The sequence below is a fragment of the Xiphophorus maculatus genome, chromosome 5, assembly GCF_002775205.1.
Source record: "Xiphophorus maculatus strain JP 163 A chromosome 5, X_maculatus-5.0-male, whole genome shotgun sequence".
Classification (NCBI taxonomy): domain Eukaryota; kingdom Metazoa; phylum Chordata; class Actinopteri; order Cyprinodontiformes; family Poeciliidae; genus Xiphophorus; species Xiphophorus maculatus.
In genome coordinates, this window is record NC_036447.1 from 6,009,658 (window position 1) to 6,234,374 (window position 224,717).

At 36.4% G+C, this 224,717-nt stretch overlaps 13 protein-coding genes and 1 long non-coding RNA gene across 26 annotated transcripts; 6 read left to right on the forward strand and 8 right to left on the reverse strand.

Moving 5' to 3' along the window:
• The first annotated feature begins 294 nt into the window (after positions 1-294).
• hand2 (heart and neural crest derivatives expressed 2) lies at positions 295-12,261 on the forward strand. 4 transcript variants are annotated; one of them, XM_023333132.1, is made up of 4 exons: positions 295-457; positions 786-861; positions 2,087-3,253; positions 8,867-12,261. In XM_023333132.1, exons 3-4 carry the CDS (start codon positions 2,630-2,632, stop codon positions 8,981-8,983), a joined length of 741 nt encoding a protein of 246 aa, XP_023188900.1. In that variant the 5' UTR covers positions 295-457; positions 786-861; positions 2,087-2,629; the 3' UTR covers positions 8,984-12,261. The 4 variants fall into 4 exon arrangements, with proteins under 4 accessions (XP_023188900.1, XP_023188902.1, XP_023188899.1 ...); XM_023333134.1 differs by having other exon boundaries at positions 295-427; XM_023333131.1 differs by having other exon boundaries at positions 295-861.
• A 10,779-nt stretch (positions 12,262-23,040) lies between these two features.
• On the forward strand, positions 23,041-28,644 carry LOC102236357 (hepatocyte cell adhesion molecule-like). 3 transcript variants are annotated; one of them, XM_023333342.1, is made up of 4 exons: positions 23,041-23,331; positions 24,889-25,221; positions 25,911-26,215; positions 28,226-28,644. In XM_023333342.1, exons 1-4 carry the CDS (start codon positions 23,256-23,258, stop codon positions 28,265-28,267), a joined length of 756 nt encoding a protein of 251 aa, XP_023189110.1. In that variant the 5' UTR covers positions 23,041-23,255; the 3' UTR covers positions 28,268-28,644. The 3 variants fall into 3 exon arrangements, with proteins under 3 accessions (XP_023189110.1, XP_023189109.1, XP_005810438.1); XM_023333341.1 differs by having other exon boundaries at positions 23,047-23,331; positions 25,911-26,198; XM_005810381.2 differs by having other exon boundaries at positions 23,076-23,304; positions 25,911-26,198.
• A 2,293-nt stretch (positions 28,645-30,937) lies between these two features.
• LOC102236606 (C5a anaphylatoxin chemotactic receptor 1-like) lies at positions 30,938-36,769 on the reverse strand. The gene is made up of 8 exons (XM_005810382.1): positions 36,700-36,769; positions 34,098-34,237; positions 33,443-33,506; positions 33,167-33,292; positions 32,338-32,476; positions 32,090-32,260; positions 31,344-31,428; positions 30,938-31,195 (listed from the first exon to the last, which is right to left on the reverse strand). The coding sequence occupies exons 1-8, from the start codon at positions 36,767-36,769 to the stop codon at positions 30,938-30,940; spliced, it is 1,053 nt and encodes a 350-aa protein (XP_005810439.1).
• Positions 35,542-43,256, forward strand: ndufs8 (NADH:ubiquinone oxidoreductase core subunit S8). The gene is made up of 8 exons (XM_005810372.3): positions 35,542-35,624; positions 37,150-37,205; positions 38,293-38,352; positions 38,772-38,861; positions 39,606-39,714; positions 40,113-40,176; positions 41,277-41,405; positions 42,314-43,256. The coding sequence occupies exons 2-8, from the start codon at positions 37,163-37,165 to the stop codon at positions 42,443-42,445; spliced, it is 627 nt and encodes a 208-aa protein (XP_005810429.1). The 5' UTR covers positions 35,542-35,624; positions 37,150-37,162; the 3' UTR covers positions 42,446-43,256.
• A 4,814-nt stretch (positions 43,257-48,070) lies between these two features.
• On the forward strand, positions 48,071-69,571 carry LOC102234044 (glycine receptor subunit beta-like). The gene is made up of 12 exons (XM_005810373.2): positions 48,071-48,246; positions 57,425-57,479; positions 58,470-58,596; positions 60,383-60,489; positions 61,469-61,536; positions 62,416-62,642; positions 63,524-63,606; positions 63,689-63,826; positions 65,059-65,211; positions 66,633-66,781; positions 67,857-68,015; positions 68,859-69,571. The coding sequence occupies exons 3-12, from the start codon at positions 58,475-58,477 to the stop codon at positions 69,150-69,152; spliced, it is 1,500 nt and encodes a 499-aa protein (XP_005810430.1). The 5' UTR covers positions 48,071-48,246; positions 57,425-57,479; positions 58,470-58,474; the 3' UTR covers positions 69,153-69,571.
• LOC111608648 lies at positions 65,687-72,230 on the reverse strand. Its single transcript, XR_002752787.1, has 3 exons — positions 72,145-72,230; positions 69,058-69,146; positions 65,687-66,207 (listed from the first exon to the last, which is right to left on the reverse strand). It is a non-coding gene; the product is annotated as an uncharacterized LOC111608648 (long non-coding RNA).
• Positions 72,231-72,239: 9 nt separating this feature from the next.
• On the forward strand, positions 72,240-129,238 carry LOC102236866 (glutamate receptor 2-like). 4 transcript variants are annotated; one of them, XM_023334128.1, is made up of 20 exons: positions 72,242-72,481; positions 82,041-82,181; positions 87,103-87,342; positions 96,444-96,565; positions 98,379-98,453; positions 99,126-99,179; positions 100,065-100,223; positions 100,945-101,112; positions 102,181-102,285; positions 102,375-102,479; positions 103,523-103,586; positions 103,950-104,092; positions 104,820-105,035; positions 105,289-105,443; positions 106,616-106,814; positions 107,891-108,138; positions 113,214-113,328; positions 118,020-118,154; positions 122,600-122,775; positions 127,782-127,867. In XM_023334128.1, the coding sequence occupies exons 1-19, from the start codon at positions 72,412-72,414 to the stop codon at positions 122,768-122,770; spliced, it is 2,685 nt and encodes an 894-aa protein (XP_023189896.1). In that variant the 5' UTR covers positions 72,242-72,411; the 3' UTR covers positions 122,771-122,775; positions 127,782-127,867. The 4 variants fall into 4 exon arrangements, with proteins under 4 accessions (XP_023189898.1, XP_023189896.1, XP_023189897.1 ...); XM_023334129.1 differs by lacking the exon at positions 122,600-122,775 and having other exon boundaries at positions 127,782-129,238; XM_023334131.1 differs by lacking the exons at positions 113,214-113,328; positions 122,600-122,775 and adding an exon at positions 114,016-114,130 and having other exon boundaries at positions 72,328-72,481; positions 127,782-129,238.
• Positions 129,239-133,242: 4,004 nt separating this feature from the next.
• Positions 133,243-140,104, reverse strand: saraf (store-operated calcium entry associated regulatory factor). Its single transcript, XM_005810374.3, has 7 exons — positions 139,823-140,104; positions 138,479-138,657; positions 137,337-137,535; positions 135,784-136,080; positions 135,537-135,696; positions 134,501-134,583; positions 133,243-134,221 (listed from the first exon to the last, which is right to left on the reverse strand). Exons 1-7 carry the CDS (start codon positions 139,890-139,892, stop codon positions 134,196-134,198), a joined length of 1,014 nt encoding a protein of 337 aa, XP_005810431.1. The 5' UTR covers positions 139,893-140,104; the 3' UTR covers positions 133,243-134,195.
• A 1,003-nt stretch (positions 140,105-141,107) lies between these two features.
• On the reverse strand, positions 141,108-164,240 carry galnt7 (polypeptide N-acetylgalactosaminyltransferase 7). Of its 2 annotated transcripts, none has more exons than XM_005810375.3 (15): positions 163,884-164,240; positions 159,953-160,064; positions 157,100-157,415; positions 153,117-153,283; positions 152,787-152,917; positions 150,064-150,143; positions 148,678-148,860; positions 147,498-147,615; positions 146,488-146,610; positions 146,156-146,271; positions 144,614-144,716; positions 144,421-144,519; positions 143,584-143,709; positions 143,454-143,484; positions 141,108-142,271 (listed from the first exon to the last, which is right to left on the reverse strand). In XM_005810375.3, the coding sequence occupies exons 1-15, from the start codon at positions 164,004-164,006 to the stop codon at positions 142,165-142,167; spliced, it is 1,935 nt and encodes a 644-aa protein (XP_005810432.1). In that variant the 5' UTR covers positions 164,007-164,240; the 3' UTR covers positions 141,108-142,164. The 2 variants fall into 2 exon arrangements, with proteins under 2 accessions (XP_005810432.1, XP_023190177.1); XM_023334409.1 differs by lacking the exon at positions 148,678-148,860 and adding an exon at positions 149,108-149,290.
• A 3,057-nt stretch (positions 164,241-167,297) lies between these two features.
• Positions 167,298-173,237, reverse strand: LOC102237128 (ankyrin repeat and SOCS box protein 5-like). The gene is made up of 7 exons (XM_023333115.1): positions 173,081-173,237; positions 170,524-170,603; positions 170,056-170,163; positions 169,833-169,986; positions 168,745-168,879; positions 167,761-167,952; positions 167,298-167,690 (listed from the first exon to the last, which is right to left on the reverse strand). Exons 1-7 carry the CDS (start codon positions 173,169-173,171, stop codon positions 167,563-167,565), a joined length of 888 nt encoding a protein of 295 aa, XP_023188883.1. The 5' UTR covers positions 173,172-173,237; the 3' UTR covers positions 167,298-167,562.
• A 1,156-nt stretch (positions 173,238-174,393) lies between these two features.
• On the forward strand, positions 174,394-178,271 carry spcs3 (signal peptidase complex subunit 3). The gene is made up of 5 exons (XM_005810376.3): positions 174,394-174,639; positions 175,439-175,512; positions 175,729-175,805; positions 177,105-177,220; positions 178,020-178,271. The coding sequence occupies exons 1-5, from the start codon at positions 174,497-174,499 to the stop codon at positions 178,150-178,152; spliced, it is 543 nt and encodes a 180-aa protein (XP_005810433.1). The 5' UTR covers positions 174,394-174,496; the 3' UTR covers positions 178,153-178,271.
• Positions 178,272-178,709: 438 nt separating this feature from the next.
• On the reverse strand, positions 178,710-198,735 carry LOC102237385 (lysine-specific demethylase 2A-like). Of its 3 annotated transcripts, none has more exons than XM_023334179.1 (25): positions 198,608-198,735; positions 196,247-196,385; positions 196,039-196,117; positions 195,850-195,896; positions 195,239-195,417; positions 195,040-195,146; positions 193,896-193,989; positions 193,651-193,804; positions 193,468-193,583; positions 192,434-192,560; positions 190,880-191,055; positions 190,710-190,787; positions 189,470-189,600; positions 188,687-188,810; positions 187,494-187,622; positions 186,767-186,850; positions 186,655-186,681; positions 185,812-185,917; positions 184,732-185,322; positions 183,300-183,459; positions 182,704-182,946; positions 181,315-181,478; positions 181,092-181,238; positions 180,459-180,677; positions 178,710-179,191 (listed from the first exon to the last, which is right to left on the reverse strand). In XM_023334179.1, exons 1-25 carry the CDS (start codon positions 198,611-198,613, stop codon positions 179,010-179,012), a joined length of 3,609 nt encoding a protein of 1,202 aa, XP_023189947.1. In that variant the 5' UTR covers positions 198,614-198,735; the 3' UTR covers positions 178,710-179,009. The 3 variants fall into 3 exon arrangements, with proteins under 3 accessions (XP_023189947.1, XP_014328531.1, XP_023189946.1); XM_014473045.2 differs by lacking the exon at positions 198,608-198,735 and adding an exon at positions 197,652-198,219; XM_023334178.1 differs by lacking the exons at positions 186,655-186,681; positions 198,608-198,735 and adding an exon at positions 197,652-198,219.
• A 1,566-nt stretch (positions 198,736-200,301) lies between these two features.
• Positions 200,302-208,689, reverse strand: LOC102235084 (syntaxin-3-like). Its single transcript, XM_005810377.3, has 10 exons — positions 208,464-208,689; positions 206,940-207,014; positions 206,724-206,823; positions 206,567-206,641; positions 206,372-206,442; positions 205,835-205,943; positions 204,905-204,978; positions 204,504-204,638; positions 203,206-203,316; positions 200,302-201,548 (listed from the first exon to the last, which is right to left on the reverse strand). Exons 1-10 carry the CDS (start codon positions 208,491-208,493, stop codon positions 201,471-201,473), a joined length of 858 nt encoding a protein of 285 aa, XP_005810434.1. The 5' UTR covers positions 208,494-208,689; the 3' UTR covers positions 200,302-201,470.
• Positions 208,690-210,889: 2,200 nt separating this feature from the next.
• ms4a12 (membrane spanning 4-domains A12) lies at positions 210,890-218,919 on the reverse strand. Of its 2 annotated transcripts, none has more exons than XM_005810378.2 (7): positions 218,819-218,919; positions 217,461-217,589; positions 216,191-216,301; positions 215,242-215,298; positions 213,459-213,626; positions 212,437-212,553; positions 210,890-211,333 (listed from the first exon to the last, which is right to left on the reverse strand). In XM_005810378.2, the coding sequence occupies exons 2-7, from the start codon at positions 217,584-217,586 to the stop codon at positions 211,292-211,294; spliced, it is 621 nt and encodes a 206-aa protein (XP_005810435.1). In that variant the 5' UTR covers positions 217,587-217,589; positions 218,819-218,919; the 3' UTR covers positions 210,890-211,291. The 2 variants fall into 2 exon arrangements, with proteins under 2 accessions (XP_005810435.1, XP_023190413.1); XM_023334645.1 differs by having other exon boundaries at positions 217,461-217,592; positions 218,819-218,908.
• Between the last annotated feature and the right edge of the window lie 5,798 nt (positions 218,920-224,717).

Below are 224,717 nucleotides of genomic sequence, written 5' to 3' on the forward strand. Positions count from 1 at the left end.
CTCTGTTCTTTTGAAATCTTGACCAAGTTTTAAACTTTTACTTGAATGATTCTTTGGACTGATACATTTTACTTTAACTTGATTTAAATTTACTGAAGTAATACTTGAATACAACTTTTGGCTACTCTACCCACCTCTGCCCATGCTCTCCTCTCATTGAAACATCTTGAAACTGATGTATTTTACAGAAAAACAGGCTCAACAGCCAGAAGTTGACAGAACCTGCAGGGGTTCAGAAATAAATCTGGCAGTGCCCTGCAGAAAAACAGCACTTTGCCTGAAGCTCCACGCGTATCTGCGTCAACAGCACCAGCCAGAGGTTGTGCAATGGCACTGATGCACCCGAAACTGTACCAGCCTGGTGACAATGTCAGCTTTTTTCAAACTCACTTTGACCTAGCAGTCGTTTCTTCTGGATGAACGGCAGGTTGATCTCAACGTTTTCATTTATTCTAGGGTATTTTATTTCAATCTGTGTACATACTTTTAAGAAACTTGAATAGTGTTATTTTGGCTATAATAATAATTTGCTTTTATTGAACTGTTATACCTTTTGGTAAACTTGTGCTGTTTTATAAGTTAGATTTAAGGCGAGTTGAAAGGCTTAGTTGCTGGTTAATCCCGCGATCAACAATATTGTGTTCATTTAATATGTAGGATTGTCTTAATTTGCTTAATCGTGTTTTTAATAACGTTAAATAATTGGAAAACCAACCCCAAAAAAAGCGTGTAAGTACGTGGGAAAAAAACAGACAAACGTGAACAGTCTGCTTTTTACTCCGCAGCTTTGGCGAATAAGGAGAAGTTAGTTGCGTGTTTCGAGGCGTCCTGCGGACACCGCAGACTGAGGTCAGCCACAGGGTGAGCGCAACCGAGAGGATTCAACTATTTCATTATTTTGTTATTGTGGAACATCCAAACCGCATATTTTAACAAACCTTTTACATTTTCATACTTACTTTGTGTCTCTGTTGCGTTTTACTGTGTGAATTTGGTTTTTCCGCATAAATAAAAGATTTCACTCTATGTTTCACTCAGAAGGTTAACTAAGATTTCTTACATGTAATAATAAAAAAAATTAAAAAGAATACATAATAAAATAATTGTAATAATTTATATTTTATTTCAGGCGTTGTCTTACCTCGTCTGCTGTTATTTAATCAACACTTTAAATTATTTAATTGAAAGACATTACCTAACAACAGCAGAAATTATTGTACATTTCTACTGCTTTACCTTAAAGGAAGTCAAGTAAAAAATATTTAAGTTATCATAAACCTATAAAAATCTATTTGGTAAACCCAAATCGTTCTGAAATGGCGCAGTGATATATTATTGGTTGTAAATATTCGACAGGAGTAAGTTAACCGGAACCGTTGATATATAATCAAAAGATGTTGATTAATAAAATAAGTCAAATAAATCAGAATAAAATTTTAGTTCGGTGCCAAAATGGCTGATATTAGTTGTTGGACTAAATTGTTTTGAGTTCTTTTATCTCAGGTCGGTTTAATCTGTAAATCCTCTTGGTGTGACGCATCACCAGCGAGACTTTCATCTTTTATTATCATTGATTAAAAAAAATAGACAGAACCCTGACACCATGAGAATAGTCTTAAGCAAATCAGAAATCTCAAACTCACACCACTTATTTAGATATTTTTCAAATACATATAGCCTACTTTATATATTGAAGGAAAACATATTTCAGCCAATTCACAAACTCTTTGCTTCAGCTGAAATATTAAACTCATTAAGAAGAATATAAACAGATAAATGAAACACTTCCTCGTGAACCTCGTGTCTTGGAGTAAATGCATTCATTTTTATCAATCACAGCCTCATTTTTGATTCAGCAGATTCTGCCGCGTAAGTAAACGCTGGCTGACGGGCGCGCGGTTGTGCGCATGTGCAGGCAGGCCTACTTAGCAGGCCTATTGACATTAAAGACAAGTGGGTTATACAGAGCCTGGAAATGGGGCCCGATGAGGGGGGCAAGTCCGCCAGTGGTTCATGGAGCCGAGAGCCAGCCCCACCACCTCTCTCTCTCCCTCTCTCTCTCTCTCTCTCTCTCTCATGTAGCCAGGCGGACTCTACGGTCAGTCAGTCTCAGAGGGGTGACCCAGGATCAGCCCAGCCTTCTCCCTCCTGGCTGACAGCTGACAGCTGACTGACGGAAATGAGCCGTAGAGGAGAACAGGAGGACGAGCCGAAGTGTGTTTTCCTGTGAAAAGGGGAGGAAAGGGTCTGTGGTATTGCTTCGCGGAGAGGAGAAGACGAAGAACAACGATGTCCTAACTAGGGAAGCTGTTTCAGCAGCAGAGAGCGGCCTGCAGGCCCGGTGAGTGTTGCAGGAATACCGAGAGTGTGAGCGGGGGGGGGGGTGTTCCCTGCTGGGAATATTATCCAGGATGCAAACATTTGCACGGAGGGGATATTAAACTTCACGTTCCCTCTGCAGCATCTCTCGGGCCTCTTCGTGTGTGTGCGTGTGTGTGTGTGTGTGTGTGTGTGTGTGTGTGTGTGTGTGTGTGTGTGTGTGTGTGTGTGTGTGTGTGTGGGTGCGTGTGTGCGTGTGCGTGTGTGTGTGTTTGTTTTCGCGCCGGAGTGCGCGACAGTGAGCAGGACTATGAGTCTGGTGTCAGGCTACCCTCACCACCCGATCATGCACCACCACGACAGCCACCACTATTCGCTGCACGCGGCGGCGGCGGCCGGACGGTGCCACGAGGACACCGGGGCGCCTCCGTACTTCACGAGCTGGCTGATCAGCCACGCGGACATGTCACCCACTGAGTACAGCCTCGCGCCGGGCTACAGCCCGGAGTACCACACCAACAGCGGGGGCGACTCCTCCGGCGGCCTGGACGCGCGCCACCACCATCACTACGGACCCGGGAACCATCTGATCCCTGGGCCCGGCAGCATCTCTATGAACGGAGCCACGGTCGGCATGCACCACCACCACCACCACGCACACCCACGCACCATAAAGCGGAGACCCACCGCAAATCGCAAGGAGAGGCGACGGACCCAAAGCATCAATTCGGCGTTCGCGGAGCTCAGGGAGTGCATCCCCAACGTCCCGGCCGACACCAAGCTGTCCAAGATCAAGACTCTGCGGCTGGCCACCAGCTACATCTCCTACCTGATGGACATCCTGGACAAGGACGGCCAGCACGGAGACACGCAGGCGTTTAAAGCCGAGCTGAAAAAGACGGAGGCACGGGAGGAACGCAGGAAAAGAGAGGCGGTAAGGCATCCGCAGGGTCACCATTAACACACATTCAACACACTGCTTTCATGTCGCGACGAAAACACACACAGGCTGAGATTTCAGGTTGCCTAATGTCGCCATTGGTAATACTATCAGAAAACATAAGCTGACTAAATGCGCCACTGGAGGGAATAACGTGAAGAAATAAAGAGAGTAAACTGGTATGTCTGCTGAAAGCGCCGAGGAGGAGGCCTGCAGAAGCAGATCGGCTCTGCGCGTCCCGCTGCTCCGTGCAGTGATTTATTCTCCAGACACGAGTCATGACCTGAATTCACAGCCAGTCCCTGCGCAGAGAAGATGTTAGATAGTTGTTTTACACGGTTCCACGCTCATTTGGCCCCGTTAGTCGTGTCGTGAATGTTTTATCTCAACAAGATTGATGACTTAAGTTCGCGGTGGAAAATCCTTTAAAAGTCCTCTGTGAGCCTCCTCTGCAGGGCTGCAGGAGGAGAGGAGAAAGGCCAGGCAGAGACGCCGCTTAAAAGCCTACAATTTAGCAAATTCTTGCCACAAAGAGAGATAAAGACAGACCGCAACCTACGCAATACAAAACAAACACAAGAAAGCGAAATTTGTGTGGACCAATTATACAGGCGCACCGGAAATAAATAAATAAATAAATACATCGATCTAGGTTACATTACCTGTGCGTAAAATGATTATTACATAATTTAGGGTAATAGTTTACGATAATCAACCAGTTAAAATGATAATTAACATCTTAAAATATGCCATCTGTAAATCGATTTTAAATACAAATGCAACTTTTATCAACTTTCACAGAAACGCTCCACTTTATTAATTCATCTTACCAGCTGAGTTGGATTATCAGAGCAGTTTGCGTGACTGAAACACTCATTCACTTCATTTTGCAGCGTTTCGCTCTTAAGCACATCAAACGCAAACAGGAGCGAAGGAAATCCCTGTAAACGCAACTACAGACGGTCAGTTATTGGCGCGTTTACGTGCGGTAGGAATTTAAATCGCCGGTAAGGAGAGAGTAAACAGAGGGAGGAAAGTTTGTGTTTGCACGTGTCTTCAAATGTGCGGTGTGCTCGATCAGCATGGATCACTTTACCGATAATTTAATCAAGAAAGGAAACAGAACAGGACCATCAATGACAACAGAAATGGCTGTTGCATTACTTACATTACTTATTCATAATTTTATTATGCCGTGAAAACAGAACGCAAATTTTGATGTGTGGTCATTATTTAGAAACTCCTAATTGGCATTAAGTACAAAACTATACAAATAAATCGTACTTTTACGTTACATTCGCAGAATTTAATATTTTAAAAAATATATAGTGGAAAAAAATATAAAATAAATTTAAAAAGAACAGGAGCACTTCCGCCATGTGGCTAAATGCAAAACAAAAAAAAATCTTTAAATCTCTCCACCAATATTAAGAGAAATTAAGATAGCAAATAACATAAAATAAAGAATGTGCAATATAATCTGTTTACCATAATTATATGGGAATATTATTATTATTATGAAATATGTTTATGTATTACATTTATGCGTGAATCTGAAGAATTATAAATTGAATTCACAAATTAAAATAAAAAGTATCTTCATAAAATAAAATTAAAGCTTAGAACAAAAAATGTTCCTATAACGAATACATAAAATATAAAAATGTAAAAGCATCAAAGTACAAATCTGTATAAATCTGTATTCTTACGTTATGTTGCTAAACACAGGGAATACATAAATAAAACAGAATAATTCTGAAAATTGACACAGAAATACCCGTAGTTTTCCATGTAAATAAAATACAGCTCAAAAACTGATGATTACTGTAAAATAAAATAAAAATAAATCCCACCTCTTCCGTGTTGCATTCCTTGTAAGAAAGAGAAAAATATGGAAATGTATGGTGTGTATTAAGCCTGAACGGGGTGGTGGTGGGGGGTGAATCGGTGGCCTTTCTCAGACTTCATGGAGCCAACGGAGGCCAGCTTCAGCCATTACGACCCGCTTTTATTATAGCAGCATTTCTGATGGAGTCACACTTCCAACGGCTGCATTGTCTTCACATGCAGTTTCACTGTTTATCTGCAGCTCTGCGGACAATAAAATTATTATGGCACTTTTAGTATGCATGCCTATGCACGGCGTCGATCCGCGTGTTGGCAGTAGCCGCTAATATAATCCACACATTTTAAATCAGTCCTCTGTGATCGCTGACCAAACTTCAGAGCGATGTTTTTATTTACGAGGCGCAGCGAAGCATCATGACACCAACTCTGCCGGGTTTATCTGAGTGGGAATCCATCAGCTGCAGCACACCTTCCCTCAGCCCACAACGCATCAGAGCTGTGCAGCAGACATTATGCGTCCAAACAAACAAAAGTACACGGAGCAGGCCAGAGCAGAATAATTATTTCCTGCTTGATGTGTATAGGAAGTGTGGTGCGTAATGGAAGCCAGGACGCATTTCTCCCTTCCCCTTGGAGCTGCATTCACTGCAGGAGGCTGGACGTTGGATTACAATTGAGTCACGTCTTCTTCAGATTGTATGCTGTCTTCCTAAAACACAAGAATGAAAAAAACCAACAAGCTGCAGTGTTGTTGTTGCTCAAAAATCAAGGAGAAGTTGTTATTAGGAACGATCACACACAATTCGTTGGACTTAAGCCGCCTTTTTCTGTCAACAAGTGGAAGTTCAAATTAGGTCACACGGTTTGGATGTATTTAAAAAAAAATTATATCCATTTATTTTGATGACGCATTTCTTCACTTGTCCCTAAACCTATAAGCATCGTTTAAGCAGTGCGCATTTGTCGCATCATTTATCGTGATGAATGTCTTGTCATGATAAGAATTTTGATTTATCGTTGTCGCAATAAATTCCAGTTGATGTAAAAATTGGGCAATTTTTAACCATTTTTAAAAAATTCCGCTGCTTATTCAAAGAAAATATCAATAAATTTGAAAATATGATTAAATGCAGTTTCTGTGTGCAGTTTAGTGGGGATGTCATTGCTGTCGCATGCGGAAAAAAGAAGCAATAAATAATTCGTATCATCACGTTTATCGTTATCACAGTAGTACCACAAAATATCGTGATAACACTTTAAGTCCAAATCGCCCACTCCTATTAGGAACTGATAATACATCCCAGAGGCTGTCGGTTTGAAAATGCATCCCTAATTTTTTCTTTATTCTGCGAATGCGTTTACATTTCATCTAAATTACAAACCCGAAGTTGAACATCGAACCTATAACAAAAAACAACATTAGGCCTAATTGCGCTTGACAAGATGAATTCAGAAGGTTATTTTTAATGTGTAGCTTTAATGGGATGTGCCAGTCGAGATGCGGCTGTGGCTTCAGAGTTAGGGATGTAAACAAGGCCTGGACAGCAGTCACACCTCCCAGTTACATGTTGGAATTTATTTAACAGGGACTGAGTTACTGAAGATATGACGTGTTTTATTAAAAAACTATTTGTGCTACTATTTTGAACATTTTTTTTATCTTATTATCTTGAGAGAGAAAAAAATCTTCAGCTTTAGTTTTCTGAAGAATATTCTTTGCAGAATAACAAAGTTTAAGGAAGGAGTTTTAGTGTTCAGATGGACTACAAAATTCCGCGTCCTGTGAATGCATAATTTTGGTTGATTTAAAAATTAATGTTAAGAAGATTGATTTTAAATCACGCATAAACACAAACACACACACTCACGCTCCAATTTGAATTAAGCTATTGGCCGTCTGTCATTTCCTTCGAATGGAACATTTTTGAGTAACTATCCACATCGGTGTGTTTGCCCTGCAACCCATTAAAGGTTTCCTCGCAGCATGCTGCTAAATTACGTTAAATTACGTTTATTAAAAAAAAAATCCCCGCTGGATTTCATGTTGTTAAAAAAGTCCAGATAGGAAAGAAACTCTGTGTACTTCTTGTCAGCATGCTGATTGTTATTCACCCTACCTCCCTGCGCAGCAGGCTGGATCTGCGGCATTCCCGTGCAGGGATTTATCCGCGCTGGGATGGAACTGAGGCGTCGTTTTCTGCTGCTTGTTGTCTGGTTGATGTCTGGTGAACTTAGTGGGTGTAGCTGCTGTACCGAGCAGAGGTTTACCGCTGCAAGGGTGGGGGACATTGTTTAGGGATTGTAGTGGGGGTTCAATCCAGGATAAACGCACTGAAAGGCGATTCTGGAATATGAATGCATCCATATTCCATATTATCATCGCCTATAAATAGCATATCTACCGCCACCCATCCATCCGTTCCGTGCCAGCTTTGCAAAACGCCCTGCGGTCACATCGGTAGCCTATACGTTTATGGATTGATTAATTTTTGTGTTGCTATCAGTTAACATATATATTTTTTTAATTTTACCAACATTTTTCTCCTGACTGGAAAACATGTTAACGTCTTTTAGTGGCCCGATCAGCGTCCTACTTGAATCTTTAGAGAGGGAGCCAAAGATTAATGGCCAAGAGTCTTTCAGCCAATCACTAATAGTAAATCAATAAAACGAGTTTGATTATGTATTAAACAGCGGCGTGTTTTTTTTTTTTCGTTTGTTTGTTTTGTTTGTTTGTTTGTTTTTCTCGCATTTCATTGGTTCACTGGTTGTGAGAGGGGGAAGACATGCGGCCAAGGTCAACGGGCTGGGACTCGAACCCGGGACAGCTGGGCTGAAAATTTAGGCCTTTATATATGGGTCACGGGTAACACGCTTTACTCCTTGCGCCACCAGTTGCCCTCTTTTTATTTATTTATTTATTTATTTATTTATTTGTTTATTTATAATAAAAATAAAAAAATATCCGCTGGGTCAGTGACTACAAGTGGAAATTACCTGGTAGAAGCAAACATAAAATCAATCAGTCAATATGAGGTTTATTTATATGATACATCATCCAAGTTTTAAATATTTTTGGCATTATAGAAATCAATTTATTCATTTTTTCCCGCACTATAAGGCGCACCGGATTATAAGGCGCATTCTCAGCTTTTGAGAAAATTGAAGGCTTTTAGGTGCGCCTTATAGTGCGGAAAATACGGTAAATGAATAAATTGATTTCTATAATGCCACAAATATTTTCCAACCATTATTGAAATGGGTGTAAATGACCTTCGACATGCTGTGTTTTACTAAACTGCATTAAAAAATATTTTCTTTTTAAAATTATTTTTATTTTATTTAAAATATGCATGTCTCGTTTCCTACAATGAAAACAGAGAATAAAGCTTCAACTTAAAAATAAACTTAAATTAATCAACTTATTTTGAATAACACAACAACTTTACCTTAAATTATTACTTGGATAAACTTCATTTGATTAGTTCTAACAAATTGACGTTTTTTAAAAAGCTGGATCACCCGTTTTCATTTTTCAGTGTATCAGGAAACCCCCCCAAAAACTAACTTTTTGGTTATATAAAAATAAATTATTCTGTCAGGGATATGAATAATTTCAAGCTTAGCTGATTTCAATTGGCTAAATTACTATCAGTGCAAGTCACACAAATGTCCTGACTATTACTGCAATTACTATTTAAAAAGTAAAATTAAAATAATAAATAATAAGAAGAAAAATAACATGTGAAATGTCTGCAGGTGGAGATCCCCAAAGCAGCCTCCTCGTCTTCGTCCTCCTCATCGGTAGGAGATAAGAAGAGCAAAGGTCGGACAGGATGGCCTCAGCATGTCTGGGCTCTGGAACTCAAACAGTAGTGACCCCTCCACTCCCACTCCCACTCCTAAATTTGACCCCAGGGTTTTTGATGGACAGTGCAGCCGCCGTGCCTCTGCACACTCAGGCTCCCCACAGCGGCGGGGCTGGATGGACGCTGCAGACGGTTGTCCTGCTGCTCGGCCACGGTCTCGGTTGGACCCCGGGAAGTAGAAGAAGTGACGTGTCCCCAGGAAGGAGCCTGGGTGTGGGCTGAAGTCCATCTAGACAGGCACAGACGGAGTTATGTCCCCTGGTACCTTTCTGAACAAACCGAACCATCCCCACCCCACACACACACACATACACACCCCTTCACATGCATTTGTTTACCAATGTGTCTGCGTAGTTGACCACACAAATGGGGAATTGTGTGTGTTTTATTTAACGGAATATATTTATGTTTGATGTGGCCATTAAACGGGTCTCTGCAGGAACTCTCACTCAGATGTATGTGAACACATCTCTCTCTCTCTCCTATTGCAGTTTTAGGTTGTAAACGTAGTGCCGTCACGCCACTGACAAAGTGTCTGTGTTTTTATGTGAAAACGTGCTGGGAGTCTAAATAATGCTTGTTGTGGGATGTAAACAATGTCGTGAAAAGAATAAAAGCACCACTTGGTGAAATGGTGGCTGATTCAAACTGAGCTCATCTCTGCCTCTCACTCAGCAGTATCAGCGGTTTCTTATGATCACTCTGCATCATCTTGGTTTTAATCTTTGCCACTTTTGAAATAGTATTTTATGTAGATTGAATAAAATGATGTAAAATAATCACTAACAGACAGCAGATGTGCTAAAATGTGCTATTGTTGAACAAAGTTGTTGAATTTCCTTTTTTTTTGGTGAAGGTCTAGTTCAGCCTCCTGATGTGCATCAGTTTTGTAGCTTTAACTTAATGAGAAATACGTGAGGCACACATTAACAGAGGGATTTATGAAGGTGTTATTTGTCCCAAGACTCTGTGTCATTGTGAGTTACAGCTGAGTGTGTTGTCTGTTAGATGTCCATTATGTGTCCTAAAAGAAAACAAAATGAACTTAATAATTTCCCTGCTGCTAAATGCTGAATGTCAATGTGACCCAGGTTTAACCATCACATTCCCAAATGTCAGAGTGAGTGAATAACTGGACTAATTGCAAACTTGTTTGAAAAAAAAAAGTTAAAAAATCTGCAAATTTTGTTCAATTTTACCTGAGCTTGTTTACCTAAAATCTGTTGGTTTTGTGCAATTATTTAGATTCCAAATTCATCTTAGCAAAATAAGGATAAAAGTGTGAAAAATACATAAATGTATCCTGTTGCAGAGGAAAGCAAAAATCAAAAGCATTTTTAAAAAATTTAAAAAACAACCGATTTTTGGGGGGAATTTAAAGCCTATCAAAATGTCAACAACAGTTGTTTTCACTTAATGTTTGATTCATTGAGGCAGAAGTTTGGGTTTTCATATGCCATGTGTGAATGAAGCAGACATGTGGTTACAGCAAAATGGAATAGAAAAAAAAAAAAAGAAACCCACTCTGATTAAAACTACTTTCAAGAATGCAGTGAGACCACAGTCTTGCTGATCCACAGTGCCGTCATTATTGACCTGGTTGTGTTTCGCATCTCTTGCTCTCACTCCAGATGTTTACGTGAAACCTGGAATTATAATGAGTTTGGAGGTTACCTAGGGCAAATAATAATAATAATAATAATAATAAAAATAGCATTTAAACCAAATACAAAATTTAAAGGTTGTTGAGAAGCTTAATGAGTGTCGAGCTCAGAAAAGATTAATCAGGCTATGGAACCTAGGCTTCATCAAAAAACGTGTTGCTCATTATTTGGGGCATTAGGTTTTATAAACAACATCCTAGAAGGTAATTAGCGGCATAATGAAGTTTAGTAGTTTTGTGTTTTTGTGTCTACAGAACACTGGAAATCTTTAGATAATTTGGGACTTCCATAAATATGGATTTTGGTTATTGTCAATGAATAATTTATTATTTTGTATTCACAACCTGTATTTATGCATTTGATTGCACGAGCTGAAGGAGGGTTTGGATACATTTTTAATCACTCAGTCACATGACCATTTATGCGAAGACATTTCCTTGATTTCTACCTGATTGGTGCCAATACTGTAACACAGACCTTTCCACACCATTCCATTAACGTAATATATAATTGAAAAATCTCTTGTTTGGATGGGTTTGTAGTTTGGAAGAGTAGCCATCTGGTATTTAAGATATTGTTAATTTGATTCCAGTGTCACATCATTGTGCAAAACACTGAATACTGACAATATGGATGAGAGTTTGAGACTCCTGCTGGGTAAATGCGACTTTCTGGTTTTGCAGCTTTGAAGCTCTAAATGAGTTTGATCTATTTACATTTTTTGTCATAATTTTGATCGATTCATTCCTGAAATCAAAAGAAGTTCTGTGTCACTTAAACTATATAAATTAAATGCATCTGACAATGATAAACACCTTTGATCAGAAAAAGAGAGATGGATTCAGTGTCTACAACAATTTTAATCAAACATAGCTGTCAGAACTTTAAGTTTATCAGAACATAGTGACCAAACAGTCTCATATTTTACTCAATTAGCCAAGATAAGTTAGCACTTTCTCAACTTGTACTGAATCAAACCTGAAAGGGTTAGTTCTGATATTGTAGGAAGATTTTAAATGACTGTGGTCTAAGCTCAGTCGCACATATTCTTACACCAACATACAGACTGCTAGGGGACTCGAGGTTAATTATCTTGCACATAAGTGTCATCATCATGATACGGGAGTGTAATATGGAGTTCAACCCACAACTTGCCAAAAGCAACACAAGAATTTCTTCACATAGAACATTTTCTCTAAGGTAATGGAAGCCAACAGCTAATCAGATATGCGATAATTAACAGTCTGCAATTTGTTCTGTTTGGTTCTAGTTTGTTCAGCTTAACAGCATCTGTTTCCATGTGGAGTTAGCTGACTCCTGTTGTATCCATCCGCCAGACCTCATCAGATTTATACAGTTTAGGGAAGAACTGAGTACAAATGGGATTTTGCCTCATTTTTTGCACCAAAGGAAAGTGTGTGTCTCTGTACTTTCTAGGTTTGGAAATGATCCTTTTCAGCTCATGTTTAGCTGATATGCCAAATCCGTTGATGAGGCAGAATGCTGCTAGTCATACCCTAAGACCTTGGAGAGTTACATCTGATCAAACTGAGGTTATTTGTTGTTTCAGCTTTTTGCTGTTTTCTGCTCATGTGGGATCATTAATAAAACTTTTTGTGGATGCTGGAGTTAATCAGTCAAAGCAATCAGCTTCATATAAACAAAGGTGCAGTAAATGCTTACCAAAAACTTAAAGGGGTGTTTTGTATTCTTTCTTGTTTTTATTGCTGCAGTTGAAGGGTTTTAATTCAATTAACTGTACATGCAATAATATGCTGCAGGCAAGGTCTATGACACAAGTACATTTTTAAAAATTTCTTATGATGTTCCACTTTGACAAAACCCATAAACCTGTGGCCTTAACACCTACATTGTCTAAGATGGTCAGTAGTCACAGATTTATTTAGACTGAAATCTCCAAATAAGTAAACTTCACATTGTTAAAGTATTAGCTGAGCTAGCTGGGACACACATATGTAATCACATAAATTTCATCTCTTTTGTTCCCTACTGAGCTCCAGTGTCTGAAACAGACATCAGCTGGCTGCTATGATAATTCTTTATCTTGCGTCCTGGTAGGTATGTTAATGGCTCAAAATCAACAACAAACAAACATTCACACACACACACACACACACACACACACACACACACACACACACACACACACACACACACACACACACACACACACACACACACACACACACACACACACACACACACACAGAGAGAGTGGATCTTGAAAGTACTTTTCTCATCCTCACATCTAATAGCTACAGCCTTGCCTGGGGTAAAGACTAGAGAACCGGTAATTTTTGAGAGAGCTAGCATCAGATAGAGATGACCCTGTGAATCTGGGAATACAAACACACACACATGCACACCCCCACATTTAAATAAAACACACACACAGCCTGTTGTAAGAAGCTGCAAGTGTTTGGTTCAGCTATGAACGAATGTTTTAAATGAATCACTTCAGATGAGGTACAGTTCACTTTTAATGGTTCTTTTATTACTATAGTGGCTGTGACTCAGAATAGTTATTTGAACCCCAGTCACCCTTCAACTGATCCTGACCCTCTCTGTGACCCCATCGTTATGTTACATATTTATGAATGAGTCAATTAGATCGGCTTAAATGGATTAAAAATGAGTCATGTAATATGAATATTCTGATCTGATTCAGAATCTGAATGAAACTCAGAATGAGACAGGGGGGTTATGTCACTTGATAATCCAATGGAGTGCAATGGATAGCAAAACAGTCAATGCGATTTATTTCCGTTACAAATCTGGTTTGATGTACTACAACACTGAGAAGCTGAATGCTGCTTCTCCATGTTTGGTTCTTGTTCCGGGTATGCAGAGCAGAATCAGAACCAGACGACCTGAGTGGTTCTGAAGGTTGAGCTCCTATATCTTGCTGAAAAGTTACTTGCAAGTCAGTTTTATTTTATTTCTAGTGTTCGAAGATATTTCCACAAAAAGAATAATTGGAAAGATTTTGTATTTTTTGAATGTGTCATGCTAGAAGTTAACTATCTAGGTATGTTAAGAGCTGGAAAAGATGACAATTTAACAACAGATGGGGAAAATATATATTTTTTTTCTTTCTTCACAACACAATACTTATATATATTTAAATCTACAGAACAGTTCATGCAGTACAGTGAACCCTCGCTATTCACCTCGGTTCACCTTTCTCTGTCTCGCTGCTTCACGGATTTGCATTGTGTTCTGCATTCTGATTGGCTAAACAGTCTCTCCGCTTCTTCTCTACGTGTGTGTCACCAACGTTGCGGTTTAAAATGTACACGTACGTAAAACAGCTTGCCATATTTAACATAATCGATGGTGGCATGTCGGTTTATAAGAATCTATAAAGAGCGACAACAACTACCGATAACTATGTTCTTCTCTCGAAAAAACACACCTGCACCGCCGCTACAGAGCGGAGTCAGGCTGCAGCGGCTCAGTCAGAAGAGCAGTGAAATACACATTAGTCACTATTTGTCCTACTGTACTTTGTATTTTTTTTTATAATCACTTTTTATTTTCTCCCTTTCTAATCCAATGACTCAGGTCGCGGTGGGGCGGTTGCTGATCTCCGCAATTCGGGCACGGGAATCCGCCTTCAGTTCGTATTAAAATTATTATTTTACAGTACAGTAGTTATTTGTAAAAAAAAAAAAAAAAATGTTCATACAGTACTTTTTATTTGTTAAACAAATGTTTGGGCCTGTAAAAAGGTTTTGTTCTTTGGTTTCAATGTATTATGGAGTATTTCATTGTATAATAATTGTAAAATAAATAAATAAATAAATAAATAAATAAAGGTTTTTACTTCGCGGATTTCGCCTATCGCGGGTTCTTTTTGGAACGTAACCCCCGCGAAAAACGAGGGTTCACTGTATACCAAACACTCCTCCGGTATACCTGCTGGTCTTTAACTGCAGTGGACGAGCAAACATGATAGATGACTAAGGCCTGAATAGAGTTTTTTCCTTGTGATCCGACCAAAACATCTGGTAGTCATTAGCTCCTGGAGACCCCTCCCTTTAGCACTCCTCTGCTCACGACACTTTCCTCCACCGCCTTGACTCATTTTCTCCACCAGGGGGCCCCGTTTGTACCTATAACCCGTTTTATCACTTAGATTTAAAAATTACATAACTGACCAGTGCATCTGTAAACATGTACATAATATTATACTCCCAATACTTCCATGGTTATGATGGTGTTGATTAAAAAAAAGTAAAGTCTTACAAATTACTGTATATTCAGGAAATGAATAACATTCAGAAAGAATAAAATATCTGGGGTGCTTTTGAAACAAACCTCCAATTTTGTCTCTTCAACCACTAACTGTATGTGACATTATTTAATTTGTAGAACAAGAATGACTGACATAACAGTCATGAGGAAATCTATGAGCTGCAACATCAGTTCTTCAATAAATGTGTGTGAGGTCCTGTATAAAAGCAGGAATTTTATCAGTTTAATTGGTATGAAGAACACAAATAAGTGTTAACAGCAATGCCAAGAGGAAAAACATCTGCAAACGTCACACCGATGTAAATGTTGCTACCTGTCAATGTGGCAAAGCGAAGGTAAAGAATGCAGTTAATTTGGAAACATTAAACACAATCAAGGAAAAGCCAAACACGTTCAAGCCTAGGTCTGACCGTGAAATGAAACTGAATAAAAATCAAATATGCTGATTATTAAAGTTCTTTGCAAGTTTAGTTTAAAAAAAGAAAAGAAAAAAAAGCTTAACATAAAAATATAAATGTTTGGATGGCCAGAAACATAAGCTTTTGATATAACTTAAATGAAAAGTTGTCTTTGATTGAATGACGGGACTTCTTGAACTTTTATAAAGGTTTTTGGTGTCTCTTCTGCTGAATAAACTCTAATGCACGGTGTTGGAGGGATGTTGGTTGGGTTTGTTACATCACATGTAGACTCATTTGATGATCAAATAAAAATACATCTTTAGATATACAACTGTAATCAATACATTTCTGGCCACAATAATACTGGGGTTCTTATTTTGGCAACAAAATACTTCTGAGTCTGTGTGCAGAAAAATGTTAGCAGTAGATTCACCAGATATTATGGTTGGGTCTGTAGATTGAGCTTTCATCCTCCAAATATATTAACAGGCATCAGCTGTTGCCTAGGAGGCATATTATGTAAAATTCACATTTAGCATGTTTTTGTACTTTCATTTGGATTTCTGCTGCTTCTAGAAACGGCTGAAGCACTTAAAAAAAAACACTCATCCATTTTCTTGACAATGAATTAAAGGTTGTAACATCACAAATCAGCAGGTACTGCCCCTCACCTAGTAATCCCAATGAATCCCTGCCTGCCTAGCCACCCAAGCTGAGCATCATCACACTGTACAATGGCTGCTGGAAAAGCTTTGTTGTTGACTTACTATTAGAATGGCCCTCAGCGGCTGGACTAAGTAGGAGCCTTGAGGCAGAGAAATGGTGCAGACCCACTGGGTGTTTATTCACCAACATTTAACACACAGACAACCCTGCTTCCAATGGCCTAAGGCAGGGGTGTCAAACTCCAGTCTTAGATGTGCCTCTGCTGCACCACACCTGAACAGAATAATTAGGTCATTATCAAGGCTCTGGAGAACTGATCTACACAAGGAGGAGGTAATTAAGCCATTTCATTCCAACGTTTTGTACCTGTGGCACATCTAAAAACTGCAGGACAGCGGCCCTTGAGGACTGGAGTTTAACATCTATGGCCTAAGGTCTCAGCAGCAACCCACCTGCAATGTTCTTCTTCTTCTTTGTGATTTTTATTGGCGGGTGACATCTAACGTTAAGATGTATTATCGCCATCTACTGTGCTGGAGTGTGGACCAGAGTATCTCCCCCAATCTAAATTCTTACATATAATCCTGTTACCTTCAAAAATTTAATAACCGCTTTATTTATTTTATGTTTAATTAACATCTTATTAAATTTTAATGTCTCTATATCATATTTCCTAATTTCTTGTTTTAGCTTCTCTCTACTTACTGTATATTTTCCACAATGAATTATTACATGTTCTACTGTTTCCATATCCATACCACACTCACATCTACCTGTTGGATGTTTACCCATCAAATGTAAAGTTTTATTTAATCCAGTATGTCCAAGGCGCAATCTTGTCATTGCTACTTGCTCTTTTCGATTTTCTCCTATTATTTCCATATTCCCTACTTTCTTTTGTATATGAAATAAATGACGACCTTTAGTTCCTTCTTCCCACAATTGCTGCCATTCAGATTTAATTTTGCTCTTAATAATTGCTTTTATCTCAGACTTACAATACGTTATATCTATAATTATACTTTGTTTTAAGGACACCTTAGCTAAATGCACCTGCAATGTGGCCATCATGCAGCCTTTTAAAGTCCCTGGCTGCTCCAATTAACAAACCCACCAAGAAACAGGGTAAAGCAAAATACATACACACAAACAAACTTCACAAAAACAACCAAATCTTCAGAATAATATTTAAAAATCCTATTCATTTTTAAGCAGACATTTCATTTCTAAAAAGACATTTCTATGAATATAAATCCAACATTACATTTCTAAAGTGCATAGTTCTATTTCTCCCCCTCTTCTATCTGCTTTGGTCTCTTCTGGAACCTTTAAAAGGTACTCAGGCCCCCAGGGAGTCTTTTAGCCTGAACACCCTGCAGAGGAAGAGACAGAGGTAAGCCACAAGCATTTCAGGCCATTTCAAACAGTCACAATACTTATATCAATTTGTTTGTTTTATTTTAACATGACACCATCAGTTCCAGCTGAGATGCCACTGCATAAAAACAGACGATCAATAAAATACTTCAATCTGTTTGTACCTGTTTCTTTTATCATTCAACACACATTTTAAGTGTTTCCGGCCTAGTAATGAAGACCTAAATTACACTTACCATTCAAAATCCACTTGCTGCATTCTTGCTGGTTGTCCAGTAGGCTTAATTTCTGCTTTTGATAGATGTATGGCTGTACAGTATAACTGCGCATCTGTTTGCAGCCATTTTCAGCTGGGAGTGTAAACACTGAGTTGGGGGGCGTGGCCAGCAGCAGTTTAAAGTGATTTTAAGTGACAAAAGGCTTAAAAGCAACTCCATCTGAAAAAAGATTCAAATATAATGAACATGTTTTGTATAGCCAATAGATTTATACTAACCTGTCCAAAGAAGCCTAATAGGTCACCTTTAAAGGCATCAGATGAGTTGTGCTGAAGTGTGTTGGACAGGACAAATTGCTGCACTCCAATCATGGACAGTTTTGTCAGAAGCATTTGACGGTTTGACCAGCGAATCCGTTTTCTATGTAAGTAAATAGTCTAATTCTTTGTTTTTTGTACAGTGGTTGGCCCAATCTGTAGGCTGTATTTGCAATGGGAATTTTACTTTAACCTCTGTTTCAGAAACATTGCCAGCAACATTTGTAATGACTGCAGATTATTCACTTTTACAACTGGAGTGTAGTACACTGCCGTCATGTAGCAAATGGCTGTGAGGATTGTGATTCTCATGGCTCATGACAACTTTCTAGTCAAATTCTGCCTCCCAGTGGTTTCAGGTAGCAGTTCAGTCAGTTTTCAGACGGGTGGAGATTGGCTGCAGAAGTGGCAGAGGCAAAAAGAACAACTACACCAGGTAGCGGTAAAAAGCACGTCAACACATGTCTTATATTTAACAGAATCATTTTCTGGGTTTATTTAATAACCTACACTAAGAATTTACAATTAAAATGTTTGGAAAGTTATCTCCAGGACAGAATGTGTAGTCATTTATCTCTTTTGAATAAATTGAGAGATTTGCTCTGTTTGAGTCATTATAGGACATATGTGTGGATAGTGACGCACAATATACTGAATAAAGCTGGTGTCTGCGATATCGATGTCTGCAAAGTTGTAATTGCAAAGGACTGAGTGCGCTCAGCAAATAATAGGTTTTTTATGCTCTGTATGCAAATATCTGGCCAGCTGGACGGACACACTGTTCCAAACCTGACACAGATTTATGCCTGTGAAGCAATAAAACACTCTTAAAAGACAGTTTAAAGAAAGGAAAGTGAGGATGGCGGAAATACTGAAATGTTTCTATTGTATTATTGAACAGTAGAAAATGTTCCTAGATCTCCTCGACTTGGAGAAAATATAATTATATAGCACTGTATAAGGTAGCTGTTAATGAAAGACACCAAACACCATATAAAGGACTTCTGGATAACTACTGTATCTAAATACATACCAAAATAAAAAAAATAATTTTCTATTTAAGTATTTCAGTTGTTTTTTATTTTAAATATAATAAAAAACAATTAGAAGAAAATGAAAGACCCCTGCACTGAACCCTTTGAAAACCTCCTGGTTATTCATCCAAATATTGATCTCTGAACTCTTCCTGAGTTAAAACATTAGTATTCTTTCTAAATGAATAGGAACTTGTTTTCTTTGCATTATTTCAGCTCAGAAAACACTGTATCTTTTTTGTTATTTTTACCTATTTGTCTGCAAATAAATAAAAAGATTGTGCTTGGATTTTCTGAGACATGTCAGTAGTTCAAAGAATAAAAGAACAATGTTCATTTTACTCAAACATTTACCTAAAAGAGTAAATTCAGAGAAACAGATCATTTTAAGTGGTCTCTTATTTTTTTTATACATATACAGAAGGTTTTATACCTACAAAGTGTTTATTCTGCTCAATCATATAAAAACTGTGTATATATGTTTGAATAATTGCATGTTTCTATAAGGCATACAACATATTTTTAATTGTCATAATAGCCCTGGTGATAAATAAAAATAAAAAGGATAAAAAATTAAAACCTCATTGTACTTATTGTTAAAAAATGATTGTGAAAATTAATAATAGCAGCATGAGAAAGTAACAGTGAGAATATAAAGTCCAGTTGACTTGCTAAGTGCAAAAAGTCTCATGTTGTTTTTCAGCTGCAAATGAAATGAAAGTTGAAATGTACGACCTACAAAATTATCTCATTTGTTTTCCTGTATAACTATGAAGAAAACAGCCTTTTTTTAATGGCCCTGACGATAACTTTTATGTAAAGTTAAAGTTATTGTCAGTTATGGGAATTTTCTGTTTGTTGATCCAGGACAGAGAATTAGCCAGCATGAGCTGCTGAGGTAGCTGGAGGTTTGTTGTTTTGCGTCTTATGTTGGTTTGAATGTGTTTCCAACAGGTTTGTTCATCCCATCTGGAGGGCAAAGTATCCGGACCCCGAGCTTTTGCAATATTGCAGCAAAGCACATGTGCAGCAGAAAGTTTGATGGGCTAAATAATAATAAAGGAAAAACAGCAACAGCAAGTTAATGGCTTGAGCCAACTATCTGGGCTGGACTTTTATGAGCTACTTTTTAACAACTTCCAAGGAAAGATGGCCAGGAAATGAATGCGACGCTCGGTGAACAGACTTCAGTCTGAACCTGCAGCTTGCTGTCAATAACATAGGCTAGAAGTGATAAATTAATGTTTTTAAATACAGATCTGATCAAAAATGCAGATTTTTGTTTTTAAATTGTTCTGTACATTTTGTTCTGTCTTGGTTGCAAAACAAATGGTTCCTTTGGGATAATAAAGTTTATCTTGACCTTAAAGTTTTAACAGTTTTTCATCAAAATGTCCTAATTAACAGTAATCTTATTTTAGATCTATTTTTCTTGTCATCAGGTTGGAAACTATGCTTTTTTTAAAATTTATTTTACATTTTTAACAAATATCAACATCCCACAGAAAAAAAAATCATCAAAAAATTGATGATTTTGATTTTCTTCCTTTTAAGACCTAGGAACAGAAAGGATCTTTAAAATTGACAACAAATTATCAATAGTAGATGCAATTAAAAATGATAAGTAGTCTGTCTTTCAAAATTTCATGTAAGTTTGTGCCACTAAACAAGTTTTAATTATCTGGACTGAGGGCTCTTTGGCTTGTAAAATTTGCTGGTTATTATTTTGATGCTGTTTGTCCAGTTGTTATTTACAATTGATTTCTTGATTTCTAAAAAACTTGTTTGAGATAAATAAATCAAATCAAACAGAATTGTAGAACCTCATTTGCTCAGACCACTTTTTCATATAAAAGTACCACAATAATAAAGTTATTAATCGTGCATGTAAAACTAACTCTCTCCTGAAGGAAAATCTTTCTTTACACTTAATTTTATTAATTTAATGGATGAGAAAGTCTGTGTAGGAGTGAGTTAGTATTATATATTCAATTATATATAACATAATATACTGTATATATAATAATGTTGGCTGAATGTGTGAGGATGTGCAAGGATATTTATATAAATTTGGACACTGCAAGGTTATGTATGAATTTGCAAAGAGGAAACGTATTTTTGCATCTAGATTTATAAATTGTACGTATTTTAATGTATATTTTTTTACTATATGGATTTGGAGGTTGCTCACATGAGCAGGTAGGCAGGAAAATGTATGTATACTTACTGTAATTTATAAATTGTAAATACTGTAATACCTGGAAATACTCAACCAGGGCCTATTAGCTCTTGCTATCCACTCTTGGTGCAATGAATCAGTTACAGACTTACAGACTTGCTCATGTTCTGTCCTGTGTTTGTGTGCATTGTGCCCATCAAACAAACAGATAAATAAATAAATTATTGAAGTTGGGAATATGATTTTTTTCCAGCTTATTGTGCTGGAGGCAGTAAACACTGATTAAGGTAGAAAAGATTCTTCCCTCTTGTTCTTATCACTCAACGGAAATAAAACTGATGTAACGAATGACAGAAACAATGTTGATAACTGATTAATTGTCCAGTATAACCACACACACACACACACACCTCCAGTTTTAAAGTCCCGAGACCACCCAAGTCTGGGAAGACCACCTGGCTGACCAGCACACTACTGCATGTTTTTGATCATCAGGTCTGGGAACACACATAGGGCCTGGTAAAAGGTGAACACACACACGTGTGTTTGGTCATAATGCTGTCACACACACCACTACCCACCCGCACACACATGGGTAATAATGGAGCCTTGGCTTTTATGGTTTTAACTCCTGTCTGGCTCAGGGTGCGGGTGTGTGTGTGTGTCCATTAAAGTGGTGTGTGACCTGATGAGAACTAATGGATTGACTGGCAGACCCAGTGGGGGAGTGGGTGTGTGGATGGGGATTAACATGAAGGACAAACACATCCAGGACTAAATCATTAGACTTTAGTTGGTAGTGACTGCAGGGCCGTAAAACATTTTGTAATGAAGCTGCTGCTGAGATCTGCCCTCTAATGAGATCTGGTTCTTGTTTTTCCAAGAACCCCATTCCTTCGGGCGTCGTCTTGTTGACAGATCATTTTTCGTACGCTCAATTTAATTTTTCACCACAAAAATTATGCACAGCAATGTAGCAACCATACTTTGGAGGAGAAGCATGTGGTCTGTAGCATTTTCTCTTGAATATCGGTAAATAAGGCCATAACGTGTTGCTTTTTGCAAACTTCTAGCCTACTTTATTTAGTCTGAACAATCATTTTGAAGTTTTTAATTCTACAGATAAGCCAGTTTTATAATGCTTTTTGTATTTCATTAAGTTATCTTGGACTAATATTGAAATTTGTTTTATAATCTGAAACGTTTGCAGGACTAAAATAAATATCTGTAAGTAGGGAAGTACTTTTTTGCAACACTTTAAATGTACTGCAAAAATCTTACTAAGTAGTTTTGTCTAGTTTCTTGCGTAAGTATCTTGAAATAAGACAAAATTAACTTACAAATAAGTTTTCAAGAGCTTCTTCGAAGTCAGTATTTCCTTAATATTAATTTAAGTGAACAAAATCTGTTAGTGTAACTAATACTTTTTAAAAATATTCAAGAATAATTGTCTTAGAAAGCTCCTATATCTTACTTGTAAGTAGTCTTGTTGTATTTTAATTGTACTGAGATATTTGCAGTGGAAACTGGATCAAAAATACTTTTAAGATTTTATGTTTTTGAAGTGTGTTCTGCTGACAGTGTGTCACCCATAACTGCATGTGTAATTACAATGTTAAATATTCATCTAATCAAAGAATAATACTGAAAACAGACATAACATATGGCCCAAACTAATCTTGAATGGTTTAATCTGTGAGGATTCTCTAAACCAAAAGGTTGCAATAGAAGCAGATGAGGCTACATCAGACAAACAAGATGATGGAAGAAGAAAATAACCAAAATTTAAAACTGAACAGATGAAAACATGGAGCAGTAAATATCTAGCAGGTTGTATTAACCAAAAAAAAAAAAAAAGAATTAAATTTTGACATTTTGACAAAGGATTTGTAGATTTTCAGAGTCAGAACATTATTTACCACCGTATGTTGAAAACACATAAAAACGCACTAAGACGCTGCCTCTCAGCCAATCAATGCCTGTTAGGTTAAAAAGAAAAAAAACTCAAATGAGGGAGCAATGTGTGAACAGTGTTTCCTCTCTGCTTCTCCTTCCTGGTTTCTGCAGCTTTCAGTCTGATGAGCAGCACCAACGCTGACGGTTTCACTATAATGTAGAACAACATCGTACGCAGGTGGAGCAGAAATGGCAGCAGGCTTAGGAGTGACATGCTGCTCAGTTTACCTCACAGCAGGTAAGGTCTGTGTTACTTATCTCACAGGTAGGTACAGTCAGAGAGTTTGTTGTTTCAGTTATAATGTGGTGCTTAGACATAGGACTCTTCTTTTTTTTTTTAAATGCACATACAATGACATTCAGAGGTTAAGCAGTGAAAAGCTGAGGTTGGATAATGAGTGGGATGAAACAACTGTTTGTCAAACTTTCACATTTCCTATATTAAATAGAAAATGATATAATTTCAGTTCAATCAGGTTTTGATTTAATTTATATAAAGATATTATAAAACTCACATGATTGGTCTGCGTTTTGTAAATAAATGTGATCTTTTTGAAACATCATAAGGTGGGTCTCAAAGAAAAACCTCCAAATTCTCTCAGGAGTTTCTGACCTTTGCTTCACAAGACTGAGCCAACATGTTCTGTAAAAACATTATTTTTGTTTGATTGAACCTTTGAGTTTGAGAAGTTAAACAGCAGCGATGAAAACCGAACAAAGTCATAATTAACATCGCTGTTTACCAGATTCCTTCTCAGAGCTCTGGCATGCTGTAGTCATGTCGCAGTAACAAACACTCGACTTACATTGTTTTCTAGATTCTTAATGATGCTTAAAGTGACTTTTTAAATATTAAATTAAATTCTCCCTTAAGTGTTTTGCTTTGAGTTTACTCATACATTTCAAATCTTGGTTCTAATCAGTTTTGGGGTTTTTTTGTGGTGGTGGAAACTTCCATGTTTTTGACTCTCAGTTTTCTGCGCTGAAGCTTTGCCATCATCTCACCTCCATCAATATATTTAACTCTTACAGTTGGAGAAGTTTCTTTCTCTATGTTACAAATTTTAGCCTCTGCACTGCAAAAACACCAAATATTACAACGGATTTTTGTTTAGTTTCTAGAGCAAATATTTTATTACATTTAAAATAAGACAAAACTTACAGGTAACTTTTTAGTAAGATATAGGGTCTTGTTTTATGTGAATAATTCTTGAATATTGACTTTTAAAAAGTAGTAGTTCTACTGGCAGATTATTTTATTACAAGAGATTTTTCCCACAGTATAAGTGAAATAATTTCCCAATTAAAAACAGTATTTTTTTCTTAAATATTCAAGAGTTACTGACTTTAAACAGGCTGGTATATCTTGCTGAAAAGTTAATTGTAAGTTAGTTTTATCTTCTGTTAAGTGTAATTGGTTGTTAGCATTGAAAATGCACAAAAATACTTGGTAAAATGTTGTGTTTTTGCAGTGTGTTGATTTAGAACAACAGATTTAATTTCCCTTTGGGGTCAATGATGTATTTTTTAATTTGAATTGAATTTGGACATCAATAGGAGCCACATTGTAGTTGAGATTCAGATAACTCGTCTATGGATCATTGAGAAAGAGTCTGTAAAAACATCTTACATCACAAACACAGTATATGTTACCACTGTGATCTAGTAGATTTCATAAAAAAGCTTTCTTACGAAACTCCAAACTGAGCTGGCAGTCTCATTTCATCGCAACTGTTCAGAGTTGATTCAGGTGCAAAAAATACTTTATTGGTTTTGATATTTGTTAATGTAAGGGAATTTACAAATGCCCTCTGACTTTCAGTTCTGCTGTGCTACGTTTGTGCAAAAGAGGAAAAGAAAGCTGTGAAAGCAAGAGAGAGAACGAACATCACGCTGCAGCCGGTAGAAAGTCCACACAACGCCTGGGTTGTGTGGACCTTCGGAGTCGAAAGCCCAAACATCCGAATAGCATCAGTAAAGCTGAATAAAGAAGTAAAATGTGACTATGAGGAGAAATTTAGAGACAGACTTCTTCTTGACAGCAACACCGGAGCTCTGACTATCTCGCAGCTGGAAATGAGTGACTCAGGCGTTTACCAGTTCCAGTCCATCAGCAGCAAAATCCTAAGCAGAGATTTCCACCTGACTGTCTACAGTGAGTAGAAACATCCTTATATCACCATGTAATATCACATGTTTACTAAATGAGCAGCTACTCCTTCATTAAGAGTTACAACTTTGTAATGTGTTAAAAAGTTAGTACTTTTGTCTCAAAATTAATACTTAAACAAAAGAAGAATTATATATTTCCTTCTATCCAGACATTGGTTTTGTGAAAACTGTAATTCAGGTGTTTTCCCTCTTCAAGGCTCTTCTTAAATTACCAGGGTAAATTTTTAGGACTGCTTTTACCGGCTTAGTGTTTCCGTTGCACTTTTCTGGGTAAAAAGTCATGCGGTGGACATTTTGAAGGCTGTTTCCTTTACCAGGAACTTTGAATTTTTTGCTTAAGGTAGTTTTAAGCTTTTTTCATTGACTGGTTTTATATTTTTTTATTATATTTCAATCTGAAACCCATTCTATCAACTATAACTGTTATATATTTTCATAATCTATGGCTGTTTACGAGCTTCTTTGTGACAGAAAGAGAATATCCCTCATTTAAAGTATTATGTTAGTATTTAAAATCTACTTAAATGTCCAAAAACTGCTCACTCTAAATGTGACTAAATGACTCCTCTCATCCTAAACATTGAATCTCGGTTAATTAGTCAGTGGATTAGTGCTTAAAAAATAAAATAAACTCAGAGTCCTTTCATTTTTTCCTCATGTTTCTTTCCTCAGGTTTTCTCCCTATGCCGTCCATTACCGTCACTTCATCTGTCATTAACACCAGCTCTGCTTCAGTCACCGTGGACTGTTCAGTCCAGAACAGCAGGGAGCTGAAGCTCTCCTGGTACCGAGGGACGGAGAGACTGAAACAAACCAGCAGTCCCAGTCTGCCCTCTGAGCTGAGTCTTTCTCTGGAGGTGGATGCCGCAGATGGAGACAACTACAGCTGCATGGCTGAAAACCCTGTAGAGAGACAAACCACCAAACTGCTTACAAAGGACATTCAGCTGGGAAATGGAGGTACAATTAAAAATAATGTATGTTTATAATCTCCTCTCTTAACACCAACCTTTCAATGATTTAAGTGAACTGAATAATTACAGAAATATTGGCAACCAGAGTTGGTTACTAGCTAGTTGAGTAACTTTTTGTAAAAAAAAATATACTTTTAGCAGCATTTCTACTGCACTGTACTTTTTACTTTTACTTGAGTAATTTTGCGATGAAGTATTTCTACTCTTACTCGAGTAAAATTTCTGTATTCTCTACCCACTGAATGAAAAACAAACATGTTTTAGCCAAAAATTAACCAGTGACAGACACACACCTGCAGTTTTTGTTAAAGTTTTATTGAAAGAAACTTATTTGGAAAAACTGTCAATTGGTTCCTTAAAATACCAAAATTTCCACTTCACTTCATATTTTGTTCCATCTTGTAATTTAATATTTTAATATTAAGTGATTGATCATCTTTTTACCTTATACTTGATTAAAAGTATGTTAAAGAAGTTACTTGAGTACAATCTTTGGGTACTTCGCCTACCTCTGCTGGCTACTAACCAGATTTATCAATAAAATAGAAATCAGTTTTTCATCTGGAAAATGACTGACACTTAACAGTGAATCAACGTCTCCGGAAAGCTTCTGCAAAAACACAAAATCTTATGAAATAATTTTAATCTTGGTGTTACCCTGCAACCTCGGATGAATGAGGGTAATGTAGCAGATGATCTTCCCTCAACGTGTGATGCTGCAATATAGAAAAGACGAGACACACACGTTGAGCTCCTTTTATCTTCAACAGGAAGATTTATTCTTCTGGTGATGACCGTACTCCATATACAACACTACATATGCAATACTTCATATCAAATACTTCAGGTATCACTGTATAACTTCAACAAATAACCCTTCGATTCATGACATTACAAATGACTGCAATATCCCTTTAAACCGAAGGAGAATTATTTTAACATGCTCCATCGTGAATTTTATTGAAGGACAAAATATTTTAGATAGCTTTTAATTATCCAAACCAATTAGTTTTGTTTTAACTCAAATATCTTGTCCCTTTTCCTCAGACCTTTAATATTTTTAACTTTCAAAATAAAAATATATGGATTTGCTTTTAACTATTTTAATAGCTTTTACAATTTTTATTCTGCACAACATATACTTTAATATTTAAGCAATGTAGCTTTTAACTGTATCCACTGTTTTAACAACATTACAGTATTTTATCTCTTACACAAAAAAAACTACAACCTGCTCCATTAATACTGTCTCTTCATGCAACCATTTACTCACTGAGTTTGACAACAACATTGTTTCTGTGTTTTTTTTAAATAACCCATAAAGAAAAGACACCAGAAAAATATCTTTTACCGTTTCAAAAGTGAAAAATACAATAAGTTCAAAATGAACTCAATCTCTAGTCCTTCAACTGCTTCTCAGCTCAACACATGTACAATGTTCGCTAGCATTAGCATTAGTTAGCCTCCAGAAATTCGTCCCGTTTTCTACACAATGTCCATCCAAAGCTGTACAAAGTGACCCACCAGTTGACTCTCGAGTCTATAACCTCTTAATTCTTGAAGGACACCACATTTATGCATCAAAATACATTTTTACTGACCTGCGATATAGAAAAGACGAGACACAAACGTTGAGCTCCTTTTAAATTCAACAGGAAGATTTATTCTTCTGGTGTGCTCAATCTTTTCTTGGTCACTAACGCGTCAGCGCCCCTAGCGGCCATGTGTAGAATTGCACGGACTAACACTACAGAACTTATTACGATGAGAAGTTAAAGATACAAAATGAAAAATTATGTTGGGGTGCCTATTTTCTTACTTCTTGGTTTTGTTTACTAACAACTTGTTTTTCACCCCTCTACATTGGCATACTTGAAATAAGACAAAACTAGCAAGAAAGTTTCCAGTCAATAATTCCTTAACATTGATGAAAAACTACTAGTTATAATTGAAATAATCTGCCAGTAGAGCTAGTACTTCTTTTACTTGCCCAATTTTGTTTGTCTTCTTCAGAAAACAGCAGCTGGTGTCAGAATGAAGCCACTGTCAGGCTGATCGTTTCTGCTGGAATTGCCTTGGTTTTGATTCTTCTTCTGGTTGACCACATCAGGTTCTGAGGATGAGCCATGAACTAACAGCATGGTCAGGGAACCACAACACTTGCTGCTTCTCATGCTGGAGCTTTTTTGTGTTGAAAGAATCTAAGAAAAAAAACCTTGAGTGCACAAATTACCACAGCAAATTCTGTGATAAACCGGACGCAGTATTGATGCTCAACTGAATGTAAAAATGTAATGGATATATAATGTTTTAGCTGTTTTTACCTGATTTCCTCTGGGTTTTTGTCAGATTCTTGTTTTCTTTGAGTTCTTTTCCTTTTCTTGGTTCTGTTTTATTTGTTTGTTCTTGGAAATAAAGACTTGAAGCCTTTGTCTCTACCTGTGTATTCACTTCCATTTGGGGTCAAATTTCAACCATGAATGAATTTCTTCCTCTTCTTTATTTTAATTATATTTTTGGATTTTCTTTTGCAAAGTTTTTTTTTGAATATGTGTGACCAGCTGTTGGTCGCCATGAGCTTCATGTAGTTTTGGCAAGAATTTGCATAGCTTTCAACAGAAGAACTACATAAACTCGAACTTATGAGTTCTAACTTTACTTAAGTGAAAAGTAAATGGGAAAAAAAAATCTTTTCACATTTCTGTAAAAATGATCACAATTATGACCTAAAGTTTTAACACTCCTTGAGATATGACAAAAACATAACCTGTAAATAAGTCAGTAATAAATGATTTAAATGTTTCTGTGAAATTTTTATATTCCAGTCAGTAGTTTGATCATTGATAGTTTGTCTGTTTAATTTGCATTGTTCATCCCTGTTTCATCAAAACACTGCAATAGTCCCTAGAAACAGATAATTGTATCCATTATCTTAACTAAGCTACAGTAACTAATGTTACCTAAAGTGTTTATAGTTACCTATGGTTTTCCACCAATTCTTGTTTTGCAGAATAACTCCCATTATGACCAACACATAAACAATGAGGTTAATAAAAATTGAGCTGTAATGTTTGCAGCTTCATCCTTTATCTTAGTGCAAAATTAGTGCTGATTTCCGGTGTATCTCTTTAGCGATACGTCATTTTGAAAAAAGCCTCCATCTCCCGTCCGTGTTTTCAGAGAGCGCAGCATCCTGTGTGGTCAAGCGGTAGCAGTTCAAAACACTGTGGTTGTCTTTATTTTCCACAGACTGGCCTTGATAAATACAAACAACTCTACACAGATGTTTCGTCTGATGAGATAAAATAAGACATGCATCTGTTGCTGCTCATTTTATTCTGCTTTTTGTTTTTCATTTATGTTGTGAATCTGTGACAAACTATCAAAGGTGAAAAATGCGATGCGTGCCCAGAGTTTGGGGGTTTCAGAAACCGTTCAGAGGAACAGAGAGCACTCTCACTTCCTGTGTAGAAACATCTACAGGTTAACCTTTACCACAAAGGCTACTTTAACTCATAACAGAACAGTGGAGATTCAGACTCCTCTGCTTATTTTGACTAACATAATAAATACATAATGAAGTAAACAACCATGATGAGGTTAAATAGGTCGGCTAGAGATAAAAATATTTCCCTTTCCACTTTCAAATCTTATCACGGATTTTTATTTGGATTTGGGCCTGAACTTTGACTAGGCCATTCTAACCCTGGAATATGCTTTGAGAGCAGATTTAAATATGTAACATTCTTATGTGGTACAGTTGCACCCACTGCCTTAAATAAAGACAGATGTGAAACAGATTTTACTTGTGTTTCATCATGTGGCAGGACACGACTGTACATTCTGAATAAACCGCAAAGGGAATAAAAATGAAAAAGGCAACATTTTATGACGTACAAGAGCATTAGATGGTTGTTTATTTGAGCTGAAATCACTTTAATGTCATGAATGTGCTCTCTTTTTATAAAAATAGACCTTCCTTGAAGAGGTTAGGATAGGTCTGTGGGACATACAAAACATATTCATTACATTTTTAGCACTAAATCCTTCTTAGATAATCAGATTTTGGTCTGGTCTATTCTGTCTGTTTCAATATCTCTTCAGAATGAGCTGCTTTAGGGCCTCTAGTCACTTTAAATTTGAATAAACTGCTGCTGACCACGCTCCCTAACTTAACTTTACACTTGCATGTGAAAATGACTGCAGACAGATGCTCAATTATACAACTAGACATCTTTAAAAAGCAAAAGTAGAGCCTCCTGCACAACCAAGAATGCAGCAAGAGGTTTCTGAATGGTAAGTCAACAGCAAAACACTTGTTCTTTCTAGCAGCCATTGTACAGCGCATACAGCAGTAAAACCAGCTGACCAGACATGCGTCAGCTCATTTTCGGTTGCTAGGTAACAGGCTGGGCTTTGCTGGAGTTGGTAGGTAAGGGGCGATGCCTGCTGGTTTGTGATGTTACATTCTGGATGTTTTTGACATGGCTCATTTTGCAAACATCAAAAAACACTAAATATTGCCAAAAAAAACCAGCTGAGTGTTATTTTTTAATCGCCTTGGTTATTTTTAGAAGCAGTAGAAACCCAAATGGAAGTACAAAATCGTCCAAAATATGAATTTTGAATATCCCTTTAATAAAAGGAAAGGAAATAAGTACACTTCCAACAACTAAGATATTTTTGTTTGATGTAGATGTACATTTTAATAAAATATGGTTTTGTTCAACGTATCTTTCCCTGATTTATAAAGGATCTGCCTCCCAGGCTGAAGTCAGTTCTAGTGATGGCAGTGAGGACCGGCTCTAACACTGGTTTCCTTGGTTTTCTGGTCCACAACAGGGCCAGACCAGCCTCACGAAAACTCTGATGGAAAAAGTAGATGAGCGGGTTCAGGCAGCAGTCCAGGTATGACATCACAGATGACAGCGTCCTCAACCAATCAGGGGCCGGAGCCAGGTCCTTCCTACCCAACAAGATCAGCTGAATGGTGGATGGAGCAAAACATAAAGACAAACATGTTGGGAGTAAAACTACAGTTTCATGGATATTCTTCTACAGTGAAGACAGCGGTTTGGTTTCTTTCTTTTTTCCACACTCTGTATTAGTAGATACAACAGCTGGTGTTTACCTCAGACATAAAAAAGGGAGTGTAGCAGATGATGTAAGAAGCCACTAACAGAGGGATCACCTCGGACAAATCTGCGTCTTCATCGCTGAGACGAACAAGAAACACAATAAAAAGAGGGTTTTATCATCAGACAGCCTTTCATTAAACTGTTTACAGTGAAAATTTAGTGATTTCAGGATTCTTCAGTCAGTTAACAGATAAAACCTGAGATTAACATGCACACAAATGGCCTAATTAGTATTTATCAGATTTTTGAGGACAGCGCTTTATTTTTTAAAATCCAAGTAAATATGTATACAATTATACACCACACTTTCCATTCTTTTTAAATAAGTTGAAAATCATTTATCATTTGTCTTTTACTTCACAGTTCTCTTCTTCTTCACTAGTCCTAACCTCGTACCATTGTGTGTCTGTATATCATCTATAATTCTAATAATAAGTTTAAAAATGAAGAAAATTAAACATATGAACATGACCACGGATAATGATAGAGAAATATGGAAAACTGTCAACAGAAGGCGTTACAGGTCAGACTGTTTTCCTGTTTTAGTCTGTTTTTATTGGTGATTCTGGTTTGTCACTATTTTCCTTTAAGACTTTGTTTAGGTCATTTTATAATTGCTTCCTTCGACGTCACTCAACATGTGGTTGTTGCTGTGTGAATGCACTTCTCTCCTGCTGATGTAATGTCAGATAAACCCATTAACTAAACCTTCCTGCTGATGTCGTGCCACGTTGTTCACCTGATGTATCTGTTGCTGGAGCGACAGCTGACAACGATCCTTACAGAGCAGATAAACATGAGGAGGAAAGGAAGGAAGATGGAGATAAAGAAAACACAGAGGATGTAGGTCATCATGTCCGAGTAGCTGCTCTCCCAGAAAACGGTACACAACATCTCTGCAGGATCATACCTGAAAGTGCAGAAAAATATTTCTGATATTTATGAATGAACAATAACTTACATTTCTGAGCCAACTACTGTACAAACCTGACCCAGTCATAGATGACAGGGATGCTCCCAAACACCAACCCCGTTACCCAGGAAGTCAAACAAGCTGCTGCTATGAAACCAAGCACAGCACTTCCTGTGGACGACGCACCAATCAGACGCTGCGCACTGAGAATAGCTGAAAAATTCATTACAATTCAATTATATAAAATCCCTTTAGTTGCAGGTCTTATATTAAAATTTCCTGCATGAAGTTGTGGTAAAAAAAAAGAAATGCCCTGGGTAAATACCCACAGCAGATTTAACACTTTGACCTTGTATTACAATAGAAAAAAACTGCATGAAAAAGCAAATACTGCCTCGATACTTCCACTGGATTCAGAGGGAAATCAGAAACCTTTAGCTTCTTGTGAGCATCTTTTAAAGAAGAATATGTTTTTTCAGTGGAAAGCATGCAAGTGTCTGTAAACAGAGTAAAAATATCAGCAATGGCATTTAAAGCAGGATTTTTTTTACTTTTCTTTACATTTTCTGGAAGTCAGTTTATCTTTTCTACTCCTTGACATCAACCTACCATTTTTGAAAGTTTTATTTGTTATTTGTGTTGATAAGTATTTAAATAAGTGTACTTAATAAAAACTGTGAATGAATACAAATTTATAAAACATGAGGAATAATCAAGTTTGTTTCTAGGTTTAGCTAAGACTCCATTATACCGTAGTTCCAAAATTAGATTTTTTTTCTATTTGTCTCTAAATCATTCAAACAATCAGGTATGCAATGATAAACCACTGATAAACAGTACTTAGAGTTTTAATTTAATTGGTTTAATAAATTAATGTTTTAAAAGCTACGTTCCTCAGAGTACCTATGCTGCCTATGGATGAGGTGATGAAGGCAAACTTCAGCAAGCTGACGACTTCACACCATGGAGACGTCTGTCCTTCTGTCAGGGCGGCCATCATGGATCCAGACATGATCAGAAGTGAACATCCTGATTATAAATCATAATTTAATGTTAAAAAGAACCTTTCCACTAATACAGTCAAACAGAAGGAAGTGCACATTGGAAGAAGATCAGTGTACCGGTAAAGTGAAGCGAGCGACATAAACATGGTTTCACTGGAAATTATGAAAGTGGTACCTAGATCTGACATGGTGAGACTGATGAATGGAAGCCAGTAATGGCAGCAGAACTGACCTCTGCACTGAAAACAACAAAATAAAGGGAGCAAATAGACATACACTACTTCATATTTTGGAATAAAATGTGAAACACAGTCTTTTACAAGCGGTAAAATAGAATAGAATAACATACATTGAAAAAAGAAATCTGTGATCCAACTTAACTTCAGAAAAGGTAAGTGGAAATATTTGTATTTTAAGAACAAAAATTATTCATAGAAGTAAAAAAAAAACAAAATCAGACAAAATAAAATGTTTCCAAATAAGTTTCTTTCAATAAAATCTTATAAACTCTTTTAAAAAATTGCAGGGATGGTGATTTTTTGGTTAAAACATGTTTGTTTTGCATTTAGTGGGTAGAAAATCCAGAAATGTTACTCAAGTAAGAGTAGAAATACTTCATAATAAAATTACTCAAGTAAAAGTAAAAACTACAGCATAGTAAAAACACTCCTAAAAGTGTATTTTTTCTTTCAAAAAAGTTACTCAGTAAATGTAATTGAGTAAATGTAACTAGTTACTGCCTCACTAAGTATAACTGAGGTCTTTAGTTAAATCAGGACTCCATAAACCATGCATAGACTGAAAACAAGACAATACTCTGACGACCTTACCATGACCTTGATGATCAGAACGACACTGTTTCCAACAACTCCCACGATCATTTCTACACCCAACACAGCCACCAGCAGCCACTTCTTCTCCTCAGACCAAACCTTTTCAGGAAACAGGGTCCCATTCAAACCTTCACTCACTGGAACAAAGAAAATACAGAAAGCAGATGAGTTCAGCTTCCCACCAACACTGAGATTTCATAAGGAAAAGATGCAACACAACAATGCAAAGGAACAGAGTACAATTTGGAAAATGATCATTTAAAAGATGAATTGTTCTGTGAATTAATGACTCTAGCAACAGCAGCTGTACAGGTTTATACAGGAAAAATGATGCTTACTGGTCTGGCGAGTCGTCGAGCTTCAGCACCGATAACAAGTGATTCTGTTCACAGAGCCCAGATGAAGGAGTCATCAGAAACCTATTCAATTAAACTTCACACGCTCTGTTGCACTCATGCAACAAGGCTTGTGTACTCTTCATATGCCTGTGCTTTCTGTACACATGCATTACTAGCGTTGTGTAAGCTAGCGTGGCTGTGTAGCAGACGCTGAAAGCAGCAAAAACTTTTTCATTTCTGCTTTGAAACATTTGTGCTCCATCGAAAGAGACAACGTTAGGCCTATTTGTATTTCTATTTGGTTCTCGTGAAATCGGCTGCATGATTGTGTACCATGTTGTATTGTGTCGACCAGTTATTAAGCACAACTGATGGCAAATAAAACTGAAATTCTGATTTGCAGAAGAAACAGTCATTACAGTTACTATTATTATTATTAGTAGGAGCGATAATTTATTTTTTAAAGTACATTAAGGGCTGCTCTGCCTTGAGTCATCAACAGGATAGTGCTGCTGTCCTGTTGTTATATAAAACATAGTGCAGCCCTTACAGTACTTTAAAAAAAAATAAAAAATAAGAAACAAATAATAATAACAATAATGATGATAAAATGATTTGCTTATTTACTTACTTTTTTATTGATAAAATGTTTGTTTACAAATACAAAGACAAAACGAGGAACAGATCAAAAAATGTGTGCACAGATTTCTGTAAATACATTGGAAGAAATAATCAGAAAGCAGACATAATCATTTTTTTTTTTTGAACTATTCAATGACCTACAATCTCCAGCTTTTTTGTGGGTACTTTTGGAAATAGTGGACAACTACAGTTCCAAAACTGTAAAAAAACAAAAACACAAAAAGGGTGACAATTATACGTAAATTTACATTTGTGGATATAAGAATTGCCAAATATAACTAACATTTGCTTAATTGCCAGTCTTATGTTTGCATTCGTGTTATTTCCATGTAAGCCAAAAATAATATGCGCACACAGTCATACCTTTATGAAAATATAGTAAAAGCTTTTCATACTTACTTACCGACATTTGTGTTTTTCATACAGCCGTCCAATAGGTGGCGGTATTCATATCAAAGTCAGTCACAGCTGCAGAGGAACTGGTTATCTTGCGCAACTTCCGGTGTTCGCCGTGTCTCTTCTTGTAGCTAGTTGTCACTTTTCGGTAAGTTAGAAATGCTTAACACTGATAAGATATAACATTTTCTTTGCGGTCATTCTTAGCGGTGTTAAACCTTGATGTTAGCTTTTGGTTGAAGCTGAGAGGATACTTTTATTCCTCATTTATTGGAAGCGACCTTTATTCAGACGTCCTTGACAGCGGTAGTTGCACCGACGCGGACATTTCTCTGTTCATTCACAGAAAATTGGGTAATTGACATGGATAAAACTCAGCATTGTGAATATTTAGTCCGGCGCTGTGCAGAACTGAGTCACCGTGAGGCTCAATGAGAGCATTAGTCTCCACAGTAGCTCTGCTAAACGTGTAGAATAATGTAAAGTAGATCTGTTTGTTACTGACAACGTTCATGCTGCATTTAAACTCAGTGTATGTATAATATTATTTACCCGAGCTTTGCATTATTACTTCGTATTAGATAGTAAAAATGTGTTTTCTACTAGTTATGTCTGTCTGCTTGTGAAAATTATAGTACTGTATTGATATTTCCATTTATATGAAAAGAAAAAATGGAAACCTTGTATTTACAGTCAAATCTTAACCCAGTTCACATTTCCCTTAAAAGTACAATCACTTTTAGAATCGTTTTGAAGGCTATTTACTGAATTGAAAGAGTATCAAATAAATTTAGATTATTAAAAAAACGTCTTTGCATCTGTCCTTACAGCTCAGGAAGTGCTATATAGCTGAAAACATGTTATTGTATTAATATTTGTTTCAACATCCCACATTAGCATCTTAGTAGAAAAAGCGCTTTCTCAAAAAAGGCAGTAAAAGCAGATGCATTTTTTCAAATATGATATATTTTACCTTATTCCACACATTAAAACATTGATGATAAAAATGATTCTAGGTATGCTGCTGCTGGATGCATGTTTTATCCTCCACGACAATGAAAGTCTGCTGATGCTTTAGTTAGACCCGTGTCTTCTTTAAAATCTTAAAGATTGTTTTTTTTTCTAGCCTATCTCTCATCATTGGACTGTTAATCAAGAATTGCTGTGTTGTCTTTTGTTTCTTTTTTCTCTTTTATTTTTTTGATAGGGATTCTGGCACGTACCATTATCAACTAGTCTGCCACGCAGTTTGGGTACAGCTGCAGTTCTATCCTCTGTAATCACTTGCTTCATGGTAGCTTTAAATGATGAGCAGCACCAGATCCAAAATAATCTCACCCAGCAGTCTGAAACAAAGCTCCCTCAGTAGATTCCCTGCCCTAACTCTGCCTGTTCTCTGTCTTTCCAGCACTCACTGAACTCACTGAATCTCAGACTGTATCTGGTTTTAATCAGTCAGGTCTTTTCCTAAAGTTAGTTTTTGATTGTTTAGCAGTGAGCGACTTCTTACTGTCTGGCTGTTCTTTGGGGCATATGGAGATTTAAAAAAAAGTCAAAACTTCATCTGTGATAAAGTCATAGTGCAGTTATTCTGTGTAATACATTATATAAATTTTGCTCTAAGTTACTCTAATGGTGCTTTATTGTATTCATTCTTTTGCTTCTGCTTTCAGCTTTAAAGTCCTCATGGCTGCAACCTTTCGTTATCTTTACTCCGTCTCAAGGACAGGTAAGAGTTTTCCCTAAACTGATTTGAGTATTATTTTCCATGAGATGTTGGTTTGATTATGCTTTCTCCAGGCTCTTTGTAAAGATTCTCCTTTAACAAAATAATTATTGGTACTTTCTAGCTTAAGTTAAGCAGCAATTACATTTAAAAAAAAGCTTTATTTAACTTTAAGACAGGATTGTAGCCCAAAGTGTTTCACTGAGTTACTCTTAAACAGTGGGAAAGAATAAGCGACTATAAAAGCAGAAAGTAAATAATTTTTTTATATAATTTATGCTGTTTTTACAGCAAGATTTATCAGTTTTAGTTAAAAATGAATTATCAAATACAGAACCAACTATTTAAGGTAAATATTTTTTAAAAATCCAATTTAATTTCAGTTTTCCTGTGTTTTCTCAACTTCTTTGGTTTAACATTTTCAGATAATGAAGATTTGTGGTGCCATGTCTGGTCTGATTGAATGATTTTATTTTGTCTGCTAAAAGTGGAGAAAATGTGTTGGTTTTTTTCTTAATGTAGTGAGGACAGAAGTGTCCCCATCAAGCCTTTTTTGTGTTGTTATTGTGTAATTATATGTATTTTTGAATAATAAAAGAGTGTGTAGATTTTTCTCTGTAAGTAAATTGTTCATTTTGTATCATCTGTTGAACATATAAATACTTATTATTTTCATTTGAGCACCTCTTAGCATCCTAACTTTGTAAAACACTAATTTAAAGGCTTCATTTAAAACCATTTCTGTTAAAAATGGATGCATTTAACCTTAAAGAGCTAGTGAATACTGATTAGTTTCATTGTAAAAAGCTGCTAGATTGTGTGATTGTACAGTATCATGTTGTGCATGTGTGCCATATTTACAAATAACTACATAAACAAAGTGGCGGCTGTTAAATTGTGTGCATTTAAGAAGTATTTATTTATTTAAAGGAGTGTAAGAACTGTTTTAAATATATTTATCTGCATGTTATTTAATGGACACTCGTGTCCAATCAGCCATCAAAGTACCGTTTAGGAAAATTTAAAATCTTTAATTTTATTATGAAGTTGATATTTATTTATTTATTTATTTATTTATTTATTTTTATAGGCACTTTGGCAGCTGCCCAATTGAGGTCCTTCAGTGTTTCAGTCCAGAGGAATGGATTCAGTAAGTACCAGTACAATACCGACTGCACCATTAAACACATTTACATATCATTTTATCAGACACACACAGTCGTGTTTTCATCACTTGTGGGGACTTCACATTGACTTCCATTAATTTCTACAGTCTAACCCTTACCATAATCCTAACCCTAAACCTAACCATCACAGACCTAACCACTAACCCAAAGACAACAATTTCCCTCATGGGGACCAAGAAAATATCCCCACAAGGAGCAATGGTCCAATGGTCCCCATAACCCCACATTGTAGACAGAAATAGGTTCCCATAAGGATATAAAAACCTGGTACACACACACTCACACACTTCACTTAGGACTCAAAGTGATGTCATGTGTTTATTTGATCTACTCTTCTAAATCCTGATGTATCACAGATAAATGAGCATCTTATTGTCTGCAGAGTATGTGAATGCCCAGGAACTGCCGACAGACATGAAGTCCATCACAGACCGATCTGCACAGACGCTGTTGTGGACAGAACTCTTCAGAGGTCAGAGGTCATGATGTGGATTAAGGGAGTTGTAGAAAAATGAGAGGTCATCAGTAGCTGCATTTCCATTACAAATGTGCACAAAACTTTTTCAATATTTTGTTAATGTCAAATAAAATAATTTTGCAATTTCTGTGTTTCCATTAAGTAATAAACACAATCAAAATAACATGTGAATAAGTTTCTTTTCGCATTAAGTCATTAAAAAACATGCTGCGCCATCATCCTCCAACTCCTTCCTGCCATCTTCTTTGTGGTTTACACCAATGGCAACATGAGGTTGTTGATTATGTGACTCGTGATGCGAAAAAAAGTGTTTCCATTGCAGTTTTACAAAAACAAATTCCAATATGGCTAAAAAAAACTCACCTCATGCTAGCACCAAAACTTTTCAGCTAAAAACAATTTCTCTTTAAATTGGTGTGTTTCCATTAAGAGAATTTATCTGCAAAATGTCAGATTACATAATCTGATATTAGCTGCGTTAGTGGAAATGTAGCTACTGATGCATTTTATATCTACACAGATTCATTTAAATTACTGATTTTATCTTCTCCCATAAATAATATAATGGTAACTCCTCATTGATTGATATATCTTCAGGCCAATGAGTTAGGCCAATATTTGCCATTTTATTAAATATAAATTAATATATGCAAGTTGTTTCTTTTCTCTGTGAAAGGAATGTAATTTTTCCTTTTTGAAAACAAGTTTCGTACTCCGGTGTGAATGATTTGGTTTCAGGTCTGGGCATGACGATGAGCTACCTGTTCAGAGAACCTGCCACCATTAACTACCCGTTTGAAAAGGGACCGCTGTCGCCGCGCTTCAGAGGAGAACACGCTCTGCGCAGGTTGGGATGAACTACATGTTAATGATTTCTGTAGGAAATCCTTGAGCTTCACAAAATAGCTTTTATATATTCAACTTTTCTTCAAATATTAGAGAAAATGTAAAAAAAAAAGCCCAGACATGCAGCAAAGATGCTTAGCCTTTAATCATTTTAGCCTCTGCGTAGTTTAGGATTTATCAGTACGAATTTAAAAGTTTTCTGTCACTGAGATCAGATAAACACTGAACTTGTGTCCCATGCAGCTGCAAGATGATTGGCTCCAAATTCACATCTCCAAAAGAAATACCCTCTACATTTTGTAGTGCTTATAGGATTTGTTTTTATTGATGTACTTAACCTTATGTGCTCCAAAATAGTGGCAGCACTTTTACTCTTTTCGTTGTAATAAATTTTAACAGGTATCCCTCAGGAGAGGAGCGCTGCATTGCCTGCAAACTTTGTGAAGCCATTTGCCCTGCCCAGGTGAGCGCACAAGAGCACGCCAAGTTAATACAAACTTAATTCAGTCACCCTGGATTTTAGTCCAGGGTGACTAAAATCCTGGAAAATGCTTGAATTTCAACTAGGTGTTTTCAAGGTTTACAAAGTACTTGATTTTTAAATCTTTATTGAACAGTTTTGCAATAAAGTGCAATCAAATGTTTGATTAAAAGCCTAAAATTGGAAAACATTACAGGTGAAACCAGATGTTTTCATAATACCTAATAAGAAACTCACATGTTTTTCTCACTGTACAAAGTTAAATCAGAATAAACTTTTCTTGTTTACGGTTGGTTAAAATTACCAAAGTTTTTGTATTTGCAAAATGCCAGAAAACGTACCTGGAACATTATTTAGTTTTTTTTTTCTAGATTGTTTAGCATGTAATTTGAGCAGTGAAGTCATTTAAATAAACACAATTTGTTTGGATTATTTCAGTGTTTTGAATATTTATTATTCCCAATGGCTTACTGACTTACTGACTTATGTTTTTGAAATTGGGGTGTTTTTTGTTTTATTTTTTATTTTTTTGCTTACCTTGTGTCTGCTGTAGAATGTAGAATACTAACACAAAAGATTTATGTAACAGTAATAAATTATATCGTATAATAGCAAATTTTTATTGTTTTTATCTCCAGTGTGGTGCTGGAGATAAACTTCCCTGAAAAATGCCTGAAAATGCTTGAATTTTCTTTTGACAAAAGTGTATAAATCCGGTAAATTGCAGTTTCAGTTTGCTTTTATTGTCTGTCTCAGATATTGGTAAATTGCCTTTAAGTACAGTCTAGTTAAGAGAGAATATCAAAAAGTAGTTCTTCCCTTCCTATGTTCTGGTAAAAAAAATTACACCGTGAAAGTTATTTTTTTTTATCCTAACATAGAAAGCTTCAACAGATCTGTAAAAATGATGGATGATTCTGAACTGAACTATCCGTCACCTAGACCTCTATGATAAAGCCATTTCGTATGACCATCAGCTCTTACTAACATCTTTCTGCAAATATATTTGGATTTCAATATTTACAGTGAGTGAAAACCCTGAGTATCTGAGTCGGTGTTCTTGGTTCTCGTCCTGTTTCCAGGCCATCACCATTGAAGCAGAGACTCGAACCGACGGCAGCAGGAGGACGACTCGCTACGACATCGACATGACCAAGTGCATCTACTGCGGCTTCTGCCAGGAGGCGTGTCCTGTGGACGCCATCGTGGAGGTGAGTACATGTCTGCAAACCAGCAATTCGCCTCGGCTCTTTGTTTGCTGAATGAAAAGTCAATACAAAACATATATTTACCTCATAAGTGGCAGGGAAATATGAAGCAAAATGTTGCGTAAATAAATAAACCAAAACAAATCAAAAGCACCTCGAAATGTTTGTAAAGATGTCCATTTTTTCTGCTCGCATTTGTTTCAAATTTAACATAGAGATCAAAATATTATGGAAAAGTCCATTTATTTTAGGAACTTTATCAATAAGGCTTCGTTCACTCTGCAGGTCTTGATGCTCAATTCAGATTTTTGATGAAATTTGATTCTCACCAAGCTGGTGTTTTCTGATAATTTTAATAATTTTCTGCTTAAAATCTGAAGAATGTGTCAATTGTTTTATCCAATTAATCAATAGTCAGAATTATCGATCACTAAAATAATCATCAGTTGCAGCCCTAACAAATAACAGATCAAGAAAAATTGCTGCAGGAAGGCCTGGTAAATAAAACTTTGCTTTGTGTTTTAGGGAAGATGTTAGTCACTAATCATTTAAAACACATTTATTTTTCTTTTGCGGTTGATCAAGTTTGACCTTCATCAACTAAAGTTTTAACTATGATAGTGAAAAATTTAATATCTCTGGTTTAGGAACTGAAAATAAAAATGTTATTTTCAGATAAAAAAGTTTTTATCTTCAAAAGAAAAACATTTTATTTTCAGATATAATCTTATTTTAGGAACGTTTTACGTTTGTTTTTTACTTTTAATTTGACTCAAATCAAAATAAATGAGCAGTTCACTGGTATTTTCTTTAAAAATAGTCCAGATTTTCACAACAAAACGTGTTATTGTCAAGCCAAGTGGAATAAAAATTCTTCTTTTCCTTTTAACCCAAGTATTTTCCCTCTGCAGGGTCCTAACTTTGAGTTTTCCACTGAATCCCACGAAGAGCTGCTCTACAACAAAGAGAAACTGCTAAACAATGGAGATAAATGGGAGGCTGAGATCGCTGCCAACATACAAGCTGATTACCTCTATCGATAGATGTCCACACACACTGCGCCTACATTACTGGGGAAGACTTTAAACGTGACACATGTTGAATCTGTACATACTGTAAGAATATTAACTCGGCTTTGATGGGTGAGCGTCAGGTTTGCTGAAGGAACCTTTGTTGACAACAAAGACCTAATTAAAACATTGACCTTTTAAGTTTAGTCTCATTTTGTTATCATAAATATTCTTTATGTTTCCACCTCAAGGCTCTGTTATTGTTCATTGTGCGTATTTATTATGGTATCAAACCACTTCGCTCACTCAGTGTCCACAGCTCTCTCCTGTGTGTGTGTGTGGAAAGTCTTTCATTAACAGGATTTTAAGACGTGCCTGGTGCCTATTCTTCTTATTAAAAAGTTGTTTAAATTTACTCTATTTCATCAGCAGAGTTATTTTAATGGCTCTTTATTTTGTCATGATGGCTCAGTAAGAGACACATGCACAGCCATGTTTTTTTTTCTTCACTTTCAGACGTCATCGTTATTACTAAATGTCAACAGAACCATTTTCCAACTTGCTGTTTTATAGATTTTGGCCGGCAGATAGTAGCAAGTTGTTGTCGTACATTGTGTGAAACATAAAGAGGGTCATACCCAGAGAAAATTCAAAAGAAACAGCATTTAAGCAGGAATTGGAGGATTAAGGTGAGCTACTGTTAATTGCTCAGTCAACCAAACATGGACTCTGTTGGATACCGAGGTCAGATTCCAAAGTTAGCATTCGATTCTGTGTGAATAAATCATTTTATTGAATTTCACTGCAGACATTTGGGGTCTTAAAATAAAATTTTACTTTAAATGAAACATTAATAGTATTTTAAGTTGTTTCTCCTAATTTTTTAACAGGATTAGCAATGATTTTTCCATTTTGTCATATTAGAACCACACACTTTTTTGCATTATTTTGGGGTTTCCATGTGATAAATTAATTTGTAGTAGTGCATATATGTAAATTAGAAAAATTTTTAATCTAATAATCCAAACTCAAAATGAGACATTTATTTGTAGAACTATATTTTGGTGCAAAAGTCTTACATCTAGTGACTAAGTTCTTTAGAAAATGACTCGGGTTAAGTAAGGTTGGCTGAAGAGTGATTGAATAGAAATCTGTTTAAATCTAGGCTTTGAATAGGACATTATTACCCAGATGCTCCATTGTGGCTCCCCAGCATATTTCCCAGTGATAATGGTTATGCATAGTGTTTGTTTTTCACCACAAATAACATCTAATTGTAGTTTCAAAAGTTTAATTTAGGTCCCATCTTATGTTTTTGACAAACCACAAAGGAGATTTCTTCTGACTTTCTTTCAGCAATGTTTTTTCCAAAGTTCACAACCAATAATTATTTGCAGATTCTCCCACCTGAGTTGTTTGTCTCTGCAACTCCTCCAGAGTTACCATGGTCCTCTTGGCTGCTTTTCAAATCAATTCTCTCCTCTTTCCATGTTTAGATGATGCATTCAAAGCTGGAATATTGTGTTATAACTTAATCTTAGTTTAAACTTCAACATAAGCTTCTCCCTGCCTGTCTGCTGTGTCTCCATTATGCTGTTTGTTCTCCAAGAACCAATGAAGCTTCATGGAACAGTTTGTAATGAGATTCAATTACACACAAGTGGACTATTTGGAAATTAGGTAATTAGGTTTAAAGTATTAGAGATGGTGATATGTTTCATACCGTTTATTTATTTTGGTTGTCAACTATTAAAGAGCTGCATAAAAATTCCTGTATTTCTCCATGCAGTTATATTAGTTACACTTAAAAGTCATTTAGGGTTTAAAAAGAAGTACAAGCTTCTTTTTAAATAAACTAAGTTAATCTAGGCCTCATCCATTCATTCTTTAACTTATTTATTTTTGGGGATTTAGTATTTAGTTTCACAACTGACTACATTAGTAAATCCTTCATTCGACATATAACTGATTATTTAAATAAAAATGGAAATACAATACAAAAACTATTTTTGATGTAATTTATCAAGTGCAGAATGAAATATTTAAATGAGAAAATACAAATTTGTATTAATTACAGCATGTAGAATAATTTGAATGTTTATTTTGTTATTTCATTGTCAGGGGTGGCAGCACATCATGACATTTGTTTTATTCATCTGCCAGCAATGGGAGGGGCTAACACTGTGGGAGGCAACGTGATTGGTCGGCAGTTTAGTTGCTAAGGAAGTTAACCAATCAGATGCAAACGTCTGAAGCAAGGCTGCAGTTTTAAGTATTTCCTGATAGAATATTATTCAGGAAACACAAATGTCTTTAATAATTTTGCATGACAAAATACACTTAAAGAAACATAAAGAGTAAATGATTGAACTGGCTTCCTGTTTACACCCACACTAACATCTCCTGCAGACTTCACTAAGCATGACAATAACATTTTGTGAGGGAACCTGGTCGAAACCTTTTTGTCTGGATTTTGAACGAGTTAATTGTTTTATTCTTTTATTTACTCAGACTGCTTAAATTAGTCAGTCAATTCATTCTGCCTCAGGCAAAATGGTTAGTTTCTCATTGTTCTTTCATAATATCTGAAATGAAGCTCTAACCTGAAGTTTTTTAATTCTGTATCTAATTCACTATTGACACATTTGAAGTTTTATAGATTGTTTTGTTATTTCTTTCTTGGTCAATGCAAGAAATTAAGTAAATTAAAAGTAATTGCCCTCATATTATACTAGAGACTTCCACATAATTCTGAATCTCAGTTTTTTATTATTGTCATTCTCCAGGATTTCTCCCTTTCAGCCTCAGACTTTGTCCCATCCCCTCTACCCTCAGCTGGTTTGATGCAACTCATGAAAGGGGCAACTAGTTGATGCTAAAAAAAAACAGGATTTGATTTGCTGATTAAGTGCTTGGAGATGGAAATGAAAGAACCAGAACCAAGCAAGCAATGGAGTTAGCACTGAGGTGGGCAAATAGCCAAACATTGTACTCAACAAAGAGTAGCACTACTTCAACATATTTTTACTCAAATAAAAGTAAAAGAAAGTACTTGGTAAAACGTCCACTCAAGTACTAAGTAACTGATCAAATGACCAATCATTTAATATTTAAAACTACATAATCAGATGGACAAAATATAAAGCTAAATGACAAAAATTAGCAAACAAATAACAAAATCAGGCAAAATAAAAATATTTCCAAATCAATTTCTTTCAATAAAAACTTGTAAATCTTTAAACTGCAAGAGTGTGTCTGGTGAGTTTTTAGTGAAAACATGTTTGTTTTTTATTCAGTGGATAGAAAATTCAGAACTTTTACTCAACTAAGAAAATTATTCAAGTAAAAGTAAAAAATACAACATAGTAAAAATGCTCCTAAAAGCAAATTTAAAACAAAGTTGTGCAAGGAAATGTAATCGAGTAAATGTAACTAGTTACTACCCAACCTTTTAGCACTGGAACCAGTTTGAAGGACGGACTTCCACAGTGAGTTTGTTTTAAAGCTAAGCAAAGCGACTCCTGTCACCTTTACATTTGTGAAATCAAGACGTTCGGCAGGAATGAGTGAGACGTTGCGTCACTGATCCATCTCACAATGATTTGTAGCAGTGACATTGAAAAATCATTGAGACGCTGCAGATGTTCAGCTGCTAAAAATACCTTTGGATCTACCCGGCAAATGGCAGCCACGAAGAGACCAGGGGGAGGTCGGCCATAACAGACATCCTGTTAAAACTGAGCCAGGTCCAGAAGAATCAGCCGCTCACATTTGGTGCCTTGCAGAAGTATTCACCATCTTTTTATTCCTGTCCTACAAACACAAACTATTGGAATCCAGTGATAGACCAGCACAAAGTAGTGTATAAATATGAACTGTTTGTTTGTTTGTTTGATCTTGAGGCAACATAACTGTTTACTTCTGCCACCAAATCTAATAAAAAAAATCTAATAAAGTTCATATTAACATAGCGAGCGTTTCAATTTGCATTATTGCTTTCCCGGATCCCCAGAATGCATTGCCTGTTATAGGATAGAATTGGGGCTGCGCCAGAGAAAGAGTTAGGAATCATGGGAGAGGTTTGTAAGTAATTGGTATTTATTCAGGTAACTAAATTATGCAGAGTTCAGTCAGTTACAGAAAGTCATATAACAACTGCAGACAGATTATTTCCCCCTTTAAATGGGGGTTTATGTATTTTCTGGGTGCAAAGTCCATTTTAAACCACAATCACAAAATTATTTTATTTCAGTTGTTATGAAAATGCTATGTATGGAAATTTGACTTCACATCGTAGTCGCATCTGATGCTTTGAAATTGGCCACTGTCTCTTTTTCAACACTCCTCCTTCAACATGTCATCTCAACATTGCTTCTCCATTATGCCGTTTACAACCATTCTTAGAAATGTTCAGGCAAAATGTGAGGAAAAATCATGCCACACCATCGTAATCTTCTAAGTACTTCCTGTTCTCTTCTTCTTCATGTTTGTGCCAACGGCAACATCCAGTAGTTGATCATGTGACTTGCTTGATGCAAAAAAAAAAAAGTCATTTTACAAATTAAACTACGGTAATTTCAGTATGGCCAGAAAACGACCTCCTCCAAGCAGCAAAACCTTTTATCGCAAAACAAGAGTTTTTTCGAATTTGGCTTGTTTCCATTGAGCAAATTTATTTTCGAAATGTCAAATTATACGGTCAATAAAAACGCACCTAATATCTAAAGATATCCATTCATCCATCCATTTTCTAACATCCTTGTCCCTAGTTGGGTCGGGAGGGGTGCTGGTGCCTATCTCCAGCTAATGCATGTAATGAACAGGTTTTCTATAGCCCGTATATCTGTCCCAACCTGTTTCAGGAAGCAGAATAGATCACTTTTAATCAAAATCCATCCTCCTCCAACTGTCCTTAATGTTCAGTAGAAAAGATTTCTGTCCTTGGGGAAATGGAGCATAGTCTTAGTAAAAGCTTTGGTTGTATATTTGTTTGTTATATAAAGGTAACCTACTATGCTTTAAATCCAAATAAGCTATGCTTCTCACCCCCCCCCACCCCCCCCTGCTCCAATTAAACATTTACACTCACATCTGAAAATGGCTGCAAACAGATGCACAATTATACAACTATACAGTTTTGAACAGCAGAAGTAGAGCCTCCTGCACAAACCAACACGAATGTGCCAAGTAGTTTCAGGATAGTAAGTCAACAACAAAACACTTGTCTTTTCCAGCAGCCATTGTACAGTGAATACAGTGGTAAAATCAGATGACCAAATGTGCTGGACCTCGGCAGGGGTTGCTAAGTAACGGGGCAGTGTGACTCAACAATAGGAAGGTTTTTGAAACTACTCATTTTCTAGACACCAAAAACATTAATTTATTGCCAGAAAAAAATTATTTTGTGTCTTTTAGAAGCAGTAGAAACCAAAATAGAAGCATAAAAATGTGCAAAAAGGGAATTTTGCATAATAGGTCCCTTCTAGTAATAGTTTTGGCTGGATGTTTGTTTGTCATATATGATGTTGCTTTCGTACCTCGATCTCAGTCTGAGTTTTTTTCAACCTGGATAAATAAAGAGTGTGTATAGCATTTTGGTAAACTAATTTCCTACTCTCCGAGCTGCGTGTGGGAGTCTATAGTGAGCTACTTCCCTGTAAGCTGGCACGAGGGAACTTGGAACGGAGTAAAGGAGCAGTGCAGACAGAGGAAACACACAGTGGACAGCGCAGCACAGAGAGGACAGGCTCTCCAGCTCTTTCCACAGCGGCATCACTGTGAGAACAACTGGCTCGCTTTAAATGCAGGACACAAAACTACTCACCTAATCAAAGGTAAGCAGCAAACTATTGCGAAATGAATCTGTCAGTCTGACTGTTTTCTGAAGGTAGAGTGGGCATGCATGTAGGGAGAGAAGAGCAAAGAAGTGTGGTCATGAAGGATTTTAGTGTTTTCTCTTCTCCTGGGAGCGGGCATGTGCTTAAAAAAAGCCTGATTTCTACCCATACCTGCTCTGCTCTGTTCATGACTTTTTACAGTTTTCCTGCAGTCAGACACAGAGAGTGTGTGTGTGGCTTTAACAGCGTCAGCAAGCTGTGTCATTGCATCTTGCCCGTGTAGTCTAACGCCGCAGTACCCCCCCCCCCCCACACACACACACACACCCCTCCCCTCCTGCACACTCTGTACAGCCTTCTGCCTCTTCCTCCGCTTCCCTGTCCCATCACTTCTCACACGTCCTCACAGGCATCCTCTGTAATGAGTTTGTGAATGAACATTCTAGGATTTATAGATCTAGTGGAGGATAAACAGGATAAAAGAAAGGATTTGGATCAATCCAACATTTTACTGCTACAGAATGGAAACGAGTAGAAACTGAATGTCTCCTTGGCGTCTCCTCAGTTGCCTTGAACTGAACAGAAAGTCTTTGTTGTAGAAATCTGCATAGTGATCTGTCTGTTCTGGAAATGTTGCTCACATTTCCTTGCGGTTCAGTTGTTTCAGTCAGTCCTTCATGCTGCTGTATTATAGCATGCAGTGTTTCTGAAGAGCTGTTATCCACTAACATTGATTTAATGTAAGTTGGCTGATTTAATGGGCAACACGGCAGTGCAGTGGTTAGCGCGGCCGCCATACAGCAACAAGGTCTCTGGTTTGAATCTCTGCTGCGTTTAAGTTGTTCTTCTCATTTTTGTTATTGATTTAGAGACAAATTTAAACCTTGTAAACAGAGCAACGTGTGGTAGAAAAATATGTTTTACTATAATGATAAATAATTTACTGTTTACTGTAATCAGTACCTACAGATTTCTATTTTTTAACCTTCGAATTACCTACAGTTACTCACTTTGTTCCTTGCTACTGAAACATATTCTTTAAACCCGGGGTGTCCTAATATTTTTGGTTATTAGTCAGTTCATGGGCTGTTACTAATGAAAATAAGCACAGAGGACAGAAGTAGACTTTAAACTATGATGTAATAATGAAAAACATAGATGAATACATTCTATTTACAGATTTTAGTAGCTTATCTCAAAACTGAAGACTCCCTAAGAAACCAACAAAGGAATAAAATCACTAACGTTTTATTTTCTCCTGCACAAACAGGACAAAAGTAAGGTTTTGGATTATAAAGTCATTTTAAATAACATGATAACTAAGTAACAAAAAGGAAATTATATTTTCTTAAATATTTAATTAAAAATAACTTTGTGATATGTTATATTGGCAGTAATCCCCAGTAAATGCTCAGCTTGTGCAAAGTGAAAAAGAAAATACTGTTTAACTGAGAATAAACTAGACATAAATAGCTTTTATGTCACAAAAATCCTTTTGATTTTCTAGAGCTTAATTTTAAAGTCATCTGAGAAGAAATATAGGAGTAATTTTCTAATGTTACTATTAGCTTATATTCAGTTACTTTAAGTTTAGTTTAATTAAGTTTGATATTTATTCATTTAATTAAAAACAAAACAATTATATACAATAGAGGAAAATATAAAATGAAAGGCAGCAAAAAGAAGAAAAAATCTTATAATATCTGAAGGATACATTTCTTTAAAATGATAATATGAGAAATCAGGCATAGCTTTATTTTAGGTTAAGTGAAATCTCACAGTGAAATTTGAATTATTAAATTGCTCTTACACTGATTAGGGATTACTGCTAATCCCTGTCAGTAAATCTGTTAAATCCCCCGTTTGAATGTGGAAAATCTTCAGAAATATTTTCACTTGTGGTAAAAGCCAAGGTGAATCCCATTACAGCTCCAATATAATGTGTACATTTAAAAATGACATATTTCATAGCCACACTGCCTTTATATACTTTGGAGCTTGCTGTGCTCATTTTAGGTTTTAGTAGGGAACAGATCATGCTCTCACACAGAAAAATCTCAGTTTCCCTTTCAGGCCTCGCCAACTCAGCACACTAAGAATAGCAATGCAGGGCATTTACGTGGCTGAGCCGCTTTGTTCACATTGACAGGAAACACGTGAGCCCTCAGCAAAACCACCTGGATAGTTATGAATTATAACTCTGACCCAAATGACAGCACGCCGAGAGGGCGAGAGAGGGAGAGAGAGAGAGATACTTTATAGCAACAATGTAGGATAGAAAGCTATTTTATTGAACAAGTAAACATTCTTGGTTTATTAAAAACAAAACTTTTACCACTTTGCTGCACCGCATCTGGATTTTATAGCAATTTATCTCTTGCTAATTTGTCTTAAAACTTTTATCAGGACTGTTTGTAGGGTGGATGGACGGACGGACGATTTGTCCGCTCCACAGCCCCATGTTTCTATAATTTATAATGTAGAACGTAAACAGGAAAAACAAAAACTTTAAAATGAAGGAACTGATTTAGTTCTGCTCTGCTTCTGCATTGTTACGTGTTCATTTCCTGACAGTGGATTCTGTCAGGATTCTGGTGTCATCTGTACAACCGCAGCGCTGGCATGTCACATAAATGAGACAGTAGCAGCAGAATGCAGCTGCGGTGAGTTTGCTTCAGGCGCTGCGTCCACCTTGGCGTCCATCACAGGTCATGGATCAACACATTCTGGCTGCAGCATTTAAGGACAACCTGCTGGTGGCTGCAACACTCCCTCTGCTCATGATGCATTTCTGAGGGAAGAGGCCATAAAAATAACGCTTCAGAAGCCATGTTTGAATCTGTTAAACCTCAAACATCCAGCATAGCGTTTACTAATCCCAACTAATCCAGTTAAAACTTGCATCTTTATTTTCAGCCCTCATAGTTTAACGTTGTTACTCCCATGCTGTGAAAACACAGCAGAAACTTTTAATCAAATGTACTCTTCTTCCTCACCCTTAAGCTGTAATGATGTAGATAAGTTGGTAAATGATTTTCAGTCTAAAGTCTCAGATATTATTGATTCCATTGCCCCAATTAAAATTAAGGTTGTGTCTGGTAGGAAGAAATCTCCATGGAGAAATGCACAAACAGTTAGATCTGCAAGACAACTCTGCCAAAGGGCAGAACGAAAATGGCGTAAAACTCAACTCCACGTTCATTGTGACATCTATAAAGAAAGACTACGTAACTATCATTTAACACTAAAACATGCAAGAGAGGCTTTCTTTGCAGATGTCATAAACAAAAACATTAACAATGCTCGAGCTTTATTTGCAACAGTTGACAGAATCACAAACCCTCCTGTGACGTTACCGCCTGAATTCCAATGTATTGCCGCCTGCAACCAGTTTTCCAGCTTCTTTTCAGAGAAAATTCAAAAAATCAGAGCATTAATCTGCACATCCACTATAAAGTCAGTACCAATGCTGTGCCCAAACAAAACAAATACAGAAAAAATGACCCAATTTCAACTACTTAATTATAAAACCCTACAGGAAATTACAAGTCAACTAAGCTCCAGTTCCTGCTGTCTGGATGTTTTACCCTCACATTTCTTTAAGAAAGTCCTGCCTGTTATTGTTTCTGATCTGATCCAAATAGTAAACTCATCGCTCTCATCAGGCGCTTTCCCCCAGGCTTTGAAAACAGCAGTAATCAAACCACTGATAAAAAAGAACAATCTGGACAAATCACTAATGCAGAATTACAGGCCGATCTCCAACCTCCCATTCATCAGCAAAGTTTTTGAAAAAGCTGTGTGTAAACAATTAACTTAGACTTAGACTTAGACTTTATTGATCCCTTGGGAGGACTCCCTCAGGAAATTGAACTAGCTTCCTAACTATAACCAACCTCTTTGACTCCTTCCAGTCTGGTTTTCGTGCTCACCACAGCACAGAGACCGCCCTCGTAAAAGTGTTCAATGACATCCATATAAATACGGACTGTGGCAGAACCACAGTGCTGGTTCTGTTGGACCTCAGTGCAGCTTTTGACACTGTTGACCATGACATATTACTGAATCGACTGGAGAGTTGGGTCGGACTCTCCGGTCCAGTGCTTAACTGGTTTGAATCTTACATAAAGAACAGGGATTTCTTTGTTTCAATTGAAAACTTCTCATCAACAAGGTCAAAGGTCACATGTGGGGTACCCCAAGGTTCAATCATAGGACCCCTTTTATTCAATATTTATATGCTCCCACTAGCCCAGGTTATAACAGGAAATAATATTAGCTACCATAACTATGCAGATGACACACAGCTCTACATTACAATGTCACCAGGTGACCTTTGACCCCATCCAATCACTGAACAGATGCTTAGAACAGATAAATGTGTGGATGTGCCAAAACTTTCTCCAGCTGAACAGAAACAAAACTGAAGTTAATATTTTTGGACCTAAAGAGGAACGATCTAGAGTTATAGATCTAGAGTTATAGATCTAGAGTCAATGCACAGCTTCAGTTATTACAACTGAAAACCAGCGATCAGGCCCGAAACCTGGGAGTAGTGATGGACTCTGACCTGAACCTCTAGAGCCACATAAAGACAGTTACAAAGTCGGCCTTCTATCACCTGAAGAACATTTCCAGGATTAAAGGACTAATGTCTCAGCCAGATCTAGAGAAACTCATCCATGCATTCATCTTCAGTCGTATTGATTATTGCAACAGCGTCTTCACAGGTCTGTCCAACAAATCAATCAAACAGCTGCAGCTGATCCAGAATGCTGCTGCTGGCGTTCTCACTAAAACCAGGAAGATAGAGCACATAACACCAGTTTTAAAGTCCCTCCACTGGCTCCCTGTAGCTCAAAGAATAGACTTTAAAATACTGTTGTTAGTTTATAAATCACTGAACGGCTTAGCACCACAATACATTAAAGATCTGCTGTTGTTGTATCAACCTTCCAGAACTCTCAGGTATTCTGGTTCTGGTTCTGCTCTGCATCCCCAGAACCAGAACCAAACGAGGAGAAGCAGCTTTCAGCATCTATGCACCACAAATTTGGAACAAACTTCCAGAAAACTGTAAAACAGCTGAAACACTGACTTCTTTTAAATCTCAACTAAAAACCCACCTGTTTAGAATTGTATTTGAAATGTAATCAATTACAAATTTATTGACTTAATGATTCATTCTATATTGCATTGTGTTTCTGTGTTTGTAATGATGTAAAGCACTTTGAAATATCTTGCTGCTAAAATGTGCTATACAAATAAAATTTGATTGATTGATTGATCCACTGTTTGTCCCTGTGAGCCCCTTTCACATCAGTGAGCTGCATGGTAATTAAGCAGAAACTAAAGGTTTGTTTAGCTAAGTTAAGCTAAGTTAGCTGGACATCGCCATGGTGTTATAATTTAAGGCATGTGAATGTGGCACGAATCTGATCAGGGACCTGTGTGGGTTGGAGGGAAGATGAGAGAGGAGGGGAAAAAAGCAAAAATAAAGAAAATTGAATCGCAAACATTTTCTAGTGAATTTAAATGACGTGAAGCTAAAGCTATTCTACGAGGCGAGTTTTTGGTAAAACATATTTACAGACAAAGGTGTTTTTATCTTAAAGAGGCTTAATTACTGCTCTGAATGTGTTGGGGGTTTTGCATTAAATGGCCTTTTGGAGTCAGTGTACTCCAGTTAACAATAAACCGATTACTAAATTAATTGACTATGTTTTCAATAATTGATTAGTCACTACTAGTCTGATTAACCATTTCAGTCCTGATCCCAATATTGTCTGTAAACATTATGGCCGATGGTGACTCCAACCTGATTTCATATGTCAATCTGTTCTTTATAAGTTCAAACAAGAAGGGGCTCAAAGTTCACCCCTGATTTCATCCCGTCCCAAACGTGAATGGATCTGTCACACCTACCATACAACCGTACACCTCGCCACTGTCTCACAGTGATGTGTCCTCTAATTCAATGTTTCTCAAACCTTTCCCAGCCACTTACCCCATTTAACAAACACAACATCTAACAACCTGAAATTAAAATATGAGATTTTTAACTCATAATCTCTGTTCCGCCTAAAGTGAAGGGTGGCGCTGTTTTGTAAATGTGACTGGCCACAATAAAACCCTGAATAAGTCAACCCGAGGCGTTTTGAGTCATTCACAGATTCTGAATGTATGTTTTCTAAGCTTTCCAATTATGGAAAACATATGGAAATAAAAAAAGTTCTTTACTTCAAGTGTTGTGTGCATTAATAATAATAATAATAATAATAATAATAATAATAATAATAATAATAATAATAATAATAATAATAATAATAATAATAATAATAGGGCTATTTGTTATTTAGAAGCATGAGAAAAATAGATTTGTGTTGCGTTGGCAAAAAACCAAACATTTTCCTCCAGCCAGTGGATAGCCTGACATAAATAATTTTATTTCAGGTGTTAAGATGCAATTAGTCAGCGCGGGGCGCAGCGTTGTTCACCGGCACATCGCACTCAGCACAGCTGCAGACCTAGACCTGCATGCCTGCTAGGTAACCTAATAGAACGCAAAAACAATTTAATTTATCCATTATTATTTTTAAATATAATCCTTTGGTAAGCTAACTGTAGCATTGCACTTTCAGCTCATTTCACAGCAAATATACGGATGTTAACATGCAGGACCTCACAGACCACAGTTTGAGAAAGACTGCTCTAGATCCACAAAGAAATGGTGCAACATGTTTTGACCTTTCCTTTGCTAAAACATCATCACTCACAAAGAGAGCCTCACATCTGAACCACCTTTCCCTTCATTAAATCAAACTGCTGCTCAATGATTGTCCCTTTTCTTCTTAACCCTCATAAAGCTTCATTATCTTGTTCCCGTATCTTTAAGGCTCATCAGCTTCATTCCTCTGCAGTTGCTACAATACTGCATCACCGTTGTTCTTAAAGACAGGTTGTGCTTTAAAGCAGGTATCACAGTTCAAAACTGGAAAAAAAAAAAAGAAAAGAAAATTTTCTCAGAAGACAAATGACAACCAATTAACATTAAAGAACATAACTCTTCTAGCCACGGCTCACAGACTTTGACAGAGTTTTGAAAACTTTAAATTGTTCTACCGGCTATCCGTACTCCTTTGGACGCTCAGAAAAGACAGGCGCGGAATAGATTGCTGTAATTACACAGTTACATAAGCTTTGCGGTGTCATTTGAATCAATCCAGGCAGATAAATCAGGCTAACAGCCTTAGCTGCTCATACATGCTCCTCTGTAGAGATTCAAGAGACTAAAATCTTCACTCAAGTCTTTCTGTTTTTCAGTGGTGCACTTTATGATGAAGAGTGCGTTAAGATGATGGAATGAGCACAGCGAGGCGATCCGGTGGGTCGGTTATGGTCTGCAGGAGCATTTTGTTGGGGTCCGTTGGGTGCCTGTAATTGGAAAGAAAAAAGTGTTGCTGTAAATGATTTATATTGTCCCCTTGGATTATTGTGGTTTTCTTTGCAGGATGGGATTTGTTTTACTATACAAAAGCAATATTGTTCAACTGATTGCTGAAGTAAATGGAGTAAATGATGTGGAATTGATGCTTGGTCCCAGAGAAATGCTGCAGTCATTGACGGAGAAGTGTAGCTTTTAGCAAAGGATTTGTTTTATCCCTTCAGAAAGATTACACCAACACGGACACTATCTGCATTTCCATTGACCATATAATTGCGCAAAGTGAAATTACGGGGGGGAAAAATTGCGTCAATTACAACAAAGTTCACGTTTCTCTTTAAAAGCTTTTTGCTCCAGAATGAGGTGGTTTTTCAACAATCTGATGTTACGAAGAAGACGACAGGAAATGGTAGGAACATGACGGTGCGGAACAGGGCCGGCCCAAGCCTCCATGGGGCCCTGAGCGAAATTTGGTTTTAGGGCCCTCTAGTTCTGCTAACAATGTGGGCCGGCTGTAAACAACAGTTAGAATATTAGATCATTCGCGCACCTGCTATAAACTTATTGCATCTCTGATGGTGATGTTTACATTATATCCTATGCATGTATAATATAGGATAACATAACACAAGACCCCGCAAACTTGCCAGCATCAGTAGGGCCTGCTTCCTGCAACTATTAGATTCATTACACAGAATATTAAAGAGAGAAAGAAGTACCAAACACCATCACCACTCTAATTCACTGACAGCTTAATGTGTTACCAACACCTGGAACTTCACCTCCCAAATCTTCTTATAATTGCTTTCATGTGCTTAGTTGCTGCACAGAACTCGCAGGGCAATCTCTCCTCTTCTTAATCTGCAGCTTTGGAAACACTCAGAAAACTTTTTTTTTATGCATACACACACACATTTAATTCCATAGACTGTCACAGTGCAATGTTTATGCCTGTTAAGCTCTTTGATGGGTTGTTTATTTAAATGAAAGTCAATGCTGAGTAATTCTCTCTAAAGTAATGATCTTTTCTTGCTAGTTCCTGCTTAATTAGAACGATTAAACTGGTAAACAGAAAACACCTCTGTCTCTTCTTTACACATACAGCAAGTCAGATACTCTGCAGTAATGTTATGAAACCATGACCTCTTTAGGGGTGAAACAATTAATCGGATTAACTGTGATTAATCGGTTAATCATCAATCATTAACTAGAATGTAAAAAATATGTTTAAAAAATATACAATTTGGTGAAAATACAACATATTAAAAGCAGCGAGTAAGCCAAAACTGTACAAAAATATTTGCAAAAACATTATTTTTTTCATTACAGATAATGAAAAAACAATATTACAGATTAGACTATTACGTCAAACAGATAAATATTTGATGGTTTAATGAAAAAGTGTTTTTAATACCTACTTAAAGGTTATTTTCCAAAGGTACTTTTATTCTGAAAATCGAGCCCCCTCGAACACATATTCAAATTTATAGAGATTTACTCATATATAACTGGATCCAGTTGAGAACAAATTCAGTTGACTTCATTCTTTATGTTTTAAATCCAGTAGAGATCAGTGTCTGTCTACCAAAGTCATTATATAATGAGCTTAAAATCAGCTGACTACCAAGAAGAAAATGTGAGTTTATTAGCAGCAGACCCATAACGACCTGGGATTCCAAACCTCAACATGTGTGAATAGAAAGAGCTGACTTGCCTCTTATTTCACTGCAGTTGGTCGACCTGATGAGCTGAGGTTAGCAACATTGGCCCCAGCGGAGTCCCCAAGGTAAATTTATCGCTCAGCGGTTCGTGGCTTCATGCCAGGGAGTTTGTTCCACGCTGAGGAGACGTTCCTCTGCAGAAGAAAGATTTTAGTCTTGAGAGGCTTTGGATCTGTTATGCTGTCCCACATGGTTTTAAAGTAATTCTGGAGGTGCATGCTGTTTTTTTTTTTTTTGAAGAAGAAGATAAAGAGGAAGAGGAGGGCTGATGTCCTCCTGTCGGGATGTCAGATTTGGTTGTTGCTCACTAAGTTGTATAAATTTATTCTAATGATAAAAAGTGAAAAGGGATTCTAAAAATTGGGGGGAGGGGGAAATAAGCTCATAAATTAGAGGTAAAACCAAAAATAGCAGACAGTGAAGACGATACAAGCTCAGAGTTTTCTGCACTCCAAAAACACAAACTCTTACCAAGTAATTTTGGTTTAGATTCTAGTGCAAATATCTTGAAATAAGACGAAACTACCTCATCTGTAACCTTTTGTTAGGCTATCAGAGCTTGTTTAAAGTCAATAATTCATTAATATTAATGAAAAAGTACTACTTACTTCACCAGATTGTTTCACTTATAGCAAGATATTCTTCCTGTGTTACAAGCAAAATTATCGGCCAGTGGAGCTAGAACTTTTTCATCATTATCAATGAATTATTGACTTAAAACAGGTCTCTAAAGTTACCTGTAAGTTAGCTTTGTTTTACTTCTAGGGAACTAAGATATTCGTACTAGAACTAGACCAAAAATACTTGGTAAGATTTTGTGTTTTTCTGGACAGAAAATATGAAGCGGTGACTGCGAGTCTGGAAACTGAATGTGTAGTAGTTATATTAGACCACTAGAGGGCTCTGTGACTCCATGTTTGTAAAACAATACAGTCGCCACCTGCTGTTCGATTCACTAATTGCATTTAGAAAAGGGCTTCAAAAATTGTTGTAAATCTTTTTGTGTAAAATGAATAATTCCACTTTTATTATGATTGTTAAATTTTATTTTTCAGGCAACATGGCTCCTGTATTTAGATCCATGATTTTGCTGCTGCTGCTCTCCTGCTGGCAAACTGCTGGAGCCAAAGAAGGAAAATCCACCAAAAAAGGAAAGAAAGGAAAGCAAGTTGTCTGTCCATCGTAAGTAAAAATTAAAATAAAATAAAACAAAACAGTTTGTCTATAAAAATGGAGCAAAAATAATATATGAAAATAAATTTAAAGATCTGAATTACTGGAAATTCATAACATTAATAACCTGGAACCATGACTACTATTACAGAAAAACATTTTTTTTGTTTTGCTTTGGTTTGTGTTTTGCTTTTCTGATTTACAAAGAGATAATTAATAATGTCAATAACCTGGAACCACAAGTTATTGTGGTTTGTTTTGTGTTTTTTTTCTTTTGCTTTTTGTTTTTTGTTCTTTTTTTTTTGCTTTTCAGAGAACCGTCATAAAATTTGGTCTGACACTCAAAACTCGGTGGAAAAACTCCCACTGGCCTATGATGATTATAAAGTATGATCATAAACCAGTTCTAAAAGAGTTCAGACGTACGAGGTCATTCAGATTATTTGTCAAAAATATAAGATAACCAAACTGAAATCAAAATTCGGCGATCAGAAATACAGAAGAATGCGGTAAGCTGCTTGATAAAATCCTGTCTATGTCATTTGGGTTAGATTACTTTGATTCAAATTAAAAATAATACAATTTAAATGGGAATAAAATAGCGTTCATTCATGTAGAGTCTGCAGTGTCTTTAGGTTGAGATCATGGTGGTTAGCATACAATTTTACAGAAGAAAAATACCAGGCATTTATAATTATGTATATAAAATGGCCAAAGTAAAATTACAGTCAAGAAAAATCTTAAAATGGGGATTTGATTTACGTTAAAAAACAAGAAGACATGAAGGCCTTTAGCTGCGTTATTGTTAGGAGCCAAAATAATCATCTGACTATCTGTGTGATCACAGGTTTTATTTGCACAGTTTTCTTCCCTGATGACACAGGATTCTTCTAAATTACAAAGCCAGGACTCATGATGATCAAGCTAACAGTGGCTCTGGCTGCGTTGAATGGTTTTGTCAACACAGAATTTAATCCTTAATCCCACTGAGAATATTTGAGATGTGCTGGAGAAGAGATAACGCAGCCCAAAGCCCCATCCTCAGTACAGAGTCTGACAAAAAGGAAACTGCTGACAGATGTAAAATGTTATTATAACAATAATCAGAGCAAAGTCTTAGTGTGAAACTTTCTGTTTTATGTATAACGTTATTACTTGTAGCTGTACAGAACAAATTGTGTTGCTTTTTCAGGTTAAAAACATTTTATTTGTAATAAAATGACTTGTCTTGTTTTTTAATCTATTGTGAAATCAGACTTTCCCAGTAGGAAGCAGGAAATTCCCAGTTCTGAGTACAACTGGAGTGCTGCTTTAGGTTTCTGGAAACCAGTCAAACACTTTCCTTTTTTGACTGGATGCTCCACATTCCCCATCTCACCAAAAGGGTTTTTCTATTTTTTCCAGAAAATTGGGGCAGATGTTTTGGTCTTTTTTTTTCTTCTGCTAACATATTACAGCATGTTTAAATTTTACCAAGTATTTCTGGTCTATTTTTAATGCAAATATCTAGTAAACTTCAAATGAGATAAAATTACCTTACAGTACCTTTTCAGCAAAACATAGGAGCTTGTTTTAACTCAGTAATTCATTAATACTAATATAAAAAAGAGTTTATTTCCACTGACAAATTATTTCACTAATAACAAGAGATTTTTTCAAGTTGCCTGTGGTCTTTAGGTACCAAAGTGTGTTAAAGTTATTGCATTATTTGAAATATAATAACTTTAATTGGTGAGTATTTAATTTTCAGTTCCTGTTTTGATCTAATCATGTAATGTATTTTTCTTTTTAACAGCCAGCTGTCACAGGAGGATTTAGCCCAGGTTCCAGCTAACTCCACCTCCAACATTTTGAATCGTCTGATGGTCAGTTATGACCCAAGAATAAGGCCCAACTTTCAAGGTAATGCGAAAATGTTCACAACGGGCACAAACTTAAACTTAATTTGTTAAACTGAATCATAATAAGAAGGAATGAGTCCCAACTTCCGGCTAAATTGCTAACAACAGGTTGCTATTCAGGACAATTAGAAATGCAATGGACAATCTAACTGTCCCTGTAAACAAAAATAACTAAAAGTAGAAATGTTGTGAGCTGTGAGGAAACATTTTTTCACTGAGGTTGTACTCCATCTGCTTCAGATAGTCATATTTGGAAATAACATCACATCAGAAAATCAACTACAAATTCATGCCTAACAATGAACATCAGCGTCATAAATCTGTTCTCAGAGTTGTTTCACAAAGCATTCTGGTTCTGATTTTTAACTTCTGACTTTAGAGCAGAAATGAAATTCAACATGACTTTACTCGCACCAATAGGAGAAACAAAAGGATTTAGTTGTATCTTAATGCAGAGACTGCGTTTTGCTTGGAACATTAACATGAAATAGTCTTACAGAAGTTACTTATTCACTGCAAAAACACAAGATCTTAACAAGTATTTTTGGTCTCTGATTCAAATATCTTAGTACACTTGAAATGAGACAAAAATTACTTACAAGTAACTATTCAGCAAGAAATATGATTTTTTTTTTTGCTGGTTTTAAGCAAATAATCTATTAATATTGATGAAGAAAGTGCTGGTGTCATTGGCAGATTATTTCACCTAAAACAAGACACGTTTTCCCATGTTAAAGTGAAATAAACCTCCAGTAGAACTAGTACATTTTCACACATATTTTTTACTTAAAACAAGCTCATATTTCTTGCCAAAAAGTTACTTGCCAGTTATTTTTGTCTTATTTCAATAGTACCAAGATATTTGCAGTAAATATCTTCTACTACTAGGTAAGATTTTGTGTTTTTGCAGTGCTGAGAACCAGTAACTGTGCATTTATTTGCTCATTTGCAATATTCCAGGCCATGTTGCTTTATTTCAGGTATTCCAGTCGAGTCCAGGGTGAACATCTTCATCAACAGCTTTGGCTCCATCCAGGAGACGACCATGGTGATTCCACTGACACACTTAGTTTCATTTCTAGCATCGTTAAAATAATGTTGCAGAACTGCACTAAAAAAATTCTGACTTTTCAAATTAAATACTGTATGTCTTTATAACTGTCCAAGTCCCAACACATTAACCACAGCTGATAAAATGAGACCAGTATTTTTCTACATAGTTAATAAATCCTGTAATATTTGATCTACACAAAAACAATCTATTTCCTGCCTCTGTTCAAGTTTGGGGTAAGTCCAGAGAAATTTGTCTTTTTTCATCTTTATCTGATTTCACCAGAGACCCACAACATTAAGGACTGAAAAGCTGATCTGCTAGAAATTCATTTTCAACTAATTAAAAAAAAAATGAATATCAGCGATGTGAGGGTACTTCCTTTTTATTGTTTTTTTTATTTACAGAATTCAATATTATACAGATTACAAAGTTTTAACAAGACTCAGTAATATATTGTTCTATAAAGTTAAATAAAATAAAACAAATAAATGAACATTATTGCTTGCTGGTTACTTTAGTGATTTAGTACCTCATTTAAGAACTTTACTCTATTTTTATTTTGATAATTAAAATACAGGAGTTATGCTAATTATTAAAGACTTTAAGAATCAAATACAGCATTGTTTTCATTCTATTTCTTATTTATTTTTCATTCTATTCATTTATGTATTCCTAAAATAAAAATATTAATATGTTATCAAAAGCAAAACAGGGGAAAAAAACATTTTATTCCTTTTATTAATCAAGTTTAACATTCATATTAGCATTCACAAGATAAATAATTTAAATCTAAGATTTCTGTATCTAAATTTCAAACCCTTGTAATGGAAGTGCGGTGAGGATTCAAACTGAATGAGCATGTTTTCTATCCAGGACTACAGAGTGAATATATTTCTTCGTCAGAGATGGAACGACCCTCGTCTTCGACTGCCTACTGACTTTAAAAGTGAAGCGCTGACTGTTGATCCCAAAATGTTCCAGTGTTTGTGGAAACCAGACCTGTTTTTTGCCAATGAAAAAAATGCAAACTTTCATGATGTCACACAGGACAACATTCTTCTCTTCATATTCAGGAATGGAGATGTCTTAATCAGCATGAGGTATCCATCCACGTCTTCTGACATTAAGCCACACGTTCTGGTCAAACGGTTTGAAAATGAGGATGCGTTTAATGCATGTGCACAGGCACCGGTTCAGACAGCCAACACAAAAATTGCATTTTTACTCTGAGGATAGACTGAGAAATATAACAAAAAGGAGCAAAAAGCAGAAAATAAACCAAAAACATTCATGTTTGTAGATTTTGGTGGAACTGATTTGCAATCCTGAAGTTTTAACTTCAGATCCGTACCTGCATTATATATGTATTGAAATATTCGCAGATTGATAATTAAAACTCTCTGTGTGGCTAATTTAATAACATCAAAAGTGAAAATTAACAGTTAAGTACTGAGACTTTTATATTTTGTATGCTGATGTTGGATTTTGAGGTCTGAGTCGGTGAGAAACTTTTGAGTTTTGGAGGCAGTCTTCCTGTTTCACCGGGTCTTCCAGCTGAACTTTCTGACTTGGATCATGAAAATTTGAAGTTAGGAATTCAAAATATACATAGGATGTCGAACGAATGAATACAAATTAATGCATGTGAATAATTAAAATACAATATGTATGAAATATGGCAAAAATAAATAAAAATCTGCTGTTTCTTTTATCTTTTAATTTAAAATATAGAAATTCTACAAATTCAATTGTAGAAGTTAATCTTTGAAAATGTTAAGTCTGTTTTTTAGTGTGTAATTACTATCTGGCAATAAGAAATATGAAAAATGGGAAGTTGTAGTGTTAGTTAGGAGCCTTGCTAGCTCATATTACTCCTATGGATTCCCTCTGAAAACTATAAATATGTTATTTTAAAATGATGCTAGCATTTACTTCATAATGGTTGTTCACCCACATGTGTTGTGTATGTACCTATATGCAGACTTTCAGTGACTCTGTCTTGTCCCCTGGATCTCACACTCTTCCCTATGGACACACAATTCTGTAAGATGCAGCTGGAGAGCTGTGAGTAGAAACATGCCTGCAATGCTAACATGCTCACTATATAAATAGATGCACATAACCTAAGTCTGTTTGCATGTTTTAGTTGGTTATACCACCAGTGATCTGGTGTTCATGTGGCAGTCAGACCCGGTTCAGATGGATGAGATTGCTCTCCCACAGTTTGACATCAAACAAGAAGACATAAAGTATGGAAACTGTACAAAGTACTACCAAGGAACGGGTTTGTAATCCTGATTTATCACTTTAAGTAACTCTGTGCAAAGATACAGTGCATACAGTTATTGTTCACAGTGCTTCATGTTTTCTAAATTTCATGTTACAGACTTAAAGTGACTGAATTGTACTAAATTAATCTCTTTAAAAAAAATTCTACACACAAATATTCCATTATAACAATGTGAAAGTTGATTTAATGTTTATTTAAAATAGAAAACCATCTGCAGAGTGAAGTACACCTGAAGTTCAGTTTAGTTTTTGGAGAGTTTAGTTTTGATAGTCAAGTAAATGTGGTGAAAACCTCAGTGGCTGTGTTTTATAGGTTATGCAAAAGGTCAAACTCACAATGGTGTATTAAGGCCAATGTAGGTAGAAAATTAAAAAGAAAACAAACAAGTAAATTTCTGCCAAAAAGGACATTTATGAGCTTGAAAAGTCAAAAAAGCTCTGAAATTTTGAGATTAATCATTTTTTCTAATTTTTCAGAAAAAAACTTGGAAATTTGAGTCAAAAATTTTCAACTTTTGAAACTCAGAAATGTCCTTGTTGTTTCTAGAAAAATTCTGAGCTTAATCTCAAAATGTCTATCAAATTTTTTACTTTTCAAATGTAGAAATTTTACAATTTTTCTGGAAAGTTTCTGAGAAATTTACTCCTCCTATATTTTCTACCTACATCAACTCTAATACGCCGTTGTACAAACTAAGCTCTTGGTGAATAAATACTGCATGTTAAAATATAATTTGTGTAAACTGAATCTTCTGAAATTTATTGCTAGGGCCAAGAAATATAATAAAACTTAATGTGCAATCAGACACAACAGGTTCTGCAGACCGTTTGTGTTTTCAAACTTGCACACTCACAGCGTGTTGCTTGTGTGGGCATGAGACATTATTAGCATCAGATGTTTTGCAGAAATGCCTTTTTCCCCACTGAGCGCTCCGGCATTGTCACTGTGCCTTTCTGTTTCAGGGAGTTGTTGCTATAGAAACAGGAATCCTAATTTGGCTGACTTGACTGTTGCAAAAAAAAAAAAAAAAAAAAAGGCTGCTTGTATTTTACTGGGACTCTGAGCTAAAAATAATGCAATGCTGCAATAGTGCAAACACACCTTCTGAAATAATCCCTGCTGAAGTTCATATTCAAACATTTTTATCATTTTAACTCAGAGTTTATAAGGAGTTATAGCAACATATCTAACTATTATGACGCCGCATTTTTATGATTTCTTTCCAGGATATTACACCTGTGTTGAGGTGATTTTTACGCTGCGTCGACAGGTTGGTTTCTACATGATGGGAGTTTATGCTCCGACTTTGCTGCTTGTTGTTTTGTCCTGGTTGTCATTCTGGATCAACCCAGACGCTTCAGCTGCACGGGTACCACTTGGTGAGCACAAGCACACATATATGTTGGTTTTGGCTTCATTCATCCATTTTCAAGCCTATAATACTTATTGATGTTAAATTTATCTTCCAACTCACAAGTCGTATGAAGTTGAAATAAACAAATCGTAAATCACAAAATCATTTTGTCAGAACAAAGCAGAATTCACACCAATCAGGTATAACATTATGATGGATGTAATGAGTTGCACTGATAACCACATATCATCTGTTAGTGGACGGCACAAATTAAAGGAGATATGTTATGCAAAATTCACATTTTGCACATTTTTGTACTTGTACTTGGATTTCTAATGGTTCTAAAAAATAGCCCAAGTGCTTAAAAAAACACTCCCAACAAGTTTTGGCAGTAAGTTCATGTTTTTTGCTGTCTGGAAAATGGGCCGTTTCAAAAACCTCCGGAATGTAACGACACAAATCAGCAGGCACTGCCCGTTACCTAGCAACCCCAGGGAGCCCAGCCCGTTACCTAGCAACCCCCAAGGAGCTCAGCCCGTTACCTAGCAACCCCCAGCAATCCCCAGAGGGACTCGTTTGAATTTAAAGTGACAAGACGCCCTAAAACAGCTCATTCTGAAAGGACATCCAAACTGAACAGATTAAAATCTCATTATCTAAAAATGAATTAGTGCAAAAAATTTAATGAATGTGTTTTGTATAGCCCATACACCTTTCCTAACCTGTTCAAGGAAGCATAATAGGTCACATTAAAACAGAAAAATAAATAAATCACATTTTTGTCCTCAGTATTTATGTCTTTGACATTCTTTACAATCTTCCCAGGGAATATTTCAATTTTATTACTAATAAAACCCTCTGGCCTCTGATATAATGGCCATGTCCAGTCGTAAAGATGTAGCTTGAGATGCTTGTCTAGACCTGCCGTCGTCTAACAGTCGTGTGGAGTGGAGAGCAGGTTGTTTCTTCTGCTCGCTGTCCTGGTTAGCTGGTTCCTACGGATAGCAGTGGGGTTTGCTTGCTGTGAAGGAGACAAGGACTACATTGTCACTGGTAGCTGGTGATGTCTTCATCACTTTAATGGCTTTAGCAAAGAAAATAGCTAAGATTATAAATTAATGGTATCCCAACAGCCAAACAATCTAACTCAATGCTTATGGCATATATCTAACAACATTTAAGACTTTATTTTTATAAATTAATCATCCTTAGCCATGGACGCTTTAATCACGAAAGCTAAGACAGGAACTTATTACACAGTTGAAAATGAGTCATTTGTCAAAGTCTTTGTAAGTCTGATGTATCACGTTTACAGATGAGAGTGCTAAAAATACTTTTTCTCCTTTTGTGCGTTCCTTTGAATAATTGTTGTAGAGCAAGGGTTACAGAAAAGATAGCTCTGATCTGACAAAATATATGTTTCTGTTACCATCTGCTTATTTCCAGGTATTTTATCAGTTCTCTCTCTGTCCAGTGAGAGCATGTCCTTGGCTTCAGAGCTACCAAAAGTCTCATACGTAAAGGCCATTGATATATGGCTGATCGCCTGCCTGCTCTTTGGGTTTTTCTCCCTGGTGGAATATGCTGTGGTGCAGGTCGGTTCTAAGACACACACACACATGCATACACAAAGAAACTCTGAGGAAGAAAGAAACTTCAATAAATTAATAAATCTATATATTCAAATGTAAGTTGAACAACCCTGAATGGATTTCAAGGTATAAAAAATTACAAATAATGAATAAAGTCAGCACAGCAGACTTGTGCAGGATACTGTCTTAAAGTGATCCACAACTAGTTGAACATGTTAGCCTAAATATGTTTGTAGAACAAAGAACAACATATAGTCATATTTACGTATGAATATAAACTCATACTTATGTCAAAAATTGTATGTCTTTATTATATGTGGCCATTCTTTCACCTGTGCAGGTAAGTTTTAGTGAAGTCGAGCCTAAAAATAAAAAACAAAATGAAAAACATCGTAGAAGCTGATGAGAACAACCTTAAAAGTTTGGATGAAGCAAACTGCCTCAAAGTTTCACATGCCATTATATACCAGATATCAACGCTAGCTAGCGCTAGTACCATTAGCAGGAGCTAACATGAAATAAAAACAAATCTCAAGAAAATGAATGGATATTTAAAGTGACAATGAAGCATTTTTACGTCATTGTGACACATTATATTTGAGAAAATGAATTAAGTTAGAAACTGGAGCTCTTAGCAGTATTGCTACACCCATTTCCAAGCAGCAGCTGCTCAAACACCTGATTTTTGGCTGAATCTGTCCTCTTCATCCATTTTTCTCCTTATTTTCATTTCCTCTTGTCATTTCTGCATTACCTTCAATTTCAATGTGATCCAGCTCAAAGTGAAAGGGATAAATGTTACTTATTGTGTAAAAATGACTACTTTTCAGAGCTAGCACTGTAGCACGTAGCATTTGACATCTACCCAGGATGCATTTAAGCCGACCTCCGTGTAACAATATTTTTATTTAAATGCATAAAAAACTAATCACCCTACAGTATTTTCATTGTATTATTTTTACATTTGAAATAAATGTTTCTTGATACAGCTGGTCATGGATCCCTTTAAAGTTCACATTGTCTGCTCCAATCCACAGGCTCTGCACTCTTCTAACCACACTTCTTTCTTTCTATGTAGGTTTTTCTGAACAGTCCCAAACTGATTGAAGAGGAGAAAGCAAAAATGGCCACAAAGGAAAAAGCTTTGAAAGAAAAGGAAGCAAAGAAGCCTTCAAATAAATCAAACAACACAGTCAATGGGACAGGTGGAACGCCCATTCATGTCAACACTTTACAGGTGAAGGCAACCTGCAGAGAAACTGAAATTATATACAGAAAATCTACTGCGCAACATAATCAGATTGCTTTTACCTTAAACAGAAATACGACAATTATTTGTTATGCAGCTAAAAAATTCCATTTTGAAAATTATTTTAATATAATTCCTGACATGGATTTATTATTTCAAATCGTATACAGTAAACGCCTAATAACTTTAGTCACAGTTTTCACATGTTGTAATACTTTTTTGACAGTGATGCAATGTGGTGATGCTGCAAGAAAGTTTAAAAGCGAAACAAATCAAGTTTTAAAACGAGGCATTTTCATTGGATTATATTTTATATAATGGAATATGTAGAAAAAAAGTAACCAAGTAGTTAAGTAAGCACTTTGTATTGCCTTGTTGCTGAAAATGTGCTATATAAATAAAATTACCGTCACCTTTTACCTTTAGTAAAGTAACTGGATTACTCTTAATATTTAAAAATTACATTGTCAGATGGACCAAAATATAAAGAAAAGTGTAAATTGTTTTATTTAAAGGTCCAAAATGACAATAATTCATATACACAGCAAAAAATAACAAAAGCAGATTAAAAAAAAAATTCTAAATCAGTTTCTTTCAATAAAAAACTTATAAAACTTTAACAAAAACTGCAGGTGTGTGTCTGTCTGGTGAATTTTTGTTTTTTCATTCAATCCAGAACTTTTACTCAAGAGTAGAAATACTTCATAATAAAATTACTTCATTAAAAGTTCTTTTTTTTTTTTCCAAAAATGTAACTCAAGTAAATGTAATTGAGTAAATGTAACTAGTTACTACCCAACTCTGCTCAGTCATTTGTTCTTTTTGCAACAGGTGGTTGAAAATCGCTGCAAGAAAGTTTGCACCTCCAAGTCAGACCTTCGCTCTAATGACTTTAGCATTGTGGGGTCTTTACCTCGAGACTTTGAACTTTCCAACTTCGACTGTTATGGTAAACCTGTTGAGGTCACAGGAGCTCTCAAGTCTCAGAACAAAACCAACAAGAAACCCCCACCACCAAAACCTGTCATACCTGCTGCTGCTAAACGCGTCGACCTCTATGCAAGAGCTCTCTTCCCCTTCTCTTTCCTCTTCTTCAATGTGGTTTATTGGTCAACCTATCTGTGAACGATAGATCAAAATAAATTAGCTTGTATGATAATAGAAAGTAACTGTACCGAGGCTCGTAAATGACATTGCAAATTAATATCCTGAACTTTGTCCTGGTATTTCATATTACAGGTGATGATGTTATATTTCATACCTCCATGTAAAAACTGTAAAGACCGCTTTTTCCTCCTTACTGTAAATGAGCGCAACCTGAAACTTTAAAGCTGTTTCTTTTGCCCTGCTTCTGCCTGCAGATGGAAAAATGTTGCATGTGCGTTTCTGTGTTCAACAGCATTATGTTTTGTGTTACTTAAACTATGCTGCAGTCAGACCAATTGGACTATGTTACTGTAGTTCTTTACAGAAATGCATACAAGTCTCAGCTGGCCAATACTGTCAAATACATGCTTACATAATAAATACATTCCAAAAATATAGATGTGACTCTTTTTCTTGATACCTATTCTTATTTTAAAGGTTCAAATTGAGATTATATTGGATTTTTATATTTATTATACTGTATATGCTATGGTGGCTGGGTAACACTACTCCCTAGCAACAAACACTGAATTAAAAAAACACACAATTTTTTTTCTCACTGTTTGAAGTTAAAAACAAACCATAATAGTTTTGTTTTAGGTTGGTTAGAGTTACCAAAATTATTTTTTATTGGCTAAGTTCCACAATAATGACAGAAGGGATGTCATTTATGATATTTATTTACTGATAAATCAATCAATCAAAAAATAAGCCTAGATCAGGAACATCAGGCAAATGCGACTCAATTCTGACCTTTTCACCTCTCAAAAAAATCCAGTCTGTGCCACTTCCACATAAAATTGGATAGTTGTCCAAATGTTTCCAAAGTATTGGAGGTCTGAATGGTCATTTCTCTCTTTATGCTGTTTTTATGTTACTGATGTGAGACATGCGTCATAATTCTGCACCAGAAGAAGTCAGAGGCTGTAAATCTGCATGTAAACGATGCCTGAAAATTATGATCATAAACTTTAGAAACAATCACAATCACACCACTCCAATTTATATAAATCTCTCTGGCTTTCATTGTTTATTTGTTTTTTATACTGGATCTATGACCTTGTCAGCTGTCCTATGTTTTCCCCTGTAGGTTTTCTCTTTTTTCATTAAAGAACATTGAAATTTCACAGTCGTTCTCTGCACTGGGTCCTTCAACAGATCAATGATGCTTTTAATGTTGCAAATGTCATGTGACTGATGGGTTTTGATTCTAAAACCCAAAGCCATTACAGATCCATGATACAAAACACTAAAAACATCACATTCCACTGGCAGAAAAATGTCTAAATCCTGCTAAATTTTAGTGTGAAATAATAGTTTCATCCCAGCTTTGTAGAACTGTCGTCGTTTTCATCACAGTTCTTGTGTTGACAAAATATAGCAGGCAGGAACTGAGTCTCAGACTCACAGCTGTGAACCATTTAGAGCTTCTGGGTTGTATTTTTCATGCATGAGAAATGCTTCACAGAACTGTTCGCCTGCAAAAATGAACAGCTGAAGCACTTTCTCATCCTGTTGTTTTTGTTGGTTAGTTTGTAGTGTGTTTTAAATGTGTCCATTCATTCTGCCTTACCTGTTAGATCCTATCTTAAGCAGTCAATGGACAAAAACAAGCTTTTAGCTGGTGCTTTTTATAAAGCCAACATGTTTTTAATTAAAAATATTTAATATTCTAAACTCAAATGGTGTGTTTTCATTAGCTGCATGCAGAAAATCTTCCTAATTAACAGAAATAAAAGCTTGGAAACATAAATCTGGGTGTAGTTAATCTGCATAATGTGTTTCACGTAGTGAAAGAGTTGCTGATTTAAATGAACTTTTCAGTTATATTCTGATTAATTAATGGGTTTGTGTAAGAACAGAAGTGGAGGGAATGTATTAAGTACTTGGTGTCAAACAAAAGAATTAAAGGACAGAAGTAAAGGAGGGGGCGGATAGAGACAAAGTGACAGAGTGATTTGTAAAAAATAGTTGAAACCATGACAGAGATTGACAGGATCGTCGTGAGATCTGCTATGATGGATGATTTGGGTATATTTGCTCTACCAAAAAGAGTAAGAAAGTCTGAGATGCTTTGGACAAGAGCAGAGGAGGAACGATGGACAGAGGATGTTAAAAATGGAGCTGCCAGTGAGAAGAAAAAGGTTAGTGGATGATTTATAGGTCTGTGTGACAGAGAAGAATGTGGGGACAGGGTGAGGTGGAGGCAGACGATTGGGTTGTCGCTCAGCAACGATTGCCATGGCAACCCATAAAGGTAGCTGCTGTGAGGAGAAAAGAATGATTGCCACAAACAGTCATTTCAAACTGCTGCAAAATTGTAAAATACAAAGTTCTCCCATTTCAAACCAGGGAGTATGGCGTAGAGATCTGGGTGGGATGGAAACATTTTCCCTCAAAATTGACATTTTGCATGTTTCTGTAGTTCCGTCTGGAGCTCAAATGCTTCTAAAAAATCCCAACCACAACATCCAACCATTTTTTTTAGAATAACTTAATTGTTTATGCTGTCTGGAAAATGAGCCATTTCAAAAACCAGCACTGCTCCTCACCTAGCACCCCCAACAAACCCCACCATGTTACCTAACAATCCCAGTGGAGCTCCACCCATTACAAATTTGCCAAAATTTAACTGTACATGTATTCTTCAACATTGTTTTTCACTTAGAGCAGAAACTTTCTGAATACAGATTGAGAACAAACCTGGCTCAGAATTGAACTTTCTGAGCCCAATAACAAGACAACCAAGTGAAAACATCACTTGGTTGTCTGATTTACTCACGTTTATTTAAAAACAAACATAGGAGATAGAAAACTGATTCAAGTCTTGTGTTGTTTTATTATTAAATCATTTAGAAGTGATTCATCACCTGCGCGCAGGTGGAATTGATCGATTATCTAAAAATAATATTTGAAAACATCTTAAACCACATGGAGGACTCCAGGATTTCCAGCACATAGCGTCCCCTACCTGACGCTGCCGTACCTTCAGCTGTCGGCTGCTCTCGGTTTGCTCTCGTGCTTCATCGACGATTCAAGGCGCGTGCCTGCAAGTGAAGCGGCAGCAGCGGCACGCGCATCCTCCCCGGATCCAGATCAGAGAGCATCTGCAGTGGCCGAGCCGTCTCTCAGCAGCCCCGGACCCGCACCATGAGCCCGCGTCGCGCCTGATGGTGGTGCGTTGGTGAACCGCTCAGCAGATCGACGTGGCATCGCGTGCAGGAGCCCGGACTCCACCATGAAGCTGCTCCTTGTGATGACTTTCTTATTCCGCCAGGCATTTTCCGGTTCTCCGAGCGTCCAGATCGGTAGGGTGTTTTTTGGGTTTCTGGCGTCAAGCCATCGTTTTGGTTCTTTTTTGCGTTTTCTGTTCCGCCGTGCATGTTAATTAGCTTCCTCCCCTGCATGCTGCCGTCTCCTTCCCATTCATCGCGCCCCCACTGTGGGCCTCTCTCCTCCCTGTCCTGATGCTGCTGTGGGAAAGGAGGCCTCCTGACAGCCCCTCGGTCGACGCAGTCTCCGGTCTGTTAACATTTTTTTTAAATATTTCAGTAAATATCGCAGCAACAACAACCTACAGGCGATAAGGCCGCCTGCAGATATTTGTAGTTAAAGGCATTCCAGATTATTTAAACGGAGTTTTATGTAGCTGCAGAGCAACGTTATGATAGACTACAGAGGATATCCTCACTCTATATATATATATATATATATATATATATATATATATATATATATATATATATATATATATATATATATATATATATATATATATATATATATTGTGCTCAATAATAGATTATTTATTTCTGATTATCTTAATTCATCTTGCATGCATAAAAAAACTATTTTCTAAGAATGGCCCTCAATTGCAGCAGCATAAAACACAACAAATACAAGATATATCACATAACACATGACCAAAAGACTTAACTGAATTACATTTTGTGACTTTTTTAGACTCATTTTATTTAATCTGTTATTTTTTTATCCATTATGTATTTTCTCCTTATTTGTCTGTTGTTTCCATTTGTTTTCCTTTGGAAACTGTTTTTAAATTGAGCATTCAGCTTCTTCACCTCCATGCTTTGAACTAATTATATTTAATCCTAAGTTAACGGCTTCTTTTCACTGACAGAATGTATACGAAGACAAAAATGTTGTTGGTGATTTTGTCGAAATCTTACATTAAATAAATCTTAATAAGGTTAAATGCTTTGTTTATTTTGACTGTTGCGTTTAGAATCAGATGGGAAGCAGTTCACTGAACAATCTAAAGATCAGGAATTCAAAAGCCTTAAAGATACTTTTGCACATTTCATTACCTTGCTGGGTTGTTTAAATGAAAGTGAGAGAAACTGACTTTATTTCTTTACTCATTTAAATACTTTCAAAAACTTTGAATTTTTGTCAAGCTTCCATTGCTTTGTTGCTTAATGTTTTATTAAGGTTTATATCTTTGTGCAACAATTTAATATTCTTTGGGTTTTTGTTTGATACAAATATTGTGACCGTTCTGTTAAAATTGATCTCTATCTGTCTAGTCCAGTTTCTGTTTTCTTCTTGCATTTAATTCATTCAACACCTTCCCTCTCATGTTTTCATTCTGTGATGCTATGCTCAGCACATTGCAGCTGTTTTTACTTAACAGGATTTAGTTGAAATCTGGTTTCTGTCACCTCTTTTCACACCTGCCTCATTCATCGGTTGAGCTTTTTTTAAGCTTAGCTCTGATTGTCAGTCATTTGCTGTTGGATCTCTAAATTGTCTGATTTTTGGCACATATGGAAACATTCACTCACTGATTTATTCATTGGGTATGCCTGTTAGCAGCTAACACAAATAGCTGCCAAAAGGTCATATGGAGCATGCCAATGCATTTAGGCATCCAGGCGTTGTGAAGACGACTTGCTCACAAGAGGGAAGAAAGTGGATTTAGGTGATTTTTAAAGTCACATTTATATTTAAATGCAATAGTTTACTTAAGTCTTGTTGCTAACAACATTCATCCCTTTGTAAGAAAAGTGTACACTTCTGATTGCTATTTAGGTTTATTCCTCGATTCATAAGGTTTTGAACATGATGATGAGTCACAAATCTCAGTCTCAGGGTGTTTTCACACCTGATAGTCTGGTAGAATTGGTTTGACTGGGGACCAAAATTGCAACATTTGTTAAATTTTTAGCTAGCGTGAGTTGGTTTCACACTGCATTGTGCCAAACAAAACTAACCCTTTGAAAAACCAGTTCTCCTCCGCGCCTGCGGAGGCGCTGCAGCAAGAATGACTGAAGGAAACGACACAAAAACCTCTAAACAAGATATGAGCATCTTTTTTTCCAAAATGGAGTAGCATCATATTTTAGCAATTGTAAGATTTCTCTTTTGTCTTTGGTAAAAGACCACAAGCTATTTCACTCGCTATCACTAGACTCATGCATTTGTTTTGGTTGTATTTACCCAGAATGCCATGCTCTATAATCCGCTTCCTGCTTTTGGACCGGTCTTCGGTCCGCTTGGCGTTCACATATGCATTCGAACTGCAGCAGAGTTCACTTCAACCAAACCGAGATCAAGGTTTCTAGGAGATTTTTTTTTTTTTTTATCTGTGTCAGCGTTTAATTAACCTCCCCAAACAAACCAGATTTTCTAGGAAATGAAAGAAAGTTTGATTAAATCCAAGATTCAAATTCTGGATGTACAGCCAACAAATCATCTATAGAAATGTTTCTGTTACATATATATGACACAAATAATTAATCACTTGTGGAGGCTCCCCAGTAGTTTATGATTCAGTGACAGGTAACTGGTAATTTGGTAACTAAAAGCTGGACTGGAAGTATGACAAAGCTCCAAACTGTGGAGATGGACACACACTTCCAAATTGCACCAAAGGTCAAAGTTGATGATTGGTGGGAGCAGATATAGGTTTCAGGCTACCTTTCAGACTTTCAATGAAAAATCCTGGTGTCACTTTTAATGATGAGTAGAAAGACCAACTGAGCTGATCATGAACAACAACTGTTTGATCAACTCTGCATGATCAGCTTTAAAACACATAAATGTGTTTGGATTTTACTCTTCATGATCACACATAACTGGGTGTGCAGCAGCATCGGCGCGGCGCACTGCACCCAGATTAAAGTCATTTTAACTTGGCTCAGCTGAAAGGATGACACGCTTAGCTGCTTTTTCTACATCCGTGCATATTGTCATGAAGCCGATGAGCTGAGGATGTTTCCTCCTCCACAGCAAGATGAAAACTGAGAGTGGAGGCCTTGAAAAGTCAGGCACATTTTGAGAAACACTGGAGATATATGCAAGTTAGAAACATCCAAGTTTTTAAAAAAAAACTTTTAAAAAAGTAAAAATCTTTGGATTATGATGAATCATTTGAATCCGTTTTCTCCCATAATGTGACATAAATCATAGGAATTCAAAATCAAACAGATCTGTTAAGGCACATGTGTCAAACTCAAGGCCCCGGGGCCAAATCTGGCCCGCCATTATTTTTTATTTGGCCCTCTAAAGTCTAATAAAACATCTAATAAAACTTATTTTGAAGTTATCAATCAAATTTAATCAGGTTTTTCCTGGTATACTTCCAAATTACATCAGTGTGAAAATATGGTCAATATTATAAGAAGTTCTTTCTGAAGGCAGAAATAGCTATTTATTCATATTTCAGAAGTTTGTTAATGGGTTTTATCAATACGTTTTGCCACAACCAGCCCTTTGAGGACATTCATGATGTTGAAATGGCCCAAATGTAAATGAGTTTGACATCCTTGTATTAAAAAACTGAAGTAGATTGCATAAATGTGCACAGATTTAGCCTAATACTTGGTCAAAATACATCTTAATTCAGTTGCAACATTTAGTCTTACACGAAACACCAAGGACTTATTATGAATCTGATTAGCCTTCAATAAAGTTCATGTTTAGCTAATAAAAAACTAGATCTCAAAATTTCTTGGGAAGTGAAGATGGAAATTAGTCAGGGAGAGGCAGGCCTTAAAGAAATGACTGTTTTTAACATAATACAACAAAAAACTGAAGATGAAGAGGGATTCAATTTTTTCAGTCCAAGAGGGCTAAATTGTTGCTGCTTTTAATTTTTTCTTACTAACATATCTGCATGTTTTCAGTTGAATAGCTTAGGATCTGTATCATTTTAAAGGTAGAAGATGCATTAAAATTATTTCTCGCCCTATTGTTGTTTCGTCAACCTGACATTTTGGTGTGTAAAGTTGTTTCGAACGACTGCAAAACAAAAACTGTTTGGGAGAACGTAGGTTTCTAAAATATTCTGCGGTCCAGCCAGTTCCAGTGAGTTGTGAAGGTCAGAAAGCGCTTACTGGGTTTTCTGTCCTGTGGGGACAAACTCCAGGCAAACTTATGAACTTTTCACCCTTAGCTAGCTGCTGGGAGACTTTTGATGTATGTCTGTGCCATTTTTTATTCAATAGTTTTAAAAGACAGTTGGACGTTAGCATGAAGATCAAACTGTATAGTTTTCAACCTGGCTCAGGCTTATTTTCAACCAGTTTGGCATTAGCTTGTGGCTTTTCTGCGTAGAGGTGCAGAGCAGATTCTTCACTTTGCTGAAATTGAATTACTGCTGCATACAGATTAAAAACCTGGATTCTATTGATAGTTTTACTTTATTATGGGTTCAGTCCGAACTCAGAGTGGAAGGGATCTCTAGCAAATGAAGACAGATGATTACTTCTAGCATGTGACACAAATACATTATTTTCACAGTTTATTTCCTATATCTTATTTCAAGTGCTAATAATTCCCTCCTTCTGCACTGTAAAAAAGAAAGAAAAAAACATATCTAATTTACGGTAAAATACTGGCAACTGTGGTTGCCAGAATTTTACCGTAAATTAGATATGTTTTTTTTTTTACAGTGTGGACCATATGATCACACAAATAGCTTATTTTTCTGTTCAGTACATTATATAAGATAAGATAAGGTAAGATAAGATAAGATAAAAGCCATAATAATTATTTATACATTACTGCATCTACAAAGTAGCAGAATTTATCAAAGAAAAAAATAATAATCGCGTCTGGCTTTATTATTTATTTTATCTTTATATTCAGAATTCCTAATTACATTTTCTGAACCATTTGAAAGAAGGTTTGTTGCAAATTATTTTTAGACGTTTGACCAAAGTAGCCAACCTTCTGTTTTTGTCAGTTTCAGTTTTTTTTAAGATTTGTTCTCAGTTGCACTGACTGAACTAATTAAAGTTTTTACATGTTTGACCAAAGCAGTCAGGATACTGTTTTAATCAGCTTCAGTTTCTTAATTATTGATTTTATATTGGCTGTTATAATCTTAATTGCGCTGATAAAACAAGTTCTGTAATTTTCACGTTTGATCAACCTTATGAAGCTATTGGTGTATTTAAATGTAATTCAGCACCGTTTTAAGTCAATACAACATTGCTTTTCTGTATTGATCGGTATCATTAGCATACTAAACTTCAGATATCTGTATCGTATCGGAAATTAAAAACTGCATCAGAAACAGGTATTTCTCAAAGGCCAATAAACAAATTTGGAAATTTGCAAAAATAATCTGATTTTATTTAAAATTATATTTTGAAAAATTATTTTTGTTCTTCCCAATAATCAGTTGAAAAATCTTTATTGACATTAAAGCAATCAAACTCTTCTTCTGATCTTTGAACAATTTTTTGTTACACAAATGTTTAGTAGAACAACGTTTCTGTCAAAATGTGACAATTATATCCCTATAAACGTAAAAGTGATTTCCGATCTGATCAGGTTGTCTTCTTTCTGATTTTATCACTTTAAGGTGAGATAGAATAATTGTGAATTAATTTCCCACACATTTCCATGCATCTAAATTATTTATCTCCAAATCTTCATGCTGGAGCTGTAAGTAGTTTAAGAGTCAGCTGTTCGTTCACCTGAAAGGAACATTGCACACTTAAATGCTGATGTTGGCTAAACAGCTGACCTTTGACACCTTTCTGTGTTTTCCCCAGTTCTGAACAGCCTTTCAGAAATAGAGTGCTGGTTGCAGGCAGTGTTTGTTTTTCTTTTATTTTTTCAAAAGAAGCATACCTTCATAGCCTTTAAAAAGTGATTAAGATTTTGTTTAGGCAAATGTGACCAAATCTCAATCCCAAATTCAACCTGTCTCTTTTACCTTGTTACATTACTCCATAACCTTTGCCTGTAAAATATATTTTAAAATTTTCTTTATTATTACAAATTCAAGTAACTAATTTTAAATGAAAGTTATCAATGGAGAAATGCACTGATCCAGGTTTTTAAGAGAATACTTTAACTACATTTGTTCCAGCTAAACTAATATATTCTCTAAATTATAGAAACTTCTCACTTGATAAGACAAGCTGCAACAGTCATGCTAAAAATAATTCACATTTTCTTTCAAATCTTTGGTTTTACAGATTAGGAAACGAAAGAAGAATGTATTTATGAGTAGACCTGTCACAATAACAAATATTGCTGGATGATAAATTGTCCCAGAATTCCTTGCGATACACGATAATAATGATGGCATAATAATAATTCATGAATACAATCTCAAAAATCAATCAATTTTAAATTCTAATGAACATTTAATTCTGGAACTGGAAGACATTTTAAATATCCAAAATAAATAAACAAAATTAACCAATAAAATCAATTATGAAGTCCTTCAAAAAAAAGGGCCATTTGAGATCGAAGCAGCAGACTGAAGACTTTTATCATCCAGTTTTTGGTATAAACAAAGAAATGAGTAAAACAATAAATCATGCAAATGAAAATTATTGAGCTGGTTTAATTTATAATGCGATTACCGTAATTGATTTATTGCGACAGGCCTAATTATGATAATAAATTGACAGATTATTATTATGTCATCCAAATGATTCAGTAGCTTAGAATCACATTCAGAGTTGGAAATAATTATTATTTTAGTTATTGGTTATTCTGATGATTGATTGGAATAAAAAAATGGCACATTCGCCTGACTCTTCATTTAGGCCTTTTTTATGCAATATTAGAAATTTCCTTTATAATCAAGAAAATGACATTTTTATTTCCGAAAGCACAACAACGCTGCATTTCTTACTGTATGGTTGATCAGTTCATTGAATCTGAATGAACTGATTCATTCAGATTCAATGAATGAATCAGTTCATTCATGATTCAGATTCGTTTCAAGATTCCCAACAGCGTCACCATCCACTTGGATGATCCGAGTTATGACGTGTAAATTTCCCTTTTGGGTGAATTAGGCTCAGTAATTTCTTAGTTTCACTTCACAACATTGTGAAGCAGAAGGAATTTGGTCATCAAAATAGATATTTTGAATGTTTTGGTCTCAACTAACCCTTTTTTGAAGTTCGCAGAGACTTCATAATTAATTTTGTTTGACGTTTTTGTTGTTTTGTTTATTTGTTCTGCATGTAAAATGTCTTCCAGTTCCAGTGTTAAATGTTCATTAGAATTTAAAGTTTCTTTATCTTTGAGAATTTGGTCTTTCGTTGTTATGCCATTACTATTACATTGCTTGAGAATAATCTCAAAATGATCATATTTTGGGGCTCAATGCGATTCTATGAGCTTTTTGAAGGAGCAGGAAGTTGTTCATAAAAGTAGATATATGATCAGTATTACGTTCTTAATGCTGATCTTGTTCTTGGTTAAAGAACCTGATTGTGATTCCCAAGGCTGGCCAGATACAGAAGCTAATGATTCTGCACCACTGCAGGCAGCCATGCTTCTCCTACTAGCCTTAACCTCCAGTTCCCGCTCAGGGCAAAGAAAATGACCTCATTCTGCCAGATCCACCACAACCGCTGCAGCTCAGCTGAAGTAGAATGCAAAATATCCCCTTTCTCGTTTTAATGCAAATGTGTTGGTCACAGGAAGAAAACGCAGAATTTCATGTTGTGATCAAAATAAAGCGACGCAGCTTAACGCTGTTGTTTACAGCAGTCTCTGTGTTTATCTGTCAGCACAACTTAACTATGGAGAGCCATTTCAGTCAAAACTTAATACGTAAATAAAAAATAGAATAATGCATACATAAATTAATAAATAAATATGTAAATAAATATCTACAATAAAATTATAAGTAAATGTATAAATAAGTGTATAAAATAATAAATAAATGAAGATATATTTAAATTAATAAAATAATTATATAAGTTAATGTATGCATGTATAAAAATAATAATACAGAAGATAATTAATAAAATTCTTATTTATTAATTTATTTATTTATTTATTTGTTGATTTTCTGAACTGGCTCTCCATGCTTAATGCTGTGATGTTGATTTATATAATTTCTGACTTCTGTCAGTGTCTGCAGCATCTCAGAGCAGAGTTCGCTCCACATCTTATTTTGGTTTTAAATCATTTGTTGCCATGTTTTTGTTCCAAAAATAAAGAACAGATTCATAAACTTTTAAAAAAACTTTAACAAATCATGACCAGCTTATCCATTATGCATGAGGGACATCTTCCACATTAGGTGCTACACAGTAGGAAATGCGTATCCCAGATGGCGCAGCAACAAGGCGGGAGGTTTTGGACGCTGTCGGGCAGAAATGAAATGTCTGTGGACAGCAAGTGCAGAGTGGATGTTATAAATCAATGATTTTATATCCAAACATGACTTTTAAACATTTGTACTTTTGTTCAAAACAGGCTGGACTCCTTTTTTATATGTAATTTCAAGATAAGAACTTTGTAAGATATACTGTACATATCTATGAAAGAGACACTAACTCCTTTACAAAGTAATTTTATTTTGGGAATAGAAATTTAATTAGAAATTAACAGTTCTAGATTGTTTTGCAGACAGTGTGGTTGAATAGATCCATAAAATGAATGCAATACCAACCCTTTTGTGATGGGAAAGCAAATATGGGTTTATTAGTAATTCTCATAAATGTGTTTCAATTGACTCATAATAAGACTGTCACAATAATAAATTAGTCAATTAATTACATGCTAAATCAAAATGAGCTCAATAATTTCTATTATTAATATTTTTTGTATTAATATATTTTGTAACATATATTTCAATGTATTAACTTGAAAATGGTCTCAAAACAACATTATTATTGTTTATTGTAGTAATTACTGGGACAAATCAATTGAGCAAAATTTGTTATTGCGACTGGCTCAACTCAAAATAAAGTCCAGCAGTGTTAGAAGTTCTTCAGAAGCAGAATTGTGAGCATAAACTAGAAATTTGACTTTGGGTTTTCAAGCGTTCACAGTGAACAAACAAAGTATAAATATTGAGCTTCAGTGGAATTAAAATAAAGATAAAGGAACAATACTTACAAGTATTTGCACCTGTTTTTATAACGGAGGATTGTTAGGATGTGTTTACTTCCTGGTTCTCCTCAGCTGTGTTGATTCTTCGTCTTCTGTTGTTTCTGTTGAGAAAGCGGCTGCATCTGCAGCTGCAGCTGAACAATTCCTGGCAGCAGATTTCAGGGAAGGCGTTTCCCCAGAGCTGCTCAAGGCCTGGGACGTTGTTAGGTCTAACTTGGCTGGAAAGTGTGTGTAGCATTGCAGCATTTTCTGGATGAAAAGGGCAGAACTGTTGGACTGGCAACCTGAATTCATATTCATCAATACAATGAGAATAATCTACAAAAGTTTTGTATGTTTGTTGCCTGTCAACTCTGAAATGTTCAGCACTTTTGTTCAGCACCAGGAAATATAATCAAAATGGACTTTGATTATATAAATGCAGGAATCTGTAGCATCACATTTGGAAAACATTTGAGATTTTTTGTGCTCCACTCTGACCAACCATACCAATAATTATGTCTGTTCTTGTGTTTCCTGTAGGTGGTTTGTTTCCCAGGGGCGCGGATCAGGAGTACAGCGCATTCAGAGTTGGGATGGTTCAGTTTGGGATGGCAGATTTCAGACTCACTCCACATATAGACAACCTGGAGGTGGCCAACAGCTTTGCTGTTACGAACTGCTGTGAGTTTTGCTATATTATCTTTGTCTATTAATAATCAATTGGCCATTTTATACGTAAACTTGAAATGTAGCATTTGACAATAATAAATTAAAAAGCATTAGCATTAGCAAATCAATTCAGAAATGCTATTATACTAAGACTTGTGTCATTGTGTTTAACAACCTCATATTTATGCAGTTTTATCATTTCATTCTGACTAGTTCTCAACTCAGTTCAACCAGATCAAAGTGAATAGTTCAGGAGATCATTAAAAGTTGGCATTCACATCATCCTGTTTTATTCTCCTCTGTTGTCTTTGCTCTTGTATTTTACAGTAGCTGGTTTTTTATGCACATATTCCTTTCATCAACAGGAAATATAATTCTGACTGATTGGTTCTCCATTAAGACTATGTTTGTAACCTTTAAGCCTCTTATTACTGTAAAGTCCATGATGACAGGATTTACAAGGATGTTGTTTTTCTCTCTTTAAGCTGATGCTGCACAGTGGAAAACACACGTTAAAAAACACACAGTGAAAAAATGAAAGATGAAGTTGCCTTTGAAAAGAAGAACTCGATCATTAAAAGACAGAAAATTCAACACCAATCAAGTTTAAACAAATTCAGGTTGTTTATATGTCACATTTATCATTATGGACTCTAATAAAATCTAGTTTGAGTTTAAGTATAGTTGATTATTATTTCATGTAATTTAAACATATCCATGTTGTTTTTTACAGTTACATATCGGCAGGAAGATCAGAAAGAAGAGTTTTTAACTGCAGTTTTTCTACCATTTCTAGCTTTAAAAGGGACCTATTATGCAAAATTCTAATTCAGAAATACTTTATTGATCCCATGGGAAAATTAATTGACATTAACTTCACATTCTGCACATTTTTGTCCTCCCACGTGGGTTTCTACTGCTTTTCAAAACAGCCACTGTGCTTAAAAATAACAACCAGCAGTTTCTTTGCCAATAAATTCATGATTTTTGTTGTCTGGAAAACTAGCTGTTTCAAAACCCTCCAGATTGTCAAATCACATTCGACCAGCAGAGTGCTGTTGCCTAGCAACCCGAGTGGAACTCTTCCCATTACCTAGCAACCCAAACAGCGCTCCAGCACATTTGGTCAGCTGGTTTTACTGCTGTAATCACTGTACAATGGCTGCTGGAAAAGCAAAGTTCTTTGTTGTTGGCCTACCATCCAGAAACCACTTGCTGCATCCTTGTTGGTTGTCCAGGAGGCTCTCCTAATGCTTTTCAGAGATGTACGGTTGAATAATTGCACATCTGTTTGCAGCAATTTCCATATGAGAATGTAAACATTGAGTTTGGGGGCGTGGCCAGCAGCAGCTTATTTGGATCTAAAGTGACAAGAGGCAGAACTGAGCAGACTGAAATCTTATTATCTAAGAATGATTTTGTACAAAAATCTGGTAATGAAATAGACTTATCCTATCCTATTCATGAAAGCATAACAGGTCATCTTTAAGGATTGGATCTTCATATTCTGTAGCAGAATATAAACTGAAGGTGATGTAGTCGAGTTTAAAGCAAGGAGAGACAAATAGGCTTAAATTAGGAGCACAGATCCTTTCATCAAAGCTGGTTAGAGACTCTGCTGCCCATTCTGACAGACACTCAGCAGACACTAAACCAGCTCCTAGAGGGGAAATGCTGCGGCTCTTTCTCAGTGAAATATCAGACGTTTGCAGCTAAAAACTCTGGAATCCGCTCATAGACAACAATGTACATCATAAAAAGAAGCTCGTCAGTATAAAATATTACAAGGGCTGTTTATATTTAAACACGTTGCTAATTTAGACTTCAATTGAACTTGTTGAGAATACGATCCCTCTTTAAGACATTTCTTTGTTGCTTACTCTACTGCTTTATGTGAGCTCCTGCTGTGTGATCTGGATCAGTGACCTGATTGCATTGTTGGTTTGCAATTCAGAGCATTTCAGTTTTCTGCAGACCAGCTGCAGGTTTATGTAAAGTATTTAGTGGCAACATGAGCTGCGTTAACTGCCTTTATTAAAGTTAAATCCCTGTTGAAGGACTTCTTAACTGAGAGTCTGTCATTCACCTCATTCTGCTTTTGTTTGATGCAAAAAACAGTCAAAATATCTTTTTACCTTATTTTGTAACTTGGACAGGTTGTGTTTAGCTTAGCTTCAATAGATGTCTAAGTTTGATTCTGGTTGTTATAATATTCTTTTTAAAAATGTAAACCCTTCATGTTAACTCACTGATGTTTTAATTCTCATTTTAATTATGATTTCTAACTTAATTCTTCCTCTAATTTGATTTTGGATCTCAGATATATTTGAGCTCAGTTTGAACTGTCTATTTTTCCAGTTCTATAGAAATATATTCTAGAATCAGATCACACAGTTCAGCGTTCTAGCTAAGCTTTCTCCTTTACTCTGATTCTGAGGAAAAACATATTTCCACATTTGAGATTATACAAGAATGAAGAAAGGCTTCTAACAGCTTCCAGTAGTTTAAGGCCTTTTAACAGTACAAACATTTGATCACTTGAAGAGTTCACATGTCTCATAACAAAAAACTATAAATATAACCATCTAAAATGTGCTTTTGGCCTCAGTTTTGATGCTTTAGACACCTGTTTTCCAGTTGAAATGACATTTAATTAACCTAAGTGTGTTATTTCTTTTAAGTGCTAAATTACTATAAGTTGCCTGTGATTTTCTTGCTGTCTCTCGGTTGGTTTGCAGCCCCGATGGAAGAGCAACAGCAGAACAGCTTCACACACAGTTTCCATAGCGCATCAGCATCTTTAAAATCTTCCCCCTCACCTTCAACGCATCGGCCTTGCTTATTCACGTGGCTTGCACTTTCCAAATGATTGAGTTTGCAGACAGTGTTCTGCTGATTATTCAGAGGTCAAACTTTGTAATAAGGGCAGATTGGGTCTGAAATGACTTTCAGATCATTTATCCTTGTGAACGTCTTTACAAAACAATGAAAACGTGGATTTATCCCAAGCTTTCATTGTTTTTGTTTTGCGTGGGCTGGACTGAGATCCTCTCAGTACGACAGCCACAAATTTAAAACAGAAATGATTTAAGAATTGCTGTTATTTAAAACCAAAAAGTAAGAGTATTGATGTTGTGATGCAGCTTCTATCACATATTGATTGGTGGCTCTCTTGAAGCATTTAATAATTCAGACGGCAACGGTGCAATTACAAATCGATTATTGACGCAACATGATGAATTCTTAACAGCCGTCAACAGTCCTAAATCTTTCTTAATAACAGTTGCAGTAAACTTTTTGAACCCCTTCACTCATAGCCACACTGTAAAAAAAAAAAAAACCTCCGTAATTTACGGTAAGATACCGGCAGCTGTAGCTAACAAAATTTTACCGTAGAAATACGATAAAATCCCTATTTATATGAATTTGACCATGCAAATATGGTAAAATACATATTTATATGTTAAAATTTTGGCATTTATCCATCAAAATAAAAACATTTGAATATGTCACTCTGTGACACTTTCAGCCATCTTTAAACCGAATAACCCAATTTTAGACGATGACATTAATCCAGTAACTGTTGTGGAGAGAACAGAAGCGTTGTGGACAGAGGCTCGTGCGTAGAGTATGATGTGCTCTTATCAGAGCATGATGTAATGACGGCCTGTGGCTAAAGGGATTCAGTGCGATAGCAGTGAAAGCACCAAGCCTTTGCTGCTCGCTTGCTCCTGTCCTCCATGTTTTACTCATGCATTGAATAAGCTGTAGTGTGTGTGACTTTCAGCACCTGCACATGGTCATCTCCAAGTAATAAATCTATAGATTTGCCCAAATGAAAGGCAGGTCACCAATGATCAAACACATATTAAACCATCAGTTGCTGCTCTGGTGGTCTAACTTCTTTCGACAGTCCAGAATCATTCTGGTTGGTTTATATAGTGACTACTTTGAGTTTATGTTTGTTCTGACCTATGTTTGCTCTGTATCCCATCTTCTGTCCAATGACAATGGCTCTATAAGACAAAGTGGGTCAATATTTAAGGAAACCTATTATGAAAAATTCATAATTTTCACATTATTTTCTTCTATTTGTATCTTTACAGCCCAAGCTCTTAAAAAACAGCAGTGTTTTGACAATAAGTTAATGTTTTTAGATGTCTGGAAAATGAGCTGTTTCAAAAACGCCATGATTATTAAATCACATTTAACGGGTACTGCAGCGTTACCAAGCAACCTCAGTGACAAGCAACCCAATCTGAGTTCCAGCATGTCTGATCAACTGGTTTTACCATTGTATTCACTGTACAATGACTGCTGGAAAAGACAAGTGCTTTGTTGTTGACTTACCATCCAGAAACCATTTGCTGCATTTTAGTTGGTTGTGCAGGAGGCTCCACATCTGCTTTTCAAATATGTACGGTTGTATAATTGTACATCTGTTTGCAGTCATTTTCACATGAGTGTAAAAATTGAGTTGGAGGTCTAGTCCACTTGCAGCTTATTTGTATTTGAAGGAGCAGAAAGGAGCTCAAAATATACATGACTGACTGAAATCTCATTATCTAATAATTATATTTTGCAAAAAATGTTATGAATATGTTTTATACCTGTCCTAACCTGCTCAAAGACGCATAATAGGTCAGGAGCCAAAGCTGCCTGCTCTGTGTTTGAATGTTTGAAGGGTGACTAGATGACAAATTAAATGTAAGTACCTGAAAGAGGTTATTGATTGCATCTATTTAAATCAGAGATTCAAACACATTTTCCATGCTACATTAAAAGTTTTGAGTTATGGCAGAGCAAATCCAATTTGTTCCTTGGATCTTCTAATGAAACATGACTTAAACTTGCAGTGATTTCTTATCTCTGTTAACTTGTCTCGTTAAAATGCTTCATTCATTCATTGTCTTTTTTTCCTCTTTTTTTCCAGTTTGCTCCCAGTTCTCCCGGGGCGTCTATGCCATTTTTGGCTTTTATGACAAGAAGTCGGTCAACACCATCACCTCCTTTTGTGAGACACTCCATGTCTCCTTCATTACGCCGTCTTTCCCGGCAGAAGGAATGAATCAGTTTGTTCTGCAAATGAGGCCAGACATCAAGGGGCCTCTAGTTGCGTTAGTGGAGTACTATAAGTGGGAGAAGTTTGCCTACCTGTATGACAGTGACAGAGGTAAACGGATTCTCAATGTTCTTTTTTATGTTCATGTTCCTGCTTCATAGTGTTCACCAAATGAGTAAATGTAGGCTGATTTGATTGGCTTATGGTCAGAAACATGCTCATCAGTCTGAAGGAATTAAAACACTGATAACTAAAACAAAACAAAAAACGGTTAACACTATTGTGACAATTAGGTCAAAATCACAAAATCTTACCAAGTATTTTTGTCTGGTTTCTGGTGCAAATATCTTGAAATAAGAAAAAACTAACTAACAAGTAACCTCTCAGCAAGATATGGGAGCTCTTAGTAAGTCAATGATTTCTTAATATTGATACACGGTGCTAGTTCCACTGGCAGATTTGTTCACTCCCCACAGGAAAGCGGTATCAGGTCTGAGTCGGTTTCTGTTTATCAGAGATTAATAGGACTGAGGTCAGATTCTTCACTAATGCTTTCCAGTTAACATTTAAACTGGCAGCATCAGTGCTGCTCCAGCAGCTGCACTGGAAGAACAGATTAGCTCTTTTTTCTGACCACTCAAAGCCATTTTCCACTCCAAGCACCTTTTACCGATCAACACTTAGCCAGCCTTGTATTTTTTTTGTCCAGACTGTTCAATATACAAACTGTACTAGTAGTGAATTATTTCTCTAACATCCACACCTTCACATCTTCTGCTGTTATGTCCTGACCTAAGACATGTCAACACAGAATGATGGGAACTGGGACAGAACCACAGACTTAAAGACAAAATGCTTTCATTCCTGGGAACACCAGATACACTAAAAACCCACCTGTTTAGGATTGTATTTGAAACGTAATCAATTACAAATTTATTGATGGCACTTTACTTAATGTCGTGTTTTGATTGTTGATTCTATGTTGCGTTGTGTTTCTGTGTTTGATATGATGTAAAGCACTTTGAAATGCCTTGCTGCTGAAATGTGCTATACAAATAAAATTTGATGGATTGATTGATACATCCTGGGGTTTGAATTACGGTTGGAGGGAGGGTTTGAATTACCGAAAACAGTTGGAAACTTATTATTCTAACATTAACCCCAATCGTCCTTCCAGTCCTAATTCCAATCCTGAATTCCCAATTCTTCCTTCCCAGGTGCAATGGGTTGGAAGGCGGGTTGGAACCAGAATAATTAAACACAATAAATAAATAATAAACATAATCTAACTAAAATAACTAACAGAAAAAATTTTAAGTAAAAAACAGCTTAATATTCACATTAAATTGTTGATTTGTTTGTTAAATTCTTTATAAAACACTGGGACTTTTAGAGGCCTCTGTGTCATTTTGTATATCAGAAAAGAGACAATCTTATGTAAGAGAAAGCACTCAGTGTTTACTGTAATTAATTTGACATTGTATATTCATAACGTCTTCTATCTAATAGGGATGTATTTTCATATTTTCCATTGGTTTCAATTTGCAACCACTTTGTGCTGATTTATAGAAAAATGAAATAGTCTGGGGTTTTTTTTCCTATTATAAAATTAAATTCTCCTGTTCTCATGCTGTGCTGATTGGTATGAAGTCCTGCTAAAATGCTACACAATTCTCCCTTAATGAGTTGAGCTCGGCAAATGCCCATTCATGTTTCTAAAAAAGGTAATGTCAGGTCTAAATACCTATTAGAGACAATTAAACAAATACAGGAAAGACAAGAGAGTTAGATTCTTTTATACTCGCGAGGAGAGCAGACAGAGAGATGTTTCCAGTTACAAATCTCCACCTACTCTGGAAACACATCTCCCGCTCCCTCTATTTTATTGATCTTTAGGAACCTGCCACAAGGGGCGCTGCAACCCTATGGGGTGGGGTCAAAGCATTCATCACATGGTTGCAGCGCTAAATAACATTCACTTCTAGACACATGTTATCTATACTCTAAATCTTTCTTGCTCCAGGCCCGGTGTGAAACAAGACACATTGCATAGCTTCAAAGCAACGGCTTTGTATCACAAAGCAGCACAGAGCAGAGTTTATTGTCAGGCCTGTAAAACTCTGCTGGGAGCAATTAACACCTCTGTCTTGTAGGAAGTCCTGCAGGGCAACAGCTGCTGAGAGTAGCTGTCACCCCTATTTCCCAGGGCAGTCTCAGGATAGAATCAAAGTTATTTAACACACAGAAACATTATCTAAATGTAACTACAAGGCTACATGATACAACAAATATTTGATAATTACTAATAATACAATTTATCCAACAGTTCCCTCCTGTTTATCGAATATTTGGTGTCGTCTAATATCCCTCCAAAAACAGTCACTTCAAATGATTTCCGCTGGGAGTTCATTTTTTTGAAAGCAAACATTTTTACACTCAGGGGTTATACCCAGTCCAAAAATTAGGATCTGGATACCTGTCAGAAGAAGAGTCATCATCAGAGTAGGCTTTGTCAACATCAGATTTTTTCTCTAATAAAGGATACATCTGTGCCATCTGGTCCTCCATGGGTGAAATCGCTGTGGTAATGAGACGGTTGAACAAAGAACGCAGGCACGGAACAAAACAACATCCACACAAAGTCAAAATTGCAGCAAATACTGCAATTGATACTAAGACAGAGGACACAAGGTTTCTATACTTCCCAAAAGCATCCATCCATGCATCCCACATGGAAGTATCCACTCCAGAGTGTTCCTTCATTTTGCCATTAAGGGTGCGAAGCCCTGTAATGGCCTTCGTTAAGCTTCCATCAGCTGCTGTATTGTTTGGTAAAAATGTGCAACATTTTTCTCCAAAAATCATGCACACCCCTCCTTTCTCAGCCAGCAGCATGTCAAGAGCTATGCGGTTCTGAAAAGCCATCAGTGAAGTAGCAGGCAGCTGTTCATACACTGCCTCGAAACCAGCCTGTGTCCAGTTTCCCAGTTTTTGTACATTGTAATGGATGTAATTTATTCCGTCTACGTTTTTGTTAATCGTGCACCACCAACAAATTGTAGATTCAACCCCACCCTGATCAACTAATTTATATTCATCAGGCACTCCACGAGGGACCCCGATGGCATCGATGTATGTCGGATCAGTATCTGTATTTTCCATGTCACTTCACGTTTCTGTAAGTGTTGCCTCTTCTGAAACAAAACACTAGACAAAAAAAGTATTAGATCTTCAGCAGATGTAGGACAGACATATACAGGCAATAACAGAGAAAACTAATGCACAAAACCCCGTTACCACCAGCTTCAAAAGACATGTTTCTAAAGTAATGTTTTGCCAAAATGTTAAACATATGCAGATCTTTCTCTTAAACCAATCTTATAAAATAGAACTAAACAAACAAAACAATAAACAAAAACTTCAAATTTGTTGCAGTTGTACAGTTTACATTTATCATCAAAACAATGAATATCAAAGTGAATTAGACAGTCCAATTTAAATTACTTTTATAGTACAAACTGGATCTTACTAGTTATTTGTCTAAAACATTCAACATGCTTTCCTTAAACAAAAATTCAAAAGAGTTAGACCTGGAGAAATTATAATGTCAATGTATAATTTAACAAATCTAGGCATTTTCAGAATATACCAATTTTACCTAGGTCTTTTGCTTGTCGTTGAATTTAAAGTTCTATTCAGAACCATTTTAAATGGATGTAAATCAAAACAAAAATCAAGTTTAGAAAAATCATTATAATCCCACCTGAGTACTTTTACTGATTAGTGATAACTTTAATCAATAACAGATTCTTCAAAACATTTCTTTAAACATTTTTTGCTCCATTAAATTAATGCTCTGAAAATGGCTAACACAATAATATTTTTAATTTCTATAATTGTTTTCCTAAATTAATTTACCAAAATATGCTTCATTAATCGCTATAATTTTGTTATCTATTGTTTCAAAATCCTTTAGCCCATTATCAGAACATGTTTCAATGGAGAACGACTCAAATCCATTCAAAAGAAACATATATTTCACCAGACCATATCTTTCCTTTCACTTTTTATGTGTAACACGGATCAAACGTTCTTCAAAAATAAAAAATATTATTCAAGTAATATAAAAGATAAACCTATAACAATATTCTCCCCCCAGATGATGCATTACTCGCTAATGCATCATACTTCTACTACTTTAAATAACGATGTTGATAAAACAGGTTTATGATGTTCCCTGAGAAATTCTACCAAATTCAATGCTGCCTTTTTCCCAAAAGGTAAAACTCGTCAAAACAAACAAAACAATTTATGTTATCATGCTTTATCTTCAAGATTACTATTTTCCCAAAACACTTCACATTACAGTTTTAAAGCTCCTTATCACATTTAACTCTTATGATTGTCAAATAATTCATTTTACAAACTCCTCAAAAATTTTCACTAGTGTTTGACAAGGCGTGTTTACCAATTTAGACTCTGTGAAGGTTTCGCATTAACCAGCCAGAGAGACGGTGAAGAAAATTCAAAATATAGTCAACAAAAAATCAAAAAATGATAAATTGGGCCCAAACTAAAATCAACATAACAAAGTACAATGCAGTCGGTAACAGAACAAACTCAAGCACAAACTGACTTAACAAGACATGAGGGGAACTTAGATAATGGCTGATCAGACCATTAACACACACTAAGGGGCAATTAAACACACAAAACCCTAACAAATACTGGTCAGTATATCACTAAATCTACAAATGAAAGAAATTAAAATAAAAACCAAATTTCCCCTCCCCTTTTTGAACGGGTCAAGAGGAAACTGGTAACTCAAAAGAAAGAAATGAATTCGTTATATTTAACAAAATATAGAAGAACTGACACTTATAGCTTAAATAAAAAGTCAGACTAATGAAAACAAATTTAAAGATGGGAGAGACAATGATGTGCCTCACAGCAGCTTGTCCTTTTCTGCTGAACTGCTGTAAGCAGAGGTTACTTCGCACTTAAAATTAATGGTATGCAAGGAGGCTTCACATGTTAATTAGTTGAATCTAGTGGGGTAGCAGTTACAGCCCAACTCTGTGGCCCCCCTGCGGAGCTGCTGCAAGGGGGGGGGCTGCAAGTCTCCTGATCTACATCATTCACTACAAAAATTCCACCAGATCCTCTTTAATTAACCCATAAGTTATTTCTAACTTAATATTATCCTTCAACAACAAATTTGTACAGTGTAGCAAACTTTTTCTATATTCAATCAATTTCTAGTTAACAAGTGAGTTACTTCTATTGTATTCTGTCTTATTCATCCATAATTCCTGTAGATTTAATAATATTTTATCTATCCTAAAGTTTTGGTCAGTTTAAAAAGACTGATTTTGAAACTATCTAGAATCGGTTGCATACTGCAGTTTGTTGTTATCGGAGCAATGCCTCTTACAGTTAGAGCCTGTTTCTATTTATTTATTAACTTTATTTCCTTATTTCATTTGCAGCCCTCTCTTCTTTCTGTAGGCACTTTTTTGAAATGAAATGACCTTTTGTAATGCATTAAAAGTTCTTAAAAAAAATAAATAAATCCATAAATAGAATCTTTTAATAGGTCTGCACGAGTTACTGGTTTTCCTGTAGAAGTTATCATACCCCTATTTTGCCAGTACTGTGCAAACGTGTGTACTGTTGCAAACGCATATTGACTATCGGTGTAATCGTCACTGCTTTATCTTTCATTAGTTTACAAGCGGTGGTTAGCGCTATCAATGCTGCAGCCTGAGCCGAGTAGTGTGAGGGAAGTTTTTTAGCTTTTAACACTATTTTTTTTTTAGTCACTACTGCATAACCGGTTTGAGTTTTCCCTTGTACATTTTTCTTTGAGGAACCATCAACAAAAAGTATTTCACCGTGATCTAATGGTAGATCTTTTAAATCATTTCTACTCTTTGCATTTTGTTCTGCCATTTCCTGACAATCATGCTTTGTACCATCATCTGGAAGAGGTAACAAAGTTGCAGGATCTTAAAATCGTGCATCTTTCAATAGTCAGACGAGGTTGCGATAATAATGTGCTCATACAAGTGAGATGCCTCGCAGGCGATAAAAAATCATATTTGTTTGTAATAATAGTGCTGAAACTGCATGTGGTACTTTTAATGTTAACGGATGAAACAGTACAATAGGAGCACTAACTTCTACTGCCATAGAAGCAGCAATCACTGCTCTCACACAGGGAGGCTGGGCACACGCCACACTATCAAGTTTGGAAGAAAAATATGCTATTGGTCTCATTTTATCACCATGTTGCTGAACTAGCACCGAGGTCATATACTGACCTTTGCAATCCACCATCTGGAAAAAATGTTTTTTATAGTCTGGTAAGGCGAGCGCAGCACTTGACACTAGGGCCTGCTTTATTTCACTTAGTGCTGTCTCTGCTGCCTCTGTCCATTCCAAAGAGGAAGACATTTTTAAATTTTTTTTTTTCCATATATTAGTTTGCTTAAAGGAACCACTATTACTGCAGAATTAGGCACCCAGTCTCAACAATAGTTAGTTAACCCTAGAAAAGACATCATCTGTGTTTTGGGGGTTTTTTTTTTTTTAGTTTATTTAAAACAGAGTTACATGCGGGGAGGTCCACGTTCTATATACCAGAATCGTGGACGCTGCTCCATCTTCCCCTACATTTGGATTTGCTAACTGTATCATAGGATAAAGATTAGTCGTGTGTGGCTGACTATTTGCCTCTTCTGAAGGGCAACATGGGGGAGGGAGAAAAGCCCAGTGGGAGCTGCAATTCCCTGCACCAAAGTTTCTCCCCAGTTCTTAGACCACTTAAAGTTTGCTTTTCGTATTATTTGTTTCTCCCCTTCTGTTTTGTTATTTTGGTATTTGGTAACTTCAGCTACTTCCCCTCCCCCTCCTGCTGCTCGACTGCCTGTTAACCGCTATGTGCCCATCAGTGGTTGGAATCAAAACTAATCCTAGCTACATAAGGCCATCCCTGCATAAAAAGTGTTATTTCTGGTCTTACACTGTCCATAGATAATAAATCCTGTAGATTTAAATTGGACTTCTTCACTCTCTAAACTTTCTGATTCTAGTCATGCTGACTGATCTATGTATTTTTTCTGGGCAATGTCTGGCTATGTGTCCTTCCTTCCCACAACACCAACATCCTAAATAATTTTGTTTGAAATTATTTTGTCTGTAATTATTTTGTCTGTAGTTCCCTCTTCCCATTCTCCCTCTCTGTCCTCTGGGGTTCTGACCTCTACCCCTAAATCTTCCTCTTCCTCTCCTGTCGTGATATAATATTTGCTCCTCATCTGGGAAAAAGGCTCCTGAAACCTTTGTCTGTTCTTTTGAGACCTTTTCTACGTGTATAGCGTGGTTAATGCATCCATCTAAAATCCCAGTTTTCAATCCTACGTAATGTTGATGTATTCTCAGGCTGTATTCATCAAACGATTCTTCCTCCTCTTCTCTTTTTTGTGCTAATTCCAACCAAAATTTTACATCCTCATACCCTTCTTTGCGCATTTTCTTTGGGTTTGACTTTGTTTTTTGCTTTATTTCATCCTGCAGTACTGTTAGTTTCTGTGAGTTTAGACGGCCGTCAAAGTTATAGTTTGTTATCCATTTATCTAAATGTTTTATTTTATGCGGATCCTGATTTTCAACATATTTCCAGTCATTTGATTTTAAACTGGCTGTCGGCTTAATTTTACTTAGACTCTTCCCCATTTTTTTTTGTTTTTTTTACAATTTAGCCCAGTTTGTCCGACTCATAGGGAATCCTATAAACTGGAGATCTTTTCAGTAGGCCAGCAATTAAAAATACCTGTAGTGGTAACCCCCGCTTCAACTCTTTCGAGTGGGGGGTTCTTACCTCTGCATCCAAGACAGGTTTGCTGGTTACAACCCTACTGTTTTTATATGAGATAAAACACCAAGCGGTATTTATATCTCCAATCACACTCACAATCACACGTGTTGTTGCTGCGGAATTTAAGCTCCTGCTCAGCCGGACTCCGCCATCCGTTCCAATTACAATTTTAATGCCTGATTTAAATATTTTTATTATTGATTAAAGTTTATTATTATATATCGAATTGAGGAAATTTTATTATTTTAATTTTTTATCGGCTAATTGATTAAATTTTATTATTTTTATTTTTTATCTTCCAATTTATTAAATTTTACTGCAGGTTAATACTAGGCTCCGTGCGCCTTTTCCACGAAATTTTTACGTAAGGACTTCGGACGCCCTTCACGGATTCAGTTTTATTTTTTACCTGTTAGAGTCTAGAATGTCCAGGGTTTTCTTATTCGCGCAATGACCCGCAGTCATTCGCCACACTTTTAAACAAGAATCTACTCACCCTCTCCTGTCTTCCCGTCAGAGCCGTCAACCGTAAGATCCCAGCAGGCAGGCAGAGCGCCAGCCCTTGAACAGGTTCTGATAAGCTTCCACTAGGAAACTTGCCGTGCGCACGGTCTTTACTGGGGTCCACCATGCCCGCTGGAATCCTTCCGGTATTTTGGCATCCGGCTCGAAGGACCAAATAATGTCAGGTCTAAATACCTATTAGAGACAATTAAACAAATACAGGAAAGACAAGAGAGTTAGATTCTTTTATACTCGCGAGGAGAGCAGACAGAGAGATGTTTCCAGTTACAAATCTCCACCTACTCTGGAAACACATCTCCCGCTCCCTCTATTTTATTGATCTTTAGGAACCTGCCACAAGGGGCGCTGCAACCCTATGGGGTGGGGTCAAAGCATTCATCACATGGTTGCAGCGCTAAATAACATTCACTTCTAGACACATGTTATCTATACTCTAAATCTTTCTTGCTCCAGGCCCGGTGTGAAACAAGACACATTGCATAGCTTCAAAGCAACGGCTTTGTATCACAAAGCAGCACAGAGCAGAGTTTATTGTCAGGCCTGTAAAACTCTGCTGGGAGCAATTAACACCTCTGTCTTGTAGGAAGTCCTGCAGGGCAACAGCTGCTGAGAGTAGCTGTCACCCCTATTTCCCAGGGCAGTCTCAGGATAGAATCAAAGTTATTTAACACACAGAAACATTATCTAAATGTAACTACAAGGCTACATGATACAACAAATATTTGATAATTACTAATAATACAATTTATCCAACAGGTAACCATAAGGGACGGGCCTTAATTATTTTTTGCTTTGTGTGTGTCTGTAGGTCTTTCTACCCTTCAGGTGATTCTGGATACTGCAGCAGAGAAAGAGTGGGTCGTAACAGCAATAAATGTAGGAGACCTGAAAGATGAGAGTAAAGATGAAGCTTATCGCTCCCTCTTTCAGGTACCGGTACTCTGAAATTCTCTTCTAACTGCATAAAGTTCAGGTTTGTCTTCAATGTACTGAGTCTCTCACACATCCAGCAGTCTAGAAACCTACTGAGTTATTTTCTGATAAACTGAGGCTTTTGGTTCTGACTGAAACTGGGCCCATTTTTAATCACCTTGAACAGTTAATGTGTTATTATGCAGTATGGTATGAGTGCAGTTTTATGAAGGTTTGGAGAAATGAGGGTTTAGGGAAGTGTCTCGGAGTAAGTTAAAGTTTGTTCAGTTTTATTATCTGAACTGTTTCATAGTATCTGTGTACATCTTAAAACTGGCCAAAAATGCGTATAAATTAGATTTTTGCTGTAAACATTCTGACTAAACCCGGGAAGATGGAGCACGTCACCCCAGTTCTAAAGTCCCTACACTGTAGCTCAGAGAATAGACTTTAAAATACTGCTGTTAGTTTATAAATCACTGAGCAGCTTAGCGCCACAATACATTAAAGATTTGCTGTTGTCATAGCAATCTTCCAGACCGCTTAGGTCTTCCGGTTCTGGTTCTGGTCTGCATTTCCAGAAGCAGAACTGAACATGGAGAAGCAGCATTCAGCTTCTATGCACCAAAAATCTGGAACAAACTTCCTGAAAACTGAAAAACAGCTGAAACACTGATTTCTTTTAAATCTAGACTAAAAACGCAGCTGATTAAAGCTGCTTCTGAACCATAATCAATGAAACATTGATCAATATATTTGATGTGTAACGACGGCAGAAGGTAAAGTTTCAGTTGTTGACTCTGTAACATTTTCATGATTTAAAGTACTTTGTATGTCTTGTTGCTGAAATGTGCTATACAAATAAAATGTGGTTTTGATTTGAAGTGTGAGTATACTTGCCATAGATTAGAAAGAGATTCACAATGTTCAGCAGTTTCTTCATATCAAGCAATTTATATTTGCATTAATTAATTGTATTTTTTTCTATGAACAAAATTTACTAAATTAACTCCAAAGATTTTTTTTTTTACAAAAATACCCAAGAGATGTGCAGCTAATAGCTGCTTTAAGCTGAACTTAGCTGAATTTTCTAATGTTAGCTGAGGTTAGGTTACTCAACTTAAAAAGACACTTTGTTAAGCTGGAAGCTCTTTAAGGTTGACCATGAACAACTCTGTTGTTTCGGGGAAAATTATAAATTGTATTCATGTCTCAGAAAACCGTGAATGCCAATGTGTCGCTGCTGAATTTGTGTAAAGAAGCGTTCATAGTGGTGGGAGTGAGCAGTGGCATGGATTCTTTACATCATTTGCTTCTAAGATTTTGCAAAAATCTGCTCATTTTTGATATTATCCACCCACTGAAACTGGTAGAGATGTATGTGCAGAGTGCTGTGTTTAGACCCCAGGTACTGACATAGTTAGAGGAGGACTGAAATACTAAGCTATGATGAAAGGAGACATGGAGGAGGAGGGAGGCTCTAAAGATGGTCTGGAAGAGAGAGTGACATGATTACAGTGACATGTAAAAAATGAGGACGAGGGGCTGATTTACTCTGCGAAAGTAGGTAAGAAAATGTTTATTGACAGCTTAGAAAGTGTGAACTTTGGATGTGATTAAAAAGGAAAGTGACAAATAGAACAGGAACAGCCTAAAGCAAAAACAGATAACCAGTTAAATCCTTTTTGTTATTGTGCTTTCCTTCTAGAGCCAGTAACTGATGTGACTGTGACTGTGGAATATAACATTTTTCCTTTTTAAAACTAACAACAAATAAATAACAAATACAGTTATGTATTTGTTCTAAATACACCTTCTTATGTCTCTTTAGGACCTGGAGATCCGTAAAGAACGACGCATCATCCTGGACTGCGAACAAGATAAAGTCAAAGATATTATGGAGCAGGTGGAGTTCAGTCTCCTGAGTAATCTGCTCCTGGTTGAAATCTGAGTTTCTGTTAAACAAAAACCTTTACTTCATTGAAGCACAACGGAAAGTCAGTGGTGTGGATTATATCTCTGTTAAAATACTAAATTTGATTAGAAATATCCATTATTGTCCCTCCGTTGGGAAATTCGGGTACTTCAGCAGCAAAGTGATAAACAAGTTGAAGCATGTAGAATCAGACAAAGGTGAAAAATAGAAACAGGAAAAATTAAATAAAAAAGTGTACAGTACTGTCAAATTTACAGCATAAGAAAAAACATACTGTGCTGTCATTAAGACAGTATGTCTTAAATTGATTCAAAGAAATGTGGATGTTAGTAGGATAAACCCCAAAAAAATAAAAACAAAATGTCCATCTGTAAACACTTATTGAGTTTGTTGGTATCAGTAGTGAATGTGAAGAGAGGAAGGATCTGCAATAACACTGCTTTCTGCACTAAGGATGCAGCAGTCTGTCAATGAAGGAGAAGATTTGGTAATTAGATAAGTCTATGTGTGGTAATAATTATGTACAAAGTAAAGGAGAAAATGTTTTTGATTCTGTAAAATCTAAGCACACAGATTGTAAAGATTATAACCTGCTTTGAGAATTTTCCGCTGTTAACAAAGTGTATTCTCTATCCCCATCAGGTGATCACTATAGGCAAACATGTGAAGGGACACCACTACATCATCGCCAACTTAGTGAGTTATGACCCAACACCTTGCAACAAACTGCACATTTTTCCTTTTGTCTGCAACAGGTTATTTTAAATTGACACATGTTCACAAAAACAAAGTAAAATTCTTAGTCAGACTGTAGGTTGGACCAATCAAGAATAACGATAGGCCAATATGAGTTTGTGACCTTAAACAAACCAACGCTGCAAAAATACAAAATCTTACCAAGTATTTTTTTCTAGTGCAAATATTAGTTATAGAAATAATACAAAACTAATTAAAAGTAGCTTTTCAGTAAGAAATAGGATAAATTATTCAATAATATTAATTTAAAAAGTGCTAGTTCCACTGGCAGATTATTTTACTTATAGCAATTTATATGTATTTTATTTATAAATATTATATTTAATTTGTAAAAAAAATTTCATGTTATAAATTTAATTATCTGCCAGTGAAACTAATATTTTTCATCAACATTCAAGAATTACTGACTAAAAACAAGCTCCTATTTCTTTCTGAAAAGTTACTTGTAAGTTTGTTTTGCCTTATTTTAAGTGCACTACGCAAAAAATACTTGGCAATATTTATGTTTTTGTTGTGATGTTATTATAGTAATAAAAAACATATTTTCCTTATTTCCATTGTTGCTTGTTGAAAATACTTTAAATATTAAAGGAATCCACCTCATTAAGGTGCTATAGAGCTGTATGACGGATTACAGAGAGGTGGAGTTCCTGATATTTCTTTTATCTGCTTTTCTTAAATAGTATAACAAAAAATATTTATGACAAATCAGCCATTGTAAATCCTCCATTTACTGTGTGTTGATATATGTGAGTTCTGGTACAGTTAAAAGGAATGACAGGTTAGAAAAACAAGAGAAAAACTTTGTTGTTTTTGATCTTCCAGGGATTTTTGGATGGTGACATCTCTAAAATCCAGTATGGAGGTGCAAATGTATCTGGATTTCAGATAGTTGACTTTGACAATCCTGTGGTGGCAAAGTTTGACCAACGGTGGGAAGCTTTGGAGGAGAAGGAGTATCCTGGAGCAGATACACGAATCAGAGTAAGAAAAAACAATAAGAACAACTTAAAGGGGGCCTTTTATGCAAAATCCACATTTTGCACATTTTTGTATTTATATTTGAGTTTGTGTTCCTTCTAAAAAATAACCCAGATGGTTTTTGGCAATAAGTTAACGTTTTTTGTGTCTGGAAAATGAGCCGTCTCAGAAACCTCCGGAATGTAACGACACAATTCAGCAAGCGCTGCCCATCACCTAGCAACCCCAATAAAGCCTGGCCTGTTGCCTAGCAGCCCAACCTGAGCCCCAGCATGTTTGATCGGCTGGTTTTACCGCTGTATGTGCTGTACAATGGCTGCTGGAAAAGAAAACAGTTTTGTTGTCTTACCGTCCAGAAACCACTTGCTGCATTCTTGTTGGTTGTGCAGGAGCCTCCACTTGTGCTTTTCAAAGATGCACAAGTGACACAAGTGGCCTCTTGTCACTTTATTTAGATTGTAGGTGACAAAAGGCCCTAAAACAGCTAAAAATAAACAGAACTGACTAAAAAAGCAGACTAAAATCTCATTATCTAAGAATGATTTTGTGCAAAAAAAATTTAATGATAGACCCATCCTAAGCTGATCAAAGAAGCATAATAGGTCACCTCTAAGCAATCTTTATTATTTTAACAGTTCTAGGAAAGAAGAAGATTCTGGCTACCACAGTGATAAGCAGAAAATATCAGATTATCGCCTAAAACAATTATTTTGTGATCTTTTAGTACACCTCTGCCCTGACCTACGACGCAGTCAACGTGATGACTGAGGCGTTTCGCTTCCTGCACAAGCAGAGAATAGACATGAGTCGCCGTGGCAACAGTGGGGACTGCCTAGCTAATCCCGCAGTACCCTGGGCTCAGGGCGTTGAGATTGAACGTGCCCTCAAGCAGGTAAGTATGGACTGGATTGACCTTCGTCAACAGATGTTACTTTGTATCGTCTTGTTTTGTCTGTGTGAAGAACTGCAAGTTTCAAAGTACAAAATGTCCTGATTTTCCTTCTCTTCAAAACCCCCCGTTGTTTGGTATATTTAATTTTAAAATAAGTTATTTAAGGTTGGGTTTGGCACTGGGAGGGATGTAGAAGATAACTATGTCTATTCAGGATAAAGGTGCAGCAGAAGTGAGAGGAAGGGAAGCTTAGCTAGTCAGACCACATCCTTCGTTTGGCTCAGACACAGGAAAATATTACGATATTTTGTGGGAGTGTTGCAATAATGATAAATATGATGATAATAAGAACTGTTTTGTTCCATTTGTAATACACTTAATTAGAACACAAGTAGTATAAAAGAGTGTGATTTGTTTCACTAAAATGCACACAATAACTGCATTTAATAATATTTCTTTATTTATTGATACACCTTTATTGGACTAACAGTGAAAAAAACAGCAAAAACAAAAATCCCAACAACAGACTGTTTTAGGGTTTTTTAAATATCATTAATTGAAATTTATTGTGACTATAAATCAAAATGTTTTCATGATAAGAAATTTATCATATGTCACCAATTTATAAATGATAAACAATTTGATAAATGCTCATCCCTCTGACTACTTTAGTTTTTACTTTTTCTTTTTCCATTATCCTGCCATTTCATTTGTCTTTTTAGTCAGGAAAATGATCAATTTTCTGTCTGTAGCCATATAATTGTAGGCTTCAGATGTAATTACATTATCCAAATATGGAGGTGCTTCCTGTTTGAGAATTGGATGTTTTCAGATTTCAATGTTTTCTAAAACAGCTGCTTATCATTTAAAATTTAACACCAAGATGCTCAGTATATTTCAGTTTGTGATGATAATGTTTTCTTTCCCTTTTCCTGTTTGATCAGTGTAGAAATGAAATAATTTAAAATAAGCTGTCCTCTGTGCGGTGGAAAGTGCTCAACAATAATATCTGTGTTGAACAGATATTAGCCCTATCTCTGATCATTTAAAGTAATTTGGTGTCTTCAGGTTCAAGTTAATGGTTTAACTGGGAACATTCAGTTTAACCAGCATGGGAAGCGAACCAACTACTCAGTGGCAGTCATGGAGCTTAAGAACAGCGGACCGCTAAAGGTAACTAAAGAAGACTTTCTAACGATACACCCAGTTTGTGTGTTTTATGTTGACTAAAATCACCATTTTGTTGCGTTGTGTGCTTTCAGATTGGCACTTGGAGTGAAGCGCATAAGTTTGAGGCGGACAAGCAAGATATAAATAATGACACAACGGGAATAGAAAACAAAACCGTCATCGTTACAACTATACTGGTAACACATCATCACACTGACGTAGTTTTCATGCGATCGAACATGCATGTGTCTGCATAAAAAAACTAGATTATTTCAGAGAAAATTAAGCTCATTAGGCAGACAGTTTTACTCCTGTGCTTTTTATTTTTCCATTCTTTCAATTTTGTGTTTGGAAATTTAAAAACACACAATTAAAATTTTCATCATGCTGTCTCTTCCAATTCCTATTGAATTGGACATAATGGAACATCCTCCAGAATTATATTGTCAATGTGAAGATTAGTGCTGCAAATAATAATTATTATAGGTATCAAGGGATCTGTTGATTATTTTTGATTAATTGGTTAATTTTTAATCAATTAATTTCTGATTAATCAATTAATTGGATGAAAAAACTGGCACAGTATCACATTCTGCAAATTGTTTATTGAAATCTTTTACATGCAATATTAAAAATACATTATAAATGCAACTGAGCAATTCAACTTATTTTTTAAATAAGAAAATAAACATCTTACTGTCTAAAATATATATTTTTTTCAACATCAACATGTGAAAAGCTCAAGCCTTTCTGCTTAATTGATCAATACAGAGTAGGGCTAATCACCATCTTTTGGATTAAACATTAATAATTGTTTAGCAAAAGGAGTTTAAAGAGATTTTAATTTTTTTTTAACAGTTTGAACTTGGTGAAGCTAAAACTATGACCCTGGAGTTTTGGGCAATAAGTTAAACCACTGAAAAGTTTGTTTAATTGTCCTCACATTGTGTCACAGGACAAAACCTTTGTGGGTTAAAGAGTTTTTGATTACTGTCCTTCCTGGGATTGAATGATTGAAGTTTAAAAATAAAATAATTAATTTTTAAAAACCCACAGACTCAGCTGGGTTCCTCAACCTACAAATACCTTTTTCTTAAAAGTGTGGAACCATTTTTGGAAAACTATACAGACTTCCCAGCAGTATAAGTCTACAAAGATAATATAAGATAATAAAATTGTTGTTGCTTTTTGTGCTGAGTTTAGTTTTACTGATTTCTGCATATTGTGTTTCTGGATATAGGAAGCTCCGTATGTGATGCTAAAAAAGAACGCTGATGAGCTTCAAGGCAATGATCGCTACGAAGGTTTGATGCTGTCTATGGTTAATGTTTGTGTTATTTCACCACATTTAATGATGTTCTACAATTTGATCAGATTTGTTACACATTTCTTTAGAGCTGATAGCACATTTATAAAGTGTGCACCCTTACCTCTTTTTTAATCTTTCTGTAAAAAGCAGACAGGTCAAATTCAAATTCAATTTAATTTCTAAATTGTTACCATTGTTGTCTAGATTTTCAAAGAAACAGTTTTTTACTAGAATAGCTGAAGTAACACTCAACTTTTCTTATGTCCTGAATTGATGCTTATTCACACCCCCATACAGAGCACAGAATGTCATTTTAATATTTTCTTTCTGTTACATGTTTTGTGTCCTTTTATTTTAGGCTACTGTGTTGACCTGGCTGCAGAAATTGCAAAGCACTGTGGAATACGCTACAAGCTTCGGATCGTAGGAGACGGTAAATACGGAGCGAGAGATGCTGAGACCAAGATCTGGAACGGGATGGTTGGAGAGTTGGTGTACGGGGTAAGCTGGACGTTCTGGGAACAGATGTGATATGATCCGTTTTGTTAGTGCTGGTCAGGACTCTGGCAGCAGCAGCAGTCTGGATGAACTGCAGCTTACTGGTGGATTTTTTATTAAATTTTTCACAGAAATCACTAAAGACAATTTTATAAAAGAAAAGAAAGTCAAAAAAAGAGTTTTTGTCTAAATAGATATTTTTAAAATGTAAATCTGCCAGGGCTTTTAATGCTGTAAGGCTTAACTGTGGGCTTTCAGGCACATAGTTTATTTGGCCTTCACTGCAAAAATACAAAATCCTACTAAGTATTTTTGGTGTTTCTTGTGCAAATATCTTAGTACACTTGAAATAAAACAAAGCTAACTTACAAGCAATTTTTCAGCAAGCTAAAGGAGCTTTTTAACAATGAATAATTCCTCAATATTGTTTAAAAAATTTACTTATTCCAGATGTTTTCGCTTATAAATAAAATGGGGAAATGTCTTGTTATTAGTTTTGTTTTATTTCAAGTGTGTATATCAGGATATTAATAAAAATAGATATTAATATCGTATCGGTGAATCTTTATTTACAAATAGACCAAATACTGTAAGAGGACAGGTTGAATGAGGTCAAAACGATTTAAATTAAAAACTAATATATCACAAAATGTTTGTTTTGGGAAGGACAGATGTCCTGTTCAGGTGGATCAGATATTTTAACAGACTCTTTGTTTTTTCTCTTCCACAGAAAGCAGATATAGCAGTTGCTCCCCTGACGATTACTCTTGTTCGGGAAGAGGTGATTGATTTCTCCAAACCTTTCATGTCCCTGGGAATCTCAATCATGATCAAAAAGCCTCAGAAGTCCAAACCCGGCGTCTTCTCCTTTCTGGATCCACTGGCCTATGAAATCTGGATGTGTATTGTCTTCGCCTACATCGGAGTCAGTGTTGTTCTTTTTCTGGTGAGTCAAACTTCAGATTTCTAAATGTGAATAATGAATAGCTTTGAAGTTTAAATAGAACCAGTAATATATGGGACCTGCTTGTAATCAATCAACATTGGTGCTTTACTCTCTCTCAATTATTTATTAAAGGTATGTAAAAAAGTGTTTAAGAACTAGACCAACTAGAGCAAAAATACTTGGTAATATTTTATATTTTTGCAGTGTAAAATCTTCAGTATGACCCGTTAATTAAAAATGTTTCTCCCTGGAGGTGTCGAGGTTCAGCCCATATGAGTGGACGCTTGAGGAGCCAGAGGACGGAGCTTTGCCGCTGACGACCGAATCAACCAACGAGTTTGGGATCTTTAACTCTCTTTGGTTCTCGCTGGGTGCATTCATGCGACAGGGCTGTGACATTTCACCAAGGTTGGTACGACATTCAACCACCGTGTCACTAATGTTATACTTAATAATTATATGCTCATCAATATCAAGTATTAGTGAAGTAGTACAGTATATTTTGTACAAGTTATTTCCCCAGATCCCATTCAGAACATTTTATACCAAATACTCTTTGGAATGAAATTATTCTTTCTTCTTTTTCTTTATTCAGAAAGTTGCTTTTCTGCTAGGAACACAAATTAAGTCATGCTAATTTTTTCTTAGCCTGTGTCCCAAACAGAGCTGGCCCAACGGATATCTGAGTTAAGCAGTTGCTTAGGTCCCCCACACCACTAGAGGGCCCCCAAGGGCTGTGAATTTAGTGTTAATCAGCTGATGTTGTCAAATAGTTAAAATGATACAACACACTTAAACACCACTCTGTATTTCAAAATACAAATATTTTTTTTTAGTGTGCCTCTTCTGTAAGATTAGAATTAGCAGCCATAATAACACTGATGTGATGTAGGCTCAATACGAATGACGCTATTATTATTTGTTAGTATTATTAATTATTGTTATTTAATTTCCCTTTGGGATCAATAAAGTACCTTAGAACTTTGAATTTGAGTTGCTAGTGATAGTAGGTATGGTACACACACAGAGTAGCTTAATAATAATAAATTATCTGGTGTTGACATGTTGGTATGTGGGGCCCAAAATGAAAATCTGCTTAGGGCCCCAAAAAGGTTTGGGCCGGCCCTGTAAGTGCTATATAACAGCTGTCATATAACTCACAGTCATTTATTGTAGAAGAAGCAAAAAGTATTTCATGATGGTACACGAACATTATTATTTAAAGATATTAAAAGCTACATATACCCTCTTTCTTTCTGACTTTTCTGTTTATAAATTGTGCTCCCTTGTTGTGCTTGCAATTACATTAAATAAGTTAGAATAATTGTGAAGTCCAGGTTTCTGTTTTTAAAAATAATTTTTTTTATTGGTCTGATGTAATATTTCTAAAAGTCATGTTTTCATTAACAAAGTGGAAAATCATCATAATTAACATAAATAATTATGTTTCAAACATCACTTAGTGATAAAGTGTCTAAAATAAATAGGCTTTTCAATAATATTCTAATTTTGTGAATGGGTCTCTATAGTTGGGAGAGAATCCACCAGTCAGAACCGGACCTGTGTGTTTTTGCATGCAGGTCTCTTTCAGGTCGTATAGTTGGAGGGGTGTGGTGGTTTTTCACTCTGATCATTATTTCGTCATACACGGCCAACCTGGCTGCCTTCTTGACGGTGGAGAGAATGGTTTCTCCCATTGAGAGTGCTGAGGATCTCGCCAAGCAGACAGAGATCGCTTATGGGACGCTGGACTCCGGGTCAACCAAAGAATTTTTCAGGGTAAGGTATTCTTCAACAACAAGTGATGGTGGTTCTTCTTAAAGGCAAACAATAATTATGTTTCCATTGATACATGAGGAATGATTGGCGGGAAGAAACCTTAATCACATCTCACCATTCATCATTTAATCATTTTTAAAAGTTTGTCATAATGTTAACATTTATAAGATACATAAAAACCAACTTTTAATAAAAACATGTATGTGAAATTCACATTTCGCTTATTTTTATGCTCACTTGGGTCTCAACTGTTTTTAAACCACCCAGCCATTTTTTGGAAATACGTTCATGTTTTTTGAGGCTTGGAAATTAGTTGTTTCAACCCCCCCTTGATTATTAAGTAACATTTGACAGGCACTGCACCGTTACCTAGCAACCCCAGCCCATCGCCTAGCAACCCAAGAGGAGCTCCAGCATGTTAGTCAAAGACAAAAGAGAAAGTCTACAACCACTAAAATCTGACTCTAGTCCATGTATTTACATTTTGTGGAGAAGAAAGTTGTGCTCAGTGTCTTGTATTATATGATATACATATATAATCCATTTCCTAACATTCTTGTATAATCTGTGCATATAGCTCCCATATTTATATTTATAAACAATATCTATATCTTTTGCTATAACCCCTTATAGTCCATACATACATAGTCTTGTACACCTGTAAATAAATATTTATATCTCGTAGAGCACTTCTGGATAGATGCAAACTACATCTCGTTGCTTGTACTTGTGACAGTGCAATGACAATAAAGTTGAATTCTATTCTATTCTATTCTTTGGAAGTTTTTTTATGTTGTTTCCTTCAGTGGTTCTTGGTGCAGCGCCACCACAGGTGAGATAGGGAATAGGTTTTTCTAAAGGTTTGGTTTGTTTGGCACAGTGCAGTGTGAATTCGAACCGCACCAGATGAAGATGTAATAAATGTTGCAATTTTAGTCCCCAATTGAATAAGACTACCAGGTGTGAAGGAAACTAGTGAAGTTTCTGTCTAGTAAGCCTTTCCTGTCCTACAGTACCCTGAAATAACAACAACCAAGACAAAACTAAATGAATTTATTTGTCTGTCTCTTTTTTAGCGCTCTAAAATCGCTTTGTTTGACAAGATGTGGCAGTACATGAAATCCGCAGAGCCTTCTGTGTTTGTCAAGAAGACATCGGAGGGCGTCCAGCGTGTGAGGAAGTCCAAAGGGAAGTACGCCTACCTGCTGGAGTCCACCATGAACGAGTACATCGAGCAGAGGAAGCCCTGCGACACCATGAAAGTGGGAGGAAACCTGGACTCCAAAGGCTACGGGATTGCCACGCCCAAACAATCCCCATTAAGGTGGGTGGATCAGTATAACAATGCCAGCCAACCTGCACTGCCATGTACCATTCACACTACTAACCTGCTGCCTAGCATACTGTTTCCCTCCCCGCTCACGCAGTTCCTTTCTCCACGAGAAAAGGAATGACTCAAATACACTGACTGCTCACCTGCCAGAGACGTCAGGTGTTAACTAGCCAGTGTGTGAAATGGCTGCTGCCGCTGCGTTCAGAAACAAAAGAAAGCACACCCTGGGGAGCGCTTATTTTAGTCCCAAGCCTTAGAGCCAGTTGGGTTTTTGCAGTATGCGAGTGTGATGAATGGGGCATGGCAGCTCACTACTCGTTGTTATAATAATCCACCTACCCTGATGACGTCATCCCAGTGGTTTGTATTTTTACTGTGGTTGCCACCTCTGACCCATGGTGGGGGTGGTTACCATGACAACGGGGGGGAGGGACGGTTTGTTTCAGATGTCAGGTCTTAAAGTGAGCCGATACAATCAGGAATGTAAAATAGTCACCAATTTTCCTTATTTGCATCACTGACACTTTAAAATGCAAGGCTAAATATAACTACATTATTATATCTACAGATATATTAGTATTTTTTAGAAGATATGTAATATTCCCAAGTATTTGACTGGTACAAAAGGAATACCGATGTTATCCTGCAGTATTCCTGGAACAGTAAGACAAAAACTTTACATTTTTGAAGTTAAATAAATATTGAACTCTAGATTTTATGAAATATGCTCTTTAAGACGTGAATCAGGGGATTGTTGTTGTCTATGACTGTATGACCAAAACATTTGTTTGTATGTGAATGTGTGTATAATTCATTTGATTTTCTTCACCATTAATGATGCTTCCTAACCCAAATTTCTCATATCTTCTACTTACAATTGCTTATTTTGTATTTGTATGATCCCAGAGCAGAGAATGTCACTGCAGTTTATCTAAGAAAGGGTTGAACTTAAACCACAGACAGATCCTGCGTAAATAGTAAAACATATACTTATCTGCCATTTTATTAGGTACAGCTTGATGGAACTGAGTTGGAGCACGTTTGACCTCCAGCTTGCCTTAATTCTTCATGGCATAGACTTAACAAGAGGTTTTGGTCCATATTTTGGGCTCTAAATTAACGTTTTTTCACTGGCACCAGCACAAAAACTCAGTGCACTCAAATTTTCAACTGCATTGCATTTACCCTTGTTCTATTGTGTTAAAAAGTACAAAATTTGTGGGAAGAATTACAATATTCACTGATTAAAGATTTATGAGATTAAGCCTAAGATGTTTTCTGACATTGTAAACTCATGAATATGTCAGAGAAGACCCTACTTTTAATATCATAAATTTATGCCTTTAATCATGGAACATTTCTGACTTTTTCAATCAGGTCAGATTGACCTGATTGAAAAACCTGATATTTACAAAAATTGTCTTGTAAATATGTTAAATTAATCTCCAAAACTGCATTTTTAGGCATAAACCGACTGGCCACACAATACATATGGTTGTTGTACAAGCTCTCTCCTATTAACAACTGGTTAATGTGGTTCTACGTATTTTGCCTGACCAGTTTCATTTAGAAAATTTACATCTATGCAGAATAACTTGAATATACAATTTATTTCTCAATGATGAATCAGTAGGTTGAATCGATGGATGGGTTGATAGAAAAATGAATGATTAAGCATGCGTATTTGTATGTGTTGCATGTTTGTCACTCATGTTGTTTCTTATTTCTTTGTCTTTTCAGCAAGCTGCCAATAGCTGTATGCTCCATGCTCTCTCTTTCTCTTTTTCTCTCTTTTTCTTTCTCTTTCTCTGTCATTCTCGGGTTGTTTTTATTCAGAAAACTGTCATTTTCAGCATTTAGATTTAAAAGTGATTTAGAAAACAGTTATTTTTCTTAACTCAAGGTAGCTGATAAAGGTTACCGGAGCATAATGAGCTGCAGGGTACCATTTCATTTTCTTCCCCTTCCAAATCCAGGTTCTACATCAATACATTTGACTAGGACTACATTACTGTCATTTACCACAAAAGTCAGCCTTATATGTCAGATCTGAACAGTATTTAAGATAAAGATCAGACGATAAAGCAGCACCCACCTCACATCAGGTAATATTGGGCATAACAAATATTTAAGCCAGTCACTGTGCATCAATCATCCTGGATTCGTTCCAGGTTTTGACCTTTTTATAACCCACTGCTCTATGTTGTCACTCAATTATTTACTGACATTTCAGCTCTGAGTACTGGTCCTCGTTTATAGCAAAAAATAAACAAAACAAAACACTTAAGTTTCATTTAAATCAAAACATTACTGTGAAATAAAGGTTAATCAGTTTTCTCATTGAGCAAACAGTAAAAATCTACAGCAGTTTCACTAACAGGCACAGTTCATGTTTTCTTTCCTCATCTATTCATCTATTTGATGGACTGATTAACAGGTGAAATCCTCCAGGTTTATAGGAAAAGAGCATCTTTATACATAAAATCCCATTAATCAAAATAATTCATGCAGTCATTGCTCATTATTTGCTCATTGCAGATCATTTACTTCTTCCTCTTTTCGTACGCCGCACAAAATAACATTTCTTTCAAACTTAATATTTTTTTTTTACTTTTTTTGTTTTAGTTTTCTTGTTATTCCTTTATTTATTGTAACTACAAAAGAACCATATGATTAATTATTAGTTTCTCATATATTAGGGCCAGAGGTGATGTCACACTGTGTGTACGAGAGGTTACACAGATCTGCAATTAATCAAGATTGTTATAGTAATTCCAAAGACAGACAACATAATTCCTATTTTAATTTGTCTTTAGCATTTTATATCAGCATTTAGCACTATTAGTCCTGTTAGCATTGCAGTGGATACTTATCTTAAAGCTACAGTATGTAACTTTTATAAATATATACAGTACTGTATATGTTTTTGTTAAACCAGTCACCATATTGTGGCATGTAATATGAGATAATCTGTGAAAAGATTGAGCTCCTTCTCCTCCCTGAGCTGCTATTGCTGTCTGAAGAAATGCACCGCTCCCAATCAAAAACTACTAATCAGAGACAGGTCTTAGAGCTGTCAATCATCCTCATGTACACTCTTCTCAATGATGGAGAAACAACTTACTGTCACCATTATCCTATTGGGGTCCCCGGGCCGGGAATCAAACCCAAGACTTTCTTGCTGCAACCAACTGCCCCACTGTGCAGCCCGAAACAACTTACTGTTACAGTAAAACTGTTTATCTGCCATCATCAGTGGCAGATCATACACAAGCATGATTTACTGCTCTAAGACCCTCCTCCTGCCTCTGATTGGTTGTTTCTGGCTGATTAGTGTATTTCTGCAGTTAGTGCTGGGAGAAGGAAGAGGAGCTAAAATCTTTTCCACAGATTATCTGTCTTATATTACACTCGTCTCGACGTTGTGATAATTTTAACAAATATATAAAAAACATTTTTTTCTAAAAGTTACGTATTGCAGCTTTAGCCCCAGAAGGTTGTCCTTATCCAGCATGTTGCACACCAACCAGTGCTATTTTCAGCACCACTGATTATTAAAAATATATAAAGGAGGAACATTTAAACAGTACTGTTGGTTATTTTTTATATCTATAAGATCTAATAGATTGCTGTGTAATCACATCATATTAAATTTAGTTACTGTAGGTTTCTGCCTATTAGGGTGACTGCTGTAGTTCGGAGCTAATGTTGCTACAAGGCCTGGAAATGCTGTCATAGGAATTTACTTGTTGGCAAAAAATTATCACGAGACAAAAATATGAATTTAGTAACTGAATTTGCTGTCTTTGTATTGTTTGACATACATGATAAAATTACTTACATTGTTGCAATTAAGGGCACATCTTTGTTTCAGATTGAGTACAAGAAAATATTATTTATCCAACCTACAAGTTACTTTAAATTATATTTATTTATTTATCTATTTTTTAAAGTAACAGTTTGTCGTCTTACGCGACTGTAGTTGCATTTCCACTGACAAAATAAGTGTGCAATTTGACATTTTGAAAATAAATTTGCTTATTGGAAATGTGGCAATTTTGAAAAAATGTTTTTTGATAAATTTCATCACACAAGTCACATGATCAACAACCAACCGGATGTTACTAGTGGCACAAACCACAAAGAAGAAGACGACAGGAAGTGGTTGGAGGATGATGGTGGAGCATGTCTTTTAATGAATTGTTTCATGAAAAAAACTTATTTACGTGTGATTTTAATTGCGTTTATTTATTGGAAACGTTAAATTGTGTTTTTTGTACATTGGCAGAATAATGCGTTTACATTACAAATGTTCACAAAACTTTGTTGATATCCCTCAAAATCAAAAAAACACAATTTCGCAATTGCAGTGATAAGAAACGCAATTACAATCACATGTGAATAAGTTTATTCACATAATAAATCATTAAAAACATGCCGCACCATCATCCTCCTACCACTTCCTGTCATCTTCTTCAACTTTTCTTGCAGTAGTAACATCCGGTTGTTGATCATGTGGCTCGTCTGATGCAAAAAGTGTTTCCTTTGCAGTTTTGTGAAATATACCAGCTGAAAAACCACCACATTCTAGCTCCAATTTTTCTTATCAAAACACTTTTGTTTTTTTTTTTTTTTTCAAAATCGGAAAGTTTCCATTAATAAAATTTATTTTTGTAATTCCAATTTGCGCAACTTTACGTCAATAGAAACGTAGACAGTTACTGTTTTGGTTGACATACATTAAAAGCCGCTATATGACTGAAATAGGTTTTTGAATTGGATGTTATTTATTCAGTAAAAATGTTTAGTAAATCTGATTGACTTCATAATATTTCTACTCTTATTAATCCCAAACACCGTAGGCACAGACATCTTAATGCTGCTCTAATCAAGCCGGATAAAAAAATATAAATTTCAAATGTTTGTTTTCTGATCATGAATTTAGAGTATAGTAGATTATAGGGATTAGTAGCTGGAGCAGTATGTTTGTTGCTGATTAAGCTACATTTCAGAGGATTGTTACTGACAGCTGAAATGAACTGCTAACAGCCACTGTGTTCATGTAGAAATGCGGTGAACCTGGCGGTGTTAAAGTTGAACGAGCAGGGGCTGCTGGACAAACTGAAAAACAAGTGGTGGTATGACAAGGGAGAATGCGGCAGCGGAGGAGGGGAGAGCAAGGTTAATACACACACTCACACGCCACCTAACACACACACACACACACGCAAAGTAGGAAACAAAGCAGAGAGGTAAAACTGGGTCAGTTTGGTAAATGTGGAACATGTGAAGAAGCAGCACAGTCACAGGACCACAGGGAAATGTTAAGGTTAGCAGGGATTTTAAAAACCCAACAAAATAAAACTAAACTACAGCTTACGTCATAAATCCAGCAGGTTACATTCACTGCCAGAAGGTGGCACTGTTCTCTGTTCTGCTTCTTCTTCTGTTATGTTGCACCCTGTCTGGTTGAGGTCTGATGTAAAATGCAGGTGAGGGTCAGCTGACCTCAGACCAGATGGCAGCAACATGGGCGCTGTTTGCAGAGAGTTTGCACACAGTTTGTACAAACTCTGTGTATCAGAGGCTCCGGCCTGGCAGGGAACTGCAGCTGAAAAAGCAACAGCCTTTCATTGCAGCACCTCTTACTATCTGTCTCAGACGCTAAACCGAGGAGCCCAGCAACAAAAAACACTTTATTTAAAAACACATAACGTGTAGAAATACTAGGGGATTAAGGGAATATTTGTCTCACGCCAATCTTTGGTGGGCCCTTTCTTAGTCGCGAGAACAGGGTAAGAACTGCTGCCTCGTTAATAACATAAGATAACATTGATAATGATGTTATTTATGTTATTCCCATTGAAGAGTGCCAGTAAACCTTGCCGTATTGAAACTGAATGAGCAAGGGACCCTAGACAAGATGAAAAACAAGTGGTGGTACGATAAAGGAGAGTGTGGCTTCAAGGACTCCACCAATAAGGTTAGTTTTCTGTTTGTGGGTCAGTCAAACACACTGTTCACAAGTGTAAATGCATGGGAATCTTGCACAGTACGGGGAGGACAACTTAGCTCCAGCTGTGTTATGTGGAGGACACATAAAAAAGTATTTTTTAGGTTCATGCAGATGAGGAGAGAAATAACAGATAACAGGTGAATCAGAATAGTTTTATTTTGTATCTGCTTTCTTATTACTCCTTTACTTGAGCAACAAATTACAAAAATTCCTTCAAATTGAAAAATTTCATTTGAGGTTAGCATGAATGCATGAAAAACACTTCTAATTACATTTTGTAAATGGTTTTTCAGAATGGTGCACATGTTTTAGAAAAAATGCTAAATTAGTTGCTCAATGCAGCTGAATAAAAATGTTTCTGTTTTATTTTATTTATCAAATGTATTATTCCATTTATTTTAGTGACAAGCTAAAACAATAAGGAGAAAGAATCTGTTTTAACAAAACTCAAAGAAAACTCCAGTTAAGAGAACTGTAATTTCTGATCATATAAAGTGTTAATGAAGTCATAAGTTCTAGTAAAAAAGTTGATTAATTTTATTTACATCGTAATGAAAAGAATTTTCTCCTTCACAGATTTCTTCTATTTTTGCTTTTAAAGGTTTTATATCATCAAACCAGTTACATTGTATATTATCACACAAAGTAATCTAGTTAAAGCTATTAGGATAAAATTTATCCAAACCAACCTGTCTGCAAGTAAATAACTAATTTATTATGATAACTATCATTTTTGCTATCATTCAGCAACAAACAAGCGTTTGTCTGGCAGTTAGTTTTTTACATCTTTGTGGATGATTTTGGGCTTTAATTTAACTGGACTGGGTGGTTAAAAACAGTTATTCAAAGTCAGCAGAAGAGAGGATACTTTGTAAAATCATTAGATATTATTGCCATCTGTTAGTAAAAGTTTCATAAGAGTCACATTGTGGGTTTACAGGAGCATGGATGGTCATGTTGTGCAATTTAGCATGCAGGGTCTACAGAGACTACATCAGTCAGATGTCTGCTTACACTCATATTTGACATGAAAGTCATATTAATTTTAGGGTTTTAATGATTTATTTGAACCTTTGATTTTTTTTTTTTTTTAGGGTGGACTAATTTTACAACAAGCAGCTTAAAGGGAACTTATAATTCAAAAGTCACATTTTCGTACTTTTGTACCTAAGTACTAAAAAAGAAAAAAAAAACACCCAGCTGGTGTATTTTGGTGTCTGGAAAACGAGCCGTTTCAAAAACATTCAGAATGTAATGTTAGAAATCAGCAGGCACTGCCCGTCCCCTAGCAACCCCAGCCAGCCAAGCCCATCACCTAGCAACCCCAGCCAGCCAAGCTCGTCACTTAGCAACCCCAGCCAGCCAAGCCCATCACCTAGCAACCCCAGCCAGCCAAGCCCATCACCTAGCAACCCCAGCCAGCCAAGCCCATCACCTAGCAACCCCAGCCAGCCAAGCCCATCACCTAGCAACCCCAGCCAGCCAAGCCCATCACCTAGCAACCCCAGCCAGCCAAGCCCATCACCTAGCAACCCCAGCCAGCCAAGCCCATCACCTAGCAACCCCAGCCAGCCAAGCCCATCACCTAGCAACCCCAGCCAGCCAAGCCCATCACCTAGCAACCCCAGCCAGCCAAGCCCGTCCCCTAGCAACCCCAGCCAGCCAAGCTCGTCCCCTAGCAACCCCAGCCAGCCAAGCTCGTCACCTAGCAACCCCAGCCAGCCAAGCCCGTCACCTAGCAACCCCAGCCAGCCAAGCCTGTCACCTAGCAACCTCAGCCAGCCAAGATCGTCACCTAGCAACCCCAGCCAGCCAAGCCTGTCACCTAGCAACCTCAGCCAGCCAAGCCCTTCACTTAGCAACCCAAATCAAGCAACAAATTGCAAAAATTTCTTGATGTGTTTTGAAATTGGTATCAGACCAACAAAAAAACTATTTTTAAAAAACAGAAATGTGGGCTTATTGAAAAGTATGTTTAATACATGCACACAAGTTATTTTCTAAGTGCACTTTTAATCTGACAAAAGATCTAGACTCATCGGGACGTGTATTTTAATTTACTGAATATAACAACTGTATGTCACACTTTAAATAGACAGACACATAGTGGACACATTTTAGTTTAAAATGTCCTTATGGTCAAATTATTTTCAATATTTTCTAGAGATGCTAAACCATATTTGAAAAGCAATGTCTGATTTTCATTGGTCAATTTTCAGTAATTCTTTATTTATTATCACTTCTGCCCGTTTGAAATTATTTCAGGGACCTTTGTGGGTTTCTCTGTCAATAACAGGAGTACCATCAATTTTATCCACATGTGTATGAATATATTTGAGCCTTTTAGAAGGCTCCTCTTAGAAAAATGAATTGTTCAAATGAATCATTAAAGAGATCAAATTACCTTAATACACAGGATGAGTGTATGTAAACTTCTGACTGGAACTGCTTCATAGCAATGCAATGCTGGAGCCACTGGGTACATTAGTGCACCATTAGTAATGTTGTCAATGACATGTATTTATTGTTTTTGAGAACCTGGTTGAGAGTGATTGATATTTAGAAAAATAAAAAACAATATTCTGTATCAGTCACAAGTAGTCACATAAAATAAAATGTTTTCTTACACAGAGCCGCTCTTCAGTTAAACCATAACATTTTTATTGTGATACTGTTGTTTGTTTACACACCAGTGACTAAGTCTCTCAAACCAGCTTTCAAACGCCCCGCGGAATTTGAAAGCGCACATGCGCAGAAAGCACAGCCATGTGATTTATTCTACAGTTAGCAAAAACAATTAAATAAAAAGCGGATAGCGTTGTGTTGTGTTGTGTTGTGTTGTGTTGTGCTACGTTACCTGTTCAATTTAGCACAATTTCTGATGAGGAATATGTGATACATGGGCCCTTCGTTCATGTGACATGGCTTATTGCTGGAAGCTAATGGTCAAAAGCGCATGTACGTTCAAAAATCTCAGTGCCATCTAGTGGCCTGACATGACAACTACAGGTGACTCGACGTGTTTCTGCAGTGCCGTCTAAAAGTGAAACTGTTTCCCAATTAACATCCAAAAATACCGCCAGTTCCCAGGCAGTGATCTCATATAAGCGAAGCCTAAATAATAACTAAATAATAATAATAACTTTTATCCTAAAAATGGTTGTTTTTATGAATTACTAACGTAAAATATGAAATAAACATCCACAGTTGTAGTTGTGTAGGGGCTCAAAACTCCCCCAGAACTTTCTCTGGAATTTTATTAAAAGGATTTTAAACCACAGCAGCAATATGGATAAAAATTCATTTGGTTTTACATGATTTTTTTTTTTTTAATCATGTACTTGTGTCCTAATGTACCAACTGGCTCCACCATGACATCTCCAACATATGTATGCATTGAGATAAGAATCATCATTTGTCCAATGTTACCATTTTAAACTGAGATGTTTGTTGTTCACAACAACAAAGTAGTCTTATGATTGCAGTATTATTGTAAGGAATGCTGATATGAACTTGAAAACAATGTGAAAAGCAACAGCAAATGCACTATTTAAAATAATCTACACTGACTTAGACTTTCATTAGCAGGTGAGGTTTAGAAACAAACATATAATATACAACTTCAGTATTAAACTAAGCTATGATATCCAAGGTTTCTATGTCTGTGTGCAGATTTATTAGTTATTTTAATGGTTCTAAACAAAGTCGTCTTGTTTAAATTTGTGTTGATAAAATCATGTTTGTAGTTATGTCACACCAACACTATTTTCTGGGTGTCCTGTTTTTTGTTGTTTTTATTTTTCTCTTGCGTCTGTGTGTGGGTGCATGTGTGTGTGCACACTTGTTTGTGTGCTAGGAAAAGACCAGCGCTCTGTCGCTTAGTAACGTGGCGGGAGTTTTCTACATCCTGGTTGGAGGTCTGGGTCTCGCCATGATGGTAGCACTGGTAGAGTTCTGCTACAAGAGCCGTGCTGAAGCCAAAAAAATGAAGGTAAGTTTTTACACTTTGCTTGAAATTTCTAAATGGATTTATTGTTTTGTTTTTCCACTTTGATAGTGTTAATTTGTAAACTTGTGTTATATTTTAGACCAATTATTATCCTCCCTTTCGTATTTCCTCTGGCTATTTACATTTATAGTGTTATATAAAAATTATTTATATCCTTTAAACTGGAGATGTACTAATCCAATAGTGATATCTGTATCAGTCCCGATATTGAAAAAACAATCTTGATTGGGTCTTGGTGACAATGTGCCTGATCCACAAGGGCAAATCTATTCAGTCTAATGCTATGCTCTATGCTCTGAGTGATGTCATTCTTTATTATTTATTTTACATTATATTTAAAATTCTTAATTCTAAATATGAATAAATTCCACATCCGGTCCCCTACAATGCCCAATGGTCAAGTGATTACATCACTTAAGGCTAGTCCACTGAGAACAGGAAGTGTCATCTTTATTCTGAACGGTCTCCATTTGACCCCTTTGACCTAATCAACGTGAACGTGTGCCTACTGACAGAAGACATGTTGGTTTGACTTGGTTTCCAACACTGACCCGTTTCGGTGGAGGATGAGGGAGTGGCGGTGTGGTGAAGTGGTGAAGTCACATATGTATTGCCATACGTTTGGCTCTAAATTTCACAGATTCGAGCCGAGCTGCACCAAACTCACTGGGATCGACCAGTACCTGCCCCCCAACAGGAGTCCACAACAATTTATGGTGGCCGTTGCCTACTTCCTCCTTCTTGTTATTTTTACTACCCAAATATTGTAAAAAAGGCTCCTTAATTTCTTTTATTGGTTAGATTGTTTCTTGTTGCGTTTTCTGTCCTTGAGAGGACAATAAAGACACACATTGCCTTCAACTCAACCGCCGGCTGGGTCTGACTATCCTCGGTGAAAATGTGCCATGTTGCACAGTAAAGCAGGTCTTATTTGTGAGTTTTCTAAATTTCAAGTCTTTGTCTTTTGATTTCTGAAACTCAGAAAACTTTCAAAATTCAAAAGTTTTCCATTTTTTAACCTCTTACTTTTGAAATTTCTGAGTTTTTTGGTGGAATTTTTTTTTCTATCTACAATGGACAGTGGACAGAAACTGCTGGAGCTTATCGAATGTTTATATTTTCAAACAAAACCACATAAAGAGCATTTTATACCACACATCAAACTCTATTTATTCTCTTTCCTGCGCCCTACGCCATCTTTGTTTTACTTACAGCTGGCTCCACTTAAGGATGACCAGTGGCGCCCTCTTCTGAATGGCGGTCAAACTACAGCACTGAAAGACGGTCTAAGTTGATATTGTTAATGAATCAGTTGGAACTAATTTTAATCTAACAAATCTTTAATCGACAATCATACACCAATTAATTGTTTGCATGCCTACATGATTTGACTAGCATATATGCATATCTTTTTCAGAAGTGTTTCTAACAACTTCCAACTTGTAGACACAGTATATTTTCATGTACTTTTCTCTTATATGCATTCAATTCCATGTGGATTGAATGTACAAATTAAATGTGCTTGGATTTATGCAGAAGTTTGGAAACCACTGGATTTGTTTGTGCATACATGGTTTGGTCAGTGAAACTGTTGGACTTGCTTCAGTTGAAAATTCTCCTTTGTCTTTATCAGGTTCTAAAATTTGTTTCATCTATTCATTTGCATAGAACCAGCCACAAAAGATTCAATTAACTCATTATTTACAAAACAAAGAAGTCGAAATGGAGATGCTTAGGAGAAAGTAAGAAGTCATACAAAACCTTAAATATGTACAAAAAGACAAATGAAATCAAATATTTACATCCACTGCAAACACATTTTTACCTTTTACAAACATTTCTCCAATGTTTTGTAGAATTACCTTGAAAATGGTTTGATTTGGATAATCAAAGGATTGAGAAGGATAATCTTTTGATTATCCGTCTCACAGTCGTTTACTCTAATTGTGGCCCATTCCTCTTGGCAGGTTTAGTGAAATGGAATAAGTTTTGTAAGACATCTCTGCACATAGCTGTGTGCAGAGCTCACACAGCTGTAAGATAATCACTGCAAAACACTGACTTTGCTCTCGTTAAATCACATTCATCTAATTTAGCAGTACGCTTAGGGTTGTTGTCCATTTGACTCTTTTCTGCCTGAACTTTAACTTCTTTGCTGATGAATTGAGATGTTGTTTCCTCATGATGCCATCTGTTTAGCCAAGCACAGCAGTTCCTCATACAGCAACAAAAAAACATAACATGATGCTGCCACTCCCATATTTCCCATTGGATGTGGTGTTTCTAGGCTTTTCAATCTTCCTTTTTTAACAATTGACATAATGGCTTAAACTTTCAATTTCAGCTTCGTCAGATTATAGGATATCTTTTTGAAAAGTCCTGGGTGGGTGCATTTACAAACTGAAATGTGACTTATTATTTTCCTTTTTGTGGTGATGGCTTCTTCTTCTCTGAGCAGCCTTTCAGCTCATGCTGGTAAAGGATTTGTTTCACTGCAGACATTCAGCCATCGTTTCCACAACGTCTTTTACTTTAGTAACTGGGTCGATTTGCACATTTCCACCCAGTAGACCTGAACACTGTGAGGTCTGGACATTCCCATTCTGTTTATGCTTGTGTATAATTGTTTAAACATATGAATGTGTCATGACTTGTGGACATCGACAATTCTCTTCCTCATATCTTGCCTTTTGATTTTTCTTTGATGAAACACAGGGGAGCTGGGTGTTTGAGTTGTTGCGTCACAAAATAAATCCACAGATTTGCCTCCAATAAACTTAAATGTGGAAATAATGCAGTATGTAAGTTTTATAAAAACAATAATGTTTTTTACATATTTGTTAAAACGGTTACCATGTTGTGATAGTATATTATGAGACAAATAATCTGTGAAAAGATTGATCTCCTCCGTCTTCCCCCGAGGTGTTATTGCTATCTGAAGCAACGCATCGCTCCTGACCAAAAACAACCAATCAGAGCCAGGAGGCGGGTCTTAGGGCTCTCAATCAACCCCATGTACTCGCTGATCAATGTGCTAATGGCAGAGAAACAACTGACCATTACAGGAAAACCAATTATCTGCCCTTATTAGTGGCTATGCTAAGTACCATTAGCATTCACAAGAGCTGCACACGAGATTGTGATTGACAGCGCTAAGACCCGCCTCTTGGCTCTAATTGGTTGTTTCAGGTTAGAACTGGAAACACTGGACTGGAAAAGGTAGATAAGCTTGATTTTTTTTCACAGACTGTCTGTTCCACACTGTCATGACATGGTGAGAGTTTCAACAAATATGAAAAAATACTGTATATGTTTTATAAAAGTTACAAAGTGCACCTTTAAGTGAATGGGAATCTTTTCTCTTTTTTACAGTGTTAAGTGTGTGGCCCAAGGTAAAATTTTCTGGATTTAAAAGTCTATATTACCAGTTCACCACATATTTGTAATTTTCCTGTAATAAATCTTACTTTACTAAGGCAGTCGGCGGTTTCATGTGCTGCACAAGGTTCCCTTTATTCAACTTGAGCACCTGAACGCCACTGAATGATACCCAAAGTGTTTTCCCACAGAATCGTCTCAGTTGTGTGGATGTGGATTTTGCATATTGGCGACGCTACATTCTTACTGACATGTAAATCTCAATGCTTTGATGGAAAACCTAAATTTAAAGGGTAATATTATGTGTTTTTATAGCACAATCAAGTAACTGTGTTTCCTCCAGTTGTTATAAAAATGCTGCACATATCAAATATGACTTCATTTTACTTTGTGATTTAATGCCTTGAAATTGGGCCTCTGTCTCTTTAAGAAGCTCCTACTCTTTCTGAAACTCCACCTTCAGGAAGTCATCACAACATAGCTCCTCTATTAACCCTTTAACATCGTTTTTACCAGCGTTCCACTGAGAAGTAGCTCGTATAATGATCTCCACTGATGCGCAGCTCCACTAGGCGTTTGCTAATTGCTGCTAGCTAGTCTGAAGGAGCTGAATGGGGGCGTGCTGCTCTGTGAGGGTGAAATTGGGAAGCTTTGGATCTGAGGAGGAGCTGCGTCTCGAAGGTGGAGCTAGGTCCACCCGAGCATTTTGCACTGCTGAATGGTTGCCATGGAGATTAAATGATTTGTCAACCATGCATGAAAGAATCAAAGCAACACAAACCAGGTTTGTTTTTGATGAAGGAATAACATTATCTATAGCATGATGTAAAGCTCAAAAAAGTTGATTTAACATAATACTCCCCCTGTAAATGTAGCCTCTAGTCGCATAAAAGCATCTTCAGAAAATGTTGTAAAACTCAAACTTGTATTTTAATGTTGCAACAAAAATAAAAAAAAATAAATAACAATAATAGTCAATCAGCTGAAGAGTAATTGTTCTACAATTAAATCAGTAAAGCAATAACGCTGACTTTATTTCCGTTGTAAAGGTCGCAGCCAACACCTTCTCATCACCCCAGCACACAGGGAACTACACACACACTCTGTCTTCTCCTCAACATGCCCCCAACTACAACCTGCTGTCTCCCAGCCACCAGCCAAACTACGCCACCTATAAAGAAGGCTACAACGTTTACGGCATTGAGAGCGTCAAGATCTAACACGGGTAGGAGAGTGATGATTGATAGCTAAAACTTTGCTCACCTCACAGCCATAGACAAAGGTTTAACCAGGCGACACTTCCCGGGTCAGCTGGATTCAGTGCTGAGCGTCTTCAGTGGCACATATCCAGTATGTGTGATTTACAAAACACAGAAGCTTCCCTAGAAGATATTATAAAAGATACTGCAAGGAGAATAGTGAATAAATGACAAAATATTTGAATATTCTTTAAATTAGGTACCTACTTAGTAAGATTTTTTTTTTCTCTAAATTCTTGCTCAGAAGTTATTATGACGGCATATTAGAGCCATTGTATATAGAAAGAAAACACAGAAGACGGAGGAGTAATTTTACAAGAAAAAACTCTGAAATTTCTGAGTTTGAAAAATCAAAAAATTGCAAGAAAAAAATCTGAAATTCTGTTTTCTCAGGGGTTTTTAGACTAATCGTAGAATTTCTCCGCTTTTTCTCACAATTTTAATAAAAGATTAATTCTTTAACCTTAGAATTTCTGAGGGGTTTTGTGCAAATTTTCAAAATTTCAAACTTTGAAATGTACGAGTTTTTTTTCAGAACATTTATTAAATTATTCCCAGAATTTTTGAGTTTTTCTCTGAAATATACTCCCCCTTTTTTTCTATCTATAATTACCCTAATACGCCGCTGTAAATTATTTCCTAGGATCATTTCTAAATGATCTGCTTTTATTTAGGTGCTGTAGAAAAAACTGGAACAAACAGCTTGAGACTATTAAATACATAGTTTTGAAATGGTCTCAGCTTTGAAACTGGATTTGCCACTGAAGATGACAATTACTGGATTTAATTACCATAAATCCAGGTATTACATGAATTCAGCCGTTTTGATAACGCAAAAAAAAAAAACACAGTGGCATGCAAAGAAAATTAAAGGTCAAAACTGTGTATGGCTGTGATTATCCTGGCATTTGTTTACTCCTTATCCTGAAGCTTGCTCACTCCTGCTCCCATTTTCCTTCGCTCCTATGACCAGGTCTTCAGCCTCTTTCTCTCTTCTTCTCCTGTTTTTTCCTCTTTTTTGGTTTTTCACTCCTCCTACCACTTTTAGCCTATCTACCCTTTTCCTCTGGTCCTTTGTAATTTTTTTTCTCCAGCACTTTCCTTAGTTTATAGCCAATCATCCTCTTTGAAATAACTTATAGAAGGTGGACGTAGAGAAATAATTAGGCCAAATGCATTTAAGTAGTTTTTTTTTCATGCTTGCTTATTTTACAATAAAATTCAAAGTGCCTTCTGTTTTAGTTTGAAATCTGGGCTCTTATTTTGGTGGTATTATCAAAACCAACTATGTAGAAAAAGAGCAAAAGCAACATTAAGTTGTGGCGGACACAATGTATATATTTCACACCAGAATGTATGCTCTTATTGTGAAGGGGAGAAGGTGAGGTGGAGAAGAAACCAACGGTTGTACTTCATTCTATTTTTGGTTTTGGTTGGAAGACATTGAGAATAAAACAAGACTCAAATTACTTTTTCGTCCTTTTCTGCTGACTTCCACATTGTTGACCCCGAACATCTGCGAACATCTGAACATGTTTTTCCACGAGAACTCTCCAGATGCCGCCGCCGCTTCTCCGCCAGCTGTGGTTTCAGACCCAGTTTCGTGTCAGGCGGCCGTTGCTAAAAACCGCCGCTTCCAATTTTAAGCTTCTGGCTTATTATGTTTAGAATGTTTGTGAATAGTTAAAGCGTTGAATTTACTTCTTCTAAAGTTAATACTAACAAAATAAGAGCCCAGATTTCAACATAAAACACAAAATATTTCAAATTTTATAGTCAAACAATCAAGAATGAAATAACTATTTAAATGTATTTGATCATAATATCAGTCTTTTACACCCGTTGTTCAGATTAGGGGGTCGGCTGTAACTTTTCAAATCATTCCTTGCAGTTGACCACGAGTCAAACACAGAATGGTGAATGTTTGAATACGAACGTTTCTTGGAGTTTGGTTCTTATGGACCTACAATGCCTTTAAAACGATTGTAGTTTTGGACAACATGGCTGAAAAACGTATCACGATATAAAAGTTTTATATCAGTAAGTATCAATAATTGTTGATTAGTTTTTTTGTTTTAAAGGGTGCGGTGATCTTTTCTGTTTTATCCACAGTTTTCACTCCACAAGGTTGTTTTTAATTTTTAAGCAGTCACGAGGTACGGTGGCGAAACCTTAAACTGCTGCTCCTCAAATTACTCGACAGATTGTTGCTAGGTAACCAAAGAGTGAGTGAGTTGCTAGGTAACCAAAGAGTGAGTGAGTTAGCTGATTCCACTAACCTTGCTTAGCACTGTGAAAGGTTGAGCAGCTAATGCCTTTCTTCTGCCTACATGTCCCAGAATGCTGTGCGGTATGATGCAGTATGTAACTTTAGCTGAATTGGGTTTTTTTTAAGTTTTTTACATATTTGTTGAAACATGTCGTGACAAGTTGTTATGAGGCAGATAATCTGGGAAAAGATAAGAAATGCACCGGGCTGTCAATCAACCTCTTGTACTTGATGCTAATGAAAATGAAAAAACTTACCATAACAGGAAAAACATCTGTGACTATACTAACTAGCCTTAGCATTCAGAACAGGCTTTGCGAGCTTGGAGCGTAGCAGAGACTAAGGGGGAGAGTAGCGCCACACCAGATTGTGATTGACAGCACTAAGACCTGCCTCCTGGCAATGATTGGTTGTTTTTTATGCTTTTCTTCGTCAAAAACTTTTCTTCAGATGGCAATAGTACTTCAGGAAGGAGATTGATCTTTTCACAGATTATCTGTCTCATACGACACGGTCACAGCATTATGACAGTTTAAACAAATATGTAAAAAGTTTGTTTTTTTGATAAAAGTTACACACTACAGCTTTAATTTCAGTTCAGTGGTATTAATCCCAACACCTCTGACACCAACCAAATTAAGGTAAATGTATGTTCGTTCCCAATTTAGAGTTTTTTTGTTTCATTTTGTCAACCATTTATCACTAGAATTAGAATTTATTTTTCACTGTACGCATGCACAGAGATTAAAGATTACATAACATCTAACTGTTATTTTATGTCTGATGTGTAATTGAAGTAAATTAAATTAATTACACTAAACTTAACATGTACTGGTACGCAAAGCAGCTGTCACATTGTTTCCTATACTTGTGTGCTGGCGTATTGAAAAGACATTACATGTGGATGCAAACGTGTCTTTTTGGTGCGTTCATATTTATAATTTTATGCTTTTGCTCAGTTCAGTAGAGTAGAATTCACAGTGTTCTGCTGCCTCAGGTTTGTTACTGTACTGTAACATTTTATTTATTTTGTTTATTTCATTAAAAAGGATCAGCTCACTATCTGAGAATAAAATGTTCCAGGGTTTAGATAATTACTATGAGAATGAATCAAATGGTAAGTAACAGTTTTTGTTTTTAGTTTCAAGCGTTCATCATCCTGAGGTGAGTAAAGCCTCTGCAGAAAAATTGCGAGATTGAGGAATATTATTGGGTTTTTGTTGAGATATTTGATTAGCAGTTGCATTGATTCTCCAGCAGTCGTTCTGCTGAACTCATGTGGAGAAACTTTTTCTGACTTACTTGATCTTAATGCATTTGCTACAGTGTTAAATGTGCAAAAAGTTAATGTGGGAAAGTATAAATATACAACTATTGTGCAGTGTAAGCTGATTAACTCACTTTAGAGAAAGTGTATCAATCAATGTATGGTTGCATTTAATAACTTAAGTGCTAGTTTAATTTAAGAATTATTAGTTTAATACCAAGTAGTAGTTTTGGCTGAGTAATCAACTGATTTGCCATGAATTTTTGTATTTTGTGGTGTACAAAAAGCAATGTCCTGAAATATTAATCAACGTTCTAAACATTCAGCTTTGGTCAGAAAAACCAGTCTTGCCTCCATCCCTGATCGCACACTACACAAGACTCCACTACTGCAGAAAATTAATGTTGAAGCTTGTTTAAAGAACTTGATGTTTTTTCTTAAAAACACTTTTTCACCATTGCTGCCGCATCCAGAACATTTACTTGACAACATTAGAACTTTTCTGGCATGAAATGTCAATATTATTCATGAGTAGCGGTGACATTAAATACTATATGTGTGAGAAATTGAAAGAAGTAACATCAAATACTACAATAAAATCAGAGTTTATTATTGAAGTCCTGCTTAGTCTACTTTAATTAAACTAGTTTGTTTGTCTAGAAAGTCTTGTTTGTTTGTTGAGGTGTGAATGCGTAATCAAACTCTGATGCAGACCAAAAAAGCAAACTCTGGTAGGCCTGAAGTAAACTCTGCTGCATTTCGAATGCATATGTGGATGTAGAGGACCAGAAACCGCTCCAAAAACAGGTAATGGACTATAGCACAGGACATTCTGAGTAAATTCAACCAAAACAAACGCAAGAGTCTAAATGTAAGAGGGAGAAATGGTCGTGGACTTTCACCAGAGACAAAAGAGAAAAAAACCTAAAATCTGACACCATTCCATTTTTGTTTACATCTTGTGAAGAAGTTGTGCTCTGTGTCTTCTTAAGAGGTTTTCATGTTGTTTCCTTCAGTAGTTGCTGGTGAGGAGGAGAGCAGTGTTTTTCAAAGGGTTTGGTTGATTTGACACAGTGGAGTGAGAAAACAAACTGCAGCAGCTGAACATGTAGCAAATGTTTACATTTTTGTCCCAAATCGAACTGAGTAAACTGGACTATCAGATGTGAAAACTCCCTTAGTGTAACAAACGCACACGACAGTAACAACTTTCCTTAAGGATTAGCACCATCCAGACAGCTTGTATTGCTTACACTGTTTAATTTCTCTATTTTACTACAAAAAAATCAGCATCTGCAGCTCAACCCAAGATCAGAAATCAGCCACAAAATTCTGAACGGCTCATCGCTACTAATTTTATTTTGAAGCACAATACCTGCCAGCTTTGATTAATGTCACCATTTTATTTAAACGTGACCTTTCTTATCCCTCAACAGATGAAATTCACGGATGCAATGCGCTCAAAAGCTCGTCTGTCTATCACTGGGTCAACGAGTGAGAACGGCCGTGTTCCAGTGGCTTACCTTCGCCCAGGATTACCCATGAGCCTCAGTATGACTGACCTCTCATGACCTCACACAAGTCAGTGCCTTACAGCCAGTCAACACACTTTCATCGATCCCCGCTGTAAGGGAAGTGGACAGAAAGCGTTGCCCTCTTCGAGAAAAAGAAAAGACATATTACCAGTAATGACAACGGGCAACCTGCCCCGTTTTCTATTCTGGATTTTAGTCATTCAAAACTCTAGAAACTCTCAAATCCTTTACATCTGGTCTGTAAAAACAAGGCAGATGTCCTTCTGAAAAGACCTGCCCACTTGTAAAGCGAATCAAACGAAGATCGTAGGGAGAGACGGCTGGTCCTAGACAAACCCATGACAAACAATCAAGCACAGAGGACAGTTTTTTAAGACAAATATTATTTGTTTTGTAGATTTTTGCCATGGAGGCTTCTCTTGTACAGAAAACAAGGACAACAGTGATGACGATGTTCATGCAATAACAACAGTTATCAGGGACACGATCAGGAACTGTGGGGATACAAGCTGGACCTTGTTTGAAATGTGTTAAAAGTGCCATGAACAAAAAACTGATGTCCTGAAATATCAGTATGTATTGTGATAGATAATGATGTGATTGTTCCGGGGGGTTTTCTTTCGATAGCCTGTAAATCCTTATTTGAGAAACACACACAAACACAAAATTTAACAGGAGTTCTTGTTGGTGAGGTTATGATATTTAGTGATGCTGTTAAAAACACCAAACTCATGCAAATAAGGCGGACATCCGTTCTTTCAGCTACGTCAATATGATGAGTTACAAAGTTTCTTTTCACTACATATTGTAGTCAAAACCTTATTACCAGTATTAACATTTTTCTCTTGCTAATGAACAGTGTTTTATCTGAACTACTATTTTAGCTACACTCCACTTTTATAAAATACTCCAAAAAATTAACTGATCTGAGGTTAGCCAAAGAGTCGAGCTTCCCCTGGGTGAATTCCCAGCAAGTTCAGGGTTTTCCCCAGTTTTTTTTCCCCAGCTGGACTTTCCTAAACACCCAGTTACAATCTTAGGATAAACCTCAGCTACTCTAGCTGTGTTTCCATTACAAATCTGCGCAAAACCCATTCGAAATTCAACTAATGGCAAAAAAAATACAATTTCACAATTGTGGCGTTTCCAATAAATAAGAAATTAAATTAAGACCACATGTGAATAAGTTTGTTCATTAAAAGTTATGGCAGCGACGGACGTAAACGGTTACATTACACCAGAGGCAGTTGGACGTTCAACAATAATCAAATACATTCTTTGAACCAAAGTATGAAAATTAAAACTGAGTAGCAAAACCTGAACTAAAATTAAATATTTGACTAATAATAACTAATAAAAACTAGCAAACACACTCTAAAAACTAACTTTGAATTAGACAAACAAAAAGTCTAATTCAAAGATTTATGCTACAATGAAAAAAACAAAACTATTATAACCCTGTGCACACAGATTTTCGCTCTTACTTTCATTTTGCGCCAGAAACTTTTCCTGCAGGTTCATAAAGAGAAGAACGCCTGTCGCCATTTTGGTGTTCAGCATTGCTGAGCACCAAAAACTACTCATCTACTACTCGTCTTAGAATTAAAATTGGCTACTTTAGCACAGTGTTAGTTCATTTTTTTATCAGATTTTTGACGTTAAGATGATAAAGGAGAAGTGTAATCATATTATAAAGCGATCCAGTGGTCCACATGTATGGCAATGTCCAAAGGTAACGAGGGAAAATAAAAAATAGGTGATTTAGTTTCTGAACTATACCAATAGAGTTCTGTACAATTTCTTCTTATTATTAATATTGTTCTAGCATTTTTTTTTTAAACAGCATCCTTGCACAGATTAAATTAACAACTACCTGAAAATCCTTCAGAGCCACAAAAGACATTTTGTTTTGTTTTTTTATATACACTGCACTGCATCTGTTTCTGTAAATATAAAGACCTGAGATGAATTTCTCTTCTTTTTTAAAGCCAACAACAACAACAGATGCTCACACTGTTTACTGTACATGGTGTACACACTTAAAACGCATCATGCCACACATCCCTGCACCTTTACATTTGCATGTGCGTTTGCACATACTAGCAGAAGAGTTCTGAAGCCAAGTGTGTGACGTGCCAAACGGACTGAGAAGCAATCAGAGCTCTCAAACGGCAGCTGCTGAAACTGAAACCTGAGCCAGCAGAAGCTCTCATCGCCGAGAGATGGAACAAAAATAATGTGAAGACTTTTTCAAAACTCCACTGCATCGATGGTGCCAACAATGACGACGACGAGGAGGACGATGAAGAGCGGACAAAGAGAGCATTTGCATGTCACTTAGTTATTTTTTTTCTTTCAGATTAACCTGTCAGCCTGAACCCTTGTGACTGGCTGCTTAATAGTGTTTGATAATGATAGCCGTTAGAAGAATATAAACGATATTAATTAAAGTACTAATGTTGTTCCTGTTATGTAAGTGTATGCTTTTTGAGAATTTGATTCTGCTATTTTATTTCTACAAAAAGCTGATTTTTGTTGGACTAGTTTTAAGCTTAATGAGAAGCTAAAACAAGCTTCAAACGACCAAGGGGTGCGCCTCAGTTTCTGCTAAAAGACACATATCATTGTCACCATGATCACATGTGGCTGGTTTATCTTTGGGACTTAGGCTACGTTCACACTGCAACCTCAAGTGACCCAATTCCAATTTTTTGTCTCAAATTGGATTGGTTTTTAATTTTATTTATTTTTTTGCCGTGGTCGTTCATACTTCCAAATATGCGACCTGTACGTGATCACAAGTGTGAACTGCAAACGACCTGAAAGTGTCCCGCATGCACAGTAGAGGGCGCAATAACGTCACACATGCAGAACGTGCTCAGTGTTTTGCCAATCGCCGTAAAAAAAAAAAGAAGTAGTGCGGAAGTAAACATGGATGCTAACGGTGGAGCATAGCTTACTATTATGAAGTTGTTGTCCGACCGGAGCCAGCAGATTAACAACTTAATCCTCCTTATCGTCCGCCATGGTTGTTGTCTTTCTTCCTGCTTGCACATATCAGGACGCAGAATAGGGACGTTTGTCGAGTATCAGTGACGTACAGGTCGGATTAATGCGACCTGGACATTAGGTTACATTTGAATCGGTTACATTTGAATCGGTTACATTTGAATCGGATACATTTGAATCGGATACATTTGTATCAGATTGTATCGGATACCGATTTGAATCGGTCACCCAAGTGACCGGGGTCGCATTCGAAAAAAATCCGACCTGTGTTGTTCAGAGTGTCATGAAAAGGTCAGATCCAGGTCGCATTAAGGCAAAAATAAAAATCAGAATTGGGTCACACCGGACTGCAGTGCAGCCTAAGGTGTGTGGAAATAATCACAGTTCATTGCTGATTTTGTGTTTGTTTGATCTCTTGTTATAAAAAAAAATAAATTTGAAAAAAAAAGGTTACTTTTCAGTGGTGACGTTTTCAGTGTAAGGCAGTTTGTGGGTTATATTTAACATATTGCCTCGTGAATACATGAATAGGCAGGGCGGTACTGTATCAGGGTGACATTTATCAAAAGGCTTGGGACAGAGTGCAATCTCAATCTGTTACTGTAATATTTATTATGTATGTGTGCATTTTGAGTTGGTCTTTTTATTAGTGACTACGTCTGATGCTAGCTAACTATAATACCCTGCAAAACTATTTCACATTTTGTCACGTTACAGTTTTTCATTGGATTTGGGGATTTATTTTATGTGATAGACCAACACACGTGACTCTTTAAGATTCTGACTATGAACAACTGAACATATACAATTTAGAAACTTTTAATTTCCGCAACAGAATTATACTAAAAGTAACAGGTGTTCTCATTATTTTGATCTACTTTTCCTATTTGGATAGAACTGATGTGCAGATACAGACACTCCATCTTACAAAATGTAGCCATCAGCTTTTCAGAAAAAAATATTTTTCTTTATGTTTAAACCTAAAAATAGGAATCAAATTGTGGTTCTTTAAAAATAATAGATTTTCTGTAATGGATATTTATCAAAAATGATAAGTTTTTTTTATGTTATGTAATATTTGCAGCTGTAATATACCAACAATTAGATTTTAATTAGAAGTATTAGTGTGAAACATACCCGCATTCTTATTAGTTTTTAACTAAATGAAAATCATAATTTTCGTTTATTATTCACAATGTCGTGTTGGTCTATCACATACTTTGATGCTATCCATTGAAGTTTGTGGGTGTAAAGTGACAAAATGTGAAAGAAGCGTTTTGCAAGGCAACATGTGAAGGAGCCAGAGCTCAAACGGATGCACGGCTACATATCGCCTCCACAGGTGAGCTGCTGGTTATGAAAAGGATGGAATTTGTTGTATTATGACTTTTTATGTTATTAATATGCAAATGTCACTATAATGGGGATTGACTGTATTCACAAATGAACACTCATTGTGTTGATACTTGGTTTGTAATCTGAATATCTACAGTAAATATTAAACATGCATGCTCTCCACATGATTGCCAATGATTTATGCATTGTTTTTGTGCATATAAAAGTATATCAGATATTTAATATCTCCCACAGGAAACACTGATGCAAAATTAGGCAGGTTTTCTAATTGAGGGCAGAGATTTTGCTCTTGTGACAGTTCAGCTTCCCATCCACCAGGGGGCAGTAACCTTTTTACCACCCAACACTCTCGCTAACAGTGAAACAGTTAGATTCTGGACTGACGGACGAACCTCTCCAGTCACAATGAACATAATGAGATTATTTTTTAAGAAATTAATTTAAAATTCACTTAACTGCAATTTCATTCTTTCTCTTTCAAACATATTGACACATATCAACTAAAGTTTAGTTCCTAATATTAGTTATTCTACATCTGGTTCTGATTGGAAAACACAAACCTCAGGTTTATTTTTGCTTTTTATATGTTCTTTATGTTGGAGGCCTGAAATGTACAGAAAAAGAATAATTACTGGAATGTTTAAAATAAACATCTTAGGTTCATAAAATGTCAAATATTAAATTACGTGTTTTGCAGTTTGTTCTCTCTCATTAATCAATGTTTTTTGTGGTATCAATCATATACGATGCCACAAAAAAACATTTTTCTTTCATAGATTTATTTTTATTTTTAGCGCTCTTACATGCTTCATATCAAGCAAATCAATCAAAGATAATCTGGTTAAACACATAAAAGTTTTCAAGTGAGGGGAAAAAAGCTTAAAAAACACAATTAATTGAAGATATGTTTTCATAGTAATAACCCAACTAAGCAACTATAGTTATTTTAAAATTCACTTATTATATAGTGACTGAAAAAAAATCACATACTCAAAAATGTTTTTATACGCTTCTGTTACGTTTATTTACATACAGTGCTGCATTAGTTATTCACCAAAATCTTGTATTGAAAACCTGCAGCCACCCCAGATCATAGTGCTGCCACCACCGGCTGCTGCAGTAAGAACAAGGCATGATGGGAGCATCACTTCATCTAACTCTGAAGCGCCCATCGCTCTGGAAGAGGGTAATCTGGACTCACCAGACGCCTTCACACAAGAATTTAAAATTTAATACAAAAAAGCAAAACATTCTTAAATATTCACACCGAGTTATTTATTACTGCTCAATATTTTCTAAAAAAAAATATTTTTTAAAAATGTATTTAGACCTGGAAAAACAAGAAGTATTAGTTGCTGAACATCAATGAAAGATTTGTTCTCTACATGATGTGTGAGAGCTGCTTTTCAACAGGCGTATAAATATAGTAAAGAAAATAATTTATTCAGCAAAACAGGAGAAAAGGACTGGCAGCTGAAGGCACTGGTAGATGAATATATATTTTCTACCATTTAAATTTATACTACAACCATTTTCTATTAAAATGTACAGATTCTAAATGTATTTGTCATTTTCTTCGGTTCAGCTTCAGTTCAACACAAAATGTTCCTTCATCTTTGCTCATTTAAAGAGTTGGGATGGAAATTAGTAAAAGCTGAAATTTTAAATCTGGATTTTACCTGTAACATCGTTCCAGTCAAATGATCAAACCACTGCAAAAACTTTTTCATAATGGAAGAAACAAAAAAAAGAAGAAAACCTAAGATGAGAGACTAAGAAAAGCTTTTCCTCCACAAGCAGCTCCTCACCTTTCCAAAAAATTAAAAACAATCACATTATCACTTTACGACCTGAAGTCTTTATGAAACTCTCGTCCTGTTGGCGACTAAAAAGCAGAAGCTTAGCTGCTTCCAGCATATGCTGAGGAGAAAATTTCCAAATCTCCAACTTCTATCGTCTTTTGGTTCCACCAAAACCTGAAAACCAAATAAATATGGATGTTAGATGGATATTTGTCTATTTTAATATATTTCTAATATTGCCTAAAAAAAAGACTAAGTGGTAAAAAGAAAAATCTGCAGAATGTGCCAGTTTTTTTCACAGTTGACAGATTAGTCGATTACTAAAACAATCGTTAGTTGCAGCCTAAGTAGCGAGAGCAAAACTATTCAGAACATGATGATTCCTCCAAACCATAAATGAGACGTTTCAACATTTCTCTGAGTCAGTCCAGTAGCGAACACAAGCATCAGTACCTGAAGCAGTGCGTGTCCCAGAGGACGTATTTGTCCCAGAGGAGTGGTTTTGTCCTGGTGGAGGTGGACTGCAGGGCTGCGTTCTGCAAAACAACCGCATGTCAACAAGAAGCTGAAAGCTGAATCTAAATTGAGAGCTGAACATCTTTTCTATGGACCCCATGCATGTTATTGTGTGTATCTGGAAATTTTGCTCATTTGCACAAAGCTGGAGGGCAAAAAGTCTTTCTTTTTTTACATGCTATCCACAGCCGCGCCGCCGCGGTAGAACAACTCCGTTAACAAAATGAAACCAGGACATGTAGGTATGATTCAACTAGTGCCATACGCCACAAAAGAAAGGGAAAAATAGTGCAGGAAAACCGACGAGGAATAACTCAAAACCACATTTTTCTTGCTTTCTGTGTCAGCTACGCTACACAAAGGCTCGTTGCCATAGCAACTGACAACAACTCCGCAAACGTATCAGGGTTCAACACCAAACATTTCCCACACAGTGAACACAACATTCAGACCGTTACAGTTTTATGTTTTTCAGTTTGATGTTTATTTTTGCTATTATCAATAAGTGATCGCTTATTAATCACAGATGTGGTAGATTAGCTACCGCTGCTATTAGCTAAGCTAACACTGGTGGTTGACTAGCCAATTTAAAACACCTGTTCTACTGATGATCTGTCAGAATTGGTGTTTAGGTTTTATTTTGTAACTGAACCGAAACACACCGAATTCAACATCACATCTACCTGGTACAGTTGTCAAAGTCAAGTGAGCATAACTGACCTCCATCTCCCTCATTAAAACTTTTTTCAGACCTTGTCTAGATGTTATAGTGTTGACAATTAGTAGCAAAGCACTACGTCCGTTTTTCTTTCAAACATCATTCACATTTAAGATGTAGCGCGTTATATTGACAACTTCGCTAAAACCAATGCTAGTCATTGTTAGCAACCAGAGAGATGAGGGTGAAGTAAAGCTACAGGGGGTCCATAAGTCCAAATTCAGTCTGTAAACTAAAACTTCTTGCCTCACCAACCTCTGTCGACCGAACAGATATCCCAGCATTCCTCCCGTTCCCATCCCAGTCCAGAAGCCGCCGCCGCCGCCGGTGCCGGGACCAGAGCGGCGTCCTTGGTAATATTGTCCCTGAGTGTAATCGTTGTGGAAACCATAGCCAGGATTGGTGCCTGGAAAGCCTGATCAAGAAACAGACAGATGGGAAGGTGGAAGCAATCCTTAAAGTTTTGATCTTTGAAGGATTTTGTTTTCTCTGCTTCAGCTACCTGTGTAGTCAGGTTTGAATCCAGGTGGGGGCGGTCCCCCCATGTTGTTTGAGTGATTATTATGAGGGTAGCCCGGCTGTCCCCCAGTCTGTCCCCACTGGACTGTGTCCCCACTGAGAAACAGCTTGTAGAGACCATAAGCTATGAGGAGAAGCACAGCGACCACCAGCAATCCCCCTGAAGACTCGCCGTCTTGGGCGTAGTGCTGCTGCTGATGCTGCTGTTGGTGCTGCTGATGTTGGTGGTGCCTGTTTCCAAAGAAACTGCTGAAGAAACTAGAGGCAAGACCCCCAAGTCCTGAGGAAAGTCACAAAAAAAGAAAAAAAAACACTTTAATATATTCAAGGAGTTTTCATATCCGATAGTCCCTCAGAGTCTGTTTGCCTGGGGACCAAAACTGCAACATTTATTACATTTTTAGCTGATGCGGTTCGCTTTCACACTTCACTGTGTCAAACTAACAAAACCATTTGAAAAACCTGTTCCCCTCCTCGCCTATGGGGGCACTGCACCAAGAACCACTTAAGGAAACAACAAAAAAGCCTCTGAAGAAGACAAGAGCGCAACTTCCTTTTTCACAAAATGTAAACAAAAATGGCGTATCGTCTGATTTTAGCAGCTGTAGGATTATTTTTTGTCTTTGGCAAAAGATCATGAGCCATTTCTCAGGCTAGCGCTAGTCTCTTGCATATGTTTTGGTTGCATTTACCCAGAATGCCCTGGTTTACAGTCCACTTCCTCCTTTTGGAGCGGTCTCTGGTCCTCTTGGCGTTCACATATGCATTTGAACCAAGCCATTTAAAAAAAAAAGTTATTTAGCAAAAACAGTATTTTTGCTACGTAACATTTTTGCTACTTGGTTTGCAGAAAAGCTAACTAAATAGCTAGCTACCAAGAAAGTATTAACAGCTTATTACCTCACAGAACGCAGTTGGTAAACTTTTGCCTGATAGAAATGTGCCACGAGAAAAACCAACATACAAGATTAAATAGTCCAGCCATTACATAATTTAAGGCCAGCTTATCTTTTCTTGAATGAATTTAAGACATTTTAATGCCTTAATATTACATACATTAATTTAAGGTTTTTTAAGGATGCGCGAATGGTACCCATTGGGCCTGTCACAATAAGCAATAAACCAATTAACCGCATGATAAATTACAACAATTTCCATTTACAAGATCTATTTTTTCTATTTTTCTACCAAAAACTGGATGATAAAAGTCTTCAGTTTGGTGCTTTGGTCTCAAGTAGCCCAACTTCATAATTCATTTTATTTGTTGTTTCTGTTATTTTGTTTATTTATTTTGGTTATTTAAAATGTCTTCCAGATCCAGTGTTAAATGTTCATTATAACTTAAAGTTTACTGATTTTTGAGAATGTGTTCTTGCATTATTATACCACTATGTTACTTGAGCACAGCCTCAAATCAACAATGTTATCGTTTTTTGCAATAACTTCTGGAAAAATGTATCGTTCATTGAAACTTGTCATCATAACACCCATTACACTTCAATAGAAAATGGCTACATAAATAATGTTTCCTCTCACCTCCCCATTGTTTAAATCCACCCTGGGAGCCAAAGCTGCCTTGCGTCCTCCTCTGACCCTCCTGGGTCAGCTCCAGGGTGAACTCCAGGCCACAGGAGCCCTTCAGGATGTAGTCATCAGACGGGTGGCTGTAACCCTCACAGCTCACCTCAATGGCACCAAACCTGTAGGCGTTGTCCATATCCGTCTTACACTCCCACTGTGAAGGAGAGGAAGACCCAAACAGTGACTGAACAGCCTGAAAACAGAACATTTAACAAGCTGATGTCCTACAATGTAATACATATATATATATAAATATATTTCTTTGTTATTCTGACAATTGGTGCATTCTACAGATTTTTCATTTAACTACTTTCTATACAGTATTGGAAATACATTAAAAGATGCATCTAAACAAATAAATTAGTTCGTTTTTATGAATAAATAATATTTTATTTTATTCCTTAAAATGCAGTAAGATCACATTCCTTTATTGAATTTGAACCAGGTGAAGCTAAAACTACGAGGCCACTCGAGGAGTTTTGTGCAAAACATTTACAGACTAATGCGTTTTCTTCATAAATGCAAAATGTATTTATATTTTGTACATTTTTGGAGCAATTGCTCCTCTGAATGTGTTGTTTTTTCAGCAAATGGCCTTTTTAAGAGATTGTTTACTTCAGTTAACGATTGATCAACTATCAACAATTATTTCAACAATCAATTCATCAGGGTTAATTCGATTAATTGTTTTGTTTTAACATAAAAAATTTCTTAGGATTGTCCCCAGAATATTGCTTTTTTTCTGAGCAAAAATGTCTGTTTTATTTTTAAAAAACAATTGTTTTTGTTTTTCATCTTTTTAAATGTATTTTTTTTCCCATTGCTTTTTCTGTAAAAAGCTGTATTTAAAATAAGCGGTGAGGATTTATAATTAACTGCTAATTTTATTTACTTGACATCAGCAAAAGAATGTCTATTATAATTCTTTTAGATTTTATTTTAAAATATGCTTCTTATTTCCACAAAGCATTTGCATAAAGTTTGATGACACACTTAGCTTTAAAAAAAACAAATCTTTAAAATCAAAAATAACTTGATATTGTCAAATCTCACTTAATAATACCTGTAGTGCCTAAGTAATGCCTGAGTAACAGTACCTGAACATCCACGCCATCCCAGCCTCTGTTCACACACTGGACAACGTCTGGGATGAAGACATGACAGCCTGCAGAGCCGCCAACACACTTCAGCTGGGGAACCGGGTTGGAGCGCCTGGCTGTGGTGAAGCGGTTCCTGTAGAACGTCAGAGCCTGGATGTCTCTCAGCAACACGCTGTCTGCATGAAGGACAGATGGGGAAGAAAATCTTTGTTTCCATGATGCAGTTTTAAAATGGAAAGAATAAAAAAGGGAAAACCTGGTACTGTTGATCTCGTTGCTGAATGCTTACATAATGTAGCCACTTCAGATATACTGGATGTTTATATCCACAAACCAGGTGAATGTACTGAATAATAAACAAAGCAGAACGCAAATAAATTTAGAGGATGTCAGTAAACATGCTTCCTCTTAGATAGAAAAATTATTTTAAATTACTTTCATTACTATTATTATTATTATTATTAATCCCACGATAACACTGATGATTCCTGCCCACACCTGGAGTGACGTCATCAGGCTATTACCGAAAGTTCATGATTTTTTTTTTTATTGAAAGATTTGTACATACGGCAAGACAGTAGTACAAATAAGTATTTAAAAAATATCGAGAAAAGAAAAAAAGAACATTGTAAAACTGCTATATTATATTCTACATGGATGTTTAAATCTCCCTCAGCATAAGGATTCACCGGCTTCTACGTAGCATACAAACTCACTGAGAAAAACAAACAAACTGAGGAGATATTTTCTTACATCTAGGTTTGTGTACGCATGATTTTCCAAGAATTAGAACAGTGTTCACCAAAAAGTATAGTTTTTGCAATCACAATGTTTTTCTGACAGAATTTTCCCAGCTGAGAAATACTTGGCTTTAACCATCTAAAAACATCTTACCAAAAAGCATCTACAACGAAAGAATAAATTGCAACTGAATTGATTTCCAATTCAAAACGCTGATGTAAAAGTCGGTGGAGGATGAATTTCATGGTTCTAGCATGTTGTTGCACATCGAATGATGAAGTCGCATGAATTAAAATCTCGCGAGATTGATTTTGTCTACAGGTAAACAGTGCAATAAATTTGCATAGAGAAAAGTTAAAGCAAAAATAACTAAATGTGGTCGCTTTAACAGCCGCCTTTAACGACAAATTAATGTGTAAATAATTTTTGTTTAGTTTATTTGAAACTTCAGGCTCGTAACTACAATTTATCTATGAACAACTAAAGGGAGAGTACCGTTTTATACCCAGCTGTAAAGGCAAAGACATAAATAAATAAAGTTAGTGCTTTCGGATCATGTTTAGACAGACATTTAAAACCTTAATAGGAGAGAAACCGAACCTTGATTCCAGCTGTAGGTGGTCTCTACCAACACGAACAGCAAAACAACTGTCACAGGAAGCAGCTCCATGTCCTTGGTTTTTCAGAAGAACTGCGACAGTAGTGGCTTCTCTTAACAAACCTGGACTTATTTTACCTGTGAAAATGTCTGAATGGACAGAACGATTTGCTTCTTTATGGCGGACGCAACTTATTTATTTCGGTTAACGAGTGGAAACGATGGAGAGCTTCACTTCCGGGTGCCTCTTCGGTTTTCTTTCGTTGATTCTGGAGTGGAGAACCCCGGGCTTCTGTACCGCAGCGCCCTCTACTGGACCAGGCAGGCAGCTATATTTATCTGGAAAGGACAGTCGTCAGATCGGAACCTTCCTGGTCCAAAGTAGTAATACTGTAAGCGTGCTGTGGGTAAATTAAATTTATATTTATATATTTAAAAAAATGCTTTTCTATCTGCATCGATCCGTTTCATCTAACTGATTCACTGCCTGTTCACTGTGTAACATCTTTCTGATTTTATATTAAAAAACAATGTCATGAGATGGATAAAAAATATGAAGTTATATGCAAATTCTCGTACTTTAAACGCTGAAATAAAATTGTAAAAAGTCAAATGAATAACATAATTACAAAATAAAAATTTGAAGCATTAAGAACACTTTTCCACACTATTTTTTCCAAGACACACAGTCTTACAAAGTATTTTTGTCGAGTTTCAAGTGTATCTTGAAATAAGAGAAAGCAAATGTACAAGTAACTTTTCTTCTAGATATATGAATATGTCTCTAAGATTTGAACTTAACATCCTATGTTGAGAATCTTAATTAGTTTTAAGATAAATAAGTATTTACATTGGCATTTTTTTCACTTGAAATTATTTTTGAACTCTTGTTTTGAAGTTATTGCATACATTTATGAATTACAATATAGAATATCTGATTGGATATTCTTAAAATAATCTTAAATGTCATGTTTTCATTGGCGGTAAGCGGAAAATTATCAAAATAAACAAAAATAAAGGCTTTCAATATCATTCTGTGTAATTAAGCTATAATGTGCTTCACTTAGCAAAATTAGCTGATGAAGTAAACTTAAAATTCAAAATCATTGAACATGACCATATACATGTGGAATATTAAGTCAATCAGTAGTTGACTAATATTGTTGCGTTTTTTTTTTTTTTAACAAACTAAAGCCTTTCAGGATAAAATTGGTATACTTGAATTTATGAACTGGACCCAGTTAATCCCAGAATAATCCCAAACAAAATCAGCAGCAAGAGACAAAGTAGTAAAAATTGTTTATTTCATCATTCCCCCAATGTTTGGCCCATATTATTAAATCTCTGCTATAAGTTAGATATTTACATCATTAAGGGCCTCTGATATAATACACCATTTTCTTTAGAAACAACTTCATTTATGTTGTACAAAATGTTGCAAACATAATCAACAATAAACCCAAACCTTTTCCCCCTGCATCAAAAGCAGACATTTCCCCCCACCATTTCATCACAGGTCACAGTAAACTTCACCTTAAGTTATTCCAGTAAGGCAAGCAGTCAACGTCTTTTACAGTTCGTCAAAGAACTGACCAAAAAGTGGCAATCATACAGTTTAAGACATGGAACAACTGAAATTATGCTTGGAATTTTTAGTTTGAAGAAACAGCTAATTCAGGAAAGCCTGAGTTTATTTATTTTTTCACTTTTTTATTTTGGATTTAGAGGTTTCTGAAGCTGTAAAGGTGATTTAGAGTCTAAAGAGCAATTAAAACATAAAAAAATCCTGTGAAAGTTTCATTGCAATGGAGTCAAAAAACAAATAAAACAGCTGCCATGTTTAACAATGAACCTACCTTGTCTGCCAGCATCAGGTCTCATGATTCAGCTGCTTTTATGTCACATCGACACCAAAAAGTCTGTTTTTATAAAACAAAGCGAGCAGTAAACCCATGCAGTGTCTGGGACAACGGTGTCCTTCACCAATCAAACGATCTGCATTTGGTATCGAGCGGGCAAATCAGAATTAAAAACGTATGTGAAAAGATTAGAGTTGATTTTGAAGAAAACAGAAATAAAACTATGTAAACACAACCACCATAAAAGACAAGTTGCCAGTTTAAAGTTAACCCCACAGCTGCTTCCAGCTTCCTGCCAGCCAGTTCCTCCCTGGAGTGCATGACTTCCTGTTGAATCCAGGTTGAACCTTAACAAAGGCATTTTCTGGCTGATAGCCACAGCTGAGTTGTCCAGAATAAACAAAAAAACTCAGATGCATTTAGTGGCGCATGTCCTTAGAAAAATCACCGTATTTCTCTCCGGTCGGACAGATTTCTTTAGGTCTTCATACGGCGACTATGTTGTTCATCTCCCATTTCTGAGTGGATTTACTGACGTCACAGTCTGATATGAACACTTTGTGAAGCAGGTCGGAGCGGTCCAGACATTTACCTGTAAAAAAAAACAAAACATTTAAATCAATGAGCGTCAACACACACGGGTTACTTTCTTTAAAATGAAAAACTTTTAATGGATTTTTCTGAACCATTCCAGAATTTTAACTAGAGGTAGTGAGCAGAAAGAAAATAAAATACAAATATGCAACTTTGAAACTTTTATTTTGCTAATGCTAATATTAGCGAACATTAGCATTAGCTAATATGAACAAAACTTCATATTAGTTAATGCTAGGGCTAAGTATTGATCATTGATGAGGGATTTTTTTTAATTTTTTTTTTTGCTCTGATCTTTTTGGGCAGACAGTTTTGAGTTATTATTGGTAATATTGTTATTACTTTATTGTCATCATTGTGGTCTTGTTATTTTTATTATGATCAGAAATGTAATCAAATACATGTTTTTCATGTAATGCTTTATTATTACTTTATAATTTTTTCTGTCTTCATCTACCAAATCAACACAAAAGAAACTTTTTTCACATATTTTGTTTTGTTTTTGTGTATGCTAACCTAATCTTAATACCTGTGTTTAATTTGTTTATATCACATTAAAAAAAGCATACCGCATTTTAATCGTTTGAGTCCTTTGCTGTCAATTGCATTTTGGTATATTTAAGTATTTTTGGTCTAGTTCTAGTGAAATTAACACTTGGAATAAGACGAAACTAATTTACAGGTAGTTTTTCAGCAAGATATAGAAGCTTGTTTTAAGTCAATAATCCCTTATATTAATAATTACAGATTATTTTACTTATAAAAATAGGAAATATGTCTTATCATAAGTGAAATAATCTGCCAGGGGAATTAGTACTTTTTATAAATACTCAAGAAATATTGACTTAAAATAAGCTCCTATATTTTGCTAAAAATGTACTTGTTAGTTTTGGCTTATTTCAAATGTACTAAGATATTTGCAGTAAAAACTAAACCAAATATTTGGTAAGATTTTGTGTTTTTGCAGTGAAGTTCTGAAAAGAAAAAGTTTAAAATACCCGTAATACACCAGTAGGTGGCGATAAAGAAAAAAAAAACACACCTCCTGTCTGTAAGACTGTAAAACATTTAAAGTTTAATAGAAACGAAGTAAGACTTATGTAGAAAATCTGAAAATCAAATGACTGAAATGTCTTTAGATGCAGAAGTTAATGTTTGACAAAACTACGCAGACATTTACCTGTTGGAACATGAGTGAACCGATGAAGATCCTGAAAAACAAAAAAAGGAACAATATTGAAAGCTGATCAACCACTAATTGTAAGAATCAATAATCAATAATGAAACCGAGTCGTGTTTGTGTTTCTCACCTTGAAGTAGTTCCACTCAGTGTGCTGGTTCCTCTCGCAGTGTGTGATGATCACAGCTGAATTATCTCCTTTGGTCAGGCACTGGTCGTACTGCATCAACTGCTTGGCTTCATTAATGCGGAAAAGCTACAGAACCAGAACCACAGAGATACGTCAAACCACATTCACTCAAGATGGCGGCGCAGGGTGCAGTCTGGGCTGAGGCGGTTAAAGCCTCGACGTTTTTGCATGTTTTATCTCACAACTTCCTAAAATGTCTTTGGTTTCAATCAGAAACACCTGGAAGGAGGATTCTGGTCCAACACGGTCAGAAAGTGACGCTTGCAGTAGAATTAGGTCAAATTATTTGACAACGCAAAATGAAATATTTTATGCTTGCTTGCGCACCCTTTTTTTCAAACCCCACCTCAGTCGTGGACGGAGGCCGCTCACACTGAACTAAAATATTTTATATATAACTAATCAATCGATTATGCTGACAATTAATCAATTAATTTAAAAAATGGCATATTCTACATATTTTTCTTCATTAAAAGAAAACTAAAAGATGCAAACTAATAATTCAATTCCTTTTTAAATAAGAAAATATTATTATTGATTATTATTATTATTATGCAGAGATATGCAGATATTACGTTATGTCAGTCCTTCACTTTCACAGAATATTTACATTTTCTTTTTTCTCTTCCTGTGAAAATTCAAGGTTTTTGTAGGAAATACTTTCAAAGCTGCAACATCATAAAAATGTCTGTTCATTTTGTTACTAGGTTACGCAAACCGTCTTGCAGCATCAGCACTTCTTTTACCACTTAAAGCGTGAAGGCACTGAGTTTTTACCTGGTTCCCGCCCATCCTGTGGCACGGGCCAATTTCCACATTCCCTCCGTTCGTGTGGCCCATGCTGTCGATACAGTAGCTGGTTTCAAAACCTCGAATCTGCACACATTGATTATACGGCACTCATCATGAGTAACACAACAAATCAGCGATTTATAGGCAGGAATAAAACATGATGAGTTTATTTTCTTACCTCCCCCCACTCAACATTTTTTGGAGGAAGCGGGTAGTGCAACGGGATGTCATAAGCTATTTCCTCCATGAACCATTTGAAACTTTTGCATCGATGCTCCTCCCTGAAAAACATTTTGGGAAAACACACTTTATGTTTCCCATCGTTCATGGCTGGGAAAATATTTCAGTCTCCTGATCAAGATGTTGACAAAGACTTTTCCCAAATGACTTGTGGTTGTAACTGCAGCTAAAGGAGGTCCTACGAAGTATTAACTCAGAGAGCTATATGGAAATGCACACCCTACTTTTCAGATTTTTATAACAGAATAGACAAACTGAGTTGGTTTGTCACATAAAATTCCAATAAAATACATGAAAGTTTGTGTTTGTAATAGCAAAACTGTAAATAGATCAATGTTTGTTTACATTCTTGTGAAGATTATATAATCATTATTTCTCCATATGGAAGAAACCCTGTGGTGTAAATTGAAAGCAAACATTTCTGTGAGTTCTGACTGCTGCAAAAACTAAAGTTGGACATAGTAGACACTGTTTGGCTGAAGAGATTGAAAACATTTTGGGGAGCTTCATTCCTCATCAAATTAGCTTTTTCTTGCATAACAGTCTGTTTCCAATTAAATGTTTGTAGTTTTCACTGGATATAAGGGTTGCGTTTTAAGCCAGAGGATCTTTCAGTTTAGTAAGTAAGTGAGGCAACAAAAACAAATAAATAACACAAATTAGTTTTTGCACTTTAGGATCCCAGGATAATTTCTGATTTTCTGTCACTTCAGCATCAGGAAACTGGCAGAATATTGCAAATCTGTACTTAAAAGTATAACCACGGATAAATCAGGTGGATCAAGACAGTTCTTTTAGGACAATTTTAATAAAACAAGAGGATCAAAATAATATAAAAGCCCTTCTTTACAAACCACAAACCACCTGTACTGAATAATGGAGACACTGTCAGAGTGTTGGCCTCTTTTGTACCGGTTGGACCAGAAAGATTTAGTTTCAATATGATAGCACACTGTAAAAACACAAAATCTTACCAACTATTTTAAGTTTCTAGTGCAAATATCTTTGTACATTTAAAATAAGTCAAAACTAACTTAAAAGTAACTTTTCAGCAAGATACAGCAACTTGTTTTAAGTAAATAGTGACGTAATATTGATTTTTAATAAAATACAAGTCCCACAGGTAGATTGTTTTAGACTTATTACATTAGAAAATGTCTTGTTATAAGTGAAAACATTTACCAGTAGAACTAAAACTTTTTTATATATATCAATATTAAGGAATGACTTAAAACAAGCTCATATTTCTTGCTGAAAAGTTACTTATAACTTAATTAGTCTTATTTCAAGTGTACTAAAATGTTTTGCATTAGAAACTAAAACAAAATACTTGGTAAGACTTTGTGTTTTTGCACTAATTCTGAACACTGGTTTCACAAAGTCATATCTAAAATCAAAATAATTAATGAAGGACATAGCATAGCTATTTACTGGTACTAAATTAATATTAAAAATAAGATGCTTGTACATGTTTCTGTACCTGAAACGTTTCAGCTCGCTTATGTCTCCGTAGGCTAGGGTCAGCGTTTCAGGGCGGCTGGCGTAAAAATAGTCCTTATAATCATCCCACCAAACCTCGACCACACGAACGTAGTTCTGTTTGTACACAAAAAAATTATTGGTGTTATTGGTGCAGATGAAGATCAGCCAGTGAAATTAAATACATACTGATCTAAATTATTATTTAGTCTCTGAGTATGAGCAGTGATTCTAAAAGAAAAGATAAAAGATAGGAACTCACTACATTTACAGTGCTGAGAGAATAAAGGCTCTACTCGGCACTCAGTGTTTGTCTGCGATCTGTTGTCGTACCTTTAGAGTGGGAGAGGATCCAACATGTGCGGGTGGGGGGTTTCCCTGCCACCCCTGGAGTCTGTAGATGTGACCGACCCGAGAACATGGCACAAAGAGCAACTGCCCCCCACACTGCCAGATCTACAGCCAGGAATAACAATAAGAAACAATTAAAAATAAAACGGGCATTTTCAGTGATCAGGAAGGAAACTCAGCATGTACACATTAGATGAGGGCTGGGCAATAAATTAGTTTTATCAATTAATCAAAGTTTTTGTTTTTGAAGATTTAAATTTTGGAAAAGCAGGATTTTTTTCCCCCACCAATTCACTCCTTAGGTTTCCATAATTCAGAATGACATCATTTCGCCCAAATCCGCCCAAGCGTGTTCTACACCTTTAGATTTAATTAGATTTTTTAAATTACAAGAATAAAGTCATAATACGACAAGGATGCAGTCGCACAACAATAGAGTCCAAAAAATACAAGAATAAAGTCAGAACATTACCATATAAAGTCAGAATTTCATTAGATCTCCAACAACTTAAAATGAGAAATGTTGAGCATCTTTTGAAGTTATACTCAAGAATAACTTCAAACGTTACACCAAATAGAATTGTATTATTAGATAATCCAGTACTACTGAGTATTACGGTAATAATAGTACTTAAATTACTACTTATTAGAAATACTTAATCTTTTAACACATCAGCATCAAATTATTAGCAGGAACAATCGTGCAAACAATTGTTTATTTTGAGCTGCTCATCTCAGATCCTGATAACTAAAAACTTTTTTCTCATTAAAACAACTTTTAAAAAAGTTTTTCCTGGTAATATTGTGTCTTTATTCCGCTAATATTGAGATATATTCTCGTAAATAAGTATTGTACTTTGTTGTAAAATTCACAAAAGAGATAATTAAAGTAAAAGCCACTTTTTGAAAATATTTTCTGCCAATAAAATGATAAATTGGATTTATTTTTAAGCCATATTGCCCAGCCCTACTGTAGAATAATCTAAATATACCTTGTATGATATTTCAAAGTTCTCTCCTCCCCATATCTGCAGCCCCGGGTCGTACAGACCCAGCTCAAAGAAGAAGTCTCGCTCTATAGCAAAGAGCCCTCCAGCCATTGCTGGAGACCTACAGCAACACAAACCCACATCAGTTCCAGCAGGTACAGGTTACAGGTGCGTCAACAGGTACAAGCCCAGAATCAAGCATGGGATGAACAGAGAAGGAATCAAGCAACACACAATCCCTGATGACGCATGATAAATGAGGAAGTGATCAGAGGAAGATGGAGGCGGTAAGGTCTCAGGACAAACTCTACTATAAGATCCCAAAACTATCCCAGACTTTAGATTAAACCCAGAGAGACTGGAGAGTGCTAACGAAATGCTTCTGCCCTTTAGGTTCCTGTGTTTAACGTTGGTTGATGAAGTTTAAAGGTGACCTACTGTGCTCCCATACAAAACAAAATGTTTCTGAAAATGTTTACAAAAGAATCATTCTTAGATAATGAGATTTTAGTTTGCTCGGTTCTGTCGGAATGAGCTGTTTTAAGGCCTCTTGTCACTATAAATCCAAAAAAAGCTGCTTCTGGCAAAGCTCCCTAGCTAACGTTTACACTCGTTTGTGAAACTGACTGCAAAAGGGTGAGTAATTATACAACCGTACATCTTGCTTGGGTTGCTAGGTAACAAATGTGAATTAACAACTGGGAGGTTTTCAAAGCGGATCGTTTTCCAGACACCAAAAAACATTTAACTCATTGCCAAAAAACAGTTGGTTGCTTTTTTTTAACCACTTGGACTGTTTTTAGATGTAGTTGAGACCCAAATGGAAGTACAAAAACATGAACGGGAAAGAAAGTGAATTCTGCATAATACGTCCCCTTTAAAAAGAAAGAAAGAGCTTGATACTCAGGACAGATTAGAGTCATGACAATAAAGGTGCAACAGATAAAACCCTGCAGGGAAGGACAGCTAGTGGACAGAACAGTGGTAAGTCAACCCACATCAGCTGGAAATAGTCTTTTAGTTGGTTAGTTATGACTTTTAGTTGGTTAGTTATGCTATACACTACATTATGAATCCTATTTTTCTTTTCTCTTTTATTACCAGAGGCAGCTCTAATGTAGTGTATATCATAAGAAATGTGGCCAGGTACTCCAGTCCAGATGAGTCAGGAGGTTATTTGTACCTATATGGTTCAGTTACTGTTTTTCTCAGATTTTTTTCCCTGTCTCCAAGCGGAACTCTCTTCCAGAGCATGCTCCAATCCCAGGCTCCTCTAGCAAAACCGTTCTCGTCGCCGCCACCTTGGGGCTCGATGTTGAACCTCTGGCCGTGGATGGAGTCGATCAGAGGCACCGTACAAACAGTTCTGACACAACGGATGTGGGGACATGCATACAAGACACACGGAGGGGAACAGAAAGATGTCGCACAGGAAGTGGAGTGGGGGACACACACAGATAGCAGAGCAAAACAACACAAAGACATAGAGTAGGGGCGGTGGGGTGGATGACACCAACCAGGACAGTAGGGAACAAGAAGGGTGGGGATCAAGGAATGGGAGGTGGAGACAGAAAAAGATCAGGGGTGAGTTTTCACATGCTTTGGATATGTACCGGTATGGCTCGGTGGTATATTTTCTCGTGGCCTTCTCTTTCTGGCTAAGGGGGACTCTCTTCCAGAGCAGGCTCCAATCCCATGCTCCTCTAGCCAGGCCGTCCTCATCGCCGCCCTGCTGGGGCTCCATAGTGTACTCATTACCATCTATATAATCTATCAGGGGAACTGTGCAAACTGTCCTACATGTAGACACACACATACACAAACCTTTGTGTATACGAACAGGCTGAAAGTGGTGGGCATTTATTGTATCGTTAATCATTTAAAGTGATACATTTCTGCTCATAAGAAGAATCTTGATTCATCATTATCACAATAAATTCCAATTAATAGTGTATAAAACCCCAAACTGTCCGTATTTCTGTTACTTTTACTATTTCCTCCACCGTTTGTTCAATTAAAGTAGAAATAAGTATAAATAAATTAGAAAATATGATTAAATGCAGATAGTGTGTGTAGATTAGTGACTGAAATCACAATTCTTTATGTGACTGGTGTCCTAAAGAAGAGAATTACAAAAAAGACAGAATTTGGGGTTTTCATTAACTGGGACCCAACAGTCTCAAAATTAATGCACATAAACACTAAATAGAATGTATGAATTTCAGTTTTTAAGCAAAAGTAATTGTGATCATTAAAACCTTATGGTGATATATTTTAGTTTTCTAAGCATTTGTAGATCAGGGTTCTTATCTTAACATTAACACTGTTTCATCAGAGCTGCTTAAGAGGTGAAATACAAGTTATTATTTTTCACCCACTAGATTTTAGCGTCTTTTCTCATTTAAAGACTTTAATCAATGCAGGGTAATAAATAAATAAATAAACATGTACATAAGAAAAAAGACAGTCGAAAAAAAAAAGGTAGACAATAGAGTTTACTTTTGAGTAAAGCGGTTAACAGAACTCTTTAATTATTAAAAATGGTAGTTAAAAAGTGAGCATGACTTACCTGTCTTTTGAAATTGGTGCAACTAGAGGAGCATACCAGTTGATTCCAACCTCACAATGAGCATCCAAGTAGATCAGAACCTGCAGAACAGCAACAAGAACAGCAGCACACACTGTCAGAATACATGTGGTTCCTGTAAGCTGATCCCCACGGTCGCCATAACTTCCTGCATACTGTTATGGCTAGTACAACCAACAGGTGTTTAATCTCAGTACTAGGGGTGCACCGATTTATCAGCCAGCCGATTTCCTTCATTTTTGGAGATCGGTGGATAAGATCAGCCGATTTTCATATGTGAAGCCAATCTTATCCACCAATCTTATCTACCTTGGCAAAGGTCTATAAATCCACCACTGTCCTCTTCTGCTCTGCAGTGAGAAATCAGCTCACCAGGTCATATCTGCGCGTTTACATTTAACCCTACTGTTACCAATTCAGCAACTTTCTTGCTATATTGAGCAACATTTCAGACACAAAAAATTGGTATTGGCCAAAATCGGAATCGGCGGGTCAGGCTTTTTAAAAAGATCGGTAACCGGCAATCAGCCAGAAAACTGCAATCAGTACACTCCAACTCAGTTCTTAAATAAACTGTACATCTGGACTGGGTTACACGTCTTGTTTAGCTAACAGATGTTGTTTTTCACATTAAGAGGCACCAAGAATGCAAATCACTAATTATTAAAATATCATTAGGCAAAAGCTGCTAATGTTCTCCTCCTGTAGATGAAACTGTGTCTTTCAACTGTCTCTCTCCTAGTGCAATAAAGGTGCTTGATGTGAAATCTGCCAGTATAATTGGATGCAATTGACAATTTTTTAATAAAGTCCATGTAAATACATGTATTGGGAATTGGCACTACGCAAACAAACTGAATTGATTTGAAATGCAGTGGATTTCCATGTGGTCCAAATGCATCAACACTCTACATCAGGGATGCTCAAACTTTTTGAGACCAAGATCTACTTTTTCTCTTACCAGCCAGCTGAGATCTACCTCATGACACAAAGACATAAAAATTGTAAATTAAACTCTATTGACTTACTTTATATGCAAATATACATCGGTTTTAGCAGAAAAAATAAAGTGATAGAAAACCTAATCCAGTATCTCCCTCAGTGGGATTCTGACACTGGGAGGAGGTTACTGGTTTCTCAGTCAGAAGCTGGTTGCAAACCTGAGGCCAGCAGGTGTCAGTCAGTTATGGTAGATCTGAAATTTGGTTTGATGACGTCAATATGAGAAGCTGCAGAGTGATAGGAGGAACCAAAGAGCTCTGTAAAGGTAAAGGCAAATCTTCTGAAGCTGGGATATAATTAATTTAATTTCACATAATTACCACGGTAGAAGCCATTTGTTTGTTAAAATTTTATGTAATATATTTGTCCTATTTGATGTTTGTTGTGAATGACGTAAACTCACAAACGAACGAGGTAATTAATCTAAGTTTGTTGTTTATTGAACGTTTAGAAACTACAGCGGTTGTAATGCGCCACAGCAAAGGTAAACAAAGGTAAAATAACCACTCCCACCTTTTAACTCTCTCTCTCTCTCTCTCTTTGCCGTGTTAGCGCACACGTTGCCGTGGCAACCGCCTGCGCCCCGCAAGCCGAGCAAAGATTACGTTAAAAACATAACATTCAGTCCGTTACGATATCAAGTTTCCAGGCTTGATATTTATTTCTCGATTATTAATCATCGCTTCCCTGAACACAGCGCTGGTCGATCAGCTAATTTAAACTCCTGCTCTGCTAGTCAGTCGGTCTTTCAGTCGCCTTTTTTTTTTGTTAATGGATCTAAAACGCACTGAATTGCGCAACACCTTGTTGAAACAATAATTACTGAGAATATTAATTTTAACACGTTTTGTTGATTTAAAAAAAAATGTATTCTTTAATGAAGCTATAAACGTTTACGATCTTAGTTAATATTTTGATAAGCCTGTCAGAAGAGGAAGTTCTGGTCTCAGCATCCTGGCGGCGTTCAGTTTGTCACCTACAGCCGAGATCGACTCAAAACCTTCCTGCAATCGACCGGTCGATCGCGATCGACGTATTGAGCACCCCTGCTTTAGATGTACCATAATTTATTTTAATCCAAACCAGACAGAACTGTTCAGAGTTTCAAATAAATGCATAAAATAATCAAAACGCAGAATTATTTAAAACCTACAGCAGGAGTAAAATACTGAGATTAGGTCAGAAATGTCCAAGTCTTTTTCGACATGGGTCAAAACAATTCTGTTTAAAGTCCTCAAGTGTGACCAAAGTAGGACTTTTTATGTTTTATAAAACTTTTCATTTCTATTCTCAACAACAAAAACAGGATTTGAGTCACTATTTCTTTAAAACTTTTGCTATACAGTGATTATACAGTTTTAATTTGTTTTATAAATCAATAAAATTCAGATTTGGGTGCATCCAGGTCTGATTTTGAGTAAAAATTGATCGACAATAAAAAAAAGTCAAATAAAAAGGAAAAGAAAACCATGATCAACAAAAAATGGAAACTTTCTGTTCAACCTAGAAATTTTCCACCTGAAAAAAACTTTAAGTCATTTCAAGCCATTTTATTTATGTAACCATCTCTGTGCCAAAAGTCCAGTCAAAAACTTAAAAATAAAACAAGCAAAATCATGTAAAACAGCACTAATTTAACAGATTTCAACCTTCTAATTTACTCAGATGTCAATCAGTGACTTATTTGTAATAATTATATGTACCTGTCCTTTGGTGGCTTTCTTGGCTCCAATGCTCCTTGCCTGGATCAATCCTTCTCTTTTGTCATTTCTGAAGAGTTTAACTAGACCGTTCCACTGCTTGATGTACTCCTCCAAACGCTCCTTCAGATGAGCTGCAAACACACAGAGAACGTAATTACAAACGATTACAACACAGTTATGACCGTTTGTGGTAATCCATTTGTAATTAAGATTTTAAAATGCCAAAATTAGACGAAACATTAGACAGAATGGAAAATCTAAACTGATATTTTGTTTCAGTTAATGTGTAATACAGTCGATTTCTAAATCTGTTAACCTGAAACAACCCACCTTTGTTGCTGAAGTCGTCTATTAAGACGATCTCAGCCAGGTATCTCCTGGCCGTCCTCTTGATGACGCTGTGCACTGTTCTCATCAGCGTGGACCAGCCCTCGTTATGGAACACTATTATGACACTCGAGGTCAACAGTCTGTCATCATAATTCCAGTACTTACACCTAGAGAGGAGAAACACACAAAATACCAAATCAGTTGGAGGAATTATGAATGAGTTACTGCCAACATTTCTCCATAATTATATTCACAAATCCATCTTTTAAAGGTTCCTTGAACAGGTTGGGATCGGTCTATTGGCGACACAAAACATGCCAATTACAATCTTTTCCCCAAAATTATTCTTAGATTTTAGTCTAATCAGTTCTACCTGTTTTGAGCTCCTTTCAGAATGAGCTGTTTTAAGGGCTTTGTCACTTAAAATCCAAATAAAACGCAATGTTTACACTCACACGTGAAAGTAGCTGCAAACAGACAAACAATTATGCAACCGTTCTTCTTAGAAAAGCATTAGTAGAGACTCCTGCACAGCCAACAAGAATGCAGCAAGTGGTTTCTGATCGGTAATTCAACAACAAAACACTTGTCTTTTCCAGCAGCCATTGTACTTGTAAAATCAGCAGACCAAAAGTGCTGAAGCTCAGCTTCGGTTGCTAGGTAACGGGCCTAGATTCCGCTGGTGTTGCTGGGTAACTGGCAGTGCCTGCTGATTTGTGGCCTTACATTCCAGAGGTTTTTGAAACAGCTAATTTTTCAGAAACATAAAATCATTTACTTCTTGCCAAATATGCTGTCTGTTGTTTTTTTTTTGTTGTTGTTGTTTTTGTAAGTGTTTGGGATGTTTGTAGATGGAGCAGAAACCCAAATGGAAGTACAAAATCAAGCAAAATGTGAATTTTTCATAACTCCTAGATCCATTAAATATCTCAAATAAGTTCACAAGGGAGCTGCTGCAGGATGAACACCAGCTAACACTCTCCTGTGAACTTTTTAGAGATATTTCAGAGCAAACCTGGGATATAGAGGCTGGAGTAAAAAATGGTAAATAAACTGCAACACTTTAATTATGTTATTAAAGTTATTTCTGCACTTTTCAATGAAAATATTGACCTTAGAGTCATAACAAACGTGGAAGAAGTTCTCTTGACTTTCCATTTGAAATAGCTAATCAAATGCCAAGGTCTCTATAGAGGCAGCCAATCAGACATCAAAGTCTCTATAGAGGCAGCCAATCAGACATCAAAGTCTCTATAGAGGCAGCCAATCAGACGTCACGGTCTCCATAATGGCAGCCCTAAACCCGCCCACTGAGTTTGATGAATGAAGTTGACATTATAAAATAATTCATTATATTTCAGTACACAAACATTCTTCATAAATAATTTATTAAATCATGAAATAATTGTACCTATTTGTTAAAATAAGATCAATACATTAATTAAGGCACATATAATTAGCTATGTACTTAATAGGTTATTTCTCTATGTATTCCCAGTTTAAAAAAATGTATACGTGTAAATAATTATTTAATTGTAATTTGGCACTCTTCACCCTCCGTATCATGAAGTTTACCACACTTCACTGTTAGTGTGTAACCATGGCTTTAGGAAGTGTTGGAATATAAAGCAGTTTGTGTTTTCAAAAAAAAAAACAAGACGTACAACTGAGGACAACTACATTTAAATGATGACGATGAGATTCAAGAATTACAAGAATTTCTGGTACATCAGCCCAGTAATGTGGTTGTTAATGTTTATTATTTGACCTAATGCTTCACCTCCAGATACATCTGTGACACACCTCTGTTGGCGTGTTGCTGACATTTTTCCACTATTGCTCCAGTAGTGGAACCCAACTTCTAATCCTGCAGGGATGTGACTGAACTGAGATTTTAAAAAATTTACTGTTGTTGCAAGTCATGGATGTTTTTATGTTCACCAATGGAATATGAAAACAGGAAATTCCTGATTTTCCTGCCTCAGCAGAGGATAAAAGCTGAATATTTCACCATACATTATAGTGCTGCTGGGAAACACCAAAGATTATGTACATTTAAAACACCATATGAAAAACAATGGTTTATATTCAGTAACAAGTTATAAAAATTTGTCTTTTAAAAGTGGAAACTTAAACCTTTACAAGGTAGCTCTGGGTTTATTACACTAATTTGTAAAAAGATTTTGTCTCCAATTAATTCCATTTCAACCCAAACTACTTCCACTTTGTACTCCTAAACAAAACGTTCCATATTCAAGTATTTAACCAATGTTTGTTGTTTTCTCCTTGGTTAAGTATTTTTGATCAATTATGGAGATATCACCAAATAGGTGATTTGTGTTTTTTCCCTATTATGAAATTTAGAAAATGATTAGCTTTGATTAGGGCTGAATATCAGGAAAATCTGATTTTACGTGATGTTGGTGAATGAACCAATGATATTATGACTTGTGATAAATAAAATAGTAATTAAAAAGTGTTAATTTCTTTACGTTTTGGGTTCATAACAAACAAAGCCTGCAGGTAGAGTCACCTATCAAAATACAGGAACACACTAAGTAAAAGTCATTATTTCTATCTCAACAGAAGAAGGTTTTAGTGAAAAAATTACAGTTGCAGTGGAAAAAATGTCATTCAGCTGATAAGGAAAATCAGCAATGACTCAGTGGTTTAGATAAACACAACCAACTGGGTCAGACCGGACAGGACTTCAGCGGATAAAGGGCCAGCAGCATATCTGTCTTCAAGCACAAACACAGAGAAGATGGTCTCAATGCATGTTGTCCTCAGACAATGTCTATTGATAATGAAGAGCATCAACAGGGTATCAATTTAAATTAGTGATGTCTCTTTTTAGGGCAGAAAATAACTGGAGCTAACACGTCACATTTCACATGTCGATGTTCAGACATATTTTTTGCAAACATTCACCAGAGGAATGTTATTTTGAATTATTTGTCTATTTGCATCTTTTAATGGATTTCTAATATTGTATAATATAAGCTTAAGTGGTTGAATGAAAAATATGCAGAATGTCCCAAATTGTTGTTATCCGATTAATTGATTAATTGTCAAAAAAATCTATAGAATAATTGATTTGTAAAATTATCGTTAGTTACAGCACTAGAAAAAACTGCAGTGTAATATTGTACAAAATAAGCTTAAATGGTTAAATGAAAAATCTGCTAAATGCTTAAATTTTTTATCAGACTAATCATCAGAATAATCAAATACTAAAATAATGATTAGTTGCAGCTCTAGAAAGAACTACAATCTTAAATTTTAACTATTTCTCTCAAAATGGTTAAATGACAAAATTCTGAAATGTTTAAATTTTTTCTGATTGATTGTCAGAATAATAATCAGTTGTTGAAGACCTAGAAAAAACTACAATCTGTATATGCTCAGTTGAAATGAAGCCTAGGCGCAAATTCAAACTGGAAGACTCTTTTATCCCCACCGGGACCCATTAATTGAAGCGACCTGCCCACAATCGTCGACCTATCAACGCCGGACCAAGCCACGTCACGTCCAATCATCGACCAAGTCCCAGCTGATAAGGACCTTCATTCATGGCGTCCTTCGCTCTCCAGCCGAGCTCAACCCCCCACCACCCCTTCTCCTCCATTCGCCCGGTCCTGAGGCCCGCACCCTTCTTCAACCTCCACCACCAGTGCCGGGCCCTGGGGGATGACGTTCCTAACAGCATCGGGATGCTCATCTGAAGCCTATCGCTAACGCTGCGATAACCGTTATCCCCAGCCGGGGCCCGAGCGCCAAAGACTTTAAATTCTGTTTGTCAATAAACTCTTCTAATTGTCTTCTCATCTCCGTCTGAGTCTCTCCAGATTGAAATAACAGCATTAATAGTAAATGAGGATGGAGAACATAAAGGTGCATTTCGAATTGTAAACAAATCAAATCAAATCATGATACCTGGAAAATGCCACAAAGGAAACAGAGTAAGCAGCAGCAGTACTCACTCTTCATGGCGTATATCGCTGATCGTTCTGTCCAGTGAGATCATGTCACTGGCCACCATGTTGAAACCAAACTCCTTAATGGACGCTTGGACGGAGTCTTTGTACTCTGGACCCAAAACAAACGGCTTGGCTCCCTCTCCGGGACCATTAGGAACTCCTGGAGGTTCAGGTTCCTTAGGCTCAAAATTTCCCAGAACCCCTTTCTTCAGCACAGGACTGTTGTAGGCGTGTGTGTCTGGTTTGAACGTCACATACTGCTGCTGGATGACCTGCTTCTGGTTAGGCTGCTGCCCCGCATCCTGAGGATTGTCTCCGCCTGGAGGTAGCAGCCAGAAACGACAGGATTACATAAAGAACCAACACCAGGATTTCGCTTTGAAGTTCGTCCAAAGTCGCTTATTTCCTTATCAAACCCAAGCAACCGTTGTGAACCTTGATCTTTTTACTGTCCTGTTTATGTTTTTAAAGGTGACCAATTATGCTTCCTTGATCAGGTTAGGATAGGCCTCTGGTTTCATTGGTTACACAAAACATGTCCATAACATTTTTTGCACAGAATTTTTCCCAGATAATAATATTTTAATCTGGTCAGTTCAGCTCCTTTTCAGCTCCTTTCGGAATGAGATGTTTTAGGGCCTCTTGTCATTTTAAATCTAAATTAGCTGCTTCTGGCCATGCCCCAACTCATCGCTTACACTCACAAGTAAAAATGGCTGAAAACAGATGCATAATTATACAGTCGTGCATCTTTGAAAAGCAGAAGTGGAGCCCCCTGCACAACCAATGGGAATGCAGCATGTAGTTTCTGAATGGTAAGTCAACAATGAAACACTTGTCTCTTCCAACAGCCATTGTACAACACATACAGCTGACCAAACATGCTGGAGCTACGCTTGGGTTGCCAGGTAACAGGGATGGGTTCGATTGGGGTTGCCAGGTAACGGTACTGTGGCCGTTGAATGTGACTTAACAATCGGGAAGCTTTTGAAACGGCTCGTCTTCCAGACTCCACATTAACTTATTCTCAAAACTCGGATGGATGTTTTTTTTAAAGCTCTTAGATTGTTTTCACAACCTAAATGGAAGTTTAAAAAACAAAAAACAAAAACATGCAAAATATGTATTATGCATAATAGGTTCCCCTTTACCTTACAAGCAAGGCCGACTGGAACATATAAAATTTCTGTTTCCATACCTGAACTAGGCATCCAGAGTAAGTGTTAACTGAATCACTGCATTAAATGCTGATTTTAAGGTAAAATCTTAGTCAACTCACTAATGTTGTAATTACATGTTTACATTCAAAGTCTGGTTCTGGATGAGTTGATCCTTTAATTTTAGCTGGTCTGGAGTTTCAAAAGAAAACTCTGGCTCCGTCTGTCCTAAACACAAGCAGGATTTAATCCCCAACGATTATTACTCCATCTTATTACAATACAGCTGTCATGGTGGCTGCAATAAGTCTCAATCTGTTTACCGAGACCAAACCAACCTCAACCTAGGAGATAAGTTAATAGCAATTCCCCAACCGCTCTATGTCCCCATCTAATGAAATATAAGAACAGATGAGAGCTGACATCTATCTGTCTGAAAGAAGTCATAAAGCCATCTAGGACTGAAACCATTAATCAGATTAATCGATTATTGAAATAATTGTCATCTTATTTAGTAGCTGATTAATAGTTAACTGGAGAATACAGATTAAAAAGGGCCAGTTGCTAAAAGAACAATATACTTAAAGCATTAATTAAGCCAAAGCTGTACAGAAAATACAAACATTTTGAGTTTAGGATAAAAAAACCTTTGTCTATAATTATATTCTATCCAGAACTCCACAAGCGTCAGTTTTAGCTTTACCTGGTTCAAATTATGTAAAGAAAATTCTCTTATTAAGCCTTTACTCAATTATTAATTTGTTAATTCAAATTAATTAACAGATTATCTCTACATTGTATTGATATCAAGTCAGGAAGAAACGGCTGAGCTTTTCACAATAAGTTAGAAGTATTTTTATTTTAGCTGCAGATGCATCCTTTTATAAAAATGATCAAGCGGTCACTAAAGTAATGCTATATCATTGCATTTTAGGCAATCAAATATTTATTTATGGGTTGTTTATTTGCATCTTTTAATGTAGTTCTAATATTGTATAAAAAAGGTTTAAATAAAAAAAATCTTCAAAATGTGCCAAAAAAAGAAGAATCGATTAGTCGATTCATCATCAGAATAATCAATTACTAAAATATTTGTCAGTTGAAGCAGAATATCCTGGCATCCATTCATGACCTTAAGCTTAACAATGCTTCAGTTACAAAGCAGGATAAGAAATCCAAACCACACCTTGAAATGGGTTTGGAGTGGCCTAGTTAAAGTCTGGAATTAATGCTGATTGAGATTACACAGCTTAAATAGGCGTTTCAAAGAAAACTCTACAATGTAGCAGAGTAAATACAAAAAAAACGGGTCAAAATTCCTTCTCAGTGATGTAAAAGACATCATAACGTTGCTGGATGGAGGTTACCATCATCAGGGTGGACCAACCAGTTCCACCAGTCAATTCCTTATTCACATAATGAGTGGAGTCATCAATTGAAAACATTTTTTTATTTACTCTGGTTACCTGTGTCAACAGCTCACCCTATAACGACAAGCGGACATAAACGGCACATGAAGTTCAATTATTTAAGAAAATACCCAATGAAGTAGACGCAGATAAGGCAAAAAAACAACAACTCGTAATTGTTCTGCTAAAACTGCAGCTATAATAATGGTAAAACCATACATTTGTAGCTCCAAAAGCAAAGTTCTCAGAGCTGATTTCAAAATGTAAGTAGGAGGATGTTTGTGTCTCACCGTGCTTCAGTCTGATGGAGTTCAGGTCGACTTCTACGCCTTCCACACGCGGCCACGGCACCACCGGTTTAAACTGATCGGCCAAGTCACCTTTGGGGAGAAAACTGTCATCCTGTTTGAGAAAAAAAAAAAACATGGTGAGGTCGTAAATAAACACAAATCTAAATGACAAAATATGTAAGCATGTAACCTCAGACAGCACTAAATGTTAGAACAGTTTACAGACAAGTTTGTGAAGAGAGACAAGAGTGAAATACAACCCAAGAACCACAAAAGGTTCTAGGATCATCCAGCCTGTCACAATAACAAATTTTACTGGATGATAAATTGTCCCAGGAGTAATCGCAATAAATGATCATATTGTTTTGAGACCATTTTCCAGTAACATAATGATAAAACAATACAAGAACACAATCTCAAAGATCAATAAACTTTAAATTCTGATGAACATTTAACACTGAATTGGAAGACATTTTAAATCTAATAAAATAAATCAATCCAACATAAAAAATAAACAAAACAACAAATAAAATTAATTATGAAGTCTGTAAGTAAAGCTATCCTATTTTTGGTAGAAAAAGAGAGAAAAGAGACAGAAATTATATTCAATTATTGAGTTTGTTTTCATTTATCATACGGTTAATTGATTTACTGCTTATTGTGAGTGGGCTAACGACTGGTATAGTTTGTGAAAATTAAATTTTAATGAAGTTAGTAGCAGGGATTGTATTTCCAGGCTCACACAATTTCTCGCTAAAATCAAGCACTTTTCAAGGTAAGTTTTCAAGCTTTTCCAGCAACACACTTTGGAGATAAAAACACAAATAAACGAAAGAAGAAAATTTCAATTCACTATTAAATTTTATAATTTATTTTTGTTGTTAATATTGTATTGTGACGATACACTAAATAGGAGGGACAAAATAAAATAAAACAAAATTTTATGTTTTGAAAATTCTCTCACACGCTCTCTATATGACTGGCTGGTCCAAGAACAAAACACAAATTTAAGAAAAATAGATCCACTAATTTCAACAACCTTAACATATAAAGTATAAAACCACTTTTATTTCGATTCTAAAATATCAAGCACTTTCAAATGCTTTACAGAAATCAAGTATTTTCCAACCTTGAAAACACCTAATTGAAATACAACTATTTTCAAGTATTTCAAGGATCCTTACAAATGCTGCTAACTAATTAATCACATTTTAATCAATTAATCAACAAAATAAGCAACATTTCCAACTCAAAAACTATTTTTGCTGCTACAATATTGAATAAATAGACACATGAGCTCAACAACAATAAAGATATTTATTGTTTTTGATCTGTTCAGATTATTCAATCATCAGATTAACACAAAGTGCTAAAATACACATTCATCTTTCGTGTATTTCAGGAACTCTGATTATTCATGTAACTTTTTTAGAAATGTGGACGCTGACCTTAGCGTTAGGGGGCGTCTCTGCTGCTGCAACATGTTTTGCATATAAATGGTATTTTAGGCTGAAATAGCTTCAGTAATAGGCTAACTCCTACTAGAACAACTTGCACACAATAATAGTCTCTTCTGGCAAACCCATCAGATCGTTTTATGAAGTAAAAATTAACCCCAGTGTGTCAAGAAGAGTAACTTTGTCTTCCATTGCTGTTTGCAGATGTCGCTTGTGCGTCAGATTTACAAGCGTACCAGAAACACAACACAAAGGTTCCAGCTTGGGATTTTTGAATGTAAAAAAAAGATGAAGATTTTTAAAATATATGTAATTCACTAATAGAATAAAAATGTACATGTTAAAGTTCCAACAACATGCTTCCTGTTGCTATGGCGGCAGATGAGACATAATGTGGACAGGATGTGGCACTAAACACACCAGTCTAGCGTAGTTGTTTTGTTTGTTTTTTTCTCTACACACACCTTTACAAACAGGTGTTCCCACATCACTCCTTCTCAAGCTGGTGTACAGAAAGGCGTGACTTGAAAACATTCCTTACAGAAATGGCTAGAGTGATTGGTGTTTTAAAAAATCCTTTTTTTAGAAAAGATTTTTAATACACTGGAGTAGATACGATTAAATGTCTAGAAAAAAAACTCAGAAGATAAGAAAGTTTGAAGGCCTTTTGTCTTGTCTGGTGAGTGGAGGAGACTTAATTAATTTATAGCCTTTCATAAGCATTTTAATAATCTGCTCTTCATACTAAGTTCCAATGTGATGAGCAACATTTAATTTCACAACAATCAGAAATGAAAGTTGAAGAATTTAAATTTTCAATGCTGGCAAAGTTTTGTCCATGGAAACTTGAAAAGTAAAGTATCAACCATTCCTTAAAGGTCCAACCGATAGAAAACTATAATTAAAAGTTGAGCCACAGCCCCACTAAACAAGCCTTACTTGTTCACCTGTTTGGATGAACAATGGCTTTATAAATATACCAGACAGATGTGAGACAACTAGAGCTGCATCGATTAATTGATCCAGATTTCCTTCATTTTCAGTGATTCCTGCATGTAAATACGATTTTATCTACCTTTGCTAAACTGACCCGCCCACCTGGTGACGTCTGCACACGTGCGGTTAAAGATGCAGTATTATCTGTTCTCCAGGCACATAAAGCCATTTTAGAGCATAATCAAGTAACTTTTACCTTCAGTTGGTATAAAAATGCTATACATGTCAAATATGACTCAAAAGAAATTTTACTGATTTCACGCCCTGAAATTGGGCCTCTGTCTCTTTAAGAAACTCCTGCTCTTTCTGAAACTCCGCTATCAGGAAGTTATCACAACATGACTCCTCTTTTAACCCTTTAACATTTGTACCAGTGTTTCATTGAGAAGTAGCTCATACAGTGAGCTCAGCAGATGTGCAGTCTGACCAGGTGTTTGCTATTTGCTGCTGGAAAATCGCAATGTCAGCTTTTTTACTCAATATTTTGCAGCCGTAAATTCCTGGTTTACTGTGACACTCTGCTCAGATTTTTCTGAATGTTACTTCCAATCAGCACTTCTGAGTTGGTGTCCTTCCGTACTTTAGAAGTACATCAACTCAGTGAATCTTGAAATTAAGAAATCTCACGGCTGTTTGTTTCTTAACCTGATCTCCGTAACAAACTCACCATCGCATTTCAAATCCAAACTCACAACTCATCTGTTTACACTAGCTTAACCATCTGATCACAACTGCAGTGTTATTGTTATTGTATATTAATGTTGATGATTTAAGATGACCTTGAGTCAATATTCACTCTCACTATTTCAACTAAATATTAAGTTTTCTTACTATTAAGTTATGGTAATGATAGGTACAGTAGGTTTGGCTTTCTTTTTCACCCCTTTTTCACTACTCCATTATTTTCTAAAAGATTTCTAGCTGCTGTACTGGTACTTGTGTAGAAATATAGTTTGGTAAATTACAACTCAGTACATCCGATTGGTTTAATTTAATTTATTGATCTGCAATATCAATTGATTTCTAAAATAAACTACAGTAACATTACGATTTTATGATAATCTGATTAATCCATTGTGACAATAATTCATCTGATTATGTAACTACAACAGCATATTCGTTTAAAAAAACAATGCTAAACTTTCACTTGGCTACTTCTGATCAGAAGTTCGTTAAATGCAGCCAGCTCACTTCCGCCTGTTGAGGATCCGTGACTTTAAACGTGGTGACATGTACGGATGTGGATCCTGGATTGTTGGGAAGGGATGCACCTGGAAGTCCAAATGCGTTTCATTTCCACCAGCAGTTAAGTTATAAACGCATCCCAGCAAAACTAGAGTTACCAACAAATGCAATAACTGTCCAGTTGTGGGAACAAGCTAACGAGGACGCATAAATCAACGCCACACCGGGTTAACTCGACATGCACTGGTCGCTCTGTAGCAAGTGTCACTGTTTGGTGCGATTTAGCTTCTTACCTTTTTCCTGAACGGGTTGTCGTCGCTTGGCTTTGGAGAAAGAGACGACCAGAGTACCACCAAACCTAAAAACGTCCCAATGACCAGTAAGCTCCGCAGAAGGAATCCCACTTTCAGCCTCATACTGGAAGCCCCTTTCCTCTTTCACTTCTTCCTCCCAGCAGCAAACTAAGCTAAGCTGGTCCCCGTCCGCGCAGTTTAACCGGCTACAGCAGACAACCAACAGCTCTCTGTCTGCTGCTGTAAAATAAAATAAATATGAGTTCAATGGGAACGAGTCTTCCCGCTGTTGCCGCGGTTCGTTCTCGGACAGGTTATTTCCTGTTATCGCCTGTCTGTTCTGGTACCCGGCCTGACTCTTCCGGTGTAACAACCCGGTCCTTCTCTAAGGTTCCTGTTGCTGGCCGATGGGAGTATCTGAGCCCGAAAAAGGAGGAGGAACCTGGCCAACAATAATAAAAATAACTATTTTTACTGACAGTTATAATAGTTATGTTGTTGAGGAATTGGAAACAATTCACAATACAGGCAATAGGTATTTTATTTGTACAACGCTTTTTTCATAACTTCCTCTGAATTAATAAATTATTACCTACCTAACCTAAATTAGGTAGGTTAAAAAATCAGACATTTTACAGGAGTGAAGCAAAATTATTTAGTTGTTATTTATTATTATTTATGTTTATTGCTGTAATTTAGCAAAGATGTGCTTTGATAAAATTAGACTAAGATTGAGTTTATTAGCAATAAATAAATAAATTGGATAGATGTATATGTGTGTGTTGTAATTATTCTCAATTAATTGCACTGCTTTTATTTTCGTATTATTCGTATTAATTGTGAATAGTCTGTTGATTTCTTTGTACTTTTTTTATTGTTATCCTACTGCGCATACCTTTGCATCAGAGTATGCTACTTTTGATAATTGCACAATATTATATTGTGCCCTGACTGTACAGTATATTATCCTTAATATTGTTTTATGTATTTGTATATATAAAAGGATCCCAGCACTGAGTCCCGTGGCATGGAAAATGTGTACAAACAGGAATAAGTTCGACTTATGCTGTTTCTTAATCTATACATTTAATAGAAATCAGGAATCTTTTCTAATCTGTGAGGTTACAAACAAGTGTTAAGTTAGTAATAAATCTATATTTTTATGTTTTCTTGTCAATAGATATTATATATAATTGACGTTTCATTGGTTCAGAAGGCTTTCAAGCTCAATTACAGCAAAATCCATGATTGTACTTTTAAATTATTAACTTAAAGATCTGACGTTAGAAATGTAGCTATATGGTTTGTGAAGCTGAGTAAAGCTTCTGGTACATTGAGAGTAACAGTTTGCTGTCAATGAAATATTGTAGAAATGTGAGTATTGGAAAAGTTGTTCTTCAGCAAATTGTCTGCTTTTGTTTGCTCAGGTGCATGCTGGGTTTTTAAAGAACAAACACAAAAGGAAATCGCCCTGAAAATGAAATGAAAGGCTGTGGTTCCTGTTATACCCAGGCTTCTTGTTGTAACGTATATTTAATTGTTTGCTGTAAAATAGGTCTTCTGGACCTCTATCTTTTATTTACTGTTTTGGGAATAAGTTGGTTCTGTGCCTCAGGGTGTGGCTTTTGTTTGAGCTGATTGTTCAAGAATAAAGAGAGCTAAGCACCATAATTACTGATCTCTGCAGCAGGATCCAAGATCCAGGATCGGTTCATGCTCAACCTGCTGCAGTACACAGAGCTCTCTGCTCGTTCTCAGGACGTCAATCAAAACAAAGTGGAGAACTTTGTATTGGAGAAGCAACCAGGAATAATAATTTTTAAAAAAGGATTTAAAATAACTTTACTGAAAACTCAAAAAATCCACAAATAAAACTGATTTAAAAAATAACTCTAAAATATAATATTTGAAAATGAAACAGACTGGATTATGTTCCTGATGACCCTTAGGACAGTCAAGAACTTTTTAAACATAAAAAATTATATAAAACAAAATCTAATGATGTACTTTGATGTATAATCTTTTTATTATAATTATTTATGTTTGTATGTCTGTTATCATCTTTTCATAACTGTGTAGAGTAATAGCTGAAATATTGCACCAAAGTTTAACACTGCAGTCAAACAACCTTTATGAAATAAAAACATTATTTATTCGATTCATTTCAAGTCCAGTTCACAATAATCTGCCATTTGAATTCAATGTACAGTTTAAATAATCTCCTTTAGTTGAAGTAATAAAAGACAGATAGTGGTTCATTGCATCCAATAAAATACTCTAAATCTTGTAATCTCACAAATATAAATTATTTACTGGCATTACATTAGCATGGTATGCAGACACACATGTTGGAAATGTTTCCAATTCCAGCAGCATTGACATTCACAAAATTATTCATAAATAACATTGAGGTAAAGATATTATGGTTATTGGCTGTGAAAACATTTTTCAGCAAAATTGTGGAAATAGTTAGTGCAGTCGTTCCTAAAGATTTTCTGTGCCCCCTATAGATTACAATAGGGACAGTCTCCGATGTGTGTTCCCCGGGGGAGGGGGGGGGGGGGGGGTTAGTGCATCATATGTGGGAGCTTGATGTGCAACTTCAGGGTGCAAACTGTTCCTTTATCCGCTTGAATCCATGGTGACATGTTGACAGGAAATACTAGCTGGATTAATTATATCTAGACTGGAAGGACACAACATTTTTAGACACTTTTTGGTCTAGATTATAATGCAAATATCTCAGTACATACGAAATTAAATAAAACTAACTTACAAGATAGGAACTTGTCTTAAAGAGGCAGTATTAAGAAAATGTGACTTTATATCTTGTTATAATGTAATTTTTTAAAAATCAAAATCATACTTGGAGTGCTGCCTTAATTATTTCATGCATAACTGAGAAATCCTTTCATCACCATGACAACCATTCAGCTGTGCAAAATGCCTGGTTGGACCTAGCCCCGCCTTCGGGACGCAGCTCCTCCTCTGAGCTGCAGTTTACAAGCTTCTGCCTCATAGAGCAGGCCTCCCGTACAACTGTCAGATCCTTCAGACTAGCCAGCAGTAATTAGCAAACACCTGGTGGAACTCAGCTGAGCTCATTGTATGAGCTACTTCCCAGTGCAACGCTGGTAAAAACGTTGTTAAAGGGTTAATAGAGAAGCCATGTTGTGATGATCCACTGTAGCCGGAGTTTCACAAAGAGCAAGACTTTTTAAAGAGGCAGAGGCCCAATTTCAAGGCGTTAAATTAGGACGTAAAATTTCTTTTGAGTCAAATTTGACATATATATCATTTTTATAACAACTAAAGTTAACACAGTTAGTTGATGGTGCTATAAAATGGCACTAGTTGCCTGGAAAATACATAATATTGCCCTATTAAGTCAACAATTCCTAAATTTTGATGAAAAAGTACTAGTTATGAGTGAAATAACATGGGAAAAATGTCTTGAAGTACTTATCACTAGTACTTTTTCATTAATATTACGAACTTACATAGAAGAAGCTGCTACTTCTTGCTGAAAATGTACTAAAAAGTTACTTCTAAGTCAGTTTTGTCTTATTTCAGGTGTACTGAGATATTTGCACTAGAAACTAGACCAAAAATACTTGCCAACATTTTCTGTTTTTGCATTGGAGACACAAAACTACAAGAGAGCATGCAGCCTATGGCTCTATGTGTGCTCCAAATATTGAGTGAGAAGTGAAGGAAGAGGGAGGAGAGGAAGCTGCTTGAGTCTGGCTCGCCCAATCACGGTCCTGATCCGGAGACGGCACAGCTGGCAGAGACTCCTGGGGGACGCTGGAGACAAACAGAGCCGGTTCAGGTGTTTTCATTCAGTTTAAAAATCATTACAGCGATTCAGGCGTACCTTCGAATGCCACCAGCAGCTGGTGTGTTTCTCCACCAGGCGGAGCGAGGTCTAAAGGCCGCTGGCCGTTTCCGTCTCTGAGCTTGGTTTCAGCGCCATGGTCGAGTAAAACCGACACCAGATCTGTGCTGTCCTGTCTGGCAGCTACATGCAGAGGACTTTCCCCGCCTTTCCCTGCATTAACACTGGCTCCTGGATGAGGGGAGGAGGGCAAAATAAATGTCCCAACTACTGTACCATGAATAGGCCCAACCAGAGGTGGGTAGAGTACCCAAAGGTCGTACTCAAGCAAGAGTAAAAAAGTATTTGGTAAAAAGGCTACTCAAGTAAGGAGTATCTGATCAAAACATCAATCATCTGATGTTTAAAAATTACATATAAAGTCATGTAAAAAATTTTGTATTTTAAAGACCAAAATAAAAATAATCCAAATAAACACCAGACTAAGATTTCTTTTTGTCATAATATTATGTTAATAAAGTCATAATATTAGCAGAATAAGGAATATTTATTTGTTATTCTTTGTATGACCATTATCAAGACCCATCTTTTTAACTGCATGTCCTAAACTGGAACATTTTGGTTCAGTTGAAACATTTTCCATACAGTTGTGTGTTTCTCCGTGTGGAAGAGGGGTGAGTACAAGCTTGTCTTTATTTTGTGGGTTTATTTTTTTAATACGTACAGCTCTTTAGGCTGCTTTTAGTATTAAGGGTGCTTTATAAAAAAAATGAATTAATTGGTTTATAAAATTACTACTTCATTCTACTAATATTACAACTTCTGGTAATATTATGAGTTTATTCTTGTGTTATTACAACTTTTTTTCTGTATTGGTATGAAATTTTCTCACAATATCATGACTTTTTTTCTTGTAATTAATTTTTTTTTTTTCTTACCTTGGCCCTAATACTCGGTTGCAGAAAGCAACTGGAAAGCTTTCATTAAAAAGAAAACCTCTACACAGAAAGAGAAAAGTCACACCTTTGTCCAACAAAACCTTTGAGCAGGCTGCGTGTCGGTGCAGGCAGCTCACGTAGAGAGGGGAGCCCAGGTGGGGGACCTGGCAGTCTGGATCTGCTCCATGAGAAAGAAGGGTCTCCACACACTGGCTGTTCCCTTGATAGCACAATGACAAAAACCTTATAAAAACAACGTATACAGGACACAATTTGGATCCATTTGAAAGCATTAATTTACAGTAAGGCTGATATGAAACCATATATGAGTTTAAATTAAATTATTGTTTTGTTCTTTGCTTTAAACATCTGAAATACGACCATTCTGGTGGTGCAATCTTTTCTCTTTTGTCAACTCCACATAGTTGAATTTTATTTTTAGGTAAAGTAATGTAATCTCATTTATATTTATAGCCCATTTTCAGCAACAAGGCAATTCAAAGTGCTTTACATGAATTAAAAAGAAATAACAAACCAATGGAAAGAGCAAAATAAGAAGACGAAAAGCTGTTATGAGGCGGAACCTTAGACAGGCCGTTGCTAGGTAACCAAAGAGTGAGTGAGTTGTTGCTAGGTAACCAAAGAGTGAGTGAGTAAGTTGATTCCAACAACCTTGCTTAGCGAGGCTGTGGGTAGGTGAAACAAATCCTTTATGCGTATTTGTATGTATTTTTGTCACTTTTTGTTAATAAAATAGTATCTGTGTAGACTAAAAGATACACATTGTTTTATTTTACCCATTTGTGCATATATTTATATAACTTTTGTTTCTTGCTTTATTTACTCTACTTTGTATATTGCAAGACCTTTACAATAATATTGTCAATGTCTGTGGTTATTTTTTATTTTTATTATAGTATTGTGATATTTGTCATTGTTGTTAAATATTCTCTATGAAATGTTATTTGTTTGAAATAAAGCATAAAAAAACAACTGTGAGTAGCTGAGCGGCTAAACCTTTTTTCTCTGCCTACATCCACCAGCACATTGTTGCATCTTGCATTTCCACAAACGGAAACTACCGAACCACTATCTGATACAGAAGAAATATTTCCTGGAATCCCCTAACAAAGATACTTTAATACACACAAGGTTTCTGCTGTGTGTACTTACCTCTCCTGCAGGCTTCATGCATAGACGAAGGGAAGTGTGTGTGAAGTGTGTGCATGTGCGCTCCATTCTGCAGCAGCAGCTCCATACACCCGACGCTCCCTGATGCACAGCAGTTATACAGGGGAGTGACGCCGTCGATGGTGGCAGCATTCACCTGCAGGATCGCCCACCATTAAACAACCATATTATGCCTGGAAATGAAACTGAAAGTATCAGTACTTACATTAGCTCCAGCACTTAGCAACGCCCTGACACATGCCACGTGTCCAGACAGACAGGCTTCATGGAGGGGCGTCACTTGGTCGATGGTCTTAATGTTTACTTGATATCCCTGCAAAACAACATATGCAGTTTATATTTATCTGGTCGCTGATGGGTGTGGTCAGATCAGAGAAAAACCAATAAAACTGACAACTGTTAAAACTCACATTATATACAAACAAGGCTGTGTAATTATCACTTTTCATTACTAAGGGGCAATGTACAGGATAGACGGCTTTTACAGATTCCTCACAGTCAACAAGGTTAATGATGGCTATTCAATATTAAACAAAAGATAAAAATGGTTGTAGATTAAACTAGTTCACTTATTGGTTTTCCACTGTGTTATGTTTTACTAAGTGATTTTGAGTAGTTTTCTTAGAAAAATGTATGGTTTTGTTTTAAATTGGTTTTAGCGTGATGGTCCTACCTCAGCCAGCAGCCTGCGCAGGATCAGCAGGCGACCCTGAGACGCTGCGTCATGGAGCGGAGAGCGATCTGCCCACGACCCTGGAAACAAACAAATCCCCAAACACACCAGCAAAACTTTTTATTATAGCCCATTTGTTTAGACCTTAACTTTTAGTTCACGGCAAAGACACAAAATCTTGCACAGTCGTTTTTGTCTAGTTTTTAGTGAAGATATGTTAGTATTAATAAGACAAAACTTACAACTAATGTTTTGGCAAGATGTAACATCTTGTTTTAAGTTAATAATTCCTTAATGAAGAATAAGTTCTAGTTACATTGGGAAAGTATTTAACTAAAACATTTTCCCAGTCGAACAAGTACTTTTTCATCAATATTAAGGAATTATTGACTTTAAAGAAGCTCATATATCTTGCTGAAAAGTTAATTTTGTCTTATTAAAGATGCACTTGGTAAGATTTTTCTCTTATATCTTATTTCTTATATCTTGATATTTTTAGTTTATTCTTTGCGCTAGTTCAGTTATTCTCATTGTTTGTGGTTTGGATTTGTTTTGTTAAGAGTCATATTTATTTCTGTTTACTATTCATGTTTTCTTTCATTTCATTGCTTTTTCTTCTTGCCTCTGTGATTTTGTGTTTAGTGAACCAATCTTGTGATTATTTGCCTGATGTTTTGTATCATTTCCCTGTTGACACTTTGAAACAACATAGATTTATAATTTGTTTTAAAAACAGAAAAATACAGTCGTTGAGTAGTTCTAGAAACTGCTGTGCTTTAAGAATCACTTCCATGAACTCAACTATTACCATGCTGATGCAGAAAACTAGAATAAAATTGCTTCTTATCGTTTGGTTTCACATGTTTGGTTGAGTGATGCAGTTTATTTATGTAGAAGAAAACATTGAAACATTTGAAGTGAGAAAAATTAATAGAAAATATTCTGGTGCTCAAACCAGAAATGTTTCACATTATAGTTTTAATTATGTGGCTAAAATGCATTAAAAAGGTACTGATAGTGGCTGTAGCAAAAAAACATTTAGCATTGCGCTTGTGGCAATTCACAGCTAGTTAAGTCTTACACACCTGTAAGACAGGTTTTCAAAAGGCAATTCAGATGTTTATTTTGTGATTTGCAAATGAAAGGCAAAGTTTAAATGCCTGAAATCATTCCACGATCCAAGCTCTAACTTCAGACACAATGAATGTGAACATTTAAAATCCACCTGAATTTGTTCCTGACTCAGTGTCATATCTATTTTGTAAATAATTGACACCAGAAATTCCCCCAGATAGCATTTAAGTTCACCTGAGTACACTGTAAAAGAAGAATATCCCAAATCTACTCAATAAAATTTAAGTAAAACATTAAAATCCATACTATTGAATAGAATTTACTGTTTTGGATTTAATGTTAAGTAAATTTTAACCTTTTGCATTTATAAATTTAATATTAAGTATATTCAAATAGAAAATATAAATCAACTATAATGTAAACAAACAAATTAATTTTGAAAAAATTTGAATCCTTTAAATTTAAAAATTATTTAAAACTGCCTATTTATATTAAGCTAAATTCAATAGCAAACATTTATTTTGTTTTATTAAACTGGAATATAGCATATTTTATATCAAACAGTTTTAAACAGACCTGAAAACAGATTTAAATAAATTACTGCCACAAACTTAAGAAAGTAATTAAACTAATGATATTTTGTGTAACATATTAGTTGAAACCACAGAATCGTTTTTACAGTGTACCAACAGTGGTACTTGTACTCTATTGAGCAAAATTACACACTTATTCTAGTTATGCTGTAATTAAGCCTGTCACGACAACACATTTTGCTGAACAATAATTTTTGCAGAAGTTATTGTGATAAAATATAATATTGCTGTTTTGAAACTATGTTCAACCATTATAATTATAATGGCAAAATAACACATTCTCACACACATAACATTTAACACTGGAACTGGAAGACATTTTAAATATCCAAAATAAATAAACAGAAAAACAGAAACGAATAAATAAAATTAATTATAAAGTTTCTGAAACCAAAACTCCAGATTTAAGACTTTTGTCATCCTTTTTTTTTTGGTAGAAAAAGAAAAAAACAGTAAATCATGTAAATGGAAATTATTGAGTTCGTTTTAATTTATCATGCGATTAATTGATTTATTGCTTATTGTGACAGGCCTACGTACTTACGAAAACATCAGGGTAAGAAAGAGCATAATATAAAGAGCACTTATTATAGTAATCCAGTAAATTGTCTAATTTAGCCCAGAGAATGGGCACTTAATGCAGTTCTATGGACTTTATTCCACAGTTTTATTTAGTCTTAACATGAGCTGTTTTCAGATCATGTTAGGATCAGCTGTAGGGCGTATTTTAGGCTTGCGCCATTAGGTCTTATTTACCCGTAACACATACCACAACTGCGCTGTCAAACACTGAATGCATCACAAGTTCAACATGTTGTTCTGTATTTCCTATTTCAACCTTTTTTTCTTCATCCGTTCTGGTTTTGAAAAGCTATAAGCAGAGTACCGACCTTGGCTGATCAGAACGCCCCAGCAGGCCCGCTTCCTCTCCGGGGTGCTGCTGGGCACCGACACCGACTCTGCGGCTCTTTTCCTGGACATCTCCCCTCAGCTGCTCGCGCTGGAACTCCATGTACCGCGGATGGGGCTCACGTGCTGCAGTCAAAACACCACAGCACGAGTCACAGCGAGGGGGCGGAGTCAGAGGCGAAACTCATTCTGATTGGCTAAAATGCTAGGTGGCTCGCAGGACAAGATTATTTTAGAAAGATGACGAAACAACGCATAGGCACAAAGTATGGAAGCCCGTTTCCGCCACTCTGTTAAAATAAATAAATTATCTCATTATAATGAGATACTATCTTTTTTTTTACAGAGTGGCAGAAACGGGCTTCCATATATTTGAGCAATTTTAAAATGAATAGATTTCTTTGCAAAATTATGTGATCTACTAACCAACCACATTATAAACTTGTTCTTAAAATAATATTTCATGACAAATTTCAGCCGATTGGAATAAAATATGAAATTATTTATATAACGATATACACAACCAGTTTACAAAAAATGGTTTTGGACACTCAATGATCAGTGGAAACCATTTAATTTGCCTCTCCATAATTTACAGCCCATATATTTTACTCACTGAAACCTACGGATTTTTGATCACCTTGTAATTTTAGAAACAAATTCAATCACATAATTTAATTTCTCCCTTATGTTAGATTGGGAGATTATGAGTAGTTACTATGAACTGACTGGAAATTTACAAAGCTAATTTAAATTCATTCAAGATATGTAAAGGTGAAGCTTAAAATAAAATACAGCTGAACCTCTGAATATGAATTAATGGCATTAAGAGTAGTTTGCATCTTGAAAATGTGCATCTGAAGGTAAATGATCCACGGTGGTGACCCTTAGAGTAGAAGCAGCAGCAAAAGACTCATTAAAAGAGATAAATATGTTTCATACAACTCAAATAAGGGGACTTATTTATTTATTGTGTACTAATGGGTCTGACTTCCATTCAGAAGATGGCGGTAATGCCCCATTATTATTGTAGTCAAACGCTATTTAGTGGGAAAAAGAAGAGGAAGCGCTTATTCATCTCTGCAGGTGTCTGTTTCCTGTCTGTGTTGCTACGTTAACAAATCATTCATATCATAGTTATTGTAAATAGTAAATGAACTGTCCAGACATTAGGTTAATCATTTTTACTGTTGAAGCAGTTCCCTGAATGAACATTTAACTCTTTTGACAAGAAACACAACGCCTTATACAGTGAATTTATTCTGAAAAGCCCCGCACAGGAAGTTGCGTTTACCGCGACACTTCCGGGTATACATCCGCTAGTGTTTGCTCAACGGTTGCTCTTTATTAGCCTTTCGTCTGTCATTCATTTCAGCTTCCTTTAGCCACTTTTAAAGATGAATACGGTTCTATCGAGAGCTAACTCGCTGTTCGCCTTCTCCCTGAGCGTCATGGCGGCTCTGACTTTCGGCTGTTTCGTCACGACGGCGTTTAAAGACAGAAGAGTTCCTGTGGACATCCACGTCTCTAAAGTTATGCTGTAAGAGCTTCATTCATACCAGCTGTTTGGGGGAGAAAGCTACTGTTTTTGTCTTCATGCATGTTATAAGCTGTGGTGATTTTTTTAATGATGCTTCACCATCACCCTGTAGAGTCAGACCGAGGCCCTGCTGTCTGATCGGATGATCTGTAACCCAGACTTCCTCCTTCTGCTACTGTCATGTTACCACCTGTGGTGATGTTTATTCTCTCACTAGATTTAAAACTGGCTTCATAAAAAAAACATAATTAAAAAAAATCTATTTAATAAGTTTCGTCATATTTTGGAAAAGTTGCATTAATTTTTATGCACATTTATTCACCATTACCACATAGGAGCACAACCATATGCGTCTCTTACTAATGACCACACCTCCTTAGTGTTGGCTGACTTGCAATGGCAGCATCATGCTGTGTGGACTCACAGTTCGCCACTAAATCCAGCTTTTACTTGGATGCAGAAAGCATGGGTGGTACCAGATGGAGGCTAAAAGAGGCCAATTTTCAAATACTGAATTTTCCAAGTTTTTTTTAGGACATTTCTGAGAATAATCTCAAAGTTTCTGAGTTTTTTGGAAGATATTTGGAAACAAATAAAATATACATTTTGGCTCCTCTGTAGTCAGCACCGCCATTCTTAAGACCCACAAAATCTCCTTGTCAAAATCTTTTATCAGGCTCCAGATTTGCCTTAAAATGAATCCTGAATGTACCTGGCAACCTGGGAAAAGATGGGGAAACAGAAACGTTCTTATTTATCTAATTTGAGTTTCAAACTAATTAATTTTCCTCTTTAACAGGAAGAATGTTGATGACTTCACAGGACCCAGGGAACGAAGTGATCTGGGGTTTATCACATTTGACATCTTAGCTGATATCCTTTTACTTCCCATTGTGGAGTGTCAAGACAACTTTGATCCAGGCGGATTTAGACACAAAATGCTGACATTAAGTTATATATTTGTTCAGCAGTAACTCTGTACTATTTAAAAACTCTACGCTAACATTAATTTAACTGTACTAATTAACAGTTAATTATTTTAGCTGTTTGATAAAATGTGTGCCTGTGCTGTTCCTTAACTTTTCCCACATTTGGAGCCAATTTTCGACTGGAATGTCAAGCAGCTGTTTCTCTACTTGTCAGCTGAATACGCCACAAAGAGCAACGTAAGTAAACACACACTTATTGAGCTTTGGTGTGTTCATCTGGTTTTAATCAGCATGAAATAAAAAATCAGACACACACGTTGTCATTCAGACAATGTCCTGGCTTATACTCATAAGTCTTCTCCCACTGCTGCTGCATGCATTTGAAGGATGGAATCAGGTTTAACACATACACCAATCAACCTGTGGTCTCGAGAAAACAAAGTTAATTTTCTTGAGATTAACTCGTTTTCTCAAGAAAATTATCTGGAAAAATTGGCGCAGAAAATGTCTGCTCTCAGTTTCAGTATAAAGCAGTTTGATTTATAACAAAAAACTAATCTTCACTGTATTTCAGTGCAAACTACCCATCTAACTTGCATTTGAGTGCATTTTTAATAACATTTCGGCTAGGGCTGAAACGATTCCTCGAGTGATTGGAGTACCTCGATTATTAAAATTCCCCGAGGAAAATTTATCTAAATCGAAGCTTCGTTAATTATATTTTATTATTTAGCGCACCGCGTTCCAGCCGGATTATTACTTACGTTGCACGGAGCTCTCACTTCCACTTGAGTTGTTGACGAAAGCTAACTGTTAGCAGCATAAGGTCCAGTTTTCAAGTTCGACCTGGGAGGATTCTATTGATTGATGATCATGTCCGGCCCTGTCGTTTTTCCGGGCCGTACATGATCATCAATCAATAGAATCCTCCCAGGTCCGGGTCTTTGTCGTTTTTCGGGGGACCAGTAAGCATCCTTAAAATGACTGGCGCAATGCGTGGAGTACGGTAGATAGTCTTTTCTCCTCCCGGAGCTGCTGCCTAGTGGTGGTGGTTCAGAGAGAACGCCACCACCAGGCGGTTGATATGCGATAGTAATACTTCTGTTATGTTAGACTTACCAATGTTTTACTTAATCTTTTTTTATCCGATAAATTGTAAGAATAATCGATAGATTACTCGATTACTAAAATACTCGTTTACAACAGCCCTAATTTCAGCTGTTATTACACATCTATTTTTCTGCGCTGATGTACTATATTCTAAATATTTTGTGCTGTTTAAAGTTAAATACTAATATTTAACTAACAAGAATGAAAAGAATATTTAACAAGTTAAATATTAGTATTTAACTTTTCAAGCATGTTCTGTTACTCTTTAGTGGGTCATGACAAAAATAAGTTTTTCACTACCAAAACCTCTGACTAATGAGGTTGTAATGAGTAATGTCTTAAAGATAATTTTAAAACATTACTCAGATAATAACTTTGATGTGACTCATTTAGGTAACTATAAAATTGTGTGTGTGTGTGTGTCAGTCTCTAAACCAGGTGGTGCTGTGGGATAGGATCATCCTCCGAGGGGACAACACCAAACTGAACCTCAGAGACATGAAGTCCAAATACTTCTTCTTCGATGATGGGAATGGACTCAGGTTAGATGCTGCAGTGTTAGGCGCATGCTGGATTTACACCAAAACCTGTTTTTATGCTCACAAGATAAATATTTAATCATGTTACATGTTTTTGTTATGTCCAAAACTTTTGCGCATGCGCACAAGGCTGGAGGGCAAAAACGTGCTTTTTTTTTCCATAGCCGCAAGAGCAGCTCCTTTAACAAAATCAAATCTGGAGATGTAGATGTTATTAATTTAGCGCAGTGCGCCACAGCAAAGGGGGAAATCAACGCAGAAAATTGGATGAACAACAACTTAAACCCACTCTTATTCTTCTGTTTTCTCGCTCCTGTGTCACCCAGATCCGTTGCCATAGCAACTGACGACAACGTCATGTATCATGGTGCGTTCACACCAACCGCGTTTTGAGCGTCAGGCGCGACTGGTTTACATTCAAAGTCTATGTGGAGGCGCATTTTGTGCGTTTGAACCAGACGCGTTTGGCGTAAACGCACCAAAGATGCACATGCGTCGAACTTGAAGCTTCAGACACATTTGGTGTGAACGCACCATCAGGATTAAAAACGCAAATATTTATCTAGTTCTTATAATGTTGACGATATCAAAGCACTACGTCCCTTTTTGTTTTCTATCATCACGTGTACGTTTAAGATTTAGGGCTTTGTGTTGACAACTTCACAGCCAAAATCAATGGTAATCATCGATGAGGACCCGGGGTTTTTTGCCTTCCAGCAATCACATTGGAACAAACTTTAAGTAGCTTGTATCTGTGTTCCTGAATGCGATTGGCTGACGGGCATGTCCGTGTTGTGTGCAGGGCCAATAAAAACATCACCATGACGCTGTCCTGGAACGTCGTTCCCAACGCTGGGATCCTTCCTCTGGTAGCCGGAAGCGGACACGTCAGCCTGCCTTTCCCCGAGCAATACGAGACCACGAAGAGCTACTAGACAGAAATGTTCACCTGTAGCAACACACACACACACACCCCTTTCCACCACGACTGATGACACGCCATACATTAGTGTTTTTCTGTATGAGGCAGTTTGTAATAAAGAAGTAAATGTAACATTTGTGTGTGTAAAGATTTTGTGGGGAAAGTGCTGATCCAACTCAAAATAGTTTTAAATATTATTGTGGGATACATTTTTCTAGGTCCGTCACACTAAACAATAAGTTATTGCAATAAACAATAAAATTGCTTTGAGACCATTTTCAAGTAACATAATAGCATAACAATGAGAGAACACATTCTCATAGATTAATAAACTTATCTTTATTGAGGATTAAGTTTATTAAAAATCCTTAAATTTCAGTTGTGAAACCCTGCTGGTTGAGAGGATTTGGCAGGACTCCATGCCGTCGAACTCTGGTCTGCTTTGCATTGCAAATAAAAATGCATTTTCTATGCAAGTGTGGGAGAATTTAAGAGAACGTAAACAAGCTAACAGAGTAAGATTGGCTGTAGCAATAATTCTCATTAATAAGGAAAAAAAAAGATATCAAGTTTGCTTTGTTGGTGAAAACTTTATGACCATTCCCATTAGAACAGAAATAACATACATAGGACTACTAAGCTTTTATTTTAGCACAGTGCTCAGATAAACAATATTCACAAGCACCTATCCTCTGTTTACAAAGAAAATACTAAAGTAATAAATTCCTCTCCATCTCTTTTTAATGTTTTAAATTACAAGCTGTAATAAAAAGGGAGAACTCCCATCCACCTCCATCAGTGATTAAATGAAGTCACTACTTCCTTCTAGTCCACTCTTTTTGGTGATGTTTTTTAAAAAAAAAGTGTGGGTTAGTCCAGGCGTTGGATGAGCTTCTCCTCCATCATACAGTAGAGGGCGATGTGGGACAAATCTGAGATGAAAGCGTCGCAGGCACGTCTGCTGATTCCCTTACAGCCTCGGAGGTCCAGCAGAGTCAGAGAGGAGAAACGCTTCAGGTAGGGCAGGCAGCCGTCCGTCAGCTGGTTGCAACCTTACAAACACAAACAAGTCAGGATTTAAATGAAGAGATGAGATGAGCAAGTGCTGGCAATCAATTAAAACAGTTAATCGCCATTAATCACTAGGCCTTATTTTGTAAGCTTGAAATATAAATATAGTTGTATATTTATATTAATTTTTCCTGTTGCACTCCAATTAAAATGGAAGAAATTATCTGATTTATTTGGTATTCTAACTTCTGAACAACAACAAAGTGAAACTTACTCCACCAGCAAACTTGCTCGGGGGACAACTGACAGATTTTATTTTCTAGTTCTTGGCTGCTCTACTCCTTTCTGATTCTGCCCTGGGCAACCGCCCATATCAAAAACATTTGTACATTTTCAAAAAAATGTTTTATTGTCTCAAACCAAACTCGGTTTTCCAGGTTTTTATATTCAGGGAGATTTAAAGTCAGGGGCTTCTTCAAACTCGCTGCAATACAGACTGCTACAGCAGATCTTTCCTGCCAACAGCATCACCATCTACAATAACTGAAGAATTTGAATTAATATTGGTTACAACAACATTTAATTTCCCTTTAGTACCAAAAACAGTATTTTTGAATTCAAATTTTGTTTCAAACGTTAATTTCAAAATTTCCCACTCCATTCTTTTCCTATGGAACTTGACAATCTTCTGCCGGAGAAAGGTTATAAGTCAAAATAGTAGTTTGATTAATCTGCATTATGCAACAACATATTAAAATTGTCAAATTAAGTCAATCAAGTTTGCTTGAACAGCATATTTCAGTAAGACACGTCAAGTGCTTCACATCATTAAAAACACAAAAGTACAAGGTTATAAAAGTCACAAAAGTCAACAACGGAGAAAACCAGTAAACTTTTTTCATTTTAAGTGCCATCATCAAATATGTTTGTCAATGTTTCATTGATTATGAATCAAAATCAGCTCTGAACAACTGGGTTTTTAGTCTAGATTTAAAGGAACTCAGTCTTTCGGCTGCTTTGTAGTTTTCTGGACGTTTGTTCCAGATTTGAACAAACATACAAGCATAGAAGCTGAATGCTGCGGCTCCACATTTAGTTCTGGTTCTGGGGATGCAGAGCAGAACCAGAAGACTTGAGAGGTCTGGAAGATTGATACAACAGCAGCAGATCTTTAATGCTGTTAAGCCATTCAGTGATTTATAAACTCTCTTCCTGGTTTTAGTGAAAACATTAGTGCATGTGTTTACGTTGACAGTTAAAATCCTAAATTACTGGCAGTTTTCAGATTGTGATCATTTAAACACCCACCAGAGAGCGTGATCTCGCTGAGATTGTTGCGGGTGTGAGTCCCAGCAGCTGCCAGCAGGGTGATGCAAGAGTCTGTTATGTCCTTGCAGTGGGCCAGGTCCAGTGCCTCCAGCTGGGGCATGTGGCGCTGCAGCAGCCTCAGTGTCGACTCGCTCACATCCAGACCGGACAGACGCAGCGTCACCATGTTCCTGAGTCTGCTGCGGGACGACTCCAAGTCTGCGCAGGCGGATCAAGATGACAAGTGACTCTTAGAGCGATGATTATTGATCATTTGTAGTTTGTTTTTTTTTTCTTTTTGTAAAAAACGTTTTCCAAATTTAGGCTTTTAATCAGACATTAGATTGCATTTTATTACAAAACTGCACAGTATGAGCATCAAGCACTTCATACAGAAATGAAGCAGTTTGCAAACATCTAACTGAAATTCAGCCATTTTCACACCGCAAAAACAAAATATTACCAACTACTTTTGGTCTAGTTTCTAATGCAAATATTTTAGTACACTTGAAATAAGACAAAACCAAGATATTTGCACTAGAAACTAGACCAAAAATACTTGGTAAGATTTTGTGTTTTTGCAGAGCCAGGATTTAAAGTCACTTGGCTCTGGTTTTGCCTACTTCTACTGACCAGGTGGGGTGATGATCTCTTTAATCTGGGCTTCTTTAATGCCTTCACACCAGCGCAGATCCAGCAGCTGCAACTGGGGCAGAGTGGGAGAGACCAGAGCAGACAGACACGACCAGGGCAGACCAGTCAGCCTGAGTTCCCTCAAACCTGCAGAGAAACGCAGGAGTCTGAGGGTGATGAGGCGTGTACGGACAGGGAGGTGTGTGTTTGTGACGGTTTGTACCTGGGAGTCTGGTGAGAAGGCAGTTGAGTTGTTTCATGGCCAGCGGCGTCCAGGATAAGTCCAGAGAGGTCGGGTGGCGTTTAATGATGCCTGCCAGCGCCTGGTTACTGAGCGGGCTACAGCGACTCACATCGATGTGACTCCACAGGCGTTTGTCACAGCTCCTACACACAACAGCACCGTAAAGATGAAAGTTATCAATTAATGGATAAATATAAAGTCGATTGATCTTATCCATTGACTGACGATTAACTGACATCCAGTCATTTTCCTAAAACCCAGAGTTCTTCTCTTATATTGTGGGGCTAGTAGACCGTCCGTAATGTGAAGGGCTCCATAACATGAAGGGTTATTTTTTCATAATATGCTGTATTTAAAATATATATAATTAGGGACACACTAAGAAAATTTCAAAAATAAAATTACAAAAATAAAGTCATAAAATTTCATAAATAAAATGAAAATATTACAAGAATAAAGTATTAAGAGAATGCAGTCATAATATTATGACAATTATTGTAATATGGCTGTTTTCATACTACTATGACCTTGTAATACTATGACTTTATTCTCATATTACTACAACTTTATTTTGTATTATGACCATTCATGTATATTGTGATTTAATTCTCATTATTTCAACTTTATTCTCGTACGACTTTATTCTAGAAATACGATTTTACTCTCCTACATCTTTTAGGAAGCACTTTTTAAAAATTTCGTCAGCTGTATTAAATACTGACTGAATCAACAGAAAATGTTAGTTAGAAAATGTTAGTTTTCTCACCTTAGACATATTTATAAACTCACAAAGACCCTCAAAAATTTAACAACAAACCATTAGTCGACACTTAAACGTACGTTTATTAATTGTTTTCGTCCGTACCTCAAACTCAGCCGCCCTTAATGGCATCATGTCTTTTCGATCGCCTTCTTCATAATCCTTTCCGTTTTCTGTCGTTACAACCTCGCCATCTTAGCACAGGAGTAACTTTTGGCTGAAAACTTAACGCTGCTTCGTCATGCAGCTCGACTAAATGAGCGCTATTAATGCGATAACTTAGGAAGCTTTTAAAGTATTCATAAATATCAGAACCATATAACGAGCATTTTACATCCAATACCGGACTCCATTTGGACCGTTTCTCATTTCTGTTAAAGGACGCGCCCGTCGCCATCTTAATTCTTGGTACCAAGGGCTCCGATTAACTATGACTAGCGGCGCCCTCTGCTGGATGGCGGCCAAATTACAACACTGAAAATAGGTCTAAGGGGACGTATTTAGTTAATCGATTGGAACTCATTTTAATCTAACAAACTATTAGCTGTCAATTAATCGCAAGTGTTTTAATTTAATTGATTTTAATAAACCTGAATCTGTAGACATACCACTTGTACCAGGCTTTACAGACAGTCATGCAGGCCAGCAGATCGGCTCTGTTCAAGTAGCTGAAGACGGACACCCAGACCTCCTTCTCCCCTCCCCGATCACTTCCTGCATCCTTAAAGGACGGCAGGGACAGTAGAGACGATGGGAGGGAGGCGGCAGAAGCAGCAGCCTGATCTTCCTCTGAGGAAGACGGGGAGTAATTTCTCCTGCTTTTGTCTCCTTGGTTTCCTCGTATACGAGGCCTGACAGAGAGGATATATGAGGAAATAACATGGTTACAACATAACAAAAGCAGGCAAAAGAAAAATAAAATTACAAATCAATATAAAGTTTATAAAATTTGAACAAAAACTGCAGGTGTGGGTCTGTCTGGTGAATTTCTATTTAAAATATGTTTGTTCTTCATTCAGAGAAGTTACTCACATACTGCGTAGTAAAATTACTCTAGTCAAAGTATAATTAAAAATACTCCAAAAAGTACATTTTCTCAAAGTTACTCAAATAAGTGTGAGTAAATGTAACTAGTTACTGCATAACTCTGGTTATCAGATAGAAGTAGTAGGAGTATTTGTAACTAAAACAGAGAAATCTCTACCTGCCCGGTCCTCTCGGGGTTACAGAGTCAGCAGGATCAGAACCTCGGGCCCTGGACGGTTTGGAATGAGCCGCCTTTCTCTGGATGAAGCCCTGCTGACCTCCTGCAGCTCCAGTTGACCTTAAGCCCATGGCCGCTTCCAGCTTTGGAACGATGGAGCCTGAACCGAGCAGACAGGTAGCGCTCAGGTAACACAACACTCAACTAGAGAGAAGGACTTTAACTAGAGACAGGACTTTAACATCATAATTACAATAAATTAATTATACAACTTGAATTGCTTTTTTTTTTTCTTTAAACATACAAACGTCAGAACCTTTGTTTTTGATCGTTTTTGGTACGCCTGTAAATGTGACGCACAAGCGACATCCACAAACTAAATGGACGACAGAGATGCTTCTTTCTGCCCACTGTAGGTTAATTTTTCCTTCAAAAAACAATCTAATGGGACACTGGAAAAAACTTGTTGGGTAAAAGTTGTGTTAAAAGGAGTTAGCCTGTCAGTGAAGCTATTCAGGCCTAAAATAGCAACTTAATGCTAAACATGTAGCAGCAGCGCCAATGTTCCCAATGCTAATGTCAGCGTCCACAGTTCATATTTCTAAAGAAGTTACATGAATGATCAGAGTGAATATAATAGGACTTTTCCCTAATCTGATGGTTGAATAAACCAAATTACGGATTAAAAACAAATACTGTTTATAGGACCTATTAGTGTATTTTTATTAAAGCTGCTTTATGTAACTTTAATAAAAATATATGTTTTTTACATTTTTGGTAAAACTCTCACTATGTCGTGACAGCATGGCGTGACACAGATCATCTGTGATCCTACTGCCATCTGCATAAATGTACTACTCCTGAAACAACCACTCAGAGCCAGGGGGAGTGTCTTAGCACGTCAATCAACCTCGTGAACGCACTGCTAAGTGTGCTAATGGCAGAGAAACAACATACTATTACAGGAAAACTGTTCATCTTCCGTCGCAGGTAGCTATGCTAACTAGCCTTAGCATTCATAGAAGGCTACGCTAGCTGCAGCGTAGCAGAGAGGAAAGACGGCGTGAGAAGGGGTGGAACTTAGATGGGCATGACTGACAGTGCTAAAACCCGCCTCCGGGCTCTGATTGGCTGATTTTTTTTTCACAGATTATTTTTCTCATAACATTCTGTCATAACACAGTGACAGTTTTAACAAATATGTAAAAAACATTTTTTATAAAAATTACATATTGCAGCTTTAATAAAAGTAGGTAAAATATTATCATTTATTCAATAATTTAGCAGCAAAAAAAAATTTTTTTTAATTAAAAATCTTTATTTTGTTGATATGTGATTTGCTTAAAATTTTATTAATTTTGATTAATTTCAGAACCTTAAGTTGACAATTTAACCGAGTCCCATCATTAAACACTTGAGTTCCTCCGTTTACCTGACTGTGTCTTGGCCTTGTGCGGCTGCTGCAGCGTGACCGTCAGGTAGGATCCACTCAGCAGGTCGTCGTTCAGATCAGACACCAGCAGCACCGGCGGTTCCGGGTCCGAATCCCAGCGTCCGTCCTCCTCGTCGTCCTCCCCTTTCATCTCGTCGTCCTCTGCCGTGTCCACCTCCTCTTCCTCGGGGTCGAACTCCTGCCCCTCGCTGTCGTCATCTTCGTCGTAGTCCCTCCTGCGTCTCCGGTGTTTGTGGCGCAGATAGTCCTTCTCTTCCTCGCTGTCGCACTCGTCCTCGTCGTAATCGTCGTCGTCATCGTCGTCATCCTCGTCGTCGTCTTCGTCATCGTCCGACTCTTCGGAGTCGTCTCCTCTGCGTTGCATCCTGGATCCTCCGCGGAGCCGGACCCGCCCTCTGCGCCCTACCTCCTTCATTCCCATCCCTCGCTTCAGCCTGAGGACCGACATGGAGCCGCCCGACACAAACCCGCCTCGGTTCCCCTTGTGGGACAAGCCGCCCCGCGACAGACCCCTCCTGCTGGCGCCAAACGACCTTCTGGACGAGTGGCCCATTCTTCTTCTGTGAGACACTAGAGACACAATGTGACAACAGGAGATGTCAATATTGCATAAAAATCAGAAAACTGCTTCCTTCTTCTGGCATATTTTATGTTTTTTAGTAAACAGTGATTGAAAAGCTGCTGAACTTATTTAAATTTTTTGTCCGATTAATTAATTAATTGCCACAGGCAAAAGTCGTAGAATTTATAACAAAAAGAAAAGTCAGAATTCTGAGATTAGAATCGGAGTTTGGGGGAAAAAAAACTCTCACTTCTGGGGGATTATGATGTTTCTGTAAACAAAATTAGCCCTCAAAATATATTTATTATCAGAATGGAAATTATCAACATTTTTCCTCCGACTATATATACCATTAATTGCGACAGGCAATATCTAAAAAAAAGTAGCAATAAATAGTTAATATTTTTATCTGTTTAGTACCATAAAATATTGTTATAAAACTTTTGAGTCCATATTGCCCACTTTCAGCTTCCAGCAGACATTTAAAACACACAAACCGTGATCGTCGTCATCACTCCCGGAGTCGTCGCCCTCCTGGCTGTGGAACTGCCGTCTGTAAATTTTAGCAATTCGAGCATCGAGCAGTGATGAAGATTTCCTCTTCTGCACATCGGAGGAAAAAAGGAATAAGATTAAAAACAAAAGGAATCAGAAACTAAAAGTTTGATCACACTGATCCTAAAAACAACTGATCCTTTTACATGAGAGACCGACACAGAGTAGTGCATGTTGTTTAACTTATTTTTATTAACCTCCTTTACTCTGACACCCCTAAATGAAATTCAATGCAACAGTCTGCCTTTCAATTCAAGACTGCAAAAAACAAAATCTTACCAAGTATTTTTTGTCTAATTTCTAGTGGAAATATCTTAGTACATCTGAAATAAGACAAACCTTATTTTATGTCAATTTATTCCTTAATATTGATGAAAAAAAAGTACTAGTTCTACAAGCAGATTAATTCACTAATAAGACATTTTATCATATTATAAGTGAAATTATCTGGAATCATTTCCTTAAAACAATGTTGAAAGTTACATTTTTCTTATTTCATGTACAAAATTTGCACAGGAATCTAGACCAAAAGTGTTTGGTAATTTTTTTGTGTGTGTTTTTGGAGTGAATTCAGTTTATTTATAAAGCACCAATTCACAACAAATATTTTTATAAAAAAGGCACTTTACAAAAACTTAAATTAGACATACATTCCAACCGATCCCAGTATCACTTAGAATCCCAAAAGAGTACTAAAATATGAAAGAGGCTCAAGGAATATAAATGCATTTGAATGCATCACATATTTAGATAAAATGTAAAAGATAAAATAACTTCTGGCTCACCAATGAATCGCCTCTGTCACCTTTACACTGTAAACAGGATAAATTTAAGACTCTGAAATAAAGCCACTAAACCAAACAAAGTGACATGAAGCTAAATTAGGATATTGATTACCTCTCGATCGGTGATGCCCTGAACGCACTTTGGACACTCCCAGCAGCTGGGCAGGTCTTTATTCACGACGCCGTCGCCCTGAACCTAACAGGACATTTAAACAGAAAGTCAGCACCAGAGTTGGGTAATAACTTCATTCACTTGAGAAACTTTTGGAAAAAAATTTAATCTTAGTAGTATTTTTACTACTCTGTACTTTTTACTTTTACTTGAGTAATTTTATTATGAAGTATTTCTACTCTTACTTGAGTAAAATGTCTGGATTTTCTACCCACTGAATGAAAAACACACATTTTAATTCACCAGACACAGACACACAGCCGCCGTTTTTATTAAAGTTTAGTAAAACATTTTATTGAAAGAAACTGATTTAGAAAAAGAAACATATTTTGCCTGATTTAGTTATTTTTTGTTACTTGTATGAATTATTTTAATTTTCATCCTCTAAATATCAAAATTTCCACTTACTATATTTTCTCCATCTAATGATGACATTTTTAAATATTAAATGATTGATAATTTGATCAGTTACTCAGAACTTGAGTCGACTTTTACCAGATACTCTTTTACTCTTGGATGGCTACTGCAGTTTGAATATCAAGCACTTTCAAGGATTTTATACAGATATCAAGCACTTTCCAAAATTTAAATACACCTAGTTGAAATTAAATGGTTTTAAAGGATTTTAAGGAACCTGTACGAACAAAAACAAATGTTCCCAGCTTACTGTGAGGCAGGCAGGATGGACAATCTGAGCGCAGCTGGAGCACTCCATCAGAGTGAGGGAAGCGTCTCCGGTTTCCTCCTGGTTCGGCTCCTTGCAGATTTCACACACTGCAGACAGCGGGAGGCCCGGCTGGACAAGGGAGCAAAGTTACAAAACACACACACACGCAAAAAGGAAAAATCAGTTCACTCACTACAACAAACCCTGTCAATAATACCTTTGGCATAACATCTGGGAAAAACAAATCCATTCGGTAACAGTTTATTTGAATGGGTATGTATAAGACTGACCTGTTATAAACATAAAGGAGTCTTCATGAATTTTTACGACCGTTGTCACAAAGTGTCATTCAATAAATAATGACACTTTTAATGCAAAGTTGCACTAAAGGTTGGATTAAAAGTCCACTAAAAGTGTCAAATTTGCATTAAAAGCATCATTATTTACCGACTTTTACAGAAACATTCATGAAGACTAGTTCATGTTTATCAGTGTCATGTCACTCTTATGCACACCCATTAAAATAAACTATTAGAATGCATTTTATTCGTTTACTCAAACTCAAAACTGTTATTTATAAAATCTCCAACCAACATGGAGAAATTATTTGAGAAAACTCCATATTTGTATTTGTGTGTCCACATGAGCAACCTGAGACTTAGTCTGCGACAAATAATGCAGCGATGTGATTCCTAGTCGATATCGTCTTGTGTTTTATTAACTTTACATTCAAATAGACTAATTAAAGGTAGTTTAACACCCATATCTGTCCATATAAATTAACCTGCTGGTGCCATGTTTAACTCCTAACAGGAAGTTGTGGTTGTTTTGAAGCAATCTGGTTGGCTGAGGCGGCCTGAGCTTTGCACCACGCTGCCCCCTACGGGTCTGGAATGTTTAAAACAATAATCAGGCGTGCAGTAGTGCAGATTTATGTGGATGGAAACTTTTTTATAGATGTTGTGCAGATACGCACTATTTATTGAATAAAATGTATATGTATTAATTACTATCCCATTATTGGTACTTGCAGATAATATTTTGAAATATTTATAAAAATGTATTTGACATTTTATTCATTTTTTCACCTTTCTTATTAAGTAACATTCTTGCAAACAGTAAAGTAAAATTTAATTGACCAAAGAGACGTGTTTCTACTTTGCACACAACAAATAAACGTTGAACTTTCTTACCGAGAGGCACTGCCGCAGCACGCAGGTCTGCTTGAGTTTCCCGGGTCCTCCAAACTTCTTCATGTCTCTGCAGAAGTTACAGTCTCCACACTCTGCTCTCATACACGCCTCACAGCGCTTACATCTGCAGACAAACGGAAGAAAGGTTCACAAACACAGTGAACATAAATTGTCTTCATGAAGAAGTGTAGCCTGATCGCAGAATCAGAGGAATGATCAGAGGTTTGCACTGGAGCATTGTGTCCTTCCTCAGACACTTCAGTTCATATTTTTAACCAAATTAGGACTCTGTACGGACTTCCAATTAGGGCTGAGACATTTATCGTGATTAATCAATTATTGGAATAATAATGAAATAATTTAGAAATTGATTAATTGTTAACTGGAGTATACAAACTCAAGAAAAGGCCATTTCCTGAAAGAACACAATCAGAGCAGTTTCTAAGCCAAAGATTTTACAAAAATATAAACATTTAGCATTAAAGATAAAATAAAAACCTTTGTCTGTAAAAATGCTCCACCCAAAACTTGAGGAGTTCTGGGTAGAGCATTTTTAGCTTCACCTGATTCAAATTCAGTAAAAAAAAAAAAAAAAAACACCTTTTGCTATGTAATTATTAGTTGGGTTAATCCAAAAAAGGATCACCAGATTAGCCCTACACTGCGTTTATCCGATTAATCATCAGAAAAATTGTTTACTAAATCGCAAATCACAGTCCTTCTTCCCATCCCTTTAGTAATTCTGGTTGTGCCCAACCTAAACGTTTGTTTTATTTTTGTTACCTGACTCTGCGGCGCCTCAGGGAGGACATGGAGGAGGGTTTCTGCGGACGTTGCATGGAGGTCGCTGAGGGCGGTTTAGGACGAGGAGCTGGTGGCGGTGGAGGCGGAGGAGGCGGCTGATACCACGAAGGCTGAGGAAGACGCAGAAAAGTCAAGAAAATTTAACATTATTATTGTTAGTTGTAGTATATTCCACTTATTAAAGTAATTTGTCCCTTATATCATTTGATAAAGGGTAGTTGCCAGATTTGTCTGTCTGAACGCTGAAGGCATTAACACAGACATCTTTTTACATACGCATCACAATCTAACCATTTCATATCAGCCGATATCAATAATTAGGAAGGACATTTCTGTTCACAGAGAAATCATAATCCATTCTGTTTATGGGTTATTATTGTTGTGTTTTATTTTGGATAGTTAAATTATCTTCCAGTTCCAGTGTTAAGTGTTCTTTACAAAATGAAAGTGTATTGTTTTTTGAGAGCAAACTTGCATTCGTATTGGCACCAATTTCCTTAACTTTTAGGAGATCGGTGATCAGCCGATACTTGCATGCATCAGCAAAGGTCTAAAATCAACCACTGTCCTGTTTTTGAGAGAGGTTTGACTGACAGACCGTCCCACCATGTCGTGTCTGCACGTTCATGTTTAACAACAGTCACCTCCCTGTTCACAACTCGGCCACTTTATTGCTATATTTAGCAACATTTCAGACAAAAAAAATCAGTTATCAGGTATCAGCTAAAAGCAGAATCGGCAGGTCTGAATTTTTAAAGATCAGTAATCGGCAACCGGCCAGAAAATCGGTGCACCTCTATTCTTATGCCATCATCAACAAATTTACTTGAAAAGGATCTCAAAAAATGCAATTATCATTAATCACAATAATTATCAGGACAATTTAACGTACAGTAAAATTTGTTATTATGACAGGCCTGATTGTCTCTGTGCTGGACGGCAGATTTTGTTTTTCTAGAATCGACAGGAAGGAGTATTTATAGCTATAAACAACAAAATGGAAGTTTTCTGTCCGTCACAGAGGCTGAGAAAACTGGACCAGATAAAGCAGGCAAGTTACGTTAAGCCCAAGGTGTTTCTAAACGAAACGAGTGTTTAAGATAATATGATGGGAAAAATAAAAGAACACAAAAGAAAATGTGAGTGTAAATAGTTATAAAACTGAAAAGGTTGTTTTGGTCCAGAAGGACGTTTGGGTCAGATTCAGATGAATGTTTACCCTGGGTGGCCACTTCACAATCGGTTTTCCAGTGTAGGACAGTTTAGGGTTGTCATTAGCATGTTCCTTCAGTAAAGCCTGAAAAAAAAAAAGAGTTGTTAAAAGGGATTGAAAAGAAAAAAATTAACATTAAACATATTAACCAGTTAAGATAAAGTGATGTAAAGTACCTTGATGTGTGTCATGAGAGTTGAAGCATTCTGAATCCCGGCAGGGACGCTCCTTTTGCTCGACGGCAGCGCCTCCAGTTTGCTGATCAAACTCCAGAGACCCTCCAGCTCCAGCGGAGTCAAATGGACTTTGGATGGAGACTTTTCAGACTCTTCGTTCTTATCAGAATCCTCCTCTGAATCAGGTAACAGATTTTAATCAGAGAAATTCCAGCATGTCAGGATTGGACTGTACATCTACAGTCGATGACAAAAAAACAGCAAAGCAACAAGTTGGGCATCCAGAAGGAATAGCTAACGTTTAAGATATTGTGGTACAGATCTGATGATGGGAATGTAAACGACTGAATTAGCCAGAGATTGCTTCAGTCAGTGCATAAGGGCTGAAATAGTAGCTGTGTTTTCATTAAAAATGTCCGCAAATATTTGTCTATACTCTGATAATGTCGACAAAACACAATTTTGTGATTGCTGTGTTTCCATTAAATAAGAAATGTAATTAAAATCATACATCGGTAAGCCTGTTCACTCCCCAAGTCACTAACATAACGGCAGTGACGGATTATTCATATTTCAGCCGTGGCGCTAGCATTCAACATCTATGAGCCAATCAGAGGAGACGTCGCGTTTTATTCAGGCGTTGGCGCAACAAGCCCATTATACTTGGGATAGGCTACATAAGCGGCGTTTTGGGGAAATTGTAGTCGGCCATTTTACAGATACAACAATCATTTTATTGATTCAACACGTTCAAATGAAACAACTTTTATGAATTGCGCGACGATGCTGTGAGAGCTCTAGTGGAGCCAATAGCACATTGTCCAAAACAATAAAATAAATTTTAATAAACAGCTACCATATTTTTTTACCTGTAGGGCGCACTGGATTATAAGGTGCACTGTTAATGAGTGGTCTACTTTCAATCTTTTCTGTATATATGAAGCGCAAACAAAACAGTCAGAAAAATCAGTACGTATTACTCTGTGACACTCCTTACTACAGTAGCCGTAACGTAATGTAACTAAACATTTTGACAGAGTGCAGTGAGCGCCACGTAACACACAAAATTGACTCGAGGTCAGTAAGCACAACCAGAATTAATCCATATTAATTCACAAGAAGGTGTTGTTTTACTCCAGAACAATATATAAGGTCTGTATTAAAAGGCGCATTGACGTTTTCTGATAAAATTAAAGGCTTTTAAGTGTGCCTTATAATACGGAAAATACGGTATTGTAATCCTGCTACTTCCTGTTGTCTTCTTCTGTGTTTCTGCCAGTAGTAACAGCCGGGTGCTGATCACATGACTCATGCAATGGGAAAAAAGCTGTTTTGATATGGCTGAAAAAAACCACCTCATTCTAACGTAAAAACTTTTTATTGAAATTGCTCTGTTTCCATTACTTTATTTTCATAATTTCAATTTGTGACATTTTCCACTTAGTGTAAAGAAACATTGTAGGCAGCAGAACGAACTTCCAGAATATTGACTGAAGGTCAGCAGACAACCAGAGTCAGTCTACAAACTGTATTCATTATGTATTTGTTTCATACCTGTGCCCAGTGAGTACTTCTGAAACTCAGCGGTAAAGTAGGACGTCTTTGTCAGACTGAAGACGTAGCGCTCCAACACGTACCAGCACATCTCGTAAAAGAACGGGCAGCGAAACTTCACAGGAACCTGCAGCCGACACGGAGGGAAAACCAAGACCAGGGGTGTACAAACTTTATGTCACATGTGGCAAAATGGTTGAGTCAAAAATACTCGTGGGCCAAGAACATTGTCTAATTTTTTAGATTGTTAAGGGATTTTGTTCTTTGTAGATTCAAAACTTAAAATAATTTAGTACATGTTTTGTGTTAAAAGAAAAGGTTGTAGTTTTCAAATTCTTTTAGACTCAACTGAACAAATTTATTCTCGGTTAGAAAAACAAGATTTATTTGATTGTTAAATAACTTGGTCGCAGCAAGCAAAGTCAGCTTTTACTTATTATAAAAGCTTGGTTATAAAAATGCAAATACTTTGTGTTTTACGTAACTTTTTCTATTATAAAAAGATTATGTCAGTAATAATTTTACCCTGACTATAAATAAAAAGTCTCCATCTGCATTACAGCTGGATGACATGGCTTAAAAATAAAATCTACAATTATTTCATACCAAATAAGATTTAAATCCCTTTTTTTTCTCAAATTTTATTAAAAATAAATTAAAAACAACTGAAAATATTTATAAAAACTGGCATTTATTTCAATCATCTCTTCTGTGAATTAACTTGAATTTAAACTCAAAATAATTAGAAGATGTAAAACAATCTGAGCTACAGAAACACACATAGTACATTGGTGGGAGAAGCGAAAATCCACATTTTGTTAAAATTAAACCATCAATAAGAAAAAAATTTGATTAGTCGATATAATCAATTTATCCCCCAGCTCTAATCAACATCAACCACTTGCATTCTCTATTATTCTTCAACTGTTTTTGGGTTCCTCAAAAGAGAAATGAATAAATGAAATAAAATAAATTAGGCAGCCCCTGACCATCACTTGTTATTTACATTTCAGAGAGTTTGTGTCAGAACCTACCCGAGTTCTGTCCTCAATGTTGCAGATGTTTAGCTGCATGGGGATGTTGAAGCTGTGCAGGAAGTTGCCTCCAAATACAATCGAATCCACAGGAGTGTAAACCGCATGAATCCAGCCTGAGGATTCAAGCCGAACATCAGAACTGCTTCCTGAGCAGCTGCGTCAGACGTACTCTGAGCGTACCTGAGGGTATGATGAACGTACAGCCCGGCTTCAGTTCGATCCTCTGACAGTCAGACACTCGATCTCCCAGGAAAATGTCCCCCTGCTTCCCAGACAGAACCCAGTTCTCATACAGCTCCAGGCTTGGATCCGTCGGAGGGATCAGCCAGAAAACCTAAAACACAAACGCATTTTATTTATTATTATCAGTACAAACTCTGCACCATTTAACACAATAAACCTGAATAAAAACATTTTACATCTACCTTCCTCCCTTTGAGAATGTGGTACCAGACTGACGTCCCGCCAAAGTCGATGTGAAAGTCCGTGTAGCAACCCTGAACACTCATCAGGCAATATCTGAGGAATAAACAGCAGCAGTGGTTGAGTTCAGATGAGCTAGCATGGAAAAAAAATAAATATTACCAAGTACTTTTGTCTAGTTTCTAGTGCAAATATGGTAGTACACTTTAAATAAAACAAAACTAACTTAAAGTAGCTTTTCAACAAGACAGAGCAGCTTTTTAAAGTAAATAATTTCTTAATATTTATTTTGTTCCACTGAGAGATTATTTAACTTTTAACAAGACATTTTTCCCATGTAATAAGTGAAATAATTTGCCAGTGGAACTAAAACTTTAGCATCAATATTAAGAAATTAATTACTTAAAACAAGCCCACATATCTTGCTGAATTGTCACTTGCAAGTTAGTACCGGAGTTAATGAAAAATCCATAGTTTTGGATTTTTCATTATTGTTCAGTTTTATCCTGTTGTGACTGTTTGCTAGTTTTTAATAGTTAAATATTGTTTAGTTTATTAGTTCTAGTAGTAGTTTTAGTTTTTCCATACTTTGGTTCATTTTTATGTGCAGAATCAAGTTTTGTGTATTGATTTTGTATTGAATACTCAATAGATGACACTATTTTGAAAAAAATTATTATTGTTGAACAACAAACTGACTGGCATTTCTCCCATTTTTTGCTGTTTTGCATTTCGTGAACTAGCGCCACCTGGTGGAGTATGGAATGCCGTAATTTGCCGACAGTTGATCTAAACTGCTTGTGTGGTTAAAATAAATAAAAAGTAAATTTCACATCAGTTCCACAAAAACAAACGATGTTCTATCTATAATTTCAGTATGTTTTACTTTTACACAATACAGCATAGTTCTAGTTAGTAACAGTTTTTTCCCATTAATTACCGAAAATGTTTTTTCTCAACTTTTTGTTATTTTTTTTAGTTTTAGTTAACTATAATACCCTTAGTTTGTACACATGAAATAAGACAAAACTCACATATGTACACTTGAAATTAGACAAAAGATAAGATTTTATGGTAAGGTTTTGTGTTTCTGCAGTGATGGGTTAGGGTTTCACTGACTCCTGGAAAGAAAGAAAGTGAACTTACTTCTGGACTTTTGGATACTGCATGTCATTGATGGAGTTGGTTGAATCCCTCTGCCTCTCTTTTAAATGACGAGGCCACATGTTGTCCACCCAGTCTATGAGCTCCACCTATGCGTACAAAAATGAAAAAAATAAAATAAAATGTATTGAAAGTTAAAACGTTACTGATGTCAGTATATTCACACAGAGAGAGAACATACTGTGGTTGGTCTTTTAACCAAATTCTCCAGTTTGGTGTGGCTGAACTCAAGACTTATAACATTATAGAGTTTCTCTCTCTGAGACACCGGAGTCTCATAATAACGCGTCCACTGGGCCATGGACATCTCTGTCCCCTTCTGGGTGCTCACATCCATTACGTCTATCATGCGTCTGCTACCTGAGAGGATGAAGAAGACGGGAGGTGGTTGGTCACATGATCAAATCAGAGAAGAAAGAGTTTGAGGAGAGACAAAATGATGAGAAGGCAAAACAACAAAAGTACAAAAGAATGAGAAGATAAAGGACAAAATAATGAGAAGACAAATGGACAAAAGGAAAAATAGTTGAGAAGATAAATAGATGAGGATGTATGGATAACGGATGTAATATCAGATTAATAGAAGAGTAGGATGGATAACAAATACATATTTTCAATATGTATGAAGAACTGGAACAAAGATTTATTTCCATATTTTTTCACTATTGCAGAAACTGAAGTTATTCTCTGTGCAGAACATCCAATTAAAGACATGTAGCTTTACCCAGATGAAGATGTAACATACAATAATAATAAAAACAATAACAAAGATGATAACAATTAAAATCTTACCAACAAACGTCTTCACATCGTTGACACTGAAATCAGGTTCTGGCATCCTGCAGAACCACACAAAAGTCAAAGTTTATTTTAAATATCAGGTCATATTAGCCACCAAGCTAACTTGACCAGTTTGCTCAGCAGCTAACTCATGAACAAGCTAACAGGTTATGAGTAATCGGTAAACAGAAATGTTCCTACTTGATTCCCAGGCCTTCAGGCTTCTCAAACAGGATCGGGTCTCTCAGGCCACCTTTCTGGACGAACTCGTATGTAAAATCTGTGAAATATGGAAAAAATGTAAAAACGGACTGAAGTGTACATATAAAAAAAAAAGTGTTAAGAAAAGCTTCTGTCTCTTATTGTGAGGCAAAAAGCGCTGAACAATGGTTAAACACAACTAACCAACCTTTTCCTTCCATGCGGACGATTCGATCAGAACTAAACTTTTCGCTTCTGACTTTCTCCTCCAAGTTGAACATCCTTCTCCCATCAATCTCCTCATCTGAGATCCCATCGTCATGGTAACGCCTTCGAGTACCGGCTCGCTGTAGTGGATAGATCAAATTAAGAAGTACGGAAGGAGACAAATAACAACACAAAAAAACTTTAAAAAGCCACACTGAATGGTTATGGGAAGCACCTGTAACCTTTCAACAGAACTGAGTAGACGGTGTTAAACAGTCAACCCAAATTCCAAGAATGGTTAGGGGGTGTCAAACTCCAGTCCTCAAGGGCCGGTGTCCTTTTAGATGTGCTTCTGCTGCACCACACCCGAATAGAATAATTAGGTCATTATTATTCCAGAGCCATTAGCAAGGCTCTGGAGAACTGATCTACACAAGGAGGAGGTAATTAAGCCATTTAATTCCAGTGTTTTGTACTTGTGGCACATCTAAAAACTGCAGGACACCGACCCTTGAGTACTGGAGTTTGACATCTGTGGGTTAGACTGTGACTAATATTTCATAACACTGAATTTATTTGTACACCACAAAATAATCAAAAAAACAGTTAATTACTCAACCAAAAGCATTTCTTGGTATTAAATTGATCATTGTTCTAGTACGTTAATATTTATGGATCTTAAATGCAGCCAGACATAGATGCACAATCTCTGAACCAAATTCATCAGCTTACACTGTTCAATAGTTGTACGACAACTTTAAAAAACAGCTAAGAGTAATAACGATTTGCCATATGAGCCATGGAGTCTAGCTTGGTTCTTCCAGGGCCAAAACCAGGAAAAAACAGCTCTCCATTCCTGCAGCCTTAAGAAGCATGGACAAACTGTCAAGCATGGCAGTAGTAGCAACAAATTAAAATTCAAAAATACTTTATTAATCCCAAAAGGAAAATAAATGTTGCTATAACTCATTAATTCTCCAAAAAGTTATTGAAGATGGTGATGGCTGTTGGCAGGAAAGATCTCATGTAGTGGTCTGTATTTCAGTAAATCTGAAGAAGCCTCTGACTGAAGAGACTCTGCCTTTCCACAGTTTGTTATTCGGGAAGCATCTCACTGTTCTGGTGGGGATGGTGCTGTCCACACAGATGTTTAGATAGTCAGTCACAAACTCAGTCATGGCACTGACGTCATCTCCATGTGGCTGGCAGAGAGTAGTCCAATCAGTTGCTTCAAAACAAGCCTGGAGGGCCTCTTCTACTGCCCTGTGATTATGCTGTGGGATTTCCCTTTGAGTTGTGCAACTCAAGTTCTTCAACCTTTCCTGATAGTTTACATTCAGTTGTTTCACTCTTTTTCTCATTACATAAGCAGCCTGGGAAACCTAAACGGGAATTATTAAACTTACCAGCCTTTTGCTGAACCGAGGCTTTGAATCATCCATATTCAGTTGGAACGACTGGCTTCTCTCTATTGAAGAAGTAAAGAACCACCAAAGAAGACCTTTAACCTGCACCGTAGGGCCACATGGCTCTTTGGTTGTAAACAATCCGCTAAAAAGTATGGACCTAAATGGCTGCAATCCAAGACCCTTTAAAAAGATTAAAATAACAAAGCTTACAGAGAGTTTGGCTGACTCCGCTTTGATTTAGAGTGAATCACCAAAGCGGTTTAAAAGATGCAAAAAGAGAAAAAAGCAGTCCGACTCGGTTACATCATAGTCTAGAAGTTAGCGGGAACAATAAGTTATATAGTTTCTTTAAATTCGAGATCAACGGAAGCTTTGTTCTAATCCGAGCCAGTGTTGGTCTGCTGAGTTCAAAATGTCCTCCGACAGAATCCCAAACATATCCTCGGGTTATTTAACAACAGATATCTGTAGCCGAACGAGCTCAGCCATAGAAAAACATTTTCTCTGTGTAACTATAACTGCAAAACCTATCGGCATGAACGTCTCCAAACAGCCGCCATTTTCCGTTCCATCACAAAACAACAGTAGATCCCACCCACAAACTCGTTCTGGACCAATCAGGCGAGAGCAAGCGAGAAGCACATTGGATTTACAGCGGTGACGCTCAGCGTCAAAAAAATGCGTAGATTCTGATTGGACAATTATCCCCAATAAGGGCGTAAGCAACCTATAAAACTACCAATAACGCCACACTTGAAACCACGTCTTTGCATCCATTGGTTGTTAGGTTCTAACGCCTTTATTGGGTGATAGAACAACATATCAATCATAAGGGTAGCCAACCAGTTGACGATGCGACACACCGTCCTCACCGCCTTATTCCCAGTAAAAACTGCATTCAGTCAAATAAAACTGAAAATACGTCAGAACCCAAAGCGTGTTATAGCGCTTACCCCCATGGTAACAGAGAGCGGGTCTCCTCAGGACGGGAGCCGTGATCCGGTGGGTGTCAGAGCCTCAGTGAGCTGTCACTACTGCCAAAGACTCACATCCCAACAGTCATGCTTCAGTTCAACAAGGAAGTGGGTGGTTCTGATGGAAATGCAACTGCACCTTCTGTCATCCACCGTTCATTGGCCGGCAGATGTTGCATGGTTGCTGTGATTGGTAGGAGAGGCTTGTCTTTCAAATAGGTACATCTGATCTACGGCAAGCCAGAGACCACGCTGCGTTGCTTTTGTCTGAAAACCGAAATACTAAAATGTAATTTTAAACAATAAATATTTAGAAGACCACCCAAAAGTCAGTAAACACGCAGAAGCTCTCTACAGTTGTGCTTTTAATCTTTAGCTATCAATAATCTTAGCCTGATCGCTTGATTAAATTAGATTTTATCTTGCAGGCCCTTCAGATCCTCCAGGTCTTCTAGAAAGGGACTTCTGTTCTGTTAGAACCTAAAATGAAACTAAAAATCATAGATCACAGATCAGACAAACAAAAATGATGGTCGGTGTGTATATATTTTATTTGTGAACAAAATGGACAAATCTATAAAACAGAAACAAATAAATTTTAGTTTATTATCCTACACTACAGCAGTACGAGATACAAACTCGTACTGCTTAACAATTACACAAAAATTACAATTTTGTTGCAAAAATCTAAAAAAAACTTCAATAAAAACAAAATTATTGAACAGCCAAAGTTAATTAGACCCGAGATGAATGTTGAGTAATGCCCAATATGCTTCACTATGTACATTTTACATCAAATAGGCTACTTTAATTTGTTTTTTATTATGTAAATAGGCTGTCATGGGAATGGGCTCGCACCTGAACAGGTTGCCAGTCCATTAAGGCTTGTTTCACGCTTCAGAAAAGCTTAGCTTCTCCCTAACATGCAGCTCAAAATGGTCAGATTTTAACATAAACAAGTCAATCATCACCACCAAGTGGGCAGTCATAAACATTCGTAAGAAGCAGTGTTAAGCACTATAAAATAAACTTTAAAAAATTATGTCATATACACAGTTTTGTAATAAAAACACACAAAACAAGAAATTATAGCTGTTAAAAAAAGAGCCTCAAGGCAATGTCACAGTCATCTAAGAAAGAAAATCCCTGAATATTTAAAAATATGAACACACTCTAAATTAGAATTATTTTCATTTCATACATTATAATTGTCGCTCACCCACTAAGTGCATTACAAAACTGCAAAATCTTACCAAGACGTTTTGGTCTAATTTCCAGTGCAAATACCTTAATACATTTTAAATAAGAGAAAACTACCTCCTGAGTGACTTTTCAGTATAATAAAGGATCTTAAAAAATATTCCCGTAATATTGATGAAAAAGTTTTAGTTCCATTGGCAGATTATTTCACTAAAAACATGGCAAAAAGGTGAAATAATCTGCCAGTGGAATTAGTACTTTTTTTTTTTTGCAATATTAAGAAATTATTGACATAAACAAGCACATATTTATTGCTGAAAAGATAGTTTTAAGCTAGTTTTGTCTTATTTCAAGTGTACTAAGACATTTGCACTGGAAATTAAACCAAAACTTCTTGGTAAGATTTTGTGTTTTTGCAGTGTGCTCACATTAAACAAACTAAAAAAAAATTAAATAGTTGTTATCCATGTAATATAAATTATTTCATTAACTGCAGTAAATAGCATAAGTATTGCCACAGTATGCTTCCAAGTAGAGTCTGTAATTAATTGATTGCAATAAATGTAATTTTAATTTAAATTATATCAACAAAACAAGCATCATTTTCAATTAAAAAACCCTTTTTGCTGCTAAGTTATTGAATAAGGAAACATATGACCTCAACAGCAAATATATTTGTTGCTTTTAGTTTATTATTTAAGTTATTCAACCATCAGATTGGTGCAAAGTGCCATTATATCCAATCAACATTCAGTTTTTTCAGAAACTTCTGATCATCCCTGCAACTTATTTGAAAAAATATTTCTACAGAAACATGGATGCCGACATCAGCATTGGAGACGTCTGCGCTGCTGCAAAATGTTTAGGATTGAGATGCTATTTTATACACGAATAGCTTTGATGATAGAATAACTCCTGTTTGCACATCCTGAACACAACAATAGTCTTTTCCAGCAGTTTTTGGAGCAAAAATTAACCTACAGTGAGCCAAGAGAAGCATCTTTAACGTCCATCGCTTTTTGCGGATGTCACTTGAGCATCTGACTTACAGACATACCAAAAAAAAAGCAATTAAATGGTTAATTAAAGTTTTTCATGGATTAAATCTATGTAATTAAAATAAATTAATGAACTAAAGCCCCAGCATTAATTTTAGCTGATTCTTTTTCATAGCTCTGCAGATTTTTGCTTGTTGAATTGAAATTAAATTGAAAAAGCTGATTTCTGCTTTATTAAGGGAACTCAAATATTTTATAGAAGTTCAACATAATGCTATTTTTATTGTGTCGTACACAATAAAACACAATCACAGACAGATTGCACATTATACGACTAAGGAATTTTTCAAATGTAGATGAAATATTAACTATGTAGAAACTGTCCCCCAAAAAACCTTTGAAAAACATTTAGGTTTAGGCAGAAATTAGGCTTTTCTCTGACTATATTTCCATTTATTTAACTATGGATGTCCAAACTGCACTGAAATGTTGTTTGCAGTGTTGCCATAAGCTTACAACGAAAACAGAATCTTTTTTAAAATAAGTTGTTTGTTTCTTTCTGTCTTGACTCAGATCCACACGACACTGAACAGAATCCATGGTCACATTTGAACAGTTCTTTTCTGTTTCCAGACTCGGCTCCACTATTTGATGAAACTGTAGAGAAACGAGCCGAGGATGAGGGCCAGAATCACGCAGCAGCAGAAGATCATCATTTGTTTCTGGAGAAAGAGGAATGGGGTTAATAAAGTTTAATATATCATCTGACAATAAAATATTCCGCCACAGAACACATGGCCGTCTAATACCAGAAAGTGTGAGGCAGCATTTTTAGTTAATTAGTGCAATAATAGTTATTTGATTGTTGACCTTTCTTTACATATTTGGTAGTATTGCCTGTAGGTTTGCAAAGGGGATCCCAGGCTACAGCACATGTCAAACTTAAGACCGGGGGGCCAAATCCGGCCCGCCGTAGCTTTTTATGTGGCCCTCTAGACCAGGGGTGGGCACTCCTGGTCCTCGAGGGCCGGTGTCCTGCAACTCTTAGATGTCTCCCTGGTCCAACACACCTGAATCCAACAGCTGAATCTCCTCCTAAGTGCAGTCAAGTTCTCCAGAGTCCTGTTAACGACCTCATTATTTGACTCAGGTGTGTTGAAGTAGAGATGCATCTAAAAGTTGCAGGACACCGGCCCTCGAGGACCAGGAGTGCCCACCCCTGCTCTAGACTCTAAAGTGACACATAAATAGAACTGTCAAGATAACACCTGCCCCCGCCCATCCTCAAGACGTTCTACAGAAGCACCATAGAGAGCATTCTGACCAGCTGCCTCTCTGTGTGGTGTGGAGGCTGCAGCGCCTCCGACTGGAAGAACGTGAGGAGAGTGGTGCGGACAGCAGAGAGGATCATCGGGGCCCCCCTTCCCTCCATTCAGGACATTTCATCCCAGCGCTGCGTGTCCTGAGGCCGAAACCTCGTCAGTGACCACTCACACCCCCACCATGGACTGTTCTCCCTGCTGCCCTCTGGAAAGAGGTTCCGCAGCATCCGGTGCAGGTCCACCTGGTTCCGAAACAGCTTTTTCCCACTTGCCATCAGACTGCTGAACTCTTAACTGGACTGCACTCAAAATCTGGTCTCCACTTCATACCTTGCACATGTACAGAGCTAAATAACTTCCTTTTACTGTCAGTCCTGCACTTTATATTCTATATTTATATTTATATTCATATTTTATACTGTATTTTATTTTATTCTGGAGTAACCTCACAACATTGGAAGCTCAAAACACTGTCCTGAGCCGTATGCAACGAAATTTCGTTCTGTATACACCCTGTGCATGCAAAATGACAATAAAGTCAGTCTAAGTCTAAGTCTAAGTCTAACAGTATGCTTAAATATTATTGTATCTATTTTATCACAAAAACGATCACAAAATCCTGGAGGGACTGAAAAGATGTTCAATATTGTTTAATTTTAAGAATTTATTTATATTTTTAACAGCTTTGTTTGTGGGTTTTATCAATACGCTCTGGCACAGCCTGCCCTTTAAGAACATTCTTCATCTTGATTTGACCCAAAAATCAGAATGAATTTGAAAACAAGAATTTTACAGATTTTGAGATGTACTCTACAAAGCCAGGGTAAGAATATACTGCATCTAGGCTTTTCTATGGACTTTTTTACTCATAAACTTCATAAAAACTTCATGATGTTGAGAAAAAAAAACTTAATATCAACCAACTGAAGCCCCCTTGACCCCCATAGTGACTTTATTCCAACTCAGCAGTAAACTCCAGCTGTCATCAATTATCTGATTGTTTTCTGCTTACAGTTTCTAATGAGGAAAAGATTGAACTCTGTGGATATTAACTCACCCGGCGCGCTTCCTGCTGGAACTTGGCAGCCTTCTTGGTGTCTGCCACTGCCCTCTCAACGAACCCCACCGACTGATCCATGTTGCTTTCAATTCTGTCTATCATCCCGCCCTGTGAAAGGAGAACGAACAGCAAGACTCGATAATAAGTGAACCGACTGCTTTGTTTGATAACCAGCATAAAACTGGAATGCTTGTAATTGATTAAATTAACTTTCTTTTCTTGTCAAACTACACATGTCATTGTTTATTATTGGAAATTCATGTGATTATTATATTCTTATTATGTGCTTATAAAATTAATTTTCTTCTATTAACTCATAAAATAATACTACTAATAATAATAAAAAACATAATCATGAGATTTTGTATTTCTGTTGACTTGAATACAACAGAAATTTGTTGTCTTTGCGCATGACGTCACTCTTTTTGAAACTCGGCCTGTTCCGCCATGACGGACGTCAAAACAATATGCGCTCCTGTAAAGCCTGTCAAAAAACGCACATCTGGTAGCCTAATATCGCTTTTATTTAGTTGATTTCGCAGTAAAAATGGTCACAGGGTGCTGCGCGGTCGGCTGCACAAACAGACAATGGTGAAAAACAAAACCTGTCATTTTATTGTGTAACTTTTAACGCGGAAAGATACGATGACCGTCAGCCCTCGGTGTATCTGCGGATTTGCAGCAAAACCTTGTACTTTTTCCAAGGTAAGAAGATAAATGTTTGTAAACTTCATAGATAAGTATAATTAGAAAAGTATTTAAAAAATTATTATGGAGAAGGTGCGTGTCTAACCATTAGTAACCAGTAACCATGGAAACATTGCCCCACCGTCATGTAGCCTAGCATGTATGGAAAATTCTAGGTTAGCATCTCATCTTTTGTAAGTTTTTAAGGCTTCTCCAGAAACGCTGTTTATGACGTACTGATATAAATCATGTGGTGTGAATTCAGGCAAAGTCGGTAATTTGATCAACATGTCAGGAGGGAGGAGGTACGGGTCGGTTTCTAAGCTAACTGTTTCCAGCTTCTGTAAATACCGCCGTCTATGAGACCCAACCAGGCGTGGTACATTCACAGACAAATTAGCTCAACTCGAACATGTAGAAGCCATGAATAAGCTGGTAAAAACAACTTTGGAAAACGATTTCAGTCGCTCAGTTCAATACTACCATCCCTCACTTCCGTCATGGCACTTGCAAAGGGACAATAGACTAGAGGCCATTGTAAGGCTTATTAATGGTAGATAAAATAAAGAGAATTGATTATTTGATTATGTCTTGGTTTCCATGTTTACCTGGTTTTCCACCAGCATGGCGATATCAACAAACATGTCATGAAGCTCCTTGATGCTGCTTTCCAGCCTCATGATGTCTTTGTGACGGGCCTCGATCTCGTTCAGGGCCTGCTGGTTAATCTTGGACTCTGTGATCTGCAGAAGGAAACAGAAACAAAGAATAATAAATATTTTGCTGGCTTAATAACAAGCAGAATCCCCTTGGGTTTTTGTAATTTTGCGATCCTTAACATTAGATGGTGAATCACAAAACAAATCCACAGTTTTCCATTTTTTATTTGTGCTTTGTTTGTAGGGAGTAGCTCAACACTCAGCATCACCATTTTGGTGTTTTTCGAGTGACATGTCAATTTTTTACCTCTTGTTGTGAATAACTGACTGGTATTATATTGAGATCTTACCCCTGCAGTGAAGACAGCTGAATTTCCCCCCTCTAGCATCTCCTCCAGTTCCTCATCAGTTGTTTTTTTCCCCGCTACAAAGAAAAACAGTTTTGTTTAAAAAAAATTTAACATAAGGTTACTTAAAGCTAACTTAACTTTCTGCCTTCTATTTGTTTATGTTGTATTTCTATAGAAAGTCACTTCATAGAGCATGCTCAGAAGGAATTATTACTATTATGTTACTGAATCTGATCTTATTACGTTGTTATAACTTCACTGAACTTCAACTTTCAAGCTAATCCTGATGGGATACATTAAAATATACTGAAGGAAAATGATCTCAGTCCAAAAACACGACAAAAAACAGAAACTAGGATGTTTACTGTTACTGATTATTTCAATAAAACCCATTATATCTGATCATCACCGGCTTTATCAGTTTATTAATACATAGAAAAACAGGCTAGAGATTAGAGTTGAACAGTTTTCCCTTAATTGACTTTAAATCAGCAGGTTAACAACTTCAAAATGAGGTTTTTTCCCCTATTATTTGAGTTGTTTTTTTTAAATCCTCACATTTTGTGTCTGTATCAACAGATAGAAGGTAATTTATTGCTCTTAAAATCAGATATCATACTTTTATGACATAATGGGGATAATTTTGTATTTAATCTATTTTGTGCAGGAAGTAAAGGTTATAGACAATGGATAGATTTAAAACAACAACCTTTGTCATAGAACTTGCACTTTTAAAAAAAATTCTTTAATTATTATTATTATTTTTTTTTTTTTTTTGCAAAATCACTTTTGGCATAAAAATGATTTATGACATTATTTTAGGAAGGTGACAAAATATTTTTCTTCCACAAAGCACAACAACAGCAACAAATCTACAACATTGATAGTAAACAAACAATAAAAAATACAGACTTTATATTGAGTACTTACTGATCTCAAGCTGCCGGGCAATTCGTCCTTTGCTCTTATCCCTGAAGTCAACTTGAGCCTCGTTGTATTTTGTCATGACCTCAACAAACTTTTTAGCCAGTATTGCATGCTGTAGGGAAAAAAATGGAGACCGTATTTTATTTTTTTATAATTTTCTTTTTGCTCTGTCAGCGCAAAGAGCTTCTGTGATTTTAAATCTCTGCATTTTAGTTTACTTCCTGTTTTTTCTTTTCATAATTAAGGTCAGAACATATCTATCCATCCATCCATCCATCCATATAGATGGATGGATGGATGGATGCCAATAATGTAATAATATTTGAGCTACCAACAAAAAAACATTTCTATAACTGATTGCTAAGTTAATAAAGTAACATTTACATAGCAACAGTAAAGAAAGTCTCTGTAAATGTAATAACTGCAGTAGATAATGTATAAATACATTTAAATAGGAAAGTATTTCTTGGACAAAATGTTACATAACGCTGAATGTTTACGATAGATTGACTGTGAAAAGTCAGATTATCATTGTCTGACCTGTGACTTGCGTATCCTGAGGTCTGCAGAGGCCCTTTCATCTGTGTTTGACTCAAGCTGTCGCTCAATACCTGACACACAGACGCGCGTGCGTGCGCACACATGCACAAGGTTGAGAAAAATTTATGTAAAACAACCTGAAACATACTAAAATATATCAGCAATAATAAGTAAAATGGAAGCATAAATACTGACTCTTCAGCTTGTTTCTTGCGTTGTTGGCTGACTTTTTTATCTCATTGGTGAGAGTTTCAACATCATCCTGTGTTTCTGAGTTCAAAGTTAAAAACAGATGAAAAAGGTTTAGTTACAGATAATTAATTAAAGCATTCTGAGCTTTGGAAAAAGTTACTTTGGTCAGGCGTGGGGGCCGACAAGATGGAGGAGTAGAGTTTTTTAATCTCTGTCACGCTCTCATCGATTTTGTCAATGCTGGTGCGAATATCTTCAATCTGAAACAAACGCACACACACCAGAGAATGATGAAACACACACACACACACACACACACACACACCTGAGCTGATGACTGTGCAAAGATGAAGACAGGAAGAGAGAAAGAGAGTACCTGTGCAAAGAAGTCGTCCATGAAAGCCTCATTTTCCACGGGAACCTGGATGTCGTCACCACCAGGATCACTCTTCTGTTCAGAACATGTTTGAAAAGCGGGAAGATTAAATTCCTCTACGGAAAGCACAAACAACCTTACGGAAGATGGTTAAAGCCACAAAAAAAACAACTTTTCTTTCAGAATTCAAACTTTAATCTCAGATTTACTATTTAATCTGAAATGATTAAAGTTAGAATTCAGAGAAAAAAGTCTAAATTATGAGATTAAGGTGAGAATTTTAAGATTAAAGTTCAAAATCCGAGAAGTCCAAATTCTGAGATTAAACACTAAATTCTGCTTTTTTTCCCCTTTTTTTTTCAACTGCCTTGTATGCAGAGTAAGATATTTACTTACTATTTTCATGAGAATAAATCTCAGATCCATTTTATTAATTAATCTCTACCATCAGATTGGAATTTATGTATTTATTACACATTGTCTGAAGTTAAATCTGACCAAACTTTTCATTTTTGAAGTCAGTTAGAATTACCCAAATTATTTATATGACTTAATGCTAGTCACAGGTCAGTCACAGGTCGGAAAACTTGACGAGAATATTCTTTTTTAGATTTTTGTTGTAACTTTTCTTGAATTCAAAAGTTTACATGTATTTAGTCAGTATAAAGTGCAATTGTCTTTTAAACAGTGTAATCTGGGCCAAACCTTTTGGGTTTCCTTCCTCAAGTTTCCAATAGGTTAACCTACACATATGAGTTAATTGGAGAAACACCTGTTGGTGTTTTTTAAGGTTAGACTTTAAACACACCGCTTTACTGTTTGACATGATGGGAAGGTCAAAAGAAATCAGCCAAAATAAGAAGAGAATATTGCATGTGGTTCATCCTTTGGAACAATTTACAGATGGTTAATTGTGACGCTTCCCTGGTCAAACACTGCAAATATAGACATGATGGGAATGTCCGACCATCAGACCACTCAGAAAGGAGATGGCTTCTGTGTCCCAGAGATTATATTTTTGGTCCAAAATCTGCAGATTGGCCCCAAATCAAAATACCTTGTGAAGATTCAGCTGAAGCTGGGCAGAGAGTCATTATCCACAGTCAAACTGGGCTGGAAAGCCACCCAGTGAGGAAGACATTACTTCAACACATAAAAAAATAAATAAAAAGCCAGATTGCAGTTTGCAGATGCACACAAATGGAAATAGAAAATATTTCTATTAGGAAATAGAAAGTAATTTTGGTAATTCTCACTAACATAAAACAAAAAAAGGTTTGGTCAGATTTAACTTCAGACATAGAAAAAAATTTGTGTCTTTTTATTCGGTGTATGTAAATACCACTCAACTGTATAATGTCTGAAAAACTAAGAAGATGAGGAAACAGAAATGATCAAAAAGCTTAAAACAGCAGGTTTAGTTTCATTTTAACTAACTAATGTTTTAAAGTGAATCAGAGGCCTGTCTGTGCATTCGACAAGTGTCTCTCTGCTCATTTTGAATCTTAATAAAAATTTACATACCTCCTTCAGCTGGGCCAGTCGGTCCTTCATTTTCTCTACCGTTGATTCAGCAAATAAATTAAATGTAAAATTATTTTTAAAAAAAGGCAAATCCAACTCCAATGAAATACTCAGTTAAAGCATTGAGGCTCCTTCAAATCATTCAGCAGCTGGTGACCCAGAGAGGAATGTATAAATTAAATTATTCCACAGTCTGGATCGCTGGATCGACCAGATTGTTTATAAGGTTTCCTGCACTCTTTCTACACTGAGGACCAACTAAGCCTCTATCCTCTAAGAACGGATTAGGACAGCCATTTTCAGGAGGATAAATCTCTGACCCTCCACCCCCACACCCCTCCCACATCCGTCAGGCTAATCACACCGGACCTTCATTTACTACACTACACTATACTACAGCTGAAACAATTAACCGGATTAATCAATTGTTGATTTAGTAAATGAATAATCATTAACTGGAGATTAGATAGATAGATGGATAGATGGATAGATAGATAGATAGATAGATAGATAGATAGATAGATAGATAGATAGATAGATAGATAGATAGATAGATAGATAGATAGATAGATAGATAGATAGATAGATAGATAGATTTTTTTTAACATGAACTTTTTTTAACATTAACATTCTATAGTCCCTCTGTTTTTATTGTACTCCTGTTAGCCCTCCTTCCAACCTCCAGTGAGGAGTTGAAGAGTTTCATTGCACTAGGGACAAAAGAGTTCCTCAGTCTGTTGGTCCTGCATTTTGGAGGAAGCAGTCTCCCACTGAATCTGCCTTCCTGGCTGCTGATGACAGTGTGCAGAGGGTGGCTGGTGCTGTCCATAATAGCCTCGAGTTTCTGTAATGTTCTCCTCTCTGCCACTGCTACCAGAGAGTCCAGCCTTGTGCCAACCACTGAGCTGCCCCTCCTGATTTGCTTCTCCAGTTTGGAAAGGTCTGCCTTAGAGATGCTTCCACCCCAGCATATAACATGATGCTGGCGACAACAGAATGGTAAAACAACCCCAGCAGCTTTCCACAGATGTTAAAGGATCTCAGCCTCCTCAGGCAGTACATCCTGGTCTGAGCCTTCTTATAAAGCTGCTTGGTGTTGCTTGTCCAGTCCAGCTTGCTGTCCAGCCACAAGCCAAGATATTTATAGGTCTGCACAAACTCCATCTCCTCCGCTCCTATCAGAACTGGTCGTGGACTGCCTCTGTCCCTCCTGAAGTCAATGATCAGTTCCTTTGTCTTGGAAGTGTTTAGATGTAGGCCGTTTCTATGGCACCAGACAACAAAGTCCTTCACCAGGCTCCTGTACTTCTTCGCTGTCCTTGATGCACCCCGTCATGGCAGTGTCATCAGCGTACTTCTGAACATGACACATTTCAGAGTTATAGCAGAAGTCTGAGGTGTACAGGGTGAAGAGGATGGGTGACAGCACCGTCCCCTGCGGGGCTCCAATGTTGCTGACCACAGTGTCAGACGTGACACCTGGTCCAGGTGCGAGTGGGCTCGATGTAGGAGGTGGACGATGGCATCCTCCACTCCAACCTCTGCCCTGTAGGCAAACTGCAGGGGGTCTTCAGCATCCTGTACCTTCATTCTGAGGTGGTTAAGGAAGAGCCTCTCCAGAGTCTTCATCAGATGTGATGCCAGTGCCACCAGTCTGAAGTCATTCAGCTCACTGGGCCTGCTCTTCTTAGGGACAGGAATGATGCAGGATGTCTTCCAGAGTGTGGGCACGCTCCCAAGTTGCAGACTAAGGTTGAGGATTCAACCTTAGTTGAATCTAAAAACAGCAATTTGCTGAAACAATAACACACTGAGACTTGTAATTATTATTTTTTATTTATTTCAAACAGACAAAAAGTAAAATAAGAAATGTAAAAATAAAACAGATTGTCAAGCACATTGACATGGAATTTTACATAAGTTGTTCAAAAAGGAGCAGGTAGAAGATACAAGGTTTTCAAAACAGCAAACACAGAGGCCTAAAAAAAAGTGACACATTTTGTTTGCCAAAAATATTTAAAGGTGACTCATTATGCTATAGTGTTGGAGCTCAGCTGGGGTTGCTAGGTAACAGACAGTGCTGCTGATTTACATTCACAAGGATTTTTGAAACAGCTCATTTTCCAGACACCAAAAAACATTAAGTTATTGCCAAAAACCAGCTGTTTGTTTTTTTTCAAGCAGCTGAGCTTTTTTTTAGAAGCAGTAGAGACTCAAATAGAAGTTAAAAAAACATACGAAATGTGGGTTTTAACTATGAAACAAAAGCTAATATTACCTTCAACAAAACAACTTGCAACCAAATGCGTGATCTCTTCGTATCAATCATTATATAACAGTCAAGAAAATAAAAACACTCAATGCACCTTCTACAGAAGATACACGCCAAATATTCCTTCCCTCAAAATATTCGATCCAGTCATAAATGCTTTGATTCCAATTTTATTGACTCCATGACATTTTTTCAAACTGTGACTGAAAACTGAAATACAGAGAATACTGTAAAAGTAAACCAAAATAAAACCAGAGAATAAAAAATTAAGAAAGTAACAAATTTATTACAGTAAAAGAAATACCGATTGTTGATTCTCATGCTTCTCTTGGTAATTTCTAACAGAAACAGATGATTTCTTTTGGTTGATATATCGCTAAAACAGTTTAGTTTGTGGCATCGGTGAGGAAAAAAAAGAGACACTGAAACCTGAGAGGATTTCAGTTTCCTTAAGCAGATCAAAGCGATCAAGAAAACTTGTAAAGTCATTTATGGGCACAAGAAAACGCAAGAACATTTACATTTGGACAATCGTATCAGCTTCACTTTCCGTCCATTATTTTATTTCATTGTGGCTGGAAGAAGGTGAATCGATGGTCTGCAAGGACGGGAAGAGAGAGAGAGTTAACATTTGCGCTTGCAAAACCACAAGGATTACAATAAATAAAATAATGTTGTTTGAATGAGCCATTTTAGGGCTTCTGTCACTTTAATTACAAATGGCCACACCCCCCCACTCAACGTTTACACTCGTACGTGAAAATGGCTGCAAAAAGATGTGTAATTATCCAACCATACATCTTTGAAAAGCAGTAGTGGAGCCTCCTGCACAACCAAAAAGAATGCAGCAAGTGGTTTCTGGAAGGTAAGAGTAGCACCTGCAGCGTAAAACCAGCTGGCCAAACGTGATGAGGAGTATTAAAAAAATACTCCAGGAATTTAAGAAAAACACAATGGAAAACAATACACTTCATTTTTGTAGCCTAATAATACTTAAATAACCAAACAAATATGAATGCTTTTTGCATTTCAGGTAACATTATTACATTTTTGAGGTCCATACTTTTGAAAACCTTGATACACTACTGGTTGCTTTATTGTGAAGACAAGCAATCACGCAAGTGAAATAGTTTCATTTAGTCCACAAATGTCCAGAATTGTATTAAAAATTTAAAAAGATCTAGAAATTTGGAAGTTTCTTTGCAAATATTCATATTTCATGAGAGAACGGTGTTGATATTGAAAGAGTTGATGAAAATACATTTATAAAAACTGCATATGCATTTATTTTAACATAAATCAAAATGTATTTTTTTTAAAGGTTTTGTTGGCTCTAGTGGCCTTTATTTGAAAGTAGTTTGACAGGAAACAGGGTAATCAGAGAGGGGGAAGACATGCGGCAAACGTCGCCAGCCCGGGAATCGAACCTACAACCGCCGCTACAAGGACTAAGGCCTCAACGTGGGTCATGCTTTGCCCCTGCGCCACCACAGCACCCCATCAAAATGTATTTTAACCTGAAATTATTCTGTACGAAGTATCTTAAGTGGGATATGATATTGCACTTTTTCCCTTCTAAGATTGATAAAAAAAAATTACCATCCCAATTACCCTACAGACCTGTTTGTCTGCTAACAACTATATGTTAGCAGACAAACAGAATATACAAATACAAATTATAACCAAAATAAGACTACTTACTGCATATTGTGCAAAGATGTTTCTCTGCCTGTAGAGAAGCCAGCAGAACACGGCAGAGATGGCTGCCTGCGCCAACGTGAAGAAAAGCAGAGACGACTTTAATCCCTTGGAGAATTTCTGTTGTAGGAAATAAAGAACAGAAAATACATTTCTGTAATGCAGTTTCTTTTTTTAAAGCACAGTCTGGCTTACACTGATGCAGAAACAGTGAGAGTTCTCTAAACATTATATTTTATTTTTTCCTATTATTTCTAGAATGTCTTCCTGAATTATTTTAGTGGTGTTTTCCACATCTTTAAAGTGGCAACCTAATGATTTGTTAGCAGAGAATCCAAAAGTTATGCCCAAGTGATAATAGCACTGCTTCCACATATTTTAAAAGTAAAAGTAACTTACTAAAGTAAAAACATATTTAGTAAAAGGTCTACTGAAGTAATGAGTAACAGATCAAAATATCAATAATTTAATATTTAAAAATTACATCATCAGATGGATCAAAAAATAAAATTATGTGAAAATGTTGTACTTTAACAACCATATATTTCGAAAAATATTTCCTATAAATAACATAATCAGGCAAAATAAATATTTTTTAAAACAATTTTTTCCATATAAATATATGAAACTTTAACGAAAACTGCAGGTGTGAATTTTTGGTTAAAACATGTTTGTTCATATATCAAAGTTACTCAGTGGGTAGAGAATCCAGAAATTTTACTCAAGTAAGAGTAGAAATACTTTATAATAGAATTACTTAAGCAAAAGTAAAAAGTACTCCTGAAAGTTACTCAACTAAATGTAACTAGTTACTACCCGACTCTGCTATGGCCAGAGTTGGGTAGTAACTCTGGCCATAGCAGTTACTACCCAATGGCCTTCATATGCATTTTAAAAAGTTTAAAAACTTTAAAGCAAGACTTACAAACACACCTGACAAGTAATTATACATCAGATATGAAAAATTGAACTAAATCACAAAGGAAATTCTCAACATGGTGACATAAATAGAAGCAGACACCAACCGTGGTGTTGATTTCGTCCGAACAGCTGGCCCCGTCTGAGTAATATGAGAAGGGCTCTGTCACCTTACAGAGCGGCAGCTGATGTTGGTATAAATCCAGAGAGTAGATGATCACAGCCACCGCTGACAGCACCATAGCTGCCACGCTCGTTACCAAACACGCCTGCACCTGGATTGGAAAAGCACAATTCACTTTCTGCATATCACTGGAATCAGAAAAGCACAAACTGAAACGGCTAATCAGGTCATCCTAGAACTTCTAGGAAAATACTTTGGGATTTGGTGACTCAGATTTAGTCGAGGCTGTGATGGCTAACATATTTTATAAAGTAAATAAAAGCAAAGTACATTTAACCCTCCTGTTATGTTCGTTTCTAGGGTACAGCAATAATGCTTGTGGGTCAATTTGACCCATGGAGTGTTTAATCATGCTATAGTGTCAGAAACCAAAAAATTCCTCCAAAATATTTTTGTATCTGATTATTAACTCCAATACTAACCATTTCAATCAATATTTGTGCAATGATGTTTTTTTTATTTCTCACAAATAAAGGACCAATGACAACAACCTACTGATTTACTCATTTAGACATAAAAAATGGAATTTACATTTTTTATGTCCACTGAAAAAAACCTAGACACAAAAAAACAATAATTTCCTTGAAATTGATCTTTTGAAAAAATGTTTATATTACATTTTGATTTTTTTTTTCCAATGGATGATCTTTATAATTGAACTTGAGACACACATACTGTTCAGGCTGATTAAAATCAAGATAAAGGAGTCATGCAGAGAGTATTTATGTTTCCTCCACTTCTGCTGAGTGTCACTCAGTGTGGGTGGAGTTTGTCCACGGGAACAGAAAAGATTCCCGTCAAAAGTTGCATGAACACCTGCTTTCTCGCAGTTTCCTAGTGAAGTAAAGAGAATAGTGAGAAAGTGGGCTTGTGTGGGTGCACATGTGCATGTATGTGTGTGGTGTGTTGTGTTTGTGTGTTTGTGTGTGTGTGGTGAAATATGATTCATAGCTGCAAGGAAACATAGAATTGGACATTTTTAATCTTTTTTACCCTTCAACTTGACTGCCGGGTCAAATTGACCCGAACAGTATCTATGTAAAAAGTAGATGCAGGGGGGATGCAAATGTGTAAAATGAATAAATTTTCAATTTATATGTAGAGTGCACCTATTGAGACAAATAGAAAAAGTTTCATGCAAAACAAAATACTTCCAAGTATTTTTTTTTAAATTTAAACTTCAAAACGGGTCAATTTGCAACATAACAGGAGGGTTAAAAGAAAATGCGTGACCATGTTGATGAAGAAAAACACAGATGTATAAGTATTTTTGTCTAGTTTCTAGAGCAAATATCTCAGTTCACTTGAAATAAGACAAAAGTAACTTAAAAGTAACTATTTTTAAGTCAATAATTCTTGACTATAGATAGAGAAGTTCAAGTTCCAATTGCAGATTTTTTCACTTATAAGACACTTTTCCTGTTTTAAGAAAAAAATCTGACAATCGAACTCAAACTTTACCTATAGTCAAGAATTATTGACTTAAAAGCAAACATACTGTATCTTGCTGAAAAGTTACTTTTAAGTTACTTTTGTCTTATTTCAATTTTACTGTGATATTTGCACCAGAAACTAGACAACATTTTTGATAAGATTTTACAATATAATATTTATGCAAATAACATACGTATTGAGAATGATGACATAAATAATATTGTTATCATTTAAAATTCATGCAAGTTTTTATACGCCTGGCGCAGACGTACGATCTTCATTGAGAAGTGTTTATCCAACGTCACTGCAATCAATCCTGCTGCAATGAACTGAGAACAGAAACAGGTAGATTTATTACATTCCAGCTGCAACTCAAAGTGAAAAACTTCAACTTTATCAGCTTTTACACAAAGATCGTCCTAATTAACAGAAACTTCAGTATCTAGCTGTGTTTCTGTTATAAATGTGCACAAAACAGTTCTACAAATATCAGAAAAACACAATTTCACAATTCCAGCGTTTCTGTTTTTTTTTTGTGTATGTGTATTTTTTTCTCTTTTTTTATTTATTTCGAACAAATAACATAAGATCAAGTAATATCAACTTACATTAAAATAAATAAATAGAAGAATAATACTTTATATATAAAGCGTCTGCTACAACAAAGAAATAAAGTAAAAAAATATATATAAAAGGTGTCTGCTTATGAGATAAAGTTAAATTTCTTAATAAGAGTTATTGTTTTACAAGTTTCTAATTATTTGAATTACATATTTCAACAGGAGAATTACACAAAAGCTATTATTTCTATTAAATAAGAAACACAATTAAAATCACACATGAATAAGTTTGTTTATGCACTAAGTTATTAAAAATGTTCCTGTTTTCTTCTTTGTGGTTTATGCCAGTGGCAACATCCTGTGCAAAAAAGTGTTTCCCATGCAGTTTTGCAAAATAAACCCATCTTGATATAGCCGGGTAAAAAAAAAAAACACCTCACCCTAACACAACAACTTTTAATAAACTTTAAAATGTATGAAATAGGCATATTTCCATAAAGCAAATTTATTTTTGAAATGTCAAATTGCACAATTATATAGTCAACGTAAACACAGCTACTATGTAAATAATCTACATAACATACTCAGTTGATTTTTTTTTCGATAATATTCAAATTTATTGAAAATGGCTGCATAAGAAGACGCAAACAAAACAGCTCACTGTTAATCCGGTCCACCAGGGAACGCCGAAGCTGACAACAGGAGTGTGTACAGTGAAGTGTAGAGGCAGTGAGTAGGTTATGACCATCAGCCCCAGCATCACTTGGCTCAACTGGTACAAACACAACGAAAACACATACAAATCATTACTGTGGAAACTGAAAAAGAAGAGAATATAATGGCTTTTTAAAATTGGATTAAAACAGTTTTTTGTATTAGGGCATATTACCCAACAGAAAAATGGTGGATCTGTGAAGAACGGTGAGGCTCCTTTTCGGTTTCAGTGCTAACCCAATCCAGTTTCTGATCCAATTTGGTTAGAACTACTCAGATTCTGTCCCAACACCATGAACTCCATTGGGTCATTTCTGATGGATGGATCCGATCTTTTGATAGCTGGTTTGTTTGTTTGTTTGTTTGTTTGTTTGTTTGTTTGTTTGTTTGTTTGTTTGTTTGTTTGTTTTTTCTGCCAGTCATCATACATGTAGGCTACATGTCCGACTTAGCTTGCAAATAAAAGCTGTTAGCTGAGCTAACTTTGCTTGTTCGCCAATAATTACTATGATAAATAGCACAGATATTTATTTTAGTATTACGCAGAGGTGGGTAGAGAACCACTGTGTGGGCTGCACAGTGGCGCAGTTGGTAGCACTGTTGCCTTGCAGCAAGAAGGTCCTGGGTTCGATTCCCGGCCGGGGTCTTTCTGTATGGAGTTTGCATGTTCTCCCTGTGCATGCGTGGGTTCTCTCCGGGTACTCCGGCTTCCTCCCACAGTCCAAAAACATGACTGTTAGGTTAATTGGTCTATCTAAATTCTCCCTAGGTGTGTGTGTGTGAATGGTTGTTTGTCCTGTATGTCTTTGTGTTGCCCTGCGACAGACTGGCGACCTGTCCAGGGTGAACCCCGCCTCCCGCCTGGAACGTAGCTGGAGATGGGCACCAGCACCCCTCCCGACCCCATTAGGGACAAAGGGTGAACAGAAAATGGATGGATGGATGGGGTAGAGAACTCAAAAAAATGTAATTGAGTAATAGTAGTAATGCACTTATACTGTTTATAAGGTAGGAAGAAGGCGAGATCCAGTTCTAAGTTTGTGGGTTGTTTATTGTTGTCATAGCAACTCCAAATCAACTGCCTGCCAAGATGGACGTCAGTTACACGGAAGAACTTTTGCCCGTGACCTATGTAAGTTCGACGCTAAGACGCTTACCGAAGAAGACGATACTAGCCAAGCTAACACAAACTTGAAAACAGACGTAAATATACTCACCCCCAGACATTTGGGCTCGCCCTTCTGTATGGCGGCGTGCAGCTGCTGTTGTTTGTCAGTCAGTTTCACTTTGTTCGGATCGTCCAGCACCTGGACACTTAAATCCCTGGAGATAGACACGGCCATCTTCTGCTGATGGCGACAACAACGCTGTTACACAATGTTAATCAGACCATCCAAAGCTTATCTTGCTCTGCGCAAGTAAGCATTTAGGCTTAAGTACGTAACGTAACTTTTATTAAGAATATGCCTTTTATTTGTTAAAACTGTCATTATCTCCTGACTGTTAAGAGATAGATAATCTGTGAAACGATCAACGTTTCCACCGTAGCTTCTTCCTTTTCTTTTGGGTTTTTATGGGAGTTTAAACCAACTGAAGGTGCATTTACCGCCACCTATTGGTCTGGAGTGTGGACCTCAAACGATAATCTCCTTCCTGAGCTACTATTGATGTCTGAAGAAATGCAACACTCCCCACCAAAAACAACCAATCAGAACCAGTAGGAGGGTCTTATCGCTGTGAGTCAACTTCATGTACTCGCTGCTAAATTTGCTAATGGTGGAAAAACAACTTAGTGTTACAAGAAAACTGTTTATCCGCCTTCAACTAGCATTAGCATTCACAACAGGCTCTACTGATGGGGAAAACCCGTGCTTAGTAGAAAGAAAGTAGGGAGGGGCAGGGGATGAGAGATTGTGATTGTCAGCAGTAAGACCCGCCTCCTGGCTCTGATTGGTTGTTTCTAGTTAGCGCTGGGAAAAGACAGACAGAGATAAATCTTTTCAAAGATTATCTGACTCATATCATACTGTTATGACATACAGACACTTTCAACAAATATGTAAAAAATAAAATTTTAAAAACACTATTTTTAAAATAAAACTTACATACTGCAGCTTTAAGAAAGTTACAGGAAGAATTGCAGAAAAATGCTAGCTTTATAATCATTCTTAGTTTGAAACTGAGCAGCTCTATTGCTTAACACCTGGATAGAGTAAGATTTATACTGAGTATTATAGAAACAGCTTTAACAATTTGAGTTAGGGTCAATTTGTTTGAGTTTGGCTGGAGTTAGAAAGATTTTAAGTTGCATTATTCTAACTACTACGTATTTTGACGTGTTTTAATAAAAATCAGAAGCACGCTGATTTTTATCAACGTTTTTCTGATGCAGGGTCTGTATGCGTATAATCAAACACGACAGAGATGATGAACTCTGATTAAACGGCCACAGTGGTCTGTGCTGCTTCCAGGTCATAGTTCTGCTCTGTTGTTTCTAATGGTCATTTGTTAAACCACCAAACTCCAAACTTACAATCTAATGATGAATCAAAAGTACATCATGCGTGATTCCTACCTTGTATTGGACAGTCAGTGGTCTCTCCGTCTGTTTTCTGTCTGCTCTCCACACTGTGCCTCCCTAACTTCTCTGTTCAGAGCCAGCAGGGTGTGTGTGAGGAGAGGGAGAATGTGTTTACCAGGGACAGACTGGTGTGTGTCTGTGGGAGAGGTCCAGTAAAGCTCCCCCTCCTTCGTTTCCTCTACCAGTTTTGTGCATTCCACAAGTTAGTTTCTTGTTGGGGTTTTTCACTGTGAACTGTTCATCTGGGAACCAGGAACCGGATCATTTCTGCAGACCGGAGTCTCTCCGTCGAGGTAAATAATCCTGTTTTAGGAATATAAATACGCACATGTTGGTGTTGTTTGTGTCACGCGAGAAGCTGACATGAAAAATGTCAACATGAAGAGTTACAGATGTAGACTACTCTCCACCTCTCCAGTCTACATAATACTTTCAGCCAGAGGTGGACAGAGTACCCAAAAAATTTACTCGAGCAAGTGTAGCAATACTTCAACGTACTTTTACTATAGTAAAAGTAAAAAGTAGCCATCCAAGAAATTACTCAAGTAAGAATAAAAAGGTATTTGGTGGAAAGTCTACTGAAGTGAGTAACTGATCAAATTATCAATCATTTAATATTTAAAAATTACATCATCAGATGAATCAAAATATAAAGTTAAGTGGAATATTTTATGGACCAAAATGAAAATACTTTAATAAAATAGCATAGTACAAAATAGCAAAAGTAGACAAAAGAAAAATCAATTTCCAAATCAATTTCTTTCAATATAAAGTTAATGAAACTAACAAAAACTGCAGGGGTGTGTGTCTGTGTCTGGGAAATTTTTGGTTAAAACATGTTTATTTTTCATTCAGTGAAATTACTCACAGTGGGTAGAGAATCAGTTTTAAGTAAAAGTAAAAACATCTTTTTCTAAAAGTTACTCAAGTAAATGTAAATGAGTAAAGGTTAGTTAGTAACCACCTCTGCTTACAGATTACTGTAAATATGTTTCAGATCTGGATTTTGTTGTTTAAGTGCATGATCATCTGTCAGGCTGCAGGTTATGAAATCGATTCATTTTCCCCGTGTTTGCACAGAAGCATGCTCCACTTTCCAATTGTATACATAGAGACACTTGACAACTTCCTTCAGTGTTTCCTGTGTTTCCTGTAGAGCTGTCCAGCTGGAAATCTAAGGCTTGAGATGAGATCTTAGGATAACTGTGTAAGTTATCCTGTGTATAACTTACACAGGATAAATCTGTGTAAGTTATAAAGGGTTTGTCACGGATTGTTCCATATCTGACTTATTGTGTGGGAGGGTGGGGTAGCACTTATAAAACATATATAGATTAACATTTTCTTTTCTATAGAACTGAAAATGGATACAGAGATCACACAAACCCAGTATTTAGACAGTCAAACTTTTTGGAACTTAATGAATTGATAGAATACAGTATCTTAAAATTGATCAATCGATCAATCAAGTTTATTTGTGTAAAACATTTCAGCGACCAGGTAGTTCAAATTGCTTTACATCACAAAAACATCATAAACAAATCGTACAGTCACCAAATTGTAAAAACTAGTAACAAACATTACATTTTGATGACTGTCATCATTAAAACATCAATACACGTCAAATTTATTGATCAATGTTTCATTGATTATGTTTCAAAAGCAGCTATAATCAGCTGGGTTTTTAGTCTGGATTTAAAGGAACTCAGTGTTTCGGCTGTTTTGCAGTTTTCTGGAAGTTTGTTCCAGATTTGTGATGCATAGAAGCTGAATGCTGCTTCTCCATGTTTGGCTCTGGTTCTGGGGATGCAGAGCAGAACAGAACCAGAAGACCTGAGAGGTCTGGAAGGTTGCTATGACAACAGCAGATCTTTTATGTATTGTGGTGCAAAGCTGTTGAGTGATTTATAAACTAACAGAAATATATTAAAGTCTGTTCTCTGAGCTGCAGGGTAAGGACTTCAGAACTGGGGTGATGTGCTCTATCATCCTGGTTTTAGTCAGAACACCAGCAGCAGCGTTCTGGATCAGCTGCAGCTGGAGGATTTTTTAGGCAGACCTGTGAGGAGTCTGTTGCAGTAACCAATGCAACTGAATATAAATGCATAGATGAGTTTCTCTACATGTTGCTGGGACATTATTCCTCTAATCCTGTATGTGTTTTTCAGGTGATAGAAGGCCGACTTTGTAACTGTCTTTATGTGACTCTGAAGGTTCGTGTCAGAGTCGGTCACTAAAGTTATGTCACATCCAGGCATTTATTTGTGCTAAGCATCTATTAAGTGTTTGGATCAGTTCAGACTCACCTGTAATGTACAGTAGAGATGTGAATCATCTGCGTAGCTATGGTAACTAATCTTATTTACATACAATTTATGTACAAATCGCATAAATTATTTTCCCAACAAATACTTAAAGCTGATTTGTAAAAAGATAAAGCAAACACAATTTAAAAGGTACTGAGATTTTTCACTGTTTTTCGCAGTGATGATGGAAAGACGCATTTCAATTAAAAACTAAAATTTTTTGGAACAATCCAGGCACTTTGGGAGCTGGTGAAGTTGTGCCAGAAACATCAGGACCAACAATGACATAAATGCCTATACAAGGTCCTGCATATCAACATCTTTGTGCATGTCTTTTTTATATATATCAAAAATGCATACACTAAAAGATTTATTGCATTTCATTGTTTTAATACAAGTCATTTAAAATGCAAAAGAAAAACTGCAGATGCTTCTAATTTTGAAGGAGTATTGCACAATTTATCAGAACATCCTGAAATCTAGCAGCGTGTAGTTTGGCAACACATAGTTCAGGTTCTGATGCCTCGAGCAATACAAGACAAAACCCACAAAATGTTTCTTCTGTGGCCTGAAGTCAGCATGTTTCACTTCTACATACCAGTGAAAAACCAGGCAACAAACATGTAGACGGGAACTTGGTGCCTCAGTTTTGAGTTTTTTTCAATCTTTTTTTTTTAAATAACAGAATAAATTAAATAACTGGGTCTCGTAAATAGAGTAGATTGTAATAGTGCATCATGACAGATGATTTCATTCAAATATACATTAGGAATACTTTGAGTTTGAGTTCTTGTTCTTACAAAACTAAATGTTCAGATTCACTCTCTGGATTAAAACAGACAGGAAATAAATTAGAAAGCACAATCTTATCTTTCTGGAAAACAACTCTAGCATCAAACAGGAAACGCTTAGAAAGTTACATTTTTGGCTGAAGGCCTCAAAGCTGCAAAACAATGAAAATCTTACAAGTATTTTTGTTTTAGTTTCTGGAGCAAATTGCTTAGTAAACATAAAATGAGACAAAACTAATTTAAAAGTAACATTTCAGTAAGGTAAAAGAGCTTGTTTTAAGTAAATAATTCCTCAATATTGATTCCACTGGCAGATTATTTGATCTCGAGAAATAATCTGCCAGTAGGACTAGTACATTTTCATCAATATTAAGGAATTATTGACTTAAAACAAGCTCTTATATCTTGTTGAAAAGTTACTTTTAAGTCAGTTTGGTCTTATTTCAAGTGTACTAATACATTCTCACTAGGAGCCAACACAAAAATACTTGGTAATATTTTGGGGGGTTTTCAGTGTAGGACAATAGAAAGGTTGTTCTGCTTGTCGGCTGCTTTAGAACAAGATGTTCCCAGTTCATCCACCGGACCTTCTGAGATATTTCTGTCAATACAGTTTCTCCACTGTTTCAGAGTCCCCAGCCTCACACACACACACACCCCCAGACGCACCCCCCCACACACACACACACACCTAGGCACACACACACTTCCCTTTGTCGTCACAACACATCTGCTTCTTAGCCCACAGCAATCCTCTGTTTCCTTGGAGGATTGTGACATGTGGTTCTGATGAAATAACATGCTTAATAGACACTCTCAGTTCCTTTTTACTCTCTTTTTCGGTTCCAGACTCTTCTGAAGCTGAGCTAACATCCTTAGAAAACAGAAGAGTTGACAATTAAACAGGCGTCAGCTCAAAAACACAACCAGCTTCTTTGTTGTAAATCTTTTTTCTGTTAACAAACGGTTTATTAAAAATGCTCTGAGTATTTTGTTGTGTAACTTAATGCACAAGTAATTGAAATAGTAAAGCGCAAAATTCTGATTATGGAGTTTGCGAAATTAATGGGACTGCAGATGACAATTAGCTTATGCTGTAATTTGGTACAGCACATCAAATAGTGATATACATTGTTCCTTTATAAATAAAGTTTATTATTATTTATTGGAGATATTATCTTCTTGTCATTTCCCCCATGTTGATATTGAGCATGTTACTCAGATCTGATGTTTTCTCCTGTACTGTCAATTTTACAAGTGAGATTCAGTGAGCTGACAAGAAATTATATTTTGAAAATTATTTTATTCCCAAACAATCCATAGAAAAGCCTTCATTGGCATCACACCAATAATGTTTGGTGTGATATTTGTAATATTACTGTTTTTTTCCCAATAAATTCAAAACATCTCTGCCGTTATTTGCAGTTTTTGTCGTGTTCCGTGTTTTTCTGTGTTTATTTCGAGTTTTCTGTGTCTCTGTGTTGTCCTGCTCTCCCCTCGATTACTCCCAGGTGTTTCTCGTTCCCTAATTACCTCCTGTGTATTTAGTGTCACCTGTGTGTCTGTTCTTTGTCGGGTCCTCGTCGCTTGTTCCGTTTTTCTGTTTGCCTGTTCATTTGCCACTCTTATATTCTGTTGCTACCGGTGTGAGCCCTGGCTTCCGCTCAGCCGTGCCGCCAGAATCTTTGCGGACTATGTTGAACATTATTTATTATTAAAATTACTATCTCTACTTCAACCTGGGTCTACAGCGTTTGCCTCACCACCATCTACACCGCACCTCATGACAGTTTTAATCATTTTAAGTAACATTTTTGTCTGTATTTAAGCTTCTCTGTTTGCACAGTTTTATTTTTCACAAATTGTAACTAGTCAGTTGTTTTTAATGTACAAGAACACACACATAAACATGTATGTTTTCTACATTTTTAAAAATTACAATGATGCACATACTTTTAGAGTGTGCTGTTTTTGATAACTGCACAGTATTTTAGGTTGTAATTTTGCCATTACTGTACAGTAAAATATATATGTATTATATTATATTCCTATATTTTTTTATCCTTGTGTGAATCTACAAGCCTGAATTTCCTGTTATTTTGATGCTGTTAAATCTGAATTTTCCCTTTGTGGGATAATAACAGATATTTCTATTCCATTCTTCTATTATTTCTGTACTATTTGAGTTCTTATCTTTGTACTTTAAGCACCAGCGGTTTATATGTGTACAAAGTGAAGTTACGTTCACTATTAATTCTGTTGTTTTTTTTTATTCTGTTAACAGTAACATGGCTCCTGAAAGGGAAGACTCAGCATTTGAATCCATGTGGCGTCATTTCTCCACCTGGTTTGACGTTGAGACTGCTGCGGTGAGACAAGAACACAATCAGTTCAGCTTTGTATGAATTTAAAAATAAAGACAACTCCCTGTTAAATGTCTCTTTATGATGTTAAAAAAAACAATATTAGCCATTTTGTGACCTTTTTTTGCTCCTTTAATGTAACACATTCTGCACAATTATTATTGTAGTTAATTTAGCATACATAAAGTTAATCTTGATTGCTTAAAATTTGCTCATTTGCACACTTTAGCGTCAATCATATTTTGTAGGGAGGTCATAAAGGTTAAAGTGACCTCTCTGTACAAAGGCATCAGTCAGAAAAATAATACAAAAGTGTTTTTGCATTAAAATGACACAGTAAAGACAGTCTTTGATAATTAGAAAATATATGAGAGAACACTGACATTACTAAACTAAACGTTTTTTATGTAAATCAGAAAAAGAAAGAACAAAA

Bases quoted from the DNA above. Each gene is read 5' to 3' on its own strand.
- LOC102236606 (XM_005810382.1), bottom strand. From the start codon at position 36,769: ATGAAGCAAGTGATTACAGAGGATAGAACTGCAGCTGTACCCAAACTG. The intron at 34,238-36,699 runs GTACGTGCCAGA...TCTTTGTTCCAG, and splicing joins TGGCAGACTAGTTGATAATG to TGAGTGAAGGTTTGAATGGG. The intron at 31,196-31,343 runs GTAAACACCAGC...TCCACCATTCAG, and splicing joins CTCCCTTTTTTATGTCTGAG to CTGATCTTGTTGGGTAGGAA.
- spcs3 (XM_005810376.3), top strand. From the start codon at position 174,497: ATGAATACGGTTCTATCGAGAGCTAACTCGCTGTTCGCCTTCTCCCTG. The intron at 175,513-175,728 runs ATATCCTTTTAC...AACTTTTCCCAC, and splicing joins CACATTTGACATCTTAGCTG to ATTTGGAGCCAATTTTCGAC. The intron at 175,806-177,104 runs GTAAGTAAACAC...TGTGTGTGTCAG, and splicing joins AATACGCCACAAAGAGCAAC to TCTCTAAACCAGGTGGTGCT.
- LOC102236866 (XM_023334128.1), top strand. From the start codon at position 72,412: ATGAAGCTGCTCCTTGTGATGACTTTCTTATTCCGCCAGGCATTTTCC. The intron at 82,182-87,102 runs GTGAGTTTTGCT...CTTTTTTTCCAG, and splicing joins CTTTGCTGTTACGAACTGCT to TTTGCTCCCAGTTCTCCCGG. The intron at 104,093-104,819 runs GTAAGCTGGACG...TCTCTTCCACAG, and splicing joins TTGGAGAGTTGGTGTACGGG to AAAGCAGATATAGCAGTTGC.
- hand2 (XM_023333131.1), top strand. From the start codon at position 2,630: ATGAGTCTGGTGTCAGGCTACCCTCACCACCCGATCATGCACCACCAC. The intron at 3,254-8,866 runs GTAAGGCATCCG...AAATGTCTGCAG, and splicing joins AACGCAGGAAAAGAGAGGCG to GTGGAGATCCCCAAAGCAGC.
- ndufs8 (XM_005810372.3), top strand. From the start codon at position 37,163: ATGGCTGCAACCTTTCGTTATCTTTACTCCGTCTCAAGGACAG. The intron at 39,715-40,112 runs GTTGGGATGAAC...AAATTTTAACAG, and splicing joins GGAGAACACGCTCTGCGCAG to GTATCCCTCAGGAGAGGAGC. The intron at 41,406-42,313 runs GTGAGTACATGT...TTCCCTCTGCAG, and splicing joins CTGTGGACGCCATCGTGGAG to GGTCCTAACTTTGAGTTTTC.
- LOC102235084 (XM_005810377.3), bottom strand. From the start codon at position 208,493: ATGAAGGACCGACTGGCCCAGCTGAAGGAG. The intron at 204,639-204,904 runs GTAAGATCTCAA...TTCCTTCTGCAG, and splicing joins CAGCTGTCTTCACTGCAGGG to ATCACAGAGTCCAAGATTAA. The intron at 201,549-203,205 runs GTGAGTTAATAT...CTCTTTCTCCAG, and splicing joins TCCAGCAGGAAGCGCGCCGG to AAACAAATGATGATCTTCTG.
- LOC102234044 (XM_005810373.2), top strand. From the start codon at position 58,475: ATGGCTCCTGTATTTAGATCCATGATTTTGCTGCTGCTGCTCTCCTGC. The intron at 58,597-60,382 runs GTAAGTAAAAAT...TCTTTTTAACAG, and splicing joins AAGCAAGTTGTCTGTCCATC to CCAGCTGTCACAGGAGGATT. The intron at 65,212-66,632 runs GTGAGCACAAGC...GCTTATTTCCAG, and splicing joins AGCTGCACGGGTACCACTTG to GTATTTTATCAGTTCTCTCT.
- LOC102237385 (XM_014473045.2), bottom strand. From the start codon at position 197,687: ATGGATGATTCAAAGCCTCGGTTCAGCAAAAGGCTG. The intron at 183,460-184,731 runs GTAAACGGAGGA...TGCTCGGTTCAG, and splicing joins CAAGGCCAAGACACAGTCAG to GCTCCATCGTTCCAAAGCTG. The intron at 179,192-180,458 runs GTGGGTGTTTAA...TGTGTTTGTAAG, and splicing joins CAGCGAGATCACGCTCTCTG to GTTGCAACCAGCTGACGGAC.
- LOC102236357 (XM_023333341.1), top strand. From the start codon at position 23,256: ATGGCAGCAGGCTTAGGAGTGACATGCTGCTCAGTTTACCTCACAGCA. The intron at 25,222-25,910 runs GTGAGTAGAAAC...TTCTTTCCTCAG, and splicing joins TTTCCACCTGACTGTCTACA to GTTTTCTCCCTATGCCGTCC. The intron at 26,199-28,225 runs GTACAATTAAAA...TGTCTTCTTCAG, and splicing joins CATTCAGCTGGGAAATGGAG to AAAACAGCAGCTGGTGTCAG.
- saraf (XM_005810374.3), bottom strand. From the start codon at position 139,892: ATGGAGCTGCTTCCTGTGACAGTTGTTTTGCTGTTCGTGTTGGTAGAG. The intron at 137,536-138,478 runs GTACTGTTACTC...TCTCCTTCACAG, and splicing joins GGGATGGCGTGGATGTTCAG to TGGGAGTGTAAGACGGATAT. The intron at 134,584-135,536 runs GTTGGTGAGGCA...GTTGTTTTGCAG, and splicing joins TATCTGTTCGGTCGACAGAG to AACGCAGCCCTGCAGTCCAC.
- LOC102237128 (XM_023333115.1), bottom strand. From the start codon at position 173,171: ATGTCCAGGAAAAGAGCCGCAGAGTCGGTGTCGGTGCCCAGCAGCACC. The intron at 169,987-170,055 runs GTAAGTACTGAT...GCGATCCTGCAG, and splicing joins TGCTAAGTGCTGGAGCTAAT to GTGAATGCTGCCACCATCGA. The intron at 168,880-169,832 runs GTAAGTACACAC...TGTGCTATCAAG, and splicing joins GCATGAAGCCTGCAGGAGAG to GGAACAGCCAGTGTGTGGAG.
- galnt7 (XM_005810375.3), bottom strand. From the start codon at position 164,006: ATGAGGCTGAAAGTGGGATTCCTTCTGCGGAGCTTACTGGTCATTGGG. The intron at 153,284-157,099 runs GTGAGTACTGCT...TCTCCTCTCTAG, and splicing joins AGCGATATACGCCATGAAGA to GTGTAAGTACTGGAATTATG. The intron at 144,717-146,155 runs GTACAGAAACAT...AATGTTTTTCAG, and splicing joins AGCGAGCTGAAACGTTTCAG to GGAGGAGCATCGATGCAAAA.
- ms4a12 (XM_005810378.2), bottom strand. From the start codon at position 217,586: ATGGCCGTGTCTATCTCCAGGGATTTAAGTGTCCAGGTGCTGGACGAT. The intron at 212,554-213,458 runs GTTGGTGTCTGC...TTCCTACAACAG, and splicing joins CGGACGAAATCAACACCACG to AAATTCTCCAAGGGATTAAA. The intron at 211,334-212,436 runs GTAAGTAGTCTT...CCGTCCTTGCAG, and splicing joins ACATCTTTGCACAATATGCA to ACCATCGATTCACCTTCTTC.